The 272169-nt window shown below is 45.4% G+C and overlaps 1 protein-coding gene and 1 non-coding gene across 2 annotated transcripts; both read right to left on the bottom strand.

Moving 5' to 3' along the window:
* Positions 1 to 45100: 45100 nt before the first annotated feature.
* On the bottom strand, positions 45101 to 214717 carry EIF4G2 (eukaryotic translation initiation factor 4 gamma 2). Its single transcript, XM_074998531.1, has 26 exons — positions 214691 to 214717; positions 214393 to 214571; positions 67534 to 67706; positions 61742 to 61854; positions 61300 to 61338; positions 59793 to 59899; positions 59468 to 59533; positions 57590 to 57715; positions 56871 to 56973; positions 55208 to 55339; positions 55057 to 55123; positions 54816 to 54967; positions 54322 to 54432; positions 53752 to 53835; positions 53567 to 53665; positions 53247 to 53388; positions 52994 to 53154; positions 52379 to 52492; positions 51406 to 51531; positions 51093 to 51197; positions 50794 to 51009; positions 49920 to 50178; positions 47682 to 47886; positions 46997 to 47208; positions 46580 to 46701; positions 45101 to 45920 (listed from the first exon to the last, which is right to left on the bottom strand). Exons 1-26 carry the CDS (start codon positions 214715 to 214717, stop codon positions 45855 to 45857), a joined length of 3306 nt encoding a protein of 1101 aa, XP_074854632.1. The 3' UTR covers positions 45101 to 45854.
* LOC142015522 (small nucleolar RNA SNORD97) lies at positions 52188 to 52342 on the bottom strand. The gene has a single exon (XR_012646177.1). It is a non-coding gene; the product is annotated as a small nucleolar RNA SNORD97 (small nucleolar RNA).
* Positions 214718 to 272169: the final 57452 nt, after the last annotated feature.

Below are 272169 nucleotides of genomic sequence, written 5' to 3'. Positions count from 1 at the left end.
GTGAAGGAAAAAACTCCACTCTTGAGGATGAGACGACGACGTGTGGTGACTTTGCTTAATGCACTGCTGGAAGGCTCTGTGATCCAAAGCTGATGTGTGGCATAAAAACATATGTACAATATAATTACTCCCTTTCATGCTTTTGAACTACTTTGAATGCCTGCATTTTAACTGTTGGAATCTGAGTTAGCACCCTTTGTAATTAATGAAGCATTCCTGTGCCTCTCAAGGATGCTACAGGGTCTGTGCAAATTGCAGTAGATTCTGTCTTCAGTTCTTCAAGCAGCTGCAGCCATGTGAACATTTATCTGTGTGTGCACTGAAGTCTCAGAAGCCAGAGAAGTTTGCCTAGTGGTGCTTGTGGGAAGTGGTGTACTTTAATTTATGTTTTGAATGGTCTCAGAAGGGTGGCTGTGTTAGTCTGTAGCTTCCCAAATAACAAGCAGTCCAGTAGCACTTCAGGGACTAACAAATTTATTATGCCATGTGCTTTCATGGGTAAAACCCACTTCCTCAGATGAAAGCAGCAGAAGCACAGAATCCAGGGTTTAGAAATCCATCCCAGCTATATAAAGCCAGGATTCTATCTTTCCACTCCATTCATTTGAGGAAGTGGGTTTTACCCACAAAAGCTCATGACCTAATTTGTTGGTTTCTTGGCTGTTACAGGACTGCTTGTTTAGGTTTTGAATGGTTTGTTTATATCCATGTCAAACTTTAATTGTTTTTTAAATTACAACTGAGACTCTTTGGAAAATATTTTAGGCGTAACTACTCTCTTGCCTAGCCCTTCATGCCCCATATGGCTCATGCATATTTAGGCGCCTAAGTAATCAACTTTTGATGAATGCTGAGCACCCAGCAGCACTCATTGATTGCTAGATGCTCACTGCTCTCAAAAACCAGGCCACAGTTTTCAATGTATAAATATGGATCTGAACTTTATACAATTTTTTTCTTTTAAAATGGTTGCCTCAGTGTGCATCTCTGCATTGTGTTTTGGATTGAGCTACCTGTGTGTTCTAGAAAGGAACAAAGAGGTAGCCTGTATCTTAACAAAGAGTCTGTATCTTTACAAAACAAAAAAGGAGTCATGCAGCACTTTAAAGACTAATAAAATAATGTATTAGGTGAAGTGCCGAAGGCATGGGTGGACCACGATGATGGGAAACTTGAAGAGGGAGCATAAGAGCTGAGTGAGAGCTTGGTAGCGCTGATCGGGGAGGAATGCCCTGGTTTGCATGGCATTGAGAACTGCCACTATGAGCTCAATTAGCCGAATAGGAGACAGTGAGGACTTTGTCAGGTTGATCAGTAGAACCAGACTGTCCAGAATCTGTCTGGTGAACACCACCTGTGCCTATACCAGATTTTGGAGCCAGTCATCCAGATATAGGTACACTTGGACACCATGGCGGTGGGGGAATGTGGCCACGAGTGCCATACATTTGGCAAACACCTTGAGGGCTGTAAATTGAAGGTGCATGTGGGCCACTGTGAACCTGAGATATTGCCAGTAGGAGGAATGGATGGATAGAAATGTGGAAGTGTCCTTTAGGTTGAGAGCAACATACTAATCCCACAAATCCAGAGAGGGAATGTTGGTGCCCAGAGACACCATGCAGACTTGAGCCACCACAAACTTGTTGAGCCCCTGGAGGTCCAGGCTGGGTTGCAACCAGTAACTGGAAAGAAGTGGGAGTAGAATCCCCAGCTCTGTACGGAGGGATTACTACCTTCTCTACTACGTATGAATCCCTGAGCTACCCTGATGCATGTCAGGTTTTGACAAAGGACTGACTGGCACCAGATAATCTCTGGACAAGTCCAGGAGGACAGGGCATGTAGCTGGGGGAACGCAGGGAGAAGGGGCTCTAAGCCTGTGTGGCAGTAGGCAGGCTAAAAGTCTTCTCCCTGCCTTCCCCCAGTGGCACCCCTGTTAGGCTGACAGCTTGACAGGCATATGACAGTATAGCTCAGAAAGTGACTTGGGAAGCATTGGAGTCATACAGAGGGGATAGCAAACTGATATGGTTGTTGAAGGGTATCAATGACAACGTGAAGGCAGTGGTGAGAATGTGCGGCGAGTTGGAAAGTTCGTTTAGAATGAGTAGAGTTATGAGACAAGGAGATCCGATATCACCAAGTAGCTTCATCATGCACCTGGGGAGAGCAATGGACAAGGTCAAGAAAGAAGTAGAAGGGATATCTATGCACAGGATAAGAATTAACAACTTGAGGTTCATGGATGATATAGTTTATCATTGAGGAAGATGAGGAGAAGCTAGCAAAAACAGTGCAGGTGCTAAATGAGGAAGGGAAGCGGTACGGACTTACTATGAGCATCGATAAAACAAAACCAATGGTATTTGTAGATAAGGAAATAGGAAGAAAGATCAGCGCAGACAGGATCAAACTAGTGAAAGTAGAGAAGTTTACATATCTGGGAAGCAACATAATGTATGATCTAGACTAAGAAGGAAATAGTGACTAGAATAGCAAAAGCAAGAGGAAGTTTGAACGTGAGGGATAAGATCTAGAAAAGCAAAGCAATTAGCTTAGGAATGAAGCTGAGCATCTTGAAAATGTGCATATTCAGCAGCATGTTGTACAGCTGTGAGACAGGTGGTAATGAAAGATTCAAAGTGAAGAATATTGGCATTAAAGAGGAATTGTTATAGAAAGATCCTGAGAATAGGATGGATACAGAAGGTCACCAATGAGGAATCATGTAGGACAGTACAGCCAAAAGACAATTTACTGCAGAAGGTTATACAACAGAAGTTACAACTATTCAGGAATATTTATGGAGTGAACGAAGAACGAAAAATCAAGAGCCTTGTATTTAGCATAATGTAAAATTCGAATAGGAGAGTCAGACCACATAGAGAATGGGTAGATGATTAGCGTGCAGCTAGTCTACAGAAATTAAGCCACTCCGCACTGGACAAGGAAAGAGGATGGAAATAGAGGGGTATCAGACACCAATGGGCACTGAGCCCATGGTGGTTGATGATGAGTGTGATAATAGAGAATGCCAGAAGCCGCATAGGAGGAGGCAATCTTCAACCCTGTCCCTGACTCACCAGGCCCCGTCATGCCAGTCATGTTGTAGTTTTGGTTGAGAGTTGCATGGGCACCAGGTAGAGCCACGCACCATCTTCAGCTCAAGGCTAGCAGCATTCTACCCTGCATGGCAAACCATCCCAAACGACCAATGGATTCTGGAGATCGTGCAAACAGGATATGTGATCCCATTTCCCTTCCCTGTCCCCTTTCAAGGACCCCTCTTGTGAGTTGGTGCTTGTGCAAGAGTCCTAATGGCTACTTTGGTTGGGGGGGTCAAAGAAGAGGTACCCACCAAGAACAGGCCAATGGGACTCTATTCAAGATGCTTCCTCATGGAAAAGAAATCGGGGGCCTGGAGTCCCATATTATACCTCAGGTACCTGAACCCCTACAGTCTCTGTCCAAAATTCAAGATGGTAAAAATAGCCCCTATTATCCCCACTCTGCACAGAGGAGACTGGCTGTTGACTCTCAGCCTACAAGATGCATTCTTCTATATATCTATTCACCCAGCACACAGGAGGTCCCTCAGATTCACCATAGCAAATCAGCATTATCAATACAGGGTGCTCCCCTTCTGCCTATGTACAGCACCAAGGGTCTTTTCAAAGGTCCTGGCAGTGGTCACCACATTCCGGAGAACAAAGGGGGTAACCATCTTTCCCTGTCGAGATGATTGCCTGATAAGGGGTCAGTTCTGGGCTCAGAACGAGCAAGCAATGTTGTTCTCCAGGACTCTTCTCCAACCTTGGCCTGTGCATAAACCTGCCAAAGAGCACCTTTACACCAACCCCAAGACTCAAATTCATAGGTGCACTCCTGGACTAGGCCGCAACTCAATAGGGGATGAGTTCAACATCACATGGAATGCACTTGTACATTCCCACCACCACCCCTCACTCAGAGGGTCATAGCCAAGATAAGGCAGGATGGAGTGCAGATCATCTTTGTAGCACCCAGATGGCCCAGAGAAAGCTAGTTATAGACTTTCGTAGCAGTGCCTCTCTGCTGGCTGCATGCATGCACAGAACACAGGCTTGAGACGCCTATGGCAGCTACTAGGCAGGCAGAGGCAGCCTGTCACCTCTGTTCTTCTCTGATCTGGCCCCTAGGTAGAAATCAGAAGCAGAGGGGAAGTGGGTAGAGGGTGGAGCTCCCACAGGGACAACCATCTTGAAGAACTCCAGTTACTGCACAGGGCTAGTAACCTCTCTTTCTTCTTCGAGTGTCCCTAGGGTGCTGCACCTTAGGTGACTGCAGAGCAGTTCCAATGTTCGGAGGTGGGACCTTTGGATGCTGTGTGGTGGCTAATAATAGTATGGAATGGCCAAACTTGGTTTGAGAGTCTGAGTAGGATTGTATGGCATAGTTACATGTAAAAGTATGTGCAGAGGCCCACATTGGCACTCTGCATATGTCTTCTGTTGATACGCTCTGGAGAAAGGCAGTAGATATAGCCATTGCCCGTGTAGAATGTGCCCAGAGATTCACAGGAGGCTGTTCATTAGCATCAGAGGAGTAGCTGAGTTAATCTGTGTCTTCAAAAACAACAAGAAGTCCTGTGGCACCTTATAGACTAACAGATACTTTGTCCCATGGCATGGGATGAAGAGGGTCTTTGCTCATGAAAGCTTATGCTACAAAATATGTCAGTCTATAAGGTGCCACAGGACTTTTTGTTGTTTATTAGCATTAGCGTAGGCGAGTCTTATGCAGCTAGAAATCTTAAAGCTGCAGGGAGCCCCAGAAATCGTATGGCAGGAAGCTGAGACCATGCAAACTTCAGAGGCACCACACAGGCTGGAAACACTCCCTCCCAGCCACTCCCAGACAAGAAACTGATGGCAAAGGCCTCGCAGGACTTGCCTGAGGGGTTCCAGAACCCACCCTGTGGGGCAAAGATGCAGGGCCCCTCCTGAACCAGTACTGAGCTCCAAGACTCCTGTGCCGAGGAGAACTGTGCTGGACTCCTCAGCCAAGTGCAGCCCTGGCAGAGTGTGAACACCCTGCCGTCACCCTGGAACAGGTGGAGGCCAAAGTAAAAGAACTCCACCAGTGTATGTGTGGGCCCCAGACACACGGCAGAAGTCAGGGGCAGGGACAGCCACTTGCCCGTTCTGCAATGAGCTGCACCAGCTCCTGGGGGGTGAGGACAGTGCCTCCAACCAACAGACTTTTGACACTCTGGAGGAGGCACCCCCAGTGCAGCTGGAGCCAGAGCAGTTGGGAACCCTGCTGGAGACCCAGGTGGAGCCAGAGTTGGTCCCCCAGTCAGGGAACCCTGATAATTGCTGTGGACTTGGGCCTCTTGAGTGTGGCAATGTCCAGGGTGTCTCCAGACCTCTCCAGGGGACTGCTGGGTGATTACCCCATGGGTCACACACCCTGGGGTGTTTGTGGGGGGCACCTGCTCCTGCCATGGCTGAGAACGGGCCAGCCACAGGGGTGATGGCGCAACCTTGGACACACCACCAAGGCGTGTGCCCCTGGCATGTGGGCACACACACAGGTGACAGCATCTGCCCCTGTGGACAGCCCATTGATTTGGCCATTAGCATGGCCATTTTGAAGGGTTTTACTGTACTTGCTCAATGCAATTAGTGTTTTGTCTCAGATTTCTCTTTTCCAACACCAGTACCTTCCCCTATGGGAAAAGGGCAACTGAAATTTTCACTGGTAATATAAATATAAATATGCATAATTTTCAATGCCCTTTCTGGGATGTACAGGACACCTGAGCTAACTGTTTTCTCAACGGCCTTGTCTACACTTACAAAAAACTTCAAAATGGCCATGCTAATGGCCAAATCAAAGAATACTAATGAGGTGCTGAAATGAATATTCAGCACCTCATTAGCATGCCGCTGGAGTGCTGTGGTTCACTTGCCTGTGGCTCGTCTACACAAGGGTCCTTTTCGAAAGGCCCCTGCCAACATTGAAATCCCTTTATTCCTATCATAAATCAGCTGATAGGAATAAGGGGACTTCCATGTTGGCAGGGTCCTTTCAAAAAGGACATGCTGTGTAGATGAGCCACAGGCAAGTGAACCGTGGCACTTTCGAAGTGCCATGACTGGTGGCATGCTTATGAGGCACTGAATACTCATTTCAGTGCCTCATTAGTATTCTTTGATTTGGCCATTAGCATGGCCATTTCAAAGTTTTTTGTAAGTGTAGATGTAGCCAACAAGTTTGAGCAAATTCAATCCCATCAGGGTCAGTGGTTTGGATCTTTATCTTCAGATGAGAGTATGGCAGTCTGATTGGTTTTAATATATATATGGATTTAACTCCCATGGAAATTTTTGAGTGATGTTCCAAAAGCTCCAAACTAAACATTCATATATTTTCTTTGGGTTTGAGGTGTTACCGTAATACAAACAATTATTTTCTCGTGTATTGTAGTTTTGCTGTTCCCTCTAGTCTCTTGTTCAGAATCACGTTTCTAATCTATTTTATTTATTTAACTCTACTGCGAGCACACCCTGCTCATGTTCAAGACAGGACATGTTCGCAGTAGAAGTTTTACAAAAATATGAAAGTACAGATTAGACCAGCTATAGGATAGAATGCTTATGGTACTGAGCATTTTAAATATGAAAACAATATTATTACACACATTCTTAAGTTTTGGGGGCTGGGGGCAGACTTCTTAGCAACTTGCAGAATCAAATTGATATTGCGAAATTCCCCAGTCTGGTCATCAACCCTACGCTAGCCGTAGCCAGCCGTAGGCCTGGTCAAAAAGTGCCAATGCACCTCAGCCAGGGAAGTCGACATCTTTGCCATGCCACTGGACAAAATGCATATGTGGATGGGTGAGAACCACCAGCCCTCAGTGCCACCTGGAGAGTGCTCTGAGGGCACTATAAAGGGTCCAAGGCTCCAGGCACTGCTACTGCCATGGTAGCTGCAGCAGGGGCTGGGAGACCTGTACCCTTTTGAGTCCTTGGGCCCCAGCCCTCCTGTTTCTAGTATAAATAAATTGCTTTGTGGGAGCTTTCCTCTTGAACTGGTGCATCCTTTAAACAAATGATTCCATTTCCTCTGGAGGCTAGCAGTAAAGCCTCTAGTTAGTTGCACAACCATTGAGGATGACAGATGATCACATCTATAAAGTCTGAAGAAGTGGGTTTGTCCCATGAAAGTTGACCTAATAAATTACTTTGTTAGTCTTTAAAGTACTACTTTACTGCTTTTTGGTTTTGATGCTTCTATAAAGTTTGTCAAAGCAGCCAGCTATGACTGATTGCCACATTTTTCAGTAACTTTCCATAAATCTGTTACAGTGATGTAGCTGTTTTTTTCTGGTTCCATCACAAGTTGACTTTGAGAATAAAATATTTTTGGCATTTTTCTCACCCATCTGAAACATGTAAAATAAATTATGTTAAATATATATTTGACAGTCTTCCCTGTACTCAAAGGCCTTTGGAGGTCTATCGCAATGTAAGAAATACATTGAAGAGATCTTATAAACAGGAAAACAAGGCCAAATGGTAAGTAATGGTCATATTTAGGCTAGGACAAAAATCCACTGCCAGTGAAACACCCACCCAGGCCCTCCCAGCAAGTATAACTGAAGAGACAACAAAAATATTATGGAACCCTTTATGGAAGGAAGAGAGAGAGGAACACTGGTGTGAGGAAGTGAGTAAATAGTCCTGAGTCATGGGCTGTCAGTGGAAAAGGCCTTGCCCAATCTGATTAGCTTCTATGATGAGGTAACAGGCTCTGTGAATGTGGGGAAGTCAATGGATGCGATATACCTTGACTTTAGCAAACCTTTTGATGCAGTTTCCCACAACATTTTTGCCCATAGGTTAAGGAAATATGGATTGGATACATGGACTGTAAGATGGATAGAAAGCTGGCTAGATGGTCGGGCCCAACGGGTCGTGATCAATAGGTCAATGTCAGGTTGTCAGATTCAAGTGGGATGCCCTGAGGATCGGTTCTAGGTCCAGTGTTGTTCAACATCTTTATTAAGGACCGGGATGAATGGATGGATTGCACCCTCAGCAAATTTGTGCTGGATATGAAGCTACCAGGAGAGGTAGACATGTTGGAGGGTAGGGATAGGGTCCAGAGTGACCTACATAAATTGGAGGATTGGGCCAAAAGAAATCCAATGAGCTTCAACAAGGGCAAGTGCAGAATCCCAAGAATCCCAAGCATTGTCATAGGCTGGGTGCCAACTAGTTAAATAGCATTGCAACAGAGAAGGACCTGGGGATTATGGTAGATGAAAGCATGGGTGTGAGTTAGTGGTGTGCCCTTGTACCCAAGAAGGCTAGTGGCATATTGAGGTACAGTAGGAGGAGTATTTCCAGCAGATGTAGAGACATTATTCTCCTCTATTCAACACCAGTGAGACCTCATTTGGAGTACTGCATCCAGTTCGGGGGGGCCCCAGTATAGAAATGGTGTGGATGCATTGGAGCAGGTCCAACAGAGGGCAACAAAAATGATTGGAGGGCTGGAGCATATGACATAAAAGGAGAGGCTGAGGGATTTGGGCTTATTTAGTTTGCAGAAGAGAAGACTGAGGGGCAGTTTGATAGCAGCTCTCAACTTTGTGAGGGGGACCATTTTAAAGAGGATGGAGAAAGGCTCTTCTCAGTGATGACAGATGGCAAAACAAGGAACAATGGTCTGAAGTTACAGTGGGAGAGGTGTAGGCTGGATATTAGGCAAAACTATTTCACCAGGAGGTTGGTGAAGCACTGGAATGTTTTACCTAGAGAGGTGGTGGAATCTCCATCCCTAGAGGATTTTAAGCCCACGCTTGACAAAGCCCTGGCTGGGATGATTTCCGTAGGGTTGATCCTGCTTCAGGCAGGGAGCTGACTAGATGACCTCCTAAGGTCCCTTCCAGCCCTAGGATTCTATGATTCTATGATTCCTCTTCAGTGTTTTGGAATTAAGAAGGGTCAGTTTTTCCAGTCCAGTCTGACTCAAAGCAGCATGATCAGCAAAGAATAATGAAAGTGGTAACCCTTAGCATTTAGGGTGAAATTCCTCTTCAGGCAGTGGGCCAGCACAAGGTATTAGGGATCCCAAATCAGCATTATTTTGGAAGCTTTAAGGGATGTACAGGGATTACCAATCATCTGGATGGAGGGGAATTTTACCCTCACAGAACACTTCATTCTTGAATGCCAGCAGCTGAGGATTCTGATCTGGGCACTGGTTCTAAACCAAGATGCATAATCTATTTCATGTGAGTACATCTCTCACTCCAGGACATATGAATACAATCAGAAAATGGAGATTAAAAGGGGGTTGATCACAGTAGTTCCAAGCGTGAAAAAAATGGAAAATTACATGACATGAACAATGGGGACTATTAGTTCTGGATTAATTTTAGGGTAGGAATTGGGCAATTACATCTTCATGAACAGGGATCAGGACAAGTTTTTGACACTACTGAAATCCTGAAAGCTGCTACTGTGAGATTTTGTTCCCTAGATGTTAGAACTAATCATAAGGTTTCTGCCGTCTTAAAAGGGGGGAATCTCACAAACTTTCCACCCCACAGGAGGCAAAGTTTCATGAGACCCTCTCTTTTCAGCAGACTTCCAGCCTATGAAAACCAGAAGATAGGTTTATCTCAACTTGGGAACTGATCTTGTAGGTCAGCAAGGGTTGCCTCCCTGAGTTCAAATATAAATCTTCATGTGCTCAAGGGATACACATTTGAGGTTCCTGATTTCACACATCCATAATCCAAAGAAGAGAAAGGGTAAAACAAACAGATTTCAACAGGGGAAACAAATGCAACAGCTGATGTGGAAGTCGCCAATACTCATTATGTTGCAACCCCAGGATTTTGTGTTTTAAAGCATTATAGTATTGTTGAGCTGGACTCGCAGTTTTAGCTTTCACCACAGAATAAACATCAATTGCTGTAAAATTCAGAAAAATCCTTTTCAGAGGCAGAGAGAGGGAACTTCTTTCTTGTGTTTTTAAAAAAATAATACACCCACTTTTCTCTGATTACATAGATGTCCCTGCTGTGAACTTTAATGATAAATGTTTGGATAGTGATGTCCGGCTGGCTCAAATTAAGCCCTGCGGCAGTATGCTGATCTTCAGAATTGCTCCCTAACTTGGGCAGAAAATGTGTACAGAGGAGCAAGGGAGAATGATAGAACAAAGTTAAACAAACCTCTGCGTAAACAATTAGTACAAAAATACAGGTTTGCCATAACCAGATATAGAGTTGAACAGGCAAAAATTTGAAAGGGCACATAGGTTAGTTACTTGGTCTAATTAGTTTTATCTGTTATCCTGTGTCACCTCTGTACATTGGTGGCCTCAGCTAAATCAACCAGCAAACAAAAGCAACAAATATTCTGTAAGACTTCCTCTGCTGTACACTGATTGTGAGTGGAGGGATTACCCCCCCCCCCCCCCGGGTTAACTACTGCTCAGCACAACAAAGGGTTGTAAACTCAGCTCTTAGATTACTCATAATTAATTATGATTTTTAATATTTACTTTGCCTCAACCAGGGCAGCATGCCATTGTGTGGGAAACTCTATCTATGCACAGTAAATGTCAGTCCCTGTCCCAAAGAACTTGTAGCCTAAAAAAGATGATGTTACACGAGTGAACCAAATCACTGCACAAGGGATGAGATTACAAAACAGCAAGATGTTTTAACACAGGCAAGCATTGTGCACAATTCTTAGCCAATCAGCAGCAGTAATCACTAAATTCCTAATCTGCTACTAGGTTTTACAAGAGATGTCTGCATATAAAATACTAGTAGGCAGTGCCCAAGAATATCCAGCATACCTCTTGGACTTTGTAGGACCAGTAAAATTTTTGATGTGCACTCTCCAAATGGCATCCCCTGTGCAATCTTTTTATAACTCTAAACTGCAGTATTGTGTCCTAAATGACATCAGTGAGAAAGAAAGCAATGCAGAGGCAATTATAATTCATTTACATTCAAATCCACACACTTTGTTTGAAATAAAAAAAAGCCAATCACCTTTTGGAAAAATAAGTGGTACTTTTTCCTATAAGCCTCAAATACATTTCCATATGTGCTCGACTTTTTTATTTTGTTAAACATGTGTTACTTGTCCTAAGGGTTTATTTCAGCACCGAGCCCTCTGATCAATCAGTTAATCCCCTTTTCTTTTGAAGGGCATATTTTCTAAACTTGAAAGCAATTTTGAAATTAAAGCTGTGCAATAAATCTTCCCTACGCTTGAGGAACAGTATGCCATCCTCAGTGTCCAACCAACCTAGTTAAGGCTTTGCCATTTTGCCACAGGCAGAGTAAAGATTTTATCTTAAGAGAAAAAGAAAAGGTAGTTTTTTACCATGTTCTCTGGACCAACTCATCATCATCATCATCATCATCATCAACAACCATGGACTCAACACCCATTGGTGTCCAAGGCCTCCCTCACTATTTCCTTCCACCTTTCCTTGTCTAGTGTGCAGTGGCTTAGTTTTCGTGGACTAGCTCCGCACCAACCTACTATATCATCTACCCATTCATTGTGGGGTCTGCCTCTCCTATTCAAACTGTCCATTATGGCAAAATAGCTGCGACTTCCATTTTATAACCTTCTTCAGTAGGTTCTCTTTCAGCTGTATCTTCCTATATAATTCCTCATTCTTGACCTTCTCATTCATCCTATTCTCAGGATCTTTCTATGACAACTCCTCTCAAATTCCAGTATTCTTCTCTTCGAATCTTTCATTCTTACCCATGTCTCACATCCATACAACATGCTGTTGAATACCCGTTTTCAAGATGCTCAGCTTTGTTCCTAAGCTAATTGCTTTGCTTTTCCAGATCTTACCATTGCCTTCAAACTCACTCTTGCTTTCGCCATTCTAGTCTCCATTTCCTTCTTACAGTCTAAATCATATGTTATGTCATTCCCAAAATACGTGAACTTCTCTATGTTCTCTAGTTCGATTCTATCTACACTGATCTTCCTTCCTATTTCCTTATTTCCAAATACCATTGTTTTTGCTTCATTGATGTTCATAAACAATCAGTACTGCCTCCCTTCCTTGTTTTGCACCGGCACTGTTCTACCTAGCTTCTCTTCATCTTCTTCAATGATAACTATATCAGCCGTGAACCTCAAGTTGCTGATTATCATCCCATGAACAGATATCCCTTCTACCTCTTCCTTGATCTTGTCCATTGCTCTGTCTAGGTGTGTGATGAAGATACTTGGCAATACTGGATCTCCTTTTCTCATACCTCTACTCGTTCTACTTGTTCTAAACCAACTTCCCAACTCTCCGCACATTCTCACCGAGGCCTCCGCATTCTCATTGGTATTCTTCAACAACCATATCAGTCTGTTATCCACTCCGTATGACTCCAAAACAGCTCAAGTCACTTTCTGATCTATACTGTCAAATGCCTTCTGAAAACTGCAAAGAACTCATAGGCTACGTCTACACTAGCCCCAAACTTCGAAATGGCCACGCAAATGGCCATTTTGAAGTTTACTAATGAAGCGCTGAAATACATATTCAGCGCTTCATTAGCATGCGGGCGGCTGCGGCACTTTGAAATTGACGCACCTCGCTGCCACATGGCTCGTCCCAACGGGGCTCCTTTTCGAAAGGACCCCGCCTACTTCGAAGTCCCCTTATTCCCATCAGCTCATGGGAATAAGGGGACTTCGAAGTAGGCGGGGTCCTTTCGAAAAGGAGCCCCGTCGGGACGAGCCGCGCCAATTTCGAAGTGCCGCAGCCACCCACATGCTAATGAAGCACTGAATATGTATTTCAGCGCTTCATTAGTAAACTTCAAAATGGCCATTTGCGTGGCCATTTCGAAGTTTGGGGCTAGTGTAGACACGGCCATAGATATTTTTGTTCTTACATCAAACATTTTCTGCTATCGATCTTAGTGCCAATATCTTCTGTATGGTACTTCTATCTTTCCTGAATCCCACTTGCTCATCCACTAGATGTTCTTCTATCTGCAGTCTCTCCTTCAGTATCATCCTCAACACATTGCCTATGGCAATCATTCTGTAGTTCTTGCACTCAAATACACTTCCTTTCTTGTGTATTGTCACTGGCACAGATCTTGTCCCTTCCTTAGGTGTATGCTATATTACATTGTTGGTGTATTTCCTGGATCATACTTTCTCCACCATATTTTTCATCTCTCCTGTGATCTTATAATTTCCAGGACTTTTGTTGTTCTTTGTTGTTTCACTGCTTTTTCTACTTCCTCCTTAGATATAGTCTCACTTTCAATGCTCAGTAAAGATATCTCTCTCAGTTCTTCAATCAGTCCCTCTGAGTCACTCAGGTCCAACTGTGCTTTGTACGCATGGATGCAATGTCTCGTCCACCCCTTCACAACCTTCCATTTGTTAATGAGCACTTCATTGTTCTCGTCTTTGATCACCATCTGCTTCAGCTGCCATTTCCTATTAATATTCCTGATCATCTCATAGACCTCCCTGGTCTTACACTCGCTGTAATACCTCTCTACATCTTCACACTGCTCCTCTAACCATTTCACCTTATCCATTCTGGCTGCTTTCCTTACCTCATTGCATTTCACTTTGTATTGCTGTTCTGCCCTCTTGGACACATTCCTTCTGATCTTCAGTGCTCTCTTCTCTTGGATGAACTTCAGTGTCTCCTGTGTAATCCACTTCTTCTTGATCTTTTCTTCCAGAAAAGTCTGCTCAATTGCCTCTTCTATCGCTGTGGCTATCCCTTCGACTCTTTTATCTAGGTCTTTCTCTTTTCCTGCGTTCCTAACCTTCTCTTTGAGTGCTGCTCTGTAAACCACTGACAGGAACAGGAAATGCACAGGGGTTCATTGAGCAAATGTAGATGAACTCTTGCATGTCGTCTGTCTCTGATGGCACTAAAGGAAGTCCTGACACTTCCCTTTGAAGCACTGCAAACGGATTCTGGGTTATACCTGGAGAATGTGGTTGCCAAGTGGCTGAATGTGGGTTATGTCATGAAAACCCTCATTGACGGAGTGTTTTCAGTTGAGATGCCTTCCTTTCTCAAGCAGTGGTCTGCGGGATGTTTTCTCTTTCAGTTTTTCAGTTGTTTTGGAGTCCTGATTTAGTACTATTTATGTTGTCTTTGGGATCCCTCACAGCTGAAGCAGAAATGACATGATTCTCAGCAGAAGGCATCTCTGGGGCTTTTGACTCAAAGAGGAGGATTTGCTGTCCCAAGCAGAAGAGGCGGAGTTCCTTGTAGAAGTTCAAGTAGAGAAGCTGCAATGTTGAGACCAAAAGAAGGTGGCCCAGCTTGACACACCACAGCTGAAGAGAAGGGTACAAGTCTCACATCAAGGATACATCGTTTCAGAGAATGTGGGATGTGGAGGGCAGCTGAACTATTACACAGGTTATCAGGCAAGCCTACTGTCCCAGGATCAAATACTGCTCATGTTACTGGTTGGATGAGACCCACAACAGAGTCTGATTTGGAAAATTGCCTGTTGTCCACGCATGGTTCTGGATTGGAATCTAAACAATTTTTGGGCTAGGTTTTGTTTCTTTCTTTAACTGACTTCTCTAAAATCTTATGCTACTGGTTTTTAATTACAAGAAATCCAGACATTATTTACATTTAAAATGGTCAGGTGGTGCAATTTTATGATCAGTCGTTAAAAATTGGTGAGTTAGATACTGCTTTCAACTGTATAGCTGCAAAGCTAGAATGCTGACACAATTAGGGCTTTGGTGGAAAATTTCCCTGAGGTCAACTTATCCCCTACCTGCCAATTGCAAGTTTTCTTTATCCAAAGCAATTTGTATTGGCTATTGTCAAGGTCAAAATCATAAGCTAGATGAGCCACTAATCTGATCCAGCTTTGTAATTCCTATCTTTCTATAGAAAGAGTTCATTGACTTCAAAGGGATTGCTCAGGAAATATATCAGTATAATGGAGAACAAATCTCTAGCTAGTATAACACATTTATAACATCATTAGAGGATTTGTTATGAAAATATTAACATTCTGATGATTACAAGAAGCCTGCCAAACAGTTAGTGGGACAAGTGGATGATCAAAGAGGTAAAGGAAAACTAGGCCATTAAGAAGAAGCTATTTTTTTTATTGGTATTCACAGCACGTGGGGAAGATCACCATCTCTGAGCCATTCATCATAGGTGACAATCTGAGGATCTGTCCCACAGTGAGGTATTGGTAGATGAGATTTTGGAACAAATGGATAAAATACACTGTAGTAAGTACACCAGAATGACAGTACAGCTGAGAGTTCTGAAGGATCTCAAATATGAACTAGCAAAACTACCACCTATAGTACATAATTTAATGTTTAAATCAATCTCTGCACCAAAATTACTAGAGGTTGTCTAATGAACTGCTGATTTTTTAAAAAAGAAAATCTCCAGAAGTGATCCTAGCAAGTACAGCCTGGTAAGATTAACTTTAGCACCAAGCAAATTGGTGAAAATAACAGGAAAAGCCAATCAAATGACACACTGTGTGGTAGAGGAGGCAACGTGGCTTTTATAAAGGCAAATGTACTAGAAATCTTTGAAGAAGTCAACAAACGTGGAAAAGAGTGATCCAGGGGATACAGTGTACTTGGACTTCCAGAAAATAATTGACGAGTTCCCTCACCAAAGGCTCTTGAGCAAAGTAACCAGTCCCAGATCAGTAAGTACTTAAAACATAGGAAAGAGAGGAATGACTAGTCAGTTTTCATTATGTTGAGAAATAAGTAATAAATGTGCTCCTGTGGTGGATGGGTGGGGAGAATACATGAAGGGCTACTCCCCCCACCCCTGATTTCTGCCAGGGTGGGAGTCAGGCTGAGCACAGCTGAGTGGGAGGGACATGCCTGGGAAAGACAGCAGCACCTACTGCTGCTGCTTAGCCCTGCTAGGATACATGTGGCAGCTGCGAGTGCTCCACACTACACTCACCTCCCTCTCCCCTATCCTTCCAGCCCTCCCAGCTGCACAGAGAATGCCATGTGGCGCTTTGGTGGGCATTTAAAGGGCCCAGAGTCTGGCCGCCATTGCCACCACAAGAGCAGTGTCAGTGGCTGGAGCTCCACACCCCTTTGAGTTGGTAGGCCCTGGGACAATTGCCTGCTTTTATTGAACTAACTTCTGTTGGTGAGAGGGACATGTTTTGAATTCTGCAGAATTCTTCAGGTCTGGAAAAGATGGGCTCAAAAATGTCAGATGAAATTCAATGTTAAGTGCAAAGTGACACACACTGAAAAAATAATCCCAGTTATGCATACAAAATGATTGGGTTTAAATTAGTCATTATCGCTCAAGAACAAGATCATGGGGATAGTTCTTGGAAGCATCCATTCAATGTGCAGCAGCCACCAAAAAGTTAAATATTAGGAATCATTAGGAAAGGGACAGATAAAAAGATGGATAATATGGCTATATGACTACAACTTGACCACCACATGCAATTCTGACTGCCCCATCTGAAAAAAAGATGTATTAGAACAGCGGTTCTCAAATGTGGCCACCCAGGGTTTCTTGCAGCCACAGCCTCCTCCACAGTCATTGAAAGGCAGGGATTTTAGCAGAGATTTGGCCCTGCCACCCTCCACATCTAGACATGCCAGAGGAACAGGCATCTTTTCAGTTCCCCACTTTCTTGGGGTGGTGAGACTTAGATTCTGGACCCCATTGGTGGTGGTCCTCAGATTTTGGACCTAATTGGCAGTTAGCAGCAGGCTCTGACTGTGGGGCTTTCAGGCCACAGGTGCCACCCCTCTACCTCTGCATTCACCCTGTCACCTATTTCCCCATCCAGCATCTAATTTGTCTTCAGGCTTGCCAGGGCTGAGTGAGTCTTCTGTGAAAATTCATATTTGTGTATTTGTTTGTATCACTTTTCACAGCCTCCCCAGGTAGCTAGCAAGTTTGCTGTGAAAACTGATACTAGCGAACATACAAATGTTTCTTTTAGCAGCAACAGATTTATTAGCTAGCAAGTCTTAAAAACAACCACCACCACCACCCACAAAAAGCAAAACCAAGACAAACGCTGCCAAACACCTTATCTGTGTTTCTATTCTGTTTAGGTCCAGTAAAGAATAGAGACAACTGTAGATTATTTTTGTCATTGAGGCTGAAATAAGAAACTCTATATAAATAAATTGCAATGATTTGGAGATATATATATGTACATATATTTATTTTTCCTAAAGTTAATTAAGTATTTTAGGAAAAATTGTCAGAGCTGCCAGCAGCAAGAGCGGGCGGCTGCATACTCAGATCATCAAAAATTGTTCCGAGAACCCTTGTACTGGAATTGGAAAAGGTACAGAGAAAGGTAACAAAAATGTTTAGGGTCATGGACAGTGTTCTCTCTATTTTTTCTGTAGGCAGAAAAAATTTTGTTATTTGCACCAAAGAATGTGGAGATATAAACCAATAGAAACACATGCTGCCAGCTCAGGGCACTGTGGGCACGCTGCTCATCAGCGGGGTAGCACCTGACTGTCTCCTAGGTAGCTGCCTAAGTGCTCAGTTTACAGGGACATCGACCATCTTCCACACGAGGAGAGATTTAAAAGAGTGCAACTGTTCAGTTTAGAAAAAAAAGGAGAAAAGGGGAATATAATCAAGAGCTATGAAATCAGGACTGGTTTGGAGCAAACATTTTTTACCTCTTAACGTAATACAAGAAATAGAATCACCCAAAACAATTAAAAAGCAGAAGGTTTAAAACAAATAGAGGAGGAAGAACCCCAATTTTCGATCATCCAACACTCTGTTTTATCCTACATGGTAAGATTAATCCACAAAAGATGGCATGTGCGCAGAAGACATATTCATGACATATTTTCAATCATGCAGACATGCCTGTGGAATTGGATGCATGGCATGCTTACATATTAGTGTGATGGCAAGTGTCCTATATTTTCATAACGAGCACTGTAAAATTTTTAATCAGCATGTCACATGAAAAGAGAAAGAAAGTGGTTGTTTACATGGAACAAAACCCATGAAGCCTTCCAAGGCTAGAAAAAAGGCAAAACTGCAGAAAGTGGTGGCAAAATAGGGTTAGGAGTGTGTTACTGTTGGTGATTGGAAAGAGGAAAAGAAACGAAATTGAAAAATAATGCTCTGCTAGGGCTTCAAATTAAGGTCTGAAAGAAAGACGATGAAAAAATGTGAGTACAAAAAGGTGAGTAAAGCTTTACTTTTGTGGTTCAACAAACTGAGCCTCTTCTAAAAGAAAAAGTGCTGGCTTTTCACCAGAAATTTAATGAAGAAGAATCTGATTTTACCCCTAGTTCAGGCTAGCTAGAGCACTGGAAAAGATGTTATGGAGTGAGGCAGTTCAACATCTGTGGACAAGAATTATCAGTAGATTCAGAATCATTTATAAAATTCAGAGAACAATTTCAGTCTCTTATAGAAAAATGAAGGGTTATCAGATGAACAGATGTGCAATTGTGATGAAATTAGGGTAAATTTTAAAATGCTTTCATCAAAAACTCTGGCTTCCCCTTCAGAATCTTCAGCTCCTGGCTTTAAAATACGCTAAGAAAGAGTGACAGTTCTTGCCTGCAGTAGCACCTCAGGCAACCATAAACTTGAACTTGGTTGTAGGTGTATGTGCCCTCTCTTGTGCCTCTTATTGGAGATTTTTGGTAGCAGTGTTCATTGAGCCCAGGCATGGGCTCTCCCTCCCATGTAGTCTGCCTTGAGGCTATCTAGCACTGAATGGGCAAAAGTCCCTCAGTTCCTTCTCTACTGCAGAGCCCTACAATGAACTCCAAAGTAAAAGGTAAGAGGTTGGGTTGTGAAGCACCCATGGGGGGGGCACATCTCGAAGAATCATCACTACTGCACAAGGTGAATAAATTTGTCTTCTTCTAGTATTGTCCCCATGGTTGCTTCACTGTAGGAGACTCCTAAGATGTACTCAGCACTGGAGATTGGGATTCAGAGTGGAGTCTGCTACGATGTAGATTACTATGGAGTCGAAGATGGCATTAGGAGTCAAACCCTCATTGATCACTTGAATGTGAGTGTGTGGGCAGTGGGTCTAAGTACTACCCTACAGATTTCTGAGACGGGAATATCTGTACGGAATGTGACAAGGTAGAAATTGACCTCAAGGAGCGCGTGTGAACCCAGAATGGGAATGCATTGTGCCCTTTATAACCATGATTAATGCAATCAGAGCCCCTTTTGGATAGTCTTTGAGCCAATATCACAGCTTGGAAATCATTCTATGGATGAAAGGAAGAGTTCAGGGGATTTCCTACCAGCCTTAGTTCTCTGCAAGTCCAATGCTAGTGTTCTTCTAATAGGTAGCATGTGCAGAATCATCTCCTTGTTGTCACAAAGTGCTTTTGGGAAAAAAACTGGGAGAGGGATCTGTTGATTTACCTGGAAATGCAGATAGTGGTGGGAAAAAGTTGAGATATGGGCTCAGATTTTTTTTTAATTAACAGGGCCATGAATTGCAGGTGTGCTATGGCAGGTGCTGTTATTTCTCTTATGCGTCTCATGGAGAAGATGGCAGTCATAAATTGATCATCTCTTGTACATGTGTCATCATAGGCACGTGTGAGAGGACAAGTTGCCATGGACTCAAAGGAAGGTCTAGCCAAAGCCCTGAGAATTAGGTTAACATCTCAGACTGGAAAGGATGGTGTCACAGGTGAGAAGCGATTCTCAATGCACTTAAGGAGTCTATGCATCTAGCTGGTGAGCAAACAGAGTATTTGTCTACCTGGTGGAGGAGGACATTTTCACTGTAAGATGTGCCTTAATAGAGTCAGGTGAAAGTTTTAGCCCTTTGAGATCTAAAATGCAGTGTGAAATTAGAGGGAGGAAAGATGAGGTTAGGTCCATGTGAGTAGATTAGGTATGACTTGGAACAGTTTCCATTTTGTAGGTATGTTGCATAGTAACTTTGGCTCTGTAGTGACACATCTTTCACCTCCTCAGAGATTTCTTCCTCCAAGTCTTGAACTTAAAAGAAGCCACCCCTCTAGACCTAAGACTCACAGATTGGGGTAAAGGAGTGGCTCATTTTTGTGGGAGATCAGGAGAGGAATCAGCTGAAGAGGAACAGGAGGACAGACTGCCATCTGAGTCAGGTATAAAAGCCAGACTTGTCTTGGTGAAAGGGGGGCAATCAGAGTCACTCTCACTTTGTCTTTTTGAAATCCCCTATCAGCTGGTAGGAATAAGGGGATTTCAATATTTTCAGGGTCTTTTCAAAAAGGACCCCCCCCCCCATGAAGACAAGCCACACGTGAGCAAAACGTGGCAGTTTCAAAGCACCATGGTTGGCAGTATGCTAATGAGGTGCTGAATATTTTTTTCAGTGCCCCATTAGTTTTCTTTGATTTTGCCCTTAGCATGGTCATTTTGAAGTTTTTCCTACGTGTAGATGTGGCCCCTGTCATTCTAGCACTGGAATAATGGTTGCTAGCAGGACCATCTTGTCTTCCCATATTGTTTAGTGCCCAAAGATCTAGAATGGGACTCCAACCTTGCTTCAATTTGAAGATCAGAAATAATGGGAGAGAACCTCCTTATGCTCCTGATTTGCATTAGGAATGGTTCAATGACATGAGAAACTACATATTTCTTGATGAAATAGGTACTCAGGAGAAGTGTCCCTGACAGGAAACAGGGAAGGACTGGGGAAGGGATGCACATTGAATTGTGTAACTCTTTGAAATGATCCCTGGACTCCTCTGTCTGAGGCGTGAAACAGGGTCAGGTGACTTCAGACGGTTACAACAAGCGTGTAGCTGGCAGCTAACTTGCAGCATATAATTATTCAGGCCTCTGATCACTACATGAAAAGTGCTTAGAAGAGGTGGTTTGATAGGTAGCAGCTGGGATGTAGGCTGCTTCCACTTTTGAGCCCTGGTCCTCTTAAACTATGACCGTTATTATATTCTGATGGTGGGTACTCAGTGTCTGAGAAGTGTATCTTCTTTTCTGTCCTGCAATGTAGGCTCCCAGGGAGCATAATGTAGTCAAGGAATCCAGGACTGGAGAGAAGGATCTGTTTTCTCTCTGAAGAGTTTGGGCCCTTCATTGTGGAAGTCTTCTCCACCTCTCCAGTCAAACTAGAAAGCTGTAGCCAAAAAGTCTGCCTCAGTACTACTGTCATGAAGACTGGGCAGGCTGTCGTATCAGCTACTTACAGTGTCTAGCCCAATGTGATTATTATCCAGTCCTCTTTAGAATAACCTGTAGAAGGGGATTTTTTTGCTGGTAGAGATAAACTGATGCTTTCTGGAAGGATAGCTTCCCCTTTAACTCCTCCCTGTTCTGGAATGCTTCCTCCAGCCTTGGCTCAGGGGCTCTGGCCAGCCAGTCTGTAAAGTCCTTCTGGTGGACCCCCTCTGAGGCACACTGGATGGCTGTGACAGTGTGGGCCTATTGCCCAAGGGCTACTATAAAACAATGTGTTCCCCATCCCACAACTATGGGTTGACTCAATGGAACAAGGGAGGATCCTTGTATTGTGACAACGGTTCATGAATTCCTCCTGACAGCTGTCCAATTTGTTTCTGGATAGAGAGAGCACTGACTGGCCTATTGGCAGTATACAGCTTGGTGCCAGGAATGATTCTTGGTGTCTGGGTGAGCTCGGTACTAGGGTCCTGGTACCTTGTAATGGGGATTGCCATTCTTACCCAACCATCCAATCTCCAGGGTACCAGAGTTCACGATGTACCCTGGGTTCACTCTCTACCACAGAATGTCCATGATACTTTATTAATACCAGTGTTTGAGAGGGTGAAGAGCACTGGCTAAGATAACAGAGTTCATGTGTTACTATTCGCTCACATGATACTTCAGAGAAGTGTTCATAGTACATTGGGCAATCCCTAGGAGTTTGTTTTTGTTTGGTGCCAGGGGCGGTGAAAGGGAAGAGACCCCCTGCTGCCCGGGCAATAACTGGGAGCTTGTTTTTCTGTGGTGCAGGTGTGGAGGACTGCAGGCAGGGAGGGGGAAATTGCTCTTCTTGCTCATTCATTCATCCTGGTATACACTAGGAGACAAAGTTGAATTTAAGGCGCTATGGACAATTTTAAAAACTTTCCATCTACACCCCATTGCTCAGTAAGTTGATTCTAAGCAGCTGTAACACTATCTTCTGTACTGCTAACTTTCCAATGAAGTTACTCAAAAAATCATATTTGCAATGTCCAGCTAAGACAGTGTAGATTAACCATGGTTAAAATGGATGTTATTAGCCCTAGAAACAGTTCCAGAATGCTCACTCCTGCTGTTCTCCAGGTGAGCCAGAAGTAGGTGGTAGGAAGTGGTGGTCATCAGTCCAGGAATATGATTAGATTTCCTTTCCTTTCTGGCCAGCATGGCAAGCAGATGGGTGGATCACATCTCTCCAGCACACCTAGCACACCTTGTAGCCATGAATTCCCACGATTGCAGAAGGGCCTCAGCATGGAGCCATCAGGACATCTTGGATCTCATTTCAGTGTGGGGAGATGAAGACATTGTGAGCCACCTGCAATCCAGCAAAAGGACTGCTGATACTTATGCAAAAATATTGTGAGGCATGATCACTAAAGGTTACAGCTCAGCAGTGGCACGTGAAGGTCAAGGAGCTGCACCAGAACTACCTGAAATGCAAGACAGTCAATGGTCAGTCTCGGGCATCTCCCCAGAAAGGCCGATACTATGATGAGCTGAACATTACTCCAGTGATAGGCACAACCTATTCTCCCACAAATGGCGTCAACACCTGTGATCGTGGGAAGAATGCTGAAGCATGTGCTGCTGATGAAATGGTGGCTGACAGAGGGACACAGTCCAGCTTAGAATTAGGCCCTGAAAGTCAGGAGCTTTTTATCAAGCTGACGCCAGTAGATCCCATCCCCTTACCCTTAACTCAGAAGGCTGCTTCAGAGGTCAACCCAGATCCTGAAGAGGGCACTTCTTGTCTATGCCCCTTTCCCTTAGAACAGTTTGTTAATGTGCCTGGGAAGAAAAAGCAGATCATGCTTGGACAAAAAGCTGAAGCTCTTAGACAGACACTTGTGGATTTTCATCATGAGATTTTTGGGAAGACCTGACTTATTCCTGCTTCTCCTGTAAGACACCTTACCGTGCCAAGCCACCAGTAAGTAATCTGGAATCGTGGCACCACAGAGCATTCTTGCAAAATTTCCAACATGATAGCAGCATAGAATGAGCAATCTTTCCTTATCCCTTTTTCTTAGTGTAATGAGATTGATGTCTCATTTGGCCACCTAGAACATGTGGAAAGTTTCATGAGTCACTAATGATTTTTTGCTTGGCATCCTAACCAGTGCAGAGCAAACTCATGCATCTCCTGGTGCAGCCACTTTAAAATCCAGGGTGTGTGGGTGATTCCTTCTCCCTTCAGGGCCAGTGGTGATCAGATCCTCTCCTGGTTCCTGTGCATGCCCCCAGTGACTTTTAATGAATTTGTAATTTGTACAACCGCTGCTTTAAGGAACATACCCTTGTTCCCCCATGGTCTGACGTCCCTGGAAGACACTGAACCATCCCCACAAGCTGTGCCACCCCACCCACTTTCCCCCCAACTCCAGCATTGTTTTAAGAAAGTTTTTTTTCCCTGTGAACTGAAGATAGCTTACCACAGTGTTGACTGGAAACCTTTTCTGAAAGAGCTCAAAGCATTCTGCTTGAAATCATGAATTCTTTTGTCTTAAAAGTAACAAAAGTGACCTTGCAGTTGCAGTGTGTTCTTCCATAGAGACAGGCACTTATTATTTCTGTCACTATGGTTATTGTTCTAAGTAAAGATAAAAATGTTGATATTGTTAATGTTTCTAAATTTTTTTTTATCATCAAACAACCCTGGAAAATGACAAAGAACACACAGTTCAGCAGATAACCAGCTGCCTATGATGTGGAGGAAGAAGAAGAGCAGGAATGAGTTATTGGAGAACTATATATAAACAGTTTCAAAAGAAAAAAACTAAAATTTGTGACTGGAGGAAGCAAATGATGGAGGCACAAGAACGATTGCATGAATCAGTCATGAGCTTTATGGGCAAGCAGAGAGAGTTAATTAATTCAGTGCGTGAGAAATCACAAATAGACAGATCCATTCTGTGCAGGCAGATAGAATTAATTATCTCACTGCGTCAGTGATCCACGCATGCCCCCCACTCAAATGCCCCATGACATGTTACCCTAGCCATACACATTACCTTCTCTGTTTAGAGGCACAGCATCCCTAGGTCACTCCAGGCACCACAGAAACATGCCACCCTTACCCCATTCATTCTCCTCCCCTGGATGGGTTACTGCTTCCCCCAGTCAGTCCAGGCAGCATCAGTTTAGACCTCCCTCAACCCAGTCAGGCCAGTTTCCTGATCCTGGTTCAGTATCCCCATTCAATCAATCCTCCCGCCTTCCATACCTCATTCCGCCACACATTCAGCACCCTCCTCTTGTCAGGGATCCAGAATGGGGGGAGGAAGGCCATGGAGAGCCCAGCTTCCTAGCTCCAAAACATTAACACACATCAGAAGGCTAACCTTTGACTAATCATGAACTTATTATTCTTTCAAAAAGTAGAAGTCAGATCCTAGTGAAGAAAATACAGAGGCACAAACACTGCCAAATTAAATGTAAAAAAGTGATAAGAGCCAAAAAGGAGTTTGAAGAACAGCTAGCCAAAAACTCAAAAAGCAATATCAAAATATTTTTAAGTACATCAGAACGAAGAAGCCTGCTGAACAACCAGTGGGGCACCTAAACGATCGAGATACAAAAGGGGCACTCAAAGATGGCAAAGTGATTGCGGAGAAACTTAATTAATTCTTTGCATCAGTCTTCACGACTGAATATATTAGGGAGATTCCCAAACCAGAGCTGTCCTTTGTTGGTGACAGATCTCAGGAATTGTCCAAGACTGAGGTGTCATTAGAGGAGGTTTTGGAACCGACTGATAAACTTAACAGTAACAAGTCACTAGGACCAGATGGCATTCACCCAAGGGTTCTGAAAGAACTCAGATGTGAAATTGCATAATTGTTAACTGTGGTTTGTAACCTACCCTTTAAAGCAGCTTCTGTACCCAGTGACTGGAAGATAGCTAATGTAATGCCAATATTTAAAAAAGGCTATAGAGGCGAGCCCAGCAATTATAGGACAGTAAGTCTAATGCCAGTACCGGGCAAATTAACTGTCTGACACACAGAAGAATAAAAATTTGTTGGGCAAAAAGTCAGGATGGTTTCTGTAAAGGGAAATCATGTCTTACTAATCTGTTAAAGTTTTTAGAAGGGGTCAACAAACAAATGGATAAGGGGGATCCAGTAGATATAGCATACTTGGATTTCCTGAAAGCCTTTGACAAGGTCCCTCACCAAAGGTTGTCAAGTAAATTAAGCTGTCATAGGATAAGCAGGAAGATCCTTTCATGGCGGCAGAACTGGTTAAAAGGTGGGAAACAAAGGGTAGGAATAAATGGTAAATTTTCAGAATGGAGAGGGGTAAATAGTGGTGTTCCCCAAGGGTCAGTCCTGTGACAAATACTATTCAAATTATTCATAAATTATCTGGAGAAAGGGGTAAACTGTAAAGTGGCAAAGTTTGCAGATGACATCAAACTGCTCAAGACAGTTAGGACCAAAGCAGACTGTGAAAATCTTCAAAAGGCTCTGACAAAACTGAGTGACTGGGCTGCAAAATGGCAAATGAAATTTAATGTGGATAAATGTAAAGTAATGCACATTGGAAAAAATAACCCCAACTACACATACAATATGATAGGGAACAATTAAGCTCCAACTAATTGGGACAGAGATCTTGGAGCCATTGTGGATTGTTCTCTGAAAACATCCATTCAGTGTGCAGAGGCAGTCAAAAAAGCAAAGAGGATGTTAAGAATCATTTAAAAAGAGATAGAGAATAAGATGGAGAATATCTTATTGCCCTTATATAAAACCGTGGCACACCCACATCTTGAATACTGCATGCAGATGTGGTCTCTTCATCTCAAAAAGATACACTGGCATTAGAAAAGGTTCAAAAAAGGGCAACTAAAATGATTAGGGGTTTGGAACGGGTCCCATATGAAGTGAGATTAAAGTGACTAGGGCTATGCAGCTTAGAAAAGAGGAGACTAAGTGGGGGATATGATAGAGGTGTATAGAATTATGAGTAGCGTAGAGAAAGTGAACAAGAAAAAATTATTTCCTTGTTCCCAAAATATCTGAACTAGATGACACCAAATGAAATTAATGGGCAGCATGTTTAAAACAAATAAAAGGAAGTTTTTCTTCACACAGCGCACAGTCAACCTGTGGAACTCCTTGCCAGAGACTGTGAAGGCTAGGAGTATAAAAGGGTTTTAAAAAGAGCTAGATAAATTCATGGAGGTTAGGTCCAGTAATGGCTATTACCCAGGATGGATAAGGAATGGCATCCCTAGCCCCCATTTGTCAGAGGCTGGTGATGGATGACAGAAGAGAGATCACTTGATTGTTACGTGTTTGGTCCACTCCCTCAGTGGCACTTGGTATTGCCCATGGTTGGCAGACAGGATATTGGGCTGGATGGACCTTTGGTATGACCCAGCTTGGCTGTTCTTATGTTCTGAAGGGCTCTGGGATGGTCCTTCAGCAGAAGTCCCCTGCAGACTGAAATGTTCTTTCCACAGGGAATTTTAACTTCAGCTCTCAGTTCCTGAGAGACTGACCTTTTTGCTGTGGCAGGTGAGGCACTTTTTGTGGGGCTGAAACAGGCAGCAGACACAGTGAGAGAGTGGTCATTACAGGGATTGCTTGCAAAAAGGCACTTTTGGGAGTAAGGGCATTTCAAAGTTGCACAGATACTTTGAAGTGCCCATGGCTACATGGCTTGCTGGTGCTTCAAAGTTTGCAAGTTCAAAGTTCCCGTGGTGAGAATTAGCCTAATGAGGTGATGCATATGCACAGCAGCACGTCATTGCTATTCTCTGTTCAGGCTCATTTATATGCCCCCTTCAAAGGATGTGGCTAGTGTAGCCCCAGCGGTAAGGGAGTTAAAAAGGGAAACATTAACTAATTTTAGCCCATTAAGGAGAACAAAGAACCTAAAGCCAACTACTCTTTATGCTAATGATGTAGATAAGGACAACTGCAGTGCTAGACAGCCTTGAGGCAGACCAAGTGGGAGGCAGAGCATATGCATGGGCTCAATGCACACTGCTACCAAAAATCTCTGATTAGAGGTGTAGGGGTGCACATACACCTACAGTGGAGCACCTATAGGGATGCTACTTGAAGAACCATGGGCCTTCAAAAATGTAGCTCCTACAGCACGGCTAGTTTGGTATAGGAGCCAAAAAACAAACAAACAAAAACATGAATTAGTTCTGAAACATTTTTAGTAAATTAATTCCTTCAGTAGATAGTTTTTTAAAACTAAAAAAACCCTGCAAAATGAAGATGAACTGAAGAGTGGAGAAATAAGGGTGATTTTTCTCCCACCCAATGTCACCTCAGTGTGTCAACTTATGGACCAAGGTGTCACTGAAGTGTTGAAGAAAACATATTGGTGTAAATTTCTTAAATCATTCATAGAAGGTATTGATGATGAAGATATCATAGTAGAAAAATTGAAAAAAAAACCAACCCCAAAACCTAAAAGATGTCTATTGGAGGTTGGGAAGAAATTGAAGAAAACCCTGCTGGTAAGATCACAGAGAAAGCTACTTACAGAAGATGAAAATGGAAAAAATGAAGTTCAGCCTGTCAAAGAAACAGTGCAAGAAAATTGTGAAAATCTTTTGCCTTTATTGAAACTGATACCAGGCTGTGAAAATGTGAGTAACGGCAACATATAGGAATGGATGGATAAAGAACAACAACAAGAGCTGACTAATAAAGACATAATAGAGCTTGTGAATATGGCAATAATGATGATATGGAAGACGATAACACGAGAGCAGAGAAAATGGATAGAATGAGTCATAGTGAGGGACTGAAGGCTCTAGAAGCAGTACTTGTTTACTTTGAGCACTAAAGGGAAGTGACCATTACAGACGTACTGCTCTTCAGATGCTGGCGTGACCTTGCCACAAAAAAAAGAAAGGAAGCTCGAAACTGAATCCCAATCACTCACAACTTTAAATAAGAACTATTTTATTCACAAGATTATTATAATGCTATTTTTATTTGTGATTTTTATTTTTGCACTTGATGGCTGTGTTGTGTTTTCATTGGAATTAGTAATACTAGATTTGTGTGACTATTCTTTCATTAGTACTCCATATTATCTGATGTTTCCATTATCTGACCATCCTTCAGTCCTGTTTAGGTCCAATATTCGGGGACTGCACTGTTTAAGGCAGGGGTTTGCAACTCCTTGAATGCATGCCAGTCCTGACACATGAGTGATTTAGAGTGGTACATGGTGGGAGGTTAGCCCCACCTCTTCCCCCCATGCTGCATGGGAGGGGGCCAGAGTCCCCACCTGAGCATGGGGCTCAGGCTGGAGCCACCACCGCAGAGCAGGGCCAGAGCATGCAGCCTTAGCTGGAGCATGGGGCTGGAGCTAGGACCCCTACCAGAGCATGGAGCTGGAGGTGGGGACCCCACTGGAGCATGGGGCTGCCGTCAGGGATCCTGCTGGAGCATGGGACTGAAGCCAAAGCTTCCATGGGTGTGACGGATCGACGCCAGGGCTCCTGCTGGAATGCAGGGCCAGGGCCTCCCAACCAGAGAGCGGAGATGGAACACAGTGCCCTCACTGGAGTCAGCACTTTTGTGTACTTGTGGGGAAAAAACCATTTAAGATCCCAGCAAGAAATGGTCCTTTACATTTTTGAATTAATCCTTGATAAAACAATCCTGGGGTCACAAGCAGGCTACTATAACAGTTGTAAAAAGTACCACCAGCTGTCAAATTTCAGCACTCTGCCTCAGAGAGGCTGCTGACCCCTCTGATAGTATAGCCAAGAGTCTTTAGTGGAACAGGGAATTGAACTCAGGTCCCAAGATAATGCCCTAACTACTGCACCAGCTGATCCACCACTTTTGCTGGCTAGCCACCAAATGGCCTGATAGTCAGGTCTTTACTTCAAATTAGTCCAAGGCTGCAGTAAGTGCTGACGGCTCAAGAAGGGAGCAGGCTCAGGATGGTCCAGAGGGCACTGACAGCTGTCTTCCCTGAACCCCACCCCCTTCACCCAAGGCCCTGACCCTTCCAAGAGCATACCCTCAGTGCCCAAGGACCTTGCAATTCTGTCTGCTCTCCTGTTGATTGTTATGTAAACATTGGGAGGAACTGGGTTCTTTTAATGGTGATCTGAAATGCTAACTCCAAAGATGTACAGAGCACATTTAAAATAATGAGTGATCAGATTATATTTGTCTGTTTGATTTGCCTGGAAGGAGAATAAAAAACAAGAAATATCTTGAAAAAGTACAAAGAAGGCATTCAGTGTGTCTCCTTTTTTGTGGTGGTAAGTTAGAAAGAATACATGGTTGTCTATCCACCTTGCTAGTTCTGTTTACTCCTCTGGGGATTTTAACTCCTTTTCTAAAGAATTTGAATGTGAATTAATGCACCAAACACACAATATATGTTGTCATAACTGAACCATCATGGCAGTTTAACACATTGATAATCTGTGAAGTTAACTTATTCTGAATGTAAATGCCCAGATCAAACTAACCAGAGTTAAAATTGGGTTAGCAGCATATTTTCACATATATTAGTCAACTTATATGCAATAGAATTAAATTAAGTGCATTTGCAAATCTTCTGGAGGGAATCTAATTGCATGCTGTATGACTCCTCTAGGTACCTGATCTATTGTACACAGCACCAATTCATGGGATACAGCAAGACAAAAGAGCTTCATTTGCCTGGGCCAGGCACGCCCCCATGTGGATATTTCTAGCTATCCTAAAGAAACTTGCCAGCACTGTGACTGGTAATGATTCTCATCTAACCTTCATCTGCTGTTATTCGTTACACTGCTTTATGCCTGAAAACTGGAAAAATTAAAATTGAGTATAAAATATTTATTTGAACAGCACATGCACAAATGGAAGACCAGATTTTTTGGCAAGAAAAACTGAAGCACAGTTACAGAGCTGGCCTGACTTTCTAATTTTACACACGTTTCAGGAAGGAGGCAAGCCCTGGTGGTTCAATCTCTGCTGCAGAAAATGACTGAAAAGCCAGGAGTGCTGATAGGTAGCATATGACATCTCCATGGAGGTGCTTTCATTTGGAAATGTACAAAGAATTAAATACGTGCACTGTCCAAAACCATGAAAGCATAAATCCATTACCCAACAACACAAATCAATTTTATACCAGTTGCTGAGAAACAGTAAAGACAGGAAAATCAACAAAGAGTCCGGTGGCACCTTAAAAATTAACATTTAATAAGGCGTAAGCTTTTGTGAGATACAACTTCATCAGATGCTTGGAGTGAAAGAGAGCAATACAGAGATGGAAGTGTAACATCAGTGCTAATTAATCTGGGTGGATGTGGCTCACCTCCAACAGTGATGGGAAGGCAAGAGTACCTGAAGGGTAAATTACTTATTGTATGTACATTATTACTCATTGCTGACAGTGGGAGTCAACCAGGGATAAATGAACTAGTGCTGACTGTGATTGACCTGAAGGATAATTATACTTAACAACAGGCTCTGAAAGGGTGCTAAAGCCTGCAGGGTTAGCCTCTGTGAAAGTGATGACCTTCTAGTGCTAGTAGTACATCCCCAAATTGATACACACTGAGATCCCGCAAGCAAACCCAAAAGAGCCAGGGAGCAGCAGGGATGAAAGAGGATTTCTAAGGTTAATTACATTATTTATGCGACAAATGCTTCCTTGCCTGCCCACCCACCTAACCACCCACCTCACCTGACCTGATTAACGGGGACATCTAGTAGATGTCTGTGGATTAGTCTCAATATTGATTTTAGTTCTCCAGTTCATTTTTAAAGATGAGGTGGTAATTGCCAAGGTAACACATATTAAACCCTGAAGTGTATTTCAGATTTACATCCATAGATTCTTGTGCCTCTTCTTTATGTAACTCTCAAATGAGACATAAAGGTTTAGAAAAAAGACATAACCACTTTAGGTATCTCACTGCCAACATAAATATAAGCTAAGTAAAACTAGTCAAAATACTATATTTGTTTTAGTTATAAACTTAAAAATATTCAAAGATCAAAATCAGTCAAATAGTCTATTGCTTTCCTCGCTTACACCCTATATTTATGTCAAGTGTAATTTTGTTGTCATGGCTGCCTAGTCAACTGATTAAAATAACATTTCACTGCTCTCAGGACATCAGATTTATAAAAATTTATCAAAACCAAAGCACATTCATCATGTTTCATAAAAATAATCAGGAATGAAGAATCTATATCACTAGCCACACTGAAAGCTGGACTAGACACTTGTCTCTTAGGGATGATTTAAAAATTATTACATCAATTCTTCCGTGACATAGGGGACAGATGAGATGACTCACTAGGGATCCCTTCTAACCTAATGAATCGGATTCTGCAGCAGTACCACACAGTCTGAGGACTGTTTTTGCTATTCCTTATGATAAACTAATGAGGCTAATTCTTCTCCTATATTAGCTGGATCCCATCCAAAGCACTGAGTAATAAATTATATGTTAAAAATAATCTGTACAAACAACATGAAATATGAATATGAACTTGGGGAAGGATCACAATTTGCTAATAACATGTTCACTTGATAATAAAAGTCCTCCTCGTTTGCCTCAGCAAAAGTGCACTCTCTTTTGCCTTCCCTTGTGGGCAGAAAAAAAAAATCTCAAATCCATAATAAGCCCTTTCCTTTTAAAACTTATGCCTCTACCAATAAGATTCACCCAGGGCTTGATCCAGGTACCATTTAAGTCGACATACTGACTTCAATGGTCTTTTCTTCTGGCCCCCAAGTATACACAAATGCTATTTGTTTGCTTTCTAGGATATTGTACAAATGTGCTGCACCAAGATGAAATCCTGGACCAAATCACTTGTGTGCACTGTGCCTCATTAACCCACATGAGAAACTGCCTGCCGAAAAGGAAAGTAACTTGCTGAATATGTCAGAATATCTGCTGAAGATGAAGGAATGGTTACAAGCAAATATAGCATTTTACACAAGATGGAAAAGATCAAAATGTGAACCTAAAGGCCTCTCAGTGCCACCTGGAAAAGGGTTCACTCTTCAGTCAGCAATTCTATCAGTCCTGACCAACTCACTACATGCAACCTACTTATTTCAGAGTACAGGTTGAGCCTCTCTAGTCCAGCACTGTTTCATCCGGCAACATCTGTAATTCAGCAAGTTAGCTGGATAACCACTTATCCTGGGTGTGGCCAAGTTTCTTATGGTCCTATAAAGTTTGTTTACAGCCACCAGTCCTGGCTCTCAGTGTTCTATGTTGTTATTTACCTCTAATTTACCCATCTTCTAAGAGCCCAGTAAGCAGTGGAAGTGTTGGTCATGCTGCTAGACAATACTGACTTCCGATGGTAAATTCTCTTCTTTGGAACTGGTCAGGTCCTGAGGTTGCCAGAGAAGACATGGTCAACCTGTATTTCCAAAAAATGTCTTGTGAAATAGCAAATGGAAGTTAATGACACAGTGGTGATTTTTTCATATGCAATGTTCGTATATAATGGTATGTGAGGAATTATGTGTATCTACCCCTTTTATACCTTAAGGTCTATAAAAAGGAAAATCAAGTTGTCTTACAGGTAGGAAAGGAAGATTCCTATTTCTCTGTCAAGAGTAAATGTAGTGATATTTTCATCCTCTGGACAGATGGTCTAATATCTATCATAGATTTCTACTGTAACTTCAACTGACATTCAGCCATTAAACTCACTCCAGAACACTCCTGAACAGGATCAGTGTCCTCCCTTGACACCATGCTTTGATAATGGAACCCTATAGACAATAAGACACGGTACAAAAACCCCATGGATCACAGCACCTACTTTCACAGACACGATGAAATCTGTTCTCTATAATTGGTCACACAGATGCCACAAAATATGGTCTTAACAGAAAGTCTAGGATATATACCTTCATATAATTAAAACTACCTTCAAATAAGGCCAGTCCATCAGAGAAGTAGACCACAAGGAAGTAGACCACAAGAGAGCCTAGTCTAATACAGGAAAACACACATACCTAACCATCACTGGCCAACATCCACTGGTGTCTGTACAGGGTCTCACTGAAAAATTACAACCCTTACTCAATGGGAATCACATCCTGAAAGAAATCACTATGATGAGCAATGCATTCCCCCAACACACCTAAGGGGTCCTCCATATGTCTATTACATGTGGTTAACCCCTGTACCGATGTTATGCTTAAAATTCAAAGTTCAAAAGAGAACAAAAAAGAATAAAACTTTCAACTTCAACACTGAGGACCTGTGATGGAAGGGTGTGGGGACTCTAAAGGGAGCAATTGCCCCCGGCCTCTCTGAATTGCCATTGGAGTACTGGAGCACTGCACTGGGTGCCCTTGTGGTAATGGGGGTTGGGGGCACACTGCAGTCTGCGTGATGCTAAAGGCTGGCTCCCATAGCACTGCTGCTTCTGTCCAAGGCTCTGCCCTTTTCAAGGGTACAGAGTGATGCCCCCCCCCCACCCCACATACCTTGCCCCAGAGTTCACAGTGGCTGTTGGACAACTGACTTTATCCCAACTACGTGGGTAAACCAGACAATCACTGCACTCTTGAATGAACTGGCACAGAAAAATGATGAAAGGACAAAAACTTGGTATGCCCCATGGGTAAAACATGTCTCACAAAATGATCTCTCCATGTCTGATCTCTCAATTCTTACTTTCAAAGGAAAACTTCACATCACCTTCCAAAGATTAGTCTATGTGCATAAATTCAGAACTGCTAGAGGCTAAAAATCATGATCATAATAAAGACACGGCAGTTATGGTTTATTACAACACCATTCTCTTAAAGACCTGAGAGTTTGTGTTGAGGAGAAAAGAGAGAATTCTGGAACTAACATTCATATTCAAATTTGACACATTAGCCACGTCTACACGTGCCGGCTACTTTGAAGTAGCCGCGCCAACTTCGAAATAGCGCCCGCCACATCTACACGTGGCGAGCACTATTTCGAAGTTGAAATCGATGTAAGGCGGCGAGACGTCGAAGTCGCTATCCCCATCAGGAGATGGGAATAGTGCCCTACTTCAACGCTGAACGTCGAAGTAGGGCACGTGTAGCCGATCCGCGTCCCGCAACATCGAAAGAGCGGGGTCTGCCATGGCGGCCATCAGCTGAGGGGTTGAGAGACGCTCTCTCCAGCCCCTGAGCTCTATGGTCGCCACGTGCAGCGGCCCCTTAAACCTCCCCGCCCCCTGCGTTCCTGTGCAGGAAGCTGAGAGCGCGTGCAGGCGGCAGCACTGCCACGCGGCCAGCCTGCACGCCTCCCTACAGCCCCAAGCCACCACCCCCGCTGCGATGGACGCCCGTCAGCCCCCGAAGCGCCCACAGGGAACCCCCCACAGGGGAGCCAGGGCTCCCAGCCAGCCAGCCAGCTGGGGAAGAGGCAGCGGGGCCCCTCCTGGATGGAGGCTGAGATCCAGGACCTGCTGGGGCTCTGGGGTGAGGAGGAGGTGCTCCAGGTAATGGGGAGCAAGAGACGGAACGCGGATGCGTTTGCTCGGCTGGCCGAGGGCCTGGCTGCCTGGGGTCACCCTGCCTGCACTCCTGACCATGTCAGGAGTAAGGTTAAGGAGCTGCCGCAGGGTTACGGCCGGGCCCAGGATGCGGCCAGCCGATCTGGGGCCGCCCCCGCCACTTGCCCCTTTTACAGGGAGCTCAGGGCCATCCTGGGCCCCCGGTACACCTCCTCCCTGCCGGCCACTCTTGACACCTTGGCCGACGAGCCCCAGCAGGCCCCAGAGGTGGAGTCCGCCCCGGAGGCAAGCCCCGCACTCCAGGGGCCCCCCCAGGAGCCGGATGGGATGCCGGAGGAGGAGGAGGGGGAATCCTCCTCCAGCGACGGGGGGCTCCACATCGCCATGCCATCCCGGAGCTCCAGCAGGGCGTCCGCCCAGAGGGTGTCCCCCAACCATGGGAGCAGACCGTCAGGTATGTACCCCCCCGGTGCACACCCCCGGGGTTAAGGGGCGGGGACAGGAGACAGGACCATGGCCCCAAGGACAGCAGTGGCATGTCCCTCAGAAGAGTGCATCTGCCCCTGCCCCCCAGCAGGACAGCGACATGCCCCATACCTGGGGATGGGGGAAACAGAACCTAGGGTCCCCCGGGGGGGACACACCCGTCAGCAGCAGCAGCATCTCCCGGGGATGGGGAACCAGCAGCAGAGGGGTGGGGGGACAAGGGCCACGGCTTGGGGCCCAGACTAACGGCTGTCTCCACTCTTCTTCCCGCCCTGCGTTCCGCAGCTGCACCATTGGAGGGCCCGGAGACCGCCGGCGAGGTCTCCATGGTCCCAGAGAGCCCACCGGGGCCATCGGTGCAGGCCAGCCCCTCAGTGGAGCACCGACCAGCCCCAGGATGGGGCCGACAGCGGAGCCACCACCCAAGGATGCCCACGGACCCCCAGCTGCTCGAGACCCTCCGGCGTGAGCTGGAGGTGTCGGAGTGGTGGCTGCAGGTGGAGGAGCAGCGGCTGGAGCTCCAGGAGTGAGCGCTGGCCTGGCGCCAGGAGGCATGGGGGGGCTTCATGCGCACATTCAAGTGCATAGCGGAATACCTGGCCCCCCCATGCCACACCGCCTGCCGCTCTGTCTGCCCTGCCCGTCGCTCCACCCGCTGCTCGGACCGCCGTCCCACCGCCGTCTGCCACCCTGGGGCCTTCCGCCGAGGAGGACCTGGGGCCTGCTGATACCCGCCGGCCATACCTGCCGGTTCGCCCGGCCCCCACCCAGCCTCGGCCAGGGCTCAGGCCGAGGCGAGGGTCGCGCTCTCCAACCCCGGTCACAGGACAGTAGAGGGGTGCGGGGCCCAGGACTTGCCCCCCGCCCCCTTTGTACATATCTTCCATCATATATTTGTATATAGTTTGTGTTAGACCCCTGTTCTTTTATGGTACCTGCCCCCCCCATGTAAATAGTTCCCCCCTTTTGTTCTTACTATATATATATATATATATTTGCAGTTTTAATAATAAGAAAATTCATTGTTTTTTGGTTTCAAAAACAACAGGTCCATTTTTATTTGCAAGAAAAGTGTGTGGGGGGGTGCTCTTGGATGCTCTGTGGTGTGGGCGTGGGGGCAGGGAGTGTTGTGGAGGATGGGGGAGTGCAGTGGGGGGCCTGCCAGCGTTCACCCTGTGGCCTGGTCGAAATGGGCCCGCAGGGCCTCCCGGACCCGGATCCCCTCGGGGTCCACCTGGCAACTGGGGGCAGCAGGTGGCTGCACGTCAGCCCTGCCAGCCTCCACAGCCCAGCCCTGGAAGAATGCCTCCCCCTTGCTCTCGACCAGGTTGTGGAGTGCGCTGCATGCACCCACAACCTGGGGGATGTTGGTGGGGCCTGCATCCAATCAGGTGAGGAGACGCCTCCAGCGCCCTTTGAGACGGCCAAAATTGTGCTCAACCACCTGGCACGCATGGTTCAAGCGTGTGTTGAAGTGCTCCTGGCTGGCTGAGAGATTGTCCGTGTAAGGGTGCACGAGCCAGGGCCGGAAGGGGTACGCCGCATCTGCGACAATGCAGAGGGGCATGGTGGTGTCCCCCACAGGGATCTCCCACTGGGGGATGTAGGTCCCTGCCTTCAGCCAGCGGCACAGGCCTGAATTCCTGAACACCCGCGCGTCGTGGGTGCTGCCAGGCCACCCAACGTAAATGTCCAGGAAGCGGCCCCGGCTGTCCACCAAGGCCTGGAGGACCACCGAATGGTAGCCCTTCCTGTTCACGAAGCGTCCTCCGCTGTGCTCCGGAGCATGGATGGGGATATGGGTCCCATCCAGAGCCCCAAAGCGATTTGGGAAGCCCAGGCTGGCAAACCCTGCGATGGCGGCATCCGGGTCCCCAAGCCGCACAAGCCTGTGGAGGAGCAGGGCATTGATTGTGCGGACGACCTGCAGGGGAAGGACATGAGAGAGCACCAGTGAGGGGTGTACAGGGTGTGTCTGGCCCTCCACCCCAGGCCTCCCTCCCCGCCAGGGCTGCCCTCCACCCCAGGGTCTGGAGTGGCCAGCTCCCAGACAGCGATGCCGACCCGTTTCTTGACCTTGAGGGCACGCTGCATGGAGGTGTCCTGGTGCCTCAGTGCGGGGGTGAGCCACTAGCAGAGCTCCAGGAATGTCTGCTGGCTCGTGCGAAAGTTCTGGAGCCAGCGCTCGTTGTCCCACTCGCCGAGCACCAGCCACTCCCACCAGTTGGTGCTCGTGGGGTAGTTCCACAGCTGGCGGCGTGTGTGGCGGGGGCGGTCGGAGGGCAGCAAGGTCTGGGCCTGCTTCCTCCTCCCCTGGGGGCAGCTCCTCTTCTGTGAATAAAAGGTGGTCAGCTGCCTCCTGAATAGCATTGAGCAGGTCCAGCACTGCTCCTGCAGGGGTGGCTGTGTGGACCTCTGGCGGCTGCTGCTGCTGGGGGTCCATACTGCTTCAATGGCTGTGCGTGCCTGTGGCTCTGCAGACCGTGTGCTGTGCAGGCTGAGTGTGTCTGGGAGGGGCCCTTTAAGGGAGCGGCTAGCTGTTGCCCCAGAAGTGCTAGTCCGCCCTGTGACCCTGTCTGCAGCTGTTCCTGGCACCCTTATTTCGAGGTGGGCCGCTTTGGTGTGTAGACGCTCCCCTGCAGCGCCTACTTCGATGTGGTGTTGCCCAACGTCGACGTTGAACATCAACGGCACCAGCCCTGGAGGACCTGTAGACGCTATTCATCGAAATAGCTATTTCGATGTAGCATACACGTGTAGACGTAGCTATTAACACATGGTTTGAACAGGGACAGCAATACCTGACCCATTGTAAGGACTCTTTCACATACTTTGATGTTTGATCAAACGCTTAACTTTCCCACTCCTCACCCCCCAACTCTCTGCTCTTCTATCTGATTTGCCAACCTTGATCATAATTTTTCTGACTTGTCAACCTTGATAATTTTTGGACCTCTGTGCTTTATATATTGAGCTTGCTCTGGTAAGGCCTGTAGATCTGAACGAGTGGGTCTGTCCCACGAAAGCTCATCACCTAATAAACTATGTTGTTATTCTTCAAAGTGCTACATGACTGCTTTTTTGTTTTGGTGTGTAACCCACTAGATCCCCTTCTTTGCCTTATGACTGCAAAGGGGTTAATTGACCACTTTCCCCTTGAATGGCTTCTCAGTGTGTGTTAGCTATTTATACAAAATGATCTGCTCCACCTTGTATAGGTGCTGAGTATGTGGGTACATCAGGGTTGGAGCAACCAGGAAAAAAAAAGTGTTCAGCACCTACCAGCAGCCATATGGATCAGCTCATCCCCCTTCCCTTGACCCAGCTCTCTTGCTAGCTGTAAACCAGCTGTTCGGTGGAGTGCAGGAGATGTTGGGGGTGGGAGGCAGAAAGAGGTGGGGTAGGAGTGAGGCTTCAAGGAAGAGTTGTAGTGGAGGTGGGACCTAGTGTGGAGAAGGAGTCGAGTCCTCTCAGGGAGCTGGAAAACACGGAGCTGCTATCACTTTGTATTTAGGTGTGATACCTCAAGTACATTTCCCATACCTGAAGAAAGACTCTGTGCAGCATGGAAGCTTGTTTTGTTCATCAACAGAAGTTGGTTCAATAAAGAGAAATTTGTGTCTCAAATGTAAATTCAGCCTGATAAAGGTGATAGGAAGGATAGAAAGGAATCCCCACTTGAATGTAGTTAACAGAAAAAGCAGGTTGACATGGACTTATATGACAATCAACAGAGTTCCAGCACACCAGCAAACAGCAGCGTAAGAGAGTTGTATCTGGGGCTGCACTTCAGAAGAATACATTATAAAGGTTAACAGCTATAAGAGGATGGAAAAAAAACCCTTTCATTACCTATTTATGCCTTACAGGATGCAGGTCAATAATGAAAACCTGGATCCTGATATGACTGAAGGCTAACAAGCTCTGCAGAAAAGGTTTGAGGTGAGAAACTGCTTTAGATAAGCTTAACTTACTGGCGTTATGGTCAGTGGAACGGGAACTATTTTTGTGGTGGGGGTGCTGAACTGCAACCCCACCTCTATTAGACCTGTTGAGATCAGGTTGCCAACTGTTCTGGACTGAACAGAGTGGACTCCATTGATGCAAACTGTACTTCAGTACCAGGACAACTGGCAACCCTCACCACCTCAGGCGGGAGCCACAGCTGGGGTCAGCTGCAGAGCCCATGGCTGACTGTGGGACTCCAAGGGCCAGTGGAGAACATCCTTCACAGGGTGGTACACCGAAGCAAGCTACAACTGGAAGGGACATAGATGAAGTCTGGTGTGTTGCACCATGAGTGTACAAGCCACCATGTGACCCAGTACCCGTTTTCCTTATTCTAACTGCAAAACATTTTAACTGTGTCTTCCCCAGAATTAACTCCTTATTTTAGCTCTGCTCAGTCCAGCCGAATTTTAATCAGTAAAGAGTGATCCCATCTATCAACAGATTTTTGGTGTGTTGGCATTCTGCATTACAGTATGGTCTTGCAGCATCCATCTAGAAATGAGAGAACAAGCAGACTTTCCCACTCTCCATTAGGGTGTTCATTTCCCAGCTCTAAGGCCTGGAGCCACAGCCCACTGATATTATGGGCAGCCTTCCCATAATAAGCTTTGAATGGCTATAGTTTCAAAGGAATTAAGAGCTTAAAGAGGCAGACAGATACCTACAATAAGATCCACAAAGAGGACGTAGGGTTTGGGTTGCCTAATTTTGAGTGTCCTGCTGCCTAGTGGAAATCACAATCCTGAGATAGGGTTTGGGGACTTAGCTACAGATAACAGCGTAGATAAAACACAAATAATATCAGCTCTGACGTCAGAGCTGACTGGGCTCTTGGTCCAGATTCTGAAGTCTGAGGTTTATTGCATTATTGATGCATACATTTCAATGACCATTAGTTTGCTTACTGTACATATCTGCTTTTCATACAGTTGGACCCCTGATCACAATGGCAATTGCATTTAGTGATTGTCATCCAATATCACTTACTTCTCTGATGTCAGAAAAAGGCAATTAACATTCATTGAGAAGAGGCCTTCTGCTGCCAAGATCCAAATGATTCCACGTTTCAGCCACTTTTTCATTTTTTCAGGTAAACTGCTGTTTACTGATGCACCATTCTGTTAAATGGTTATACATTCCTTCACAAAGGCTTTGGAGTGATTTTCATATGCTCATGCAGCTACACTGGAGTGCTAGAGAAAAAGTAATAAAAAGACACCTACAAGAAAAATAGTTCATCCTCCCCTGCCCCCCAATCCAGAAAGCAAGGATTGCACTTGCATGAGGGTGCTTTTATGTGGGAGCTTTGCTGCATGAGAGGTGCATCTGCTTCAGTTTGCCCTCTCAGATTCCTTTACAGACTCTAGTGTTAAATGTCCAGACTTACACTATGTGGGGCTGGATTATTATCCTGCACATTGCGAAGAGCCCTTATACTTTTAAACCACGGTCCACACCAATCCCAGTGCACTTCAGGTACTCCAGTGAGCTGTTTTGGAATTACCACAACCATTCCAAACATCTCTTCTTTCCAGCCTTTAGTAGCCCTTTCCTATGCCTCTCTGGACTTTGCTTGCTCTTTCCCAGTGATCTCCTCCTTGCCATGCCTAATCTTCAACCCTTAAGAACAGCCTACCTATGCAGGGAATACATCTTCTCATGTCCCTGGTTAATGATCAGGAATGGCTGTTCCCAGGCCCTTAAAAGGACAGATCAAATTTTTTTCATTTTCATTGTTAGAAATACAGCTAGGATCAGATTCACAATGGGGTTTAGGCACCAAAGTCCAACAATTAGGCACCACTAACATTCACGGAATCTCTGCTCAGGTGCCACCTAATTGTGGAAGTGCCTAAATTCCTCACAGAACTGCAATTTTGTTGTACAAAATCCCCCAAGCTTCTGCCACTGCTGCCAGGGTACCCCTCTCTCACCCAAGCCCCCTGAGACCATCAAACTAGGCTTTGCCCCACCTCCTATGTCAGTAGGCCCACTGCAGTAGGTGAAGCTGCATTCAGAGTACACCTAACTCCACACAAGACAGCTGGGGAGGACTCTTTTTGACACCTGCTATTGGCCAGCTTAGGCAGCTCAACATGCTGACTTTTTATGACTCTCATTCTTTGTCACACATTTCTCCCTCTGCATTGTATAAAGGCCTTCAGTGCTTAACTCAGGGTTAGTGGATTCAACCTGAGGAAGCTAAACATTTAAAAATTAGGGGCTGGCAACACTGACGTCCTCCTTTGGGAAACCAGGCCCAAGCTGTTCTTTGTTTAAATATAAATTTCCTTATTACTGCTCTTCAGTTTACTGAAATATAAATTGTTAGGGTTATGTGTAGAACTGTGCATGCATGCAAAATATATATCTGGGTCTTCCAACATCTGTAAACATAGTGCACCAATACCCACAGACAAAGTGGTTAGACAAAGATTAGGAGGTCTAGTTATTGACTGAATAGTTGAATCTAACATAGTTGCTAGAATATAGTTTACAGATGACAAGTTTACCCTTCAACAAGAACTAAAATGTTATGTTTGCCATGATTGTGCTGTATTTAAGACCTCTTCTATGAAAACTTAATTGAAGGCCCAAGGTGTTGATTCAAATTTAATCATGTGTATAAACAGATGAACACTCATGAATGTATTATTTTTTAAGAAAATAATCAGACTCCAGGTTCTATTTTAAGATGGTATTTGCCAATTATATCCATACCAAACTTCTACTGTATGTTTCACATGATTTAACAAGACTAACCCTGCAAGGTCCCCCACACCCATTGTCATCTGCATTTTACCATAGATAGTATTATTCTTTCAGCTAGGAATGGAAGTACTTATCTGTTCCTGCTGTTCCAGCATTTGGACTGAGATTAAAAATGCATAGTATTTTTCAATCTTTCAGATGAACTATATTTAGAAACAGGTGATTCATATCTGAAAAATTAATCAAACAGTAAATTGAAACAAGCTTTAGATTTTCAGGCAAAAATTCAAATAGTGCCAGAAGAAATGCATTTATACTTAGAGACTGGAGTGAAATCTTGGCCTACTGAATTCAATGGCTAAACTCCTATTCATTTTAATTGGGCCATCTTATTCAGAACAGCCAAATCTGAAAAAAACATACTGCATTTTTAAAGACAATAAATTTTCAGCTTAAAAACAATATATAATTACAGTACATGTACAATATACACCTCTTATAGGATATTATGTTTGCAAAATTAAGCACTCAAAAGCCAGAATCCAAAAGCATCCTAATGGTGGAGCACCCATGGGGACTCTCAAAGAAGAGGGAGAGGTTACTCGCCCTGTGCAGTAACTGGAGTTCTTTGAGCTGTTGTTCCCATGAGTGCTCCACCTTTAGGTATGTGCCACTATGCCCACGAGCCAAAGACTTGTGCGCAGCAGTGTTTCCCCCACATCCCTCCAGCTGCCTGTGTGCAAGGCACCAGCACACAATGCCTGTGATGCTCAGCATGCATGCATGGTCAGCTGGTCTCTCAATTCTGCTCTGATCTGGAAGATCAGATAGTGTGATAGAGCACCCATGGCGACATCTCAAAGGACTTCAGTTACTGCACAGGGTGAGTAACCTCTCCCTCTTCTTCGAGGGTCCCTGTGGGTGCTCCATTAGGTGATTACAAAGCAGTGTCATTGCTTCAGGGTGGGTCCTTTGGGTGATGTAATCAGTTAATAGCAAAACAGATTGGCCAAATGCAGTCTGTATATCGCAATGCTGAGTGAACATGCGAGCAAATGTCCTCAGTGGACTTCCGAGGAAGGCTGTAGAAGTGGCCGTTGCACATGTGGAGAGGCCACAAATGCTTGTCAGAAGTTCTTTGTTAAACTTATTTTGGGAAGTCTTCTACAGCCTGAGATTCATTTGGACAGCGGGCATGCCAAAGACTTTTCCAGCTAAGGAGACTTCAGAAATAGCTGCATTCTCTGCTGGTAGAAGGATAAGGCCCTATGGAAGTTGGTGATACAATGGCTCTGTCCCTACTGTTGGTATGCAGTTTAGTGAAGATGGTGAGTACAATGGCTTGTTGCACTGGAAAGAGGTAAGTAGTTTTAGGAGGAATTTCTGGGTGGGTGCAGAGGACCAGTTTGTCCTTTTAAAAGTTCATATACAGTGGTTTAGCCATTAGTGCACCAATCCCTTGTGGCTTGTTGCTAGTGTCACAACTGCACTGGCTTGGATGAGGATTTTCTCCCACTTCTCTAAGAAGATATATCAACTGTGTCAGAGACTAATGTGGAAGCAGAGGCTCAAGGAACAGGTGCTTGGAACTGGTCACTTTCTCTGCCAGGGAAACAGACCCTGAGGTGGTATGAGACCTCCTCCTAGCTCCAAGGGATTTCCCTTTATCTCTAGGTCCTGACACCAAAGTCCTGTCAGAGATAACCCACCAGGGGTGGGGGTGTCATTGTGGTCCCTTGGCATGAGAGCCTGCTTCACCTACCAGCTCTAAAGCTATTGCCGCCTTACTCTCCTGACTGTTATGTCAGTTTCTAGAGTGTGGGCTGCTTTCTGTAGCATGGAGCTGACACTGCATGCTAAGGGAGAAGCCACCTAAAACTTTTTTTTTTTTTTAAAAACACAAAAGAAAAAAAGAGAAAAACCACCACAACCCTCACAGCACAGGGAGCCTTGCACACATGAAACTGACAAGAGCTGTGCTATTGTGAGAGCCTCTGAAAACAGCCTAAACCATTTGGGGGACGGGGGGGAAACCAATGGTAGCTTGCTTTTGCTAGTTCCTTGTTTAAAATAGTCACCTGAACAAAAAGTAGGGGGAGGGGGAAACCAAAACTGAGGGAGGACAGTTGACTGCATCAAGCTGGTAGTGATCAGAGAACTGATGGAGCGGCTGCCTGTGCATGCTTAGTAAATATTGCTGGGGGCTCACGCCTCTGCCCCATGTGTGCGATCAACCAGGAGCGAGGGGAAGAATGGGACAACACACACACACAAGTCTTTGGACTGTGGGCACAGTGGTGCTGATGCACCTAAATGGGGGAAGCATCAATGGAGACACCTGAAAAAGCAGAATGTGTGCAGCTGCCCCTCATCTTGCTTCATCCTACAGCCAAGCTGCTCCCAGGACCTTCCTGCTAGTTGTACAGAACAGGAAATGTAGGTGAAAGAAGTGCTCTCTGCAGAGCAGGGGTTCTGAAGAGGACACACATCCCTTGTTTGAAAACAAAAATGGTGAGTGCCTGTCTTAAGCAGTGCACTTTTGATAGATTTCTTCAGCAGCCAGCTCTCTTCCCTCCCCCACCTATATCCCATTTCTGCAGAACAGAGGCCAGGGGAGACAGCAGGACATCTTTCCCTGGCTTAGAGAGCATACCTATCTCAGATGCTTACTCAGCAGCAGCCAGCACATTCATTCATCCACCTAGTCTATGCTGCACCTACCCAGTCAGTGTTGTACACAAAACCTGACCCCCTTGCACATGTCCCCACATCATCTGAGTCTGTGCTGGCTTGCTAAAATTAATGGAATTACCCATGCCCAGTCTACATAAGAAAAATCTGTGCAGTTTCATAATTATTGAAACCAATCCTTGCTAAATCAACAGCTTGTTAAATGTATAGGTGAACATTTTCCAATTTAGCTTAAATTCATTAAGATGCTTAACTGAGTCAAAAACCACTCAAGCTTCATTATACACTTTGTTAAAAACTGGATTTTAAACAAATGTAACATAACAGAGTAACAACCCTCATTTAGGCAAGTCCTCGGCTCTTGACCCCACAATTACATTACCATTTCTATTCTTTTTGACTACATTTGACTGCAATATTTTTACACAATTTGACAGTCAAAGCTCTACTGCCAGGAAACATTCAGAAGCTAGTCAAGTATCACAATGTTTATTGATACAAGTATATAAAATCAGGGCATGAACATGTCTGGATAAATTAAGTAGACTTAATTTCAATACTATAATAAGAGGGACCAATTCAATTTCTCACCATTTTGTTTCACACCCACAAAACCACTTGCAAGGGCATTTAACCACCTTTCTAAACTGATCAGTTTTTGTGCAAGTAAACCATGTTTCTTTTAAAAAGACTTGTGCACTTGCCCAGGCTCAAGGATATTAAAAATCTAGCACATAAAGCCCATTACTAGAGGTAGAATTACAGGCAATATACTATTACGGCAACAACCATCGATTACAGTTAAGGATCCTCTGTAACAACCAAATGGATAATCAAATATTGCAACGACTCAAGTATTACACTGAGCAAAGTGCATTTCTACAGTATTCAGTGTTGCTATTCAGTTTTCTAACTTAACAGCCTATGATAACTGGCAGCAAAGAAAACCCTTGCAATAGACTGCTTCTGCTTGAGAACTTATGATGTAATTATTGCATGCTGCTAATACACTGTTATCTAAACATTAAGATACTCTAAAATATTTTATGGTAGACTATGATTAAGACATACTACAAAAAACCTTATGCAGAAGACGATCCTATTGACATGCTTCTGCTTTAAATATTATGAAACATTACAGCGGAATGAATTTTCGCAGTGGTTAGGTCAAATGCAGTTACATCATAGCAACAGTGTTTGCACACATTTAAGGCTTTGGCTGGTTCTTTAGTCGGCTTCTTCTTCCGATTCTTCTTCTTCAGCAGTTTCCAGCCAGGTCAGCCACTGGTTTACCTGAAATCATATCAACGTAGTTTTAGTGTGCACAGTCTGCTCTCAAGCCTTCTCTCTTTTACGTTTCCCCTTGAAATGATAGCATGGAAAGGATTTCTTCTAGGTAGCACAAATATTCTGGACATTTTCTCCCCCTTCAAAGCACTACCCCCACACTCCTGCACAGTGTTCTGCCTCATTACCTCCATCTGCTCAAATAAATGCCACATTAAGAAAAATACTTATAGACTTCCCTGAACTCCATCAGCACAGCAAAGTGGGCTGTGGCTGGTCAACCAGTTAAGAGACAAAATAGCTGCGGATAGAATGCAAAAAGCCTTGGTTTTATTTTAGTTTTTTTTTTTTTTTTATATAAGAGCTCAATGCCCTCCCCCAGAGCCAGCCACCCTCCTCCACTGAATCCAATCACCCTCCCCCAGAGCCACACATGCTGCAGCACACTCCCCCTCCCCCCCATTATGCCTGGGACACACTGCTGCCATTCCCTTCTCCCTCCAGGAACGGAAGGGTGCACACGCAGAGCAGCAGTGAGCAGTCTGGGTGTGCAGCTCTGAGCAGGAGGTCCACGTGGCTCGGGAGCTGCGGGTTAGCCATCCCTGAACTAGGCAAATGCGTACACTGAAAGATTTACAGTTTCTACTCTAATCATACAGTTTTACCTGGAATAAAGCTTTGCCCTTCCCTGGAAACTCTTGAGTAATATCTTCTTTCCATGCCAAAAAAGCTTCCTCTTCAATAATTTCCATGTCGTAGAAATGAACAAAAAAGCGCAGTAACATGCCTGTAAAACACAGGCTGGGTAAGTCAAATCCGTATTAGGCTTCCCTCAGCTAAGACAGTTCTAAAACCGGACTGACCATTGCATATTAAGTGTTTAGATAACATTTTTACTACGTGGATGCTACAGCACAGTGAAGCCCAGCCCAGTTTGAAAAAAATAGCTGCAGCTGCAATTACAGATCGCCCTTTGACAGAGGCAGGTTTACTTGAAACACATCTTGATATGGATGCCCATTTGATATTGTATTGGGGGGGGGGGGGGGGGGGAGGGAAAGAGAGAGAATGCTTTTTCATACCTTTTGGAAAATTGCTGTTGTAGCAGTGCACCTGAAGTGCATACAGAGCACTCACTTGTAGATCAACATGGTCATGAAGAAACTTCTGCATTACTGGCTTGAAGGAAAGAAGCAGTTGTTTTTCCTGTTCTAACTGCTCTTTAGAAGGAGCAGATGAAGAATCTGGTTCATCATTAGGTGGGCTTACTTCACTTGAAATATACTGCAAGAAACTGGTAATAAAAATTGTACCTTTAAATTTTTCAAACAAACACTTATATTTGTCAGTCTGTTAAATACTCAGTTCTCTCCACCTGCACTCCCCAAAACATTTTTTCAATTGTGCGAAACTTGCCACGCTAAACCCAATGAACAACAAGGTCATATTTAACAAAGTATTCATAAATGACTAGACACGTTACACGTGGACCTCTCTCTGGCTGCAAAGAATCTGTTTCCTTAGACTATTAGAGCACAGAAGGACTGACACGTTCAGGATTTGTTCTCTAGCGTTACTTCCTTCAGTGGTAGTGTTTTAAACGAAGTCTTCAGACTCCTAATTGTGTAGCATCTTGCCTGTGTATCCTCATTCTGCAAGGGGGATACCAGCTATGTGCTTACTTCATAACTTATTTGTGAACAGTCTTAAACACGTCTGAACTACTAGCCAAACTAGGTTTGTTCTGAGTTAATCTTGTTTTCTCACCTGGTCATCAAAATATTCACAAATCCCTTATCTACATGAAGTTTGGGTGAAATGTTGTCTTTAATCCATTTATAGATGGCTTGAGGGGATGGATCCAACTTTATCTGCTTCAAAAGTTCTTTCTCCAGTTTTAGAAGTGGAAACAAGAAACTCAGTCCTTTCCCTTCTAAGATCTCCAGCATACGATCCTTATTCTGATCGATTTCTAAGACAAATGGAAAAAAATTCAACAATTTTACATCAAAATCATGGATCAAAACCAGCTTAGCTGAAAAGGAGGGTTTACTTACACTGTACAGCAACTGAAGTCCATCCAGGATGGGTGCTTCAGGTAAGAATGTACACATGCCTGTACAGACTTGAGAGATGTTCCCTATTAGTAATGCCTATGGACCTGCACTGTAGCCTCCTTATTTTGATACGAGAGCATACACTCCAGTTCCTTCTGAACCGCACATAGTAAGACTCCAAAGCAAAGAAGAAAGGAGGTAATGGCATAGGACTGAAACATCAATAGCATCAACAGCAACGGTATACAAAAGGTTAAACTACTGTAACTGGTGGATTCTCTGAAACTTCAAGTGTTTAAAATCATGTGAAGACTTTAGTAGACCCATAATGTCTCATTATGTTACTGAAGGAGCAGATGGACAAGGTTCTGTGCCCAGGATTGTGCAGATCAGATTAGAGGATCATGATGGGGTTCCTTGTGGCCTTCAAATCTATGGGTCCATATTAAAAGTAACCTCTTCTGGGTGGCTGGCCCCATGGACACCCCACACGAAAGTCTTAAGCAGTACTTTAAACATGGCACAAAGTGCATAGGAAAGGAAGCCTTGTAGAGCATCTCCAAAGGCAGTGTCTGCCCTGAAAACACAGAATATGGCATAATGCTATGGAAGCGTGTTAAGGGAATACAAGATAGCTGATATGCAATTGTCTCTGACGAGAATCTTTCTGAAGAAGGAAATGGAGTAAGATAAACCATTATAGAGTGATCAGAGTTGGTGGAGTAGGAGGGAAGAGGAATGGATTTCACCTCAGAAAGCAATTTGCAGGCACCCTGTATCTACTTCTGGTCTGTTCAGACCAGACTGAGCAACCTACTCCCTCAAATCTCTCCTTTGTCAAGAGTTCTGGGAAAGTCCTCTGAAGGCCTTACTTTGCTAATGACAGAAAACAAGTGCTCATTTTATAACTATGTAAGACTGGTCTCTGAATCATCCCAAGTGCCACTTGTTTGGGGAAGATGGCTGAACTGTCCTGATGTGCAACTCCATTGATACGTTGTTAGAAGTAATTAGTATTGCCCAGGGAAGGTGGGGGGAAGGAGACCCCCCCCCCCCAAATTATAAGTTCATAGGAAGTCTTTCCATTATTCTGGCTCAGCAACTGACAAAAAACCAGAAGTCTTACAAGGATAGATGTTGCAGTGAGCAAGTTGACCATAATGCCACAGGAAGAGGCTCTCAACTGCACGGCAAGTCCCAGGGTAAGTTAAAATCTTATACTGGAAGGATCAGGTTAAGGAAGCCCTTTAAAGAGTCTTGTTGCAGAGTATGCAAAAAAGACAAACCCCTATGAACGACAGCTGGAAAGTCGTGATGGCAAACTAAACAAACTGACAGAGCTGGGAATGAAGATAGTCAACTGCAGGGTTAAACACAAAGGGTAAGGAAGAATGACTGGAAAAGATACCAAATGTTGAGTACACCAGATCTGGAATACCTGTTTCAGATTGACTTCTTGCTATCTGCACACACAACTGGATTTCCAGAAGAACATTCCTGTACTATACCTGTTGCTCAGTTGTTCTTGGGCATAAGTTGGGTCAGTCATTAGGGGAAGAGACAGAGAAGCAGCCCAAATGGGCCAGGAACCATACACCTATGTGTTGTATATAATTTGATTATGAAAAGGATTGTGGTTCTCTCTTGTTTCAGTGTAAGCAAGCTTCATGGATCAGTGAAATTGGAGAGAAGACATTGAAGGAAACAAGAGGGACAAGGGTGCCAGAAGAACATCTTGCAGGAAGTTACAACTGGGAGTCTCATTACTTCCTGCTCAGAAAAGACAACGGCATTTTAAGAAGTTGTAAAGGCACGGAAAAAAGGCAAATCCTTCAAAACAGAAAAGGCACACGCCACATAAGTCAGCTCCAAACTTATGAGCTCTATGGCACAACTACCAAAAAAAAAAAAAAAAAAAAAAGGCACAGTAAATATTTTGATCACTTACCTGGCAACATCTTCTGCATGCTGACTTTACTTTGTTGGAAGAGTTCAGTTAGCCATTCACGATCTTGTAACTTAGCTAACTGCTGAAGGCAAAGCAAGAAGAGGGGGAAGTGGGTGCCACTCTCCAGTGGTTGAGCCAGCTCTGAAATGCTCACCAGTTCTGAAATAATGGCACGAGCTGCAAACTGTGCTAAATAGGATTTCACCAAAGGGATGTCCACCTCCAGTTTGGGACACTGGTCCAATACATTCAGGAATGCCTAAGACAGATTGGGGGGAATATTTAATAGTTGTAGTTGCCCAGACTGTTACTGACAAGGTGAAGAAAATCTTATAAATTTTAAGAACTGCAACCCACCAAGAGTCACCGTGAGTATGAACTACTCTTTCTACAGGATACTAACTACACTACAAATGAAAAATAACCATATTAACTAAAGTAGTGGTTAATTGTTAACCCAGTCACACAGCAAACCTCTCAGTGCAATACCTCCTCCCTTTATATATTAAGGTTGATAATTTAATAGCAGCTGGGAGCTAAGATGGTTACATAGGAACTAGAGTTACAACTTTCAAACTGGAGGCCTCAAATTGTAGGTGATGACCCTGCCACTCTATATGTTACAGGGAAAGCGTTCACAACAGTTTAGTCAGTTTCACTGTTTCCATTTGTGGATCTTGTTGCAGTGTTCACTTACTGTCATACCTAAAATATAGGCATGTAATTTTAAAGCTACAATTGGGACAGAGACTTGCAAGGTCAGCATTCAATTCGCTTTGTTTTTAAGCTGACTGCTCAAATGGGACAACCCCCCCACCCCCAAAAAAATAGAAGATTTAACTCAAAAATAAGTTCCAAGGCTACAACAGAATACCTGCATGAAGTTGTCACTGGTGGCTATTCCTTCTTGTTTGAGTAAACTGATCAAAGCACTCGCTTTCTCTTTATCTTCGTCTGATCGGTCTAGGGACTGAATAATGACTTTGCTCAACATCTCAGGCAGAAAGTGTTTTGGAGCCCTCATTTCTCTCACACCACTGATTGCCTCATTTGCATTTCCACTGTTCAGATACTCCGTCACAACAGCTTCCTGAAACAGAAATGAATGTCTGAGTGGTACCGATTTCTTGCAGTGGCTTTCAGTCCTGCATAGAACAAAGTACATTAACTTACAGTGAGTTTAAGCAATTCTTCCTTAGAAGGTGGTGGCTTTTTAGTGATCTTTGCAGGCTTCTCTTGAATAAGTGGTGGATTTGTTTTGAGACCAAGCTGAGGAGGCTTGAAAAGTGATAAAGTTAAGGTAGTTTCAAATGTTTTTAAATAAAAAACCACAACCAACTGAAACAAGAAATCCTGTATTCTTCTACTTTAATACTGAACTGCAATTTATCTAGGTGCATGTACCAGAACTATGTTGGTTATCAATTCTATATAAACATGCATGCAATTTAGAAAGTTTACAGTAGTCATTATCAAGTAAAGATACCTGTCCCAAAGGTGGTGTCTGAGTGCGTGGTGGTTGAGCACTGGGAGGAATCATAGTTATTTGGGGCTGAAGCTTTGGCACTTGGTTCTTATTCATTAAGAAAGACTGAGCAGGTCTCAGGCTAATCTGTAAAGTGACAAATATTAACTCAATTTGATGAAGTTCCCCGGCAAGTCACTAAATAAATCACAAAAGTGCCACTAAAAGTATTCATGACAAATTTATTTTTTTGTTAGAACTTGCATGAGATCATGATCAGTCTACACTGGTCTTCAATGGGATTATTCCAGAATTTACACTTGTGAAGCTATTCAAGATTAAGCCACATGTGTTCATAGGTATTGCAATACAACAGGATAAAGATTCAAAAGTTGAAGCAAGTTACATACTATTTGCTTTTGTATTCACAGTAACAAAACACAGTATTATTCAGTTCATCATTGCTTTGGTATTTTGATAACTGGAATCTAGGCACAGGATAAAATGGTTTGAAAACAGAGGCATAACTATAGACAAGTCAAGATTTAAAAAGGAAAAAAAAAAAAAAACAAAACGCAAACCTGACCTCTGAGTGACTCAACACATCAAAATGTGAAGTAAACTTTGCATTATGCACATTCAAGGTCAGGTTTTGGATTAGTGTAAATGTTATTTTATTATGGCCCATCCCTCCTAAAGTAGAGCTAAAACTTAAATAAAAATAAAAGATCAAATCAACACATTGTGATCAGATAAGACCTTTTATACATATACAAGAGATATTGGCCTTGCAGTGTGAAAGATTGCCCTCATATCTCAATCTTGCTCACAGGACGCTGGACACCCAAGGAAGGAGTTTAGAATGAAAGTGGAGAAGGAAAAAAAAGAGGAGATGATAAGAAGCAGAGTTCCAGCATTAGTCCTCATAATAACGCGTCTTGCTATAATCATTGGGCAATATATTAAGAATGCTGCAAGTAACAAACGTATATACCTCATCTGCATTAAGCTGTCCTTTCTTAGAAAACCGAGGTGGCATATCCTTCGACTGTCCTTGTTGCTGGGATACCAGTCCCTGATTCTGGTTATGGTAGAGCTGGCTTTGCCCCTATTTCAGAGAGAGAGAGGAAAAAAAACAAAAAAACAAAAAAACAAAAAAAAAAAAAAGGAGAAAGAGCGAGAGAGAAAGAAGTGCAGATGATGGAGGTTGAAAAAATAAAAAACAAAAAACAAAAAAAAAAAACCCAAAACCCCAAACTGGTAGTACCACCAAAAAGGAACTAAAAGATCAATAGAAAATTGCCAAGGAAGAGGAAAAATAGTAAGTATATTCTACTGCTAAAAGCAAGATAAAAAGTCGTCACATTACACACATCTGACTCAATGCCTTCCCTAGCAATAAGCAAAGAGGTCTACCTTGCATCAGTTTAGTTGTCTGGGGGGAGAAAAGGAGTGAGATGAGGAGAACCAGCACACATTATTTGCTTACCAGCTGTTAAAAAGTCTAACACAGAAAACCCATCATCCATCTGGAAGCCCAAGTCTGTCCTGAAGAGATTCGAAAACTAAGTTTTTGATAGACCCAAGTACTAACATAATATTCCCTCACCTGATTTTTCAAAAAAGATTTGCCTAGTTCTCCAAACTGGGATTGAGCAGGAGGCATGAGATGTCCCCCATGGCCATTGAAGAGCTGATTTGATCGATGACGTCCCATGGTGGGTGAAAATCTATCCTGAATAACCCCCGGACCAGTACCAATTCCGCTACCTGTGTACAAGAAAGCGAATGACAACTTAGGTGGCTCTGTACATGTCTGATCAGAGAGTACTACAGCTGTCATCACAGCAACTTTAGTTTACCTGGCATTTGTCCAAACATATCAGCAAGCCCTCCAAGTGGGTCCCTGTCAAGTTTCATCCTGGGTGGCATAAACGGTCCCTCCAGAAAGAAGTCACTTCTCATCCCTTGAGCCATAGGAGCAGGAATAAAGACTCCCAGATCCTTCAAAGACAGATTCAAAAATCTTAGTTCAAGTCCAGAAGACAATCTTAAGTATATGATTAGACTAGATTTTAGCCGAGTCCAGAAGAAGTTTGACCAACCCCTTCATGCAAACATGTCACAGATGACCAATAGTTCACCCCGCAATTTTGTATCAAATGTGCACACAGGTACTTACTTTTACTGCATCTTGACGGATTTGATTTATAGTCTTTGGTCCATTGTCAAGAAAAGCTTTGCGAGGAACCCAGTTGTGTTCTCTCAACTCCACAGTATCCTGGGGCCAGAAAAAGAAAAAGGCTCACATAATAATGGCAAAAAAACCTTCACAGGAAAAATCTGTTGAAGTGACTGTCATGTTACCTGCAGCAGGAAACGAATCCTTGCTGGCAAGTCCTTACTTAACATCAAGGAGCGCATACGGGCAAAGTACTGATCCATTAAGGACTGAGAAGAGAAGGAGAAAGTTTAGTTTAGTTGCTAGAGTTAGTTTCCCCTTTGTCCTCTTTCCCAGTATCATGAGGACAAAAACTGGCATTTAAAATGTCCAAAATTATCTCAAAAATGGAGAAATAGGCTGTTTACACCTTACACCCCACCACCCCTTTCAGGAAGTATCTGGCCTGGACTGCAGTTGAATCCATGGACACTTTTGCCCATGTCACTGAGGCAAAGGTCAAGTATATCAGCTTGATAATCATTCTGACAGTCACCCAGCTACTGAATGTTCCTATTAAGGCAACTCAACCCTAAGAACAGAGGAATGTAGATGAACACAAACAAAGAATTTTAGACAACCCAAATCTAGTTTACTCCAACCAGTTCTAAGATATTATAGTAACACTCATTCCAAAAACATTAATTCAAAGTGGTTAACACCTGTACACCTGGATCAAAAAGATATCTTTTAATACTTCACTTTGAAATACATACCTTGGCTTTTGCATGGTCTAGTCTAGGTCCCACTGTCCTCATTATCTGACAGAGGCACTCCAAATCCTCCCCCATATCCTTGAGTTGGACTCTCTTCTTCTTTTCCAAAAGCTTAAAAAAAACACATTAAAAAGGGATTATTTCTATTAAAATAAGAAAAAGTTGTAGACCATTAGCAGTTAATTCAAAAAACCACCACACAAAACACAGAATGCTCTCCTCTCTACAGAAACTTATCCTGCAACAAAAAGAAAAAGCCTGCATGAAATATACTACTTCTTTGAGACTTTTCATACTAAAACTATGAATAAAGCTATGCAACTACACTGGAAAGCTGCCCCCTTTAGTTTTAAAAGGAGTATTTTGTACTATCAATTTCCCTATTTGCACCCACCCTACATACACTGAGGGCAGTATTGCACTTGAATGTTACAGTAAAGGACTGTTTTACTGAGTTGATACAGACCAAATTTAAGAAAAACAGTCATACTTACTGTTTTGATGCACTTATGAAGGATAGATTCATGAATAAGATCAAGTTTGCCAAGTTCTCCAATGAATTTGATGTTCCCCAGCATCTTGATCTTAGCAATGGCTCTCTGTTCCTCCTCCTCTGGAAGGAGGGGACCATCATGCTTATCATAGACTAGACACAAAAGAAGTCTGTCAACAATACTGTACAAGTAAACATAAAAATGTAATGTTTAGATTTAAACAACTAGTTTTAAAGCTTACTATCAACATTTCTGGTGCGGTTTTCAAATTCATCCTGAAGTTTAGAAATTAAGAGGCGTCTGAATGTCTACAAACAAAATATCATCAGATTTAAGATTAGCGTTATTCGTAGAAGCAAAAGTTTAATTAGAGAGAGGTGTAAGGCACTCACTGTGCTTTGCTTCTGTCCTGGATGACTCTCTGCTGACGGGCCATCAAAGTTGGGTGCATCTTCTGCCAGTCGCAGACATAGTTGAGCATACAGGGAGCTATACTTTGGCTCTTCAAGGGCTTTGTCTACAATCTTAAAAAAAACAACAAAAAAAAAAACCACCACAACCCACAATTCGAACAAACTCACAACATCTCCAATAGAACATTAACTGTAGACATTTGGGGACAAAGTAATCATACAGTAAACACCCAAAATACATGGCTTCAAGGTGGGGGAGCCTGGCAGGTAGACACCGCTGCCGCTGGGGGAAGCAACACCTGACCAGACCTGGTGGGCTGGTTGCTTTCCCAGCTCCTGAAAGCCTAGGGTTTCACTGTACAGTTATGCGAGTCAGTGAGTCTGAGGTGACCACTGATCTACATCTACTCCTGGCATTTCGTGACCTTAAAGAAGTCTCGTGTCCGTGCAGCCTTCGGGGGAAAAAAAAACTGTTAAAAATACCCTTCTCACCCTCCAGAGAATCTACTACAGACATGGCAAATATGCTACAGGATTTAAGACGATCCAGACAATACTCAACTGCACTCATCCCTCGCTATATGAGCACAATTGGTTCTCAACTTTCTGCTCGTAGGTGAAAACTCATAGAGGTACACTAAATTACCATTAAAATACACATAAAAATCTCTGGTTTCTAATGCTCCAAACTCAGGGAAGGAGTGGCAGCATGTGGTGGTGCTGCTGCTTTGGAAAGGTAAGTGAACCTTGCTGGGGTGTGGGGGTTCCAGAGGGTTAAAGACTGAGGCAGTTTGGGGCCATGAATGGGAAGGAGGCTTAAAACCTGGTGGCAGCCCTGGTGGAGGGGGGTGGCGGCTTGTTCCTCCAAGCTGCAGTGCCTGGGGTGGGGGGGGGGGGGGTGGGGGGGCAGGCCAGGTGGGGCTGCGTGTCTCCCCCGCCCCCGGGACAGGGACCCTAAGGTGGCTCATATAATCAGGGGAAGTTCACTAGCTTAGTGAACAATAAGTATGTGTCCCTCGTTTCTGAGTACTTACGACTACTTGCTAAAATGAGGGATGAGCGTACTCATACATCTTTCATGACGATGAGTATATCTGGACCTGATTCAGCACCCGAAGGGGACAGATTGGGATGTGTGGGAACCAAATTAGGTCTCAAAATCCCTGCCAGCCTTACCTTATGTTTTTAAGTTTACCCAGCCATGTTTATTTATTTAGAGTGCCTCGCTGGGTGCTACAGTACAAATTTTTTTTTTGGCGGGTGGGGGGATGGAGACGAGAAGACCACCACCACAAGTAACAATGTTTTCAGACCACCACACTTGGCAGCGCAAGTGCAGAGTCCCATAGTCACCCAAAGAAATTTAATTGTTTGTAGCTATTAAAAAAAAAGAAGTCTTGATTTCTACAGTAGTATACAAGATTGTGTGTATGTTTTCAATATATACACACAAGAGTCAACCTGTTACTTAACCTGCTGCTACTCTAGTTGCAATCCCTAGTATAATGAAGCTGTCTTTTGGGCAAGTTTTCTTTGATTATTTTGCATACAGCATGGCTAAAGGCAAAAGAGATTTTCATTTCAGTATAGTCAGTCTTCCTTGATAATACATTTGTATGTTCATAAGATAAACTTGACTTACCAGCAGTATGATCCCTTTTAGAATGAGCTTAGACTCGACACCCACATTGAGGAGCTCAAGGCATAGCTTGTCAAACTTTTCAGGAGTAAGTTTATTTAATATGCTAGAAAAACAAAAAAAAAAACTAACCAGTTGTTTGTGAAGTGTTCACATTGTTCATACAGTTTAATGTAAATAAATTGGAGGTTAAGATTTGAGTTGGCCTGATCTAACCGGAAGAAAAGGGCAATTTACTTGCACGTCAGCTATAGGAGACTTTTTACAGCACACAAGAAACACACTCCGTAGCAAAAAGGATAGCACCTTTATTGCCCATCGCAAGTTCTCTTATATGATTCAAGATAAATAAGTCATTTTCTACTGCTTGTGCTCCACCAATCCCTTACACAAGGCAGCTACTCAGGAGTATCTAGTCAGTTTTTAAGTTTATGCACACGCATTCTTCTCTCCTCAACCTCGCTTCTATCCCTTTACTTGGGGCCATTTATTTCAACTGCAACCATAAGACATCAGTTTTGAAATTTTCATTTGTAAACCTCTAAAAAGTTTAAGTGTGGACCTCTTGGGAAGCGTTTTCTGTAATCTGGACCCACTGGGGATCTGCAGACTAATACCAGTAATTTCAAAGTGCTGATACATGTTAATATCAAGAGGGAAGAGAAATTTCTCTTTACTCCACTTTGCCAACTGATACTAACTTTAAAGGGAGACCAACTTACCCTCTTACTTTCCTGAAGATTGCATCATGTCGTTCTTTGTCATTTGCGGAGTCGTCATCTCGTCTAGTGCTTCGTGAAGGAATCCATTTCTGAGCGTTTTGCCCTGGGGTTTTCCCCAGGAACTCGCTGAATTGATTAAAAAAAAGTAAGGAACTCAGCTAAGAAAACATCATTTTCCTTTATAATCAAGCTGCTTGTTGCAACATTCCCTCAGATGTAACTGTTTGTAAAATAGGTGCTCCTATAATCTGAAAGGCAATACAGAGACCACAGATTTCTTCAACAGGACTGAAAGTTTTCTAGCATCCCAAGCAACTTTATGCCATGCCCCGAGGCTTCACCTATTTCAGTGAAATAAAAACTACTAGTTACATTAACGTTAACAAAATTAGACTGATCTGTTATAGAAAATAAATAGTCTTCTCTAGCATACTAAGCCAAAAGAAGATTCCATTATCGATTAGGAAACGATGGGACAGGATGATAACCCCACCCCACAGAGTGGATATATATAAAAAAAGTTTAAATCAATTATTTAGCCCTTCAATAGTAAACTTCTCATTTAGCACCAGTTACAATTAAACCTCATCTCAAACCTGCTACACCCACATTTACACTCAAAAACTGAATTAATGATTCTTGTCTGTCCTCAAAAGTTATGGGTTTCAATTTCAATCGTGGCCAGAGACTAACACATGCAAAGACAAACAAGCTGGACAGGACTGTTTTATAGTGGTGGACCTCAGCCAAGCACAGCAAAATTAGTTAAGACATTCTAAAGCCAAAGACAATATATAAGAAAAGACAGAAGCAATACAGCAAGAACAGTGGAATGGACTGGAAGAACCTATTCAGCACACACTGAGCTTATTGTATTCTCATACATTTTTGCCCCAGAAAAAGCATCATGGCAGGGGATTGTGAAAAAAAGATCCCATATAGGGCTGTTTTGAAGCAATTCATTCCTGTGTAAAAATGTGTCAAATGGTCAAATTTAAGCATTTCAAGATGATGTAGGTCCAAAGTAAGAAAAACTGCTTATAGGGAAAAAAAAAATCATGTAAATAAGTGTGTGTCTAAAGAATGTAAACAACTGTGCAATGTATTCTTCAAAACTCTCTCTCTAGGCTTTTTAATGTGGGATTTAACATGTATATTCCTAAGCCGTTTTCTATGTTACATGTTGCGGGGGGGGGGGGGGGGGGGGGGGGGGGGGGAGGAGGAGAATCTGGCTTAGCTAACCCTTCTGATTTGTTTAATCAGATTTAGAACCTCACAAAAACACAAAACTCTAGAAAGCTGCAGTAAGAGAAATCTAGAATTGCCAGTTGCCACTGTCATTTTACTTCACATAACATGCCTCTTAAGGACTGCCACCACCTACCTATACAGGAGACTTCCACAATTGCAAATATTTAACATTATGTACATTTAAGATCGTTTAATAAAAGTACTATTGTGTTCACATAATTTAGTTCTTACCATTCCTAATGTACACTTACTGCATCTGCTATTTAATGCACACAGTAGATACTATGTATTGTTTTTCCTCGATTAATGAAAGTCAAGTTATCTAAACAAATTCCAAAAAGTATACCCCTTTAGATGTTGTAAAATGCAGTACGGAGTTGTAAGCTAAAGTTTTAATCATCAGATTTGCACCACTGTTTGAAGAAATATGTGCAGCAGAATCAGTGGGAAACTGGATATAAAAAAAAAAAAAAAAAATCAATACACTCACATAAAAAAAAAACAACTGACAACACCCATGAGATGGTGTCTTGGAAAAGTCTACAGGTTTGGGATCAGTAATTGTTAAGTCAGTGTGCACACTAATTTATGGGTGTATGCTTTTACCACAACACTAACATAACATACCTGTTGCTGGCAGTCTTGGGATAGTGCTGAGCTGCACCCCTACTACCTCCTCCGCCTGAAGAAGCACTGTTGCGGAGAAGAAAATGCAAGGCTTTTCAAAAATAGTCCAGCCAGTTTAGAGCTAGCTTCAGAATTTTTGTATGGGTTGTTACATTTTTTATATATATATAGTCAAACTACACAAACAGAAACCTAAACTGATACAATTATGTGAATTTTAACATATAAAACTAGGTTAGAATTCTCATAGTATATCCTTACATACTGAGAGAGATATTTTACTTTTGAGTATGTTTTAACAAGTCAGCTGGGGAAAAAGAACTACCTGAAACGAGAAGCACCCCCTTCTGCAATCGCACTCTCCACTTTGGCGGCTTGACAATGAAGAGTCTTCAAAAGAATAATAAATTGACAGGGTTGGGGGAAAAAGACCTAGAACAACAAACCAAGAATTCATTAGTTAGTTGCTTACACTCTTTAATAGTTCCTTCACTTATGTGAAACACTTGATGACATCCACATCAGCAACCTAATGCTACGTAGGGACAAAAATAAGATTTAAATTCTTGTCTGAGAGATTTTCTTCTTACAGCTTAATTTTAAAAAAAAATACACTACACTAGGATGTTGCATTTGCCTCAGAGTTTCTGTCCAGTTTTAAAATGAAGATTTTTACTACTGTGAAGTTTGGGAGTAACAGCTATGCAATAGAAGCAAATATAGGCTTACTGAAGATTGCAACACCACCTAAATCAATTAAATTACAGACCAGCTTTAAATCCCATTTGCTTCATTCTTAGGATCCAAAGACAGTCTGATACTGCCTGCCAACAGGGGTGGCCCTTAAAAAAAACGCAGAGCCCTGCTCATTCATCACGTAGGTGGCTTGATCTGAAAAGCCCGAGCATCTCAAACAGGGAGGTTTTCTCCCCTCCCATAACCTGTTCCAGTAACTCCGCCATTTTAAGCAATTAATGGAGCAAATAAAGGAGGCTGGAGCTAATTTGGCAGACTTCGGGCCGGAGGAGGACAACATAAAACGTGTTTCCTTCCGAGATACTCCCCCACCCTCGCACGCAGGTTTGGCAAGTTAAGGGCCACCTCCTAATCTTCGGAGAGACTTTCCGCTTGAGCGGCGCGCCTTCCAATCCTGCCTGGCAGCTCCACTTCTCCCCAGCAGGCGAGGGAAGGCACCGAGAGGCAGCTGCAGCGAACAAAAGGGCTGCGGCAAGCGCAAGCGGCGGCGCACGCAGCCCCTCCCGCCTCAGCCATCAGCAGGCCCGGACGGCTCTTTGTTTTCGGCGACGGGAGCAGATGCCCCGAGTTCGCCTACGGCAAGGCGATCCCGTCCCTCGCCAGGGCGGCTCCCGCTGCAGGAAAACCAACCCGCTGCCCCTTTCGGAGGGGAACCCGCAAACGAGATTGCCACGTGTGACGGGCGTCCCAAGGAGCGGGCCCGTCAGTCACGGTCCGCAAGACACGTCGCCGCCGTGGGCAGGTGGAGGTCTCGTTGGTCCGCCGCCGCCGCAAACCAGGACCTCTCGCCCTCGCGGGGCGGCGCGTCCCCTCGGCCCTAGAGCCATCAGCGCGCGCCTCCCTGCCAAGGGCATGGCCGGTAACCGGCTCCCTCCGCCGCTCCTCGCCCCTTTTCATCCTGGGGCCCGGCAGCGAGTGCCCCACTTCGCCCACCGGCCGCGGACAAGCCGGTCCCAGCGGCCCAAGCCGCCATTTTGCGATGAAGACGAAAAGAAGATGGCGGCCATTTTCGCGGCGGCCATTTTAGACAACAGAACTCTCCCCCCAGCGTTGTCCGCCGGTACCGGCTTCCTCACCTTCCCTGAGGCCTCGTCAGCTTCCCCGGGTCCCGGCGGCTACCAAGGGCGGGGGAAGAGGCGAGAGAGGGAGGGGGAAAGAGGGAGCCGGGGACCGGGGTAGGGAGGGGGGAAGCGTGCGACACAGGACGAGCCTCCGAGTCACCCAAGCAGCAGTCGCCAAAAGCTTCCTTCTACCACCTCCATAGAGAACCGAGTCGCTGCCGCTTCTAACGCGTATTGAGCCAGCCCCACTAACTTTATTATCCAGCGCGCAACCTACCCCGCCTCAGTGCACCCTCAGCCAATCGCCGCCAGAGACTCCGCCCATCCTGCCAATCACAGCAGAGGAAGGGGGCGGTCATAGAGAGAAGATGGGAGGAGGCGGGAGGAAAGCTTGGTTGAAGAGCAGCACCTCCGCAGTGCAGCATCGGTATGCGCGAAGGTATTTACGCCGACTTGCTTGCGTATCTAACTGCATGAAAGGGGGGCAATTGCGCAAGTGGCGCAGCGTCTGAATGGGGCTGCTTGCTTCTCTCCCCGTGTTGTTTGTTCTTAGGTTCACCGCCAGGCAGTCTCGGGTGCAGGAGGGCGAAGGAGCAGTTAGCAGTTCCCAGGGAATTACATCGGGCTGACCTGCCCCCGCCGAACAAAGAAAGGGAAGATGTGACCTTCTCCTTGACCAGGTTCAAAACACCGTTGCAGACCCCGCAGACTGTTGCCCGGCAATACACAGTTACACACCGTGGCCTGAGCCTGTAAATAGCTGCAGGGGGATCGTTGCCACGGGGACGGAGGAGGTTGCAGGGGGCTGGCGACCTTGGTCCCAGCTGATGGGCTCAGTCGGTGGAGCTGTTCAGTCCGTCGCATGGCACCAGGCAGGTGACCGGAGGTTGATGAGAGTTCCTGAGGCTGGTTCTGACTTGCCTGGTTTGTGCTGTGCGTGATAATCGTTTTGAACATGGTTGTAACTATGGTAGCACAGTTGGATGAACTGCTGTGGCCCAGTACATTTGCACATTTCACAAAAGAGCTAGCAGGCACATGAAAGATTTTCCTTCGATAAAAATCCCGGTTCTATTTATATCTTAAATAAAACGTTTTGGCCCATTATTTTTAGAGTGCAGTCTTGTCAACAGTAACCTTCGTTATGTGTCCTGATTTGGTTTGCACATAGGGTTGCCAGACATCCCCCAATGCATGGGATAGTCTCGAATTCTTCCTACAAGTCCTGCATTTAGGCAGAAATGTCCCACTGGACATTTTTGCGTAAATGGGAGACACGTGACTTGTCATCTGAGGTTGCCAGCTGGGGTCTGGGCTCGACCCTCCACCCGCAGGTGGCGGGAGGAACCGAACCTCCACTGCTGTGAGGTGGCAGGGGGACCCTGACCCCTCCACAGCCACAGTTCCCATGGCTGGGGCTGCTGGCTGGGCTTTGCACCCCAGCCACTTCCCAGCAGCACAGCAATCCAATTTTTGAACATTCTATCTATGCCCTTGACTATTCTGTTTTTCACCCCCTATTCCAAGCATCAGGTGCCTCCCTGACACTCTGCTAATTTCTAACCTGTCCTATCCTTCCGTTGATTGGCTTCTTCTAGTTTCAAAAAGCCATAACTGAATTTCTTTTGAAACTGTTCGGTGTTCCCAGCTGGCCTGGGTGGGTGTATTTCAAAGTGGCATGACTGTAGCTAGAGGCCGTCTGATTTCCTTAATAGGGTTGGAATTTAGGGAAAAAATAAAGTTTGTTATTCCATGAGGTGCAGAACAAAATCTTCCCCACAAACATTTTGTCATGTAGTCATAGAATCATAGAACAATAGAGATGGAAGAGACCTAAAAAGCCATTGAGTCCAGCCCTCTGCTCTAAGCAGGACCAAACCCATCAGATCAGCCCTGCCAGGGCTTTGTCAAGGCGAGACTTAAACACCTCCAGGGATGGAGACTCCACTACTTCCCTGGGTAGACCATTCCAGTGCTTTACCACCCTCCTACTGAAAAAGTTTTTCCTAATGTTCAACCTGGACCTTTCCAACCACAACTTGAGACCATTGTTCCGTGTTCTGCCATCCGTGACCACTGTGAACAGCTTCTCTCCAACCTCTTTGCAGGCTCCCTTCAGTAAGCTGAAGGCTGTTATCAAGTCCCCCCCCTTAGTCTTCTCTTCTGCAGACGAAACAGTCCCAATTCCCTCAACCTTTCTTCATAAGTCATATGCTCCAGCCCCCTAATTATTTTGGTCACCCTCCGCTGGACCCTCTCCAGTGTATCCACATCCTTCGTATAAATGGGGGCCCAGAACTGGACACAGTACTCCAGATGCAGCCTCACCAAAGCATATAAAGAGGAATAATCACTTTTCTGGATCTACTGGCAACGCTCCTCTTGATGCAACCTCATGTGCCATTAGCTTTCTTGGCTACAACAGCACACTGTTGACTCATGTCCACGTTCTTGTCCGCTACGACTCCCAGATCCTTTTCTGGAAAACTACTACTGAGCCAGTCAGACCCCAGCCTGTAACAATGCTTGGGATTCTTTTGGCCCACATGCAGGAGTTGCCCTTATTGAACCTCATCACATTTCTTGCAGCCCAGTCTTCCAATTTGTTTAAGTCAGTCTGGACCCTGTCCTTACCCTCCACCATATCTACCTCTCCCCCTAGCTAAGTCGAGGCCTTAGAGCAGGGGTAGCCGTGGCCAGTCCCCAGCCATCTCAAACTACATGTGGCTCTTTGCCCAGTGAAATGCAGCTCCTGTTCAGAGCTGCTCTGGGCATGTCTGAGTGCTTGTTGGAGGAGACGCGCGTGGTTGTAGACAGCAGCAGCGGCGGCAGTGGTGGTGGCAGCTCAGTGAGACCCAGCAGCCTCCTGGTGGCATTGGGTTAGTGGGGAGTGCCTGTCTCTGTGGGAGTGAGAGGACATTGGGTTAAAGCAGGGAAGCTAGGGTACCTGGCTCTGGGGGAGGGAGCAGAATTGAGGTTAGAGCAGTGGTGTCTGGGTCTGGGGAAATGAAGGGGATTGGGTGAGTGGAGGTGCCTGTCTCTGGGGGAGGAGGAGGAGGAGGAGGAGGGCATTGGGTTAGAGCAGAGAGGCTGGCTTTGGGGGAGGCCCACAGAGGGGGATTGGTGTTAGAGTGGGGGTGTCTAGCTCTGGGGGAGGGTATTGGGTTAAAGCAGGGAAACTGACTCTGGGGAAGGGGAGGAGGATTGGGGTTAGCGTGGGGATGTCTGGTTCTGGGGGAGGGGTAATGATGGGGAGGCTGTCGGTGCCTGTTTCTGGGGGCAAGGAAGGGGATTGGGTTAGAGCAAGGAGCTGGGAGTGCCTCTCTCTGCGGGAGGGGAAGAGGATTTGGTTAGAGTGAGGGTGGCTGGTGGGGTGCATGGCTCTGGAGGAGATGGGGCATTGTCTCTCATAAGTATTCTGGAAATCTGGCAACCCTATTTGCAGACATCTTGGATACACTAATAGACTGCATTTGAGCCTTGGGAACCTCCAAAGGGAGTTGTCAGATTACAAGTTTTTGTTATTCAACTTACAGAGTGCAGTTTATGATATTTCTGATCTCTCAAACTGTTGAATGCATTGAGTGTGTGTCTCACATTTCCTGCATACATCCTCGGCTATCCGGGGCCAATAGAACCAATTGTGGATAATGTCAAGGGTTCTTTCCGTACCCAAATGCCCAAAATCATCATGCAGGGCCCTCATGGCCAGGGCTCTGTACTCTGTTGGTAATATCAGTTGTGTTCATTGATTTTTTGCAATGGATCTGCTGTAACCCAGTGCAGCACGCCTTGTATCAGTCTCAGTTTGTTCCACTCCCTCAATAGCAGTGTACCTCCAGGAGTGAAGGGAACAATGGTTACAGAGTTTTGCCTCTCTCTTTTTGCAAGTAGGGTATCATGGATGTCAGCATCTTGCAATTGGGTTTTTTGCCTGACTTTCAGCTGCCACCACTGACAGGAGCGGGGAACCTGCTCCTGTCAGGGCAGCAGTCATCTGACTCTCGGCTGTCCCCCGTGACAGGAGCATTTTCCCCACTTCTGTCAGGGGTGGCAGTCGCATTGCATGTATCTCGGCGGTGTCCTGTAGTTCACTGGTCAGTCACAGTATGGCTGTTTAGGGTGTGGTAGTCAGTACACATCTGCATTTTTCCATTCTTTTTACAGACCACCACAATGGGCGAGGCGTATGGGTTGCAGGATTCTGTAATGATGCCATTCCCAGCTAGCTCTTGAAGATGCTGTCACACACCTTCCATCTTGGATAAGGCGATCTTCCTAGATCGCTCCTGGAAAGATCAAGAGTTGTGCAGTCTGATGTTGTGCTCAACTCCTTTTGCACATCTTCCATCTCCATCATGCAGTGAAAATACCTTTGATTTCTCACAAAGCTTCTCTCTTAGGCAAATCTTCCAGTCCTCAGACAATGACGAGTCTCCAAAGTCAAATCTCGCCAGATCTATCGTTGGGATCTGAGTGTCACACTGAGGCATTACCACTGATTGAGGCTCAAAGAGGTCTGCTTTCTTTTGCCCTTGCTTCACAAAAACATCATGAGTTGTTTCATTAGCAGTCAGTGTAGTCACCTTTTCCTAGACTTCAGCAGGTAAGACTATGTCTCCGCTGGGGACCATCATTCTTTCAAGAAGTCCTCCTTCAACTTGCTGTTCTACTATGGATAAAGCTCCTCTACTGCCTTTTAGTCAGGTACTCTGTGCAAACACTTCTCTCTCTGTCCTTGCAGGTGCTACTAAAGAAGTTGTGCCCATGTACCTCTGAGCACCCATTGGTAGTTCAGGCAACTCCTGTTTAGCATCCTCAATTTTCTTGTAGACTTCGGCACAAAATGTATGAATCATCAGGGCACTCAAGTATTGGTCCTCGGCCTGTTGTCTGCAGTAGTCCACCAGTACCTTGAAGAGGTTGAAGCTGGTACCCGTTCTTACAGACACATCAGAGATCCCCTTCGAGTCAGGGCATATTAAGGCAGCTGCATCCACCTCCTCTCTTACCCATATCATCTCTTCTGGGAAGTCTAGATGTACTATGATGTATTCCGCATGGGGGAATGTATGCTGAGTCTGCACAGACCAAAGTAGGTCAGTGGTTGAATAGACAAGTGCCTAAGCATTTGTTGATAAAATGGATTATAATAGTCGCTTGACATTCTGCATCAAGCACGGCTCTACATTCAATTTCTTGTATCTTCATGGTGATCTCTGCTCGTGGCCCTGCCAGTCCTTGTAGGATTGCAGTGGTTGCATCTCTTCTAGGGGAACCTTCAATTCCTGAGGGCTTAGGTGGCTCCTTTCCCAGACCCTGTGGCTGTTTCCCAACTTCGCAGGTGATCCTTGGCTTTTGGTAGAGCAGTGTTGGATTTTCTTTATTCCGACACCTTGCAGCAGTGTGCCCATCCTGGCCACATTTGTAGAAGAAGAAGGGTGATCCTTTCCCTTGCTGAACAGTGGAGGGAGTGGTTCTGAACCTGGTCTTTTGGATCAGCACGGCTAGCTGTTCTTCAAGTCCTGGTGTCTGCGCTTGACATACAGTGCCCTGCAGTACAGCGACTCGCGCCATCAGGTCTTGTATTTGCTGGGCCAGTTCCTCTCAGCTGTTCACCATCAGCACCTTCAGTGGTCAGGAGAGGGCTGTACTGTTGGGTTTGGCCAACTGAACATCTCAGACCTCACTAGCAGCCTGTCTCTCTTCCTCTTCTCGGATCTCTTTTATCAGCTGAGAGTAGCTGGGCGGAGTTGCCGGTTGTTCTCTTAACTGAAGGTAGAATAGAATTAGGTGTTGATACTGAGCTCTCCTCACAGTTTGTGCCTGTAGAAGCCTGGGCTACGACAGTGCTCCCCCCTCCCCCCCGGTGGGGCGGCACGGGCTACCACAGCTTGCCCACGGTCCTAGCGGAACCCGGGCTCAGTCTCCTTTAAGGAACTGGCTGGCGGTCGGCCCCAGCTGGGGAGGCTGCCTCTGGCCCGGGCGGGGCGGCACTGGGGGCTCGCCCTTTCCTTAGGGCAAGGTAGCAGTCAGCCCGCAAGTAGTTCGGATGGCCCCAGCCCTTGTGGCAGGGCGTGGCAACAGGTAAGTCTGCAGTTGGGGGAAGCCCAGCCCTTAGTTCAGGGTGGGGCAGCAGTTACACAGAGTTTGGGAGAAAAGCCCAGCCCTCAGTTCAGGCCGGGGCAGCAGTTACACAGAGTCGGCTCTCCCCTACATGGGGTTGGCTTTAGCACGGCGAGGGTTTACCCCGCCAGGGAGGGGGTAGGGGGTCGCAGTCAGCCTGGTCGGCAGGTCCCAGTGGGTAGGTCCCCTCGAAGTCGTCTGCCTTCGGGGGCTCCGACCAGTCCGACATCTCCACGTCATTGGGATAGTCTGGCGGCGGCAGCACGGTGGGTCCAAGGTAATCGGGGGCCTCTGACCTGCAGGGGTCTGGCCAAACTCCAGAGTCGGCCACTTCCGGAGCCTCTGGGTGGCTAGTCCCAGGCCGTCAGTTTGGGCCTGGCGGACCCTCCGGGGAGGTGGGCCTCCACTGGCGTGAGGGCCCTGGTAGATCCGGGGAGTCTGGGTAGGTCCCCTGGGGCATCCGTATCTGTAGCTGCCCAGGCTGTTCTGGGCAGCTGGGGGGTAGCTCTCGTCGACTGGCTGAGCGGCGGTGGACTCCCTGCCCCTGGCCCCCAGGAGCCCGAGCAGGAGCTTCCTCCCAGCACGGCAGCCCACCAGTTAATGGGCCCCGAACCCCACCCCCTGCACTTCTGGCTTTAGGCCCCGCCCTCTGAGGGGCGGGGCACCAGTGTTCCGGCTCAGGGCCTGCCCACCAGGGCCTCTGAGCAGCCTCCTCCACCTCTGAGTCTGGGGAACGCCACAGCGGCTCACTACAGTTCCACTCTAGTTTAATCCATTTGCTCTGCTGTTATTGCTCCCCTCATGATGACCCTCTGTAGTAGTTTCTCCAACATCTGAACATAAACTGACATCTCACCCTTCTGTTGTCAGGTATTAAGGAACTTATTGAGGAGCCTCCTCTGGATCTTCTGTCTTCCCAAGGGCATGACTGAGGGCTGCTAGACAGTCTTTCACACTAATCCCCTGACTATCCAGTTTCAAAGTGGAAATGACATTCAGTGCAGGACTCCAAAAGCTCTCTATCAGTCATCTTCTCTTTTCAACTTCAGGTACTGTCCATTCCAGTAGCATTTCGGTGGTATATTCCAACAAGAGTTGAAACCCTTCTTCCCCTGGTATTGGGACTACACCCTTAGAGAATAAACATAGCTTACGGTATGAACTGGACTCAGGCTGAGGTTGCATAACCTTTTCCAGTGTTTATATTAAAGGTATGGCCCATTCATCAGCAGAGGCTGCAGGGGCAGATGGTTCAAAACCCAGGAAGTTTGACACATCTGCGATAGTCTTTCCTTCCTTCCAAGAAGGATGTTATTTTCTCTTCAAACCCAGCATTTGAGTCAGGGCTCACTGCAGGAGCCCTGGCAACCACAATTTTCCATGTGCTACTGGAAGTTTTTATCTCAATTGGAACCTGCAAGGAGTCCACAGCCACTGCCTGTTCACATGGCAAAAACGTTGTCCTCTTCTCAGAGTCTCTGCACCCATACATGCGACACTTTGTTAGTGAGTCAGTGGCTTTCGTTAGAGTGACCTCAATTAAATTCTCCTCAATGGCCTTGGCTATCCCTAATACTAATAGACAATTCCTAGGGTCAATACTCAGCTCCTCGCACTAGTCTTCGAGCATGCCAACAGCCGTTATGCAAATTCTGACTTCTGTGCTAACAAGACTGTTCTCCCTAATGGTCTAAACAGATGTTATTGCGAGGGGTACTACCCAGTAACAGTATCCCAGATGAGCCCCCACTTATGTAACCCTTCTGTTAATGGTAGATGACCACCAGAAGGGCCGGGTTCTGTTCTTAGGGGATTCCGTCAACTATGCAACCTAACCGGTTTGAGCCCCTACTAACCCTACCTGCTGGGTGCTTATAAGGGCAGTTCTTCCCCTCTTGCAAGCACAGAGTCCAAGGTAGAAACAGCTTGTTTTATAACAGTAGCTGAACATAAATTTACACAGCGATACATGCAGTATTGCAAAACAAAGGAAAGGAGAACCTCATTAAGTGAGGCACTGTCCATGGAATCTGCTGAGCCGAGTCCCTTGCTTAGAGCACACCCCCATTTATAGGGTATATTTCTCACAGCATGGTCTGATCCATATGAACCCAGAGTTCACAGGTACCTCAGCATGGAGTTGCTTGCCCCACAAGGACAAGATCTCCTTCTGGCTGCTTGTCCACTGTGCTCAGCCAGCTGCCCCTGCTGGCTGTCCTTGCTAGCCGCTTGTCTGCTGTGCTCCACCAGCCGCCCTTGCTGGCTGCTTGTCCAGTGTGCTCCACCTGCTGCCCTGCCAGTCACCCGTCCTCTGCATTTTGGGTTTGGCACTAGGTAAAATCCTGTGATTTCAGTTCTCTGTGGCTTCAGCTGTAGTAATTTCAGCTCTCGGTGGCTTCAGCTCTGGGCTTTGTCACAGACTCTCAGTATCCACTAGGGAGAGTTCTCACAAAATAACTACAGACCCCAACACTATTCTGTGTTTTAGTTCTGTCTTTGAATGTGGTTGCAGGGAGCAGGGGATGTAGTCAAACCACACTCACAGCTGTATGGTCAAAAGGCTCCCCACTTGCTGGTTCAATCAGTATTCCTAGCCTTTCTATTCCCAACCCCTTTCTACTTCACAGGGCTCTGCTGAGGGGAGCCCTGTGGGATCCACATTTTACACAGCGATGATAACCACCTTGTACCCCCACAATAATTTCAAGCATTGGTGTTATTCCACAGTTCCTCCCTTGGTTGATAGCTTAATTTGTGACTTTACAAGAAGTTTTTTACAGTAGGTGAAATATGACTACTTTTTCCTGATACCCGGCAGCCTTTGCAAACAAGCAACTATTTACATCTACATACACCCCATTTACATTTACATATACACATCCAAACATCTCTTCCTATTTGCATCTCTAAATAACACATTCCCCAAATTCCTTCAGCAGGATTGAGGTCCTGCCATATTCCTTACATCTATATGCAGCCTGAGCTTTAAGGGACCACACTCTAACCACATAAAATAAACCCCAGAGCTGTGACTATATTAAAAGTTGTGAAAAGTGGTAAACTATGCTTAGCAATAGTGTTACTCTTTTGACATTAGTCTCAGCAAACTGGAAAGTGGTAGCAGAGTTTTAGGACATGGGCTTTGTAGGTCAGCATAGGTAGAGTACACTTCAGTACTCCATCTAGTGGTTACACAGATAAACTTGTTATAGAAAAGTGGTAGTTAAAGATCATAAAGGGTAACAGAGAGTTAGCCGTGTTTGTCAGTACTCCAACAAAACAAAGTAGCAGAAATGTAGCACTTTAAAGAATAACAAAATGATTTATTCGGTGATGAGCTTTCATGGGGCAGACCCACTGATCTGAAGAAGTGGGTCTGTCCTATGAAAGCTCATCACTGAATAAATCATTTTGTTAGTCTTTAAAGTGCTACATTTCTGCTGCTTTATCATAAAGGGTAATCTCTTCCAGAAATAACAGCTCAACTTCAAGGCCTGGTTCTCACAGGGCAACTCTATCTGAACAAAGACAAAGCAGAGAACAAACTCTTCATGTACCACTGCCTCTATCCCAAACTTTGTGTAACCCCAAACGCAACAACAACATGCATAATCCCAAAGCTGAATGTTTGCTTGCACACTAGAAGAACTTGAAAGACTGTAAGAGCACCACTTCATGATATGTACTATAGCAGCATTATCACTTCCTGATGCTTGGCCTGCGTTACAGAGTTAGGTTGACATAAAGCAGCTTGCATCAGCCTTAATTATTTCAGTGTGTACACTAGAATGCTACTTCTGTCAAAATAAGTGGCCTATTACCTTGACATAACTCCAACTCTATGAAAGGCACAGTGCTTATATTGGTTTACCTAGGGCAGCAAAGTGTAGTGTCCAAGCAGAGGCTGTGTTGTTTGTTTTAGCTGTTGGCTGACATTTGTGTCAGTTTCATGGCTCCAGATGTGAGGAACAGGCTGCTGCTCTTGAACAAGAAGCAGCCATGAAGCTGACAACAACCTAAATTGCACTGTTGTTTGTTTCTTTGCTGAGAAATTGAGCCCCTGCAGGGCTCACAGCTGGGGCTGTCCCCCTGAGATGAATAGGGAGCACCAGCTGTGAGTGCCCACCTTTGGCATTATGTGTCATTTAAGCCAGTCCTGTGAAGGGCAGGAGGGCCCACTCATCTGGTTGAAGATAGTGTGAGTAGAGTGTCTCATGTCAGCAAGTTCATACAACATTGCTCAATATCTGAGAATTGTATAGCCTAGTCATGAGTGTTGTCTCCAGCACATAAGTTACTTGAAATAATTTCTATGTTGTTCCACTTTGCTTCAGGCAATCAGCAATATATTAATCTATAGTTACCAGTTTTATTACTGTCTTTTGTTGTCACATGTCCTGCTTCCTTTGTCATAAGCTAGACTTCTCCAAACTACCCTACCCTCACCCCATTAAAATATCTCTTCTTTCTCATAATGTCAGTTCTCCTGAACGCCAGCTACTCAGTGTCTGAAAGAGTACCAGGCCAGGACTGATTTAGCTATACCTCTTTGTATCAGTTACCTCTCTGTAGGTATGGAATAAGTCGCCTCTTTCACAAGCAGTAGTAATTATCCATAGCAGGGTTTCCCAAACTTTATATAGTTGGGACCTGGTTTTTTTCAGTACCTTTTTTGCAGCCCAAAAATATACATATATAAAAAAAGATTGAAAATACATTTTCACTGTTTATTATTTATTCACAATAATAATAGTACATAATATAAATCTTGATATAAATACTTAAGTGCCTAACTTATTGATATTAGCTTAATTACAATTTAACCAGTAGAAGTTTAACAGTTGTAATGTTTATTTATAATTTAATGAGTTGAATATAAGTCATTTATTGTGTGCGCACTTTATAGCTTTTAAATAACTAAAAAGAGAACTAATGGAAAAGATTATGTTGTTTTGCATCACATAGCAACTTTATGTCAGGTGCAAAAGAAGAAGGTTTAATCCTTAAATCTGGTTCAACATTCAATCTATTTCTATAATTATTTTTGAAGAAATCCAAAGACAAGAAACTAGTTTCACACATATGTCATGATGAAAGGCATTAAGAATTTGACTGCTTTCTCAGATAAATATGAATATTCATTTCTACAACTCAACCAAAAATCAGAGTTTATCAGTTCTCTTTTGAGGAAGAGTCACAAGAAAGTTCAATTAATGAATCCACTTCTGATGCATTCAGTTGTAATATTTCTTCATTTTTGGGGTCGACAGTAAATGGGTTCTTAATCCACATTTTACTGGTGTCAATTGTAGGAAAATATTCATTAATGCTTGATGTTAGCCCCAAGAGATGTTCTTTGATTGCTGTAGAAATTGCATCTGAGATACTAATTTTGGCATATTTTTCTTGTAATTCAAAGTACAAAAAGATTTAATGTCTCTGTTGTTAACTTGTTGTGCCCATCAACAAAGTTTTTTAATTGGTGCGTAAACTTTTTCATGAACTTTGAAAACATTCGTTTTTATGCCTTGTAAATTCAGACTTAACTCATTTAAAAGACAAAATATGTCACATAAGTAAGCCATCATTGTTAACCAATCAAATTTATGAAACTTCTCTTTAAATTTAAATATAATGTCTTTTGTTGGTGGAGGGTGTCACTCCAAGAACAATAAAACTTCATCCTTAGCTTCAAAGAGTTGTTTTAAAATGTTTCCTTTTGATAGCTACTGAAACTCACAGTTTAATAAGAGATGCTCATTTTCACTTCCTAATTCTTTGCACAAAGCAATAAAGGTTCTGGAATTCAAAGGACGAGATTTTATATAATTAATAAACTTCACACATTCTTGAAGAGTGAAACTCAAAAGTGATGGCATAGTTTTCACAGCTGGTGCCTCTCTGTGAATACTACAATGCATCCATGCACAGTCTGGCACCACAGCTTGAATCCGTGGGACAAGCCCAGTGTGAGACCCTGCCATTGCTCAAGCCCTGTCACTGCTCAGTCCAACGTGTTTTTTCCAGTCAATATCACTTTGAATAATGAAATTATTGATTAGCTTAAAAATGTCATCAGCTATTGTTCTTGTTGGAATTGGTTTACAAAAAAAGAGATGTTCTTGAATGGAGCTTCCATAATCATAAATAACAAAACATATCAAATTGGCAGCATCCGGTATATCACTGCTTTCATCCACTTGTAATGCAAAAAACTGACTGTTCAGTATTCGACGTAGGAGAGTTTCCTCAATATTTTTTGCCATATCTTTAATTCTGTGTTTCACTGTATGTTTGGATAAAGACGGCAAACCCAACTGATTATGTTTTTTGTCCATCCATAAATATGGAATGAAATAATATGCAATGCAGGAAGTATTAACTTTTTGCTGACAGTAGGTGGATAACCTGTCTTGGCTATTAGTTTTGAAACTTCATATGAAGCCAACACGCAGTTTTCATTTGAAGAACACATATAGGCTACGTCTACACGTGAAGCCTACATCGAAATAGGCTATTTCGATGAGTAACGTCTACACGTCCTCCAGGGCTGGCAACGTCGATGTTCAACTTCGACGTTGCGCGGCACCACATCGAAATAGGCGCTGCGAGGGAATGTCTACATGCCAAAGTAGCACACATTGAAATAGGGGTGCCAGGCACAGCTGCAGACAGGGTCACAGGGCGGACTCACCAGCAAGCTGCTCCCTTAAAGGGCCCCTCCCAGACACAGTTGCACTAAACAACGCAAAATACACAGAGCTGACAACTGGTTGCAGACCCTGTGTCTGCAGCATGGATCCCCAGCTGCCGCAGCAGCAGCCAGAAGCCCTGGGCTAAGGGCTGCTGCCCACGGTGACCATAGAGCCCCGCAGGGGCTCGAGAGAGAGCGTCTCTCAACCCCTCAGCTGATGGTCGCCATGGCGGACCCCGCTATTTCGAAGTTGCGGGACGCGCAACGACTACACGGTCCCTACTTCGACGTTGAACGTCGAAGTAGGGCGCTGTTCCTATCCTCTCATGGGGTTAGCGACTTCGACGTCTCGCCGCCTAACGTCGAAGTTAACTTCGAAATAGCGCCCGGCGTGTGTAGCCGTGACGGGCGCTATTTCGAAGTTAGTGCCGCTACTTCGAAGTAGCGTGCACATGTAGACACGGCTATAAAGTGCACTTTTCATGCCTTTTTTAGTAGAAGATAATTCATTTTTCTTATTTATGAAAAGAATCTATGGACTTACTTGCATATTCCGGATGTTTGCATTCCAAATGGTGTCTCACTGATGGTTTCATGCACTCATTGGGTAGTTCTGCTTGACAGATTATATGTAATGGCAGGTAATTGTCACTACCAACACTTATGAAACCAAATTTCAAATACCTGCTGGAGTACTTGCAGGTCCCAGACGTTTTTATTTTCTTATTCTCACTTGTATGAGGCTGCACATCATTCAAATGTTTGCTAGTTGTATTTCCAGTCACATTCTTCAGCCATTTATCCATATTGAAGATGAAAATATTTAATTGAAAATAAACAAAGAAAACTTAAGCAGTTAACCTAAAAAGATGTACATGTCGCACCATGCAGAAACAAATTGAGACTGCTGTGTCATGTGACATGAAAACCGATGACAGGCTCGGCCGCACAAAAGCACATGTGCATCATGCGGGAATATAGGAAAAGTACCAAATTAATAGGATCGTGCGTGATAATTTTCAAAGGACTGGTATTTTTTTTTAAAGGACTGGTGCCAGGCCTCAGACCACACATTGGGAAACACTGATATAACCTTTATGATCATATATGTTCCACGTTTTGTGCCTTTTCTGTGACAAGTTTTCTTCTTGCTGCTGCTGTTAACACGTGGGTTGTTCTTGAAGGTTGGGTCCACTGCCTTTTTTTTTGGGGGGGGAGGAGGAGAATTAAAGAAAAATGCCTTTTCTAAGACACTGGTATTTACAGCAACCTCCTCCTCCCTACATCTAAAAACATAGATTTCAATATGGACTACTATCTCCCAAAGTCAAAACTCAGGCTGGCCCTCTAGAATCTAAATCCTCTTTCAGAATATACTCATTGTGACTTGATGACTAATCATGGTCGCTAGGACCGTAAGAAATTTGCTTTGCATGTATACACTTATGCCAGTAATGGACATTGTAGGGTGGTGAAGTGGGCTGCATCAGTGACCCACCATCTCAGTGAGTCACAAAGTTGTCATAATCAAGATAGTCTCTCTCCACAGGGTAACTGAACTTGCATGCCTAGAATTTGCAGGGTGAGTCAACTGAACCTATGAGCACTTTGTTTCAATGCAGAGGGAGTGCATGGCTCTCATAGACAATGTTGTGTGCAATCAGCACATGGCTCACATCACATGCCCGTGTTTTACATGCAATAAATTGATTATAAGATTATGTACAAATGTGGACTAAACAAGTGAAAATGTCTTAAGCAAGAGTTAACTGGATAGTGGGAAGGTTGTCAGCTAAAGCAGTGGTTCCCAAACTGTGTGCCACAGCATGTTGGTATGCCACAGAGGGGTTTTAAGTGTGCCATGGAAATTTTGCCACCATGGAGAGAATAGTAAAGTAAATCTTTTATCAATTAATTAGATTCTTTGGATTTCATTTTTTCTTTATATTTTCCTCTGCACCTTAGTACTTTCTGCCTTTTTCAGTCAGAGTGCTCTCATATTGAGCCTCACCTTTGATCGGTCAAAATTTGCACCTTGGAGTAGTTTTGATGACATATTTGCTCACGATTGATGCTGGCTTGACTTGATTTCACAGTACTTGGCTTGATAAGAAAAGTTGATTTCACAGCAAGAGCAGAGGTTTATTTTTCCTTCTAAAAGAAAAGTATTTTGATAACGTGTGAAACAACAGCTACAATCTATATATTGGAGGCCATGTATATATAATTTACTCAAGAAATAGTTTTGTTTCTCTGGATTGGCGGGGCTCATCAGGTTCCTGAGCTGTGCATGCAGTGAGTGTGTGGCCAAGAGCGGTAGATGCATTTCTGCAAGCACAGGGAAAATACCAGCTTTAATGGCAACTTTGAAGCGGTCACAATTCTATTTATTTAGTACCTGTACTACACTCTATTTAATTGGTGTGCGTGATGGCTCATATTTTTTTACTGTGTTTGGTTTTATTCCTTCTTTTAAATTCATATACTTTTTGCCACATTTAAACACTAAACATGCAATTTGTTTACTTTTGTCTGCTATTTGTTTAAATTTTTGAATCCTGTTTTCATGCAGAAATTCACCCACAATAATTGACAAATTTTTGGAAAGCAATATTCCATCCCAGGATCTGGTGGATTTGCAAAACAACAAATTGTAAAAGAGAAGACCAAGATAAAAAACAGACAATCACGATAACTACTTGGCATTTGGATTCACTTGGATTGGTGATCTTACTGCTCCTCTGCCTACATGTTTTATTTGCTGGGTTAAGTTATCAAATGGAGCCGTGGTTCCAAGCAAACCGAGATGACATTGCTCCACAAAGCACCCAACTTATCTCTAGAAGGACATTAATTACTTTAAATGGTTGCAAGAACAAAATGCAAAACAAAGCTGTCTCATGAGAACACGAGTGAAGGTGTCAGATTGTGCATAAAAGACTAGCTTCAGTGTTGCCAGATTGATTGCTAAAGCCAAAAAAGCCTCATACTATTGCTGAGACTCTTATTCTGCCAGCCTGCCAAGAAATTACCCATACAATGATAGGTCTGGAAGCAGCAAATGAGGTAGCAAGAGGGTTTTTTTTTCCAATAATGCCATCAGACCATGCATTGAAGACACGTCAAGGATATAAAAACAACACTGGCTGAGAAAATCAAGCTGTGCACAGCTAATTGCAGTTGTTTGGTTTGCTGAGGACAGCTTGTTATACAAGGAACTTCCACAAAAAACAGTGAGGGAGGAAATATTCGGAGTAACAGATGAATATTTCCAAATAAATGGCATTTCATGGAAGAATTGCATGAGTGTATGCACAGATGATGCGGCAGCAGTGACAGGTAATGTAAGAGGTTTTATGTCCAAAGTACAATGTGAAAATGCAGCCAGATCATTCACTGCTTTCTACACAGGTAGGCTCTCATATCTGATAGCTTGCCAGCTGAGCTGAGAGCCACACCAAGTGAAGTTGTGAAAATGGTCAGTTTGATCAAATCCATACAGTCACACTTTTTTTCTGTTTTATGTAAGGAAATGGGAGCAGAACATCAATCCCTTCTCTTTCATACCTTTATAAGTTTGCTGGTTTTCAAGAGGCAAAGTTCTGTCCAGAGTTTGTGAACTGAGGGAAAAACTGAAGCAATTTATGCACAGTGAGATCCAGCCTGAAAATCTATTGCAAGATAAATACTGGCTGGGAAAACTGGCCTACTTGGCTGATGTACTTGAGCACCTAAATGAACAGAATTGGAAGCTGCAAAGACACTATGAGAACATACTGATATGCACAGACAAGTTAAATTGGTTCCAATCAAAACTTAAACTTTGGAGAGAAGTAGTAGGTCATGGTTCACTCCAGATGTTCAAGTGCACTTCTGGCTCAGACCAAGGTAGAAGTCTAACTCCCACTTGCAGGACAACGTTTGAATTTGCTTCATGACAAGCTTGGGCATTATTTCAGATCATCTGGAATGGAGCGAATTGGATTGGTTTGAATGGATTTGAAATCCTTTTCCATCATCTTCAGAAAAAAATCAACGAGTTTACCTTTGAAGGAAAAGGAAGAATTTTTGGATGTCAGGAATGATCGCACCCTTGAGCTCAAATTTAGAGAGATTATATTCGATCAATATTGGCAAGACATGAATATCCATTGATTTCAAATCAAGCAATAATTGTTCTATTGCCATTTTTGACCACTTACGTTAGTGAATTTTGTTTCTGTTTGTTATCACATACAAAAATGAGAAGAGATCATGTTTAAAAATTTGGATCAGGAGCTCTGTGTAGCTCTTTTCAGCACTGAACCAAATATTAAACAGTTGTGTTCATTAAAACAAGCTCACATTTCACATTAAAATTCTAGTAAAAGTGTGAAGTCAAGTATTATTTTCATTAATATTGTAACATATGTATGTTTCATTTTGAAATAAGAGTTATTTCTTTGAATATTTTAGGTTATTTGTTTAATTTTGGTGTACCATGAAGATTTTGGGATCTTAAAAATATGCTACCAGATGAAAGAGTTTGGAAAGCACTGAATTAAAGGACTTGAGATGCATGTTTCTGTGTACATGAGTATATATTTAATAATCAACAGTCAACATGTTTATCCAGTATGGTTGCAAAGTCATTTGGTCAGGGAATGAAATGAAGCATGAGGCAAGAGGCGGATTCCTTCTTAGCAAAAGAGCTAGAGGAGCATTGTTAGGATACAAACCGGTGAGTGCAAGAATGATGGTAGCAAGATTCAAAGCAAAACCATTGGTCATTCAGGTGTATGCATCCATGTTGGACAATACAGAGGAAGAGATTGAGCTATTTTATAAAGACCTGACAAACACGCAGGAGGAGATACCAAAGAGAGATACGTTGATCATTGGAGGAGATTGGAATGTGAAGGTTGGAACAGATAATGACGGTTGGGAGAGAGTCATGGGAAGGTTTGGATACAGAGAAAGAAACGAACAAGGAGAGAAAATTCTGGTGTTTGCTATGGAGTACAAAATGGTGATCTGCAAAATGAGATGCCAACAAAAGGACTGTAGGATGTGGACATGGAGATCAAATGATGGGAAGTCCAAGAACATGGTGGACATGATTTTGATAAGAAGAAGATGGGTAACATAAAGACAGTAGTGCCAAAGTTTTCAAGGAGCAGATATAGACTTGGACCACAGTCTAGTGATTCAAAAACAATAAGAAGTCCTGTGGCAACTTACAGACTAACAGATATTGTGGAGCCTAAGCTTTCGTGGGCAAAGATCCGCTTCATCAGATGATTGCTAACATCAAGATGAAACTCAAAGTGCAAGACACAATTTAAGAAAAGAAGAGACATGGTGAGGCTAGGTGAGGAAGAAATAGGAAATGTGTATAAAGCAGTTCTCAAAGAGAAGGTTAGGAATATGAACACAGAGAGACCTAGATAAGAGAGTCAAAGGAACAGCCACGGTGACACTGTAGTTGGTACAAGAGAAGAGAGCGTTGCAGATCAGAAGGGATGTTTCCGAGGGGGCGGAACAGCAATATAGAGTAAAATGCAACGAGACAAGGAAAGTATCCAGAAAGGATAAGGGAAAATGGTTAGAGGAGCAGTGTGAAGATACAGAGAGTTATTATGGTGAATGTAAGACCAAGCAGGTGTATAGATGAGTAGGAATATTAATAGAAAGTGGCAGCTGAAGCAGATGGTGATCAAAGATGAGAATGAAGAGGTGCTTATGAACGAGGAGAAGATTGTGCAGTGACGGATCAGATATTGCACCAATCTATACAAAGTACAGTTGAACCCGAGTGTCTCAGAGGGACTGATCAAAGAACTGAAAGAGATATCTCCACTGATCATCAAGAGCAAGACTGATTTTTGAAGGAGAAAGTAGGAAGAGCAGTGAAACAACCAAAGAGCAACAAGAGCCCAGAAAATAAGATCACAGGAGAGATGATTAAATATGGTGGAGAACGCATGATTCATGAAATAACACCGAATATGTAATAGAGCATGGAAAGAAGGGAAGGCACCTAAGCAATGGACAAGATCCGTGCTAGTGACAATATAGAATATTGAAAGGAAGTGCATTGGAGTGCAAGAACTACAGAACCATTGCCCTAGTGAGTCATCTGTGCAAGGTGCTGATGATGGTACTGATGGAGAGACTGAGATCGGAGATAGAAGAACATCTAGCGGATGAGCAAGCAGGTTCAGGAAAGATAGAAGTACCATACAGCAGATATTGGCTCTAAAATTGATAGCGGAGAAAGCTCAATGAAAGAACAAGAACATCTACACTTGCTTTGTCAATTTTCAGAAGGTATTTGACAGTGTAGATTAGAAAGTGACTTAGGCGGTGTTGGAGTCATACGGAGCTGATAGCAGACTGATACAGCTGTTGAAGGATATCTATGACAGTGTGGAAGCAGTGATGAGAAAGTGCGGAGAGTTGGGAAGTTGGTTTAGAACAACTAGAGAGAGCAATGGACAAGATCGAGGAAGAGGTGCATGGGATAAGAATTAACAACTTGAGGTTCATGGATGATATAGTTATCATTAAGGAAGATGAGGAGAAGCTAGCAAAAATGGTACAAGTGCTAAATAAGGAAGGGAAATAGTATGAACTGATTATGAACATTGATAAAACAAAAACAATGGTATTTGGAGATAAGGAAATAGGAAGGAAGATCAGTGTAGACAGGATTGAATTAGAGAATGTAGAAAAGTTCATATATCTGGGGAGCAACATAATGTATGAGCTGGACTGTAAGAAGGAAATAACAAATACAATAGCAGACGCAAGAGCAAGTTTGAAGGTGTTGGATAAGATCTGGAAAAGCAAGCAACTAGCTTAGGAATGAAGCTGAACATCTTGAAAATGTGTGTATTCAGCAGCATGTTGTACAATTGTGAGACATGGATGATAATGAAAGATTCAAAGAGAAGAATATTGGCATTTGAGAGGAATTGTAATAGAAAGATCCTGAGAACAGGATGGATGCAGAAGGTCACCAGCAAGGAATTATAGAGGAAGACAGCTGAAAGAGAATCTGCTGCAGAAGGTTATACAATGGAAGTTACAGCTATTTGAGCATATTCGTAGAATGAACAATGAATGAAAAGTCAAGTCCCTGGTATTTGGCATAATGGATGATTTGAGTAGGGGAGGCAGACCCCAAAGACTAGTGGTTCCCAAACTTTTTAGCATCAACCCCCCCCTTTTGATTTTTGAGAAACCCTCACACCCCCCACCTCCTCTTTACCATCATCCAATCCCCCCTTTAACAAAAAATTCAATTAATAATTTAAAATAAACACAAAAACTTGATATAAAAATGTTATTTAAAATTAAAAATAAGCACAGATAGTTTTTCTTGGCCCCTTAAGGGTGTCTGGTGGAGTCCCAGTTGGCCAGCTGCCTGAGCCCCGTGCCAGGTGCCAGAGCTGTCCATGCCAGCTGCCTGCCCACTTCAGTCCTGTGCTGCCAGAGCCACACACCCAAGGGCTGCACCACCGGGGCTGGCCTCTAGGGCCAGCCGCCCACCCAAGTCCCACACTGTCTAGGCCAGCTGTCTGCCCACCAGCCTAAGCCACCTGAGCCCCACGCTGCTAGGGCCAGCCACTTGCCTGAGCCACCTCAACCCTACAATGCCAGGGCTAGCCGCCCAAGCCCCGTGAATCCTGCAAGCCAACTGGCCACCTGAGCCCCACAAGCCCCACGAGCTGCCTGCCCGAGACCCTCCCTTCCCACAAAGCCAGGCACCACCAGCTCCCCACTCTTACCCCATCCCCCTCCCTCTTACTTGAGCCAGGCACCTCCAGCCCCCCATCTAGCCCCATCCTCCTTCCCCCCCCAACCCACACTGACCTTTGCACGTGGGTCTTCACTGGCTTCCTGCTTTTTATAGTGGCTCTGCCAGGTCACCTGCATAAAATGGCAGGGACTGAGAGCTGGAAGCAAAGGGTGGGGGGAATAATGGGGGGTGTTGAAGCAGAGACTGTCATTTTATGTCACTGCCATTTTGTGTTAAGGTCAAAGCATGTGGTTTATTAGTGTTAAGGTGGAGAACAGCTCCATATATGGTAGCCCGTTGGCTTGCCCTGTCAAGTTCATGTTACCGTGCAGAGTACAAGCATGGAGCCAGCTGATTGGTTGTTTTGTATCTCTTGTGCGTGAACTATATAAGCACTGATACATTCTGTTGGGGGGCGGAACTCATGGCACGGCCTGGCAGAACCCACTGTTAGGCCTGTCTGTCTGTGTGTGTGACTCTCTTTCTTTGCAATGTTGCTGGGAAATAAAACTTGTTTACTTTCTTCGGTAGTCTCCTAAAATCATTGAATCTGCAGTTTTGCTTCGACAGGGGACTGGGTTGCCTCATGCCCCTGCTCCCCCAGAATTTCTTCATGGCCTCCCAGTTTGGGAAAGCATGTCAGAGAGAGTTGGCAGATAATACAGTAGATTGCTGCAGACCTAGTCTACAGAAACTAAGCCACTCTGCACTGGACAGGAAAAGATGGAAGGAAATAAGGAGAGAGGAATCAGACACCAACGAATGCTGAGCTCATGATTGATGGTGATGATGATGATGATGTCTTCAATTCCAGCCAAAGGAGCACACCTCTTTTGGCAAGCAAAGGCTATGTCTACACTTGTCAGAAATGTCGACGGCTACTATGCAATTTTAGGTATGCCAATTGCATACCTAAAATCAATTTTGCAGCTGTCGTCTTTGGTCCCTGTTCTCACTGCAGAATTTTGATGGGAGTGCTTCTCCCATTGATAGTCTTTAATCCTTGTGGCTTATAAGGAGTTCTGGGGTTTAACATTGACAAAATGGCACCCCAGAAGGTCAGCCTTAAGCATTCGATCCTGTGCGGTTAGTGTGGACCTGGCCAAATTTATATTGGGCACCTGCACTTTTACATTATATGTTTATCATGCATTCATGGAAAATGTACTAGTGTATTGGTAGTATATCAGAGGGCTCAGGTTGGGTAAATATGGTGTAAATGAGATGGTAGGTGGGGTGGAGATTTTTAGGGCACTCTGGGAACCTTCTTCTGTAGGACATTTTCTTGAAAATGCCCATTGTTTTGTAGAAATAGATTTCCTTTTCAGAAACATTATATGAATGAGCCCCAGAACTTTCCTGTTCTTTGAATCCAAACTCAATTAAGGAGTGTCTTTTAAACTCCAGTCATAATATTTTGTTGCAAGAAAGCTTCATAGGCACTCTTCTGCCTAATAGGATAAACCAGAAGGCAGCTCACTGATTTCAGTTCAGAAAGGATTATGTATCTAGTTGTTGGGTTCAGCTTCTACTAGAGAGTAATCTTTGTAATATTGGCTAAGAGTGACAGGATGTTCTTTGATGTCATTTTTATTAAGAACCAGTTCATTTTCAGACAGAAAAACCTTCTGGTGTTCGACAATAGAGGAAACTATCTGCAGGACACCTGAATGAAGCTCAGGGACCACTGGCGGTCCATAGACCACAGATTGGAAACCTCTGAAAACTGGGATCTGTATGCATTAGATCAGCAGCTGCTGCCCAGAACCCACACTTCATTCTCTAATCGCATATACTAGTAGTATTTCCCCACCCCCATACACACACATCACCAACTTTTTAGGTACTTGTCTACCAACTAATATTCACTGGATTCCTTGGATTTTACCCTTAGGATTGCATGTGATTTTAGTTGGGTTCTTTGTAAAAATGTGAAGCCCAAAATGAAAACTATCATTGTTTACCCAGGATGATCGGAGCAGGTCCATAGGGTGGGGGTTAGGGTGATGAAAGGAAATGGTCTGGTTTGACCACCACTGCAGTAAGTAAGAGGTCTTAATAGAACTGTTTACGATAGTACCCAGATTTCCACTTCTACCCTCCACCCAGTGGTTATAGCAAAACACTTAAATGCATGTAATTCCTGCCTTGTGTTTACCATGCCCTGGTAGGAAAGCCTTTCTGGTTCCTCACACTGATTTCCTAGTCTTGCCTTTCGTTGAAAAGAGTTATATGTTTCCAGCCAAATTGCTATTCCTCTTTCAGATTGTTACTATATTTAGCTGTCACTGAAGTACTAATTTCAAGGGCAGTCTACTATCAAACTCTTTCCTCAGTGAGAAGTAGCCAAGTATTTATATACTCCATGTTCCCTGTCTTCTAAATAGTCATATAAACCAGCATAGTTTCTCACTTGGTTGTTACCAAGTTTCCTTAAGAGCAGGGCATTGTTGTCCATTGGGTAAAGAACTAAGACTGGGACTGAGAAGTGTTGAATTCTATTCCTGATTCTTCCATTGGTTTGTTAAGTGATTTTGGGGCAAGTCATTTCACTTATCTATGCCTTAGCTTGCTCATCTAAAAAGTGGTGGTGATACTTTAAGTGTTTTGAAGTCTGTGGGTAGAGTTTAGATATTATTAGCCTCTTATAAGAGTGCCATTACAAAGCCCCCTTCCCTTATCAGCACTTCCCATCCCAATTAATGCCCTACCTTTTAATTTTCCCCCCCTCATCATTTTCTCCACCTGCTTGCCCATTGGGCTACATCATGTTATTTTAGCTGATGGTTTTGGAGCATTAAGTAGTCATTTCCAGACCCAGCTATTTTATTAAACTTTAACAGAGCAGAAGCTGGGGAAACTGATTTCATGTACAAACAGCAGTGAATACAGCTTATTTATTTATTTTTTAAATATTGATTTTTAATGCTCATTGGTGAGAAATATTTCCTTGTACATACTTTGCGTGAATGACCTACCTTATGGATTACAATGTTTCAGTCTTACTACACAAAGGCTGGGTCTACACTTGCCCCCAACTTCGATGGGAGATTACTAATGAAGTGCTGTTGTGAATATGCAGCACTTCACTAGGTTAACGCTCTCTGTGACAACTTCAAAGTGTCAAACTTCGAAGTGCTGGCGTGCATGTAGCCGTGGGCACGTGGAAGTGCCTGTGCTACTTTCAGAGTGCCTTTACTCCTACATGCATGCCAGCACTTCAAAGTTTGACACTTCCAAGTTGCCATGGGGGAGAATTAGCCAAATGAAGTGCTGCATATTCACCGGGGCACTTCGTTAGTAATCTCCCAGCACCTTGATTAACATGCTCCCTTCGAAGTTGGGGGCAAATGTAGACAAGCCCAGAATGAAGAATGTTGCTTGTACTTTAACTACAGAATTTCATTATTCAAGTATTAATTTAATGTTCTGAGATACGTGTCCTATAATGTCTAATTTTTTTTTACTTGACTAGTTGGATTGTACTTTAAAAAAGTCTATAAAATTGCTCTATTCTTATTTTTTTGCCCTTAAAAACAAAGTGCTAATGGTCCTTCATTCCGTAACAGCAGTGTACATGGATATATTTATCCATTCTGATAACAGGATACATATGCAATGATTTGCCTCTGCTCACAGGCCATTTTCATGGGCCGCGTCTACACGTACATGCTACTTCGAAGTAGCGGCGCCAACTTTGAAATAGCGCCCATCATGGCTACACGTGTTGGGCGCTATTTCGAAGTTGAAATCGACGTTAGGCGGCGAGACATGGAAGTCGCTAACCCCATGAGGGGATGGGAATAGTGCCCAACTTCGAAGTTGAACGTCGAAGTAGGGCACGTGTAGACGATCCGCATCCTGCAACATCAAAATAGCGGGGTCCGCCATGGCGGCCATCAGCTGAGGGGTTGAGAGACGCTCTCTCTCCAGCCCCTGCGGGGCTCTATGGTCACCGTGTGCAGCAGCCCTTAGCCCAGGGCTTCTGGCTGCTGCAGCTGCAGCTGGGGATCCATGCTGCATGCACAGGGTCTGCAACCAGTTGTTGGCTCTGTGGATCTTGTGTTGTTTAGTGCAACTGTGTCTGGGAGGGGCCCTTTAAGGGAGTGGCTTGCTGTTGAGTCCACCCTGTGACCCTGTTTGCAGCTTGTTCCTGTTATTTCGATGTGTGCTACTTTGGCGTGTAGACGTTCCCTCGCAGCGCCTATTTTGATGTGGTGCTGCCCAACGTTTAAGTTGAACGTCGACATTGCCAGCCCTGGAGGACGTGTAGACGTTATTCATCGAAATAGACTATTTCGATGTCGCTACATTGAAATAAGCTATTTTGATGTAGCGTGCACGTGTAGACATAGCCATGGAGTGCAAAATCAGGTTGGGCAGACAGAACAAAACAGAGCTCAACTGAACGAAAGAAAGAAACTGGCTTGGTACTGGCTATTCAATCATATGTATTGCATCTTTTGTTTTTGTTTAACCAAAAAACAATTTTATTCATATTTAAAAATAAATTTCCATAGACTCAGTTCCAGAAAAAGTAGCCTCAGGAAGGATATGGTTTAAAAGGCTGGCCAATATTTAGTATCTTGACAGGTTAGATATTTTGGCAACTACACAAAAGGAAAATAAAAGGTTTTGCTGCTAGATATCTGGGCAAATTGTGTGGGGTGGGGGCAGAGTTATACTATCCATATTGAAAATAAATAAATGTGTACAATATTTTCCCCTCCATTCCGTTTGTATTTGGTAATTTCTAAAATGGATTGCAAATTGTCAGAGAAGGCTCACTTGTGAAAGTGCAATATTTTTGCATCACTGTCAGGCCTGATCTCACTGCATGCCTGCAGTGACTTTTAATGATTTTTTAAATCCTGAAGCCTGCTTTTAAGTCTAGGTAGTGCTTTACAAAGCCCATGTGGTAAGTCCCCCACCTTCCCTAGACCGGCTGGTGATTGGACATGTGGCACAAGCTCCAGTGTTTAATGCCATGCTCCATCCAAATGGCAGAGGGGACACTTCCACATTATTTTTTCCCGTGAATCAAAGACAGATTACCATTGTCTTCAAGGTAAACATCAGATGCAGAAAAGTTTGAATCCTTCTGGTTGGATTCATGCATTCTTCAACCTTAAGAGTCCACAGAATGGCCTTGCCATAGCCATATATTCTTCCTTACAGACAGACAGCCATTCATTCTGTCAGTATGCTGATTGTTCCGAGTAAAGATAAAAATGTTGCTAAAATAATAAATAAATAAATAATAAAATGAATAAAAATACATAATAAATAGAATGTCAGCTAAACTAACATGATGTCCTTACTATTTCAACATGTTTCTTTAAAAAAAGGAATTGACCTTAGAATCATAGAACCATAGAATCATAAAATCCTAGTGGTGGAAGGGACCCTAGGAGGTCTTCTTGTCCAGAACCCTGCCTAAAGCAAGATCAACATGAATTAAATCATCCCAGTCAGGACTTTGTCAAGCCGGGACTTAAAAAACCAGTGGATTCCACCACCTCTCTCGGTAAAGCATTCCAGTGCTTCACCACCCTTCTGGTGTAATAGTTTTTTCTAATATCCAACCTACACCTCTCCCTCTGTAACTTCAGACCATTTGTCCTTGTTCTGCCATCTGTCACTACTGTGAACAGTCTCTCCATCCTCTTTAGAGCTCTCCTTCAGGAAGTTGAAAACAGCTGTCAAATCATCCCTCACTCTTCTCTTCTGCAAACTGAATAACCCCAAATCCCTCAGCCTCTCCTGGAGTCATATGCTCTAGCCCCCTAATAAATTTTATTGCCCTCTGCTGAACCCACTCCAGTGCATCCACATCCTTTCTGTACTGAGGGCTCCAAAACTGGACACAATGCTCCAGAGGTGGCCTCACCAGTGCCAAGTAGAGGGAAATAATAACTTCTCTAGATCTGCTGAAAATAATTCTCCTCATGCACCCTAATATGTCATTAGACTTCTTGGCTACAAGGCATGCTGTTGAGTCATATCCAGCCTTTCATCCACTGTACTTCCCAGGTCCTTTACTGCTGCACTGCTACTTAGCCAGTCAGTTTCCAGCCTGCAACAACGGTTGGGATTCTTTAGTCCCAAGTGCAGCACTCTGTACTTGTCCTAGTTGAACCTCATCAGATCCTTTTGGCCTAACTCTCCAATTTATCTAGGTCAGTCTGGACCTATGTCTATTCTCCAGTGTATCTACCTCTCCCACTAGCTTAGTGTCATCTGAAAATTTGCTGAGGGTGCAATCCATCCGCTCAGCCAGGTAATTAATAAAGATGTTGAACAATACCGGCCCTAGAACCAATCCTTGGGGCACTTCACGTGACAGTGATTGCCAGCCAGACATAAAGCCATTGATCACTACCCATTGGGCCTGACCACCTAGGCAGTTTTCTATGCATCTTATAGTCCACATATCTAATCCATACTTCCTTAACTTATGGGCAAGAATGTTGTGGGACACTGTATCAAAAGTTTTGTTAAAGTCAAGGTATATCATATGCATTGACTTCCTCATGTCCACAGAGCCAGCTACCTCATCATAGAAGCTAGCTGGATTGGTCAGACATGGCTTGCCCTTGGTGAATCCATGTTACTACTCTTGATCACTTTCCTTTCTTTAAAGTGCTTCAAAATGGATTCCTTGAGGCTCTTCTCCATGATTTTTTTGGTAACTAAGATAAGGCTGACTGGCCTATAGGTCCCTGGATCATTTTTCTTTCCTTTTTTGAAGGTGGGCACTACATTTGCCCTTTCCCAAGCCTTTAGCAGTAGGTCTGTGGAAGTTTGCAATGCCAGCCAACTACCAGTGGGAAATCAATTTGGAGTAGGCAGATCTACAGCGGGGGCCATTGTCATCCAGGTAGCCAAGGTGATTACTAATCTTCTGGGAAAGACGGTGATTCTGGGGAATGTGCAGGACATAGTGGACGGTTCTGCTGCCATGGGGTTCCCTAACTGCTGAGGCTATAAATGGAATGCACATCCACATCCCAGCACCGGACCACCAGGCCTCAGAGTACATAAACTGTACTCATCTAGCATGTTGTAGGTTTGGTGGATCACAAAGGTTATTTCACCAACATCAGTGTGGGGAAGTAAGGAAGGGAGCATAACGCACATATCTTTAGGAATTCTGGTATTTTTAGAAGGCTCCAGAATGGTGTTTTCTTTCCAGAACAGAAGATCAGCATTGGGGACATGGAGATGCCAATAGTGATTCTTTGTGATCTTATTTACCCCTTGCTCCTTTGGCTCATGAAGCTACACACAGGCACTCTGGACCCCAGTAAGGAGCTTTTCAACTACAGGCTGAGCAGGTGCAGAATGGTGATAGAATGTGCCTTTGGCTGTTTAAAAGCCAAGTTCAGGTGCCTTCTGATCCACTTAGATCTCAGTAAAGAATACATTACCCTTGTCTTTGGGGCCTGCTGTATTCTTCAAAACATTTGTGAGGCAAAGGGGGAGAATTTCATGCTAGTGTGAGGTGGGCAGAGGCAGATCTCCTGGAGAGTAATTAGCAATTGGATACAATGGCAATCAAGAAAGCACAAAGAGATGCAGTAATAATCAAGGATGCCTTAAAAAGCAAGTTTATGAATGAGTGTGTAGGGTCCTGCATCCCCTGCTGTTAAATATAATCCCTTCCCCATCCCCACATCCATGCAGTTTCCTTGTCCTTTATGAAACCACCTCCAATCACGTGACACCCCTCACCACCACACCCAGCCCCAAAGCATGGACCCTCAAAGCATGTTAACTAATAAATGAAAGTTTCTTTCTGACCTATAAAGTTTCTATTTTGGGAGCCCTAATGGGAGAGTGGTGGGTATAGGGAAAACTAAAGGATAATAAAGTCATGGTTGCTGGAATGTTATTCTTCTGCTGGGCAGTGATTCCTTGGGAGTGAACTGCAGGGATCTCCAGGACCTTCCCCCTCTCAATCTGAGGCCCTGGGGAGGGGAGGGGAATAACTATGTGGAGGAAGGCCTGAAATTGTGGGTCCTAGATTGCATGGGAGATACAGAGCCCTGATCAGGGGAGGGGACTGAATACGGAAAGTGAGGCATGAGATGGGTTGTAAAGTTAGTTCTTTCAAGTATGTTTTCCATTATCTCTGAGTGCCTGGGTATTAGGGAGAGAACTGTAGTATGTATTTTAGTCTGATTTTGCATCATGCTTTTAATAGAATCATAGAATCCTGGGGTTGGAAGGGACCTTATGGGGTCATCGAGTCCAGCTCCTGCCTAAAGCAGGACCAACCCCAGATAAAGCATCACAGCCAGAACTTTGTCAAGCTGTGACTTAAAAACCTCTGGAGATGGAGATTCCACCACCTCCACAGGTAACGCATTCCAGTGCTTCACCACCTTCCTTGTGAAATAGTTGTACCTAATATCCAATCTAAACCTCCTGCTCTGTAACTTGAGACCATTGCTCCTTATACTGCCATGTGTCACTACTTTTCCTCTGTTCTTTCATCTCCTGTCTTTCCCGGAAGGCCTCCACTCATTCTTTTCCTGCCACTTCAAAGTGCTCAGCCATGAACTCCTGAGAGCTCTTCTTCCTCCTATGCATTTGCAGTAACCTCACTTTGCCAGGGAGGAGGTCACCAGTCCTCTGACTCCTGCCCATGGGATTCTGTTTCAGGAACAAGGATTGTAAGGAAGAGACGGGATCTACCTAATGAAGAGAGAAAAGAGCATGTTTGTGGGAAGGCTTGCAAACCTAGTGAGGAGGGCTTTAAACTAGATTCATGACTGGATGGTGACACAAGCCCTGAGGTAAGTGGGGAAGGAGGAAGGAACAACAAAGAAGGACCCCTCGTTTGAAAGAAGAAAGTAGGCCAATCAGCTAACTATCTAAGGTGTTTGTATACAAAGCAAGAAGCCTGGGAAACAAACAGGAAGAATTAGAGGCCCTGCAACAGTAATGACATATGGCAGGCAATGTAAAAGTGGTGTGAAAAATTCCCTTAGCCATGTCTTTTTTTCAATGGGAAGTGGGAAGTGAGGTGAATACACTGTTAGATGATGACATTAGATACCCAGAACCACTTTTGGTGACTTTTTTCCCAAAAGACACTGGCAGAGAGACCCAAAATGTAATGGTGCTGCAGGGACTTGGGATAGTTGCCCACAATGCACTGTTGCTACAGTCGAACTAGGCAATGTAATGGGGACACACTAAGTCAACTTTATTAGCAGGTGTGGACCCACAACTTTGACTTTATAAAATCTAATTGTTAAAAAGTTGACGAATAAATTCATCTTTATTCCCAAGTGTAGACATAACTGTAGAAGGAAAATCAGCCTTCCTTGGGCAACCAGCCAGGTGCACTGTGGAAGTTGGGTAGTGAAATCTTTTCCCTTTCTATGCTACATCAAGCATTGACCAATGTCAGGTTACGTCAACACTAGGAGATGTAAGGAATGTGGCAGAAGGAATGCAGTGCTGCTGAAGGCTGGGAGGAATGTGTCTCCCAGAGTTCATTTGCATGAGAATGCAAAGGTGTACATGTGTGATACCTTTCAGGCAAAGCCTAATGGGTAGCAAGTAAGCCATGAGATTTTGTCTATTGTAAACACATTGTTGTAAAATCACAATTTATGCTGACACTCAGTGTGGGAGTTGTGGGATCTCACCAATACTCTGGGTTGTTGTGGGGGACAGGGCAGGCACTTAGCTGCATAAGACATTGATTACACAGGGCTCCCTGGTTTAAAGCATTGTATGACGGGACGGGATGGATGGGATTGGATCGGATTGGATTGGCGCAGCGTGGCACCTTGGCCCTGCCGATGCCTTGGCCATATAGCTATTGGCCTGGCTTGACTAGCTCTCCCCACCTGTTGAAAGATAGAGCTGTATATGTATATGAAACTCCACACAGGTGATATTAAAAGCTGAAATCACAGAGTGGCCGCTGAGGCCACACAGAGCTGAAATCACAGGGTTCTGCTTCAGGGCGATTCCCCCAGTAGATGTTGGCGGGCGGCCGGTAAGGGAGCAGCAGTGGACGATAGCGACCGGCTGGTGGCTGGTAAGGGAGCAGCGGCGGCCAACGGTGACCGGCGGGTGGCCGGTAAGGGAGCAGCGGCAGGTGGCCGGTAGGAGAAGCGGCGGACGGCACAACCAGCGGGCAGCATAACCAGCAGGTGGCCGGTAGGAGAAGTAGCTAGCGGCCAGCAGGTGGCAGTCAGTGGGATGCTGCAGACAAGTGGACAGCTAGTACTGCCCCGTGATGTATCTGTGGGCTCTGGGTCTGGGACTGCACTGCAGGAGGTACACCCTGTAACTGTGTGTGGGGTAAAGGCCAAGAGCCCCAGCAAGAACTTGGTTCTATAGCGTATGGGGATGGTGTCTTGTTAAAGGGGTTTGTCTCTCCTTTGCTTAGATATACTGCATATGTCACTGTAAACTTGGGGTAGGTTATGGTCATTATATAATCTGTTTCTGTCTTAGACTCTGTGCTTGAGAGGGGGCGGAGAACTGCCTTGCAGGCACCCAGCAAGTGGGGTGAGATTGTCCCAGGCCACTGGGTGGGGGCTCAAGCCAGTTGGTTGTATCCTTGACAGGAACCCCCTAGGAGCTGAACCCGGCCCTTCTGGCAGGCACCTGACATTAATAGAAGGGTTACAGAGATAAATTTGGATTTCTTAATATTGGTTTTGTAATGCTGGATTTTGTAAATTTGAATTTGACCATCCTCACCTCCCCATGTGCTCCTCATAAAGTTGACTTGTTGCTGCCACACTGAATCAGCAAACATCAACTATTGCAGAAGTGCATTGTGGGAATCTATGCTACAGTTCCTTCATCCCCATAGCATTCTGGGTATTTTTGCTAGTATTTGACATTGTCTTCCCACATTACATTGCCCTCATTCCCCTCCCATGGTAAGCAAACCTCCATTTTTCCAGGTGGAAGGAAGGAGAACTAGTGCATCAACAAAGATCACCAAATGCACAAAAATCTCTTTCTTCTATAACTAAATTGCCTTTTAAAACTGTAGCTGTAACTGAATTATGAAAGATTTTATAAAAATCAGCCAGTGTGTCTTCTCAACTGGCCCTCCACTACTGTCCCCACTCCCTTGATTACGTCTGAGCCCTGAAAATAATACAGGGGCAATGAAAAGCATGAAGAAAGGGTAGATAGTAAAGTTTTTGAAAAAAGAGAGTTTTTGTGTTCCCAGTTCATTACATGTGTTCTGTGTACAGTTCAGAACACAGACTCGGAGCCCTCACTGCACGCAAGCCAGGACATGGTGCTGCCTGGCAGCATGGTCAGCACCAAACAGCAAGCATGTCCTTTTATTGGGTAGGGGGATAGCCACATGAAGTGGTTGGGTGTGGAAAAGACCCCGACTGTGTGGTGTCTGTGGGGGAGGGAAGGGGGGCATGCAGAAATGTAAACTGCTGAGAAGACGTTTCTTGGCCTCTCATACAAGCATGACCCCCCACAACAGCCTTGTTGCCACATGGTGCAGTGCGGCAGCAGCTAATGCCAGGCAGCGCAGAAAAAAATACCAAGTGCTTGGCTTGCAGAGGTAGAGACAGAACCATGAACTCTGTGTTGGGACTATTTGTAATGGGTGGATGCACTCACAGAGCTAATAGCAAAGAAGGAAAGACATTTCTCAGCTTTTCATACAAACATGACCCCACAGCCACAGGCTTGGTGGTCCTGAATAGAAATTCACTATCTTCCTGTTACCTAATTCCTGTGCACCTGGAGAGCAGCAGCCAGAGTGGAGCACTGTGGAGCATTGTTGGGTACATATGGGACACCTCTGGAGGCTAATACATTCAATTCTAAGACGTGGCTCTTCCACATTGGCTTTTATTCAACCTTTTAAATTTGAACTTGATGCTTCACCCAGCTGGTTCCGATGACATCATGATATTGATATTAGTGTTCCCAAAATTGAGCTAATGTTATTTACAGTGAAGACAGTCATGTGGTAATATCAAGCTAACTGCCTTAAATTTGAATTTATGTCATGGTGTAGATGTAGCCTGTGATGCAGTGTCTGGTGCATGATGAGGAGTTGCTGTGATGTGCTAAGTTTAACAGCTTGTCCCCCTCTAACTGCTGTATTAATTGAAAATGGCAAGGTACTATTTCTGTTTCCAAGGAAAATTTCTTTCAAAAGACTATCAGTTTTAGGATTCTTGATATTTGACTGTTTCCCTTTCTTATAAAGAGACATTAAAGTTATCTTATTATTCTGTCATGCTCTCAGGTTTTTCAGGCTCCTCAGCAAGTTAATAGCAAAAGAATGGGAGATTTATATTGAATTTTAATTTCAGCATCTCACTTGTTAATCTGAGTGATTCACTTAAAGCATGGCTCACATGGCTCAGCATGAGATAAAATTGATTTTTGAACAAATGGTGAGTATCATGGAGTTTATAAAATATACACCTGTCAATGCCAGTCATTACAGTGTGTTTTAAATCAGAAAGGCCACGGCTAATTTGTAACTTGTGGCAAAGCTCTCAGTGATGTGGTTGGGGACAGAAAAAGAATAAAGAAATAAAGAACAGAGCTCTTCTACTTACACAATCAGTTACACAGTGAGTTGAAACAATACATTATGTTTTTTCTACCATGCTAAATTAAGAAAAAGTATCTTTGAAATGTTTCAGTGCATTAATAATTATAGTGGCACATGTAATCATCAGGTTCATTGCCCAAAAAATGTTGTTTATTGTAGTATTTCACAAGGGCAGAAGTGAGTGGGGAATAAAACTATGAATTCTTCATGTTTTAATGTATTATTGGGCCCAGTAACCACCACCCTGCCCCAAATAAGAAAGCTAAGGGAGAGTAAACCTTTGAAGTTTCCCCTCATATTATCCCCTTTGGAAAAGAATCTGCCCCAAATCACATAGATGCCCTAGATATATAAGAATCTGCAGGAGGCCAGGACAATTCATGCAAAGGCTGTATGTGTTTGTGCCCGTTCTTTGTTCGTAGTCCCTCCATATTTTCTGACAGCATGGAGCCAATGGGTTTGCCCAGTCTGCAACTGATTTGGGGGTATATGTCAATATGTAGAAAATTGATATAGCTTAGGGTCATATTAGCTATTCCGTGGAATTTCTATGGGACAAGTGTAAGTGGGGACAAGGCACTTGTCCAGGGCCTCCATTCCCTGTTTTTTTATCCTAGGTAAATGAAGTGGTCTTCACAGGGCATAAGGACTTCAGTTGAGTATGCATGTAAAATTCTGCTCCAACAAGTCAACACACAGTTAGTAGGACTAGATATGCTCCCACTATTAGAGGTAAGTCAATTAGTGAATAATATCCAATAAGTAGTGCAGTCAAACATGAATGAAGACTATCGCCATATTTACAATGCAAAAGCAAGTTATTTACTAAGATTCAGATCTGAGAACCCTTACTCAGGTCTTCTCTAACTTAATCTTCTTTCATTGTAGGTAATTATACAACCTCTATTACTATAGTATCTAAACAACTCAAAAATATTAGTAACTTGAAACCCCAGCTCTTTTTATATTGCAAATTACATTTGTAACCAATGTAAAACCCCGTTATACTGCTCTATGTGTAAACAAGAATCATGCCTGAATGGAATTATCCAAAGAACATCCATGGGAGAAAGAAATTGAGGCCCAATTAAAATTCAGATCAACCTAGCTAGGTCATTCAGGTATATGAAAAATATCACACCCAGAGCAGTGCAGTTAAGCCAAACTAACCCACAGAATTCTTCCATCAGCCTAGCTACTGCTGCTCAGGGAACTGGATTATCTACATAGATGGAACTCCCTTCCCCCACTGATGTCTACTCTATAGGTGCTAAGTAGGCCCACTGACTGGGAAGCAGGAGGGGAAAGGGGGCAGTTTCCTCAAGGCCCAGATCTCTGGCTGCCACTGCTGCTGAAGTGGTATTGGCAGCGACTGGAGTTCTGGGCCCCTTTGAAACAATGTAGTAGCACTGTATTGCTGCTTTGTGCATGGCTGTGAAGGAGCATGGGTGGGGGCCAGGGCTGACTACCTTAAACCCCATCCCCTCAGCCCTTAGTCACACCTCTTCTGGGACAGGGATCTGAGGTCCCCCTCCCACCTTGCCCCCCAGGCTCACATTGGCTGTCAGCAACCTTGGTGCTAGGTGGTATGGATGTGCTGCTGAAATGTCCATAGAAGACACAAGACAAGGTTATTTTCTACTTAAAAATGTGAAATTGGGGCACAAAGAGATTAACTGGTTTGCCTTAGATCACACAGAAAGCCTGTGGATTTACTCTGGATTTACACTGTTACTTCTGAGAATAATCTGACCCAAGTTGTCTGCTCCATGAATAGTAATAAAATACAATACAGTATGTAAGATGAACAGGAACAGATAGATGTTGTTAGTGATGAGGTCAGTTTTGGAAAAGGGTCAGTGTTGGAAGACTTTGTGAAATAACAGTTGTTTAAACTAGGACTGGAATAGGGTGTGAGAGTGGTTTCCTACCCTACCTTTGGAATGAATGGTGTAGGGGTTGAGTAGCCTGGGGTGCTGGAGATACTGGCAGACTATCATAAAAGTGGCATTTATTCTTGCCTGGCTGGATCCACTTTCTACTGAGTCAGGCAAGAATACAGCCTATTTACAATGGAATAATAATAATAAAAGGACAGTGCGGGTTCTGCTCCAAAAAGAGGACATTACCACTGTGACTTATTTTTGTAGTATAGGATCCTGGTTTGTCATCTTGCCAGCTGACCCCTTGGTTCTACCAGAATGACACTGACAAAAAAAAGAAAAAAGAAAAAGACTTCAAATACATTAAAAGGCATCAGTAAAAATGTAAAAAGTTGATGTTAAATAAAAAAAAAAAAATGAAGTTCTCCCTCCACAGCAGTGCAGCGAATACCAGCTGAACATTCCATTATATGATGCAATATTTTCCAAGAAAAGAAGTGCCAGAAAGTTCAGGCAGTTTAATTTTCTTTATTTGTACATATAGCACCCAAGCTGTGGGGTTGTACAACGTTAAAACGACAATTAAAATAAAGTCAGGCCAGTTGGCCCAGGGAGAAGCACCCACTCTATTAACAGGAGAAGGACAAATTTAAAAATGTAATCATTTAAGTAACTGAACAGGCTTTGTAATGTTATACAGTGTATTTGCTTTACATCACACACATTGGATAATTTTAACAATACAGAGTTAACTTATTTTAGCCTTGCATTTCCTGCTCTGTATTAGTCTCAATTTTATCTTTTTTGGTTCAGTGCAGAAGGTTGTGTACAGTTTTCGTTAAGTCATTTATATTCTATTTTCTTTACAGTGTTTGTGGGCTTGCAGGCATCATATTATATTGCTAAGCAACTAAACAACAACGAAATCCTTATATTATTCATTTATTGTTTCCATGCCTGACCCTGCATTCACCAGCTTCATAAACTTGATGTAGATGTATGTTAGTACAATGTGTCTTACATTGTACATAGGTATTTTCAATGTGTCCTGAAAAGTAAGTTGTAAAACAACCCATCAGCTTGCAAAAATAGTAGTGAATCGCCCTCTCTTTTAAAAGTGGTTGGCCTCAAATCTTTCTACATTAAATGCATCCCTGGAGCTCGATCTTGCCCCAACTTCAGGGCCACCCATCAGGCTATTATAAGAGAAGCTTATGTAGTATCCAAAATCTATATAATTTCATATCAAGATACGTTGGTATCTTTAGCTAATGCTTTTGTTACTTCATCTATTCATCAATGTAATGCTCTAATTTAAAATTTTTCCAGAGCAAGCCCGTTACATAGAGCAGTGAGCTGAAGTCGTGTTTTTTTAAAAACAAAAAACCTCCAAATTGATAGCTTAGTAAAGGCAATTATGCTGCAATTTAAATCAAATTTAATCATTGAATAATATACTAAGTTCAAATATGTGTTTGACTGTATTTCCAATATCAAGTTAGCTTATCCTGATGAATGCCTAATAAAATTACAAGCCATCAACATCCTTGCATTCTACTACTAATAGTTTATTCATTGTTTCTAAGTGTCATTTTGCAACTCTAACCCAGTGGGGGCCTTTAATTCTGTTCTTGCTTTCATACTTTGGCTTGATCCAATGTTTTTGATAATTAAATTACAAGTCAATTTAAATTGGTTATGTTAATTGTGGATTTGACATATATTATATTTAAGTCTTAATTTTGGTCCAGATTAATTGCCAGATCTGCGTGCATCACTGCCACTGACTTTAATAGGGCTGTCAGTTTACATCTTTGAATGGACAAAATTGGACCTATGTTTTGCAAGGCACATTGTAGAGCTAGATTTTTAAAAGTGACTAACCATGGGCAGTGGGTTTTTTGTGCCAGTACTTGCCAGTACTGAGTAATGGCTCCTTGGCAGCCCCAGTCATGGGATTGGCTGGGACTGGGGGCAGGGAGCTGGCTGTGTACCAGCTCCTCTTTTTATTTATTTATTTTTTTTTTAACAAAAAAAGGCACTGACCATGGGTACAATTTTACCTAGACAAGTGACTGGGTTAGGAAATATTGCCTTTATAAAAATTGATGCATTGAAAAATGTTCTTACAATTTGACCCTCAGGCCCTATAGTGGATCACATACAAAAGGGGAACAGAAGGCCTAGAAAACTCCTTTAGGTCCACATATTGGCATTTCCATAAAAGGCTGAACCCTGAAGAATGATACATTTGCTTGGCCATGGAAGAATAAGATACCACAACTTCCAGCCAGTCTGGGTCTTAGTACTCCCTGGACAATTCATCATCATCATCATCATCATCAGTCAGTTACATCTAAGAGTCATGGGCTTCCTGACTTTATTGTGAATTTGGTGTTTATATTAATTTCATGATTTCTGTGGACTATTTAGGTGGAACTTTTTTGCTATTAAATACTGATTAACCATTTCTCATAAAGCAGTGTGAACAGCACTACTACTATCAAGACATCAAGTATGGGAGGCTTGGGACTTCCAACTCCTGTTCAGGACACATTTCTATGATACTTAAAAATATACTTGACATTTGCTATGTTGATAACTGCTGCATAGCTAAGAAAACAGTTTAAATGTATAGCTTAATATTTGCATTTAAGCCCCACTCATCTATCCAGGTCTCATTATGCTTAGTTCTTTGCAAACACAAAGAGACAGTTCCTCTCCTGAATAGTTTGTAATCTAAATATAAAATGGGATCTAATGGTTGGATACAATAACCAGATGGGGGAGCCTGAGATAACAATAACACAAGTAATCAGCATGTTAAACAGTGGTAATAGCATGCTAATTGCCTATTACCAAATTTTTGTAGGCATCAGGGCAGAAGCATTATAAAAGTGTTGGTTGGAGTGTGCAAGAAATGGAGGACTGGTCTGAGAATAGACACACCACCAAACAGATAGTGGACACCAGTGTAGACTGGTGGGACCCAGTTGTCCTGGAGTTCTGGGGTAAGCAGCAATGAGTCCAGAACTTCAGGATGATGAAGGCCACCTTTCTTGAGCTCTGCGAGTGGCTCACCCTTGCCCCGAGGCTACGGGACATGAGCATGAGGCTCAACATTGCCCTGCAGAAGCGTGTCGCCATTGCTTTCTGGAAACTCACCACACCAGACAGCTACCAATCTGTCGGGAACTAGTTTGGCCTGGGGAGGTTGACCACTGGGCTCCTGCTCATGCAGGTATGTGGCTGTAGTGGGGCAAGTGCACACTACTGCAAGGAAAGGATTAAGGCAAGCTGGAGGGAGCATGCACAGCTCCCCTGCCAATGAGTGAAGGGCTCCTGTAGGGAGCCAATCACAGGGTGGCTTTCTGGAGTAGTCTAGTATACAAGGAACAGAGGTGAGTCAGTTAGGTCCTAGCCAGAGAAGGGACAGGACCAGCTCCCACTTTGAGCAAGCACCTCAGTAGAGCAGTGCTGGATAGGCTAATGGGGATAGAAAGAGGCTCTGGCCAGATGCCTGCCAAACACTGGTCCTGAAAGAGAAGCCCAGAAGGTGCAGAAGAGGCCCAGAAGATAGAATGGATTTCATATCTACTAAGTGCAAGTTGGTTGCCATCTTGGAAGAGAAGGCTAGAGGACTTGAGGTGTAAATCTCAACCCTCTGGTCCATCAGAAAGTGAAGACTTCCTTGACAGAAGGCAGCATTTAATACTACAAGCACAGCAGACTGAGCAGCCAGTGAAGGCTGTGCTAAGCAAGGAAGAATATTAGAAGCATGTAATCTTGAGGAGAAGAAAGCCAAGAAAGCCAGTTCAAGTATCTCTTATTCCGGTGGAGGTAAGCAACTACTTTCAGGCTCTCTACCCTGGTAATTCAGTGGAAAATGCTGTGGTGGAGACCTCACAGAGATGGGATCAGAAGACCCCCACTGATTGGAAGGCATGGGATGCGTATTCCTAGGGATGGGATTTCTACAATGAACCACTCCCAAGAGAAGAAGATGGGGGGTGGTGGTCGGGGACTCCCTCCTAAAAGGGACAGAGTCATCCATCTGCCTATCCAGACCTGGAAACCTGGGAAGTTTGTTGCTTACCAGGAGCTAGAATCCAGGATGCGATGGAATCTCTTCCAAAAATAATCAAACCTGTGGATTATTACCCTTTCCTACTCCTCCATGTAGAAACTAATGACACAGCCAAGAATGACCTTGAGCAGATCTCTGTGGATTATGTAGCTCTGGGAAGAAAGTTAAAGGAATATGGGGCACAAGTGGTGTTCTCATCAATCCTCCCTGTTGAAGGAAGGGGTCCAGGTAGAGATCGTCGAATTGTGGAGGAAAATGCATGGTTGCGCAGGTGATGTTGGAGAGAGGCCTTTTGTTTCTTCAACCACAGGACTCTGTTTTGGGAACAAGGATTGCTAGGAAGAGAAGGGATCCACCTAATGAAGAGAGGAAAGAGCATCTTTGCAGGTAGGCTTGCAAACTTAGTGAGGAGAGCTATCAGCTAGGTTTGTCGGGGTATGGCGACACAAGCCATGAGGTAAGTGGATAAGGAGGAAGGAAGGACAAAGGAGGACCCCTGATTCAAAAGTAGAAGGTAGGCCAACCAGCTAACTAAAGTGTTTGTACACAAATGCAAGAAGCCAGGGAAACAAAGAGGAAGAATTAGAGGTCCTGGCACAGTCGAAGGAGTACAAGGTGATTGGAATAACAGAGACTTGGTGGGATGACTCACATAATTGGAGCACGGTCATGGAAGGGTATAAACTGTTCAGGAAGGACAGGTAGGGCGAAAAAGGAGGAGGAGTTGCTCTGTATGTGAAAGAACAGTACAACTGCTCAGAGCTCCAGTATATGGAGTGAGAAAAACTAGTTGAGAGTCTTGAGCTGAGTTTGGAGATGGAAGTAACAGTGATGATGTTGTGGTTGGTGTCGGCTGTCGACCTCCAGATCAGCTAAATGAGGTAGATGAGGATTTCTTCAAACAAATAAGAGAAGCTTCCAATTCACAGGCTCTGGTTCTCCTGGGAGACTTTAAACACCTGGACATTTGTTGGGAGACCACTAGAACTGTGCACAGACAATCCAAGAAGTTTTTGGAGAATGACAACTTCCTGGTACACGTGCTGAAGAAACGAATTGGGGCCATGTGCAGGTTGAGCTGCTACTCACAAACAGGCAGCAATTAGTAAGAGAAATAGAAGTGGGTGGCAACTTGGGCTGCAGCAACGATGAGAAGGTAGATTTCAGGATCCTGGCAAAAGGAAGAAAGGTGAGCAATAAAATACAGACACTTGATTTCAGAAGATCAGATGTCGACTGTTTGAGAGAACTGATGGGCAGGATACTTTGGGAAACAGATATGAAGGGGAAAGGAGTTGAGGAGAACTGGCAGTATTTTAAAGAAGAGTTATGGAAGGCAGAGGAACAAACCAGCCCAATACACAGTAAGAAAAGAAAATATGGTAGGCAATCAGCTTGGCTTAACAGGAAAATCCTTGTGAGCTCAAACTTAAAAAGCATGAATATAAGTAGTAAAAACTTGGACAGATGAGTAAGGAGGAGTATAAGTATATTGCTGGAGAATGCCGGGGAGTAATCAGGAAAGTGAAAGCACAACTGGAACTGCAGCTGGCAAGGAATGTGAAGGGGAACAAGAAGGGTTTCTGCAGGCATGTTAACAATAGGAGTGTGATCTGAAAGGATGTGGGGCTGTTAATGGATGGGCGAGGTTATCTAGTGACAGATGATACAGGAAAAGCTAAAGTACTCAATGCTTTTTTTCCCTCAGTCTTAATGGACAATATCAGTTCCCAGCCTATGGCACTAGGCAATGCAGTATGGAAAGGAGGTGGGCAGCCCTCAGTGTGGAATGAACAGGTTAAGAGCTATTCAGAAAAGCTAGACACACACAAATCCATGGGTCTGGATTTAATGCATCCAAGGATACTGAGGGAATTGGCAGATGTCACTGCAGAGCCTTTGGACATTATCTTTAAAAACTCATGGAGATGAGAGGTGCTGGATGATTGGAAAAAGGCAAATGTAGTGCCCATTGTTAAAAAAGGAAAGAAGGACAATCCAGGGAACAAAAGACCAGTCAGCGTTACCTCAGTCCCTGGAAAAATCATGGAGAGGATCCTCAAGGAATCCGTTTTGGAGCACTTGGAAGAGGGGAAAGTGATCAAGAGTAGTCAACATGGATTCAGCCAGGGTACGTCATGCATGACCAATCTGATTGGCTTCTGTGATGAGGTAACTGGCTCTGTGGACACAGGGAAGTCAATGGATGCGATATACCTTGACTTTAATAAAGCTTTTGATATAGTGTCCCACAACATTCTTGCCCATATATTAAGGAAGTATGGCTTGGATACATGGACTATCAGATGGATTGAAAGGTGGCTTGACTGATGGGCCCAGTGGATAGTGGTCAATGGCTCAGTGTCTGGTTGGCAGGAATGCCCCAAGGATCGGTTCTAGGACCAGTATTGTTCAACATCTTTGTTAATGACCTGGATGAGTGTATGCATTGCACCTTCAGCAAATATGCAGATGGTACCAAGGTAGGGGGTCAGGTAGATACATTGGAGGGTAGGGATAGGGTCCAGAGTGACCTGAATAAATTGGAGGATTGGACCATAAGAAATCTGATGAGGTTCAATAAGGAGAAGTGCAGAGTCCTACACTTGGGACAGGAGAATCCCAAGCACTGTTACAGGCGGGGGGCTGACTGGCTAAGTAGCAGTGCAGCAGAAGAGGACCTGGGGATTACAGTGGATGAGAGGCTGGATATGAGTCAACAGTGTGCCCCTGTAGGCAAGAAGGCTAATGGTACATTGGGGTGCATTAGGAGAAGCATTTCCAGTAGATCTAGAGAAGTTATTATTTCCCTTTACTTGGCACTGGCGAAGCCACATCTGGAGTATCAAATTTAGTTCTGGGCCCCGCAGTATTGAAAGAATGTGGATGTATTGGGAAGGGTTCAGTGGAAGGCAACGAAAATGATTAAGGGGCTAGAGCACATAACCTATGAGAAGAGACTGATAGATTTGGGCTCATTTAGTTTGCAGAAGAGTGAGGGCAGATTTGATAGCAGCCTTCAACTTCCTGAAAGGGGACTCTAGAGAGGATGGAGAGAGACTGTTCTCAATGGTGACAGATGGCAATAAAAGGAGCAATGGTCTGAAATTACAGAGAGAGAGGAATAGTTTGGATATTAGGGAAAACTATCTCACCAGAGCTGTGTCTACATTAGCTGGCTATTCAAAATAGCCGGGCCAACTTCGAAATAGTGCCCGGCGTGTCTACACATGCCATGCGCTATTTCGAAGTTGAAATCAACGTAAGTTGGTGAGATGTCGAAATTGCTATCCCTATCAGAAGATGGGAATAGCGCCCTACTTCGACATCCAAGGTTGAAGTAGGGCATGTGTCGACGATCCGTGTCCCGCTATGTCGAAATAGCGGGGTCCTCCAGGGTGGCCATCAGCTGAGGGGTTGAGAGGCGCTCTGTCCAGCCCCTGAGCTCTATGGTTGCCATGTGCAGCAGCCCCTTAAAGCTCCATGCCCCCTGATTTCCTGTGGCAGGAAGCTGAGAGTGTGCAGGCAGCACCACAGACACATGCACAGCCTGCATGCCCTCCAGATGCCCCGATCCCCCACCCAGCACCTATGGCAGCCAGCCAGCACCCCAAGCACCCACAGGGCACCCCCCCAAAGTGACCCAGGGCTCCCAGCCGTCCAGCAAGTGGGGGGAAGTGGCAGCAGGGCCCCTCCTGGTCGGATGCTGAGATCCAGGACTTGCTGGGGTTTTGGGGCAAGGAGGAGGTGCTCCAGGTAATGGGGAGCAAGCGGCAGAACACAGACACGTTTGCCTGGCTGCTCGGGGTCACCCTGTCCGCACTCCTGACAATGTCTGGAGTAAGGTCAAGGAGCTGTGGCAGGGTTAGGCCCGGGCCCAGGACATGGACAGCCAGTCTGGGGCCACCCCCGCCGCTTGCCTTTTTTACAGGGAGCTCAGGGAGATCCTGGACCCCCTGTACACCTCCCCCATCCCCGACCACCGTTGACACCTCATCCGACGAGCCCCAGCAGGCCCCGGAGCCAGAGTCTGGCCTAGAGGCCAGCCCGGCACCCCAGGGGCCCTCAGAGGAGCCCACCCCTGGGACAGTGGTGGAGGAGGAGGAGGAGGAGGAGGGCTTCAGCGATGGGCGCCTCCTGATCGGCCTCCCTTCCTGCAGCTCCAGCAGGGCGTCCACCCACCAGGTGTCCCCTGACCGTGGGAGCGGATCATCAGGTATGTACCCCAGGTGCAAAATCCCGGGTTAAGGGGCGGGGGCAAGGGACATGACCAGGGCCCTCCACACACCCAGCTGACCCTGGCCCACCATGGCCCAGCCAGACCACTGCCCCAGGACAGCAGTGGCACGTCCCTCAGAGCCCGTCAGCACCTGCTTCCGAGGACAGTGCCATGCCCCATCCCTGGGGATGGGGGGAGCAGAACCCCTGAAGGGGGTCACCCACGGGGGGGAGACACCACACTTATTATCGCTGGGGGACAGGTGATGGGGAACAAGCAGTGGAGGGGAGCGGGGGCATGGGCCACTGGTCAGGGCCCAGACTAACGGCTGTCTCCCCCCTTCCTTGCTCGATTCCACAGCTGCACCATCTGAAGGCCTTGACAGCATGGGCACTGCATCCATTGTGCCGGACAGCCCACTGGGGCCATCACATCAGGGCAGCCAGGTGGCAGAGCAGGGACCAGCCCTGGGATGAGCCTGCCACCGCCAGAGCCAGCCATGGGTGGCTGCTGACCCCCAGCTCCTTGCCACCCTCCGGCGTCAGATGGAGGTTTCAGAGCGCTGCCTGCAATTGGAGGAGTGCTGGCTCCACTTCCAGGAGAGAGCACTGGCCTGGCACCAGGAGGCTTGGGGGGTTCTTCATGAGGACCTTTGAGTGTCTCGCTGAGCAGATGGCACCCCCTGCACAGTGGGCACGGTGGCAGGACAGGGCTGTTCATCAGATGGTCCCTGGTCTGGGACTCAGAATAGTGGGCAGGACTGATTTCCTCCTCTTCCCCTTTGTAATGCACACCAGAGTGCCCCTAATGGACTGTAGTCTGCTCCTGAGGTAAGAGGCTAGACTGAGCATGCCCTGATTAGAACCCTGACTGCTGATTCCCCAGGAAAGTGCCACACGCTGAAGGGCAATGTGGGTCCAGAGGGATGAGGGTGTACAGAGAACAGGCAGCAGACAACACACTTACCAGATGGAGGCACTGAACTGGACACCAGCAGGAGGTGCTGCGGTGATGAGTTGGCCCCATTACAGGGGCTCTCGGACCACTGGCCCACAATGGTGTGAGAGAATGGGGAATTGGGGAGTAGGGTGGGGATGATGTGAGCCTTCTCCCCAGGAGGGGCCCCTCTATCCTGCCCCAGGGGTGGGCATGAGTGCAGGGGGTTGCTATTGGTGAAGAGGGCAGACTGGGGAAGTGGGGCCTGGCAAGCGCTCTGGCACCCGGCTGAGTCCTGCTTTGTCCCTTCCCCTACAGGTGGTCAGGGCCACCAACTACATCCTGCTGCACAAAGTCATGTGTCTGGCATATGTGGATGCTGTCATCGAGGGGTTGGACATTCTGGGCTTCCCCAACTGTGGGTTCTTTGAGATGAGTGTCCCTGTGGGTGCTCCACTCCAGGCATTGGTGCACGCCTGCACTTTCACATGGAGATTTTTGCAGCAGTGTCCCTCTGGCTCACTTGTGTGCATACACACACATGCTTGAGCATGTCTCTCACTACCCGTTCCCCTCCATTTAAAGAGCTATGCATGGGACTTAGAACCTTTAGGTCCCTTTCTGCTGTGGAGCTGCTGAACTCCGAAGTAGAGGGAGGAGGGTGGGTAGTGGAGCACCCACGGGGACACTCATCTCAAAGAACCTCAGTTACTTCACAGGTGAGTAACCTTCATTTCTTCTTTGAGAGTTGTCCCCCGGGGTGCTCCACTCCAGGCAGCTTGGTAGCAGTGTTCTGAGGTGTGTGGGTGGTGGAATAGTTATGTGTGAAAATATGTTAGGATGTCCATGTCACTGCCTTGCATGTGTCAGTCAATGACACATTGCACAGGAATGCTACCAAAGTGGCCACCGCTCTGGTGGAATGTGTGTGCAGTGGCTGTGGTGGCTGCACTGCTTGTAGTTGGTAACAGAGTCTGATGCATCCCGAAGTCCAGTGAGAGAGTCTTTGTGTGGATATAGGGTTGCCCTTGGAACATTCCACTATTAAAACTAAAAGTTTCACTGGGGCCCAGAATGGCTTAGTTCTTTCCAAATAGAATGCCAATGCTCGTCTGACATCAAGAGTGGATGCAAGTTGGATTGTCATGCTCTAGCATGCGGTTTTGGTAAAAATACTGGGAAATGTATGGGTTGGTTAATATGAAAAGACATACAAACCTTAGGGAGAAACTTCAGGTGAGTTCTCCGTGTAACTTTGTCCTTGAAAATTATAGTATATGGAAGGTTTGCCATGAGTGCTCCCAGCTCTCCCACACATCTGGCAGAAGTAATCACTACTATGAATGAGACTTTCATAGATAGGTGAAATAATGAGCAGGTGGCTAGTGGTTCAACTGGTTTTTGAATTAGAATTGTGAGGACTTTGTGAGGACTAGATTCAGGTTCCAGGGAGGGAGAGGGGATGATACATCAGGACAGAGTGTGGTGATACCCTTTAAGAAGCATCTACCAATAGGGTGAGTAAACACAGTGTCATTGTCTATTTTGACATGGAATGCAGTGATAGTGGCTAAATCTACCCTGACGGAACTAAGAGAAAGGCCAGTTTGTTTTAACATCCAGAGGAGGTAGGGATACCATGTCTGTCTGGACCATGCTGGGGCTATTAAGATTACTGTTGCTCGATTGAACCAGATGGTGTGGGTTACCCTATGTAGGAATGGTATAGGTGTGAAAGCATAGGCCCAGTATGTGTGCCAGTTGAGGAGAAGGACATCGCCCATTGAGTTCTTGCCTAGGCCCACCATGGAACAATATTTCATGCACTTCTTGTTATTGTCCATGGTAAAGAGGTCTGTGGTCGGGTAACCCCATTGGTCGAATATGGCTTGTAGGATCCCATAATTCATTTCCAACTCGTGGGGAATCGTCTGTTGAGTTTGTCTGCTGTTGTGTTCAGGGAGCCAGGTACGTATGGTGCAGAAAGGTGAATACTGTGATGGATACATCAGTTCCACAGCTTGATGGCCTTGGCAAAAAGAGGGGAAGGGAGCTCTGCCCTGTCTGTTTATGTTATACATGCATGGCATGTTGTCTGAGAACCCAAATCATAGTGCCCACAATGTGTCAAAGGAAACAGAGGCAAGTGTATTGGACTGCGTGGAGTTCTGGTACATTTGTGAAAATTCCACTCAGTCATGGACCAGAGACTCTGTGCCGTATGACGTCATAAATGAGCTCCCCCCAGTGGAGGAGGCATCCATGGTAAGAATCTTGAAGTGAAGCCTGAACAAATGGGATTCCTGACCATAGGTTGTGTTTACAAAATAAGAGTCTTTCACGTTGGCAGGAATTGTGAGTGGTAGTCTCAAAGTATGTTTGTGTGGCTTGTAAACAGCAGCAAGCCAACCTTGCAAACTGTGCATGTGTAGTCACATGTCTGACTGCAAAGGTGTACGCAGACATGTAGCCTAGTATTAGTAAGCATTGCTGAGCTGTGTTGTGTGGGGCAATTAATAAGGAGGTTACCAGGTTGGTGATGGCTTGGAAGCGATGGTATGGGTGAGAGGCAGTAGCTGTAGTGGCATTGAGGTGAACCCCAATGAATTTCAGATGCTGCATAGGTTGTGTTATTGATTTTTGTGTGCTTATTTGCAGGCCCAAGGGTTGAAAGCATTTTATTGTCATGATAGTATCGTGAGTGGCTTTCTCCCATGTTGGTGCTTTGAGAAGATAATCATCCAAGTGAGAAAAGGTGACCATTCTTTGTTTTCTGAGGTGTGCGGTCACTCCTGCAAATAGTTTGGAAAATACTCTGGGGGCTGTGGAGGGTCCAAAGGGCAGAAGTTTGTGCTGGTAGTGGGCAGTTCCTTCTGTAAATCTCAGAAAACATCTGTGGGCTGGGTGTATGGTGATATGAAAGTAAGCATCTGGCAAGTTGAGAGTTGAAAACCAGTACCCCTGTTCTAGTGCTGTGATTATTGTTGGGAGGGTGATATTTTGAATCTCTGTTTCTTTACAAATTTGTTTATGCCTCTTAGGTTAAGAATTGGTCTCCATTCTCCATTCTTTTTGGGTATTAAAAATAGAGGGAATAAAAACGTTTCCTTGTGTGATGATGGGGAAGAGGATCAATGGTGCACAAGTTGGGGAGATGGTCTCCCTCCTGACATAACATTTGTTCATGAGAGTGGTCCCTGAAAAGGGATGGAGAAGGAGGGTAGGTGAAGGGCATAGAAAGAAAGGGGATAGTGTAGCCAGATCTGATGATCTCTCATGCCCATTTGTTGGTGGTGTGATGAAGTCCCAAGCAGTTCCTCCTGGGTCCAGGCTCACTGTGTCCCTTTACTCAGCCTCTTGTTTTCCAGAGACCTGGGTCAAAGCTTACCAAGCCATTCTCATAATTGGCACTGTCAATAATGAGGGAGACCTCACTTGTGTGTCAGGTCTCCTCTTGCCCCTTCAGAGCTGAGGGTGGTCTGGAGGGAATCTGGTCCCCTCCCATGCCTTCCAGGTTCTGGCCTAGGGACCCTATGTAGCCACTGCGGAGGGGCTGTCTCCCTTGGCACTTGGTGCAGCAGCTTTTTCCCTGGGCCACTTTCCCAGATGCTTCTCCCAGTACCTTCTCCAGGTAGCTGCAGCAAGCCTTAGTTCCTGAAAACTCTCCCTCACAGACTTCGCCTTCTTGGCCCATCCCCTTTCTCCTTCTCCTTTCCTTACCCAAGCGAAAGCTTTTTGAAGGCTCAGCAGTCCTTAACTGGAGGCAGGTGCTTGGGAAACAAATGTGTGGCCCTTGATAATGCTGGATAGCCTCTGACACTGGTGTTCCGGTAGTGCTGGGACAAGTTTCTGCAATCTGGAATAGTTCTGGAAGTCATAATCAGCCAGCATGGCCGTAGTTGGTGGCACAAAGTAGCAGCACGCCAGATGAGTACACCTTATGGTCCATGATGTCCCATTTTTTACTGTTCTTATCCTGGGGCATGGACCTAAATGACTTCATTTTGTTTTGGACTGCATCCATCACCAGGGAATTGGGAGATGGATGGATGAGTAAGAACTCAGCATCCTCGGGTGCAACAAAACATTTCTTACCCTACATTTGTTAGTAGGTGCAATAGAAGCTGGTGTTTGCCACAGGGTCATAGTTGGGTCCATGATGGCCTCATCCATAAGTAGCACCACCTATGAGGATGATGGGGGTTGTACCACGTGGGGAAGTCTATATTGTTTTACTGGGACCTCATGGGTGTCCTTTTCCAAGGACTGTGCAAAGCAATGAAAGAGGTCCTGAAATGATTTGGCATTGTTATTGGAAGGGAGTGACAAGGTGAGCGCTGCATCATCTGGTGACGAAGATGATGGATGCAAGGGGGAGGCCCCCTCCCTTTCAGAGAAAGAGCCTTCAGTGCCAGGGTGCTCTGATGGAGGGTATCGCGCCATTGTTGGTCACAGCAATAGCAAGCACGACTCCGACACTGAAGACAGTGCTGACTGAGTATGTTGGTGCCACTTTAGTTCAAACCAAAAGGCCCACTGTTGCTATGGCTGGGAGTAATGAAGGGAGAAGGGTGGAGGAGGAGGATAGTATGGCCCAGTGGCTGGGACCTGGAGGACGCATCCTGCCATAGGTGAACACGGCTAGAATGTTGTGATGAGAAGATACTGGCACCGTCGAATCTGGCACCAGATGTCAGTAGTCTAGCTTACGAGGCAAACAAGGATGCAGAATGCTGGGATTGGTATAGTGAAGCTGGCAGCCGAAGTGACAAACAATGCTGGTGAAACTATGCCAGATCGTGTCACTGACTGACATTGGCGTTGAGTATCCCAGTGGCAGTCCCTGCAGCATGGAGGGAGTCGATGATGCCTTGCACCTATGGTGGTGCTGTGCCATCTCCCCGGTGATCTGGAGCGGTGAGGGGTGTCCACTCTGGTCTTGCTCAAAGCTTTCCATTGCAGGGTGTGCAAGCAGTGCTGCTTTTTATAGGGTGCAGCAGTAGGTGCGGATGCAGATGTGGTCTGCTTCATCTTGGCCATCGGAAGGCTTACCGGTGCCAAGGGTGTTACCAGTGCTGAAGGCGTTGCCAGTGCTGTCGATGCTGATGGTGCTGAAGAAGTTGATGCTGCAGATTTTTTTCAGCACCAAATACATCGGTTTTGGTGGCACCAGCATGGAGAGTGCCAGGGAGCCTGGGATGGTTCTCCCTTCTGAGGTAGCTCGTACAGATGGAGCTGGAGACTAGGAATGGGCTGCAGACGGACCTGGACCAACTGCAGGAGACCCTTTAGAGGCCCCGGATATTTGGGGTCCTCACCGTTGGCCATTGATTTATCCACTGGCATGTCTGAGGCTGGTGGCTGTAAAGAAATCTTATATAGGAAAGTGTTGAGCCAATTAGCTTGGCTCTAGCCGTCAGACTCGAGCAGTGAACTCTAGATTTCGTATGGTGGTCTTCACTGAGGCACTTAATGCATGACGTATGGCCTTCCAAGGCGGGCATTGTGTTGTTGCGTGTGGCATACCACTTGAAACCAGGGGAGCCAGGCATGGCAGCGACAGTCAAAATTTAACTCATACAAACTACAATTTTTTTTTTTTTTTTTTGTAAAATGGAAGAACGGATGAGAACTTGGACTAGGGTAATGGCTAAGGATACTAGTAAACTAACTCACTCACTCAACTTTGGTCTCTTTGAAGAGAATAAGAAGGCTCTATCTGCAGCTGAGGATGGTGGAGAGGGAACACAGGAGTCCACGCACATGCCAGATAGCACAAGAAGGCACTGCTGTGCATGCATGGCACAGGAAACCATGACTGTGGACGAATCTCTGAGTGCTGGCATCAGGATGCACCGACACCCACACTGGAGCACCCACAGGGACACTGCTCGAAGAAGAATTGCAAGTCTCTGTGCCGAGTATAAGCCTGATTGTACCAGCAGAAGAACTGTAACCTGAGCTGACAGAGCAACAGTGTGCTCCACAGATGGGGAGTGATGAGCGCTTGACTTGGCACCAAGCTGCTGCATTGAGCAGATTGGCTGTCGGCTCGAGTCTGTCTGAGTTGCCGACTGGGCTGTGAAAGTGACAGAGTGCAGCTGCATTAGCTTCAGTGCTGATGCTGCCTGAGGTGCCTGGAGCACTGGCAGAGCTCACTCTCTTGGGGGCAGCAGAGATTTTGTTGGAGAGCATTTTTTTTCTCGTGTATGATCTATGGAGAAGGTGCCTGCTGCTTTCTTGCTACTTTCAGTGGCTTTTGGGCCTTGCGAGGGATAGTGTTGGGGATCCCTATCCTGGGTCAGAGGCTGGTCAGAAACTTCTCCATTAGAAGGAGTTTCAGCTTCAGTCTCTGAGTGCCCTGGATTTCATTCTGGCACAGTAGGCACATTTTTTTGGGATATGCCCCTCACCCAAACAGCAGACACACTGGCTGTGTCCATCAGAGATGGGCATAGCCTCCCTGAAAGAGGCACATCTCTTTAAGCTTGGGGAGCCAGGCATTTACAGCTGAAGCATTTTCTTCTTCTTTTCCTTCTTCTTCCAACAACAGTAAATAATTAACTTACTAACTGATAAAACTGTGAGGGGAGCGCTGATAGCATGATTGCTGCACTCCATGTTCCGCGGCTTTTTAAATGGAGGGGAGGGGAATGCAAGAGACAGGCTCACACCATGTGTGCATGTGCACGCTCATAACCCGGAGGGACACTGATGCAAAAATCTCTGTGGGAGGGCACAGGGCGCACCAATGCCTGAAGTGGAGCACCTATGGGGACAACTCTGGAAGAAGGGATGCTTCTTGGTGGGTCTGCAAGCCATGACCAACCACTAAGGCCAGTTCATGGACATCTTTGTCAGGTAATCAAGGAAGGAACGCGACACTTGCATGTTCTGCAACTCCAGCCCGTTCCAGAGACTGCTCCTATGCCCTGACTGCACCATTTGGTTTGGGAACGTGGACATGCCAGTGTACCTGGCGGGGGATGCAGCCTATTTTCTCATGCCCTGGCTCATGGAGCTATACACTGGCCACCTCTAATCCTCCTCGGAGGCATTCAACACCTGGCTGGCCAGGGCCCACATGGCAGTCAGAAGCACTTTCATTCATCTCAAAGGACATTTCTGATGCCTCTAACTGCTTGAATCTCAAGCAAAACATCCCACTTGTCGTGTCAAATGTAGACAAACAACAGACAGTATGGTACTACATCAGTGGTATTGTCTCACTGAATTGTGAAAAAACAGGGAAGCCAACACTGCCTCCACAACTTGAAGTTTAAGATCATTTGCCAGGTCATTGACGTGATGTTTCATGGAGTTGTCGGAAAGCAAAATTTCCAATAATGTTTTCTTGATTTCAACATGAAGCACAATATCAGCAGCTTTCAACAAGCAAGACTTCGCAAGAGCTTCTCCCATTATGTGCTCTTTCTTGGCTTTGGTGATGAGGAATGACAGTTCATAAGATGCTTCTGCCGCTTTGGCTGATGCCTGCTGAAAAGCTCCAGTAGCGTCAAGCTTCAAGTATTTCAAATTTTGAAGTTTCGCAACAAAAATCTCTATTGATTTTTCTCTCAAAGTGCTGTGGTTCTTCGTCAAGTGTCGCTAAAGACAACTAAGTCTCAAGGCAACACTGCTGGGAACTGTGTGGCATATTATGCATTGAGGATGATCAATCTCATTTTTTTCCATGACAGTGAAGCCATACTTAATACAGTCTTCATCATACTTCCTTTTCTTAATCACAGCCATAATATATTAATAAAAATATCTGTAAAAATAATTTTCCTGATTAGAATAAATTTAATGGACTCAAGCTATTTTGGTAAGTTATCAGAAATGTTTATTTACTCTTATTATTATGTATAGACGCGTGCTGCCTTTTATATACCCCACCACCAGTAACTGTGCGAGACCAGCTACCTGCTCCCACGATAGAACAGTCCCAAACACTCCTGTGAGCGTGCTAAAAAGTTCAGAAAAGTTCCATTGCCTTCTACATTGTTCTTTAGCCTCCCCACTGACTGAACCAATCAGTAATATTGTTGCTGAAGAAGCCTGTTAATGTACAATAGGCAAGAGCCACTATTAAACACAATATTGAAATCCATAGAAATTTGTGGATTCAGTACAATAAAAATGCTGCTTTTAAAGGTGGAGTGTTAAACTCTGCTGAAAATAGGTCTGTAGGCAAAAAACAAAACAAAAGAAACAAGACACCAGTTAGTCTTGTATCACCTTAAAGGCTAACAAATGTATTTATTAGGTAGTGAGCTTTCATGGCCAATTTTGCTCATGGAGTCTGTGGTGTTGTAATTTGCAATTTGAAAGCAATACAATTTTCATGAACTTGGCAGTCAGTGAGAAGAAAAGCGAAAGGACAAAAGGTAAAAAGAGCTTTGAATAAGAAAAGAAACTAAGAAGAGAGCATGGCAAAACAGAAATAGGACTCAGCCATGCAAATACTTACTTGCATAAACTTACTCACTAAGGCTATGGCTACACTATTGTTGATATTTTGAGATACTAATGTATCCCGAATAGCAACTCTATGGCTAACCATCGTACTCAAAATAGCAGCGCTATTTCTAGTGCAGTATTCTGTTTCCTCTATCCCTCGTCATGAAAGGGGTACTGGAAACTTCAAAATAGACCCTTATTTCAAACTTTGGTGCCATTTGGATGGCACCAAATTTGAAAATAGGTAACTTGAAATAACAACACAATTTACATTATGCAAATTGCATAAGTCATTTTGAGTTACAACTACAGTGTGGCTGTAGCTTAAGTGGTTCCACAGAATTTACCATGATACTTGGTGAGTGAAGTTATTCTTGTGTGTGTTTACTGGAACAACTCTAGAATCATATTCTACTCACTTACATCCACAAAACTGCTACTGATGTCAAAAATCTGCTGTATAAATACAGATAGATGCTGTCTTTAGTTACTTGATCAAATGCCATTTTCCCCCTCAATATTTGCCTTTTTAACCTTAAGGTTGTATTTTGGGTGTAATTTCATATTTTTTAAATTATTGAAGCGAATGTCATCTTATGCAATCATATTGATGTCATTGGCATGGTAAGGTTCTTTAGATCTACAGCTCAAATGGTAGAAGAAGAAAGCTCTTTTCTGTGTGGCCCTACTACTGGAGGGGGATAGAAATGGTTTGCTGCTGAGTTTCACAGCTGTTTGCTAGGCAGCAAAGGAATGTTGAGACTCAGGAATAATGGGTGTATTCCAGGTTCTTTAGAGGGGTGTCCTCTTGTTGTTATGTAACTTCTACCCCTCTCCATGTCCTCTTCAGCTCCTATACCCCCAGCTCCTCTCATTGTCCTCTTCCATCTTAGATCCTTATCCTTCTCCTGTTCCTGCCCCCATCTTCCTTCCTCTACTCATAATTCCTTCCCACCTCCACAATATCTCTCCCCATACCCCAGATTCTGCTGCTGGCTTCCCGTTTGGCTTCTACTTCTAAATCAACATTTTCACTTAATGTGATTCTGAGTAGCAGCAGAATTGTTTTAGCATGGAAAACTTCAGCCTAAATGGTTAAATATAATGTAACGTGTCAGGGAACATTAATCATAGGCATCACTCACCTGTAATGCAGCATGTATTATTCTATGCATGGAATGTGAAACAACAATATTGATTAAGGCAAAAAGCAGTAACTCGGTGATTGCTGCAGTGAAGAGGAGTGACTCAGCTGGGAGATGGTGGGATGGAGAAAGCTGCTGGGATGCTTCACTTCTTGCAGGTACTGCAACCGTAGCGAGTGGCAGGGGGCCCAAATGTTGCTGCCATACTGCTCTAGGCCCTCCCAGGAATCCTCCAGGTCATGTTGTTCAGAGGGGAGCTATGAGAAAGGGGTGAAATGGGAGTGGGAGACTGCACAGCAGGGGCAGGACCTAGGGTGAAGTACTTAAGGAACTAACTGCCTTGAGGCCACCCCCACAACCTCTGCCCTAAGCCACCCACCTTTCCTCACCCTACTCTAACCTTCATTTTTTTTTTCTTTTAAAAAATTACTCTGATGGGAAAAGCAAGTAAAGTTTTGATTGCTATTTAGAAAAGCGAGCAATGCTGGGTACATCTGCTAGTGCTTGTATAAAGGACAGAGGATGGTGAAGACATTTTCCTCTCTGGTATGCAACAACTCCTTTGAAATGGGGACCATCCATCAGCCCACTATGGATGTTGAGTCATCGATGACATTTTCAGGCAGCTTGCTTACTTCATAGGGGCCAGTACAGTGTTTCCATCTGTGGGATAGAGACTGACTAAATAAATGTACACCCCCAAACACATACTACTCCAGACTATACTGAAGTATTTTACCAGATCTCAAACAAACTTTGAAGGGAAACTGTGATGAGATGGTAGAGAAACCCTACAAAACATCTGCTGAACAAGTCAGTAAAATCCTGTTTCAGGCCCCTTCAAGAGACTGCTGAGAGTAGAGAGGACAGCAGTCTCCTGAGGTTTTGGACTCCAGAAGTTACAGCAGCAGGTGTTAGCAGGTGTTCCTTGGGGCAATGTTAACAAGTCCCTTTGGCAGCAGGCCCCTGATTAAGCAGGTGGGGGATATAAACGAGTTGCCTGGAGGAAACCAGGAGATCTGAGCATGGCAGAGTGCCTTGTCTGTAATGCCTGCCTCTATATAACAGAGCACGACTAAAAAAATTGGTTTATGTTGGAATTGTACATTGGCTGATAGAAGCCTTTTTCCTGCTACCTGGACAGCATAGTGAAGAATTTTTCCCCCTTTTTTGCTCTTCATCCTAACTGTTGTCTAGGCCAAACAGGATCAGTTTCTTAGGTGAGAATGAAACTTCGCTGAGCAAACTCTTCCTGCTCCCCCACCCTGCTCCTGCCCCCCAGCATGCACAGAGCTGTGCTTTCTAGTCCATGACAGGAAATATTCTGTAACTTGGTTTCATGGCAAATGGCCCCAAGGTTCTAAAACGTTGTTCTTTCGTTACACACCCCCGCACCTCCAATGTGATTAAAATGTTAATGCATTGTTTGTAGTCTTTTTCTGCTGTTGCAGATAGGACAGGTTCTAGGGGGGTGGCTGTTGCCTAGGGTAGCAGTCTGCCCCTGTGTAACAGCTGGTAGTCATTGACAGCTACTGGGTGTTTTTTTTAGATAATTAAAGAATGATTGATAGAGTCATACTTGCTCTTCCTATCTTTCCTTTGCATCATGATACTTTACAGTTTTACCTTGATAGTCACCTCAGTGAGAAGCAGCCAGCTCTCTTGAACTCCTTTGGGCCTCAGAGTTTCTTCCCATTTACCTCCCAGTTTGTTTAAGTCCATTGTCCTTATTCCACTGATTTCATTCCTTTCTTTCCTTGGAATAATGAAATCTATCATTTCCATGATTGTTTTAACTCAAATTGCCTTCCACTTTCAAATTCACAATTACCCTGTATTGATCAGAATCAACTCTAAGATGGCTGATGCTCCACCCCTCCACATCTTCCTCTTGAAGGCTTGTTTAGGGATCAGGTAAAATACAGTAGACCCTCAAGTTATGCGAGGGTTCCATTCCACGCACGCTTGTGTAACCCAAATTTTGCATAAGTGGGGGTCCAGCTTTTTTCCTGGTGGAACACATGTTCTGCAGCCAGGGAAGCAGCAGAAAGGTAAGTCCTGGGTGGGAGGGCAGTTGTGGGGGGGTGTTAAGCATGGAGGTGGGTTAGGGGGTGGAGTTGAGCTGGAGCTGTGCATGGGGGTGGTGAGCCAGAGTCCTGCTTGGGTGGTGAGCTGGGCCACGGGGGGTTTGAACCTGGGCCACATGCGAGGGGTTTGAACCGGAGTACAGGGGGAGGTGGTTGAGCTTGAGCTGTGTCTAGGGGGTTTGAACCGGTGGTGGGAGGATGGAACTAGAGCTGTGTGCAGAAGGGTTTGAACCAGGGAAGAGGTGTTGAACTGGAGCTGCTCATGTGGGGTGGGGGCTTGAACTAGAGCTGTGCGTGGGGGGTTTGAACTGAGGGAGGAGCATGTAACCAAGGCCACGTGTGGGGGTTTAAAGATCATTGTTCAGGATGGGTTGCAGATCACTGATGATGCATAGGAGAGGCCTTAGGTGGGGGTTGTATGTGATGGTCAGTGGTGTTCTCTTGTTTTCGTAGCGAGGCCTGTCTTGTAGCAGGTGGCTTCTGGGTACCCATCTGGCTCTATCAACCTGTTTTCTCACTTCCTCAGGTGGGTATTGTAGTTTGAGGAAAGCTTGGTAAAGGTCTTGTAGACGTTTGTCTCTGTCTGATGGATCAAAGTAAATATGGTTGTACCTTAGTGCCTGGCTGTAAACAATGGATCGTGTAGGGTGCCCTGGATGGAAGCTGGAGGCGTGTAGGTAAGCACAGCGGTCCGTGGGTTTGCGGTATAGGGTGGTATTTCTGTGATCGTCACTTATCTGCACAGTAGTGTCCAGGAAGTGAATTTCTTGTGTGGACTGGTCCAGGCTAAGTTTGATGGTGGAGTGGAAACTGTTGAAATCACGGTGGAACTCTTCAGGAGCCTCTTTCCCATGCGTCCAGATGAACAATGATCTTTCACTCTCACAGACCTTGGGAGGCAGGCCTGTCCTCACCTACAGACAGCCTGCCAACCTTAAACACATCCTCACCAGCCACTACAAATCACAAACCAGTGACTCTAGGCCTGGAACCAGCCCCTGCAACAGTCCTTGCTGCCAACTCTGCTCACATATCTTCACCAGTGACATCATCACAGGACCTAACATCAACCATACCACGAGGGGCTCCTTTACCTGCACATCTACTAATATAATATATGCCATCATGGGCCAGCAATGCCCCACTGAAATTTACATTGGCCAAACTGGACAGTCTCTCCGTAAAAGAATAAATGGACATAAATCAGACATCAGGAATGGTAATGTACAGAAGCCTGTGGGGGAACACTTCAGTCTCCCTGGACACTCAGTGGCAGATTTAAGGGTGAGAGTCCTGAAACAAAGAAATTTCAAAAATCAAATGGAGAGAGAAATCTCTGAGCTGCAATTTGCAAATTTGACTCCATTAACCAAGGATTAAACAGAGACTGGGAGTGGCTCTCAGCTTACAAAAACAGCTTCTCTGCCCTGGGTGTTAATAGCTCCCCATTAGACTCTGACAAAGGCTCACATCCCCCCTGTCTGATCTAACTTGTTTCTTCCTCTTTTGGTAGGTACTATTGATACTGGGCCATTTCCACCTTGCTGAATAGACCTTGTCAGCTCTGGCCTTTCCTTTTACTGGGACCCCACTCTTTAAATGCTCCTCTGAAACCCCCCCCCCCACTCATGAATCTGTTGAAGCGGGTCTTTGCCCACGAAAGCTTATGCTCCAAAAGATCTGTTAGTCTATAAGGTGCCACCTGACTTCTTGTTGTTCTGGATGGTTAAACTCTCCCATGAGAGCCAGGGCCTGTGGTCTGAAAGCGTCTGTAGAAATCCTCGTCTACCTCATCTACCTGATGTGGTGGCCTATAGCAGACACCAAACATCATCTCTGTTCCTTCTGCTTCTAAGCTTAACCCAAAGACACTCAACTGTCTTTTCTCTTTCTGTATACTGGAGCTCTGAGCAATCATACTGCTCTTTCACATACAGAGCCACTCCTCACTTTCTCCCCTGCCTGTCCTTCCTTAACTGTTTATACGCTTCCAAGACGGTGCTCCAGTTATGTGAGTAAGCTCACCAAGCCTCCATTACTCCAATCACTGCATACTCCTTTGATTGTGCCAGGACCTCTAATTCTTCCTTTGTTTCCCTGGCTTCTTGCATTTGTGTACAAACACCTTAGATAATAAGCTGATTGGCCTACTTTCTCCTTTCAAACCAGGGATCCTCCTTTGTTGTTCCTCCTTTCTTCCCCACTTATCTCAGGGCTTGTGTCACCATCCACTGACAAACCTAGTTTAAAGCACTCTTCCTCACTAGGTTTGCAAGCCTGCCTGCAAAGATTCTCTTTCCTCTCTTCATTAGATGGAGCCCGTCACCTCCTAGCAATCCTTGTTCTTGAAACAGAGTCCCATGGTCGAAGAAACAGAGTCCCTCTGTCTGACACCACCTGCGCATCTATGCATTTATGTCCATGATTTGACACTCTATTTGGATCCCTTCCTTCAAGAGGGAGGATGGACAAGAATGGCACTTGTGCTCCATATTCCCTGACCTTCCTTCCTAGGCTACATCTACCCTAGCCAAAAAGTTCGAAATGGCCATGCAAATGGCCATTTCTAAGTTTACTAATGAAGCGCTGAAACACATATTCAGCGCCTCATTAGCATGCGGGCAGCTGCGGCACTTCGAAGTTGACGCGGCTCACCACCGCACGGCTTGTCCAGAAGGGGCTCCTTTTCGAAAGGACCCCACCTACCTCGAAGTGCTGCAGCCACCCGCATGCTAATGAGGCGCTGAATATGTGTTTCAGCGCTTCATTAGTAAACTTCGACATTTCGAACTTTTTGGCTAGTGTAGACATGGCCCTCGAGTTACATAATCCACTGTGATCTGCTGAAAATCATTCTTTGCTGTGTCATTGGATCCTACACAGAGAAGTAGGAATGGGTAATAATCCGCAGGTTTGATGATTTTTTGAAGTCTCTCTGTCACATCTTGGATTCAGTTCCTGGTAAGCTGCAAACTTCCCAAAATTCCAGGTCTGGATGGCAGATGGATGACACTGTTCCTTTTAGGAGGGATTCCCCAACCACCACCAGTCTTCTTCTCTTGGGGCGGGGGGTGGTGATCGAACTGCCATCCCTAGGGCTATGCATTCTATGTCCTCCAGTCAGTGATCCCTTCTCTGAGCGGTTATGCCACAGCATTCTTCACCATATCACCCATGCAGAGAGCTTGAAAGTGATTGCTCATACAGAACAAGCATACATACTCTTGATGTATAATCTAATACCTTTTTTACTTCACACTTTCCCCCCATTGCATGTCCTTCCTAAACAAATGTATTTGAAAAAAAATCAGTTATCTAAAATTCACCTTACCCATGGGGAAAATTCTCTGTTTTGTATTTATTTCCATGGGAGGGGAATAGGTGTGGGGTGGGGAAAATACTGTTAGCTTCTTCATTATCATGTTTTCTTTTTCACGGAGTCAGAACTGTAATACTGCAGGATAGACTCTGCTCATGATATTTCTTAATTGATCTGGTCAGAAGAAGGAAGCAGGGAAAAATCTTATAACTTGTTCCTGGGGAGATTTTCAGCCCAGTTTTAAAGGCTTGTGAACTTCAGATAGCTTGGCAAAGATTCAGATAATCACTGGAGAGTTTTATTATCCATCTTAAATGATCCTCCAAATATTTAGAGGCCTGTCCATCATTGATAGCTTTACTAAATGGCTCTCTTGCTCTTTTAAATTTTAGCTACTGTCTCTGATTGGATTTGAAACAAGAATATTAAATCAACAAATTCCTAACAGTGGCAGCTGCAGCCCTCTAGCCTGTCCCACAGGTAGAGGGAGATGCATTCCATTTTTATTGCTACCATCACTCACATCTTGTTTACTTCGCATATTTGCCTCAGGTACTGCCAGCTAGTAGTAAGCAAGGGGGAACTGCACTGATGCAGATCACAACAATAGTTGCTCTCTCTCTCCTAGTGCAGTAGGACTGATAATTGGTCACTACAAATTTGAGATCCCACTAATATGCCTGTTCTTTGATCTAACATTATATGATCAGAATCTTGACCTGTTAGCATTAATAACTATGGAAGTGTTATTCTCTTAAACCTTGTCTTTCCTCCTGCCCAAGTGGGGAAATTTTTGAAAAGGGCTTATCATTAATTTTGCTGGTCTTATATTATTCTGCCACATGATGTCCTCCTAACACAGGCTAAAGTCAGAGAGCAAATACCTCAACCTCAGTAATGCAGACAACCATTTCATATGAAAAAAGCATTGATATTACATTGAATATTACCAAACTTCAGCTACCAATACTGACTTCTACTGAGCATTCTGGATTCACTGAGCCTTCTCAGGATTAAACATCTGTTTCCCTCAGCCACCCACAAGAAAAAAAAAAAAAAAAAGCTCCTTCAGCAGGTAACTGCTTCAGTCCAAAAGATCCCGCTGTCTTTTCATGGGCTTACCTGGCTGCTGGCCCAACAGAGAGCCAACTCTCTCTGTGTTTAACCCTTTACAGGCATTCATTTATGACAATCCCATGGTTGAAGAATGAAAAGCCCTCTCTCTGACATCACAGTTGCCCTCCATCACAGGATGACATGGCCCAGGGATATAATCAAGTCACTGCAGCCAACCTCCATCACAAGGTTTTGCCACTTGAGGGACCTGGTCAAGTCACTGAAGATGCCCTCTTTTGCAGTCTGCTGTGGTCAGAGGGAAAATGTTGAGTACAAGCAGACATCTCTTTGGGGTTTAGTTTACAGGTATCCAACTCTCCAAGATGAAGGCTGTTGCGGATTCAGCCAATCTTTCTTTCATAATCTGATAATCTAGAAATGAGTTTACTGGTCTGGCACTGACCCTCCAGATAATTCTCACAATGTTGATGCCCATTTGCTTCTGTGTATTCTTCAACCATGTAGTCACATTTATTGAATGTGGTGAGAGAATTCATCAGTTTTTCAACTGCTGAGTCTTTCACTGTTACATTGCATGCTTCTAACCAGTCAGATGAGTTTCTGGTAGAAAGATAGCAAGCCGTTGCTGGTCTTGTTCACAACCAGTGTTCAACTTCAGGATTAACTAGTGATAATGCCTCCACTTTGTAGTGTGGTATAATTGTTTAAATAGAAAGTTTGTATAAACTGTGCTGTATCTCAAGGATTTTTAACAACCTATTAAATCCTTGTAAAATTGGCTTATAAGACTTTCCACGTGTCCACTTAAACCAGATGCTTCATATTTTGCAGTCTTTTTGTGTCAGTTGGCAATGTTGCTTTTGATGATTAGTCTGGCAAATTGAACTCCACCATTATTACTATAGAAACCCAAGACATCCACATCTTGAAAACTGTATGCTGTTCTGGTCAGCTCATCTCATAAAAGAGGCCTGTCTCTAAACAGTTCACCCTGATTTTTCCCTGTCACCAGTGCCTCCGAAAACCCCTGCATATTATAGTTTCACCTCAAAGAAGCGATATAGTAGTTGAAAAAGTAGGGGAGATCAATGCTTAATTCACCAAGAAAGAGGTAGCAGAGCTCAAGCAAGTTTTTTTACTTTCATAACTGATGTGGCAAGACTAAGTCCTGGGGGTGTGCGCCGCCAAGCCTCAGACCTAGAAGAAGGGCATGACCCTTGGATCAGGACAGGCTAAGTACAGATCTGCTGCCCTTTACTTATACAATAAGGAGACCATTTCATTAACACTGCACTTAACAAGCAGATTTGTAAATCAGTACTGGCCAAAACTTGGGCAACACAGCTTGGTCTGCTGGACACCTAGGCAGAATAGGTGTGTTCATTTAAACACAGCCAGGACCTGAAGCGTCTCTCTCCACCCTGGCCTCTCCCTAGCTGTCACAGGGGACCTCACTCAGACTTTGCTTATAAAGCATCATTTGATATTATTAGGTTGGCCAACATCACTCAAATGAATGTGCCAACATTGTCAAATAAAGCAACAGCTGGGCAAAGAAGCTAATCTTTGGTTGGACCTTTCAAATTTATGCTTTTTCAGGCACATGTATTTTATACTGTACGGGCTATTTAGGTGTGTATTAATGTTTCCATTTGAATTCAGATTTCCTACGAGTGACTAAATGGCTAACATCTATGGACCTATCCACCAAGAATTTCTTTGTTCTTTCTTTGAATCCTGTTAGTGTCTTGGTCTTCACAGCAACTACTGGTAAGGAAGGAAGGGTCCCAACAGGGTCCCCAATTCTTAGTAAATTTACCCCACTCCTCCTTATGTCATTGTCTCATTCACAGTTTCAGATCCTGCAAATCTACCTGTGTAACTGGTCCTCTGTGTAGAACTGGAAGCATTTCAGGAAATCCTAGCGGGAAGGGCCTGAAGACTAAGACACTAATAGGATTCAACCAAAGAACGAAATTCTTGGAGGATAGGTCCATTGATGTTAGCCAGGATGAGTAGGGATGACATCCCTTTTCTATGTTTGTCAGAAGCTGGGAACAGGCAACAGGTGAGGGATAGCTAGACAAGTACGTGGTCTGGTTATTCCCTCTGAAGCACCTGAAGTTTTCCCGTCTGTTCAAACTCTCTGAAGCATCTAGCATTGGCCACTGCCAGATGAGTGGGGTAATGGACTAGCTGGACCTTTGGTCTGATCAGTATGATCCTTGTGTTCGTATGTTCTATTATTGTGTTGCCATGGTAGTCAAGTTCCAGCATCTCTTGTAATCTCGTTGGAGTTTCGCAGATACAGAGGCTCCAACAGCCTTGTGTCATGGTTACTGTTGCCCTGACAACAAAGCTCCTGCATTCCCTGTCCCTGGATACTGTTGCCACGGTAGCTGAGGCCTGAGCAGTGTCCTGCCCTTATCTTCAAAGCCCCTGCCCCTCTGTCTGGATCTACACAGAGCTCTGCTCAGTGCTGTTGCCAGCAGAGCTCTGCAAAGTGAGCTTCTTGTGATTGCAAATGGCCACCTATTTGCATACTCCAGTTCTCCAGAAGTGGCTCATTACCCACACCAGAGGTCGGGGCCAGTAGAAGGGGGTGCCAGCACTGCAGAAGCCATAAGAGACTGGTGACAGAAGCAGGGTTTAGCCGGCAGAGGCACTCCCTTCTGCCGGCACCGAAGTCTCATGCAGCTATGGTAAGGAGCTTCAGGAGTATGCAAACAGGCAGCCATTTGCAAACCCAAGACACTCACTTTGCATAGCTCTGCCAGCAGCGGCACTGAGCAGAGCTCCATGTAGACCCAGCCTCCATGTGCTGGGACCCATCCAGGCCCCAGAAACCAGGGCTCTGCACATCCTATCATCACTTTTAGGGTGGGAGCTGCTGCTGCTAATTGATGCTGAGTGAGTGCAGGCTAGGGAGAGTAGAGATGCTGTGGGTGGGAGAGTATAGTGTCCCCCTGCATGAGAACGTGGGGGAATCCCCTGTGCCTTGGTGCACAGGCTAGCACTAGAGCAGTGTACCCACTCCACCTGCTCCACAGGGAAGCAGGGGAGAGAGGACTCATTGCATCCCAGTGCATGGGCTAGCATGGGAGATGGTGCACCTGCTATCCCAGCTCAATGGGGGAGCCTGGAAGGGGACCCCATGCACTCTGGTGCATGGACTAACCTGGGAGAGGAGAACTGGCCACACTCCTGCTGCATGAACTAGCATGGAAGAAGGGTTTATACAGAACCACTGACAGCAATTCTGAGCCTCGGGGCAGAACAGACAAATGGCCCCCCCCATGACCCGTCTGCCTGGCACCTGGGCAGTACTGCATGTGCACCATCGGCATATTCCCTCTCACTTTTTTAATCCATGTGAGCTATATATTGAGTTAAATGCATTGAGTATGTACAGATGTGCACCGCTAGCAAAAAAACAAACAAAACCCTTGTTATCATGTATATATTTTAAAGCATTGCCATAGGGATAACTAACTCCAGCTAGGACAGGTGAGGCATTTTAGAACTCATTACTCAAAGAATGAAATTTAACGATAAGAGAAATGAAGAGCGCACTTTGCAGGAATACAATTATAGTGTGTGCAATGCAGGAAGTACCAGGGAGCAACAAATAAAACCACTAATGAGTATGTGTTGGGAAGAGAGTGAGACACAGAGCTAGTGTCTCACATGCACATCCATGCACACCAACATACATTGTTACTGGATCTGCGTCACACTCACCTCTCAACACATTTGTGACACAGACAGAACAGATATCGGAGGGGTAGCCGTGTTAGTCTGGATCTGTAACAGCAACGAAGGGTCCTGTGGCACCTTATAGACTAGCAGAAAAGTTTTGAGCATGAGCTTTCGTGAGCACAGACTCACTTCATCAGATGCTGGTCTTGGAAATCTGCAGGGCCAGGTATAAATAAGCCAGAGCAAGGGTGGGGATAACAAGGTTACCTCAGTCAACAAGGATGAGGCTTACTACCAGCAGGTCATCTGGAGGTGTGAACACCAAGGGAGGGGAAGCTGCTTTTGTATTTAGCCAGCCATTCGCAGTCTTTGTTTAAGCCTGAGCTGAGGGCGTTGAATTTGCAGATGAATTGTAGCTCAGAAATTTCTCTTCAGAGTCTGGTCCTGAAATTTCTTTGCTGTAGGATAGCTACTTTTAAGTCTGCTACTGTGTGGCCTGGGAGATTGAAGTGCTCTCCTATGGGTTTTTGTGTATGTTTTGGGGAGGGGGGATTGGCTCAGTTGGGAGGGCTGAGCAGAGGGAAAAGAGTAGGGTGACCACCCATCCTGTATTGGGTGGGACGGTCCCATTTTTGGATGCCAGAAAGGCATCCTGACTTATTTTTTGAAGGGGAGGCTCAAATGTGGAACATTTAGGCCCCCACTGGCCTTTTCTTCCAGCAGCAGGAGCCTTGGGGTCTCCACTTACCAAGCCATTCTCATCACAGGCAAGTCCTGAGCAGGTTGCTGGCTGCTCCTGTTGGTCCAACAGGACAGCCATCCAGAGGAAGGGTGGGACCTGCTCACTACCATGGACTCAATCCCAGGTTCCCTAGGAGAGGGAGACATAGTATCCTCTTCCTGGGCCACTTCACCCACCTTTTTCCCTCTGGAGCCTGCTGCGTTGCATCACTCCTCTCTCAACTCCACCAGCCTTCTTCTCCCTGTGCACCTCCCAACTCCCCTCTGCTACCTAGCAGGAGGCCTTTTATAGGAGGTCCAAAGACCTTAATTAGACACAGGTGCTTGATTAGCCCCCTTTTGCAGGCTGGGTCCTAATGAGACCACAGCTGCCTGCCCTGTTTGCACCAAGTTAGGGAACAGGAAAGCATTAACTCAACTCCCAACATATCTGCCTTTGGTCAGAACTTTGCAGCATGAAGGCTGTGGTCTGCCACAGTTGACTTAACTTCAATGTTCAGGGCATGAAATTTGTCACAACTCTGATCAATGCAGCTAGATTGATTTAGTTTCTAAGTGTAGACCAGGCTGCAACGTAACTATGTGAATGGAGTAAGTTGTGTCAGTGCCAGCGCCAGCCCAGTTTATATTAGTGCAATACATCTACATCAGATTTGTTACACTAGTATAAGTTATAGAGACTGAGGGTACTGTAATATCCCCTTGTTATCCCTACCCTTGCTCTGGCTTATTTATACCTGGCCCTGCAGATTTCCAAGACCAGCATCTGATGAAGTGAGTCTGTGCTCACGAAAGCTCATGCTCAAAACTTTTCTGTTAGTCTATAAGGTGCCACAGGACCCTTCGTTGCTTTTATAGATCCAGACTAACACGGCTACCCCTGCGATACTTGTAATATCTTAATGCATCAACTTCTGTTGGTGGAAGAAACAAGCTTTTGAGCTGTCTTTGGCAAGCCTGCTGTCTTATATCCTAGAACCAATATGGGTACAATGTTGCAAAGAGCTAACTAATACGAACAGGCCTCTAGTTGGATTTTGAATATTCCTTGGTGTATATCAATCCTTTCCGGAAAGAGCTGTGAAATTCGGGATTTTGAGTGATCTCCCTGAAGCCTCTGAAACTTCAGGGCATATGGACCCAGAAATTGGATTTGGACCTGTCTTGCAGGAAAATATGTGCACTGAAGCTTTATTGTAATTGGTTGGTAGTTGAGCCAATGTATTTCAACCCGGGTTGTTTGTTTCTTCACCAATATGGCCCTAGAAGCAAACACATGCTCAGAGTCAGCTGTTAGTGTCAAAACTGGTTTCTTACAGGCCGTGTTTTTAGTCCTGTTGCCTATCATGAAGTCAATTCAGAGACCAACTTTCCACACAGATTCTATGCCATTAGTTAATTTATTCTATTGTGTACTCAGTGAGGGTTCATCTAAAGGCAATCCCTGCCCAGATGTGTGATCAGCAAAAGTACTCAATCTAGAGCAGTGGTTCTCAAACTTTTTGGCATCCCTCCCCCCTTTTGATTTTTGAGAAACCCTCTCGCCCCACCACCTCTACTTTACCATCATCCAACCCCCCTTTTAACAAAAAATTCAATTTGTAATTTACAATAAACACAAACACTTGAAATAAACACATTATTTAAAATTAAAAACAAGCACAAATAATTTTTCTTGGCCCAAACATTTAATAAAAACATAATTTAAAATCAGAAACAAATGAATTTAATGTGAAAGATGCTGTTGCATTTTTTCATAAGTTGGGAATTCTTTTTCATAATTGGTCCAACTATGAATCATCTAAGCTAACCTTGTGGGTGCCTGTAGCAGCCCAACCTGGCCAGCTGCCTGAGCCCCGTGCCAGTTGCCAGCCCACCCAACCCCCCGTGCTGCCAGGGTCAGCCGCCAGCCACGGGCCAGCCTCCTGAGCCACCTGCCTGCCATGGACCAGCTGCCCGAGCCGCGCACCCACCAACCAGTCATGGGCCTGCCACTTGAGCCACCCACCCAAGCCCCTGCACCACTGGAGCTAGCCACCCAAGTTGCCACAGCCAGCCAGCTGGCCAGCCACCTGAGCCCCCATGCTGCTGCGCCCAGGCCCCCATCTGAGGCCCCAGAGCCAGCCATCCGCCTGAGCCCCACACTGCTGAGGCCAGCCGCCCAAGCCGCCCACCCAAGCCCCAGCACTTCTGGAGACAGCTGCCCAAGCCACAGCACTGCCAGGACCAGCCGCTTGAGTTGCCCACAGGCTGCCCTCCCAAGCCGCAGGCGAGCCGCCCCAGACACCTGTGAGCCGTCCACCCAAGCCAGGCACCTCTAGCCCCCCATCTAACCCTATCCTCCTCCTCCCCCCACAACCCACACTCACTCACCTTTGCAGGAGGCAGCTAGCTCCACGTGGGCCTTAGCTGGTTCTTATAGCAGCAGTACTGCAACACCCATGTAAAATGGCAGGAGCTGAGAGCCGATAGCAAGGGCTGGCTCTTTCTTGGGGTGAGGAGAATGACGTGAGGGGCTGGGTCACCTCATGCTCCCCCCCAGAATTTCTTCCTGCCCCCCCAGGGGGACTTTCCCCCAGTTTGGGAAACCATGGTCTAGAGCATCTGTGGTATAAGAAATAAAGAGGGTATTCTCCCTGAGAGGGCCCAGGCCTTCAACTTGCTTCCACGAAGGTTGTACTTATGCCTTGAAATGAGACCAACTTGTGCTGTTTTTAAAGTTGGATGGGGAAGAGAAAGGAGAGCAAGAGAGAGAGAGAGAGAGAAAGAGAGGGAATTAGGAAGGTAGTCAATGGTGTGAAGGGAGACTGTTTCAATTCATCTGGGTTTGGGTTAGAAAATTTGCTGAGGTAATAATGGAGGGGATTCAGATAATGGTCTTGTCATGATCATGAAGGTTGGCCAGCAGCCTGGGAGTAAAAGGGTTAACCTCCTTAGCCAGGTGGGGTTGACCTATAGGAATGTTGGCAAGAATTGAATTTTTTGGCTCCTCCCTTTTTCTGCCCTCTGTTGCTTCTTCTTTCCAGCCATGAGGGAGACAGACACAGAATATCTCCCTCCAAGAACAGGCCCTCCAATCTTCTGTAAGTAGGGTAAAGTTTAGATAAGTCCATTAGGCTTTATTGTTTTATGGTTTGGGAAGTGGGGTCTAATGTCTGTGCACTTTTTAGAAATGTTCTTTTACTCTCCTTGTAACTAAGTTCTAGGCCCATGGTGGAGACTCCCCATGTGTTTTACTTTGTGACTCTTCCATCTAGTCATGAGGCTTGCAACATGAATATTGTTGTAATAATAAAAGTTCTCCCTTTTTCTTTTTATTAACCTGGTATTGGTTAATGTTTGTGTCCTGGTTTTTACTTTCGGGGCTGAGATTTCCCAAGTAGTCTCTCCCTGGTTTCCTTATTATTACTTGGGTGGTGGCAGCGACTTTTATCCCCAAAATCTAAGGTTTTTAGGATTTTGGGGGGGAAGTTTATACCAAAACCTGATAGATAAGGTTTTGGAGGTACTTTTGCTGGCCCCCACTTCTGCATTTGTCTCACTAGAGTGGGGAAGGAACCATGACAGGTGTCTTAATTGATGCCATGTGTACTTAGATCAAATTGATGGATGCCCTTTCCTTCTCTTTACAAATTGATACAAATAAATGGGGACCTATGGGGGATTAATATTATTCATAAGTTCATTTCTTGTGCACGCTTTGTATAGAAGATTCCCTACAGTGCATTTTGAAATAGGTTAAAATCTCTTTAGGCCACCTCCAAGATAATTAAATTATTCCCACACATGCTCGGATAATGGAATCCACTTTTACCGCTTGCCTATATGAGCTAATGTAATTTCCCTATAGTGTGAAATGGGACTTCAGTCAATTTTCTCCCATTTTGTGTGTGGTGTTTGCATCTCATTACAATGACCAGTATGGTCACACAATAATAGGGTGAAATCAGGCAATAGTATAGTGCCCTTTGTGAGTTTTCAGCCTCCAGAACTACCAGAACATAAAGTTCTCTATGATTCTTTAACTACAGAACAATTTTATATCTTCTTACTGTTTTCGTGTGTGAACAGGGTTTTATTTCCTAGAAAAAAAGGCAGTGGAACTCAAGCCCCCTACCCCCATGCAGCAAGAACTCAAACCCCAAACTGCCACCTGCCCCCGTCCCCAAGCTTAAACCAGTAAAAATGCTCTCCCTCAGAGCCAAGGCACCCCCAGGCCCCTGCTCTAATCCAGTCCTCTTCCCCTCCCCCAGACAGACAGCACCCCGAAACTCCTGCTCTTACCCTATCCTCCTCCCCAGGATTAAGGTTAGAGTGCTGGCAGAAAAAAAGCCTGGGTTATACTGGTATGTCTAATTCCAGTTAGGAAGAAGGATAATTTATACTGGTACAAAGCACTTTTATACCAGTGTAACTTTATTCACACTAGGGACGTACTGATCAGTAAAAAACTTACATCCTTAACTGAAGCAAGAATGTATTTTGAAAAGGGTTTATAAAAACTTTCAAGTTTTAATTAACATATTGTTAACCACCACACAGTCCCATGTCAGTCATGTTTAAATTGTGTTAATGGGTCAATTAACCCCATATATTTATCTCGATCTGTAATAAAAATCTGTACACACCGTACTTCATAAAAGTGGTTTGATTGTCACAATAACATATGAAAATGCATAGTATACTCTTTACATTGTCAACAATTCTCAAAAGGATCATTACTGCCACTGGGATGTACACATTACAAGCATATTACTGTGCCTACAAGCTGTTCATCTACCTAAGGTTGCCTGATTACAGAACAGGATTTAGTGTCAAAATGACTAACTAGCAGCAGACAAAAAGCAGTCAGGTAGCACTTTAAAGACTAAAAATAATTTATTAGGTGATGAGCTTTCCTGGGACAGCTTTCATGTATGATCTGAAGAAGTGGGTCTGTCCCAGGAAAGCTGATCACTTCATAAATTATTTTCATAGAATCATAGGGCTGGAACGGATCTCAGGAGGTCATCTAGTCCAGCCCCCTGGCCCCCTGCTTCAAGCAGGATCAATCCCCACTAAGTCATCCCAGCCAGGACCTTGTCAAGCTGGGACTTAAAAACTTCAGGGGATGAAGAATCCATCTCCGCTCTAGGCAATGCATTCCAGTGCTTCACCACCCTCCTGGTGAAGTAGTTTTTTCCCTAATATCCAACCTACACCTCTCCCTCTTTAACTTCAGATCACTACTCCTTGTTCAGCCATCTGACCACTGAGAACAGTTTCTCACCCTTCTCTTTAGAGCTCCCCTTCAGGAAGTTGAAGGCTGCTATTAAATCACCTCTTAGTCTTCTCTTCTGTAAACTAAACAAGCCCAAATCCCTCAGCCTATCTTCATAGGTCTTGTGCTCCAGCCCCTTAATCATTTTTGTTGCCCTCCGCTGAACCTGCTGCAGCACATCCACATCCTTTTTATACTGGGGGACCCAAAACTGGACACAATATTCCAGATGTGGCCTCACCACTGCCAAATAGGAACAACCACTTCTCTAGATCTGCTCAAAATGCTCCTCCTAATGCACCCTGGTATGGCGTTAGCCTTCTTGGCTACAGGGGCACATTGTTTACTCATATCCAGCCTTTCATCCACTGTAATCCCTAGGTCCTTTTCCGCTGTACTGCTGCTTAGCCTGTCTGTCCCCAGCCTATAATGATGTTTGGGATTCTTCCGCCCCATGTGCAGGACGCTACACATCTCCTTGTTGAACTGCATCAGATTTCTTTTGGTCCAATCCTCCATTTTATCCAGGTCACTCTGGAGTCTCTCTCTACCCTCCAATGTATCTGCCTCTCCCCCTAGTTTTGAGTCATCTGCAAACTTGCTGAGGGTGCAATCCAGTCCCTCATCCAGGTCATTAACAAAGATGTTGAACAACACCAGCTCCAGAACTGAGCCTTGTGGTCTTTTGTTAGTCTTTAGGGTGCTACATGACTGCTTTTTTGTTTTGATAGAATACAGACTAACACGACTATCTCTCTGTCACTAGCAGCAGACAGAAGCCCTTCTAATTTCCAGGAGAGCTTTGCTAAGAGCATCCTGCACTCCACCAAGCAGGAACGCCACAACTCATTGCTACAGCTTTAATCTGAAATTAAGCCATTGGACTGAGCTGTCTTGAGGGCTTTGATATATTTTTTCTAGAGTAACTCCTTGCCAAAAGTGGCCAGTGCGTCACACTCCAGAAGGAGTCTGATAAACCAATTGTGCTAATAAACAATGGTGGAAATATCTTCCAATCACAGCAGCATACCGTGTGGCACTAGCATCTTGAGGCAGCATGAAGGACTGGTTGGGGTCTAATCCTTCTTCCTCTTCCCACTCTGGCTAACTGTGCCATGTAAACACAACCCACTCAGTAGTTACGTCTACACATGAATGCTACATCGAAATAGCTTATTTTGATGTAGCAACATCGAAATAAGCCATTTCGATGAATAACGTGTACACGTCCTCCAGGGCTGGTGCCGTTGACGTTCAACGTCAATGTTGGGCAGCACTACATCGAAGTAGGCGCTGCAGGGGAGCGTCTACACACCAAAGCGGCCCACATCGAAATAAGGGTGCCAGGAACAGCTGCAGACAGGGTCACAGGGCGGACTCAACAGCAAGCCGCTCCCTTAAAGGGCCCCTCCCAGACACACCTGCACTAAACAGCACAAGATCCACAGAGCCGACAACTGGTTGCAGACCCTGTGCATGCAGCATGGATCCCCAGCTGCAGCAGCAGCAGCCAGAAGCCCTGGGCTAAGGGCTGCTGCACACGGTGACCATAGAGCCCCTCAGGGGCTGAAGAGAGCATCTCTCAACCCCTCAGCTGATGGCCGCCATGGCGGACCCCGCTATTTCGATGTTGCGAGACGCGGATCGGCTACATGTGCCCTACTTCGATGTTCAGCGTCGAAGTAGGGCGCCATTCCCATCTCCTCATGAGGATAGCGACTTCGACATCTCGCCGTCTTATGTCGATTTCAATTTCGAAATAGCGCTCGCCACGTGTAGACGTGGTGGGCGCTATTTCGAAGTTGGCGCGGCTACTTCGAAGTAGCCGGCATGTGTAGACGCGGCTAGTGTAATTAGAATAGTCCCCCCAGCTCAGAAGGAAATACCAAACCAAGGATTTACATAAAGGGTTCACTGTGTGAGTACTGGAGAATTTGGAGAGTCATGGCCAATGTTCCCTGCAAGCTGAGTTCTTGGGCAGCTGCTTAGCAGAGCGCCCATAGCCAGCAATGTGTGTTTCTCTTGGTGGTGCACATCACATGTCTTGGTTCACACAAAGTTTATTCTGCTCATGTAGCGAAAAAAATTATAGGGAACACCTGCCATGGTGAACGATATTTCACCCTCGTAGGTCCAGTAGCTTCCTTAGGCAGGCAATGTATTTGCCCTTTCTGTTAATGCACTGCAGGATAATTTGGGTCTATAATTTCCAATTTTGTTCATGATTTCCTTCCACATTCCTTACTTCAGTCACTGAAGTGCCTCTCACAGCACAGATCTGTGCACCCTGTGGGGGTGGTTGTGGCAGGGGGTGAGCTGCATTTCTGTGATTCAGTAAGGGTAGTTAAGGTCCTAGGGGGCCTGAGGAATCCTCATTACTGGAAGATTTCTAAGAACAGGCTGGACAAGCATCTGGCAGAGATGGGGACATTCACCAGGTCCTGTCTCTCTGCAGGAGGCTGGACTGACCTCTCCAGGCCCCTTCTCATCCTGTCTTTCTCTGATCCAGAATTTAGCCCATCTGGCCTCAGGGCACCTTTAAAGATGCTCTACAAAGGTTTTGCAGGGGAATCTTTGTAGAGTGGCATGAACAGACCCAAGGGCTTTAGATGGCAGAGAGGAGACAGCAGGCCCTGCACCAGAGAGCACATAACTGCCTCCAGCCACTGGTGAACACACCCTCCTCCCTGCCGATGTGCCAGATCAGCTGGGACTTCCTCCTTTGCCTCGGCCCACAGGAGAGCCTCTTGCCAGTGCCACGCTAGGCACATCTCCAGCCACGTCTCGAGAGGCAGAGGCCCCCACTGCTGGTGCAATGTCTGGGCCAAGTTACACCAATGGCTGTGGCCCAACCCTCATTGCATCAGGTGCTGGCCGCCCTCTTGCAGCACCATTGCTGCAGCCCACCAAAATGGTGGGAGTGGAAAAAGAGGTGCTGGCCCGCCATTCTTCAGTACTCTGGCATAAAAATAACCCTGTTTGTGAAAAATAGCTTTTTAACCATATATTTTCTAAAAAGGTCGGAGGGAGATAATTACTGAAAGGGGCTGGAGAACAGGTCCATTTCTGAATTTGACAGTTTGGCCTTTTCTCTAATCTCAGACCCAAACACACTTCAACTTTGGGATCGGGGTTTGAAGTCTGAAACCAATCTTTGCCAGTGACCAGAGGTTCAGTCCTGCAAATTCTTAATCGTGCTGCATTCTTACTCATAAACCCATGGGACTAAATTCTTTGAGCCAAGGGTTTGGAGGATCAGACTCTGGGTTTGAAATGTTTCCTTTTTGAAACAGTGAATGTTATTAGCTTAAAGGAAAAGCTTCTTTTGGCAAAACAGGAGTTTTGAAGGAAAATGAAGACACTCCTATTCACACTTTATTTCTTAATTAACCCCCCTCTAACCTTTCAAATGATTCAGACCTAGCAATACAGTTTCATAGCTGCATGTACTTCATACCATTACTCCTCCCAATTTTCCTCACCTCTTACTATTCATTGTACCAACTTATTACACCTTATTTTAAATATATTTTAAGGTCTTCGGGACAGGGACCAGAGTTGGTGGAAATTTGAAACTTCCTTGGTTGAAAAATGGTTTTCATAAAAAATGAATATTGTTACCATACACATCTTACATAAAATATTTCATGTTTGTCAAACTATTTCAACCACAAACATTCATTGTTTTCATACTTCTCACAGTTGATGAAAATCTGAAAACTTAAAAAGCAAATTTAAATTTACTTTGATGTTGATCATATTTTGTCACAAATGCCAACTCCCCTTCCCCTCCAAAATCAGCCCATTTCCCAAATAGCTCTACTAGGAACTTATTTCTTCTTGTGTGTGCATAGAGTGCCTGTCATAATGGAGCTCTGAGCCTGAATGCAACTTTTGGGTACTACAGTTACATGGACAGTATTAAAAACCTCCAGAATTTATCACAGAGAGCCTTTACCTTAGTCTGTTAATTATAAGGCAAGTGCTTTGGACCAAGTCTGTTATTACTATTGAGTTCATTTGGTTTTTCTTCAACGAAAAATAATCCAAACTTACTTTTCCTGTGGTGATATTTTCTCCAAAAAGCCTCTGGGACAATGGTTTTGATTTGCATTTTTGTTCTACTAATCACTTTTTGGGAATTCATGTATCTTACAGCAGCTGCTCAACACCATCATTTAACATGCCGTATGCTACTGAGGGGATTTGCAGTGAATTGAACGTGTTTTCCCCTTCTTTCCATTCCATTGTTAGAAGGTTAGCAGCCTGGGTTTTTGCTGTTGTTGAGTCTCCCCTTGTACCAGTGGCTGATTAGTCTTGCTTCTTGTGTTTTTAATTATAATCCTGTTAGACGGCTCAGTCAAATGAATAACTGATAAGCATTCTCCATGAGGTTGCTTTGACAAGACAGGCAATAGCTTTCTGCGTGGTATCAGTCAGTGTGTTTTTGGCCATTTTTCTGATGCACAGAAAAAACTGTCGTGGGAGGAAAGAGATATTTTAAGTGTTCTTCCACTTGTTCTTGTGGAGAACAAATACAGGATCAGCCTTAAGCTTTGTCTGTATTGTAGCAAAAACCACTCTAGCACACCTCCATTTGTGCCACTTAAGGTGACCAGACATCCCAATATTCAGGTGCCTGTAAGCTCCCCATTTTTCATCATTGCTATCTGATCACCCTAATGCCACCCTCTGACTCTCAAAAGAGCAAGTTTGAGTGTGGCACTGAGGATGTGAACACCATTAGGTGAGTTCGGTGTTCTAATTTTTTCCATGCATATGTGTAATAAACTTTCTGTTCACTGAAGTATGAGCAAATGTGCACCACCAGCAGAAACAAAACAAGCTAACTGAGGGCACTCTGTCAAATCAGCTGAGCAACAGTTGAATCTCTCCTGAATGGCTGCACAGGAGCAAACCTTGCAGGGAACACTGGTTGCTTTCACCCCTATTTGGAACAATAACAACAACATCCAATTTTTTCTTTCTGAAGCCGTGTCTACACTAGCCGGCTATTTCGAAGTAGCCGTGCCAACTTTGAAATAGCGCCCGCCGCGTCTACACGCGGTGAGCACTATTTTGAAGTTGAAATCAATGTAAGGCGGTGAGATGTCGAAGTCGATATCCTCATGAGGAGATGGGAATAGTGCCCTACTTTGACGTCGAACGTCGAAGTAGGGTATGTGAAGACGATCTGCGTCCCACAACATCGAAATAGCGGGGTCCTCCATGGTGGCCATCAGCTGAGGGGTTGAGAGACGCTCTCTCCAGCCCCTGAGCTCTATGGTCGCCGCGTGCAGCAGCCTCCACCTCCTTATTTCCTGTGCAGGAAGCTGAGAGCTCGTGCAGGCAGCAGCACAGCCACGTGCCCAGCCTGTTCGTTCCTCCGCAGCCTCAGTCCAGCACCCTGCACCCCATGGCAGCCAGCCAGCCCCTCAAACGCCCACAGGGCACCCCCCCCAAGGCGACCCAGGGCTCCCAGCCTGTCAGCCAGAGGGGGAAGAGGCAGCGGGGCCCCTCCTGGACGAAGGCCGAGATCCGGGACCTGCTGGGGCTCTGGGGCGAGGAGGAGGTGCTCCAGGTAATGGGGAGCAAGAGGCAGAACACGGATGTGTTCGCGTGGCTGGCCGAGGGCCTGGCTGCCCAGGGTCACCCTGCCCGCATTCCTGACCATGTCAGGACTAAGGTAAAGAAGCTGCGGCAGGGTTACGCCCAGGGCTGGGACACGGCCAGCCGATCTGGGGCCGCCCCTGCCGCTTGCCCCTTTTACAGGGAGCTCAGGGAAATCCTGGGCCCCCGGTACACCTCCTCCACCCCAGCCACCCTTGACACATTGGCTGACGAGCCTGAGCAGGCCCCGGAGATGGAGTCTGCCACGGAGGCGAGCCCTGCACCCCAGAGGCCCCCCCAAGAGCCCACCCCTGGGACACTGGAGGAGGAGAAGGAGGAGGAGGAGGGGGCCTCCAGCGACAGGGGGCTCCGGATCGCCCTCCCCTTCTGCAGCTCCAGCAGGGCGTCTGCCCCATGGGTGTCCCCCGACCGTAGGAGCGGAGTTTCAGGTATGTACCCCTCCGGTGCACACCCCTGGGGTTAAGGGGCGGGGACAAGAGACATGACCAGGGCCCTCCACACACCCAGATGACCATGGCCCTGAGGACAGCAGAGGCATGTCCCTCAGAAGAGTCCATAAGCCCCTGCCCCCCAGCAGGACAGCGCCATGCCCCATCCCTGGGGATGGGGGGAGTGGAACCTAGGATCCCCCGGGGGTGGGAGGGGTTGGACACCCATCATCATCATCAGCAGCAGCATCTCCAGGGGACAGGGATGGGGAGCCAGCAGCAGAGGGGTGGGGGGACAAGGGCCACGGGTCAGGGCCCAGACCAACGGCTGTCTCCACTCTTCTTCCCCACTCTGTTCTGCAGCTGCACCATCGGAGGGCCTGGAGAGCACCGGCACGGCGTCTGTCGTCCCGGAGAGCCCACAGGGGCCATCCCACCGGGCCAGCCCCTTGGCAGAGCATGGACCAGCCCCAAGATGAGGCCGACAGCAGCGGGGCCATCTGTGGGCGTCCACGGACCCCCAGCTGCTCGCCACCCTCCGGCGTCAGCTGGAAGTGTCTGAGCGGCACCTGCAGGTAGAGAAGTGGCGGCTCCACCTCCAGGAGCAAGCGCTGGTCTGGCACCAGGAGGCTTGGGGGGCCTTCATGTGCACGTTCCAGGACATTGTGCGGCACTTGGCCGCCCCGCCACTCCACCTGCCGCTCCTCCCGTCGCTCCACCCACCACTCCGCCCGCCGTCCCTCCACCATCGGCTGTCCTGGGGCCTGCCACCGAGGGGGACCATGGGCCTCTGGATACTGCCTGGCCGTATCTACCGGCTCTCCGGGCCCCCACACAGCCTCGACCAGGCCTCCGGCCGAGACGTGGGTCGCGCCCCCCAACACCAGGTGCAGGACAATAGGGGTGTGTGGCCGAGGACATTGCCCCCCAAAGCCCCCTCCTTTGGACTCATTCCCCCCATGTTGGTGTAAATAGTTTTTGTTCTACCCCTGTTTTGTAACTGCCCCCCCATGTACATAGTTCCCCCCTTACTCTTCTGTTTTCATATTATTAATAATACAAAGGGTTGCAGGGTTTTGTTTAAAAAAATTCCATTTTTTTATTGTACACAAGTGTGTAGGGGGGTGCTCTTGGGTTCTCTGTGGTGTGGGCGTGGGGGCAGGGAGTGTTGTGGAGGATGGCGGGGGGTTCAGTGGGTGGCTCACCCACAGCTGGCCCTGCCAGCGTTTACCCCACAGCCTGGTCAAAATGGGCCCGCAGGGCCTCCTGGACCCGGATCCCCTCAGGGTCGACCTGGCGACTGTGGGCAGCGGGTGGCTGGACGTCGGCCCTGCCAGCCTCCACAGCCCAGCCCTGGAAGAAGGCCTCTCCCTTGCTCTCCAGCAGCTTGTGGAGTGCACTGCACGCGCCCACAACCTGGGGGATGTTGGTGAGGCCTGCATCCAGGCGGGTGAGGAGACACCTCCAGCGCCCTTTGAGGTGGCCGAAAGTGCGCTCGACCACCTGGCGCGCATGGTTCAAACGCGTGTTGAACCGCTCCTGGCTGGCTGTAACATGGCCCGTGTAAGGGTGCATGAGCCAGGGCCGGAGGGGGTACACCGCGCCTGCGACGACGCAGAGGGGCATGGTGGTGTCCCCCACAGGGATCTTCCACTGGGGGATGTAGGTCCCCGCCTCCAGCCGGTGGCACAGGCCCGAATTTCTGAACACCCGCGCATCGTGGGTACTGCCAGGCCAGCCAACATAAATGTCCAAGAGGCGGCCCCGGCTGTCCACCAAGGCCTGGAGGACCACAGAATTGTGTCCCTTCCTATTGAGGAAGCGTCCTCCGCTGTGCTCCGGGGCACGGATGGGGATATGGGTCCCATCCAGCGCCCCAAAGCAATTTGGGAAGCCCAGGCTGGCAAACCCCACAATGGCAGCATCCGGGTCCCCAAGCCGCATGAGCCTTTGGAGGAGCAGGGCATTGATTGCGCGGACAACCTGCAGGGGAAGGACATGAGAGAGCACCGGTGAGGGGTGTGCAGGGTGTGTCTCGCCCTCCCCCACAGGGTTCTTCCCCCGGACTCCCCCCCAGGGCTTCCCCTGGGTCCTCTTACCTCCATGAGGACAGCCCCGATGGTGGCCTTGCCCATGCCAAACTGCTGCCCTACGGATTGGTAGCTGTCTGGAGTGGCCAGCTTACAGAGGCTACGTCTACACGTGAAGCCTACATCGAAGTAGCTTATTTTGATGTAGCAACATCGAAATAGGCTATTTCGATGAATAACGTCTACACGTCCTCCAGGGCTGGCAACGTCGATGTTCAACTTCGACGTTGCGCAGCACCACACCGAAATAGGCGCTGCGAGGGAACGTCTACATGCCAAAGTAGCACACATCGAAATAAGGGTGCCAGGCACAGCTGCAGACAGGGTCACAGGGCGGACTCAACAGCAAGCCGCTCCCTTAAAGGGCCCCTCCCAGACACAGTTGCACTAAACAACACAAGATCCACAGAGCCGACAACTGGTTGCAGACCCCAGCTAAGGGCTGCTGCCCACGGTGACCATAGAGCCCCGCAGGGGCTGGAGAGAGAGCGTCTCTCAACCCCTCAGCTGATGGCCGCCATGGAGGACCCCGCTATTTCGAAGTTGCAGGACGCGCAATGACTACACGGTCCCTACTTCGATGTTGAACGTTGAAGTAGGGCGCTATCCCCATCTCCTGATGAGGATAGCGACTTCGACGTCTCGCTGCCTAACGTCGAAGTTAACTTCGAAATAGCGCCCAACGCGTGTAGCCGTGATGGGCGCTATTTCGAAGTTAGTGCCGCTACTTCGAAGTAGTGTGCACGTGTAGACATGGCTAGACAGCGATGCCCACCTGTTTGCGTATGGTGAGGGCACGTCACATGGGGGTGTCCTGGTGCCGTAAGGCAGGGGTGAGCCACTGGCAGAGCTCCAGGAATGTCTGCTGGCTCATTCTGAAGTTCCGGAGCCAGCACTCATTGTCCCACTTGCCGAGCACCAGCTGCTCCCACCAGTCCGTGCTCGTGGGGTATCTCCACAGCTGGCGGCGTGTGTGGTGGGTGGGGCTGGGAGGGCAGCAAGGTCTGGCGCTGCTTCCTCATCCCCCGAGGACAGCTCATCTTCCTGAAATAAAAGATGGTCAGCTGCCACCTCTATGGCACTGAGCAGGGCAACCACTGCTCCTCCAGAGGCAGGTGTGTGGGCCTCTGGCTGCTGCTGCTGCTCCTGCTGGGGGTCCATGCTGCTTACACGGTGCGTGCGTGCCTGTGGCTCTGCAGACCATGTGCTGTGCAGGCTGTGTGTGTCTGGGAGGGGCCCTTGAAGGGAGCGGCTTGCTGTTTTCCCGGAAATGCTAGTCCGCCCTGTGACCCTGTCTGCAGCTGTTCCTGGCACCCTTATTTCGATGTGTGCCGCTTCGGCGTGTAGACGCTCCCCCGCAGCGCCTACTTCGAAGTAGTGCTGTCCAACGTCGACGTTGAACGTTGATGGCACCAGCCCTGGAGGACGTGTAGACGCTATTCATCGAAATAGCTTATTTCGATTTCGCTACATCGAAATAAGCTATTTTGATGTAGCATACCAGTGTAGATGTAGCTTGAGACTGGCATTCCATTCCATTTTCTCAATGAGTGCACACACGTATGCATGTGTCTTGAATCTCAGTACCCTCTTTCCTTTCATCATGATAAAAACATAGGCTGATAGTTTCATGGAATTGTTCACAATAAGCCTCTGATAATTTTGCATATTTAGTACAATTGCTTTATTTACTCCATACTCTCTTCCATAGGTTTGTCCCCAGATATTATGGTATATATTAAATTATGTATTCCTCTTAACATCCAAAGCTACAAAAATGCAAATTCCTTTAACTCTTATGTTCCTTAATGTTCTGTTTCATGCCCCCCACCAAGTTGAGGCTCCAGTCCTTGTATGGAGCTTTGTACTTCTGGCTCTTGTGCCTGTGCAGAGCAAAATGAAGATGACGGGGATCCTTGCGTGACTGGAACCACTTACAGCTTATTTTTGTTGCTACTTTGCACAGAGAGATGGTTCAGAAGCTTTCTTCTATCCCCCTCCGCCAGCCCCTTTAGGCACCATGGAGGACCACTGTAAACCTCTCATATCCCCTAACTGCCTTCAGTATTACTCTGGTCCTTTCAGACGTCATTTCTTATCCCTTCACTTGTTGCTCCATGTCATTCTAACTCTTAAGATCTCATTGGATCTCATGTCACTTATATACTGATTTTACACCCAAGAAACTGCATTGCATTACTCCTGAGTTACAGTGGCATGAGAACAAAATCTGGCCCATATTTTTTGTTGCTCCAGGCCTCTCTAACTCAGTCTGATTTATGGAGCAACCCAAGTGTCTCTGATCCCCAGAACACACCTAGATCCTCTGCCACCTTCTTTTTAGTCCCCTCCACTGGATGGATGAAAGAAGGGCTTTCATTAACTTTTTTCCTAAATGGGTTGGATTATTGGCTGGAATAAATCATCTCAGGTCCTCTTCTCTGAGCTATGATGTTGTTTACCATCCGAGGATCTGGTCTCTATTTTTGCAAGTTTTGATTAAATGGAATTTAATTACAGTTGGCAATGTCTCAAATACAAAGATAGTCTGTGATCATGGAAAGTGCTATACGTGGCTTTTTTAACTGTATATATTAGGAGTTACCCAGTCAGAGTCTATGGGACTACTCACAATAAAGTTGTGCATATGCTTAGTATTTGGAGGGTCAAGACCACCAACTCCGTTCACTTTTCTGTAAAAACACTCACTCCATTATAGAATGCCAATCACAGTTCATTGGTGGAATTCATACTTCTTTAATATTAGAATCACAGGCTTAGAAGGGCAAGTCTACATGAGCCCAGAGCACAGCGCTGTTACCAGCAGCACTATGCTAATGAGGTTTCTAGAAATCTCAAATAGTTCCCCATTTGCATGGCCACACAAGATTTTGCTCTTGGCAGAGGAGACTGCTGACAGTAAAGAGGCTGTGTAGATGTGCCTCTGCTGGCTAAAGCCCCTTCTATCGCCAGTCCCTTATCCCATCCTTTTTACTGCCGGCAGCCCCCTCTGCTGAGGGTGAAATCTTGTGCAGCTATGCAAATGGTTCTCCATTTGCAATTTCTAGAAGCCTCATTAGCACAGTGCTGCTGGCAACAGCACTATGCTCTGGGCCTGTGTAGACATGGCTGAAGGGACCTCTGGAGGTCATCGAGTGCAACCCCCTGCTTAAAGCAGGGCCGATTCCAACTAAATGGTCCTGTCTGGGATGATGTCAGGACTTAAAAACTTCTAGGGATGGAGATTCCACCACCTCCCTAGGTAACTCATTCCAGTGGTTCACCACCTTCTTAGTGAAACAGTGTTTCCTAATACCCAACCTAGACCTCCTGTACTGCAAATTGAGACCATTGTTCCTCTTTCTGTCATCTGTCACAACTGAGAATAGCCTCTCTCCATCCTCTTTGGAACCTCCCTTTGGATAGTTGAAGGCTGGTATCAATTCCTGCCTCACTCTTCTCAACTATAGTCTAAATAAGGATGCTCTCCAGCCTCCTAATAATTTTTGTTGCCTTCCTCTGACCTCTCTCCAATGCACCCACATCCTTTTGTAACAGTACAACCAATATGGTTTTTCTATAACCATATTGAAAGGCCTTCCTCTACAGCCAGAATGAGGAACAGCAGCCGTTAACTGAAGAGCTACAAGTCACAGAGGGTGCATCTACACTTGCATTCTTCTTTCGAAATAGGTATGCAAATGAGGGAAACTGAATATGAAAATGAGGTACATATTTGCATATTTGACACCTCATTGGCATATTATTTCGAAAGAAGAAAACCAGTGTAGACGCTGCTCTTTCAAAAGTAAACCACATCTTCGAAAGAATCCTTTTTCCCTTTATTTAATGGGAAGGAGGATTCTTTCGAAGATGGGGTTTACTTTTGAGAGAGCAGCGACTACACTGGTTTTCTTCTTTCAAAAGAAGCAAATGAAGTGCCAAATAGGCACATACACACCTCATTTGCATTTTCAGTTTCCCTCATTTGCATACCTCTTTCAAAAGAAGAATGCAAGTGTAGACGCACCTATAGTCACATTCTTTCTAAAATCTCATTACAATAACATCACATCAGGCTGTTAGAGGGAGACTGTATTTGAAAGTGCCGCCACCCACCAGACAAAGAAATAGGTCCTGAGATGGGTAAAGAAAACTTGGTTAACAGCATTTCATCTGGCAAGTAATGACTTAGAAATAGCTCAGGCTGTGGAATCACCATTCTATGATGATTGTCCTCACTTTTCTACTGTTTTCTGTCTGATCTCTGTCTGGTTTGTAATTACTCCCGTCTGCTTTATAATTAATTTTGCTAGGTGTAAATCAGTTAAGGTGGTGGGGTTTGAATGGTTAGTAAAATTATACTAAAGTAATTGGTCAAGGTATAGCTAAGCAGTACTCAAGTTTCACTACTTAAACTGGAGTCCAAGGAGGAAAACAGCAGGAAAAGAAAGCAGGAAGAAGCACGGATGGAAGAAGGAACACCTTAAGGGAAGAACCTGGGAGGACTCACCCTGAAGACCAGCTCTGCCAGACCCTGAGGTGCAGCAACCAACATGCCGAGAATGACTTTGCCTGTCCAACAGCGGAAATCTGCCTGCTTATCAGGATTGGTGAGCGTGATACTGTGTGCTTAGCAGGTATTCTGTTTTCTTGGTAGTTGTAAATAAATAGAGAATAAGAATATTACTGTGTAAGGCTTTTTCAGTGGCACAGATCCTGCATTCCTGCAGGGAATTATGCCCTGAGCCCTAGGCATTGGTTAAGGGTGGGAGTTTAAATTAACAGGGTCACGCCTTGAGCCCTATGGATTGGGTTTTGTGTGTCCCTGAAGCATGGAATTGATAAAGAAATTTGTGAGGGTAACACTTTCTGTAGTGGGAACCCCAGAATTGGAAACAATACTCCAGATAATTGGACACAATACTCCAGATAACCTTTCCTGATGTCAGGGTATTGTATTCTCTCCTCTCCAACTTTTCTCTTCTTTTCAATTACAATGTAACTAAGGGTCAAAAGATTTTTCTTAAACAAAGAAAATCCACTACAGACCAAGAACAAACTGATGCTTTCTGTTTCACAATAGACATTTGGAAAAAGCATCAGAATAACTGAAAACTGGGGATTATACATAGTGAGAATAACTTTACAACTCATTGCTCACTTCCAACATACATAATACTTGTGTTATTTTTTAGAATTAGGTCTCCAAGCAGAATCAGAAGTCTCTAACTTTACTCATTGTGTCTATACCAAAGTCACAAATACACAAACCTGTCAGCCATCACTTTAATGGAGTGGGCTACTCTGTTAAAGACAAAAAGCAGTCAAGTAGCACTTTAAAGACTAGCAAAATAGTTTATTAGGTGAGCTTTCGTGGGACAGACCCACTTCTTCAGACCATAGCCAGACCAGAACAGACTCACTGGCTATGGTCTGAAGAAGTGGGTCTGTCCCACGAAAGCTCACCTAATAAACTATTTTGCTAGTCTTTAAAGTGCTACTTGACTGCTTTTTGTTTTGCTAGTGTATAGACTAGCACGGCTTCCTCTCTGTTACTATTCTGTTAAAGACCTGAGAGTTTGTGTTCTGGAGGAAAGAGACTTTAACAACTGTCTACAGAGTGAATGTTCGGAACTAACATTCATATTCAAATTCGACACATTAACACGTGGTTTGAACAGGTACAGCAATTACCTGACCTGTTATAAGGACTCTTCCATTTACTTTGATGTTTGACCTAACACTTAATTTCCCCACCCCACTTTCTGCTCTTCTATGTGATTTGTCAACCTTGATAACAATTTTTGGACCTCTGTGCTTTTTATATTGATCCTGTTCTGGTAAGGCTGTACATCTGAAGAAGTGGATCTGTCCCACAAAAGCTCATCACTGAATAAAACATTTTGTTAGTCTTTAAAGTGCTACATGACTCCTTTTTTGTTTATCCACATTATCTCTGATGTATCAACCAGAACATTTCTCTCAAGTTTTAATATCATCCTTGATTAATGCTGCCACTACTACAGAGGCTATGATTCATCTGCCCGAAGACCAAAGTCCTGCATTCTGGTGTTTTAAATTTGCAATCATTTTCTTGTCTTACTTAAGACCAGGTACTATGGGGCCAGGGTTGGGGGGAGTTGGAGTGAGGGGCAGAAGGGCCATTTGGCCAAGGCTGGCCTCAAGAGACAAAGGGGCCTCAAATTTTGATATTTTCTACCAAGTAATGTCTATTAATTATGCACCTTAATCATAGGAACATAAGAATGGCCATGCTGGGTCAGACCAAAGATCCATCCAGCAGTGTCCTGTCGGCCGACAGTGGCCAATACCAGGTGCCACAGAAGGAGTGGATCGAACAGGTGACAATCAAGCACTCTCTTTCCTGTCATTCACCTTCAGCTTCTGACAAACAGAGGCTAGGGATGCCATTCCTTACCCATCCTGGTTAATAGCCATTAATGGACCGAACCACCATGAATTAATCTAGATCTTTCTTAAACTCATTATAGTCCTAGCCTTCACAGCCTCCTCTGGCAAGGAGTTCCACAGGTTGACTGTGTGCTTTGTGAAGAAGAATTTCCTTTTATTTGTTTTAAACCTGCTGCCCATTAATTTCATTTGGTGTCCTCTTGTGCTGATCTCATGGGGACGAGTAAATAATTCTTCCTTGTTCACTTTCTCCACATTGTTCATAATTGTATATACCTCTATCATATTCCTCCCTTAGTCTTCTCTTTTCTAAGATGAAAACTCCTAGTCTCCTTAATCTCTCTTCATATGGGACCTGTTTCAAACCCCTAATCATTTTAGTTGCCCTTTTTTTGAACCTTTTGTAATGCCAATATATCTTTTTTGAGATGAGAAGACCACATCTGTATGCAGTACTCAAATGTAGGCATACCATGGTTTTATACAAGCGCAATAAGATATTGTCCATCTTATTCTCTATACCTCTTTTAATTATTCTAACATATACTGTTTGCTTTTTGACTGCCACTGCACACTGCATGAATGTTTTTAGAGAACTATCCATGACGACTCCAAAATCTCTTTCCTGATGAGTTGTAGCTAAATTATTCCCCATCACACTGAATGTATGGTTTGTTTTTTTTCCCAATGTGCATTACTTTACATTTATCCACATTAAATGTCATTTGCCATTTTGTTGCCCAATCACTCAGTTTTATGAGATCTTTTTGAAGATCAGAGACACAGAAATGCCAACAATAGCAATAGATGTAGGATTTATGCTTGATTTAGAGACTGTGCAGGCAGAAAATGAGGACTTCGGAGAGAATGTGACGCAAGAGCAAGAATTTATGACTAGCGCAGAAGACAGTGTAACAACCGTGGAATCAGAACCTGACATTGGACTTCTTGATAAAAAACAATGTTGCTCAAATGCAGTTGTTTCTCAAAATTAGTTCTTTTCAGATTCAATGTAACATACCCAAAGGTGCTGAAAATCATGCATTTCTCAATTGCCTGCTGACAAAAGCTCTTCCAAATGGAGAGAGCTACACAAGAAACTGGCTCTACTGGAGCATGCAAAAGCAGGCTCTGCATTGTGTACCCTGTTTCATTTTTAACTGTAATACTTCAGATTCATCAGTACTGTTTGAGCGATCCAGTTGGAGCCTCAGTAAAGATTGGAGGAAGTTGAAAGACCAAATACCTGCACATGAAACTTCAGTATCACATAGACATAACTATGTCATACTGAATTGTTGCATGGGGATGCGGGCTGCAACTGCTTTTGAACACTAAGGAGAGGGGACTCCCTGACAGGAGTGTATAGGGTTTATTAATTACGTTAAGACTGGGAGGGGAAGGGGACTTCAGTCACACTCCCAAGCACACTTACAGTCCCAGGCAGTATGGCAATGCAAGCAGGAGGCAGTTCATGTTACCTTCTCATGGCAACTCCTGAGCTGGTCCACTGGCCAGGTGATCTGAGCAGAGGATACCATCTGAGAGGCTCTCCTTGATGATTGACTCTCGTGGTGGCATTGCTCTCTCTTATATGGATTCTCACTCCATCATTTGCATGTCTGAGTGCCATGTACAGTGCTGTCCTTTCAAGCCTTATGTTTACTCCTGTTATATCACAAATTTTTCCTGGGCTTTATCTTTACCTCAGACATTCTTCTGCACTCACTCAGGGAAGAAGTAGGGAGTTAACAGATAAGAGATGAGAAAGCAGTTAATTTAAAAGCATGAAGGCCAGGCCCAGCGGGTAGTGATTGACAGCTCAACATATCGAGATGGCAGTCGGGTTCTAGTGGAGTGCCCCAAGGTTTGGTTCTGGGTCCTGTTCTGTTCAACATATTTATCAATGACCTGGATGAGGGGTTGGATTGCACCCTCAGTAAGTTTGCGGATGACAATAAGCTAGGGGGAAAGGTAGATACACTGGAGGGTAGAGATGGGGTCCAGAGTGATTTAGACAAATTGGAAGACGGGGCTGCAAGAAATCTGAAGAGGTTCAATAAGGACAAGTGCAGAGTCCTGCACTTGGGCTGGAAGAATCCCAAGCATTGTTACAGGCTGAGGTCCGACTGGCTTGGTAGTAGTTCTGCAGAAAAGGACTTGGGAGTTGTAGTGAACGAGAAGCTGGACAAGAGTCAACAGTTTGCCATTGTAGCCAAGAAGGCTAATGGCATATTAGGTTGCATCAAGAGGAGCGTTGCCAGTAGATCCAGAGAAGTGATTATTCCTCTTTATTCGGCTTTGGTGAGGCCACATCTGGACTGCTGTGTCCAGTTCTGGGCCCCCAATTATAGGAAGGATCTGGATACACTGGAGAGAGTCCAGCGGAGGGCGACCAAAATAATTAGGGGTCTGGAGCATATGACCTATAAAGAAAGGTTGAGGGAATTGGGACTGTTTAGTCTGCAGAAGAGAAGACTGAGGTGGGACTTGATAACAGCCTTCAAGGTACTGAAGGGAGGCTGAAAAGAGGCTGGAGAGAGGCTGTTCACAGTGGTGACAGGTGGCAGAACATGGAACAATGGTCTCAAGTGGTGGGTGGGAAGGTCCAGGTTGAAAATTAGGAGGGTGGTGAAGCATTGGAATGGTCTACCCAGGGAAGTAGTGGAGTCTCCATCCCTGGAGGTGTTTAAGTCTCGCCTTGACAAAACCCTGGCTGGGCTGATCTGATGGGTTTGGTCCTGCCTAGGGCAGGGGGCTGCACTTCCTGGCTGTTTTAGGTCTCTTCCAGGTCTATTGTTCTATGATTCTATGAAAACATTTCCCATTTTAACCCCTTACTTGATCATACTACTCCTTTGTCCCCCAAAAGCAATCAACTAGTAGAGTAGCACTATCTGACAGTTTAGTTAAAAACTTAATCCTGGGTGAAATAAACACAAACTGATAACTGGAAAAAACTCCTTGGCTGTGTCTACACTAGCCAAAAACTTCAAAATGGCCATGCAAATGGCCATTTCGAAGTTTACTAAAGAAGCACTGAAATACATATTCAGCACCTCATTAGCATGCGGGCAACTGCGGCACTTCGAAATTGACGCAGCTCGCCACTGCGCGGCTCATCCAGACAGGGCTCCTTTTCGAAAGGACCCCGGCTACTTCGAAGTCCCCTTATTCCCATCTGCTCATAGGAATAAGGGGACTTCGAAGTTGCCAGGGTCCTTTTGAAAAGGAGCCCCGTCTGGATGAGCCATGCGGCGGCAAGCTGCGGCAATTTCGAAGTGCCATGGCCGCCCGCATGCTAATGAGGCACAAAATATATATTTCAGCGCTTCATTAGTAAACTTCGAAATGGCCATTTGCATGGCCATTTCGAAGTTTTTGGCTAGTGTAGACATAGCCCTTGAGTGCATATTGAATGTCATCTTTTTCCTTCTGAATGAGAATTGGTTTTGTTTGGTTCCAGTCAACATATTGGAGACCCTAAAGATGGAAACTTTCTTGGTATACTTGATCTTTCTTTTAAGTATGACCTGTTTTTTTCAGGCCATATTAAGCATGTTCATAAGTCACAAGACAGAGGAAAATGCATGCAAATGCATTACTCGTCTATCACAAAGTAAAACAAGTTTATTGAGCTCTGTAGGACATTTGTGCAAACAAACATTCTTGAAAAGATACCACATGCAAAGTACTTTTCAATTATTATTGATGAAACTCCAGACTATTTTTATAAAGCACAAATGACCTTGTCTGATATGTTAAAATTGCAGGAAGTTGAAAGGTTTCAGTTGAAGAACAAATTCATTTTGTTAGATACTTTGGAAAAAAAAAATCTACACCCCCTGGAAAAAATTGTATTAGAAATTCTGCAAGGCTCCAAATTAAATTTTCACATCTGCATTTGCCAAGCCTGTGGCAATGGACCCATTGTGGCTGGAAAGAACAATGGAGTACAAGCAGTCTGCTTGAGAAAAATTGAAACTGTATTTTCTCCATTTGTGGCAACCACACACTAAATCTAGGCTTGGCTATGCCAGGAAAATAAGTCAATTTCAGATAAATCAGTTCTAGCTATTCAACTGCTGTAGTTTGAATTGCATATCAGAAATCAACTTATTTTACTGTCTTCACTAAGGAAAGTCAATGGGAGTGTTTCTTCCATTTTCCTCCCTTACTCTTCACAATGGTAGTAAACCCCTGTACTCCTCACTGACCTGAGAGAGATCAATTTCACTCAGCTTTACCAAACAGGTGAAATTGAACTCCAGGTCAATCTTTGTGGAAGTGAAGACAAGTCCCTTGTCAGTGTTAACTGTGTTGAATCATGCAAGAAAGCAGTCACATACTTTGGAACAATCCACTAATTACACAACCTCTTCAGCAGCAGTCCTCAAAAGTGGGAAATTATAAAGCAGCATGTGCCTGTTTCCCTTCACGGCAGGTCGACAATGAGATGGTCGGGATGAACTGATGGCATTAGACAAGTTGCACAGCATTTGGACTTTGTGAGGAGAACTTTAAGTGAGGCTGAATCTCTTACTCTCACAGCACAGGCTTTCACTGAATGTAAGTCAATTCATAAGTATCCATCCAAATTTGGATGCATTTTAATGTCGTCTACATGGATGAAGCTGCTAAAAATGATCCACAAAACTAATCTTGTAATTCAAGAATGGAATTCTACATAAGATGTTGTGATGGATAACATCTTAAAGATGTTCAAAAGATTTGTGATCAATGGGATGCAGCCCTTTTTGAGTCCAAATCAGTAGCACAGGGTACTGACATTTCTTCTGAGTTTTCCACCAATCGCAGCCTAACTTCTCAATCTGATGCAGCAAGGGTCTATTGAGTCAATGTGGGCTTTTTTGTTATTGTTGACTCCATCAAATCTCGTCCTACACATCAATTTGGAGCCTTTTTGGATTCCTTTGGGGGAGTTCAGAGAACTAAGAGATTAAGATCTATATTTAGTGGCCAAACAGTTTCAAGGCACAACAATGAAATTTCAAGAGATCTCTGCGATGCGATTGTTTTCCTAAAGCATATACATTCCATCAACTTTAAAATTGGACTGCGAGCCAAAAATCAGGCAGCAAGGCAAAAGAACTGCTTCAAGAAATATTCAACCATACCCTGTTGACTGTATTTCCTAAAACCACAATTGCATTATGTATTTTTGTTAGTCTTCCTGCTTCAATGGTGAATGCAGATTCAACATATTAAAACAAGAAGCATCATCATTCTACAATAGGATGAAAGCATTTGAGTGGGCTCACAATGCTTAAGATTAACCAAGGTGTTGCATATAAATTAGACTTTTCTTCAATTATAAACGAGTTTGCACACAAAGCAAGAAAAGCATTCCTAAAGCAAAAGGAGTTTTGCTTACAGTAGAAACTCACAATTAAAGTTACATTTTTAAAATACATGCTATTGGTATTACCCATGAAAGCTTATGCTCCAAAAAAATCTGTCTATACGGTGCCACAGGACTTCTCGTTGTTTTTGCAGATAAACAGTAACACAGCTACCCCTATGATGTTATTGCTATAATGACTCAATTCTTAATAAACAAATGTCTCTAGTGTTCATTTTCATATATAGCAGTTCCTCGAGTTATGCAAGGGTTGTGTTCCCATGCACCCTCGCATAACTTGAATTTCGCATAAGTAGGGGAGAGGGTGGCTTTTTCCCCTGGCAGAACACGCATTCTGCCACCAAAGAAGCAGCAGAAGCATCTTGAGCTCCTTTTGAAAGTTAAGTTCTGGGGCTGTGAGGGGCAGTTGGGGAGAATTAAGCCTGGCGGTGGCCTGGGGCTGTGGGAGTTAAGTTAAGCACAACTAGATATAGTGCATTTCAAGGGATTACTGTACTATTTTGATTTTAGTATGACCCTGTCAATGAGACTGATATGGAGGGGGCTTGGGGCCCGTAAAAGAAAGTGGCACAGGCCTCTGTCATTCTCTGAGAGAGCCTGCTCAAGCACCTCTTTTCCAATACAGTAATTAGAAGATTATGTACTTTTCATTTGCAACAAAAGGATCAGTGACTGGTTTGTTTCATTTGTACTCTTCTGTCCTGTGCACCTCTTTTTATATGATGTTATTTGATAAATACATTGCCTGGACCTAACCTCCTTGTAAACCTTTATCTAAAAATTGTCTACGTAATTTTCCTTTTTTAGCAACCAGTATCCTCGCTGCCATGTCACTGGGAAATGAACCTTATTTTTCACAAGACTTGACTTTGCTCTGATTATCCACAGTTCCCAAAACTGCCAAACTGGTACCAGCTGGTTATCTATACATTTATTCACATCCTGAAGATTTGGTTGATGAACATGAAGCGTCCAATTTTTCTCTACAACATCAGGGCTGCGTCCACACTTGGCCAAAACTTCGAAATGGCCATGCTAATGGCTGAATCGAAGAATACTAATGAGGTGCTGAACTGAATATTCAGCTCCTCAGTAGCATTTGCATGCTGCCGGCCACGACGCTTTGAAAGCACTGCTTTCAAATGCATGCAGCTACATGGGGGTCCTTTTCGAAAGGACCCCACCCATTTCAAAATCCCCTTATTCCTATCAGCTTTCGAAGCACTGCAGCCGACAGCATGCAAATGCCAATGAAGCACTGAATATTCAGTTCAGGGCCTCATTAGCGTACTTCAATTTGGCCATTAGCATGGCCATTTCAATGTTTTTACGAAGTGTAGATGTAGCCCAGGAGTCTTAGGCAACTTTAAAAAGAAGTGCATGAAAGTCTACTGACGTGCATGCTCAGGTATGACACTTTCCCTCATAGCTGGCCAGTTAGATACTGGTTTGCACAATAACGTAAATCAAATTTAACTTAGGCTTCAGATTTTGTGGATTTATTTGTGTGCCACCCGGAACTGCTGGGGTTTTGAAAAAGCAGGATCTCTACAGCTACAAGTAACTCAGAAATAAACATTTTAAGAAGTGGCCTTGTGTTCTTTGATTGCCATCTCTTCAGTATAATTTGCCACACTCTGGAACAATTACAACCACCTACATTTCAAGCAAATTAACAGTAGCAAAGGGAAAGACACATGGGTATATTTTTGCAGGAGAATATGCCACAATGAATTTTCACAGAATTGGAGAGAAAATGTAACATTTGAATTAGTAATTTTACATAATTTATAATTATTTCTTGAAAAGATGCATTTGATCATATGAGTTTGTCAGGGTGGTAGGTCCTTATCAGAATTTGTGCAGGAGAAAACTAGGCATTAAAGAATGAATTTACAGGACAAGTGATCATTTCAGCTTTGTATGCCTTGATTTCCCAATCTAAAAAAAAAAATTAATACAGGTTGAACTTCTCTCATCCAGCACCCTGGGGACCTGACTGGTGCTGGATGAGAGAATTTGCTGGACCGGGGAGGTCAATATTGTCTAACAGCATTATCAATACTTCCACTGCTTACTGGGCTCTCAGACGATATTTAGGGGTAAATTACAGCTAAATAATAGCACAGGACTCTGAGGGCAGGCTTGGTGACTGTAAACAAACTTTATGGGACCATGGGAAACTTGGTTACACCCATGATGAGGGGTGTCTGGGTGGCTAAAATCATGCTAGATTATGGATGTTGCTACACAAGAGAGTCTGGATTAGAGAGGTTCAACCTGTAGTAACCATCATTGTAAGTGCTGGAGTATCCTTGGATGAATGAAATATGCCACATGATGGAAAAAAAATATTGTCCTGTATTATGGAACATCGTTGCTTCAGAAGCAAAGAAATGCTGTTGGTAAGAATAACTGGAATGACTGTATTTTTTTAAAATTAATACCACTTAAATTAATAATGAGATACGTTAGCATGTATTACAATGTTAGATATGGTGCTGAACAATATACTTCAGAGGGAGAAGATTCAGAGTGGACCCCATTTGCTGGGATTAAGCAAGGAAGCAGGGTGTAATTTACTTTAGAACATAGAAGATGTAAGAACGTGTGTAAGAAAGAAGATGGCAGAGTGTACAAAGGTGGAGAGAATATAAAGAGATTGAGAATACGAAAGAGGAAAATAATGAGGGAAGAGATTGGAAACTTAGGGTAGGGAAGAATAGAATAGGAAGAGAAAGAGGAAGGATGATAAAGGGAAAGAAGTGAAAATAGATCAGTTATATGATATAGAAAAGTGATTCTGAGGGGAAAATAAACAAAAAAAAAAGGAAAAGGTAAAAAAATAATGAAGGAAATGAGAGGTAAAAGCCAACAAATGTAATGGAGAAAAGTTAAAGAATTTAATAGAAAAGAAAATGTGAAATTTATGCAATTACTTTACAAACTATTTTTAAAGAGGAAAGGAAAAAACATTTGCTGAAGGTAGCCCAGGATAACTACTGTGCCCACCTCTGCCTGGATATATATGGGTGTGTCTACACTTGCATTCTTCTTTCGAAAGAGGTATGCAAATGAGGAGAATCAAAAATGCAAATGAAGTGCATATCTGCATATTTGACACCTCATTTGCGTATTCTTATTTCAAAAGAGCTTCTTTCGAAAGAAGAAAACCAGTGTAGTCGCTGCTCTTTCAAAAGTAAACCCCATCTTCGAAAGAATCCTTCTTCCCATTAAATAAAGGGAAGAAGGATTCTTTCAAAGATGGGGTTTACTTTCAAAAGAGCAGCATCTACACTAGTTTTCTTCTTCCAAAAGAAGCTCTTTTGAAATAAGAATATGCAAATGAGATGCCAAATAAGCAAATATGCACCTCATTTACATTTTTGATTTCCCTCATCTGCATACCTCTTTTGAAAGACGAATGCAAGTGTAGATGCACCCATATATATTTTTTTTAAAAAAGGTTTACTTTCCTGACTTTTTTAAAGAATGTGGTTGCATCTGTAACGTGAATGACATCTGTGAGAGTCATAGACTGGTGGCGCTAGCCAGATTTGAAGTAGCTTCCCTGAGCTGAAAGACTCTGTATATCCTTGTTAATTCTCCAGACTTCCTTTTAGAAAGTCAAAATGAGAACACACACCTTGGGGCTTTGAAACTTTAAAAAAGTTTTTTGGCTTTATGTGAATTCCACAGGCCTGCCTGGAGAACTGTGTAATCTCTTCAGAAGTTTCTTCTTCTATCTTGTTTTCTTCATACCTCCTCCCTAAAGAAGGAGATGAAATAAATACTTCACAATCCTGGCAGGTTTTGTCAGAAAGTGTTGTTTGGAGAAGAGATTTAATCAGTAATGTTTGAACAAATAGAATTAAGCAGGAACCTGCTTACAATTAGGTTTGGCAACTTGCCAAACAATGTCAGTTTTATAGAATATTATGTTGTTTATTTATCAGAGGGGTAGCTGAGTTAGTCTGTAGCTTCAAAAACAAGAAGTCCTGTGGCACTTTATAGACTAAAAGAAATTTTGGAGCATAAGCTTTCGTGGGTAAAGACCCGCTTTGGCTTGCCCACAAAAGCTTATGCTCCAAAATTTCTGCTAGTCTATAAGGAGCCACAGGACTTCTTGTTGTTGTTTATTTAATCATTATTAGGTTTGTGTTAGCAAAGGCACTACTCAAATGCATTGCCTGACTGTAACACGTCCAGTGACGCCCAGCCCCTTGGTCTAGGGCGGGCGGCAACAAAAAGGGGTCAGGGCAACAGCCCGTACTCAGTTCAGGCAGTCAGCGGCTCACCGCTACCACCATGCAGGCCCCGGCCCTCAATCCAGGGCGGGGCAGCAGTTCACAAGAGTTGTATAGTTCTGGGCCCAGCCCTCAGTCCAGGGCAGGGCAGCAGTCCCAAGTAATAATACAGTTCTGGGCCCGGCCCTCAGTCCAGGGCGGGGCAGCAGTTCACCAGAGTTAAGCACCGGCCCAGCCCTCAGTTTGGGGCGGGGGAGCAACTCAAGGGTTAAACACCGGCCCAGCCCTCAGTTTGGGGCGGGGCAGCAACACAAGGGTTAACAGACAGGCTCAGCGTGGGCTGGCCCTGTCAAGGAGGGGGGTAGGGGGTCGCAGGCCCTCCCACTCCACTGCGACCCGGCCCGGGGCCCTGGGGGGTCGCTCACATGCAACCCCGGCAGTGGGGATCCAGACCGCAACACACTGCCATTGGTTCGTGAGCATCGTTCCCCGGGCCACTTCCTACCTCACCCTCTGTTGGCGGCAGGTCCCAGTCCATCTGGTCGAGGGGTCCTCCCAGGTCGGTCTCCTCCGGGTCATCCACCTTCGGGGGCTCCGGCCAATCGTCCATAACAATGTCCTTAGGGTAGTCAGGTGGCGGCAATACAGGAGGCGCAAGGCGATCCTGGGTCTGAGTGCTGTAAGGATCCGCCGGGACTCTGGGGCAGCCCGCTCCCGGGGCCTCTTCCAAGGTGGGGGGTCTCCGCCGGTGGGAAGGTCCTGGTAGGTCCGGGAAGTCCGGATAGTCTCCTTGGGGCATACGGACCCGGGATTGCATGGAGCCTCTGGGGGCCTGCTCCTCTGGCCTGGCCGGGCGGCCGCAGGCCCTCTCCCTTTGGCTCCGAGGAGCTTGTGCAGGCACGTCCTCCCTGCCCGGAGGCCCAGGCCCGAATGGTTCCTGAGTCCCGCCTTTGGCTCTTCTAGCCCCTGGCCCTGCCCTCTGAGGGGCGGGCCTCTGGTCTCCTGACTCTGGCCCTGCCCACCAGGGCCTCTGCATAGCTTCCCCTGCCTCCCGGTCTGCAGGAGGCCATACTGACTCACTACACTGACCCACTGAAGTCAATGGGAGATTTACTATAGACTTCAGCGAGCTTCGGAGTAAGTCCTAGTATCACATATGCCCCACCCCCCACTGTCTTTTCATGGGCTACTACCCAAGGAAGCCCCCCAACCTGTGTGGGGGTTGATAGTGTGGGGTCAAAAGAAAAGGATGGCTTCCACCTACCTGTGAGGCTGCAGCTTTATAGCTAGCTCTGTACTGCTGTTCTATGGATGGGGAATGGTTGTTTTTTCAGTTCTTCTAGTCTAACCCAACCACTCTGTTCCCCACCTTCCATGCTAGGACCCAGAGAGTCTCTATCGGCCACATCTTCATGGCATGCAAAGCTTGTAGATCATCTGTCCTTACACTCGGACCTTAGCAAGGGATATACTGTAGTTTAAAAAAGTGACAGACGTATTGGTTTATATTTTTATTTTGAAAACAAATCTTACTATTAAGCCAAGGTTGGGAGGGGAGGGTTCCTAGTCAGTGAAAAATTGTACCCAGCAGCAGATCTGAACTTCTTCCCCCACAGAGTGCAATTTGATGATAGCAAATATGAATTTAGGTCTTGAGGTGGATAACAACTCAGTTAAACTTCTTATGTGGTGCTAGGAAACCTTGCCAAAGGAAGATCTGAGAGACTTACTAGGCCAGGGCTCAGCAACCAAAATAGTAAGAAGAACCACTTTTTTTCAAATTTGGTATAAAAAAAAACACCTTAATAATTCAAGAGCTGCAAAGCATGTGACTATAAGATGGTCCTTAAAAAATAATGTCAAACCATACTTTTTGTAACCCCTGTTTTAAGAACAGCACACACAATACTTCATTATGTAATATGTTTACTGCAGGAGATTCACAAACTTTTTACATATTCTATTTCCTCACACCTTACAGGGTTGTGTTTGTACCACTGTCTTCCTGACTTTCACTCCCAAACCCACTTTAATTATCCCAATTTTTACTTTGCATTTAATTTCAGTTTTCTTTCTTAAAATGTGTGTTGCCCCTCACAGCAGGAATGCTGCAAGCTTCCTTTTCCTTTTCAAAATCAAGACTATTAGCAACATGATCAAAATACAGGTACAGTATCATATCCCAGAATGCACTGCACATATTAAAGGGGGAGTTACCCAACGTTTCGAGATGACATTGTTTGCTATTTAGATATGAGTTAGGCTCATTGTTGGGATTTTAGACATCCACCTTTTATCAATAATAATCATAATGTTTTTTTTTCTTTGCAATTATAATATTGGGAGCCACAGTGAAGTTCTTAAAGAGACACAAGTGGCTCTGGAACCAGAAGTTGCACACCCCTGCATTAGACCAAAGCACAACAACTTCTAATTTGTCACTCTCTTTGATTTTCATGATGTTAAGAGACGATGAAGGAGTAGCCCAAGGACCGGTGGATTTCAACAGCAGCCCTGGAATTACAAGTTGTGAACTACTAACTGTGGCATGCTGGGAGAACTTCCAGTTCCTGCCAGGATGTGCCCTCTGCCCCAGCAGGGTCTCAGCAGAGACTGAGCTGAAGCAGCATGCAGGCTCAAGACAGAGGAGTTGGGCTGCAGAACTGTGATCCTGTGTTGTGTTTTTCTACAGAATAAAGCCTGTTCTTGGTGGTTTGTCTGAGTGGGTCTGGTCTGAGGTACACACACCTTAATACACAATGCAGAGTACACAAAGGAGCGTCAGACCTAATCTCCCAAGTTATGCGAGAAATCACAAGGCTTCCTCACAATAACTTCACACTGGGCTAGTGAACAGGAGGGGTTACACAGAGAGGGAACAGCACCGAAGATAACTTAAGCAGTCAATCACAACATAGCCTTGAATCACCAGGGCCCCAAGCCATATTCTGCATAGGTGAAATGCCATAAGGCTAGTATAATTCCAAACTCAGGCTGATTATAAAACCAGATAGGAGTCCAGAATTTATCTAACTGGTTGAGTTGTCTCTCATTGAAGCCAGTGAGAATTTTGCCTATTAGTTCAATGGGATCAAGATGTGTTCCCAGTCTTCTCAATTATGTATAAATCAGCTTGTCTCTGCCTTCATTTTTTACAACAACAATTTGTTGATTGATAAATTATTTGGATGAAAGTTGTTTCTGAATAGCATTAAAAAGAGAAAAGAATAGGGACAATATTGCCACTGGATGTCACTCTTAGCTTAGGTCTGGGTTATCCTAAGACTAGTGCATCAACAATAGAAAAATGCTCTTTTTTCTTTAAATATTTAATTCTATAAACCATAGGCTTAAATAAGAATCCTTTTCATATTTAAAAAGAGTTGTTAAAATGTAATAATGAAATGCCACGCAGGTTCTTTTTTGCTTGTGTACCTTGAATAAATATACTTCTGTACAAATTAGTTGATCACCAAAATTTTATTATGATATCCCTCTATGTTCAGAGTGAGATTGATTGTGCATTAAGCCTTGGACTTGACATAGGATCTTGAGTCTGAAACCGTGACACTGCATGTATTTTATATATAGCTAAAGCAAAAATTGTACTATGCAACAAAAACAGCAAATAAGTCTCAATTTGCCCCACACACTGCCATTTAATCTCTTTACACAAAAGTTTTGAAAGCACTAAAAACTGACAAAGTATAAATTCATACTTTGATACATAAATAAGATTGCTCAAACATGGATCACCTTTTTTTTTTTTTTAAAAAAAAAAAGGATGCTTCTATCTGGTAAAATACATTGTGTGCTAAAACTTTACAAAAGCCAGATTACCTTTTGGAAACAAAGGTGTGTGTGGTTATCTATGAGAATGTTTATATTTACTCATTTTATCTTGGGATAAAATAGCATGCAACCAAATTAACCTAAGTATATTCAGATGTCAACAAGACATGAATTATTTTCCAGAAGACTGGAAAAGGGCAAATATAGTGCCCATCTATAAAAAGGGGAATAAGAATAACCCAGGAAACTAGAGGCCAGTCAGCTTAACTTCAGTGCCAGGAAAGATAATGGATCAGGTAATTAAAGAAATCATCTGCAAGCACTTGGAAGGTGGTCAGGTGATGGGGAACAGCCAGCATGGATCTGTAAAGGACAAATCATGTCAAACTAATCTGATAGCTTTCTTTGATAGGATAACAAGCCTTGTGTATAGGGGAGAAGCGGAAGATGTGGTATACCTAGACTTTAGCAAAGCACTTGACACGGTCTCGCATGATATTCTCATAAAAAAACTAGGCAAATACAACTTAGATGAGGCTACTATGAGGTGGGTGCATAACTGGCTGGATAACCGTACCCAGAGAGTAGTTCTTAATGGTTCTCAATCCTGCTGGAAAAGTATAACAAGTGGGGTTCCGCAAGGGTCTGTGTTAGGACGGGTTCTGTTCAATATCTTCATCAATGATTTAGATATTGGCGTAGAAAGTATGCTTATTAAGTTTGCCGATGATACCAAGCTGGGAGGGGTTGCAACTGCTTTGGAGGATAGGGTCATAATTCAAAATGGTCTGGATAAATTGGAGAAATGGGCTGAGGTAAACAGGATGAAGTTTAATAAGGAGAAATGCAAAATGCTCCACTTGGAAAGGAACAGTCAGTTTCACACATACAGAATGAGGAGAGACTGTCTAGGAATGACTACAACAGAAAGGGATCTAGGGGTTATAGTGGACCACAAGCTAAATATGAGTCAACAGAGTGATGCTGTTGCAAAAAAAGCAAACATGATTCTGGGATGCATTAACAGGTGTGTTGTGAACAAGACACGAGAAGTCATTCTTCAGCTCTACTCTGTTCTGGTTAGGCCTCAGCTGGAGTATTGTGTCCAGTTCTGGGCACCGCAGTTCAAGAAAGATGTGGAAAAATTAGAGAGGGTCCAGAAAAGAGCGACAAGAATGATTAAAGGTCTAGAGAATGTGACCTATGAAGAAAGGCTGAAAAAATTGGGCTTGTTTAGTTTGGAAAAGAGAAGATTGAGGGGAGACATGATAGCGATTTTCAGGTATCTAAAAGGCTGTCATAAGGAGGAGGGAGAAAACTTGTTCTTCTTGGCCTCTGAGGATAGAACAAGAGGCAATGGACTTAAACTGCAGCAAGGGAGGTTTAGGTTGAACATGAGGAAAAAGTTCCTAACTGTCAAGGTGGTCAAACAGTGGAATAAATTGCCAAGGGAGGTTGTGGAATCTCCATCGCTGGAGATATTTAAGAACAGGTTAGAGAGATGTCTATCAGGGATGATTTAGACAGTACTTGGTCCTGCCATTGGGGCAGGGGGTGGATGCGATGGCCTCTCGAGGTCTCTTCCAGTCCTAGTGTTCTATGATTCTATGATTCTATTTATTAGAAGTTTAAAATCATCGCCATTAAAATGGGTGGACAAATACTGACCCATGGGCCAGATCCAGTCGCCAAAGTTTGTCCCTGGTGGGCCCTCAGCTTTATATTTACTTGTCTCCACAAGTCGCAAGCAATGGCAGTGTCCCAGTCTGTGCTGATTCCCACCATTCCCATTGGCCAACAATGGCCAGCTGCGGCCAATGAGAGCTGTGATCACCTGCTACCTGCTGAGGCCCAGCTAAATAAGGTGGCAGTGGCCTGTCAGAGATTAATGTTGGCAGGCTGCCACTTTTTTATTGTCCATCTCTGCACTAGAAGACTTGCAGTCCTCCAAAGAAAAACAGAGGAAAAATGTTTTGTGGAATAGTTTTGCTCATACTTCTGAGGAAATGAAAAGTCATAGTTCAAGACTCTTTTTGTTAAGCCCCAAGCCCAAACTCAGAGTACAGGGCCTGTTCCAAAGCACTTCAGGCCAATGAGAAGACTCAAGCAGACTTCAGTGGGCTTTGGCTCAGCCTGATAGAGCACAGAAGCCAGATCTCTGCCCCATTGGAATACATCGAGCAAATCTCATTGTTCTTTCCATGATTGCTCAATGCCCTTCAAACAACAGGGTCACTCTGGAGTGAGGTGGTACTAGAGAACGTTGAGAGCTCAGCTACTGTGTTACGTTTTCATTTGTGATTTCTTCCAGAGGTTCTATATCTCCGTGAAGTTTGGGTGTGGTTGGATGCGCCACTAGTCACTCATTTCCCCAGTGTGAAGGAGTAAAGGATGTATGGGCTTCAGCAGCACCCATCATGGAATAGTTAAGATTCCATTCCTTCCCACCACCACTTCAGCACATAGACCATTTACTGCATGATGGGAAGAGAACTTGACCCTAAGTAAATCACAAATGAAAACTATTTTAGTTTATGCCAATGAGTTAAACTGCACATTAATTGAAATGATACTTGATAATACTCCATGGGACTTGTCTATACCAGCCCTCTCCTTCAAAGGGAGCATGTAAACAAGCCCAAGCGGTGAATAGCAATTAGCCTAATTCTTGCAGTGTGAGCTTTGAAGTTGCTAACTTCGAAGCGCTGGCAAGCTGTGCAGCTGCAAGCTCTTTGATATACCCGCACAACTTTAAAGTTTCCTTACTCCCACCATGTTTCTAATGCGTTTGCTAGATATTTAGCAGGAGAAAATAAAATTCATGTCTGTACAGAAATCTTATGCTAGGGCCCCTTCACTGCTTATGTCCCGTCTTAAGTTGGACTTAAATGGAGACACAGGCCTTGTTTGTAGCTTTTTTTTTTTTTTTTTTTTTTTTACTGAGGAGACTTTTACCTACAGAACACTGAGTCACATATTTGCAACTAGAAACAAAATTACAATATATTCTACAGAGCACCTCAAGAGCTGTATTAAACTGCACGTGTATCAACAATTCAGTAGAACTTAGTACACTCAAACTAGCTCTTTGGGGCAAAGGTACAAGAGGTTTTGCTAGAAATCTATGATTCTATGATCTAGGTCCACTAGCCCCCAAATCAAAATGGCTCTGAGTTTTACCTGAGAACTGCTACTGCAGCATACACTTCCCCAACAACTTATCTTTGTTGTCTTCTAGCTAAAGACAAGGACTGATTTCCACTCCTACCCCACTTACTCATAGGGAGATAGGTGCAGACCACAGAGGGTCACGTCATCCTATCACATGGCTTCAGGGGAATGGTTGCAGCTGAATCAGAACACTGTTCCCCAAATCCTAAGTCACCTTTGGAGAGTGAAAAAGCAACCTGGCTTCTACCAAGCCAGAGTAGCAGGAGTGGGGAGTTTTTGTTATGGCAGTTACTCCAGTAACTACAGTGTACCATCAGCCTTATGCAATTCATACCAAAGTGCATGTTATTTTTTATGTGTTGGTTGCTGAGTTCTTCACGCTGCCTAAGTTTCTTTATTACTGAGCGGGAAACAGCTCTGTCTATGGGTAAAAGGACAATTCAGTCCATAGGTTCATCTATTTTTGATATCTGTGCAGATAAAGGTGTCAGTTGATTTCAGTTATGATGGTAGTTTTGGGGCTGTAGAGTCAGGATCTACATATATACTTCACAATGTGTTGGGCTGGATTCACTTTTGGAGCCTTTGTAACAGTCCGGTAGGGATGTGTTTAGCTGCCAGAAAGACACTGCAGCAGGGTATGGTAAACTAAACTGATTTTCGGCAAACAGATTGTTAGCTTTCTACTTAAATCTCCAACGTGTGTACAGGGCAGTGCCAAGATGCACGTGTAACCCACACACCTATATGTGGTTCACTGACCCCTGTAGTGGTACCTAGAGCAGGTCATACAGAAAGCTGCTGGCCTACAGCTGAAGCTGTAGAGCTGCCTTCCCAAAGTTCCAGGTTTGAGGCTGCCTGGGGGCAGTTACACACATTTGGGGAATGTGATTTCTATTAGGCCCTTTGGCCTCTTCTACACTATCCTATATTGCTTAGGGCTGTGAAAAAATTGTTCCCTGAGCGCTGTAATTACGTCAACCTAATACCCAGAGTGAATACAGATGGAAGTATTCTTCTGTCTACAATAGCTACTGCCTCTTGGGGAGGTGGATTAACTAGATCAACAGAAAATCTGGTATGTCAATGTAGGAAGCATCTATGCTAATGTGCCCCAGTGGCACAAATGCAATGCTAGAGCTGTTTTGCTGTAGTGTATATTCATACTTGGAAATATCTGATTATTTATTGGCAGGAGATAGACCTTTGAGAAAAATGTAGCTCTGTGCCCCATTGCATGCCAGATTTGTGCTTTGGGCTGGTACTTTGCTATTTTGTATGTAGCTATGTAAAGTTGTTCTACTTTGCTTGTGGTAATCAATGTGCTATAAAATATTGAGGACTACAGTTTGCAGACTGGAGAACTCTTCCTTTCTGCTAGCTATTTCTCATTACTCCTCTCTTGAGCTAGTTAGTTCCCCAACAGATTATGTTATATATCATCTTTTATCTTTATCGTCTGTGTTCATTTTGTAAAAAAACATGAGCTTTAAGAATTAAAGGGTGAGTGATCTGCCAAATGTCATTCTATTTTGTTTTATCTGTGGGAAACTTTGTCAAAAAAAAGAGCTATCAGCAGCCAATATTTATACTGGTTCAAATTTCTGACTTTGCAAAGAATCCAGCTCTGAGGTGAGTTTTATCCCCTGCTTTCGCTCATATTCCCTTGCATAAATTCCATCTCTATCTGCTTAAACTTCATGAACTTTGCACAGAATTCATTTAAAAGCGAGTCGTAGAAATAACATAATCTGATCCAAATACAAGATTACTGATGAAAAGAGGACTCCAAAATTTGGTTCTGGTTTAAATGAGAAACAATCTCCCTAAGCTTTTAGGAGGTCAGTCTAATTAGTTATATACTGAAATCATAGACAACATATATTATAACATGTTTTCTTTATTTCATTATATTCTGTTAGACTTAATTGCATTATATAATATAGTGATTTCCTCCTTAGCCAGGAACATTCTAGCATTTTTATTGAAAATCAGTTGTTAATAATTTTAATTGTGTGATAATCATATAAATTCATTCTTTGTACTCTTTGCTGTTGAACTCCAGACAATTTTACAAAAATGAGGGGTTTTTCCCCTTCTTTCCACCCCATGCAAAAAGCAGAGGAGTGAAATGAATGGCATATTATAACTACATATAGAAGTTTTTGTCCTTGCACGTATGCAAAGAGAATCTTACTGTATGATCTAGGTTATATGGGGTACTTGATCCATTACTTGCCTAAAGAAGCCTACTATAAAGTGGATGCACAACTGGTTGAAAAACTGTCCTCAGAGAGTAATCAATGGCTCATAGTCAAATGAGTAGGGCATATTGGATGGTATTGAGTTTTATTTAATATCTTCATAATTGATTTGGAAAACAGCGTAGAGTACATGTATAAAGTATGTGAATTATAACAATCTGGGAGAGGTTGCAAACTATTTGGAAGACAGGATTAGAATTCAAAATGATCTTGGCAAAGCTAGAAACATCATCTGAAATAAACAGAATGAAATTAAGTAAGGATAAATGTACAGTACTTGACTTATGAAGGAGTAATCATTTTGAGAAAATATAAAATGGGAAGTGAGTTCCAAGGAAGGAGTAATGCAGAAAAGGGTCTAGGCAGTTCTAATGGATCACTAAGTAAATATGAGTGGAAAATCAGTTGCGAAAAAGTGAACATCACTCTGGGATGTACTGGTGGAATGCTGTAAGCAAGATCCAAAAAGTGATTCTTCTTCGAGTGTCCCCGTGGGTGCTCCACAATAGGTGTCGGGCTTGCCCGGCGCCGCAGATCGGATCTTCCAAGCAGTTTCTGCCGGACCGCGCATGCGCCGGCGCGCGCCGCTCCCTTGCGCGCTCCTGGCCATGTGCGCGATCCGGTCCCCGCCAGTTCCTCTTAACCGCCGTCGGCTGCAGACGGAATCCGAACTAGGCTAAGGCCAAGTAGCGTATTCAATGACTTTAACTGCTTTTCTTTAAAGTTTTTCAAGTACTTAGGCTACTGCAAAAAAAAAACAAAAAAAAACCAAAAGCAACAAACAAACTACAAGCGGGACAGCTTCAATCCAGTCCCAGTAACAAGCGCCAGAGGCCAGGAGCATAGGGCCATCAGCTCTCCTGCTGCGGCAGGCCATCGGAAGGTGAAAACAGCACAGAGAAGGTGCTAAGTACCCGTTTAACAACTGAAAGACTCACCAACGATGTCCTCTTCAGGATTTAAAAAATGTGAGTCCTGCCAAGAGGCGATGCCAGTGTCCGATGGGCACAGTCTATGCATAAGGTGCCTTGGGGAGTCCCATGTTGCACAGAAATGCTCCTTCTGTGCTAAATTAACAGCCAGAGCAAGGAGAGACAGGGAGATGCGGCTTAAAATGCTGCTTTTTGATAAGGCCCTCCAGCCAGACGTGCTGGAGCGGCCGCAGCAGGAGGGACCCTCCGGGGCCCATAAAAGGAAAGCTGCCTCCCTCAGCCTATCAGCGCAAAAACGGAGGAAAGCCTCCCCAGCCCGATCCCTGCCGGCAGCAACAGCGAGCGGGACGGGAGGAGCGAGCAGCCCCCAGCCGCAGCAACAGCTGATCGGCGGCGGCACGGAGAGCCACGTGGAAGCGGCTCAGCCTCCGATAATCAGCCAGCCGCCCTGCACCGCAGGCAGGGCGGCGGCTAAACAAGCGCCGGTACCGGCGGCACCGCAGGCAGCGGCACCGACCCCCGGGGAACCGGCGGTGCAGAGCGCGCAGGCACGCAGCCTGCAGGCACCGAAGGACACCGCACGTGCGGCACCGCCTTCGAGCGTGCCTAGCACGGTGCGGACGGGGCCGGGATCCCCTGTGCGTCAGGGGGCGGAGTTACCTCCTCCAGGGAGCGGGAAGACTGCACACAAGAGGAGGCATTGCAGCCCCTCTCCGGACAGGGCTGTGGAGTTGCTTTCTCACAGCCCTCCGCTTATGTTGCAGACTCCAACCAGAAGGCAGGGGTCCCCCCTAGCCTACCCGGAGCCCCCTTCTCCATTTTTGCAACCAGCCTCACCCTGGCTGGGACCACCTTCACCCTTCCTGGGGTTTGAACCGCTGGACTATTATGCAAAATCGCTCTCTCCAGTGTCTCGACGATCTCCCTCCCCCAGACGCAGAGGGTATGCACCAAGGGAGTGGTCTAGGTCACCTTCCCAAGAACAGTGCCTATACTGCCATGGTCGCCCCTACCACGCGGGGCATAGACACCATCGGCAATCTACTAGGGAAAGATCCCCACAGACGATCTCGTACCCCCGAGGGCAATTGCGACCGGGGACAGAGACTCAAGCATCTCAGGGAGGACTGGTTATGGAACCCCGAGATTTTCCCTCGCAAACCTCTAGTGAGAGGGTGTACCATCACCAGCAGGAACCGGAAGGGTCCAGAGAGACATACCCCAGCGGTTCCTCGCTCTCCTCCCCGGACGAGGCTACGGCCCCGGGGGACGTCCATCCTCCGGACGATCTCAAACAGTTTCAAGAGCTGTTTAGGAGGGTGGCCTTCACGCAAGGCATCCAGACAGCAGAGGTGCAAGAGAAACACCATAAGCTCCTCAAAAATGTGAGACCTCCGGCCTCCTCCAGAGTAGCAATACCGCTTGATGAAGTGATCTTAGAGTCCGCCACTACGATATGGCAGACCCCTGCGACTATTCCGCCTGTCCAAAAGAGAGCGGATAAGAAATACTTCGTGCCGGCGAAGGGCATGGAGTTCCTGTTCAGCCACCCACAGCCAAATTCCTTGGTGGTGGAGTCGTCGCAACAAAGATCAAAGACATCTCAATTCAGGACAGGGGGAACAGACAAAGATGCCAAGAAGCTAGAGCTGTTCGCCAGAAAGGTCTACTCCTCCTCCACTTTAACGTTGCGAATGGCAAATTACGCAGCGCACTTAGCGAGCCATAATTTCGACAACTATTCCAGGTTAACCTCCCTCATGGACTCACTTCCAGAGGACAAAAAGCCGGTGCTCAAGGCCATACTGCAAGAAGGCTACGCGGCCTCGAGGACAGGAGTTCAGATCGCCCTGGACGTTGCGGACACAGCAGCACGTTCCACAGCAACGGCAGTGGTGATGCGAAGGGAGTCCTGGCTCCAGACTTCGGGTATACCGAGGGATCTGCAGGTGAAGATAGTTGACCTTCCCTTCGACTCGCAGAAGCTGTTTGCTGAATCAACTGACTCGGTCCTTCATTCCAGTAAAGATTCAAGAGCCACACTCAGGACCCTGGGGATTTACACCCCTCCATATACAAAGAAAAGGTACTACCCTCAACACAGACGGTACCAGTACCAGCAACAGCGCCCCCAGTACCACAGGGGTTACGAGCAAGGGCGACATCAACAGCACCAGCAGTACAGAACTCCCAGGCGACGTTCACAACAGAGCCGTGCGTCCTCGGGGCGGGGCCAAAGGCCACAAGTTTGACATACAGATCCAGGGCTGCGCCATCACTACCATCGCACAAGGTCATCCGAAGCGACTATTCCACCATCGCCTCTGACCATTCTACGACCAGTGGCAAAGGATCACCACAGACAAATGGGTGCTGGAGATCATAGCCACGGGGTACGCCATCCCCTTCCAGTCGCTCCCACCATCACGACCTCCACCCAAGCCCCACCTCCAGGAGGCCTCCCATGTAGCGAGGCTCAGGCAGGAGGTGGACCATCTCATGCTCATAGGGGCAGTGGAAAGAGTGCCGGAGCAACTGCAAGGGAAAGGGTTCTACTCCAGGTACTTCCTCACGGAGAAAAAGACAGGAGGCTGGAGGCCCATCTTAGACCTTCGCGGCCTCAACAGGTACCTGCGCAAGCAACGTTTTCGGATGACCACAATCGCCTCCATCCTTACAGCACTGGACGATGGAGACTGGTTCGCAGCCCTCGATTTACAAGACGCGTACTTCCACATAACTATCCATCCGGCTCACCGGCGATTCCTCCGGTTCATGGTAGGCAACGAACACTTCCAATACAAGGTCCTACCATTTGGCCTCTCCTCGGCCCCCAGAGTCTTCACCAAGACCTTGGCAGTGGTGTCAGCCTACCTGCACAGACAGGGGGTATTTATTTTCCCGTATCTGGACGACTGCCTGCTCAAAGGGGCCTCGAAGGGGGAGGTTCTGCGCATGATACGCGTCACAGCAAACACGTTCTCTTCACTCGGCCTGGTTATCAATCTGGCAAAATCAAAAATAGACCCCACACAGGACATAGAGTTAATAGGGGCTCGCATAAACTCGGTTACAGTGAGAGTTTATCGACCAGAGGCTCGCTTTCGGGCCATCGGTTCCCTCGTGCAGGTCATCACCTTCAGCCCTACGGTGCCGGTCTTGACGTGCTTGCAGCTGCTGGGCCACATGGCAGCGGCGACGTTCGTAGTACAGAACGCCAGGTTACACATGCGCAGCATGCAGCACTGGCTGGCGAGTGTATACAAACCGGCAGTACACACCGTTCACAGGGTGGTGTCGCCCACAGCCGGGGTGCGCAAATCCCTACAATGGTGGGTAAACCCCAGGAACCTGCTAACAGGGGTACCCTTCCACCAGCCGCAAATATCGGTTTTTCTCACTACAGATGCCTCCCTCATAGGGTGGGGAGCGCACATGGGCGAAGAGGTGACTCAAGGACTGTGGTCACCCACGGAACAGTCACTACACATAAATATACTGGAGCTCAGAGCAGTGTTCAACGCCTGCAGACACTTTCGAGACCACATACAAGGCAAAGTCGTCGGGATCAGTACAGACAATACCTCCACCATGTTTTATATAAACAGGCAAGGAGGAGCTCGATCCCGTGCCTTATGCGCGGAAGCAATCCGCTTATGGAACTGGTGCATCACCAACAATATAATCTTGAAAGCCTCATACTTGCCGGGTGCGCACAATGTGAAGGCAGACCAGCTGAGCAGGCGTTTTGCACTCACACACGAGTGGCAGATCCGTCCCGATCTGCTATGGCCGATTTTCCATGCATGGGGTTTTCCCCAAATAGACCTGTTTGCCACTCAGCACAACAAGAAGTGCCCACGATTCTGCTCCAGGGCAGGACTGGGATGGGGGTCCCTGGGGGACGCGTTCGCGATCCCGTGGAGGGGCCCCCTGCTTTATGCGTTTCCTCCCACAGTGCTGATCCACAAAGTCTTGCAGAAAGCCAGGAGGGAAAGGGCCCGGATGATCCTGATAGTCCCAACGTGGGATCGACAACAATGGTTCCCCCTACTCCTGCGCATGTCGGACCGTCCACCGATGCCTCTTCTGGTGGCACCGGATCTGCTCACGCAAGCCCAGGGGTCCATAGTGCACCCGCACCCCCAAAGCCTGCGACTGCAAGCGTGGTTAATCCATGGCTCAGCTCCCTAGAGAGCACATGCACAGTGGAAGTACAGCAAGTCCTAGAAAGTAGCAGGAGGACTTCCACCAGGAAGACCTACAAGCAAAAATGGACTCGCTTCACGGCTTGGTGTTCTACCAAACAGCTGGCCCCCCTTTCGGTGCCTATACCTACAATACTAGAGTATTTACTGGACCTCAAGAGAGGAGGACTCTCGCTATCCTCGTTGAAGGTCCACCTTGCCACCATCTCGGCGTTCAGACATGAGGAGGAAGGGCACACGGTGTTCGCCCACCCTGTGGTTACCAGGTTCCTCAAAGGGTTGGTAAACCTATACCCCCCTCGGAAACCGATTCCACCTTCGTGGAACTTGGACCTGGTGCTTACCACGCTAATGGGACCACCGTTCGAGCCCTTGGCCACGGTTCCCCTCCGCCTCCTTACAATAAAGACGATCTTTCTTCTTGCAATTACGTCAGCTCGTAGGGTGAGCGAGCTCGCGGCAGTCATGGCAACGCCACCCTGCACTGTTTTTTCCAAGGAGGCGGTAACCATACGGCTGCATCCAGCCTTTGTTCCCAAAGTTTCTTCCGAGTTTCACATTAACGAACCTATTGTTCTACTCTCGTTTTATCCAAAGCCTCATAACTCCAACGAAGAGGTGCGCCTACACCTCCTGGACGTGAGGAGGGTGCTAGCCTTCTACGTAGACAGGACCAAGTCCTTCCGGAAAACGGATAGACTCCTAGTCTCCCTCGCTCCCAAATTGAAAGGAGAAGGTCTCTCCTTGCAGAGAATCTCAAAGCACATTGTATCCTGCATAAAAATGTGCTACGAGCTCAAAAAGACTCCTTTATCGGCCACTCCCAGGGCTCATTCCACTAGGGCGGTGGCAGCATCAACAGCCTTTTTCAAGGGCGTTGCGTTAAAAGACATTTGCAGAGCGGCGACCTGGTCATCCTACGACACCTTCGCCAAACATTACGCCCTTCACAGGGTATTCCAAGAGGATACCCGTCTCTCTGCAGCGGTCCTCTTGGGGACAAGCTGCACATAATCCGATTACCCACCTCCTATCTTGGGTTACTGCTGGGTAGTCACCTATTGTGGAGCACCCACGGGGACACTCGAAGAAGAAAGAGAAGTTACTCACCGTAGTAACGGTGGTTCTTCGAGATGTGTCCCTGTGGGTGCTCCACTACCCGCCCATCCTCCCCGCTTCAGATCTCTGTTAGTGTTTTGCAGGGGCACCCGAGGTGGTTGGTCGAGGAACTGGCGGGGACCGGATCGCGCACATGGCCAGGAGCGCGCAAGGGAGCGGCGCGCGCCGGCGCATGCGCGGTCCGGCAGAAACTGCTTGGAAGATCTGATCTGCGGCGCCGGGCAAGCCCGACACCTATTGTGGAGCACCCACGGGGACACATCTCGAAGAACCACTGTTACTACGGTGAGTAACTTCTCTTTCTTCTACTCTGCTCAGCACTGGTCAGGCCTCAAATGTTCAATTCTGGGTATCACAGTGCAAGAAGTCAAGAGTACAGCAATAAAATGACTAAAGATCTAGAAAGATTGTAAAAATTGGGATTTATTAGTCTGGACAATGGAAGAGTGAGGCAGAGAGCATAAGTCTTAAAATATATAAAGTATTGCTGTAAAGAGAAGGATGACAATTTGTTCTCCTTATCCACTGGGGCCAGGATAAAAAGTGATGGTCTTAGGCCGTTTCTACACATGCCACTTTCTTTGAAAGATGCAAATTCCCCATGCCTCATTAGCATAAGGTCACATGGTTTGGAGCCCAGAAGACGTTCTTCCAGACTCCAAAACGCTGTTTAGAAGCGCGGCCCCCGGGGGGGGTCTTCCAGAGGACAGGGCCTCCAGAAGAAGGACCTCCTTCCAGAAGATCCCTGGGGGCTGTGCTTCTAAACAGCATTTTGGAGTCCAGAAGAACGTCTTCCAGACTCCAAACCACATGACCTTATGCTAATGAGGTGCGAGGAATTTGCATCCATGCTTCATGAGCATATTTTGGGCCATTTATTAGCATGCCGCATGTGCAGAAATGGCCCTAAATTGTGGCATGGAGGTTTTAATTTAGACCAGTAGTTCTGCATGGAGGTTTAAGACTGAATAGGCAAATGTGTGAGGGACATTCTGTAATACTTAATCTTGCTTAAGATTAAAAATACCAAAGAAGCCTGGCAGTCACACACCACCATACTGGCAATAACCCATAACGTGCTTGATGTAAATATCCCGGGACCACCTGATGGCATCAGACACCATCAGCCTGCGCGTGAGTCAGGCGTAGCAATGGCCGATGTCGCAAGCCTCCAGTACTCTGTCATTCAGGGGGTCCCAGGCACCCAACGCCCCCACAAGCAACACATGAACCTCCACCGAGTAACCCCGGGCCTGCAAGATGTCTGCCAACGGGGCATACTTCTGTAGCTTCGTGCCCGAGTGTCGCAAAAGGCCACCATGCGGTTCTCAAAAGGCACTGTTACATCCACAATGAGGACCTTCTTAGACCACTCATCCATCACAACAATGTCCGGCCGCAGCAGGCTATCAGTACCGGGCATGGAAGAGTCCACGGTAACGCATCCAAGGGTCAGCGGAAGTACTTTCACCAAGTGATCCTGGATGGCGTTATAGCGGCATTGCCAGGCCGTGGAATGCACCGTACAGCCGCAGAGGATGTGGGGAAGGGTCTCTAATGGATATCTGCAATGCCTACACCTTTTATCGCGGCACCCATGGTGGATTAGATGACCCACTGAAATCTCTTCCAGTCCTACATTTGTATGATTCCATGATAATTCAGTAAGTTTTTGTAAACAACGCTACATTTTAAAGATTAGTCCTGCTTTTCTAATATCTTATACTGAAGACAAAATCTCACAGAATTGTCAATAAAAGTGATGCATTGTAAAGATAACACTGCAGATTGTGTTTAGTAGTTACTTCTGTCGTGAAATAGCACCACTTAATGTGTGCATGCTGTCTGAAACTTGCTTTAGGGAAGTACAAGAGCCTCATGGAATGATGTTTAGCCATAGATTCAGTGTGCTTTCCAGTAAATAACTCATTTAATAAATGTATTTGCTACACAATTTTTAGTTACAGTGTGCTTCAGCAGCTGTGTCTTACGTACTTTCATTAGATTGCTATTGTTGGTTGTTTAAATAGGTAGAAATTGAATTGTTTGCCCCCCCCCCTTTTTTTTTTTTTACACCTGGAAATCAATGTTTTACAGTTTCTTTGGAGCCTGTGAATTCAGCTGTAGATATATCAACACTGCACTGTGGTTCTGTATGGATGTTAAAGGAGATGAAATACTTAAATGCAAGTAGTTATCTGATACAGCTTCACTTCATTGTAACTAAATAAAAGCACAATAGGAAAAAAATGGAGGAGATCTTAAAAATCCAGATTTAACTCATTTCCCCAATAGTAAGGAAAGCCTGATCCTTTTGATGTAGTGACAAAACTCTCACCAACTGCAATGGGGACAGGATTTTGAAATGGGATTTAGAATGCCACATCAAGAGCCTTGAAGTAGAAAATTTCCATGTTGGCTAATTTTGATCACCGTTTTGCATGGAGTGGTGTGGGGGGCAGGCCCGAGTGCTGCAGTCTGAGTGGTGCAGAGGACTCACTGACCTAGGCCATGACCCTTCCAGGGCTGGGATACAGTCCCCATCCCATCTTGCCCCAGGTCTGCGGTGGTTGCTGGCCCTGGTGCCCAAAGACGGGATTTTTAAAACAATTTCACTTGGGTCTAACTTGACTGCCACATAAGTCCGTGGTAAAATTCCTTTGTGGTGGAGGTAGAGCGAAGTTGATGCTAAATATTTCTGAAAAACCCTCTCTGTGTGGGATTTATTTTATTTACCACTGTTTCCAGCAGTATAGGACCTACAGGTACTTCTTTTGTTGTTCTGTATACCCCTCTTTGTCATTTTCCACTCAGACTCATCTGATGAAGTGGGGTTTACCCATAAAAGCTTATGCCCTAATAGATCTGTTGGGCTGTGTCTACACTATCCCCTCCTTTTGGAGGGGGCATGTTAATGAGGGATTTAGGAAGCTGCTAATGAGGCACTGCCATGAATATGCAGTGCCTCATTAGCATAATGGCAGACATGCATGATTTGAAAGTGCCGCTTTTGAAATGCATGCTACCTGTGTAGCTGGGGGCCTTTCAGAACCAAATGGGAAGAAGGGTCTTTTGAAATCAGGGGGTCCTTTCGAAAGGCCCCCGGCTACACAGGTGGCGTGCGTTTCTAAAGCAGCACTTTCGACTCATGCGTGGCCGCCATTATGCTAGTGAGGAACTGCATATTCATGGCAGTGCCACATTTACCATCTGCTAAAATCCGTCATTAACATGTCCCTTCTGAAAGGAGGGGACTAGGGTGGCCACAACCTTGGTCACCAAGGCTACATGTACACTGTAGAGTTATTTCAAAATCACTTTGAGCATCTACCTGCCATTTTGAAATAGCTGATGTTATTCTGAAATTGGTAAACCTCATTGCAGGAGGAATAATGCCTATTTTGAAATCCCTATTTCGAAATAGGTGCTGTTAAGATGCAAAATAGCGTTATTTCAAAATAAGCCATAATGGCATCCAATGAAACAATATATTTGGGTGATATTTGATAGTATGAAACATTTTAAAAGTGAACATTAATTTCTCATCATGATGTCTAATGGGCACAAGGGGATGTCTTCTGAGATGTGACTAAAGGGGTGGGATTAAGGTAAAAGTTTGTCTTCTGAACGATCACCTGCTATAGACCCATTAGGTAGAGGCAAACTTCTGGGCTATATCTACACTAGCATTCCCCCCCTTTTGAAAGAGGGATGCTAATAAGGCACTTCCATGAATATGCAGTGCCTCATTAGCACAATACCAGCTGCAGCAGTTCAAAAGTGCCACTTTCGTATCACACACCACTAGTGTAGCTGAGGGCCTTTCGAAAGGACTCCCTGGTCTTCAAAAGCCCCTTCTTCCTATTTTGGTTTTAGGAAGAAGGGGCTGTCGAAGTCCAGGGGGTCCTTTCAAAAGGCCCCCCGTCTACATGGGCAGCGCGTGATTTGAAAGAAGCACTTTCGAATTGCTACGGCCAGCATTATGCTAAGGAGGCACTGCATATTCATGGTAGTGCCTCATTAGCTTCCCTCTTTCGGAAGGTGGAGCTAGCATAGACACAACCCTGAAGAGTAATCTACTGGCAATCATGGGCCCCGTTCGCATACTTGAGTATTGAAGTTAGCATACACATTTTTTATTAGCTGGCCAGAGAGGGAATGGGACAAACTTTGTAATTATTTTTTTGTGCAAAGAATGAGTCCATTTTTTCACTGAAGTATTCTGAAATGTTTCAAGTAGCTAGTCTTCTGTTTAGGGTGATCATCCATCCTGTTTTGGCCAGGACAGTCCCATATTTGAGGTGTCAGGAGGGCATCCCAACTTATTTTAACAAAAGGGCTAATTGCCCATGTTCACGCTCCCTGCTGAGCAGCTGCAGGTACCAGCTGCTGGCTGCACAGCACATGTAGCACATACTGACTGGCCAGGTGTGCAGCAGCAGCAGAAGAGAGAGTCACAAGGACCCCTGCCATAGGTAAGGCAGGGTATATTGGGCCTGGGAGTAGTGTGTCCCCCCCACAACGCTGTTTAAGATATTAATGGGACCTGGTGCCCCAGGCAGCTGCCACTCAAGTCCAGGAGACCCTCCACCCCACACAAGGTGGTGCTGCAGCCCTGTTCCTGGCTCCATGCAGCTAGGGACAGCCAGAAATCACACCCCTGGGGGCTGCAGCGCCTTTCCTGGCTCCCTATGGTGTGGGGCAGCCGGGAGCAACACACACAGGGCTGTAGCCCCATTCACGGCTACACACAGCTTGGGGCAGCTGGGAGCTGTACCCACAGCTTGGGGCACACAAAAGCTACACCTACAGGGCTGCAGCCCTGTTCGTGGCTCCCCAGGGCTTGGGGCAGCCAAGAGCAGCACCCAGGAGCCAGGAGGGTGCCCCACCTGTGGGGTAGTAACTGCCACACGGAAAACCCCGCTGGATCTTGGGAGCTTCCCCGCAGGACGGCAGCCCCAGTTACTGGCAGCACAGGGCAGCCAGGGAGCTCCCCTGCAGCAGGGAGGCAGCCATTTCCCAGCACTCCACAATGTGGAACAGCCGGGGTGCCCTTTGGTGCAGGGCTGCAGTGGAGAAGCCCTCCCCCATCCTCCTTGGGGCAGCAGCTCCATTTTTTGGGACAGCTCCCTGCAGCCAGCCCTCCTCTCTGCTGGTCTGCATTCCTGGTGCCCCATGGCTGGGCAGCCACTACCTACCCCACCACTAGGGAGGAACCCCACAGGCCTGCAGGCTGCAGCCTTCATCCCTGGGGTCCCCTCCCCCCACTGGAAAGCTGCAGCCCCTGTGCCCAGGGCCACCACTGCAGGGCAGGAGCCCCCTTGTCCAGTGTCCCACTGGGGGGCAACAGCTGGGAGTGGCAAGGCTCAATCCTGCATTCCCCATGTGCTCCCTGTGGAGGAGAAGCCTCAGGAGCCCCTGAGGCAGAGTCAGGCCAGACTGACGTCTGTGGGCCTGGAGCCCAACTCTTTATGTGGGCCTTTAGGGGGGCAGTGGAGCATGGCGCAGACCTGAGCCACCTCTCCTGCTTGCAGTCCCATTCTGTGAGCTGTGATTTCACACCCAGCTGGGTCCCCTTCCCCTCCCACAGTGTCACGGAGTGTGGGGTGTCACAGGGCCCTGAACCCCAATCTACAGTTAGATGTGATTCTCAGCCAGCAGGGAGAGCAGAGAGTTCTCTTTGTGCACAAGGGTACAGCATAAAAGAGACTTGTCAGCCCAGGAACCACGGACAGTCAATACAACTGATGTTGGAGAGAGGGGGCCCAGGGTTAGGACCCTCCCTGTACCCCAAGCCAGTCCAGACTGACACAGCAGCCTCCCTTTCTCCCTCCAGCCAGAACCTCCTCTGTCTTTGGTCTCTTTCCTGGACAAAAGGTGTCACTCCCTGCTCAGGTTAGGAAGGGCATTATCAGCTACTGTCTACATGGGACAGCGTCAGTGAGTGAGAGTCACACCCCACATTCCCACCACTATCGAGATATGTGATGCAGTGCCTGGGGCAGCTGAGGTACGTACACACAGGGACTACAACAGGGCAATAAAATACAGTTCACAAGAACCAGTCCATACCAGAGGACGGCAAGATGAAGACAAGGCAGGCCATTCTAAAGAGCAGTAACCATGTACTTGTAAATATACGTTTTAAATTTTTTTTACCTATTTTTAGCTATAAAAATGTAGTATGTCTTTATAATGGATGCTCAGTAAACACTGTTATTTTGAATATTTTTACTGCACAGGTCTGGTGGATTTCCATTGAACTCGCTGAAGTCTGAACAATTTTACCAAGTGTCCCGTATTTGGCCTATGGAAATATAGTCAGTCTACTTCTGGTACACAAACACATAAATGTTTTAGGTACCTAAATATGGATCTGAGCATCCAAGTGCAGCATCTGGATGCCAGATAACTGCCAAGATTGCCACTTGGGCCTACAGTTTTCAAAAGACACTCTCATCAGACCTCTGTGTCGTTTCTGACGTGTTCGGTTGGCTCTCTGATGGAAGAGTAAACATGCCGTCAGACTTTACGTTACAACTTGCTCATCAATACATTTTTTTTATCCTTCAAAAAGCTCATTTTAATTTGCTTTTACAAAGCACCATCCCTGATATCTATTCGTCCCAATCCCTAAATGGCCTCCTCAAGGATTGAGCTCACAAGCCTGGGTTTAGCAGGCTAATGCTCAAACCACTGAGCTATTTTAATACACTTCACTTCAATGCCATTCATAAAAATGTGCTTAAATATGTGCAGCCAATCCTGCAGTGTCTGAACGTACTGGACCTATGTATTCTTTCATTAAACCATGCATATTTTGTTTCTTTAGCATGTGCTGGGATGAGAGAAGAAATACAGCAGCCTGCTGATATCATGAGATGAAAAAAAATGCAGTCTGTTTTAACTGGAAAAGGGGGATTGACAGACTTCCAATGCAAATGTCTATTCCACTGCAAATAAACTTTAACTGGAGACATTCAGGCAAAGGCAAATATTAAATGATAATAACAGCATATTGCCTTTACTAATCCAACCCATGTGTTGCCTGCTTTTACATAATGGACCATCACCACTGCCTACTGTGTCATTCAATCTCAAGATAGCATTAGGAAAATCATTCTTTTCATGCAGATGAAGGGTGTCATTGTGAGAAATTTCTCACACTGGCTTTCTGGGTAAAATGCAGGATGACTACATCTTTTACAGACTAATTGCATTTAGTAAAGTCTCCTTTTTTGTAATAATTTATTAAAGAAAAATAAAGGTTACTACTTCCTGAGCTGAATGGTGACTCTTAAACTTCTGCAATAATTTTTGCCTGTTGTGTTGTTAAGACAGTGACTATTCATATGAGTCTATACCACACAGTTTTGTTTTTCTTACTACAGTCTCTTAGGCAAATGCTTTTTTTCTCTTTTTGATGCATTTTCTGAGCTTGTTTTAGTACAATGGTTACTTGAGTTGAACCTCTCTAGTCTGGCACCCTCGGGACCTGACTGGCGCTGAATGAGAGAATTTGCCAACTGTGGACTGGAGAGGATCAACCTGTAGTTGCTACATTACTAATATCATTTAGAGGCCATTATTGGTAAACTCCTCTCAACAGTAAATGTCTAGTGATCTAAATACAGTGGAAGACTGGGCCAAAAGAAATCTGATGAGGTTCAAGAAGGACAAGGGCAGAGTCAGGGAATCCTAAGCATTGTTACAGACTGGGGACCAACTGGCTAAGTAGCAGTGCAGCAGAAAAAGACCTGAGGATTATGGTGGATGAGAGGCTGTTTATGAGTCAACAGTGTGCCCTTGTAGTCTAGAAGGCTAATGGCATATTGGGGTGCATTAGGAGAAGCATTTCCAGCAGATCTAGAGAAGTTATTGTTCCCCTCTATTGAGTACTGGTGAGGCCATGTCTGAAGTATTGTGTTCAGTTCTGCCTATACCCCCCTTCCCCCCACCCCAGTATAGAAAGGATGTGGATGCATTGGAGAGGGTTCAGTGAAAGGCAACAAAGATGATTAAGGGGCTGGAGTACATGACTTAGGAGGAGAGGCTGAGGGGTTTGGGATTTGTTTGCAGAAGAGAAGAGTGACGGGCAATTTGATAGCAGCTTTCAACGTCTTGAAGGGGGCTTTGAAAGAGGATGAAGAGAGGCTGTTCTCAGTAATGATGGATGGCAGAACAGAAAGCAATGGTCTGAAGATACAGAGGGAGAGGCGTAGGTTGGATATTAGGAAAAACTATTTCAGCAGGAGGGCGGTGAAGCACTGGAATGCTTTATCTAGAGAGGTGGTGGAATCTCCATCCCTAGAGGTTTTTAGGTCCTGGCTTGACAAAGTCCTGGCTGGGATGATTGAGTTAGGGTTGATCCTGCTTCAGGTATGGGGCTATGCTTGATGACCTCCTGAGTTCACTTCCAACCCTAGGATTCTGTGATTCCATGACTATCTAGATTCATATCTAGGTGCCTTCCAGCCCTGGGATTCTATGGAATTGTCCAATATGGATGCTTCAGACTAGGCACTAAAAACCTTGTTTACGTATTTGAACTGTTTTGTGCTCATTGCCTTTACAAATTTCAGTTGCCTTCCATAACTTTATAGAAGTGATCTATTTCATATATTCTGTTGTGACAAGGCAATGTCTAGTAGGTGTCATATCCATGGTTAATTGATGGCATGCATTTTTGAAACATATATATATATACATTATTTGTCATGTCTTTGTGAAAGCTCAGTTCTTAAGAGTACCCCTCACACCAAAAAGATGGATTTGGATTAGCAGGAGAAGAGCTTCACACTAGAACAGATAATCATACTGTTTTGCTCAGAATACTGCTGGGAATATAAATATATTTCTTCAATCTACAGCGCTACAGTCACTGCCATTAAAAGTAGGAATGTGAAGTAGCATTATATAAACATTCATGCTGATTTTGCCCATAAAAGACCCAGTAGGTTCAAAAGCATGGACTGCTAAAATTGCTACCTTGGGGTCCCAGTAGAATTGATGAAATGGGATGTTTGCATGGTGCTTCACTGCTTGGTGGCATGCCATGACAGTTTTATTTCACTTCTCCAGGTTCTTGGCCAAACATAGGAAACCATTTGTCGACTTGCACCATTAAGGAATGTATCTTGCCCACAGCAGAGTCCATAACACATAAAAAGAGAAGTGCTGAAACACTGAGTTTATCAGGTATATCAATGGTTTGAAAGACCATTGGGCTTTTAGTATCAGAGGAGATAGCTCTGCCAGTCAAGGAATTAAATGTTATCTCTGCAACTGCTACAATGTTGTTGAGTCCAATTACAGCACTAAGATTACCTAAAATGTGCTCTTTTTCATTCAGTGCTGCAGTAATCAGAGGGACAGAAGATTTTCGAAAGTCACAGGTGAAAGCAGAAATACTGTATTTTGCAAAATGCGTTCTCCACACTCCACTCAAAGATACATCCAGAGCAACTAGTGCTGTTCCTTCCATAGGTGAGCCAAAGCTTGTGGAAATATACCACATCAAACAAACGAGCCTGAGTGCTCAGCTAGGCTTTCGAGTGCAAATGGCACTGCAAACATGCACCAAATTTTGGCATATCCCGATCTGCATTTAGAGGAGAGTTACTCTGGGCCTCACTCATTGACCTGAGTGTGACATCTTCTGTTATGTACCTTTATCTGACATCCTCACAGTTGGGATGACAGTAAATCCAGATGCTCATAGTTAGACTTGCAAAGTAAAGTCATCCAAAGCTGTGTTTGAGGAACTTGAGTTATTAAAGTTTAATTTATTGCTTGGCTTATCAAAGCATATGAATAAATACAAAATGTTACACACATCACAGCACTCAGTTCAAGTTTTAGTTCTGTTTAGAGCTAAAACATCCAAGGACACCTTAAAAACCACACATGACAACTTATCTGAATAAAAATCCAATTTTAACACCTCCTGACTGAGCTATTAGGGATAGCATTTTTCACGTCATTCTTTGAGGCTGGTAAAGCTGACACTGGTGCATTGTACGTGGGTAGGGTGACCATATCTCCCCCTCCCAAATATGGGACAAGGGAAATGATGCCGTCCCGACCAAAACAGGAAGGATGCTCATCCTATCTGGGAGTCAGGAGGTGGCTACCCTGTGTGGGGGCTCATCCTCCCAGTGAAGCACCCTGGTACATAATGCAGCCTTCGGTTAAACCCCTTCTAGACTGTGCTGTTATTCAGGAGACAGGAGGCAGTTGGGTTATGGTGGTGACCAGAAGCAGCCTAGAGGTGTTAGCTGCTTTTTCCACTGTCTGCAGACAGGAAGGGACAAGCTGCTTCCAGCCACAGGCAATGGTGGGGAGCAAAGAGGAGCTCTGCAAAGACATGAGCTAGTCATCCCTTATCCCCTTCCCCCACATCCTTTGGCTGGAAGCAGCTTCTTTCCCTTTCCTCCTGCACAGTGCAGAAAGTTCACACGGTCTGGTGTGAACCCTGACAGAAATCTGGGGAGCGCATATGATTCGGAGCGAGGGAGGCTCCCCAGCTTTGCTTCGGAAAGGCGTGGAACCAAGTACCATGAGAGGCAATATACATTCATATCTCAATTTTGAAAAGATGGAAATCAAATATCTTTATTTTTCTACAGAGACTCTCTGAAAGCACGAAACGTCTGAAACCTTCTGATCCCTTCATAATTATTTTACTTTCTTTTTTAAGAGAATAAAAACTTACTCATGTAAAGCTATGTGGTTCTCAGGACTGGGGTCTGAGATAAGATCAGAGGAATTTTCTTTATATTGTGCAAATAGCATAAAGTCTTCATGTGACGGACTGCTTGGTATTCAAAATGCTCTTTTGAAGGAGCTTTTAAAAATGTCTCCTTGAGTAATTTGGTTTTGAAACTTCAGCTTCCTTTAGATGTACAAATACAAAAGATGCACTAGGGTACAGAGCCACAACGCTACTGGCATTTTAGAACAGCTATTCAGAGAACAATTACTAATTCCACCCTTGCTTGTCTGCTAAAGCAAAATGTTATTCCATGCATGTGGTGTACGGACCTCTCTATCTATTCATCTCTGTCTCTGGGTATCTCTGTCTCTGGGTATGATAAGTTATTTAAACCCTGGAATTTTAATTAACCAAGTTACAAATGTGTGGTTTCTTGTCGATTTGCATTTCGGTAGAGCAATCTTATTGAGATGCACAACTTGCATCAGTGTCACCAGTGTCAATTCAAAAAGATGGTAATTTATCACAATATTATAGATAAGGAAACAGGATAAAGGGGAAGAAACACTATTCATGTGTGTGGGGGTGAGTGGTTGTGGTGGGCTCTCCAGCCCCACGCCTCTTCGGAGGACTTCCCCACTGTCCTCAGACCCCTGTAACCTCATCTGTATTCCCTTAGTCAGGCCTCAGCGGCCTAGTTGGTGTTCACATGCCCAATTGGTGTACACAGGCCCCAGTGACCCAGTCAGTGCTCCCCCTCAGAGTCACATGGGGTGGGGTAGGGGAGTTTGGGCCTTCCCTCTCCACCAAGCTCCAGCCCAGAGCCCTGTCAGTGGTGGGGGTGTCTTCCCAGCCACCAGCTCAGTCGGGGTCCCACACTGTAACACTCTGAGCTCCCGGGTTACTTCTTGGTTCCCTGCCTGGGGATGCTTCCTACCCCATCTCAGATGAGGTGCATTGCTCCAGCTCCGGTTGCTCCTTCCCAGACTATTGCTATTGCTATTGCTGCTCCTTCTCCTCCTCAGATGGCTGCAGCAGCTGCTGCCACATTCTAGCAGGAGCTCCTTCCCCTCTGCTGGCCAGCCCCAACTGACTGGCCTCTCTGGCTTTTATACCTGGGCTGCAGTTGGAGCATGCCCAGTAGGGCTGTGGGAGAGAGGCCTTTTCCACCTGGCAAGCCTGGCCCCTACCCCTCTGACTAGTGCAGGGTTGGTACACCCTCTCACATACCCTCCCACTTAAGAAAGGTTTCCCAGGATTTTTCCTCCTCCTCCTCCTCCTCAAGGCTGAGGCAGGAAAAGAAGTCAGCATTAGTATGCGCCTTCCCTGGTTGGTGCACCACTTGAAATGAATATGGCTGTAGGGACAAATACCCACGTATAATCTGTGCATTTCAGTCCTTCATTGTATGCAGCCACTTAAATGGTACATGGTCTGTCATTACGATAAAAGAGCTGCCCAACAGGTAATATGAAAGGGCCTCAATGCCAGCACTTCCCCTTCTATTGTGGAGTACCTGGTCTCTCAGGGAAACAGCTGGCGGGTTAAATAGAGGATAGGGTGTTCCATTCCATCCACCTCCTGGGACAATATGACGCCAAGGCCCATTTTGGAAGCATCTGTCTGCAGGACAAGCTGCCTGTTGAAGTCCGGCTGGGTGAGGATGCGCTCCCAGGTTAATTGGTCTCATAGTGTTCGAAACACTGCCTCACATCACTCAGACCATTCCACTCTTCAGGGTTGTTGGTTCTTAGTCATATCAGTGAGGGGAGCAGCTAAGAGGAAAAGTTATGGCTGAACGGATGGTAATATCCCGTTAGACCCAGGAGTTGTCGCACCTGGCATTTCATGGTGGACTTGGGTAGTCCCAGAGGTCCTGCACTTTATCGATTAGTGGCCACATCTTCCCCTTTCCCACCGTATAACCCAGTTATGTCACTCTTGTTGGCCCATTTGACACTTGGTAGGATTCACCATGAATCCAGCCTCCCCCGGTGCTCATAGCACCTTCTCCAGGTGGCGTAGGATTTCTTCCCATGTCCTGTTGTACACAGTGATGTTGTTGATGTATGCAGCCGTGTACCCATCATGCAGGCCCAGCACCTGGTTCATAAGGCACTAAAACATAGCTGCCACCCCCTGAAATCCAAAAGGCATCATTGTGAAGTGGTCCAGCCCAAACAGAGTCAGGAATGCAGTTTTTCCCTTTGCTGAGGTGCTCAAAGGAATTTGCCAGTATTCCTTGGTGAGGTCTAGTGTTGAGATGAACTCAGGTTGCCCCAACCACTCCAGAAGTTCATCCACCTGGGGTATGCATCAAACCTCAAGATGGCATTCACTTTGCGGAACTCAATACAGAACCTCACTGTTCCATCTGGTTTGGGGACTAATACGATGGGGCTGCATCACTCACTTTTTGACTCTTCAGCCACCCCCAGTGCCTGCATCTCATCCAGCTCCTTGCTAACAGTGTCCTACATTTTCCTGTGGAGGGGGTGTTTGTTATCACTTACCTTTTGGCCTGGGGTGGTAGTGATGTGATGGCTGATTAATCTGGTCCTCCCTGGCTTTTCTGACAAGACCCGCATGAATTGGGCAATCAATTCTTGCAGCTGTTCCCACTGTTTCAACCCTAAGTCAGGTCCACCAGCTGAGTCCATGTCTTTAAGAGGTTCACATGATAAACACGGGTCTCTTTAAGCAGCTCCAACAGCTGCACTTCATAGTCTACAGGTCCCACTCTGCATGTCACTTTGAATGGGCCTTGACATTTTACTAGCAGTTTATACTCTGTGGAGGATCATAGAGGCAGCACCTGATCCCTGGGTTGAAAGGTCCTCACCTTCGGTCCTCGGTTTCATGCCTGGTCCTCCTGTGCCTTCTGCAGGTTGTCACAGGCCAGCTGGCCCAGTTCCTTCAGCTGTTCCCTTAGCTGTAGCACATAGGTGTGGGTCTCCTGCTCTTCACACACCTCCCTCAGTAGGTCTAGGATCCCCCGGGGGTAGTGCCCATACAGCAGTTCAAAGGGGGCAAGCCCAGTGGAGGCCTGGGGCACCTCTCTCATGGCAAAAAGGATGGCCAGTAACCATTTATCCCACAGCCACAGATCATCTTCCATGAACCGCGTAACATAGCTTTGAGAGTCCTGTTAAAATGCTCAACCAACCTATCCGTCTGGGGGTGCTATCTGGAGATCTTTAGGGTGTGAATATTCAGTGGGCAGCACAGCTCAGCTGTGCTTAGAAGTTATGTTGGTCCCTTGGTCTGTCAGGATCTCTTTTGGAAGTCCAACCATCGCAAACACCTTCAGGCTCATCCACGATGGCCCAGGCTGTCATAACTCGTAATGGGATTGCCTTCAGGTAACAGGTGGCATAGTCCACAATAACCAAAAGATATTTTTTCCCACTCATGCTCTGCCCAAGTGAGCTCACCAAGTCCAGGTCTATGAATTTGAATGGCTTCCCCACCACTGGTAGAAGTACCAATGGCGCCCATGGGGTGCTGGCCAGCTGGTCTTCTGGCACTTCTGGCGTGAGGCGCAATAGTCACTGACCTTTCGCAGGATCCCTAGCCAGAAGAATCACAGGGCCGCCCTATGCAGCATCTTTTCGCAGACCAGGTGTCTGGCTCATAGCATGGCGTAGGCTAGTTGGAGTAATGCCTGCTGGAATCACTGGGGCACAAGTAGCTGGCAAATCTCCTCTTTGGTTTGAGGATCTTGCACCAACCAATATAACCAGTCATTCTGGATCTTGAACCGGGGTCCCTGAGCCCTGTGCTGTGATGGGGCCTCCTCTGGGTGGGGTTCCCCAGCCTGCTCCCAGGCCCAGCTGAGAATCATGTCACTTCTTTGCTCTTCCAAGAAATTCCCTTCCCACAGATGGGCCTGGACCTGGAGGTCAATGGGTGGTGCTGCCTCTCAGATCTGAGGTCCTTCCCTGCCAGAGGACCCAGGGGAAGGAACCTTGGGGACCTGCAGTGGCTCCCATCTGGCCTGTGCTGACTGTCAGGGATGGGGCTCCATACTTTGGCAGGTTCCAGTGGTTTCATCTTGCAGGAGATTTACAAAGTGTGGCCACCCTCAGCCTAACACTACTAGGTATGCTAGCTTCAGGACCACTAACACGGTAGAGCATTCCTCATGGGCCCCTGCTGTCAGCACCACCCCAGTCATGGGGTACACCCTCATGTCCCCATGGAAGCCCTGTAACTTCATCATTGTGCCCCTCCAGGCTGGCCTGGCAGTCAGTCCCTCCGGGATAAAGGTTTGGCTGCACCTAGAATCAACTAAGGCCAGTCTCTACCCCATTCACCCTGACTGGAACCACTGTCTTGGACTGGTTTCTATTTCAGACTCAGGACCCTGCCACCAGCACCTGCCCATAACTGCAGTTCATGAACGGGCATTCCTGCTTGAAACGACCCTCCTGTCCGCACTTGTAACAGTGGTTTCTGCTTGAACCAGCTGGTGGTGAATCCTTGGGAAGGGTTTGCTGCTCCTGGGTTGGCTAAGCTCCCTCCCATACAGAGGACTCCCAGCTGGGGCCTCTGGATGGGCTGTTCTTAAGGGACCTTGATATTACCAGGGGAGACATGGATCCCTTTTTTTTTTGTGGTACCACTGGACACCTGGCCATGCCCCTTTCCTGGTGGTCCTGGGTTATGTGGGGGTTGTGGCTCGGCCACTGGGGGCACCTCCACTGCCATGTAGTTTTCCACTAGGGAGACCATTCAGGCCGGGGTCTCAGGTTGGTGCTGTTGCACCCACTCCTTCCCCCTGCTGGGTAGGATTTGTACAAACTGTTCCAGCTCTGCCAGTTCAGCTGCCTGGGCAGCGGTCCTCTGTTCTGGTTCCAACCATCACCAGCATTGGTTCCTGACTCGCTGGGCCACTGCCTGGGATCTCGCCCTTGTGGGGTACTGTTCTCATTGCATCTGCCGGCAGTACGTCTCTGTATTTATCCCTGTTTGGCCCAGTATGGCCTCCTTCACCCATGAATACTCCCTCGCCTGGAGGCGGGGGGGTCCACATTGCGGTATGCCAACTGGGCTGGCCCTGTCGGGTAGGGGGCCAGTTAGGTGGCCCAATGTTCTGAGGCCCAGCCTGTGGCAGACACAACCTGCTCAAATGTTACTAGATATCCCTTGGGCACATTGTGGGGGTCCCATTTTTGTGAGCCTCAGTGGTAATCTGACCACTCCCCTGCTGTCACCTCCTTTGGTGGTGTCTGGGGTTGCTGGGGGGTGGAGGGTCACCTTCCACAGTGAGGCCATCTGTTGCACCAAGTATTGTTGCTGGGCTTGTTGCTGGCTGGTGAGCTCCTTCAGCAGCTGCTTTTGTTGCTCTAGCTATCAGGTGGCCTGCAACTGTTGCTGATTCACCACAGCCTGGAGCGATTGGTTCTGCAGATGTTGTTGCTCAACTGCCTGTCTTCTGCTGGTCATCAGCCATTCAAACAGCTTGGCGGAGTTCATCATGGCAGAATGTCTGGTCCGCCTACACTCTCAGTCTATATGTAGGGGAGCGCGCGCACACACACACACACACACACAAAATCTCTCTCTCTCTCTTTTTTTTTTCTTTAAAGGGCCTCCCTCTCAGGTCCCTAGCCTCACCCCTAGTCCTGGGGGTGGGGAGATCAGTTAAAAAAATGTCCCATTCTCCACCAGTTGTGTAGTAACAGAGAGGGAGATGTGCTAGTCTATACACTATCAAAACGAAAAAGCAGTAAAGTAGCACTTTAAAGACTAACAAAATAATTTTAGGTGAGCTTTCGTGGGACAGACCCACTTCTTCAGACCATAGCCAGACCAGAACAGACTCAATATTTAAGGCACAGAGAACCAAAAATAGCAATCAAGGAGGACAAATCAGAAAAACATGATCATTACTGTGCCTTAAATATTGAGTGTGTTCTGGTCTGGCTGTGGTCTGAAGAAGTGGGTCTGTCCCACGGAAGCTCATCACCTAATACATTATTTTGTTAGTCTTTAAAGTGCTACTTCACTGCTTTTTGTTTCTACCAGGTGTGGTGGGGCTGCCAGCCCTGCGCTATGCTAGAGTACTTTCCGGCTGGTCTGAGGCCCCTGTGACCTAATCCATATCACCTCAGTCAGGTCCAGCAGCCTATTCAGGCCTCAGCAGCCTAGTCAATTTTCGCAGGCCCAGTGGCGTAGTCAGGTCTCAGTGGCCCAGTCAATGCTGCCCCATCCTCGGGGTCATAAGGGGTGGGATGGGGAGCTCGGGGGCTTCTTCTCCACCAAGCTCCATCCAGGGGCCCTGTCAGCGGTGGGGGGTCTTCTCAGCCACCAGCTCAGTGGGGATTCCCGCTGCAACACACTGAGCTCCTCGGTTACCTGCTGGCTCCCTGCCCTGAATTGCGTCCTACCCTGTCTCAGATGAGGTCTGCTGCTCCAGCTCTGGCTGCTCCTTTCTGGACTACTGCTGCTGCTCCTTCTCCTCGGGCAGCAGCTGCTGCTGCCGCTGTCGCCACCACAAAGGTCTAGCAGGAACTCCTTCCCCTCTTCTGGCCAGTCCCCACTGACTGGCCTCTCGGGGCTTATACCTGGGCTGCAGTTGGAGGAGGGGCCTTTTCCACCCAGCAAGCCTGGCCCCCACCCCACTGACTACTGCAGGGTGGGTACACCCCGTCACAGGGGTATATTAATAAAAACAGATAATCACATGTCCATAAAACAGTTTGAATGGAAAATACCTCTCAGCTTTTGCTTGTAAGTTACATTAGTGAATGAACTCAATGTTGGAACATTTTGTTTGTAACTTTAGCTCATCTCTTGGTACCTGCATCCAGCTGTTTCTTTGGCACATAAGATAGTGACCTAAGCAGGGACTAGACTGGCTGCTGGCCAGAGTCTACTAGTTAAGCCACAAGATTTGTGTTTAATATCCAACATTAAATAAAAATGCATACTTGTGGCTCATTCTTTTTGATATGTTTAATATGATATTCTCTCCCACAATGAAAGATATTTTATCTTCAGAGTCAAAGGCTATGGTTCAAGATTAGATACATTCTGTTCAAACCACAGGTTTAGATTTCAGTCATTTTATAATAAATATTTAGCTTCCCTGTGGGTTGAAGACTGATGGTGATGTATTGCATGTTCAAGTGAAGGTTGAGGAAGGTTAGCTTATTCTGCCTAGGATATGTGCTATACAGCAGGGGTGGTCAACTTGTGGCTTTTGAGCCTCATGTGGCTCTTTGATCAATGAAATGTGGCTCTTACTCCTCTGCGCATGCATCCCAGTGCCTGTTGGGAGAAGTGCCTGGCAGTGGCTCAGGTGAGTCCCAGGCACTATGTGAAAGTCAGGGTTGGGGGAAGGACTGGGGGTGCCTGGCTCTGGTGGAGCGGGAGGGCATTGAGCCATGTATTATAAATAAAAACATATATATATATTTTGTGGCTTTTTGCACTCTATCCCCAGCTATTTAGGCTCCTCGCCTCTAACTGGCTGGCCACCCTTGCTGAACAGCCATGTTCCTCTCATTTCTTGACATACGGGAGAGTGAAGATGGAATACAATATCCTTACTCATCCCTCCTGAGTATTCCCATATTCCAGGAGTAAGGGTCTGGAACGCAGAGGGGCAGTGCTGGAACTTCATAGCGTATATCACGTTAGCTGATGTGCAGGGTGTATCAGAAGTCCCTAGGTTGCATTAGTGCAATCCCGTTAGAAGGGTATTTCATGAATATCCTAGGAATCTTCAGGCTAGTGCCCACATCATCCCTACGAGGGAGCTGGCCCACCAGCACTTCACATGCTGCTATTCACACCCCGCCCTCCCCATCTGAACTGCACAGACCGTAGCAGATGAGACCCACAAGAGATCTGTAAGTGCTTGAAGTGTAGAAGCTTAGTTTCCTGGTACCCAGATCAGCACTGTGTTCACTAGACTGCGGTTGGTATTGCTGTGTCTCGATAGCTGTTGTGCACTCCTTATAGGAAATGTTGCTATAGGCTTTCGTAGCAGATACAGACTGATTACAGTGCTTACGTCTAAGACAGATGCATGCAGATGTGTTCACTGTCTGATCCTTTAGTGCTATGCCAAGCCTGGTAGAAGTTAGCTTAAATAAGGCATTTCACAAACAGTGTTGCCTAGTGGCCAAACTGTGTATTTAGAGTAGCATCCTATTACAGTGCATTCCTGTGGATGGGGCCTTAGTCAATTTCACATATTTATATAGGTCTTTCACACTGCAACAAGGGGGAGAGAAATGCTTTAGAAGAAGAACAATAGGGGACTAAAAATACAAAGATTAGGTGAGACTTTCTGTGCAAATGAAGATTTTGAAACTATTTTTAAATCACTTTTTGAATTTGACTAGAAATGAGGCTGGGGGGGGCATTCCTGAAAAATCACAGGAAGGAAAAAGTTTCCCAAACTTGAACTATTTTTGTGAACCTGAAGACTATTGTTGTGGCTGGGGTCACGGAGGATACCATCCTGCATTGTCTTACCAGTTCTTCTTCATGGTGTGTGAGGAAGATTTTAATTTTTTAAGAAATGTGATGATAGTTTTAAAATTCAGTGGTTCTTTGAGAGAGGCTGTGACCCATAGCAGAGGGTTTACTCTCTGTTATAGTCTCTTTGTTCGGAGAAAATTCTTTGGGGAAGAGTAGTTCCTTGCAATCTTGGAAGTGCTGCAGGGGCTGAGGTTTGTAGAAGTAAATGTAGCCTCCCTGGTGTTTGTGACTGCTTCCATTTTAGGATAGATGCTCCCTTTCCAGGACTCTGAGGCTGTGAACAAAGTGATGCTTAAAGTATACTTAGATTGCGTCACTGATTTCTCTTCTGGGAAGCTAAAATCAGGTCTGCAGCTAGGATCCTTGAGTTCTGAAGGGCAAACTTTTAAAATGAAGGGAATTAATTAGGGAAATGGACTGGACTGATGCACTGAGGGATCAGAGGAGGCTGGTAATTACTTGAAGTCAGAGTTGCAGAAACAATCTCATCCTGCATCCCAAACAAGTGGGCGAAATTCATATGGAAAGCTTGTAGACCAGGCTGGATGAACAAGCAACTCAAATAGTTTGTTACAAGAGAAGATCCTAAGCAATGGAGCATGGGATGGATCAGTAAGGAAAACTACCCCTTAGAGGTCAGAAAGTGCCAGGGGGGAAACAAAGTGAAAACAGTCAAAACCAAACGCATATGGACCTTGCAAGGAAATTAAGATAAATAGTAAAATATTTTTCAGCCATATTTAAAAAGAAAATGGCAAGTGCCAGCAATATGGTTCCATTTTGGTTTATGTGGAGTCCATCTTTCCTGTATAGGCTTCCTCTCCCCCAAGTTTCCCCAGTTCCTGACAAATCTAAAACCCTTCCTCCCTACACCATTATCTCATCCGTTCACTGAGACTCTGAAGTTCTGCCTGTCTACCTGGCCCTGCACGTGGAATTGAAAACATTTCAGAGAATGCTACCATTGAGGTCTTGGATTTCAATCTCTTTCCTGTCAGCCTAAATCTGGCCTTTCTCCTACCCTTCCCTATGTCACTGGTACCATGTACCATGACCACTGGCTCCTCCCTAGCACTTACCCATAAGTCTATTTAGATATCTCAAGAGATCTGCAACTTTCGCAACAGACAGGCAAGTCACCATACAATTCTCTGGTCATCACAAATCCAGCTGTCTATGTTTCTAATGATTGAATCCCCCATTATTAACACCTGACCTTTCCTAATGACTTCAGTTCCCTTCCCCAGAGAGGTATCCTCAGTGTGAGAGGATACCACAACATCATCTGTAAGGTGGGTTCCAACAATGGGATCATTCCCCTCTTCTCCTGATGAATGTTCTCCTTCCCTAAGACTTTCACTATCCTCAACAGCACAGGGGCTGTCTGACTGGAGCTGAGACTGTTCTAAGTTGCCCCAGAAGGCCTTATATATGTACTTCTCTGCCTCCTTTCGCTCCACCAATTCATCCAGCCTGGTCTCCAAAGACCAAATGCGTTTTCTGAGCTCCTTGCATACATATGCCTCCTGTCCATAGGGCAGATAAATGGGATAATCCCCGTTCTGCTGCTGGGTTTCTGTCTGCATTTTCTCCAAATGATGATTAACTTCTTGAGAGGGTTTTTATTGAAATCACACGGTTAAGTTTCAGTTTAGTTTGAGAAGTTTTACAGAATGCCAAGTGTATTTATCTCCTTCCAATTCCCCCCTCTAAACTCCCACATGAAACTCCCTGTTCACTAAGCTCCCTATTTGCTTACTAGCAGGTTTTACATAGCCCTGCCACATGGTGAATGCTTGATGAATGAACAAAGGATTAGGTTTCAAAGCCCCATTAAGAAGCTCACATCTTCCACCCGCTAGCCTCATTAGCACATATAGAACTACAGATTCATACATGATATTTTTAATTTCACATATAGGAATGATACATGCACAAAAATAGGATATACAAATTCAGCAGATTGTAACTGCAAAAATGTTACATGACCTGTTTTGCATAAAGCCTATTTAAGTTAAGAATATTCATATCCATAAGACAATTTTCATGAAGCATAGAGGGGGACCATGACAACCTTGTCACTAGAGTGGGAGTATGCTAATAGAATTTGTAAATGACACAAAGTTGGGAGCTAGTCCTGACATGAAAGAGGATAGGAAGATACAAAAAAAAAAAAAAAAAGCGGGGGGGCTTGAAAAGTGGAGTAATAAAATGGGATTAAATTTAATAATGCAAAATACAAGGTCATGCACTTAGGAGTTTACAAGAATTTCACTATAGGTTAAGGGACATATCAGTTGGAAGCCACAGGGAAGGGGAAAGACCAGGAATATTTGTCGACCATAGGATGGCTATGAGCAACCAATGTGATATGGCTGTGAAAAAGTCCCAGCATGCATCAGGTGAAATATTTCCCATAGAGACAAGAAGATGTTATTACCATCATTGGTGAGACTTCTGCAGTTCCGGTCTCCCTTGTTTAAGAAAAATGAATTCAAACTGGTATAAATGCAGATAACTTCTATTAAGTTCTCTGTGCCTCTGACCATCCTATCGTTAGCCTAAGAAAATGGAGGTTGAGGGGAGATATGATAGGTGTCTAAATATGTCAGAGGGATAAACACAGGGCAGGGAGAAGAGTTATGTAAATTAATGGCTAATATTAACACAAGAACAAATGGATTTGCACTGGCCATCATGAAGTTTAGGTTTGATATTGGACGAAGGTTTCTAACCATCAGTGGAGTGAATTTCAGGAAAAGACTTTCAATGTTAGAAATGGGAGCAAAAAAACTAAATTGCTGAGATTATTATTATTTCAAAGTGAACTTGATAAATTTATGGAGAGGATGGTATGATGTGATTACCTACACTGGCCCATCTGCTACTGCTATTAACAAATAGGTGCAACAGCTGGAGACTGGACACTAGGTAGGAAAAGCTCTGATTTACCATGGAGAATTTTTTCTCAAATGTCTGGCTAGTGGGTCACACTGGCACAAACTGATCATTTTATTTGGGGTCAGGAAGAAATTTTCCCTTAGGTTATACTGACAGAAATCCTGTCTTTTTTCCCCTTCTCCTGTGGGTCACTTATTGGTTTGGATTGGTTTAAATGGTGCATTCTCTGTGACTTGAAGTCACTTTCCGAAGATCTCAGTTAACTTATCCTCTGGCTTTAAAGTCTCTTCAAATTCAAATTAAAATCTTCCCAGGTTAGATAAACTTAGCTCCCTAAGATTTCTGGTGTGTGGATATTTTACAAGACCTTAAAAACTGGGTACATTTCTGCTGTGCATAGACATTCAACATTCCATGACACTTTTTATAAGAGTACAGTTTTACCATTATCCCCTGTCTCCTTTTTATTGAGCAGTGCAATGTGTCCTCATTCCCTTATCTACCAGGTGCCCTCTGTCTTGGAGGTGGCTGCATGCCAGTGGCACTGTATGTGACCTGTAGTAAGAAATTTGTAGAGACTTTTATAGTCTGCATGTAAATTGAATATACTATTTGTACTTCATAGTTTTTTTCTCAGTAGACTAATTACGAAAGGCAGTAAGAAAAGGAGCAGAAAGTTTAATCAATAATCTCAGCAATACCAATTTATTACATTCAGGCTGTGTCTACACGTGCCCCAAACTTCGAAATGGCCATGCAAATGGCCATTTCGAAGTTTACTAATGAAGCGCTGAAATGCATATTCAGTGCTTCATTAGCATGCGGGCGGCAGCGGTGCTTCAAAATTGATGAGCCTTGCCGCCGCGCGGCGCGTCCAGATGGGGCTCCTTTTCGAAAGCGCCCCGCCTACTTCGAAGTCCCCTTATTCCCATGAGCTCATGGGAATAAGGGGATTTCGAAGAAGGTGGCATCCTTTCGAAAAGGAGCCCCGCCTGGACGCGCCGCGCGGCAGCAAGGCTCATCAATTTTGAAGCACCGCTGCCGCCCGCATGCTAATGAAGCGCTGAATATGCATTTCAGCGCTTCATTAGTAAACTTCGAAATGGCCATTTGCATGGCCATTTCGAAGTTTGGGGCACGTGTAGACGTAGCCTAAGTGTAACAACTCAGTCTGCTTCAAAACTCTGTCTCTTGGCAGTCACTTGATAATGAGTAGGATGTCTTCATGTCACCCTTTTATTTGTGATCAGCCCAGTTCTGGAACCGCAGCTCTTATCACAGAAGAGGAAGGTGGAGTGCAGGGCAGTTTTTGACCCGCTTTTCTTCTTTGCTTCTTCTCGTCTGCACTGTGGTGGGTCCTCTCAAATTGCACCACCCCCTCATGGATTACCACTCTCCACTGGGGATTGGCAAGGTTCTCCCAAGTGTCGACACCGATGCTGTACTTTTGCACATGTGCCTTCAGCATGTCCTTATGTGGCTTCTGCTGGCCCCCAACGGTCCTCTGTCCTTCCTCCAACTCGGAAAACAGAATCTGTTTTGGGAGGTGCTGATCACACATCTGACCCATATGACCAGTTCAATAAATTTGTTGATGCATGATAATGGCTTCCATGCTGGTCATGTTCGACTCTTCCAGTGTTCATGCACATATCCTCCCAAGAGATATTTAGGATTCTCCTGAGGCAGCATTGAAGTGCCTTCAAATTATACTTGTATTGATGTCCAGGTTTCACATGCAGATAGTAGTGTTGGAACAACCACTGCACAGTATACAAGGAGCTTTGTCTTGGGATAGATGTCCCGATTCTCAAAGACCCTTTGTCTAAGGCAGGCGAAAGCAGAGTTTGCACAGCTCAGACAATGGTGGATTTCAGCATCGATGTCAACTTTAGCAGAAAGATGACTTCCAAGGTATGGGAAGTGCTCCACATTTCCCAGCAGCTCTCCACTGACTTCAATAGAAGGTGCATGAGATTGTCGCGTTGGTGAAGATTGGTGAAGCACCCTTGTGTTTTTGATGTTCAGTGTGAGACTGAGATTCTTGTATGCTTCAGCAAAGGCACTTTTAAGATGGTCTGAAGGGCTCTGGGAGAAAGAGCAGCAGCCATGTTGTTATCCACTTACTGGAGCTCTATGATCGAGGTTGTGGAGGTCTTGCTTTTAGCCTTCGGTCTCATGAGATTGAAAAGCTTCCCATTCATTCTAGAGACAATCTTCACACCATCTGAAAGCTTGCCATCAATGAGGTGAAGGGTCATGGCGATGAAGATGCAGAACTGTGAAGAGGCAATGATGCAGCCTTGCTTGACTCCCATTTTGACCTCAAAGGGGTTGCTTTGGGGCTATTGTTGCTCAGTACTGTGGCAGTCATTTTGTCCTGAAGCAGCTTTAAAAGGTGAATTAATTTTTGAGGCAGCTGATCTTTGAGAGGATGGTCCATAGTGTGCTACTTTTGACTGAGTTGAATACTGTGGTCAGGTTGATGAAACTCATATATAAGGCTTAGTTGTGTTCACATTTCTCTTGCAGTTGTTGGGCAGTGAAGATCATGTCTGCTGTTCCTTGGAATGGTCAGAAGCCTCACTGGGATTTTAGGAGAATTTCGTCTGAGAGTAGCGGGTATTGGTTTGCAAGGATTCGAGCTAAGATTTTCCCTGCTGTTGCCAGGAGAGAGATGCCACCATAGTTTCCACAGTCCAACTTGTCTCCCTTCTTGAAAAGACTCTCCAGAATAGGACAGCTTTGCAGATATATGTTTGTCTGCACTGAGGTCTGTTGGTGCTCTACACTGTGTCACTGACAAATGCCCCAAGTCTTGACTCCTTACATGGAGCTGTAAAACAGATGCTTCAAATTCTAATGGAACCTTTTTCTTGTGCTTTGAGCAGAATGGTAGATGTGCTGCTGTAGTTTTGGGCAATCCAGTTTCTTTGGGAAAATAATTATGTTGCTTCCACCTTTCTGCAGGTATGTGTGCTTTTTTTTGCCTTCCTTATCAGGAAGCCAACCTGCTGACTTTCACATGCCTAACCTGTCACACCATATGATATCTGACACTTATGTGTGAGTGGAGAGGAGCAAAGAATTAATAGAAATGTTGGACAGGCTTGCTGTGCTGGGTGCTTCTATTGTGCTGGGAGCTATTAACACAATATCTGAATCTTCTGAGAAATACACTCCACTTGGCAATGGTATAATATGGCATACAGGCTTCAAAAAATGACCATAGTAAGAGGTATTCTCCTGTCTGAGGAGAAGCCAAGCAGTCAGGTGTTAGGAACCAGATGATTCAGCTAAGCTGCTGGCAGTGATTAGCTCCAATTCCTAAGCAGAGGATATGAGTGGGGCACGTAGGAGAGACACTTTCCTGAGCAGCAGCAGAAAGCTGTACAAGGGCAAAGAAGCCCAGGAGTCTCCCTGAGGCTAAAGGAAGGCTTGAGGTAGGATGGTTGAGGATGCTACAGTGTCAGTTCAGATCAGGACTATCACTATCTCAGGTAGCCCAGACCATGCTGGTAGGAGTATGAACTTCATGACTTCTGCACGTGAAGTGTGGGTCAGGTGATGCCTCTTAATGTGACACTGATATTAGACATCTTAAGGTAAGTGATATGACAAGCCCTATTTACATGTTCTCTGCAAATAGCTCTCAATAGGCAAAATGTTTATATACAGACCAAAATTTTGAAAATTGGGCGCCTAAAGTCAGGCACTGCAAACAGAGTGCCCAATGAAAGTGGGCTTAGTTTCAAAGGAAGCAAGCATCTGCAATAACCCCTAACATGGGTAGGAGCTGAGGCTGCTGTGCACCTTACAACATGAAGTCATTTGTATTTAGTAGCTAGTTTTAAGCATGCAAGTTTAAATATGTTACCCAGACTGTTTAATCAACTCTTAACGAGTTTCATGTGCTTTGTGTATATCACACAGAATGTATAGTATACCCCTGTAATTACTTCCTCCGATGTGCCTGTCACTTCCATTTTTGCCCTGGGCGATGGAGGCTGGATTGTATTATTTGCTAAAAAAAGAATCTTAATATTTCCCTTATTATCTTAGGGGAGTTTCCTAAGGCATATCAAAACATGATTAAATTTCTCTTCTGAAAATATTTAATCTTTGTGGTCTTGTACATTATAAATTTTTGATGTCCTTCGAATCTGAGTGTTCCAGCTATTGCTGCTGGCTTATGACTCCCGCCCCCGCTTTCTCAGACTGCTTTTAGTTTTATTGTTCTTTCAATATGGGAACTGTTAACGTTAGATTTGGTTCAGGTGGAAAGTTGTACAGTCAGAAACTGCCAAATTTCACACCATTACAATGGGAGGGATCAAGCTTTAGAGGATATTGGTCTTGACATTGTTACAGCAGACTTAGGTATCAGAGGTTCTCTTTCTGATCATTGTTCTGTTACTGCATAGTTATTTCCTCAAGATATGCTGTTGACTGTGTATGGAAGATCATTTTATTTATGACCATATGTAAATAAAATAAATGTTTCTTCTGTAATTGCTTCTGAATATCCAGTGAATGGAGAATTTTCCTTTTGCAAACAAACAGCTGAACTATGCATCACATTTGATTTAGATGGGGTTCACTTTTTATTCTAACTCAGCTATTCTTGAAGTTCCAGGCAAATGATCTCATCAGGTAGGAATGCTCGTAGGAATTTTGTATCTGTACAATCACACTTGTTCACACGACCAATCTTTGCCTTTAATGCAAGTTCAGGCCTGTACGCTTATGAAGATTCCAGTTGTCTAAACAAAGTACAGAAACAATACCATGTAACTGGAAAGAGAGAAGGTCTGAATATTGCATTAAGGACACTAAGGTTGGATCGTCACTAGCATATTCTTTTGAAAGATCCTGTTGAGTGCTGCACACAAAAAAGTGTCCTTTCGAAATCACTCTTCCGTTCCCTCTTCAGGAAGAGCCCCTTCTTTTGAAAGCTTTCGAAAGAAGGCATGTGTAGATGCCCCGCAGGCCGCTCTTTTGCAAGAGCAGTCCTCCATGGCACCAGTCAGCTGGTGTGTGGAGATACCTCTGACAGCACAAGCAGGGCTCTCTGGTTGGCACATCTGGCTGCATTTAAAGACACAGGGACCCAGAAACCCCATGGCAGGAAGCTATGTGTGTGCTGGCTGCGGGAACCCCAGGAGTCTCCAGTAGTATGCTTGCCCGGAGATGCCATAGCACAGCAAGGCACCCCACTGGCCCCATGGGCAGCTCACAGAACCCCCGTGCTCCTCAGCGGGCCCCCACCAGAGGGATTCCCGGAGGCCAGCCAGGGTCCAATGAAGAGGGTCCCTCACGGAGAGAGGGAGAGTTTAGAGACTTGCTGGGACTGTGGGGGGATGAGGAGGTGCTCCTCCACCACCAGTGGTTGGTGCCAGAATGCTGCAGCCTTCGTCCGGGTGTCATCGGGACTAAGGAGATGGGGCTGCAGCCCCCACATGGCCAACCAGGTCAAGTGAAAAGTAAAGGAGCTGCAGCAGATATACACCTGGGCCCAGGACCAGGTTAGCTGCTCAGGAGCTGCACCCAATGGCTGCCCCCACTATAAAGCCCTCAATCAGCTGCTGGGGCTGAAGGACACCACTGAGCCGGAGGCTGTGCTGGACAAGGTGGAACCCAAGGCAGAGCCCCAGCTGGTGCCAGATGACCAGCCCGGAGCCACAGCCAGGACCTGGGGCCAGGAGCTGGAGACATCCTCAGACAAGAAGAGGGTCCTGGTTGTAGCTATATTCTCCCTCTCCACCCAGGCCACCCCTGAAGTCCTTGAGGGACCCTCAGGTGAGTAACCAGCTAATCAGACACCCCCAGCTAGGAGTAGGGCCATTCCAGCACAGGCAGCAGTGGGCTGGCCGCACGGCTGCCAGTCCTGTCCCACACATCCCGGCTGGCCATGGCCTCCAGGCCATGGAGTGGCCCACTCATGGCACTCAGCACCCCCTGCTGTGAACAGCACCACAACCTGCAAGCCTGGGGAGGGGAACCGGGGAGGAGCCAAACTCACCCAGTGTGTGGCCCACACATGCAGAGACCCCAGGTCCCTGATTGCTGGACTGATGGGTTATCCTCCCACCTTCCGTCTCCATAGCAGCACCATGTGAGGGCCAAGTGAGTCCCATCCAGGGCTGGGGAGACCCCCGCCTCAAGTTCTGAGGGGGCTGGGCCATTGCAACCCCCACCACCCGGGCAGGCCTGCACCCAGAGGCTGCTCTGCCACAGCCACGAGGAGGAGGAGGAGGAGGAGGCCATCTTTCAGATCGCAGCATCTGGGAGCAAATCATTGTGCTCTGGCGGTGGCTGGCGCTAGAGAAGGCAGACATGGGGTGGTGGTGGGAGGCCTGGTGTGAGGTCGCCATGGTCCTCTGGGCCCTCACCTGGGTTGTTGTCCAGTGTCCACTCCCGCCACCTGCCATCACCCCTGCTGTCCCCCGATCCCCGCTGTGACCCCACTGCCGCCTCTCCCTCTAACCTCCCTCCAGCTGCCCTGTTGGAAATGGCACAGCTGCTCACAGCCAGGGTAGGTCATGCTGGGCTGGCTCCCCCCAACACCTCCAGCCCCTAACCCCCACCACACTGTACATAGTTCCCTCATCCATCCCTGTATATAGCGCCCCCATTTGTGTTGTTGTTCAAAGAATGTTCATTTTGAGAGTTAACATGTTTATTTGCAAACACCCCCAGGTTCCATGTAAAGGGAAGGGGTGAGGGGTGCATGGGTGGGGGAAGTGGTGCGGCATGTGTGGGGGGTTTGTGGTGGTGGGTGCCTCGGTGCACCTCAGGAAAGGCTGCCCTGAGGGCATCCCTGACCCTCACCCCATCCTGGTTCGCCTGATGGCATGAGGGCATGAGCTCACCTCTGTACAAATCACTTGTGCTTTCTCTCCACAATATTGAGGAGAGTGCAGCATGCACTCACCACTGCAGGCACATTTCAGAAGCTGACCTCCAGCTGCATGAGGGGCATCAAAAGTGCTTCTTCAAGTGGATGAAGCCCTAATCCACCATGCCCCAGGCCTGATTCAGGTGCTAATTGAACTGCTCCTGGGTGGGGTCAGTTTGTCCTGTGTAGGGCTGCAAAAGCCACTGGTGCAGTGGGTAGGCAGCATCGGCCACAGTGCCAGGGAGCAGGGTGGTGTCCCCAACTGGGAGGTCCTGTGGGTGTCCCCTCCTACATCCTGTGCCTGAGCCAGGAGTTGTGGAAAATCCAGGCTTCTTGGGCTCACCCAGACCATCCCACGCAGACCTCCATGAACCAGCCCTGGGCATCCATGAGGACCTGGAGTACCATGGAGTGGCACCTCTTTCTATTGATATATAGCCCCATGCTGTGGTCCAGGGCCTGGATGGGAATATGGGTCCCATCCAGGACTCTGAAGTAGCTGGACAAGCCCAGGCCAGCAAATCCCTTCATTGCACCACCTAGGTCCCCAGGTTGGATGACCCTCCACAGGAGGATAGTATTGATCACTTGGACTACCTGCATTCAATGGAGAATGTGTGTATTAAGTATGTGTTGCGGTGCCCTGGCCCCCTGTGCCACTCCCCTGTCTCTCCCAGGGCCGCTGCCCATCCCCGATGGTCCCCCTTGCCCAGGAGCCCCCATCCCCCCCGTGGTGGGTGTGTCACCTGAACATGGTTTACCTCCAGGAGGATGGCCCCAGTGGTCGCCTTGTCCACCGCAAAACTGGTGGTCAGCTGAGCAGTGGCTGTCCGGGGTGGCCAGCTTCCATATGGCCATCACAGCTCTTTTCTCCAGAGGGAGCATGGGCTTCATCCATGTGTCCTGGTGCTGGAGGACATGGGCCAGCTAGTAGCATAGCTCCAGGAATGTTGCCTTCCTCATCTGGATGTTCCACTCAAGCTTCACCACCTGGTCCCACCACTCAGCACTTGTGGGGTAGCGTGAACGGTGCCCCATGGTGAGAGCCTGCAGGACTGGGATGAGTAGGGAGGGGAGTCCACTGGAGGAGACAGAGGACTGCAATGATGATTGTGCCCAGCAGTCTGACCCAGTTGTTGGTGGTGTCCCCATCAGAGAGCTGAACGGGATCCATGGGTGTCTGCAGGATCCTGGTTTAGCTCCAGGCACAGGGTCTGTGGTGCTGTGTCTTGCAGAGGAGCCCTCGGGGGAGGGGGGTGGGAGGGGCCCTTTAAGTGAGCAGCTACCTGTGGGGCCCAGAAGGGCTTGTCTGCCATTCAACGCCATCTGCAGCATTTCCTGGCTCATTCTTTCGAACGGACGCCCGTTGCTGTGTGGACATTCCCTTTCAAAAGAGTGCCTCAAAAGCGTGCTGTAGAGTAGACACAGCCTAAATGGTTTTGGTGAAATACTCACTACATTGTAGTCAGAAGGAAAATTTCCAGTGATTTAACAAGGACTAAATACTTTGAATAATCCATCACCTTTCATGGACATTTTTTCCCACTCTGTTGTAAACCAAGAAATTAAAAATTATGATTAAAATACTTATTTGCCATTGAAGTGGGACTGGGTGGTTCAGAGAACTCCCAACATGTTATGGAAGTTTGTACTTTTAGGTCCTAAGTTGGAATATAGATTAGATTGGTAATGAAGTTTTTCGTAGACTTCCACTATGATGGCCTTTGAATGACATGCGTGAAATAAGTGTGTGGTCCCAGTCTAGCACTAGCTAAACCACATTATAGATACATCTTTGTTAGCAGCATCAGAGGAGAGATTACCCTGGGCAATGGAGTTTCCCTCAAAGCTAGGTTTAACAAAATTTTGGAAAACTCCACACTGCCTGAATATGTTCCATTGTACATTTTCTGTAGTCAGTGCATTTTAAAACTCTCAGGTCTATTGTTTGTCTATCAAATGGTGGGGAACGTGAAGTAAGCTTTTTAAAATGCTCTGCTTGAATATATGCTGTCAAATTTGTTTCCTCTGATTTCAGTGGTGTTCCTTTCCAATACACTATTCTAACACTGCATAGAATATGTATCATTAAAGATGATAGATGTATTTGTGACATATCAGTCTTCAGAGGTGTCTAATAGACACAATGGCCAAATGGGTGGGGGTGGGGTGTCAAAATTATCAACATATAACTGACTGTCCCTGAATTCAGGGAAACTTCCTAATTTTCCTGACTTCTGCGAGGGGATATTTGATACAGAGGAAGACTGCAGATGTTTTACAAGAACAGAGGTTTAGTAACATATAGGACATTTTCATAATTTCATACCCAATAGTCACACATGCATTTAATAAAGTACTGTTCTAGGGTTACAGCTTCTCCGATAGTACCTTCTCAAACGTATTTTGTACAAGATTTATCACAATTTTGTAACATCGGTGACACTACTGATGTAGATGGCCACTTTCTTTTTTTGTACAACATGACAGTGGACAAGAGAGGGTCTTTTATAAGAGAGACTGATGTCCATCCATCTAAAAAAAGCTTCTTATTTGCTTTACTGTCAAATTCTATCCGCTGTAAAACTTTCCCATAACTATGGGAAGGCACACAACCCTAAGTTACTTGAAAGAAATTAAACATACCACCTTGCTTAGCTGTTTGAGTACATTTACTTGATCATTGAAGGCCTAATTTTGCCCTCCTCACTCATTTCACTGCCTTAATTGGTGTAGTCAGGCCATCACTTCTCAAAACAGGTCCTGTTCTCTCAATTGAAAGAAGGGTACCATAACATAAGAGGATAACAGAAGCAGTATATAAGTACTTGCTGAACAATAACTTAAACAAGTACAATATTGAAATTGACACTTGGGAGACACTCACCAAGGCTTGCTCAAAATGGAGAGAATTTGCCCGCCGACAACCAGAAGAGGACAAGAGGCGAGGGAGGAAGGAGAGACTGGCTTTTGTTCATGGTCAGTCTCTTGCCCTACCTGGAAACATCCATCCTCACTGTAATAGAACTTGTGGTTCAAGGATAGATTTTACACTTCACATGAAAGATGGTCCTACTCAGCAACAAGGAATCATCATCATCCAAATAGATCTGGAAACATCCAGCGTCATGTACTAGTGTGAACAAGGGTGGCAAAATGGGTCAATAAAAGGGATGCCATTTCTAAAATGTTTTTTTTCCTAGCTCTTACCTTTTTATTTACCTATTTATTATGCTGGTTTTTATTTGGCTAAGTCTTATTAGATTATTTCTGAAAACATTTAATTAATAACTAACTACAGGCAATAAATTTGCTTGACCATTATTGCTACTTTTGTTTGAGTGATGCCCAGAAGTCCCTTTCAGGATAGGTGTGCTAGGTGATCTGCAAACACATAACAAAAGACAGCTATTGCCTGAGAGATTGTAACTTATAGAACTCTGATTCTGCAATCAGAGCCATACACGTAGCCCCTTTTACCATAGACACTGACTTCTTATTAGGGTGTGTTTGATTCCCTTCCTCTGTTCCAGGCCCTGCCCCCAATCCACCCCTTCACCTAAGCCTCTGTCCCGCCCCTTGCCACCATGGTCCACCCTGTCCTGCCTCTTCCATGCCTGCTCCTCTTTGTATGTCTTATCCTCACTCCTTACCCTTCCTCCCAGAGCCTAAACACCTTGAATCAGCTGTTTGCAGCAGTTTAGAGGTGCTGGGAGGGTGCGGAAGGAATTAGTCAGCACAAGGTCACCAGCATGTAAGATGCACTAAGGGAAGGGACAGAAGAGGGTGTTTGGGGCCGGGGGTGCACTGAACCACATTTTTCCCCATGGCGTCCCACTGATGTCAGTGGGGTTATGCACAGTCACTAGTGTCAGGCTGCACAGATCTGGTTTCAGATGCAACAAATTAATGTAGCAAACAAAAGGAGGGAATGGGCAGCAGAAGATGGCCAATTTGATAAGAGTGCATTGTTATAGGGTCCAGCTAGTTCTGAGTAATTAAAAACAGTCTAGGTAACCACACAATCTTGACACTGTATTTCTTGCTGGGGACAACCTAAGGCATTATCAGCTGGCTACTCATACAGGAATCCTGGAAGAATTGGAATTTGAGGACTGATAAAAGATAAGAGGCTAGTGGTTTTACAGACTACTCTGGGATGAGAAACCTGTTAATGGATAACAGAAATGTTAACAATACCACCACCAACAAACGGGAAAACTTCAAGAAAAAGAAATCTAATGCCAAAGCCCATTCAGTTTCACAAACATAACTGACTTCAAACATCAACACTGATAAAAGCTAGAACATCTGCAGTATTGTAATATTTTGTTTGTCCTCAGAACTCTAAATGGCACACACAACCTGTATTCAGGATTCAATTAAATGAAACGTAACGTGAAGGTGGAAGGGGAACAGACAATAAGAGTTGGCCAATGAACTCTTCTAACAATAAGTGCACACGGTGCATGCTGTCTTATGGATTGTTTGTGGTGGAAAGTTTGTGAACTAGAACTGGAGAAATAGAGCAGGCTTTTTACATCTTTTTCTTATGTTAGACTGAATGTTTGTGGTAGATCATTCAATTACACATGCTTTCTTTTCCTAATATGAGCTTGAGGTAGCAAATCACTTGACTACTCTTCATGGCAATATGGGACATGAAAGATAATGACGCCTATACTTTCATATGAAAAAAGACAAGAACAGTAAAACATGTTGATTGTGAAGGCCCATATATATATATTTTAAAAAGGGAATATGTACCATGAAACAATGAACAAAGGGTTTAAAAAACAAACACCCACCCACTCAGTATTTCTACTAATATTACTACAGGAGATGTGGCATCAAAAAGCTACTTTTACTTTGTGCTGAATAGGTTTTCAGATGTGTCTATTGCTACAAATGTTTTTTCACTTCTTGACAGTAGTTCTTTAGCTTTATATTTTAATGGCCACATTAAAAAAGGAAAAAATCTCTTTCATACGTGTATGTTCAGCACTCATGTTTGATCATTAAAAATGGAATGTATGCATACAAATTTGGTAGGTAGATTTGAATACTCTAAACTGCATGGAAATATTATGTAAATCTGTAACTGCAATTGAAGGATAAGATGAGACCACTTTATCGCTGTTTCTAAATGTACAAGGCTACATATTTAGCAGCAATAAGTCAGCGTAGCTTCACTGATTACAGAAGAGCTGTGCTTAGGTACAACAACTGAGGATTATGGTCATGATATTAATTCTAAAGGTACTTTGTTTTTTCAGTCAGTATGTTTCTGTTTCCCTTGCAACTGTGTTGCCTCATTTGCATACATCCAAACATCTAAAATACTGAATGGTGTGATTACTTATTTACTGTAAATAATAAAATGTCCGAGGCTTGGAAAGAGAAATAAGAGTCAATATAGGAGAAAGGTTCTGCTCTAGATATAAAGAATGAAATTAAGTATGAAGTGTGGAAGAGGAGAAGATGTAACAGTAAGTCCTGGATATAAAACGAAATAAATGAAAAATTTGTCTGACTGTGAAGCTGCCTAAGGGGAAAAACAAAGCAAAAATAGAACATAGTAATAGATTTGGAGCACATAATAGAAAAAAGTAAAATGGGTTCAAAGGAGAAATTACTAAAGAACAAGGGAAAGTGATGAAGCTTCATCTCTGCCAAAAGAAATGTGTGTCCTTGAGACAGTTATTAATTTTGGGAAAATACAGTTTTATTGAGCTGTATATCCTTGTTAGCCTGAGTGTGGTATAAAGACCACTTACATAAGAAAATGTACAGCAGGAGATTCAACATGAATCCTGAAAGGAAAAAATATGGATTTTTTATGTTAATACAATTTAGCATTAACTTTTAGTATTTAGTATTTACTTTAGTCTTTCCCAAATAGGCCTCAGTATTACTTCAAATGACCTGCACAACCTCTGGTGTATTTTAAACGATCCAGGACTCTGTCTGCTGCTTCTGCCATGGTAGTGGAAGTGGCAGCCCACATCCCTGGGCTCTTTTAAATTGCCAGGCTCTTGGGTAGCTTCCCCTTTGCCCACCCAACACTCCCCATCAGCAGCCCTGGTCTTTAGTCAACACAGGAAAGTTTCTCGTAATGATCTTCTTAAAAAAAAAAAGGATCCATTTCAATCTGTATCTCCAGTTAGCTAAGTTTTATAGGTGTCATTTCAACATCCAGGGCTTTAATTCTGCAGTATCAGAGGCCATTTCTACACATGCCACTTTCACACTAATAAATGGCCTGAAATATGCTAATGAGGTGTGGCTGTAAATTCCTGACACCTCGTTAGCATAGGGTCAACATGATTTGGGAAAGCCCCTTCTTCCTGAACATTTTTGATAGAGACACTTTGTGGAAACTGCTGCAATGCTGCATTGCCATCACTTCTCAAAACAGGTCCCCAACAGGTCCCCCAACATCCTCAAAACCCCCAACATGCCAAGTCGTTCACAAAGGTGTCTTGACAGAATCCTTCAGCCTTTTGTCATCTTTCCTGTTCTTGATCACAGTGGACTAGATTCTGAGCAGGACAAGAGATGGCCATCAGCATGGCATCCAGTGGACACTTTTCAAACAGCTAGAGGACGTTGACTTGCTGACAATATTGTCCTCCTTCCACACCAACATGAAAGCATGGATGAAAAGCTTGCAGTGCTAGAAAAAACAGCCTCAGTGACTGGACTGAGCATTAACAAGTGAAAGACCAAGACAATGAGGATAAACCAGTCCAACAACAACACCATTACAATGGGAGGGGACGACCTGGAACATGTGGAGCAATTCACCTACTTGGGGAGTATTATGGGCAGAGATGGAGGAACAGACAAGGGTATCAATGCCAGGACAGGGAAAGCAAGAGCTGCATTCAAGACTCTCGGTCCCATAAGGAGTTAACAAATAATATCTGCAAAGACAAAACTGCAGATCTTCAACACAAATGTGAAGAGTTTGTTCTTGTATGCATGCAAGACCTGGCATACTAAAAAGTCTTCAAATCACAAGCTGCAGAGATTCATATACAGCTGCCTGAGATATATCCTTCCCATCAAATAGCAAGACTTTGTCACAAACAAGTAGCTTTGGAACAGAGCAGGACAAGAACCACTTGACATTCAAATCAAGAGAAGAAAGTGGGAGCTAGGCCACACTTTCAGAAAACATCACCCAACCTAGTCCATCAAGCTCTCACATGGAACCCTCAAGGAAAACACAAGAGAGGAAGAGCTTAGACAACGTGGAAAGGATCTATTGAGAGTGAAGGATATCAACTGGGATACCCGTGGAATCAACTAGAAGTTTTGTCTTGAGAGAGAGTGCAGTGGAGGATACTTGTAGATGACCTATTCTCTACTTGGAGTGCAAGGGTTTAAGTCAAGTTTCAGAATGGAGCATGGTAAATAGTGGTATCCATACTGGGAACAGTCCTTTTCAACCAATTTATAAATGATCTAGAAAAAGGGGTAAACAATGAAGCAGCAAAATTTGCAAATGATACCAAACTGGTCAAGATAGTTAAGAAAAAAAGCAGTCTGTGAAGAGCTTCAGAAGTCACAAAACTAATTTATTAGGCTAAAACAAAATGGCAAATGAATTTTAATGTTGATAAATTTAAAGTAATGCACATGAGAAAAAATAATCCCAACTACACATCCCAAAAGTTGGGGACTAATTTAGCTGTAACCACTCAAGAGAGATCTTTGTGGATCACTGTGGATAGTTCTCTGAAAACATCTGAAAACAGCAGCAGTCAAAAAAACAAACAGAATTTTAGGGATCATTACAAAAGGGTTAGAGTACAAAACAGAGTATCTTACTGCCTCTGTATAAATTCATGTTATGCCCACATCTTGAATACTGTGTACAGGTGTGGTTGCCTCATCTCAAAAAAAGATATATTGGCACTGGAAATGATTCATATAAAGGCAACACAATGATTAGGGGTTTGAATTGGGTGCCATATGAAGAAAGATTAAGAAGACTGGGACTTTTCATCTTTAAAAAGTTGAGCCCACGCAAGGGGAGGGCATGATAGGTCATAAAATCATGACAGATAGGGAAAAAGTGAATAAGGAAAAGTTGTTTACTTGTTCTCATAACGTAAGGAGCAAGGGGTCACCAAATGGAATTAATGGGTAGTAGGTATAAAACTAACAAAAGGAAGTTTTTCTTCATGCTGTGAACAGTAAGACAGTGGAACTCCTTGTGTATGGTGACCATTTAGCTGGGACTGTCCCTTTTCTTAGGTCTCTGGAGAGCATCCCAACTTTTTTTTTTTTAAAAAGAACAGGCTAATTGTCCCATGTGTTGCAGAGCAGGGACCTGAATTTTAAAGAGACAGCTCCTTAAGCAACAGGGGTTCTCTGTTTAAAGAGTTAGCTGGAAAGGCTGGAGGAGGTAGGTGGGATCTTTAAACAGATTGTTCAAATACTCTGTTGCCAGTAGCCCCCGGGCTGAGGGGAAAGAAATGGTAGAGGGGCAAGAGAGTCAGGCTGCTGTGCACTCTTTACTCCTCTGCATGAGAAGGACGGAGGAGGCTGTCTCAGGTATCCCCCCACAGCCAACATTGCTGGTAGGTAATAGGATTGTGGGAGAGAGGATAGGGCCCGATGCTGGGGAATGTGGAGGGCAGCCACTTGGGGGGGTAAGAGTGGACAGCTGCTGGGGGTTGCACTTAGCTTGGTAGCACACAGGCAGCAACAAACAGGCAAGTATCTGGAGTAAAGGGCAGCTTGCTCCATGCCAGGGGTTAGATGGGGGAATCGTGTGTTTGGAGAAGTCTCATGAAGGGTTCGGGACAGGGCTCAGAAGGGAGCAGAGACCGGAAGAAGAGCACAAAGAAGGTGAAGCAGAGAGGTGGGCTGGTAGGGCTGGATGCTTCAGGCTGAGCCAGAAGACTGGTGTGTGAGATGGGTTGAGGGTGCCCCAGCTAGGAATACATGTTCTGAGATTAAGCCTAGGATGAAGGGTTTGGGGTTCAGGAGGGGCTCCAGGCTGGGGCCCAGGGGTATGGAGTGTGGGAGGGGACTCAGCCCGGCCCACTGATGAATGGGGAGGTGCCCAGGACCCCAGGCAATTTAAAAGTGTCTGTGAGCCTTGGACACATTTAAAGTGCTCAGGCAGTTATGGCAGGTGGAACTCCCCCCGGCCCTTTGGGAGGGTAACCCCCTGCTCCCTTCTTTCTGCCTGTGCATTCTTCAAAGGGGAGAGCACCAGCTCCTGCCCACTCTTCTAGAGGACGTGAAAAAGGTGAGGTGGTGGGAGAAATAGGCTGGGGGTAGGGAGTTTGGCTGCCCCACTTTGCATAGGTGTTAAAGGCTTAGAAAGGAAAGTGCTCTTTTTACAACAGTATCAGAGAGGTGACCGTGTTAGTCTGTAGCTTCGAGAACAACAAGACGTCCTGTGGCACCTTAGAGACTAACAGATATTTTGGAGCGTAAGCTTTCGTGGGCAAAGACCCACTTCATCAGATGCATGAGTGGGGGAGGATTGTTTTTTTACAACAGAACTCTTCAGGAGTTTTGTAACGACCTGAAAACTGATCAATATTTAGAAAAATCCTGTGTTACTTTAGTAATTGATGCATGTTAAATTAAAAACTGAAAGAACTTTACTATAGATCCTGTTTGTTTGACTTTGCAGTTGGAATTCCAGATAAGTGATTTCCATCAAGTTTTAGCATTTGTTTAGGAAGAGGTATTTGAACCATTAGGCTGTAGCCCTTATCTTAATCTGGCCCTGCCCTGGGGCATGGGGGAGCTTGCTAGGCCAAGACTACAGAGCCAGGGAGGAAAGGATCGCAGGGGTAGCCATGTTAGTCTGGATCTGTAACAGCAACGAAGGGTCCCGTGGCACCTTACAGACTAACAGAAAAGTTTTGAGCATGAGCTTTCGTGAGCACAGACTCACTTCATCAGATGTTAGTCTATAAGGTGCCACAGGACCCTTCATTGCTGTTAGGGAGGAAAGGGTGGCCCAAAGGCAGTAACTAGGAAACAAACAGGCACCATAATTTATCTGTTGTAATTCCACCAGTGCCAGTGAAATTTAAATGGTGATATGTGTGTGTGTGTTAAATTGGCCTAGTAGGTTTCATTCTCTTTTTATACTGCTGCAAAAATATCAAATGGCTACGTTGTTCCAGAGCCCAGACCCAGGGTTCCTCCCAGCCTCCTGTCCAGATTCCATCCCCCTATACCTGACTCCTGCCCTCCTGCACACACCCAGTCCTGATTTCTAGCAGCTCACTCACACAACCTAGCCCTCCCCCTCATAGCCCCAGCCCCCTGCTCTGGCTTCTCTACCTCTCTCTTTCTAACTACCAGCCCTCACACTAGCAACCCACACTCCAGAGAACAGCAAGATGAGGACAAGGCAGGCACTTCTTCAGAGCAATAACCACTTGTAGGCATAGATTTTTTAAATTTTTACTTATTTTCGTCACAATAATGCAGTATATCATTTAAATGGCGGCTCAGTCAGCTTAATGTTATTTGGAATGTTTGAACTGCATAGTTCTAATGGATTGCCATTGAACTCACTTAACTCCAAGCAATTTTGCCAGGTGTCCCATATTTCACATAGGGAAATATGGTCACCCTATCCTTTGCAGAGGATGTTGTGAAGACCACAACTTTAACAGGGTTGAAAAAAGAGCTAGATAAATTCACGGAGGTTAGGTCATGATGGGTAGGAATGAGCCATGATGGGTAGGAATGACATCCCTAGCTTCTATCAAAACAAAAAGCAGTGAAGTAGCACTTTAAAGACTAGCAAAATAGTTTATTAGGTGAGCTTTCGTGGGACAGACCCACTTCTTCAGACCGTAGCCAGACCAGAACAGAACTGGTCTGGCTATGGTCTGAAGAAGTGGGCCTGTCCCAGGAAAGCTCACCTAATAAACTCTTTTGCTAGTCTTTAAAGTGCTACTTGACTGCTTTTTGTTTTGATAGTGTATAGACTAGCACGGCCTCCTCTCTGTTACTATCCCTAGCTTCTGTTTGTCAAAGGTTGGAAATGGGTGACAGTGGAGAGATCGCTCAGTGACGACCAGTTTTGTTCACTCCCTCTGGGGCATCTGGCACTGGCCACCATTGGAAGACAGGACACTGGGCGAGTTGGACCTTTGGTTTGACCCAGTATGGCTGTTCTTATGATCGAGGTCTGAAATCTTCCCCTTATTCCTCAAAGAAAAAAAAGTTTGAGGAAGTTTTCAGTACAGTGTAGCAGTTTGGCCTCATTTCTAGCCCTCCAGGCTGAAGATTTTATCTTTGTCATACTGTGTACTGTAATATAAAAAACAATTTTTTGATTAATGCTATGTAAGTAATCTGTATCCTAAATACCTGATCCTGTATGAGAGGTTGTAATATTTTACTGTGACATTATATAGAACCTTATAGAGATAGATATGTCTAGTGAGGCTTGCTGAAACAGTGAAAAGGGCCAGGAAAACTGTAAGGTTTCTCTTTTCGGCATACATTAGCATTATCAATGTATCATAAGATTAACAGCCTCATCGTTTGCAGAATTCAAGTGGCCTGAAGCACAGAGACCCAATCATTCTGTTTTCTTATAAAGCCTAGCGCTTGTAAAAAGCATTGGCAAAGTAATGAGATTTTTCCCTTCACAATATAGGTTGGTACTATATTCTGAAGTTTAATAAATATTTTGATTAAAACCAGACCAGCTATCTCAATTATTTTCCCTTGGGGTTATTGTCATTGTATTTTTTTTGTGTGTTTGCAGCTTTAGCTATTTCATTCTAAAATAGAACAGGCTTCTTAAGAATGTGACAGTGATTTTTGTGTGCTTCCGAGTGATTAACTTCTCTGATTTAGGAGCTTGATCCCAAATATGTGCCACATACAATTATATAACCTGGAAAACAGTCTAGTTCAAATATATGCTTAAGAGAACTAGCAAATTGTCTAATACTTGTTGCAATATACATTCGAGGGTCCATAAACTTATGGACCTGATCTTCAACTGGTATAAATGGGCAACTCCATTGACTTCAACAAATTACATTGGTTCAGAACCTGGTCCTACCACTCAACTAATAAAATTAATTCAACTGAAGTTATTTTTTTGAGGAATTTGGACAGGAGAAAGTTATATGTGTTGAGCTATGCCTACATGGAGCTTCAAACTTTGTTTTAAAAGGGAACGGTTTTGTTTAATTTGGGTTGCAGTTCTGAGTGCCAGTGACTTCATTTTAGGAGATTCTGTTGGGTGAAGTTGGTGTGAAATGGGGTTGCCCATGTTTTTTCTTTAAGCCTGGGCTTTCTGCAGGAGATAAAAATGAGAGGCTGCTCCTGCAGTAGTAGTGTTAATTGAACAGTGCTAATCTTAGCTTGGTCAAGTCCTGCATTACAAATCTCAACATTAGAATGGATTCAGGGGAACAAGCTACTGTTTAGAGTAGGAGCTCTCAAACTTCATTGACCTGAGACCCCCTTCTGGCAACAGACAACACCAGAAGTCAGGATGGAAGCCTGAGCCTGCCTATGCTCTGCCATCCTGGGTAGGGGAGACTCAAGCCTAAGCCCTGCCATCCAAGGCAGGGGGCCCCAAAATGAAGCCCAGCTTCAGCCCAGGGCAGTGGATAAGGAACCAGAACCTCACCACCCAGGGTTGAAGCCAGAGCCTGAGTCTCACCACCCAGTCCAGCTGGTGTGACTCTGGCTTCAGCTTCAGCTCTAGGCCATGTGGCAAGGCACTGATGACAGGGTGGATGTGCTGCACAAGGCTGAGGAGAACCAGCTGACACACTCCTTGCCTGAAGCTGACTGGTGCTGTCAGGGTCTAGTTGAACTTGACCAAACACTCTGAGGCAGCATACAGCATCCGGAGCAAACCCACAAACTGGGGTCCAAAGCCCTGCAGAGTGCCCATGGTCCACCCTATTGAATGCCTTCTCCTGATCCAAGGACAAGAGGGCAAATGACACACCATCTCTACACCCTAGCTCTAACAGATCCCAGACCAAATAGAGGTTGTCAAAGATGGTGCAGCCTAGGATGGTGCAGGTCTGGTCTGGGCGGACCACATCCGCCAGCACGGACTGTAAGCAAAGGGAGTTGGCTTTGGCAATGACCTTGTTGTCCGTGCAGAGGAGCAAGATGGGATGCCAGTTCCTGAGGTCGCGGGGGTCCTCCTTTTAGGTAGCAAGGACTAAGGACTGCTTAGTAAGGACTCTGCCCAGACGCTGATGAGATCTGGGCCAAGGGCATCCCAAAACACACAGTAAAACTTCATGGTCAGCCCATCCATGCCCAAGGATTTGTTGCTGGGCACGAGACGGAGGGCTTCAGAGAACTCTGCCAGAGTGAGAGGTAGCTCCAGCTGGTCCTGGTCTCCCACACTGACCATTGAGAGTTGGCCCCAGAGCAATCTTTAGGTGTCAGCATCTGTCAGATGCAGGGAGAAAAGAGTGGTGTAGAAGGCGTGAGCTTTCTTGTGCATCTCCACTGGATCTGTAAGGGGGGGTGCCATCCTCTGTGGGCAGGCAGAGGATGTGCTTTTTTGCCCCTTCTTTTACTCCAGGGCTCAGAAGAAGCCAGAGCTTTGATCCATCTCTCAAAAAAGGTGGATGCATGATCTCACAAAAGCGCCCCAGGTCCAAAGATCGTCGAGGGCTGTAGCTCCTCCTCCTTCTCCTGGTACACGCCGCAGAGGGATGGATCCCTGGGGCTGGTGGCCAGATTCCTCTCTAGCTCCAGGACCTTCCTTTCCAGTGGCCCTATCTCTGCATCCCACCACTGGCAGGCCCCCTGGGTATAGTCATGGCAGACAAGCTGCATGCACACCTTTCCCAGATCCCACCACTGCCGCACTGAGGGAAAGGCATGCTGCTGCCAGTGCCAGGCCAGACAGAACTCCTGAAAGGACGTCATGAAGTCCACATCCTCCAGCAGGCTGTTGTTAAAGTGCCAGTAGAATGGCCCCAGCTTCACTCAGGAGAGGGAAACCTTCACTGCCACCAGGTGGTGGTCTGAGAAAGGGGCTGGCCGCATGCTGGAGAGTGGGCCCATGAGAGATGATGATGAGACATGTAGATGTGGTCCAACTGGTAGTGCGATGACCATTGACTCATCACCCTGACAAAGGTGAACGCTGAGTCCTTGTCCAGGTGGTGGCTGTGCCAGATGTCCACCAGAAAGGAATGGTCTGTTAGCTCCCGGAGGACACCCTTGGTGGCCTGGCACTGCTCAGTCTCCATAAGAATCTGTTTTTTTGAGGGTGCAGTTGAAGTCCCCACACAGGGCCCCACACTCACGAAGATCCATGGTGTTGAGGGAAGGTGATGCTGCCCAGCTGTATACTCCGGCCATCGAACTCTTCCTCCTTCACCTTCATAGAAGATTGATGGGGTTGGTGCTCGATGAGCCAGAGATGCAGCTGGTCCTGTTGGTGTATGTCGATGATGTGCTCCTCCTGGTCCAGGACCCAGGTGACCTGGAAAGGGTGGAGGCTTGCCAAGTGATCGACCTCAGTGGCTTCCTCCATCTGGGTCAACTGTGTCAAGAGCTCTGGCCTGGTGGTAGGGGCTGGGTGACAGGTGAGCTGCCTCCCACCTGCACTTCAGGCATCTGGTGGATCATGGTTCCGTTGCTCTATCTTGGCATCTTTCTTTCTGTCATGCATCCCTCTCTGCCAGAGAACGGGAAGGGTGGCTGAGCAGTTGGAGGTGGACAGGACTACTCCAGTACCTTTCCCTGCAAGGGAGGGGACTGGTGCTCAACCATCTGGTCCTGTCCATGATCTGGCACCATCTCAACACCCTGGTCCCACACCTGGAGTTCCTGGTCAACCTCCAGAAGTTGATTGGGAGGAGAACACTGCTCTTTGTTACCCTCTCATATTTAGTAGTTAAGTACCTGTCTCTGAGGCTGTGTCTACACTATGGCTGCGTCTACACTATGAGCTAAAATAGAATGTATTAAAATCAATTTCTTAACACTGGGTTTTAGCTATTCAATTTTGAGCATCTTCACCTTCCCACATGCTCCCTACAAAATCAACATATTGCTGACACACACAAGTAGCTTAAATTGAACTTAAATGGAGTGCTGCAGCAGTGTATTGTGGGAACCTCTCCCACGGTTCGCTGAGCCCAGTAGCATTCTGGCTATTTTCACTGGTGCTGCATGGGGGAAAAAAATGCCCCGCAAGTAGATGTGGGTATCTGACAACATCTTCCCACATTTCATTCCCCTCTTTCCTCTGCTGTGTTAAACAAATGTCCCTTTTTCCAGACGGGGTCTGGCTTGCCTTTAGAAGAGATGTGCTTTTTATAATCGAGGGGAGTGGAGGGGAGGGATAGGAAACCTGTCCCAACTGACAGGTTTTTGAAAATGGGATGCAAAAGCACTGGATCTTTGCAGGTCTGGATCTGGATTTAGACCACCTGGCAAAAAAAGACCCTTATAAGAAGAATAAGTAGACACTGGTGCTACACTGAAACTCAAATGAATCATTGAAACAGTAATGGCTCAGGGCAGCTAAAAGACAGAGGATGTTTGACAGCCCTGAAAACTGAGACCGCCCAGGGAGATGCTTTCCTTATGTTTGGACCTGAATCTGGATTTTGGCCTACTGCCAAAAAAGACCCTTAAAAATATGTTTAAGTAGACACGGTTCCCGCACTGAAACTCAAATGAATCATTGAACCAGTTACAGTTCAGGCCAACTAAAAGACACCTGGCTGCAGCCCCAGCGCCCAAAAATAGCATCCACCAAGGAAGACTTTCCCCAGGTGGCTAAAAGACCCGCCCCCCCGACTATAGCCAGCCCCTTGGATAAAGCCCATACAAAAATTTTGGTCTCCGAGGACAGCCATTCTAGCATCAAAGTATTTTCTTCTATTGACCAAAAATCATGGCTGCTGAGGGAGACTTCCCCCCAGGCGACTAAAAGAACCCAGATTACAGCAAACCCCCCGAAAATCATGACTATGGAGGGAGATATCTTCTGGGCAGCTAAAAGAACCCAGACTACAGCCAGCACCCAAAAGTCATTACTGCTGAGAGAGACTTACCCAGGGTGGCCAAAAGACCCCTGGCTACAGCCAGCACCCGAAAATCATGACCCTCACTGCATGCAAGCTGCCTGACACTTTGCACAGCAGGTCCTTTTCTTGATTCGGGGTCAAGCTACATGATGCAGCTGCGCGTGAGAAAGTGTGATGCCTCGGGGGGGGAAGGGCAGGGAGGGGATGTGGGGGGGTGACAGCAAAATGTAAGTGGCTAAAAAGAAGTTTCTCATCCAAGCACACCCCACCCCCACCCATAGATTAACTGCCATGTGATGCAGGTGAGGGAAAGTTCCAGAATGTGTGGCACCTCTCAGGGAGGGAGGGAGGGGATGTGAGGAGCAGGAGAAAATGAAAATGGCTGAAAAGAAGTTTCTCATCCAATCAGACAAGCACGACCCCCCACCCACAGCTTAGCTGACGTGGTGCAGGTGGGCAGTGGCTGGCACGAGACAGTGCAGGAAAAGCAGCTAGCAGGGGTATACAGAAAATCACAGACACCACAGCTGCACTACTAGTAATGAAAAAGGCTGTATGTACTCTATCAAGTACTTTAGAAAAATCTTTTGAAAGAAGCGGCCCTTTTGAAACAGAGTGTCTACACACAAAATGTGGTTTTTCAAAAGTATTGTCAAAGAAACACAGCCCACCTTTCAAAAGCACTCTTCCATTCCTGTGTCAGGAAGAAAGCCTTCTTTCGACATACTCCTTTGAAAGAAAATGTGTGTGGATGCACCACATGCTGCTCTTTCGAAAGAGCAGTCCTCCATGGTGCTGGCCAGCTGGACCATGGAGACGCCCCTGCCAACACCAGAGGGACTCCATGGTGTCTGCAGCCAGCCATGTTAAAAGACACAGGGACTCAGAAACCCTATGAAAGGAAGCCGAGAGTGTGCTAGCATCAGGGAGAACATGAGCCTACTACAGCACACCCTCCCGTTGACACTCCAGCTCCATGAGGCACCTCATAGCACACATGGCCAGTACCCAGGAGCCCAGTGCCTCCCAGGGCCCCCCTCCAAGCTGTCCCAGGGCTCCCAGGAGCCCAGCCAGGATCAAAAGAAGAGGGTCCCTTCATGGACTGAGGCTGAGGTGAAGGACCTCCTCTGACTGTGGAGGGATGAGGAGTTTCCCCTCCAGACTAACAAGAAGCCTTGTGGCACCTTACAGACTAACAGATATTTTGGAGCATAAGTTTTTGTGGGCAAGGACCCGCTTCATGAGATGCGTCTGATGAAGCAGGTCTTTGCCCACAAAAACTTATGCTCCAAAATATCTGTTAGTTTATAAGGTGCCACAAGACTTCCTCTTGTTCTCGAAGCTACAGACTAATACGGCCACCTCTCTGACTACTCCCCTTCAGACTGGTGGTCAGTGCAGGAACACATGGCATTCATCCACCGCTTCATGAGCCTGAGTCCCTGGGAGCATGCCACCCGCATGCCATACCAAGTCCACTCCAACGTGAAGGAGACAAGGCAGGCCTTCTGCCAGGCCCAAGATGTGGCCAGCTGCTCTGTGGCTGTGCCCACCAGCTGCCTGCACTATGAGGAGCTGGACCACCTCCTTGGTGCAAAGGAGGCAGCATCCCCCGCCCCACCAGCAATGGTGCTCAACACTGTGGGGTTGAAGTCGGGTCTGGATCCCAAGATGGAGACAGAGACTCCCAGCAAGGACAATGGCGCCAGTGATTAGATGCTTGTCACTGCCATCCCTTACAGGTTCTCAGGCCAGGTGCCCTCCCCCGGGCCTCCCCTGAGTTCCTCAAGGGACCTGCAAGGTAGGTACGAGGCATTTTGGACACCCTCTGGTGTGTGGATGGGGTGCCCATCTCTGCCGCAGCTGGCAGCAGACCACCCACATGGCCGCTGGCCCCAGTCCAGATGCACCCTGGATGGTTGCCTCCCCTGGGCCCTGGAGAGGGCAGTGCATGCCACTCAGCACCTGCTCCCATGGACAGCACCACAGGCTGCAAGCCCAGGGAGGGAATGATGGACTGGACCATACCCAGCGTGAGCCCCACCTATGCAGGCACCCTTCAGCATCTGAGATCCCCCAGGTCCATGGGCCATTGGACATGGGGGCAAGCCATGGGTTATGGCCCCCGGGGCCAGGTCGGCGGGGGGGCTAAGGGTCATGTCTCGCTCCCCTTCTGTCCCCGCAGCTCTGCCATCTGGGGGCTGGTGAGCCCTGTTCATGGGCAGGGGAACCTTGCAACAGCCACCGAAGGGGCTGGGGCATCCCCACCTCAGGCATTCATGTGGGGCTGCAGCAGGGGTCTACACCAGTGCCACCACAAGGAGGAGGCCACCACTGCCCATATAGCCACCTTCTGGGAGCAAAACGTTCTCCTGTGGAAGTGGCTGGTAATGGAGCAGGAGGCCTGGGGGTGGGGTGCCCTTCATGCCTTCACCCTGGCCATGGGTGCCCACCTGTTCCAGCCTCCTGCTTCCTTGCTAGGCACTCCTGCAGCTCCATCTCCATAGCCCCTGCCCTTTCTGCCCTGGTCTCACCCAACCTCCCCTCAGCTGCCTGACTGGAACTTGGCCACTGGCTTGTGGCCAGTGCATCTCCCACTGAGACAGCCCTGCCTTCTCCCCCCACTCCCCTGCCACGGCTGAGCTTGCTGAACCCCTCCCATCCCTCTTCCTCCCTGTAGTCCCAAACCTGTCTCAGCCCTGCTGTGAGGTCCTGGAGTCAGTGTGGCTCATGCCCCCTATCCCCAAAGACAAGTAAGGTCCCCCCATTCCTGGCCCAGGACCCCCCCCTAAGTTCAGTTCCTCCCACCCCCGACCCAGGACCCCACAATGTACATAGTTCCCCCCCCAGCTCCCCCTGGATATAGTTCCCTATATAAGACATGCTCAATATTTGGTTAAATGGTTTAATGTTCACCACCCCTGTGTCCCACGTGATTGGTGGGATGGATGTCTGAGGGGAGGTGTGGTGGTGTAGGTCATGGTGGAGGGTCCCTGACGGGGGGGTCATTGGGGCCCCCTAGCAGAGGCCTCCCAGAGGGCCTCCCTGATCCCACCCTGTTCTGGTACTCCTGGTGGCATAGGGCATGGGCTTCATAGTCAGGGCAGGTGTCAGCAGCCCACCCTTACATGAATACCTTGTGCTTTCTCTCCACAATTCTGTGGAGAGTGCAGTATGCCCCCACCATGGTTGGTACATTGTGGAGGCTGACCTCCAACTGCATGAGGAGGCACCGAGAACGCCTTGTCAAACATTCAAGTGCCTGCTCAATGGTGTTGTGGGCCTGGTTGTGGCAGGCATTGATCAAGTCCTGGCTAGGGTCCATGTGGTCTGTGACATAGCTCCAGAAACATCCACTTCATCATGTAGACGTTCTGGAGCCAGCGGTTACTGTCCCACTTCCCCATTACGAGCTGGTCCCACCACTCAGCTCTGGTGGGATACCACCACAGGTGCCATATGACCCAGGGGAGGAAGCATGAACGTTGCCACATGGAGGTGGCATGCAGGAAGGCAGCAAGCCCACTAGAGGTGCTGGAGGATGAGGATGAGCACCGTGGCCAGCAGACGGACCAGAGCTTTGAAGAGTCCTCCATCAGGGACTTGCTGGGGTCTCCGCAGGGGCTCTGCTCCTTGCTCAGGGTCTACCGTGCTGCAGACAGCCTGGGAGCCCCCAGTGAGTGCAGGGTGAGAGTGTCAGGGAGGGACCATTTAAGGGAGCAGCTGGCTGTGGCCCCCAGAAGGGCTTGTCAGTCAAGCGACCTCTATACACACTGTTTCCTGGCCCATTTTTTCGAAAAGAGCACTCGGAGCTGTGTAGACATGTTCTATAGGAAGAGCAGACTGGTCTTTTGAAGGAGCAGATTGAAAGCTCAATCCACTTTCTGAGTGTAGACGTGCTCTTTTGAATGGTGATCTTCCAGAGTATCAGAGAGGTAGCCATGTTAGGCTGTAGCTTTGAGAACAACAAAAAGTCTTGTGGCACCTTATAGAGTAACAGATATATGGGACGATAAGCTTTCGTGGGCAAAGACCCGCTTCATCAGATGCATGGCGGGGGGGGTTGGTTTCAGAGGGGTATTTAAGAGTGGGGTCCCAGTAAAGGCAGAGGGCCAGAACTGACAAGGTCTATTCAGCAAGGTGGAAATCCATGTATCAACAGTACTAATGGGGAGATGCTCCCCATTAGACGCTGACAGTGGCTCACATCCCCCGTCTGATCTGACTTGGTTTTTCCTCTTTTGATAAGTACTGTTGATACTGGGCCATTTCCACCTTGCTGAATAGACTTTGTCAGCTCTGGCCCTCCCTCTTACTGGACCCCATTCTTTAAATACCCTTCTGAAACCACCCCCCGCCCCCGACTCGTGCATCTGATGAAGTGGGTCTTTGCCCACAAAAGCTTATGCTCCAAAATATCTGTTAGTCTATAAGGTGCCACAAGACTTTGTTCCTCTGGAATAGAGCCTTTCGAAAGAACACTGTAGTGTGGACGTAGCTTAGTGTTTAAACAGGTACCTGACCATGTCTCCACCCAAATAGGCAGAGACTCAGAAGATATGCAGAACTGGAATTGTTCAGTGCAGATGTCCAGAACTGGAAAACAAAGTTTCTGTATAGTTCAATGAGTTATGCTGGCAGAGCCATGCAGGAAAGCTTTCAGACTGCTTGCAAGGACTGCGTTAATCTCTGGTATAACTGTTTACTTCCATGGATTTAGAACCAACCTTATCAAACAATGTCCAGCTGCAGTTAGTGCATTTACGCCTGATCCAAAATTGACTGAAGTCAGTGGGACTCCTTCCATTGACGCTAATGGATCAGGCCCTTAGTCCTTGGCTTTTGGGAGCAAGAGACTGTAACAGAAGAACACACTTTCTTAATGCAGAATCATGGAGAAGAGATGCACAGGTACATTCTCAATTATACTGTACATGATGGTGTAATCCATAACATAATTGCAGGCAACCACTTCTGAATTTGTAATAGAAGATTGAAAATAATTGTAACAAACTGCAAGTTGTCAAAAAAAATAAAAAAATCCACAGTTGTGCTTCATCTTGAATATAAAATGAGTCCCATTTCTGTAATATTTATTGTACTGGGTGTCTTGGCTCTTTGATTAATTCTACTTATGACATCCAAGTCTTTTTCTTGCTTTAGCACATTTGGGGTGTGCCTACACTAGCCCCATGTTTTGAAATCTATTTTGAAAGGGGGACCAATTTTGAAAGAGGCTGTGGAGCATCCACATGCTTAATAGCCTCTTTCAAAACTGTTTTTGGCAAAAAGGATTGTGCATTTCGAAATCACTCTTCCCATCCAATTTCAGAAAGAGCAGACCCTTTCAAAATTGAATTTCGAAATAGGGCATGTGTAGATGCTCCAAGGCCGCTATTTGAAAACAGCAGGTCCTCCATGGTGGCAGCCGCAGTTAGTGCAGAGACGCTCTACCATGCCCCAGAGGGGCTCTATGGTCTCCAGGGCCACCCTCTTAGAGCTGCACAGCCCCAGAAACCCTGTGCAGGAAGGTGAGAGCGTGCTCAGAGCCTCAGGAGCATGAGCTCTGCCCGGCACACAATCCAACAGCACAGACACGGCAGCCACACAGCCCACAGGTAGGATGGCAAGCCCCCGACACCCCAGAGACCCCCCAGGAGGCCCCCTCCTCCCAGCCTGAGGGGTTGCTGGAGGCAAGCCAGGGCTAGAAGAAGAGGAGCCCCTCCTGGACAGGGGCCGAGATTAAAGATCTTCTTGGCCTCAGGCAGATGAAAAAGTGCTAGTGCACAGCACCGGGCAGCGCTGAAATGCTGTGGCCTTCAAGCAGCTGTCACCGGGGCTGTGGAAGCGGGGCCGTCCCCAGTGCACAGCCGACCACGTGCACTTGAAGAAGAAGGAGATGAGGCAGACCTACAGCCAGTCCAGGTATGCCCACAGGTGATTGGAGTGTGGGCAGGGGCCGCCCCCAAGGTGCCCACACTACAGCTAGCTGGACCAGCTCCTTGGCCCGAAAGAAGCCTGCTCGCCAGTAGCTGTGGTCAACACAGCTGGTCCTGACTCGGTCCTCAAGGCAGAAGTGCCTGACCTGCCAGGACCATCAGGCTGGATCAGGGCAGTGGAGACGGTGAGCGGCTCGGAGGAAAAAGGCCCCCCTCATCACAGGTGTCGGCTCTGGCACCTCCAGCCAGGCTCCCTCAAGATAGGTGTCGCTGGATCTGTACTCCAGAGCCCCAAGTAATGGGTGGATCGGGCAGCCTGGGGGGGCGGGGGTGGGGGACGCACCCTCTCCTTCCTCCCCTGGCCATGTCCCAGACCCAGGCATGGTGACATTCAGCACTCCAACCCTCTCGAACAGGAAGGGATAGGGTGGCGGCTGGACCACAGCTGGTGGGCACCCCATGGATGTGGCCCCCCCCACCAGCCGCACAGGACCCCGGGGCGGGGGTAGGGTGAGTGGATGCTGCATCAGGGGATGGTCGAGGGGATGGTGGGGGGAGGCTAGGTGGGTCCCCCAGGGCCGGGTGGCAGCACTGACAGGTGGTCCCTTCTCCCACTTGTGTCTCCACAGTGTCATCCTCCGAGGGCCGGGCCAGTCCCATCCCAGGCACCAAACATGTGCTCCGCCATCTGACAGAGCTGGGGAACCCTCATCTCTGCTGCCCAGGCCGCTGTTTGCCCAGCCCTGGAGGGCCCGCCATAGCCATCGCTTTGACCCAGAGGAGGCTGCAGTGGCCTACACTGCTGCTAGCTGTAAAGAGATGACCATCCTCCGGGAGTGGCTCCAGATGGAGCAGGAAGATAGGGCCTGGCAGTGGGAGGTCTGGGATGAGGTGGCCGTGGCCCTCTGGTGACTTGCCCCCCCGCCTGGCCCCCCCACCTCGTCCCCATCCCTGCTGCCCCTGAACTCACTGTCCTTATCCCAGCCACCCTCTTCCTGGCCTCCCAGATCTCACAGGGCTGCTGGCTCATCATCAGTGCAGGCCAGGAGGAGCCTGCCCCACCCCTCCCAGCACCCCCAACCCCTCTGCTGGGGCAGTGCGCCCTGCCCTTGCCCGAGCCTACCTCTCCATCATCCCAACCCGATCCCCGCCTGACGGGGCCCCCACACCTGGGGCAGCAGGGGCCCCTGCACCCAGCAAGAGTCCCGCCCCTCCACGGGACCTCCCATGGCCCCATGTACACACCCTTTGTACATAGTTCTCGCCTATATCTAGCTCCCAGTTATGGCCACCTCACACCACTTTTTATTCATGTGCACTTTATTTAGATGTTGTTTGTTGGGTGAGCGATGTTCAGTAAACGGTTGTGCTGTGCAGCCCGGTGATCCCTGTGCATGTGCAGGCTGTGATGCGGTGTGGGTGTGTGGACAGATCTGATGCAGGATGGGTGTGGGCCGGAGGGTGCTGGGGGAGGGTCAGCAAGGCTCCCGGTCAAAAGCCTCCCAGAGGGCCTTCTAGACCCTAACCCCATCCCTACATGCCTGGCAGCACGGAGCCAGGGGTCGCTGCTCATACCCCAGGCTGCTGTCCACAGCCCACCCCTGCACAAAACGCTTGTGCTTGCCCTCCACTATGTTGTACAGAGCACAACAGATTGAGACCACCCCAGGGACATTGGGTAGGCTGAGGTTTAGCTGAGCGTCAGGCATCGGAAGCACCCCTAGGTGTCCCAAGGCTTGCTCAATGGTATTGTGGGCATGGTTGAAGCAGTGATTAAAAGCATCCTGGCTCGCGGTGGTGTGCCATGTGTAGGGGTACATCAGCCATGGCTGCAATAGGTACACCCCGTTGGCCACTATGCTTGGTGTCATTGTGGTGTCCCCCATGGGGAGCTGCTGGGCAGGGACTTACATGCCCTCCTCCATGTGGTGCCCCAGCCAGGAGTTCTGCAGTACCTGGGTGTTGTTAGTTTACCTGGACCAACCTACGCAGAGGTTGCAGAACTGGCACCCAGCATCAACAAGGGCTTGCAGCACCACTGAGTGGTACTCTTTGCAGTTTATGTAGCGTCCTGCTCTGTGGTCTGGGGTACAGAATGCTATGTGGGTGCCATCGAGGGCACTAAAGCTGTTGGAAAACGCTATGGCTGTGAATCCCTCCATGGTATCAGCCAGGTCCCCAAGGCAGACGGCCCTCTGCAGGATCATGTGGTTGATTGCTTGGACCACCTGTGCGAGGGGAGGCATTGACATGAGGGCCTGTACAGCGGGAAGCCCTGTGGCCCTCCATACCCTGGCCCCATCCCTGCCTCTGTAAGGCTCCGCCACCCAGGGTCCCACTTCCTGGAGTGGGTGTGGGGGCCTGGCCTGGTTTACCTTGCCCACCCTGACTTGGTGTCCTACTGAACCGTGACTCTCTGGGGTCACCAGCTTCCACAGCGCAATCCCCGTGCATTTCTTGATGGGGAGTGCAGGCTGCACGCAGGTGTTCACGTGCTGCAGGGTGGGTGTGAGCCACTGGCACAGCTCCATGAATGTCCACCTCAACATTCAGAAGTTTTGGAGCCACTTTTTATCATCCTGCTGGCCCAGTACCAGCCTCTCCCACAGTCCCTGCTGCTGGGGTGGCTCCAGAGGCACCGTAGGGGATGGGGAATGGGGTGTGGCAGATGCCCTGTGTCCAGGGCCTGCAGCACACCAGTGGGGTGCGGGGGTGGGGCGGTTCATGGGCTTCAGGGCTTCCACTTTGCCCAGGATGGCCATATGGGCCCTGTGTCATTGCAGGCCTCAACCTTGGGAAGCTGCTGGTGCTCCATGCGCAGCGACTTTCCCAGAGCATGCTCCCCGCAGTGCTGTCTGTTGCTCTGCAATGCTCTGTGTGCGCAGGGTGGCTGCACCTTACTTCCCCTCCCAGGCCCTTCTCATGCCCCCAAACATTCAAGTCCATCTACTCTACAGATCATTTGAGCTGCGTCTACACGTGCACGCCACTTCGAAGTAGCGGCACCAACTTCGAAATAGCGCCCGTCGCGGCTACACGCGTCGGGCGCTATTTCGAAGTTAACTTCGACGTTAGGCGGCGAGACGTCGAAGTCGCTAACCTCATGAGGAGATAGGAATAGCGCCCTACTTCGACATTCAACGTCGAAGTAGGGACCGTGTAGACGATCCGCGTCCCGCAACGTCGAAATTGCTGGGTCCTCCATGGCGGCCATCAGCTGGGGGGTTGAGAGATGCTCTCTCTCCAGCCCCTGCGGGGCTCTATGGTCACCGTGGGCAGCAGCCCTTAGCCCAGGGCTTCTGGCTGCTTCTGCGGCAGCTGGGGATCTATGCTGCAGGCACAGGGTCTGCAACCAGTTGTCAGCTCTGTGGATCTTGTGTTGTTTAGTGCAACTGTGTCTGGGAGGGGCCCTTTAAGGGAGCGGCTTGCTGTTGAGTCCGCCCTGTGACCCTGTCTGCAGCTGTGCCTGGCATCCCTATTTCGATGTGTGCTACTTTGACGTGTAGACGTTCCCTCGCTGCGCCTATTTCGATGTTGGGCTGAGCAACGTCGAAGTTGAACATAGACGTTGCTGGCCCTATAGGACGTGTAGACGTTATTCATCGAAATAGACTATTTCGATGTCGCAACATCGAAATAAGCTATTTCGATGTTGGCTGCACGTGTAGACGTAGCCTTGGAATGCCACCTCTTTCTGTCTGTGTGAACCTCTTTCTCCTTATGTCAATCGTTCACATCCACTATGGTGCCCCTTTACTCTTGGCATCAGTATCCCATCCTTGCTTTGGAGTATTATGCATGTTGGGTGACCATTTTCCCTGTCCCTTCTTCATCTTCTTGAGCTGGACAGATGGTTAGCTCCCCATCATTTGGAGAAGCAAAGATTTGAGCAGCTAGAACAAATGGTCCTCACCTTCCTGCCCCAAAGTAAAGCATAAGTAGCAATCTAAAACAGTACCTCTTGTTTAAAAGTAGCACAGTCCTTGCCAGCAACAATTTCAGAATATCACTGTCACAATAGTTCTGAGCAACTCACTGTATGTGACTGAGGTCACCTGCTTCTGAAAATATCCCCAGGAACTTAACAAAAAACTCTTGAAAGGAAGAATGCCAATTTTAGTTTCTACTAGAAATCTATTGCGTGAGGTTCTCTGCATCATATAAACAATAATTGTGGGGATTAAAGGGAATTGATAGGACCAGTTATTGTAAGCTAAAAATGAGTAGAGTGGAATTGAAATCCTTGTGATGTGAAGTAGTGTTTGTGTTACTGAAGCCCTATGTTCTAGTCATCCACATCCTGAAATTGAATATTATGGGAATGAATAATCTGTTTGGTGCAACCAAACTCCATAAAGCTGGCTTTGAATACACATTGTAATTCAGCCGTGTCATGTTTTACTTATTGTTCTTCAACTAAACCATAAAGATCATAACAACTTACTTCTGCTGCCAAATAAACTTTACTGCAAGTGGTAGAATCTTGTGCCTTTCGTATCTGAAGGTCTAGGCAATAAATCTTGTTGATTGGCTCCAAAGTATTCACACTAAAGAAAAAAACCAAAACCTAAAACTGGTCCTGGCGTTCAGTTCACAAGTAATTAATAGATCATCCTGAGCTTTCTATTCAGAGAAAATGTTGGAAACAAATTCTCAGCACTGTGTAAGGAGATGTGGAATTCCATTGTCGTACATCGCCTTTACAGAAAGGGTGCGCAAGGGGGTGGGGTGTGACAGTTTGCAAGGGGAGTGCAGCGCAGTTGGTTCCCCGCCACCAGCTTCCACTGCATCTGCTTTCTCCTGCACAGCTTCTGCCACTGTGTCACCAAGGGAACACTGCCCCCCCCCGCCCCACAGCATCTGTCCCTGCCCACCCTTCCTCTGTGCTGAGCAGAGTACACACAGGTCCTTAGACAAGCAGTGGAGGAAGCCAGTGACTTCCCAGATTGATGAGGTACCCTCCTGGGGGGTCCCTCCTGTGGTTCCCACCCTGAGCACCCCTTCTCCTTTGGTGCATTTCCTGCAGCCGCCCAACAGCCCCCTCCTAAGAGTCCCACCCACTTTCTGAGCACCCCCCGGCCACATCCCATCCTGTCATCTTCCCACAGGTTTGCAGGGGTGGGGGCAGCTTACTGCAGGGCTGAAAAATATGTGGATGAGACATAAAAAGTTCGCTCACCCCGGGTTACAGTATCTGCATATATCTCGCCATCTTTTATTTAGTCAATTATCCTTACGTAGTAATTCATAATGTGAGAGGGAAAGAGAAGGGTATTAATAACAGGTATGCAAAATTTTACGCTTTCTGCTGCAATAATGCAAGCCAACAAAATAAGCATTGATTTTCATCTCCCATGAATGAGCAGGCAGACAGGCAGGCTCCATTAGTATTAATTTTCCTCTTTTCCCACCTCATTAAAATCATTTATTTATTTTCAACCAGCATCAACTGCTTTGATCAGAAGTTTTTTGCTCCAGTGCCTCAGTTGTTATGCTGTAATGTTCATTGGAGGCATTTCTCTCAGACATTTTATCTTGTCCATCATGCCATAGCCCCGCCCCCGCCCCCCCTGTAGAGCTGGGAAAAGGCTTTTTGTGACAGAACGTAATTTCCTGCATCTCTGTGGGAGACATTACTTAAGTAGGTGTAAGTATCTTCAGGGTCTGTTGCATTAAATACCAGGTTGATGTGTTATTGTGGGCCAGGTTTGTATGCAACATCTTCAGGTTGTAGATGTGATGTGAGGTATGGGATTTCAGAGGACTCTGTTGACCATCTGGCAGACAAGAATGGACTTTTGGGCTTATAAGGATTGGGGGAGGTTAATACAAATTCCACACCCCTGCATTTTACAGAAATCTAGCCTTTTGAAGCTACATGCTGCGTAGAGGGTCTCTATTTGCTGATTGCTTGCTATGAAAGATAGAACTAAAAGGGCCAGGCTATATAAATAATTGGCTGAGCTGGTCAACCTTGGTTCGGAATATGAGATTGTTATAAACTTGTAAGCACAAGGAAAATCCTGTTTTCAGTTTTGAAGGCCTGATAGCACTAAGTGTACAAGCTTCGAGCTTGGGGAGCCCTCTTGTAAGTTTTTTGTATACATATACATTCTTTTTATTATTTTTGATGTGTTTTTCCTCAGTATTGTTTTTAACTTAAGCAAGGTAATGTTTAAGGACACATGAATGCAAAATGTATACCTCTGGTAGATCCTGGGACTAGGGAAATACAGGTACATGTACCCACCAAATGCAGACTGTTGATGCCAATCAAATGCACTGGAGATGACTAAAACACACAACATGTCAGGAATTTCAAGATGAATTCCAGACTGAGGTAAACGGTGAAGAGTACATGCACAAAGCCCTTTCATCACTCATACCCTTCAACGGGATTTTAAATAGTTAATTTGTGTTGTGTATTCCCTCTCTCAGAAAAGCAATGAGTCTTACACTGAGGCTTCTGAAGTAGGTAACTTTGAAAATCCCTGAAATATCCCAATTTTTCATAAAATAATCTGAAAATAACAACTAAGTTTTTGAGGCTTCTGTTGGGGCTTCTCTTCTTCTATAACATGGGATGAACTATCAAGGCAAAAAAAAAAAGCCATTTTTTTTCCTGCACAGTTAAAGTAAGAGCTTGAAAATTAAATTCTGATCTCTATTGGAATGTCTTAGAAAGAGTTGTATTAGTTCAGGGTTATTCAGAGAGTGACAGGGTCCACTTAGAGTGACAGGGTCCACACGTGTCTCCTGGCCCCCAGCCCTCTGCTCAGTCCACAGTCCCATAGCATGAGGCCTGGTTGCCCTTGCCAAGGTCGGTCTTTGTACCCAGTCCCCTTAGCCTTTGGCTGAGCCCTCGATTTAGCTGCTGGAGCCACTCACCACCTCTGCCGTCTCTGGTGTTCCTTTTAGTTGTCTGCAGCACATTCCTTCCTTGCTTGCTTGACTCTCCAACCTCCTCTCTCTCTCTCTCTCTCTCCCCTGACCCTACTGGGGGAAGGTTGTTTTTAAAAAGCAGTCTCAAGTAGGCCCAGATGATCCCCTACCATCCCACATTAATGTCAGAGGAAATAACCTTTGTGATCTACCAATGCCTGCAGTACCATCGAGAAGTAGCACTTTCTGTTTATGGCCGTGTCTACATGTGCCCCAAACTCCGAAATGGCCACACAAATGGCCATTTTGAAGTTTACTAATGAAGCGCTGAAATGCATATTCAGTGCTTCGTTAGCATGCGGGCTGCCACGGTGCTTCAAAATTGATGCGCCTTGCCGCCGCGCGGCGCTTCCAGACGGGGCTCCTTTTCGAAAGGACCCCGCCTACTTCGAAGGGGAGCTCATGGGAAAAAGGGGACTTCGAAGTAGGTGGGGTCCTTTCGAAAAGGAGCCCCATCTGGACGCGCCGCGTGGCGGCAAGGCGCATCAAATTTCGAAGCGCCGCAGCAGCCCGCATGCTAATGAAGCACTGAATATGCATTTCAGCGCTTCATTAGTAAACTTCGAAATGGCCATTTGTGTGGCCATTTCAAAGTTTGGGGCATGTGTAGACGTTGCCTATATGTTTAGAGGCCAAATGGTGCAGGGCCATGATGCGGATGTGTGTGTCATACTGCAGTTAGGAAATCCCTGGCAGCAAAGCCATCCATTGTTTCCTTACATATCCCAGGGTCCTGGTCTTCCTCAGGAGATGTCGACAGATTGGACTGGCTACCTGCATCACCATGGCTCCCACTATGGATCTGCCCACCCTGAACTGATTTGCCACTGACTGGTAACTGTCAGGCATTGCAAATTTCCACAGTGCAATTGCCACTTGCTTCTGAACCATTCTAGCCAGCTTGTGCTGCTGCACTTTAGGGTGGGGGTCAGCACATCACTAACTTCTATAAAGGTGGAAAGTTCTGCAGCCTCTGCTGGTCATCCCAGGACTTAAGAACAATGTGGTCCCACCACTCTGTGCTGATCTCACAAGTCCAAACCTACTGCGCCACTCTGAGCAATGCACCCAGGGCAGCCAGCAGCTAAGAGTTCTTGGACTGCAGCTGACCAATTTCTTCTTCAAAATTCTTCATCCTCCTCCTCCTCAACCATCATCTCCCTTTGTAGCCAAATGAAAAGGTGCACGACATTCTGGGAAGTTGCCATAATGGTCTGCACAATGACTTGTAGCATTCAAGGATCCATGCTTGTGCTGGAGAAATTGGGGTGATCGCCCATTTATTTTCACAGGGTTAGTGGGCGCTTTGCATTCTGGGACAGTGACATCAAACACCCACAAATTTCCCCCCCACAATTCTGTGGTACAAACCCCCAGAATGCAATAGGGCTAAGGCACAGTGGGATAGGTATCCACAATGCATTGCTCATTCAGTTGAACTTGGATAAGAATATGGAGACACAGTAACTCAACATGGAGAAATGGTGGTCAAATTTCTGGTACATATGAGCACGCTTACATTCAAATTCATAAGAATGATGTTAAAAATTGAAGTTATTAAGGGCAATTTTCTCTTGTAGTGTAGATGTAGCCTAAGGCTGCCAATATTGTCTTCCAAAATGACAGGTTGTGCATGATGATGGGGTGACTGGGCCAAATTTGGGTGGCAGTGAGACCTGATACACAGGTTGCGTTGCTTGGCCACCCATCAATCATGGAGTGTCCTGCAAATTTAGCTCAGCTTCCCCTTTGCTTAGCATGAGGGAGGAATGACCAGGTCAAATCTAAGTGGCACTGCAAAAGCCTATGCTAAATTGCAGCTCTGTTCAGCTTGTCTGGGCTGCTCCTTCATCAGTATTCTAAAGGAGTATTGGACACCTTTTATCCCATTTTCCAGAAAACGGAGTAAGGCTGCTGGATCAAAGCCCAGATTACTGTGGCACCACTTTGCCCTGGTTGCAAAAAGAATGAAGAAAAAATCCATATGAACAGGCATAGGCATTTTTTTCATTCATACAAAAAGTGTCCCTTATATGGGACTGCGGGCAACCTGACGTGAAGTTAGGTTTGCAAACTTTTAATTGCATAAAACTGAACAGCCCTGCCCCTCTCCTTCCCTCAGGGCCTCCCCCTTCTTCAGTCCATCAATCTGCCCATCTTCCTCCTGCCATCACTTGCTATACCCCACTTTCGCTGGGCTGGGGCTGAAGGTTGAAGAAGGGATGAAGACCTCAGCTGTAGACGTGGGCTCTGGGGAAGAGCCAGAAATGAGGGGTTCATGGTGTGGGGGGCGGGGTTCTGAGGTGCAGCAGAGAATTGGGGTGCGGGAAGTGGCGCAGGCTCCCAGTAGCTACTCAGAGCTGTGGCAGGAGTACAGCCTCTGAGAGGGAGGTAGGGGGTGAGAGGGAGGTGCTGGAGGCAGGCTCCATGAGAGAGAGTTATGGTATGGGGGAGGTTCCGGCCTGGGGTGGTGATGTGGTGCAGAAGAAGGCTCAGGGCAGAGGGTTTAGCAGGGGGGTGCTTACCTCAGGCAGATACTAGGTGTTGCCTTGGTGTGGCTAAGGAAGGCTCTCTGTGGGTCCTGAAAGCAAATGCCTGTCTGACTCTGAGCAGAGGGCCAGGGGGTTGTGCTCACCACCTGTGCCCATACGAACCATCTCTGAAGCTCCCATTGGCTATAGTTCCTGCCCAATAGGAGCAGTGGATCTGGTGCTGAGTGTGGTGGCAGTAAAGGGAGCTTCCCTGATAGCTCCTCTGCCCATGGGCCAACTTCAGTTGACACAGGAGGAAAGTTTTTCACTGGGACCTATAAACTCTCTATATAATGTAACTTGAAATCTGCTTAACAAAATATGGCCTTGTTTGCAAATCTTTTCGCTGAAGGTTAATTTATAAGTAGGTGTTGATGTAGCATGGGACTCCTGCCTATAAAGCCACACATAGAATAACCTAGCAGTCATGAAAAATCTCAATCTTTCCGCCCCTAATCCTAATATTTTAAAAATGTTATTTAAGCAACGGGAAATGCATCTTATCGACAATGTCCATAATCAAAGGACCAGTGAAGTTGCTTGAACTAAACCATCCTATCTCCTGAGCTGCTGAAATTTACCTGCATCTCTGGTCCCTTCCTATGCTTCAAGGTGAGGTTCATGGGTGTGATACAAACACGCTAATAAAAACCTTCCTTTATAAAGAGAACTGTACTTATAGGGGATCCATCTCTAATTATACAGTGTTTGTATTTTATGATGTCTGTTCTTTTGGCAGCTTTTTCAGTGTACCCACAGTTATCATGTGCTGTTACTAAACTGAGGTATGACAGAGTTTAGGGTGGAATTTTCAGAATTGCGTAAGTGACCTAGGGCCTAGGTCCCAAAGACTTTTCAATGACGTCTGTGCTCCTTAGTCATTTTAGGATATATGTACACTGAAAATAGTCTCAAGGCCTGTGTCACTTGACTTGGACTCCTGGGGATGGGCTGCAGGGCTAAAGAGATAGGGAAGTCTGTTCCAGGGCGTGCTCGACAAAGTTGAAATGCTAGGTAACAGAGAAAAGAGGAAAAAGCATCCTTCCAGCCTCAATTTCTTTTGTTGGCAGATGCTATGTTTACACTATGGCAGGAGTTCCCAAACTTTTTGCCCACATGACCCAACTTTAAATTATACTGATTCCCACAACCCCCATGGAGCAACATAGCGACTGAGAAATCAATGACATTAAAAGTGAAGTATGCTATTAAATATGCTCACCATCTCTAATGTGAAATATGGGCTTGTAAATCCTGACACAGCTTCTCTGAGTCTGGTGTTGTGGTGGAAATTACACTTCTCATCACTGAATTGACATCCATGGGAGATTGATATGCAGATATGATGGACACGAGTGCACTGAATCCAGCTTCACACAAGTATGTGCTGTTGAATGGCACCCATCCATGCCACAGCACTTATTGCGAGTGCAGAATGTTCCGTTTTGCCTGTGAATGAAAGCTCCAAGAGGAAGTTGGGCGCAGTGCACTGCATGAAATTGTGATGAGTCGTTCAACTTCAGCTGCTGGTAACTCCATGGTGTCAGGCTGAATCATACTTTGTCACATCCAAATGGAAAGAAACAAGAGTGTGCACTGTGTCTTCAGCTGGCTGATGTGCTCGTCCCTCACCTCTGTTGGAGACTGCATAATGCCATTATTGGCCAGGAACCTGCAAAGCCGAGGGACAGAATCAAATTCCCTTCAATAGATTACTCTTCCAGAACACATTTTTTTCCTGAATACTGAGATTTGATCATTCAGCTGAGAGATTTGGAGTATTTTTTTTCTTGCAGACTTGGGTTCTGTTAATTCAGTTTCCCAAATTTGCTCTTGATGTAATCAAGAAGCCACAGCTTCTCCTGTTCACGTGGAAAATCAGTTAATTCATTCTTCATGCAGTCAATTCCATAAGCATGCAGCTTGTGTCTGAGTTCGAAAAGTCATCCTAGTACTTTTCTTCGCAAGACACAACAAAGAGCACACATGCAGATGCTCAGTCTAAATGTAATTCACAGTGGATGAGATCTGCTGCAAGTCTTCACCTTCCTCTGGACATGGAGAACTAGATGCCAGTCTTAGTCATGCAGTTAGTCCACAGAGGAACTTTTTTTGATCTGCTTTGTGGCCTCCCATGAATGCAGCTCCATCTGAGCAAAATGATAAAACAGTTACTTTTATTCTTCATATAGCCCTTCAATACATGAAGCATTCCTTTGCTGTCTAATGCCCAGAAAAATGGAGACAGAATGGAATGTCTTCGAGAATTATGGCCTCTTGTATGTACGGCATGAAATCAAAAAAATGTGCATCGCAACCTGCAGTGTGCACAGCAATTTGAAGAGCCTTCACTTTAGTGTGATGTTGGAAACTAGTATTGCCTGACGTTGTTTGTCTTATTTCCTCACATACCTTATCTTCAGAATATGGATTGCTTTTGACGAAACCAAAGTCTTTCCAGACATTTGAGGCCCATGCAATGTGGGTAACTCATCTCAAATTACGTTGGTTGTAGACAGACGTGGCATTTGTAGAGAAAAAAAATACCCTTTTTGCAGTTCCTTGGTTTTCTTGTGTATTCCTTGTGAAAGTTTTCCAGGCAGTGTTTGTTTCATTAGACTTCTTACTTTCACCACGTAACATGGTGCGACATAGTCTTTGTTGGTTCTTAACAAAAACACTGGTGAAGCCATGCTTAAGGAAAATCTTGTCATATTTGCAGGCATGTTTCTTGCACTCTTGTTTCATTCTTAACTACATCACTAGACTCACTTCTGGAGGCTAAACACAATACTGTTTGTAACAATGGGTTGATTGTGCCTTTTCTATCACAAATCAGAATAAGGAATTAGTGGTAACAACAATTAAAAATTAGCACACATGTTAAATAAATTAAGCCAAGATTTAGGAAAGACCTGTGTGGTGATACTAGGACAGTGCAAGCTATGTCAACCTATGTCTGCACTACCATGGCAAGTCAACCTAGGTACACAGCTATGTTAATAATGTAGCTGAAACAGATGTACATTAGGTCGAGTTACTTTGGGGTGTAGACTGTAGGGTTATCAATGGGAGAGAGTAACGGCGTGGGGGGGGTCAACCGAAGAGTGAGCAGCATCCTATCCTGCAGATCTTCACTAGACCCCTCTAAATCGACTACCAGTAGATCGATTTCAGGGTGTCAGTCCCTGCTATAGACTAGATGTAGACTTAGTCTTGGAGACAGAAAGAATTACAGGGTGTCTCTTGTGTTCTGCAGCTTCAGTGAAGAAACCCCTTCATATTCATTATTTCTCAGTCCTGTCTATCCTCAATCATGAGTGGTGTGGCATAAAAACTTCTATTCTTTCCAGACTGGGTTTTACCAACTGGAAACCAAAAAGATTTCATTATCAGCTTACCATCCTGTCTTAAAAACAATTCAGTTTATCAAAACATTTTGAACAACTTTATAGCCATGTACAAAACAACCAGCAAGTCCTATGATTATTTACCATGGGCACATGGAAGAAGACATGGACACCACCATAAAGAGCTTACTAGTCTCTCCATTTTCTCACCTCAGAAGAACTCAGCACAAGTGGCTATGTTTTCAAGCAGATAGAATACTTTCTTGATGAGACTACTGACCAGAGATCTGGGTTCAAGACTTAGCAGAATGTTTGCACCACCTTTGGATAATCTGTATCATGCAAATAGAAAAATTGGGTTGTTGATCCAATGGACCACATTTCTCATGTGAGACCATTCCAAATGCAGCTGGACCCTCTCCTCAAATGCCAACAGGGGGAGGGGAGGCCACTTTGTAGCTCAAAATTGTTTGTGGAGGATGCTCAGAAACATTTTTTTGGAGTAGACAAAATCATCTCACGGACTGAATCTGGCCCATTGAGCCCATGATCGCATTTACTGATGGTGTGCCCTCACATGGAGTTGTAACACCCAGTTTGGGACCTGCTGTTGTACGGAGTTCTGGCAGAAGCTTTCACGTATAGCTTAGCCCTTTATAGACTTAATTTCAGGAGCAAGAACTTGGCCCTTCTTACTCAACTTAGCCTCGTTTGAAACGATCATAGAATCATAGAATTCTAGGGCTGGAAGGGACTCTGGAGGTCATCTAATCCAGCTCCCTACCTAAAGCAGGATCAACCCCAACTAAATCATCCCAGACGTGACATTTTGTTCTTTTAGTTATTTCACTAGTCTTTCTACTTCCTCCTTCAAAATATTGGTCTTGTTCTTAATGCTCAGTGGTGATATGTCTTGTGGTTCTTCAATCAGTCCCTTGGAGAAACTTGGGTCAAACTGTGCTTTGTACAGGTCAGTGCAATATCTCATCCATCATTGCACAACCTTTTCCTTGTTCATGAGCTCCTCATCATTCTTGTCTTTGATCATCCTCCGCATTGGCTGCCATTTCGTATTAATATTCCTGATCATTTTACACACCTCTCAAATCTTACACACTGTAATACCGCACTACATCTTCCCACTGCTCTTCTGACCATTTCAACTTATCTTTTCTGGCACCTTTCCTTACCTGATTGCATTTCACTCTATATTGCTTTTCTGCCTTCCGGAAACAGCTCTTCTGATCTTCAACACTCTTGGACTTCTGATCATTCACTCATCATGCCCACTTCCTACAGTCCTTTGATTGGAATCTCTTGTTGTAGATCACCATCTCATGCTTCGTAACAAATTCTAATAGCCTTGTTCTTTCTTTCTCCATATGTAAACTTTGCCATGATTCTCTCCCAACCTTCATTATCTGTTCTGACCTTCGCATTCAGATCTCCTCTGATGATCAACACCTCTTGCTTCATAATCTACTCCAGTGTTTCTGTCAAGTCTTTATGGGATAGCTGGGTCTCTTCCTTTGCACTGTCCAACGTGGGTGCATACACCTAAATGATTGAGATGTTGAACGGTTTTGCTTTGAATCTTGCTACCATTATTCTTGTACTCCCCGCTTTGTACCCGAACAATGCTCCTCCAGCACTTTTCCTAAGAAGGAATCCAACTCCTGCCTCATGCATGGTTTCATTCCCTGACCAAATGAATTCACAACTGCACATCCAACGCATCTCCACCAATATAGTTATATTGCATCAGTATCTCTCCATCTAATTTCAAGCACCTCTCACTTTCCAGTTGTCCACAGTATTTGGATGTTCCATGTTCCAATTTATAGTATAGGTATTAGGTATTCTTTCAGTGCCAACTTATTGACCCAACCCCAATCACTTGTTTGGTGCTGTGAACCTTGTTTATATGGGCGACATCTGAGCTGGCTTCTTATATCATTTAGTTGTACTGGTATCAGATTTTTATTTATATTGTTGTTTCACAATCATGGCCTTGACATTTATCTGACCAACCCTCCTCCTTTATCCAGGGTTGGGACTGGCATGGAACACCCAGAGGCTTCATGGTGGCGTTCACTACAGTAATGCAAAAGGAAATTTGTGAAGTAAATGAGTTGTTTTTCAGAATTATTCATGGCTTTTGCATTTCTTTCCTTGATTTCCTTGATCCTGGAAGGAAGTAAACTAGAATTTCTTCTACAGCCACCCTTGGTTTATTGCAGTAATGGGAATGTTGTACCAGTAACTATAGTTTTACTAATTATACTTGCTCATTTGCTTAATCTTCATCAAACGAATATTATTTAAGCCTGGCATTCCCTTTGAGACAGTAGTTGAATTATGAATTATAAGTAGAAAAGAAGTAGAAAGTCAGTTTATCTGATCTTATCTGTCTTTCTGTATCATAGATGAGTTCCACTTCCAGATCGTTACCTGACTCCTGTGTTTTTCCTTCGTGAGCTAGGTTATTTTAATATATTTTGAAATATTGTAGGTTCAAGAAAACATGTTTAATGGCTTTAGGTTTCTGGAGTTTCTTGTGAACTACTTTGATGTTTAATTCATGCACAATCAGACTAGCTAACAGTGTATAAGGCAAAGGGCAAATAATTATTCACTGTCATGTCTAATTAAGTAAAGTTCAGTGAATTCTATTAATTCCTAAGAAATGCAGTCTCACTACATGGCAAAGAATTTGTATCTAGTGAATAAAATGGACTGCTTGAATTAAAAATAGGCACATTTCTATGCCTGTAAGGCTGTGCGTGTGTGCGCATGTGTGAGTGAGAGCACAAGACAGAGAGTATTATGGGTGTTCACTGATTGAATTTTATTAATGTGAAGACTTCTATTGAAGGTGGCAGGAAAAGGTACCAAGGAAGCAAAATGAATAAATCTTCAGTCCACTCTGGTGCCCAATGTAGATACTTGAGATGAAAGAATCTCTGTAGTAAATTGCAAACACTAAGATGTTTCAATTTTTAATTGCCAGTAAGCAAGTCTGAAGAAAGCAAATACTTTACAGAGGCGAGCTTTTTTATTACATGACAACATAGCTCAGATCCTCAGATCCACATAGTGGTAGAATTTGGTGCAACTCCATTGGGGTCAATGAAGCCTTGCTAACTTACACCAGCAGAGATTCTGGCCCCAAAACTCTACTAGAATGAAAATGTCTCTGGAGGTTTTTAAGTCCTGGAAGGGACTCTCTAGTTGCCTGCATTCACATCTGGATGGACTTTTTCTTTTTTTTTAAAAGCTAACCTGCCCCCAACCCTTGCTAGGCGCCCCCCTCCCCTAACACACACAGAGATTGAGCTCACAACCTTAGGTTTACAAGGCCAATGCAACAAAGTCCTGGCTGGGATGATTTAATTGGGGTTGATCCTGCTTTAGGCAGGGATCAGGACTCGATGACCTCCTGAGGTCCCTTCTAGCACTAGGATTCTATAATAATAAGCCACTTTATGATTTTCCTGCAGAGAAAATGATTTATTGATATAGGACAATTTAACAATAAAATAAAGAAATTTGTCTTTTGATTGATGAGCTGAGACAGTATTAGAAAATGAAAACAGTTCTTATCCACTTGGTGAAAACAGAACATAAGGGAGTGTACTGTTCATAGTTTCATAGCACACAATAACCATACTTATGAAGTTTTCAAGGCTGCCTCTCATGACTCATTGCTTTAATACTCCAACTGATTTGTAAGTGAAGAGACAGGTAGTCTCCTATTATTCTCAGCAGGAATTTTGCTGCTTTAAAAAAAAAACAGGCTGAGTGAGCATTGGGTTGCTTGTGCCCTGCCAATTTGCTATCATAATTCACATCTTCATACTTCAGTGTTTGGGCACTGCAGTTATCCATTTGCTTATTTTAAAATGGAAGACATTTGTATGGGGAAATGCTTCTTGCAGTGACTTTAGGACATTTTCTCCCTTCATTTTCTTTGTATATGATTTATCTGTCTTGTTAATGCTTATTGCTTATATAGTTTCAACCTTGTCTGCAAAAAGACTTTTCTGAAGCTTTTTTGTTAAGGGTGCCTGTTGTTAAAATTCATTTAATCTCGTTTTCAGATGGGAATGTAATTTTAGTCTTTCAAATTACTTTCTTCTGACTTCATGGCCATTGGCACATCATGAATAATTAGACAGGGGGTTGCCAGTCCAGTGTGGACAAGCATGCATCATCTTGTCAAGTGCACTGACCAGACTGGGCATGTTGAAAACCAACAGAATACTGGGGATGGTTTGGCAGGTTTGGGGTTGAGAGGGGGTTAAGCATGGGAGTGGGGTGCAGGGTGAAGCTTATGGACTCGGGGGGTGGGGCGGGAGCAGAGAGTGTGGATGCGAACATCACTCTTTCCTGCTTAGGAGCCTAGCCCCAGGTGCAGCTTTTTCCATGTCTTCTTTTGCTCACCAAGCCAGGGATGAAAGTAACTCAGAATTTCTAACTGGTATGACTCAGTGTGTGTGTGAGCTGTTATTAAAATAAGGGTTACAACAAGTAGGGTTTCATGTTATTTATTAAGGACTGTCTCATATTCACGTGCATTGTGGCTCTTGAAGTATTGATTTTGCAACTGAATTTGAAAAATTTGCTTTTCTCACTATTTCGGTTGCAGACCCCCTGGCCTAGCCTAATAATACTATCTGTGTGAGATACTCCCATTTCACCCAGGGAAAGTCCAAGGAAGAGACGTTAAGTGATTTGCTCAAAATCGTAACACCAGTCAGAACTGAGTTTAGAATTTCTGAGGGCCTGTGTCTCTTTCCTGATCTCCGACTGCCAGAACGTGCCTCGCCTTGCAGTTCTGCAACAGGCTTCTGTGCTGTTTTACTGGCACTAATGCAGCACCTAAGAGCGGGTGGGTGTGGAAATACCTCCAGCTGAAGAATGTGTCACAGATTGCTTTCTGGAATATGTGTTTCCCTGAATATCTCTGCCAAAAATGCATTTGAAATATGAACTATAGATGTCTGCAAACTGCCTTCACATAAATAATTGTGGATTTGTTTTATTTTTAATGGAATGAATTCTCATAAGCTACTGGACTTTGTGTCTGTGCTGTTCTTTTGCAGACAGGAGACTCAAAGTGAGGCAGCTTGATTTTAAGATTATTGCTTGATAAAATATACAGTAACATCAGCTCCTGGGGAAAATTAGGAAAAGATTCCTCAGCTACAATCACTGTGATTGCATAGCTTTTCTTTATGACTGAGATGATACTTCTCCTCCATAACAATACCGAATTAAAGAGGTACCCCAACAGTTCTGCAAAGAGAGCTTTCGCCAAGATGATCTGCACTCCTTAGCTAGCTCTCTTGATTTGGAGCTGTAGGTACATAGTTATGTATTGTTTTACCTTTTGATCTGTGCGTTATGAAATCTTCAATAGATGAAAGAATGCTCCAAAATGCTTCCTGCCTCACTTTGAGTCTTCTGTCTGCAAAAGTACAGCACAAACACAAAGCTCAGCATCTTATGAGAATTCATTCCAATAAAAATAAAACAAATCAACAATGCTTCCTGGTGTGAAATACAAGTACTATATTGGAATGTGGCAAGTTCACGGGAATATAAGGGATCCTACTCCAGCCTTGCTTTTTATGTGGATGACATATCATTGAGTGTTATGCACAAAGACTGAAATGTAAGGGAAAAAGCTATATGGATTGTGGTTCTTTTTTTTCCTCCCCTTTTCTTTTTATTTCTTTCTACTGTACTATCAAAGTCCCATTCTTAATGTTCTTTTATTTAGGTCTCTGGTCAGTGACAACCACCTCGTAGTTCCAATAAATGAAATAAATACAACACTCTGAAGCATCACTTTATTTCTGCAAGTTCTATTGCTCCAGAATGTGGTAATTGCTCCTGGAGCTGTAGCTTATACTAGAGAGTGACTACAGCAACGCAACCTCCCACATCTTCAGCATACTTTATCCTCTGTACCTCGTTAGCTGCCACCTAGTCATCTTGTTTCCCATCTGTGGGCTCTACACTTCCATCCAGTGTAGAAAGATCTCCCACATCTCTTCCATGTAAAGGCAGAGAACAATGTAATGATGTTTATATACTGGTATTAGGTATTTGAGCCAGTATTGCACATTGAAGTCACTAGAACTTTGCTGTGGACACACATGAGTGTTTTGCCATTGGTTGAGGAAAGTAATATATTTTTTCTGCCCCTGGTGCCAAAAATGTTATGATGAGACACAGAGTTATCTTCCATGTGCTTTTCAGTTGTGGCTTTGGGGTGGCAGGACTGCTTTGCACCCTTCCTAACCCTATCTCTACTGAGAGAGCTGCTGCCATTCTGAGTGATCTCCCAGCATCAGCTGTATTTGTGTTGTCTCTACATTGTCAATGTACAATGTCTTCAGCTGGTCAAAATGCGTCAGTCATACTGGAAATTACCTGCACACTCGGGTCAACTTAGGGAGTTTCAAGGCGTGTCTTTTGTTTTTGTATGTGCTGTGCAAAATAGGCTCCTGGTCCAAGACAGGAGTGCCTAGTTGCTAAAATAATACAAATATTTAATAAGTTTTTGGAGCTGGCATGTACTGTGTGCAGAGGAGAAGAAGGCCTAAGGGATGACCTCTGAGATGAGAGAGGAAGAAAAAAGACTTGTTTTCCCATAGCAGGAGACCAATGTCACTTCTCAAGGTTGATGAGGTGGAGCCCTTAGACACCTCCCTAGCACAGAACATCAGCCAGACAGAAAGACATCCAACGTGCAACTATTTAACTGGGTCTGGAAAATGGCTTTTAATGGAAGCCAGGTTAGGGTTCACCAAACCCTCCCTAAAGGAGCAAAACTACATGGCCAGTTTCTCACAAGCTCTAATTGCTCCCAATTCTTGATTCTCTTCTCTATCTTCTGCTGTCCTGCACTAAATTCCATTTTCCTCTCAAGTCTTCTGTGCTTGGCACATCTGCATAGCTCTTCTTGTGTCTTCCAGCAGGGGAAGAAACAAATCTCTCACAGGTAATGTCCTATCACACACGTGCCTCCCACCTTGCTGGGGGGGGGAGGGGCTTTCAGGGCAGGGGGCAGAAGAGTTGCAACTTTCACTTGTGGTGCTATGCTATACCCTTGCTTCCTGCATATTCTCTCCTATGTGGCATTTCTTTATGCCACCTCCTATACACAGATTCTCTGCCTGTGAGTGTGTACATGCATGGTCTTTGATGATTATGTCCCCTTAAAGATTCTGCAAGATATGGACCTGTCAACTCCTGGCCATTTGCAAGTGATTCAGATGGCTGAACAAGCTTCAAAAGAAATTTCACACAAGAATTTCCCTGAAACAGGATTATTATAAGTAACTCACTGATTGATCATTAATGCTGATGACATCTCAAGAGAAATTATATAACATGAAAGGTGGAAAAGTAAACTATATAGGAAAAAATGAAGATGTCAGAGAGCTAAAACTCATAACATTATAGCAGATAAAAGGCTTAAGAAGCCTGCCTAATGTTCAATTTAGGAAGCAAGGGGTCATTAGCAAAGTGCAAAAACAAAACCAGGAAAGATGAGGGGTTTCTTTTAATTATTATATTCTTATAGTGAAGGTGGTGATGTTGAAAGATACCACATTTGACAACTGAGGCGTCTGAAGTTCTTCCTTTATTCATGGAACTGGAGCATCCTGACAGTGAGAGTTTTCTAACCTCCTCCCCACCACTATGCCAAAGCACCAGGCGGAAGAGGCCAGTTCAGTCTCCACGCTCCTCCTGGGGCAGATGCTACTGAAGAAGGAGGAGAGTGAAGAATCAAGCCCTCAAGTTTGATTATCTCTTTTGATATTGCCAAAAAGGCTGTCAAGTATTAATATATCAGGTATTGTAAATATTCCCTCCACACCCGGGGCTCTGCCATATTTTACCAAGATTTTAAAATGTGGTTATTTGTTCTGAATGTTTCACCATGAACGGTCAACAATAGCAGAGGAACTACAATCTTCTGAAGTGTGGTGTTATAGAATTAGCATGAAAATATCATGGGATCTCAATCTTGCTGTAGTCTATAGATTCTAGAAACAATGAAAAAGTATTGGAGATTATTGGAATGCAGCATGATTGGTGTTAGAAATCTTACAAAAAGAGAGGAGCTATCTGGAAATAGCATCTAAAGAGGATGCATGTTTGTAGGGACTGGAAAGAAAAGCTGATGGCAAAAGAGTATGAGGCAGAAAAAGATGATCTTGGATGGTGAAATTGGCATTGGGGTGGATCAGGATAATTCATCCACAAAGAGATGAGTAGAGTGTCTACAGAATGGACTACAATGGTTGCAAATCTCCAGTAATGTAGATGTCACAAGAAAGACGATCAAGCTGAGACGCTTTGAGGAGGCTTGAACTCTCAGAATGTTCTGAGCATGTGCCCTTATTAAAAAAAAAGGCCCTTTCAAGGTGCATTCTGTTGGGCACCCCAAATCATTTATCAGCCAAGTAATTCCAGCAGCATTACCTCACGTATGGGAATTTCATCTGACTGGCTGAAAAAAAGCTGTGAGAACCTGCTTAAGATCGTGAACCTTCTGGGCTACTTTCTGGGGCTGGCAAACTTTAATTTTGCATAATTACATCCTTCCTCATGGTTTTAAACTCCTGGTTTCCGCTCCCCAATTTAAAACAGATGCACACTTGCATTTCTTTACTTCGTGGGAAGTGTGTGCTGTCCCATGCCAGAGCTTCTGACACAGAGCAAAAGAGCCATTTGCTAAGACAATTTGTGTGCTTAAGTTCCTAGGTAAACAAGAGGAATAAATTAAAAGGCGGTCATGGAAGGAGGAAGATAGAAAGAGCCTAGATTTGAATAGTAATCCTCTCCTGGCATCTGAAAGATCTCATAAATTTGCTTAGATATTGAGCAGTTACATCCCAGTAAAGAGAAACAAACAATTTCCTCCTGCTAGCCTGTTACTATGTGAGCAAATGTCAAAGGCAAAGGAAAGATTAATGCTCATCTCATGTTTATTTAAACTAACCTGTTAGGTCTTATCAGGCAATAAGAATGAACTCATCATGAGCTTGATTTGTTTGTCAGTTTTAAGGTTCTGACCCTATACTAGCACAGGCAGACTACTTCGGTTATATAGAGCTCATTTCAGGAATGGGATCGCAAGTGTCACATTGGCTTTAAAAACAATAGCAATAAATGGTTTAAAAATTGTTACAAAAATTTGAAAAGTGAAAAATTTTGCTTAGCAAAATGTTCTCAAATTTGCCAACATGGACACTATTTCCCACCTTCGAGAAATAGTTCTTTATATTTTACCCACTTTTACCAAGAGACTAAGAGGTTTTTAAATACGATGTAGTCACCCATTTCATATCGTGTGTTGTGCGTACCAGGGCTCCATGCATTCCTCCAAAGCACCACTCCTCTAGCACAATGACTTCTATAACTCCCCCATCTCCTCCACTATTCCAGGGTCTCTGTGTGCCCCCTCCCCACCCCATACCAGGTCTCCCCAATATCCCCCTGTTGGTAGATGTTCTGCATAGCTCCCATTTCCTTCTCAGGTTCTTCTATTCTCTGCCTTTCTGCCAGACATAGCGGGGTTCTATATGTGCCACATTCTTTCCATATCAGTGTTGCACATTCTCCCTCATGCTGGGGGTGGGGGAGGGGGGGATGTCTGCCTCCTCCCTCCTTCCTGCCCCACACCACTATTTTGTGTTCTTGCCATCTGGCTGATAAGCCATCTAGGTTTCAAGGTGTTAAACTATATTAGGAGGATGAGGAGATAGGTGAGGTGGAATGCAGTGCTGGAAGGCATGGATAGGTGCCGTCAATCAGCTATTTGAGCTAAATACAATTGCACAGATGATTGAAGAAGTGACTATGATAAACACGCACGGGTCTCCACCCCCCCTCTGCACCTTTGCATCCAATCAAAAGGGTTCTGACCACTGATACCAAACGCATTCCTGGAAATTCTGGAACTGATTGGATGCCATGGTCAAAAGATACCATGTTACATACAGACAAACTGACATAGGCCATTAAATTGACTATAGAACCTTAACAAGAATGACCAATTAGTTAAACCTCACTAGTCACCCATCTACTATAGATGGTAGCCCTGCTGGGCCCATTTAACAGATAAATACACAAAAGGACAGCCTGTCCATAAAGGTCTAGCTCAGGGGCGGGTAATAATTTTTGATGGGGGAGCCACGCCAAGATTTTGGTAATTGGTCAAGAGATTCCCTTTCCTATGGAGGAGTGTGAGGTTTGGGATGGAGGTTGGGTGCAGGTGGGAGATTGGGGTATGGGACAGGAGTGCAGGAGAGGATGTTTGGGTAAAGGAGTCAAGTATCAGAGGGGTAGCCGTGTTAACCTGGATCTGCAAAAGCAATGCATGGGCGGTCACGTAGCACCTTTTTGACTAACAGAAAAGTATGAACATAAGCTTTTGTGTTGCCACAGGATCCCTCCTTGCTTTTGGGTAAAGGAGAGGATTGTGATCCAGGGCAGGGGATTGTGGTTCAGTTTCAAGGCGGGGGTGCAGGGCCTGGAAGGGGTGCAGCAGGTTTGGGTTGTGACCTAGGGCACAGGGATGTGCTGCTCAGGGAGGCCTGTGTTATCAGAGGTGGGCTCTGGCAAGGATGCATTTCCCTAGGTGGCTCCCTGCCAGCAGTCCAGCAGGCGCCTCAGGCAGGATCCTTGCATGCAGCAGCTCCAGGCCTCTCAATATGGCTGGCTGCTCCATTGGTTTCCAGACAATAGAAGATGAGCGATTATGCTGGGGGAGGAGGGAGTATTCAAGATGTCCCCCACAACCCTTGCACATGGCGCAGAGCCTCATGGAACTGTTAGGTGGAAGAACCGAAAAGCGAAACTCTTGCAATACAAGTTCTCGCCTCTACCCAAGGGAATAAAGCTTATTGAAAAGAAACATTTCTTTTTATCATTAATGAGGTTTGGCGTCAGTCTGGGTTTCTTAAGAAAGCTCTCTGTACCCTGAACGAGGAAGCCTTAACAAAGTCTAACAGCTACAGAAAGTATCAGAGCGGTAGCTGTTTTGAGCCCTGAAATTGCTCTGAGCCTGAGGTCCTGGCTGGGTGGGCTGCGGGCCATATGGAGAGGCTTGGAGGGCTGGATCTGGCCTTTGGGCCATATTTTGCCTACCCCGGTCTATCTGGAAGTTGTGTATCATGTTTATAGCAACAGAGTCTGGAACGCTGACTTTGTTACATGCCAATTACTCTCTACGTGTGTGTGTGCACGCATGCGCGCGCACATATAACCTTTTACAGAGTTGACGATTTTGCAGAGATTGTGCTGGGTTTTGATTGGTGGGATCACCTGAGTCACCCTTAACTTAGATCTTGGAATCTGTGTTTTGGTCTGTAGTTTTACTAATTCTTTCTCTACACAGCATATGACGTTGTCCTTCGTATGCTTGACTTGAGCCTGTTTCGACTTTTATTGAAGTTCAGTAAGAGTCTTCTAGTCAATTTCAATGGATTGGACCCATGGCCCCTCAGCACGTGCTCAATTTAGGCTTGCGAGTAATCCTACTGAAAGCAAGGTTACACAGAAACAAAGGTTATACAGAAGCTACCATCTAAGTGGGTGGAAGAAAGTCTGGACAGTGTGCATGAAGCAAGCAGGAGGGTTTATTACATACATGGCGCTGTTGGAGCCTCACTTTGCTTGCAGGCTAGTGGATACTGCCAAACAACAGGTTACAATTGAGTATACAGAATCTTGATGCGTGGAGATTGAAGCAATGGTGGTGGGGGCGGGGAGAACCTTGAATAGAAGGCAACCGCAAAGGAAATTAGCACAAATAGCTCACAATCTAAGAAGGTTACAATAGTGCTCTCCACCCTTACCTTACAGAAAGTTCTTTGACCAAAGCAAAGGTTAATTGACAATAAGGTGTATAAAGTGGTGATGCGTACGTCTGCGACACAATGTTAGCCTCACAAGGTTATGACCATTCGTGTTACAGCTAAAGAATCAAAGCAGAAGGTAATGAAGGTACATAACAATGAAGCATTTGTTCCAGCCCCTCCAATGAGACATCCTAAGGCTCGCTTCCTGGAATGTGGTTGCGAGGGTGTCTATCGCTCTTTGTTCTGGCCAGAATGGCCTTCCAGGTGAGCTCAGTGGCGGTGTGGGATCTCATGCTGTGGGCGTAGACTTAGTTTCCAGACCCAAATTTAGATCAGTGGGTTTTAGCAGAATATCAGGGCTTGTCTAGGAATTTTACCCTATCCTAGTTCTTTTTTACCATCAGCTTATATCACATAATCATATTTTTGGAAACAGATTAACGTGGCTGAATTTATTGTGTCTTGTGTCAGTAGCCCAATTTACTGATTGCCCCCATTTTCCTTATTCACTAAAGAACTGTCACTCTTCAAATTTAACCTAATTTCCCCCCATGTGAACATATCCATCCAGTCTGCAAAATGAATTGCATTATTCATATATTTTGTAGCAACAGGAATGACAATTTGGTTCTAGACCTAAATTTTTCCAAAATTCAAGGATGTCACCTTACGCCAAAGTTTTAGGACCAGCTTTGTCGCTAAATATGTAGATTTTTTTCAGAGCTGTCCTGTACAGGAGAGAGCTGGGGCAGCCCATGTACAGGACAGCCTCCCATACAGTGATTAGCCGACAGAGCCCAGGGCAGCCTTGTGGATTATTTGGGAGGTGCTTGGCATGCAGGGGTTGGGGAAGCAGTAATTTACTATGGCAGGAAGAGCTGTGGGAAGCTGTGGGAAGCAGAGTGACCCAGCAGCCTCTTCCAATCCACTGCCACCTCCCAGCAGGGAGCAGAGTGCCTCAGCTCACTCCGCAGGCCTGCGGGAGCAGAGCAGATGGGCGGGGCACTTTGCTTCCCACTGTTAGGGTGAAGCAGAATCACTTGGCTGTGATATGGCGGCAGAGTGGAGCAGGGTGCTGGCTCGTTCTGCTCCCCACAGCGCCTGCTGCCATGGCAACTATGGGAGGGACACGCCTGCTGGCGGTCCCCACACCAGGCCCCCTCACTACTCTGCCCGATTACCTCTTTCAAGAGAGGGAGTGTTATGGGGGCAGAAAGGAGAGCAGGGCGCAAGCCTTGGTGGAAGGGGGTACAGTGGTGGGCAAAGCAGGGGTGGAAAGAAATGGGTGTTGGAGAGACGAGGAATGGTAGAAAAGAGGGTAACTAAGAGTGTACAGCTACGTAACCCATGCCCACCTGGTATGGTGCTGTCTTCCCTTAGTGGCATCTAGACCAGTTGGCAGTGGCTGGGTCTCAAACCCCCGGGGTTAATGAAGCTTAGTGTATGCATCTCTACGGCAACAGCTCAAAGACATGGGCCACTGTAGCACTTGTCAGTCTCTAGATGGTCTAGGTGCCACTGGAGAGGTGGATGGAGCGCAGTACCAAGGAGGCATGGGTTACAGATGCATGTGGGGAGAGGTGATGTCATTATATTCATCGATTACGATAGATCTTAAAAACTCCTATGAGAAAAATATCAAATGAATCGCTCTAAATTCTGTGCCCCAGAAATGAGCCTATGTGCTGGGGTTCATGCAAAAAGAAGTTCATGCTTCTCTTGTGCAGAATTAACCATAAGCTGACTTGCAAACGATACAACATATGTGCTCTTGAAGTCCAGCTAAAGAGCCTGAGAGGCTTTTATTGTTCAGATCACTTTTTCCGTTGTTTTGCCTCTCTTCCTAATTCGCCTAGTCACTTTCTCCATAGAGTTGTGATTTGGACTCTGTAATCTGAACAGGTTCATAGCGCTTTCGCCAAAGTCGCTGGCCTAGATCAAACACCAAAATTAATTTATTAACTGGAGAAAGACTGATTTTAATAAGACATTTTGGAGTAGATTAGAATTCCCCAGAAAAGAAAAGAAAATAGCAAATCTGCAGACTTCTAACTCCTAAATCTTACCAGGCTAAAATATTTCTAAAAGCCAGGCAGCTAAGCAGAAGAAATGGGCTGGCTGGGGGTATGCTGAAGAAGGTGAATGCACTCCCAGCCATGCTCCTGGGGGTGGGAGGCATCTGTGCCCACCCCTGGCCTGCTGCCCAGCTGTTGCCCTCTGGCTGGATAGCAACTGCCCCGGTTCCACTCCCACAGGAGACATTTAAGGAGGAGCAGAGGAGCTGTGTGCTTTTGTCTCGATCCTTGAGAGTGACTGGAAGGGGAAGTGTTTGGGTACAAATCTCGGGGGCAGGGAGCAAGGGTCTTCAGCCCACTGGCACTTCCTAAATAGTGCCCTTGCTCCTCTGCACATTCGCCTACACACAAGCACCTCAGCCTGATTGCCCTGACTTCTGCACCCAGTGAACCCAGCCCTGACTCCAACACCCCCTGACATGCCCTTCCTTAGCCCCTCACACCCACATGCACTCCAACTACCTTCCCAGAGTCCAATGTGTAGCATGACAGTATCTGTAAGAATTTGTTATTTTGACCCCTGCCTACATCTTCCAGTTAGGTCCAGCCCCTCACAAATTCTCAATGGAGAGTTCTTTGTTCTTCAGCCAGCCTTGGTTCCTTGCGTACGGATGGAAGAAAGAGGCAGGTTTTTGGGGATGTCACTGTCTCTTTGTTTACATGTTTCTCTGGATACTAGAAGCAGCTTAGGCTTCCCCATCATGTAGGTCCGCGGTGGGGACCCTACAGCCTGCAAGCTGGATCCATCCTCTGGCTTCACTCAGTGCAGCCTGTGGTGAGGCTCAGGGCTTCCCTTTGCCTCCATCTCCCTGATTTACCTCAACCCTCACTGCCCCCTGGGGATGGAGCATTTGTGCCAGCTCACATCAGGCAGACTAGGAGGGAAGGGAAGCCCTGAGCCTGGCTGCAGGCTATGAAGCTGAGGGACAGATCTGACCCTGTGGGGCTAGAGCAGAAGAGAGCCCTGCCCCCACCCCCCGAGTGTGTCCTTTTCCCCCTCCAGGGCCAGAACGCTGAGTTTTGTTTATTTTCGTTTTGGGGTTTGTGGGGGAGTGTTTGTATCTTGGGGTGACCGCCAGAATTTGTGCCTGGACAGTCTAACAATTCTCTTTTTGGGTATCAGTTCTCCCACCGCACTGCCACAGACCACAGCGGAGTAGACAGCTCCCAGCCCATTGCAGCACGCATCACAAAGGGGGACTAAGCCTGCCTTCTCCTTACCCTCACTCTGACTGTGTCATTCGCCATGTGCTGGCGGGGGAGGGGAAAGAGCGTGCCTTCACTTGGTGCTCGCCCCCTGTGAAGAAATGGGTGAGACGAGGGCATAGAGGAGCAGGCCATGTATGCAGCACAGAGTTTGCTGCTCTATAAGCAGGAGTGAAGCAGCACAGGTGTGAGCAAAAGCGGGGGGACCCCTTGAGATGGAGTGAGATTTTGAAAGCGGGTGGCACAGCATGATTGGCTGCTGGGTCTCAGGCTCATCCATCCCATTAAAATTCTTGAAATATGTTGCTGTTTTTATGACTATTCACATCTACGTACCATTTAATAAGGTTTTTACATGAGGCAGACTTATTTTCTTTCTTGTGCCAAGAAGTTTTTTTTGTGTCAACACAACCAAAATTTCCATCGGTTTGGATTGTATTAGACAGGTTAGGAGGGGGCCCTGCTAATTGCAGGGTTGAAAAGTGGGGCCCAACATATAAAGTTTGCTCACCACTGAAGTAGCACAATCTTCCTCTGATGGGAGGTGGGGCACCAAGAGCAGGGATAGCACCTCCGACTCTCAGCTGAGTCCCTGGTTTGCTCCTTGGGTGATGTAGTTAGATACTGCTCCATACACGGCCAAAACTGTGACGTTACAACTGCTTATTCCACAGCAAGGACATTATTTTGCATTCTTCTGGGGTAGGTGCAGGGTTTGCCCAGTGTCTTCCTTCGTTCCGAATGAGCTTGCTTGCGGCTATTATGTCTGTGGTATAAACATACAGAAGTAAAGATTTTAAAAAAATGATTAATCTTGAGCTCAAGTACAGTGCTTAACATCCTAAGTGGCGGAGTGGGGCTTAGTCTCAGAGAAGAACCATCTTGCTTGTTTTTAATTGCAGGTTTAACCTTTACCAACTTACATTCTGGAGTAAGAGTGCCTCCACATATATAGGCTCATCAAACTATTTCATGCCTCATTGAGTCTGACAAGGTTTGAGCCTCAGTATAATTGAAGGTTAAAACTACAGACAAACAAGCTTAATATGTTGAAGTGGTACAACATTGAGGGTTAGAGCAATACAGTAGCTTACTATTAAATAATTATCAAGAAAATGCTTTAATTTAAATATCAGCTGTTTTAGCATCCATTACTCCTGTGAAGAATTTAACCTGTTAATCCACCAAGCTGTATTAATCTATACTTATTTCATTAGAAATGGTTTAGGAAGTTGGATCTCACTGGTTGGTTGCATTTGCATATCATGGTCATGTTTGCTGCCCAGTAAATCATACTCTTGTTTCCCTTTTTTCATAATAGATTATCAAGAATGTGTAGGAAATAAGAATAAAACTCAAGCTCTTTTGGAGGTTTTAAAATATTTTGATTTGCTTTTTACCCACCTTGTTTTTCTGTGGCTGTCCACTCTCTGAATTGCCTGATGACCCCAGGAAAACCACCAAAAGACTTGTGTGACAAAAGACTCTGCTCCCTAGACAATCATACAATCCTAGGGCTGGAAGGATCCTCAGGAGGTCATTGAGTCTAGTGCTCTGCCTAAACCCACTTTAATCATCCGAGACATGACTATGTCAAGCTGAGACATGAAAAGCTCTAGGTATGGAGATTCCATCCCCTCTGTAGTTAATGCAGTCCAGTGCTTCAGCACCCTTCTGGTGAAATAGTTTTTCCTACTATCCAACCCACACTTTGTCCTCTGTAACTTCAGACCATTGCTCCTTGTTCTGCCATCTGTCACCATTGAGAACAGCCTTTCTCCATCCTCTTTAGAACCTCTTTTCAAGAAGGTGATGGCTCCTCCAGAGTCACCCCCCACCCCAGTCTTCTCTTCTGAAAACTAAATAAGCCCAAATCCCTCAGTCTCTTCTCATAGGTCATGTGTTCCAACCCCTTAATAATTTTTGCTGTCCTCTGCTGAACTCTCTCCAATGCGTCCACATCCTTTATATACTGGGTGTCCAGAACTGGACGCAATACTCCACATGCAGCTTCACTAGCGTGAGTAGGGGGGAACAATCACTTCTCTAGAGCCACTGGAAATGCTTCTCCCAATGCACTCCAATATGCCATTAACCTTCTTGGCTACAAGGGCACAGTGTTAACTTATATCCAGCCTTTCATCAATTGTAATCCCCTGGTCCTTTTCTGCTGTACTGCTACTTAGTAAATTCCCAGGCTGTAAAAAAGGTTGGGATATTTTCGTCCCAAATGCAGACACTTAACAATACTGGCCCCAGAACTGAGTGGCTTGTGGTAGATTGAAGGCAGGGGCCAGGAGACTGAGGCTTTATTGTGGGCGGGGCGGGGGGGGGACGCGCTTAGAAGCAGTGTTGAGTGTGGGGGTGAAGGACCACAGGGGTTAGGAGGGTGTGGTGCCTTAGTGGAAGGGAAGGGGTTAGTGTGGTGAGGCTAGGGGATGAGGAGGAGGGCAGACTATTTGGTATATGCAGGAGGGTCAGGGCACAAAGTTGGGGTGCAGACATAAAAGAAGAAGGTTTTGTGGGGGGTGGTGTGGGTTCAGAGCTGGAGCCAGGACCACAAGCACAGCTTTTTTCCTGCCCCAGCCTTCTAAGATCTGGGAGAGCAAAGATGTTTTTCCCCCACAGCACAGTGGTTGAGGTTCTGGTGCTATTTTCCCCAGCCCAAGCATGAGTTTGGGGAGCCAGGCCTGTGGTTTGTGGCTGCAGCCTCTTCAGAGACACTAACTAGCTTGCCTGATGGGCCCAAAGGATTGTGGTCAATGGCTCAATTTTCTGGTTGGTGTCTGGTTTCAAGTGGACAGCCCAAAGGACTGGTCCTATGGCCAATATTGTTCAATACATTTATTAATGACCTGGTAAGAGGATGGATTGCATCCTGAGCAAATGTGCAGGTGACCCTAGGCTAAGCAGGCAGACAGATGCGTTGGAAGGGTGGAGGGTCGAGAGTGACCTAGTTAAATTGGAGGATTGGGCCAAAAGTAATCTGATCAGCTCCAACAAGGAGAAGTGCGGAGTACTGCACTTCAGACCAAAGAATCTCAAACATTGTTACAGCTTGGGGACTGACTGGCTAAACAGCAGTGCAGCAGAAAAGGACCTGGGGACTACAGTGGATGAAAGGCTAGATATGAGTCAATGGTGTGCCCTTGTAGCCAGGAAGGCTGGACACATGACCCATTATGAGGAGAGGCTGAGGGATTTGAGCTAATTTAGTTTGCAGAAGCGAATAGTGAGGGGAATTTTAATAGCAGCCTTCAACTTCCTGAAAGGGCTCTAAAGAAGAGGGAAAGAGACCGTTCTAAAATGTGACAGATGGCAGAACAAGCAGTAATGGGCTGAAGTTACAAGGGAGAAGTGTGGGTTGAATATTAGGAAAAACTATTTCACCGGAGGTGGGGTATGGGAGGGGGTAAACCACTGGAATGAGTTGCCAAGAGAGTAGGTGGAATCCCCATTCCTATAGGGTTTTTAAGTCCCGGCTTGACAAGGTCCTGGCTGGGATGACTTAGTATGGGGTTGATCTTGCTTGAAGCAGGGGGCTGGACTAGATGAGGTCCTGAGGTTCCTTCCAGCCATAGAATTCAAGATTCTATGATTGTGTGGGCATGTTGCAGGGGACCAGCAAGCAGGACTCCCCTTGCACGGTGTGGCCCTGCACCACGGGTGTGGGTTGAGATAGCGGGGCTTGTACCTCTTCTGGCAGAGTCGACGGCCCTTTCTCTAGGGCCACGTCTACACTTACTAAAAACTTCGAAATAACCATGATAAGGGCCAAATCAAAGACTAGTAATGAGGTGCTGAAATGCATATTCAGCACCTCATTGGCATGCCGCCGACCACAGCACAGCGAAAGCATTGCAGTTTGCTTGTCTACATGAAGGTCCTTTTCTAAAGGCTTCCGCCAATTTCGAAATCCCCGTATTCTTATCAGCTCATTTATTTATTCCTATCAGCTGATAGGAATAAAGGGATTGTGATAGTGGCAGGCTCCTGTGAAAAAGGCCCCTCGTATCGACAAGTCTCAGGTGAGTGAACCAATGTGCCGTGGCCGGTGGCATGCTAATGAGGCACTGAATATGCATTTCAGTGCCTCACTAGTATTCTTTGATTTGGCCATTAGCAAGGCCATTTTGAAGCTTTTAGTAAGTGTAACCAAAGCCTATGTGGCCACTGTTTTCCTGCTAGAGCTGCCCCAGTGGTCATGCTGCAGTATGGCTGTTCTCTGTGTTTGTTGCCCCCTACTGATGACTCTAAAATATGTAGTCCCTCCTGTCAGTACCCCTCCCTTTCCATGTTCTGGGAAATCCTGGGATTTCAAACATGTTCCAATAATCAGGCACAACCAATCCATGACTTAGGTTTAAATTGGAGTAAGAGAAAGCTGTACACCAAATTTCATGGCTCTAATGCTTACAATTTAAGAGGCCTTCCAGAAGCACCAATAGACACATGCTAAAACGTGCAGCAGACTGATGTTAAGACTGAATCCAGTGTTTCTAAAAATGTCTATGTACTGAATTGTATGACCTTTACATTTTAGTATAGACAAGTGAAACGGTATTATGAATCTTTATGAGGTACATGAAGGAATGTTCACCCATGCTATATGTAGCACGTACAGTTTGGGGTTAACAGGTTCATTCTTCAGTATGAAGAATGCTTTAATTCTTTAATTAAGAATGAATTAATGCTTCGGTGACACACAAAAAGCCAATGTTTTCTGTAGCTGAGATATGGTTAAAAACAATCTCCCTAGATAAAAAAAAGACCAATCATTCTAACAATTCTGCTGACACAAAGTAAAACAAATCAAAAGTTTTTGAATTCTGGTTGTCTGCCATTTGTTGTTAAATTTAAACGCCTGCCATAATCTGTATAATGGACATAAAACGTATTTTCTTAACAAGTGTGTAAGTGTATGGAACTCAGGAGTTCTGGGTTGCAAGACAAGAGCATATTCTACTCTAGGTCATATGTCCCTTACAGAACTGTCTTTTCCTATTTCTATAGTAGTCACGTCTTCTCTACCTCCCACATTCATACAGCTCCACTTACATATAGTTTGTGCAACGGTGAGGAATAATTGCCCTCCCGGCCCTTGAGTGATCTGTGAGACTTCTTCCTACATGTACCTCTAGGGACATATATTACCTCACTGTCATCTCCATCATCCCCTTAGTCTGCTTGGTATTTTAGGCTCCTGAGAGAGAGCAGAGGGGAGGAAGAACACAAGTGACCCCCTCCCTCCCTGTGTGCAGGCATTCAGTCACTTGTATGCAGGGGCTAAGAATTGAAAAAATGGTTTCTGTCAATACCAAACAGGAGAATTTGCCGAATGACAGAAGGTCAATATTTTCGAGCAGCATTACCAACACTTCCACTGCTTCATGGATGCTTAGAAGACATTTGGTATCCTTGGTAGTCCATCGTGTCTGATGGTGACATCTTGAACTTGCACAGACTCCTTAGTTGTGGACTTGCATGTGGCTGAGGAGTCCAAGCCTTGAACAGCATGGGCGTTCATAGTAGGAGCAAGGGAATTGTCCTGCCTCTGTCCATGCAGTTGCTTTCCTCCTCTCACAAGCATCAAAGGGGCATATGAGTCACTGCTCTTCTAAGTTGTCATATACATGTTGTACAAGAGCACATCAGCCCGTTGGGTCTTCTGCATGCTGCTGTAGCTGCATTGGCTTTAATTCAGCATGAGCAATGTTGGCTTTAACGCGGTCTTTATACCTCTTGTGAGGCCTACTTTGATGCCTTTTGCCCTGGGAGAGTTCACCATAGAGGAGTTGTTTAGGGATGCTTGACTCCTCTGTTCGTATGAAGTGCCCTGTCCAGCAGGCTGGGCTTTCAGAATCATGGCTTCAATGCTTGTACTTCCTGCTCTGTGAAGGACATCCAAGTTCGTGACTGCCCTGCCATCGAATGTGCAGTATTGATTTGTGTGGAAGCACTTCGGTAGTTTCACTTTTTTTCTGTACAAGGTCCAGGTTTCACAGCCACACAGGAGACTGGTCAGGACTAGAGCCTTGTACTCTTTCAGTTTAGTGGACTGTTGGATATTGTGCTGGTTCACCACTCATGCTTTCAAAATTGGTTGGCCTGGCAGATCCTGGCATTGATTTCTTTGTCAAGGGCGCCATCATTGGCTATCACGCTGCTTAGGTACTTGAGCTCCTGTACTGTTTCTAACTCTGTTCCTTCAATAGATATTGAAGCGGGGAGAGCAGCGGATCCTGGAACAGGTTGAAACAGCACCTCGGTCTTTCCTAGGCCGATGGTCAAATCAAACAGGCAAGTGGCTTCAGCAAATTTGTTGACAATGAGCTGGAGATCAGATTCCTTGTGTGCCATAAGTGCACAGTCATCAGCAAAAAGGGCTTCAAGGATGAGCCTTTTAAGCATTTTGGTTTTAGCATTCAAATGACGAAGTTCGAAAATGACCCATCAAGCCTGCACTTTATGTGGAGTCCATGTCCAGATTCCTAACTGCATGGCTGATGACGCACTTGAAAAAGCGGTTGACTAACACTGAGGCCAGCATACACCCTCGCTTCACACCATTGGCTAGCATAAATGGATCTGGAGATTCACCATTCAAAAGAACAAAGCAAGTCATGTCATCATGGAACAGGCGTATGAAGTTAACAAATCTTCTCGGGCAGCCGAATTTTGACAAAGGGTTTCACTGTTGATGGTGTCAAATGCCTTGGTCAGGGTTATAAAGACAGTGTATAGATCCAAGTTCTGCTCGATGCACTTTTTCTGGACCTGACGAACAGCAAAGATTATGTCAATGGTGCTGTGTCCTGGGCGGAAACCACACTGTGCCTCTGGTAGGGTTTCCTCTGAGATGCTAGTGATTAGACAATTGAGGATGACATGAGCCAAGATCTTACCATCAGTAGAGAGAAGGAAGATGCCACAGTAAATTCCACAGTCAGCTTTGTTGCCCATGTTCCTGAGGAGTGAGACGATTGTGGAATTCCTAAAGTTTTTGGGCATATCTTCTTCTTCCCAGATGCTCGTCAAAATGCTGTGAAAGACTTCAAGTTACACTGTTTCTGCTGCATTGAAAATTTCTGCAAGGACACTGTCATTCCCAGAGGCTTTGCCAGAGCTGGTCTGGCTGATCGCCCTTTTGACCTCATCCATTGTGGCTTTCTGAGGGATCTGGTCTAAGACCGCAGGGTTGACAATGGAGGGCCCGTTGTAAAAGTTGCTGAAGTGCTCTCTCCACCTATCATTGATGCTACTCTTCTCCCCCAGGAGGGTCATGCCATCTGCAGACAGGAGAGATGCAATACTTGGCTTTGAAAGTCCATATACAGCTTTGATAGCACTGAAGAACATCTTGGAGTTCTGGTGTCAGTATAGTATTGGACTTCATGAGTTTTTTTTCTCCCACCACTCAGCTTGCACTTTGTGAAGTACAGTCTGCATCTGACTCTGAAGGTGCTCGAAATGGTCATGTTTGGAGATTAAGGACTAATCATGCTGCCGTAATAGAAATGTGTTCTGTGTTTCCTCTAAGATCTTCGTGTTAATCTCATCATTTTCGTCAAGCCTGTCCTGGTGAACTCTCTTTTTCAGTCCTAGTATCAACTTGGCTGACTCAGTCACGAGGGTTTTAAACTGGTCCCACTTTTGTGTCGGGTCTCAGGTCAGAGGTCCACAGGACAACAGACGTTGTTAAGGCAGGCTGCAAATTATTCAAGATGATAAGTATGTTGAAGCTTCCCGATGTTGAAGGAGGGTCTGACAACCTTGGGCTTCTTGCGGTGCAGTATTGTGATGTGCAGCATAAGAACATATCTGACGAGTCTACGATCAGTCCAGTACTCAGCTCCCTGCATGGCCCTGGTGATGTTAACATGACGAATGTGCTGCCTGTGACTGATGACGTAGTCAGTCAGACGCAATTGTTTCGATCTCGGGTTCATCCATGTGGTCTTGTATTTATTGGCCTGCATGAAGAGAGTGTTGAGCATCATCAGGTCATTTTCTGCAGACAAGCTCACCAGAAGCAGGCTATTGGCATTCATGTTACCAACACCATGATGCCCCAGCATCCCCCTTTCAAGTTCCTACAGTCTTTGCCAACTCTGGTGTTGAAGTTATCCAGCATGAGAAACTTGTCACTAGGATCGGAGGGGTAGACGTGTTAGTCTGGATCTGTAACAGCAACGAAGGGTCCTGTGGCACCTTATAGACTAACAGAAAAGTTTTCAGCATGAGCTTTCGTGAGCACAGACTCACTTCATCAGATGCCACAGGACCCTTTGTTGTTGTCACTAGGCGGAGTTGCTTTCACGAGATGGGCAAGGTCTTCATAGGAACTCTGTTTTGCTTTTATTGCTGCTTATCAGAGTGGGAATGTAAGCACTGATGGCTGTAACTTGGCAAGAAGGGTTGGGGGGAAGTAGAGCTTAATCAAATGTTCTCTGATGCAAGTTGGTAGGTCAGGAAGCTGGCAGAGAGGCAACAGATGTCTGATGGCAAGTCCCACTCCATGCATTCTGTCTTCATTTTCTGGCCTGCCTTTTCAGAAGAAGGCGTAACCACCTTTTGGTTCACAGGGGGATCATTCCTCTACATATCTGGTTTTGCTTAAGGTGATATCAATGGCTCTGCTGCTCAGTGGTTAGGGCACTGGTTTTGTAACTCAGGGGGTTTGAGTTTGATCCTTGCAGGGCCCTCACATGCTACATCTAGGCGTAAATTAGAGCTAAGTAACAGCACAGAACACTTGGAAACAGGTTTGGTGGCTGGACACATATTTTATGGCACCTGGGAAATGTGGCCACACACAATAAGTGGTCATCTCGATACCTAAAATCATGCCAGCTTATGGTTTTGCCAGATGAGAGCATTCCCCACAGGAGATGTTCAGCTTGTATAAATTTCAGGAAGTTGCTATATTTATAGTCTTAAATAGTCTAAGCATAACTCAAGATACTTTGACTGTCTGTGCACGCCCTCTGAAGATATTTTAACCGTTAATCTCTGATAGAGAATTAGAACTTAATTTTCATGCATTGTAATTTTGACTTAGCCATCTTAGCCATATATCTTAGCATCTTAGCCATACCCTTAGTCATAAATTTCATTTAATGTGTTTAGAGCATTTTCAATCGATTTACAAACCCTTGATGGATTGGTTTGAAGCACATTGATGGTGGAATTCAAAGTTCTAGAGCTTTACTCTATTTTTCTTCCCTAAGACATTTTCTTTTTGTGAAGATATTGTTAGGCAAACCTGATAAAACACGAAAGGGGTCCTTAATAAGTAGAGGGCCTTTAGCTCTAGCCTGGTGGACTTCATGCACTAAATTTACTGTGTTTTAATGTCAATTTGAAAATGATGACAAAGAACTGCTCTGTCCTAGTTGGTCACTGCAAAATCCCACCTTACTTTGAACTTCAATAGTGCCATTTATTTCGATAAAAATCATTTTGGAACAATTAAATGTAATTTGACTTAGTAAAGTTGGTAACAGGTGCCCAGTGTAGGTGAAGGGTAAAAAGCTGCATTTTGGAGAACAAATAAATGACTTAGCCTAGGAGACTCATTTTTAAATGTGACATAAGGACCCAGGATGGAGTCTTAATCCCATTGACTTTCTATGTCTAAATATTATGTTGCATTTGAAAATGAATCATTTTTGACATTTTTATGTGATGTGTTTCTATTCTTTTTTCATTGGCTCCCTTGGTCCTCAACATTCAATGATTTTTGTCTGGTATTTTAAAAATATTTTAATATTTTTAATTCTAGTCTCTTTTTAATAGCAGCAGATGAAATATTTGTGGAGAACCTGTACGAAAGTATTTTGTACACTACCTGTCATATAGTTTCCCTAAGCCCTAGTGTTAAATAGCCCAGTTACAAGGTAAAAAATTTTAAAAATGGTGGGGAGAGAGAGCATGAGAGAATCTTAGGAAAAGGAGTAAAGGGATAGTGTTCAAATGCGATGTGAAGGAAGATAGAAGATAGAGCCACAGAATCCTAGGGCTGGAAGGGACCTTAGCAGGAGCAACACTAACTCATCCCAGTTAGGACTTTGTCAAGCTGGGACTTGAAAACCTCTAAGGATGGAGATTCCACCACCTCTCTAGATAAAACATTCCAGTGCCTCATCACCCTTCTGGTAAAATATGTTTTTCCAAATTTCCAACTTAGACGTCTCTCTGTGTAACTTCAGACCATTTTTCCTTGTTCTCCCATCCTCACTACTGAGAACAGATGCTCTCCCTCCTCTTTAGAGCCCACTTTCAGGAAGTTGAAGGTCGCTATCAAATCACCCCTCACTCTTCTCTTCCGCAAACAATGCAACCCAAAATCCCTCAGCCCCTCCTCCCAGGTCAAGTGCTCCAGCCCCCATTTTTGTTGCCCTCTCCGGAAGACACTCCAATGCATCCACATCCTTTCTAAACATGGCAGTCCCCAGAACTGAATACAGTACTCCAGATGAGGCCTTACCAGTGCCAAACAGAGGGGAATAATAACATTCTAGATCTTCTGGAAATGCTTCTCCTAGTGCACCTCAATATGCTATTAGCCTTCGTGGCTACTGGGGCACATTGTTGATTCACACCCAGCTTGTCATCCACTTGAAACCCACTTATTGGGAACCAGCCATTGAGCCATTGATCACTACCCATTGGGCCTGTCCATCAAACCAGTTTTCTATCCATTGTACAGGCTATATATCTAATGCATACTTTCTTGTGGGAAAGAATGTTGTGGGAAAAGTCACATCCATTTACTCTCCTATGTCCACTGTGCCAGTTACCTCATCATAGAAGATAATCAGATTGGTCAGACAGGGCTTACCCTTCACGAGTCCATGTGGCCTACTCTTGATCACTTTTCCCTCTTCCACGTGCTTCAAAATGGATTCTTTACAGACTTTCTACTCCCATGATTCTTCAGGAGATTAAGGTAAGGCTGACTGATCTATTGCCCCCTGGATTGTCATTTCTTAAAGATGGGCAGGAATTTGCCTTTTCTGATAACCTGGGACTTCTCCCGATCTCCACGAGTTTTTCAAAGGTAATGGCCAAAGGCTCGGCAATGACATCTGCCATTTCCCTCAGTACTGTTGAGTGCATTGAGTCTGAACCCATGGATTTGTGAGCATCTAGCTTTCCAAATAGCGCTTAACCTGTTTTTTCCCCACGGAGGACTGCCCACCTCCTTTTCATACTGCTTTGCCTTGTGCCCTAGTCTGGGAGTTGAGCTTGTCCATGAAGACTAAGGCAAAAAAAGCATTCAGTACTTGAGCCTTTCCCACAACATCTGTCACTATGGTACCTTCCTCATCCATTCACACGCTCCCTGATAATCCTTGTATTGTTAACGTGCCTGTAGAAACCCTTCTTGTTGCCCTTCGCATACCTTGATAGTTGGAATTCCAATTGTGCTTTTGCTTTCCTCATGGAATCATAGAACACTAGAACTGCAAGGGACCTCAAGAGGCCATCAAGTCCAGTTGCCGGCCCTTATGACAGGACCAAACTCTGTCTAACCTGCTCTTAAAGATCTCTAGTGACAGAGTTTCCACAGCTTTCCTAGGTATTTTAATAAATTGCTTAGCCACCCTGACAGGAGTTTTTTCCTAATTTCCAACCTACTCCTCCCTTGCTGCAGTTTAGGCCCATTGCTTGTAGTCCTCTCCTCAGAGGCCAAGGAGAACATTTTTTTACCCTGCCTCCTTGTAATTCTTTTATGGGTACTTACAAACTGCTACCTAGCCCTTCTCAGTCTTTCATAAACTGAACAAGCCCAGTTTTTCAGTCTTCCCTCATGGCTCATGTTCTCTAGCACTTTAATCATTCTTGTTGCTCTTCTCTGGACCATCTCTAATTTCCCCACATCTTTCTTGAAATGTGATGCCAAAACTGCACACAATAGTCCATTTGAGGCCTAATGAACACTGAGTAGACCAAAACAATGCCCGCCTCACAACACTCCCATTTATGTGTCCCACAATCATGTTTGCTTTTTCTTTTTTTTGCAACAGCATCACACTGGTTAGTTTTGGTCCACTATGACTGCTATAACCCTTTCCACGGTACTCTTTCCTAGACAGTCACTTCCCATTCTATATGTATGAAGAGGAATGTTCTGTGGGAATATTTGGATTCTGTCAGAAGACTGGACAGAGAACAGGAAGGTGGGCTGGCTGGCATGATACCAGACAGGTCTTCTCACCTTGCTGGTTCATCAAGTTGACAGGATCCTTGCCTGCTGAGGTGGTAAGATGCCTGGCTTACTGAGCTTCTCAACTACCTGGCTACGTGGATGGCCTGGCTTGCTGTCACCTTGATGGACAGGTTCTTGGGCTCTCTGTCAGGGAGGCAGGCTGCCTGCTGGCCTGCTTGTGGGTGGGCTGTCCAGTGAAACGTTTTTTTCTGAAATTTCCTTTTCTGGCCAGCTTTACTGAGTATGCAAAGTGGATGCTGCCAAAACAGGAAGAACAAGACTTGGAACAAAGTAAAATTAATGTTCGGTATAAAAAAACAGATAGCATGAGATTAATTGGAAAGAAATGAAAATGAATCTACACAATTCCTTAGTTTTAGTCAATTTAGAATACTTGAAATAGCTATGATGAAATTTGAGCGTTTCGGCAGTACATTTATTTTTCTGATAGTTTCAGGCTTTCTGCATCAGCAGACCCTGCATGGAGGAATCAGGGTTACACAGACAGTTGTTCAGACAAGGTCATGAATAAGTTCCTTGAAATCAATGGGTTTACACATGTACTTAAAGTTGTACACATGTGTAAGTACTTTGTTGTGTTAGGGCCAGAGTACAGAAATGGCAGAGCAGAGAAATCTGTCAGTTCTTGTAAGCTGACAGGCTTGTCCATTTAATGCTACAGCACAGCGGGATCTAAGACATTTACCTTGTTATTTTGTCTGTTTTACTGCTGTTTTCATTATCAATGCAGATGGCTCATACTCAAAATATGAAAACAAACTGAATTCACTTATTGCCATATAAAAACGTCCTCATAGATATAAAATGTCTGGTTAAGTGTTTTTGTGGTTAATTCTCACCTACGGCGCTCCAGGGCAAGGCAAAAAAATTTTATAAAATAAAGTGTTTCTTGCATAAAGAAATAGCTATACATAAGTACTCTTTATAGGATTAGCTTGCAAAGAACATTTGTTTGTGCTCACTTTTAAACATACAAAGTGGAGTGATGGATTTCTTACTGCTCTAGTAGTCAAAGAACCTGAATATAAGAACAAACTATTGCTTATAGTAGGCTATCAAAATTGTAAACACTGAGTATATTTCCTTTTCTTTTTGTAGAAATCAGAAGTTTATTAAATGAAAAAGTTCTGGAATAACGATAGCTAGGAATGCCTGCCGTGTGTTAACAGTCTAGGTGAGGCAGAAAAGTAGGATGGCAGCTGCTAAGAAAAAAGTGAAAGGTCACCCAACCTCCCATTCTGTACAGCCTAGCTCTGATGAGTATTGAAATGAAACTTCTGAAGAGCAGCAAAAGAAAATGTGAGCTAAAAAGCGCCTCTTATGTTTCCCTTATCACGAAAGAAGCAGGAAGTCATAAATACTTCTCTACAATTACGTCGTCATCTCTTACTATCAGTATTTGATTTTACTTAGACCTTGTCAAAAGTATAAAAATTAGGTACACATGTATATTTTTACCTAAAGATAGTAGAGAGGCAAAGGCAGTGAGCTAATCTTTTTAGTAAACAAGTTGTAAGCTTACACAGTTCTGACATGAAGTTTCAAAGCTTGTCTCTCTCTGTCTCACCATCAGATAATGAGCGCATAAAAACATTACCTCACCCACTTTTTTACTCTAAAAAAATCCAAGGACCAGTGTCGCTACAGCACTGCATCTCATTTTCAAAACTGCAAGTTTTACATATATATATATATATATATATATAATATACACGTCTGTATTTTTCTTGTACTTTCAATTATCACTAGTCCATGAGCAAATCAAGTAATTATGCATGAAAATAAATAAGCACATTAGAAATTACTTGGTCTGATAAATATGCTCATTTGAGAGAAATTATGCACATGAATCAAGCTGAAATAATACTATAGTACGACCTCTTTTTGTCTTGAGAAACGACCCTATGAGGTTGCAGGGATAATAGAAAAGGAACGTCTAATGAAAACATGCTTAACAATGATTGGCCATAAATAACCAATCAAAAATCAACTATTAGTTAGGGTCACGCAAAAGACGATATAAAGACAGGTCTTAGAGCACTTTTATTAAAAACCTACTGAGCATTGACAACGTTACCTTGAGTGGTAACAAAACTTTTGCAATTGCCAAGCTCGGTGAACATTTGAACATCAGGTACTCAGTACACAGGCCTGGTAGATTAGAATCTTTGTTTTCAGGGTCAGATTCAGATTGTTCCATGCTCCTTTTGTAAGTCTGCCGAAAATAGTAGCTGCCTGCCTGATTCTGATAGTCAGTTCTTCATCCATGGATAGGTTTGTGGTAGCAGTAGATCCCCAAGATAACAGAATTGTTGACGCACATCTAATGGGCTGTTATCCTGAATGACATTGGACGTTGAGTGAATACAACAGTTTTCTTCATGCTTACGTCAAGGGAAAACAACTTGCAGGCTCTGGACAGCGAATCCATCAGTGACTGTAGTGAGTCTTCATTATGAGCGATGAGCGCTGCATCATCTGTGAAGAGGAAGTCCCTAATGAGGACTTTCTTGACCATAGTTCTGGCCTTGAGTGTTGCCAGTTTGGAGAGAGAGCCAGTTAATCTTTTGTGGAGAAATATAGCTCTGCATGAGTTTTGACATGCAATTTATTAGAACTGTGAAGAATATGCTGAAGAGGGTAAGGGCTGTGCAAAATAACCTGGTGACCCCTAAGTGACCAGCCATGCTTGGGTATGTTAGGGTGAATTGCATGGGCACCTGAATAACACAGTGAAGTACGTGGGATGGAGGCAGGGTGCAGAGACCCTTTTAAAATACTATAAAGAAACATGCCTCAGCACAAAATGACTAAAACATTAACCCCAGGGCAAGAATAGAGTAACCAAGTAAATTGGGCAAGTCTAAACCAGTTAGCACTGGGATTTACTGAATTGCATAGAGCCTGCATTAACAACAGTATGTAACTTCAGAAGCAGCTATATCCTCTTGGCCTAAATTGAAAAACAAGAAAGACCATGGCCTCTGACCCATCAACCCAGGGCGCCAGCTGCGTACTTGTGAAAAAAATGATATATATAGTTGTATAAAATGGGCTGGGGGTGCTGCAAGTGAAGAGAACCAAAGCAACCAGGCTGTGATGTGTCAAGCCTCGGGTGGAGCCAGCAAACGACAGACTTATAAAGGGGGACACTACAACATAAGGAGGACGAGGAACTCCCAAATCCTGGAGAGACCACACGCTCTCTGTGACAAGGCCTGATCACTCTGTGCCGCTCCCCCTGCCCCCACTCTCGAATTAGACAGAGTAGGGTGTGACTACCTAACTGTACCATGAGTATCTGTATTAGTACTATAGCTAGCTGAAGTAACATGATGCAATGGTGTGCCTTATTCCTATATCTGCTTAACTGTGTAAGTATATGCTTTCAGTAAATGCTCTCATTAACTCTATTTGCATTCTGTCTGTATCCTGTACTGTGGCAAGTCTGTCTATATGTTTGTTTCATGAGCATATGAGGGTCATGTGTAGGGCTGAGGCAAAGACACCCCAGAACCCCCAAAAGGGCTTTGACCCAATGACCAGGAAGTTCTGAAAGCAAGTGCCTCATCTGGGGAGCATGAGCTGCTGCACCTCCATGTTCTACAGGACAGAGTGTCGTTTGTGTCTGCATGGCATACCATCCGATTAACCCCTTAAGTAGTCCCATGCCCTGACTCTCGAAACTCACACTTCTTGGGGGATAGATAGCACTTAGAAATTGGGATAGATAACAGCCAATGATTTCCGTCAACCCATGGGCTGTTTTAGAGATAACTACTGAGCATTAGAAAAACCCAGGGAGTGCTTCTCTTTCTTTTGGGCATAACCCTATTCCTCCTGTTAGTAGTGTGGTGTAAGCCACGGCTATAACTACACCAGTTTTGTAATATAGAGTCAATATCAGTGTTGCGGGTCATCACACCGAGGAGCAGCCCTCCTTTTTTTCCCAGTTCAATGCACCCCCATTTAAGACTTCGAGCACAGCTTATTTTCTCCTCAGGGGCAAGAACACACTGTTGTTTGACTCCGCTGTTCATTCCAAACGGTTCTGATGTAGCTACATATGTTGCCCTGTGGCTTTCATGTCAGTGGGCAGCCAATCTTGGTAAATACTCTGTAGTTTCCTGATCTACTGTGTCAAACGCCTTTGTTAAGTCCAAAAAATGCTATGAATAATGGCTTTCCATGTTCCCTGCATTTTTCCTTCTGTTGTTGAAGAGAGAAAAGTACCCACCAGCCCTGAAGACACAATATGTTTCTGCTTAGACTCAATTCACGAATTTTTTTTTTGGGCACTTGAGAATGATAGGGGCAGATGCTTTTCCTGTGATGCTTAGTAAGGAGATGCCTCTGTTGTCCTAGTCACTTTTGTCACCTTTTTTTTTTTTTGCAGAGAGTGATGATGTTTGCCTCCTTCTTGTTATGTGGGACATCTGCTCGCCAACATTTTAGGAGACTTCAGCTTGGATTCTCAGGAAAATCTGTCAAGTTGTTTTATACACTTGCAGGAATAAGGACTTGATGAGCTGTTTTGGGGCCAGTGTTACTTAACATCATTATTAATGACTGCACCTTTAGCAAATTTGCGGCTGACCTACCAAGCTAGGGGGAGAGGTAGATACATTGGAGGGTAGAGATAGGCTCCAGAGTGACCTGGATAAATTGGAGGATTTGGCCAAAAGAAATCCGATAAGTTCAACAAGGAAAAGCATAGAATCCTGCACTTGGGATGGAAGAATCCCAAGAGTTGTTTTAGGTTGGGGACCGACTGCCTACGTAGTAGAACAGCAGAAAGGGACCTAGAGATGAAAGGCTGGATATGAGTGAACAGTGTGCCCTTGTAGCCAAGAAGGCCAATGGCATATTTGGGTGCATTAGGAGGAGCATTTTGAGCAGATCTAGAGACATTGTTTTTACCCTCTAGTTTGCACTGGTGAGGCTACATCTGGAGTACTGCATCCAGTTTTGGGCCCACAAGGATAGCTAGGATGTGGATGTGCTGGAGTGGGTTCAGCCAAGTTCAATGAAAATGATTAAGGGACTGAAGCACAAGACATATGAGGAGAGGCTGAGCGATTTGGGCTTGTTACTTTGCAGAAGAAAAGACTGAGAGGCGATTTAACAGCTGCCTTCAACTTGCTGAAGGGGAGCTCTAAAGAGGATGGAGAGAAACTTTTCTGAGTGGTGAGAGACAGCAGAGCAAGGAGTAATGGCCTGAACTTACAGAGGGAGAGGAGTAGGTAGGATAGTAGGAAAAACTAGTTCACAAGGAGAGTGTGGTAAAGCATTGGAATATGTAGCCGCAAGAGGTGGTGGAATCTCCATCTGTAGAGGTTTTCAAGTCCTGTCTTGACATAGTCAAAGCTGCAATGACTTAGTGGGGTTGATCAGGCAGGGGCTGGACTTGATAACCTCTTGAGGTCTTTTCCAGCTCTATGATTCTATGATAAGTCCTTCTGGGCCTAAGTTCATAGAAAAGATATTTCTAAAGTGACACATTGTAGTAAATATAAAATTGAAGAGTTTTTAAAGGCTCTCTTTATACAAATCTTGCCCACGTAGAGGGACCTCCATAGGTCTCACTGTGTGTGTAAGCATTTGCAAGATGGAGTCTGTCACATGAGCAGATGATTTGTCCAAGTCCTTTTTAGGCAAGCAGCCAGTGCCTATCAGCTGGATTACATGTTTACAGCCCAGTTCCTCAGATGTGGATTGGCACCTCATAAAACCCTTTATCTTTCATGTACTGATTCGCCTGACTAGAAACCCTTTCACAATAGAATACCAAACTTTATGTTAGGATCGTCTAGGAACAAACATTTGAAATGCAGTACAGCGGCAATACTTATAACTTCAGAAATAAAAATAATACGTACATATAAGCAGCAAGAAACAGAATAAGTGAGTCATAAACTTTAAATAGCCACTTCAATTGGCCCACTTTGCACAAGATTTGGTGCAAACAGAGACTAGTGGTTACACTACTGTTTTGCATATTCATCTCATAGCATCTTCACTTCACAAAGATCTTTTGAACTCCAACAAGACTTTTAGAATTTGGCCTGGGAAGAGCTTGACGTTTGTAATGACAGCTGGAACAATAAGACTCAAATGTTGGCCTTGTTAGAAAACTGTGAAATAAGAGCTTTGTGCCAACTCTACCCACAACCAAAAGTTTTGTTTGTAAAAAGATGTGAATGTATTTAAATCCGGTAGTTCACAGATGCACATTTAAACATATATGTAATTCGTAGAAACCAACTGAAAATAGCTAAGCACTGCACAAACACACCATGAGAGACCGTCCTTGCTTGGAAGTTCTTACAAGCTAAATACATACGACATATTTTAAGCAAGAGAAAGAGAGGTAACATAGAAGCAGAGTGAACAATGAAATGGCACCAAACATCATGTTACTGTAATAGTTTCTTTGATTTAAATCCTCTCAGTGGGGTTAATGTTTGTAGAAGATCAGCGAGATGGAAAAACGAAGGAAAGGAGGCAGGTGTTAGGAAGGTTGGAGCAAACAACTAATCAGCATAAGGGAGTAAACGTTTGTAGTGAAATCTACAGAAAGCAGTCTGATATAATCTCTGTCTACATATCGCCGCTTGAACTGTTTTCTGCTGCTGCTACAGTCTCTGGATGGCTCTTCCCTTCAGTGGGCTGTATGTGTGTGAATGCACCTGCTCACCCCAAGCCCACCCACAGCTAACAGTGCCCCTCTTGTGGGTGTCTTCCTTGTGTGAGTCTGAGGCCAGAGGGTACCCTGGGATTTTTATTGAATTTTGTTATTTTATTATTTTACATAGTGTAAAACAAAATACGCCAGACTAAAACGTGATCAATACATTCACTGTGAAGAAAAAATTTAAAGTGAAATAGTAATTTTTGTTTCACTAACTTTCTCAACTTACGTTTCATGTAGGAGTCAGGATTTTTGAAAGCCAGTAAAAGCATATTCTATTTCAAAGGAGAGGGTAGGAAAAAAAGGCAGTAAAATCTTTAATAATTTTAATTAAGTCAAACAACAAGGAGGATTAAACACCTGCAAAGAGTTTCAAAGGAACTTGTATCTAACTGTTCCATTGTTCCGTCTGTGTCTATATGAGGAATGAGATAGTTGCCAAATTTATGACAATTTAAAAACTGTTGCAAGCTGAAGATATCGCTTCAGACTTTAAGAGTAGCTGCTGAAGACTCTTTGGAACCATGAGCCATTATGAATGTCAAGTACGTGAGGTAAAGAAGTTCATAAATACATAAAGTGGCAAATATTTATCTAGTGTAATGCAGTTTTTATAAACCAATAAGCATTCACAATTCTTTTCTGCCATCCGCAATGCAGATCTCACTTGCATAGTCTCTATGAGCACATGAAGAATAGTACTTAGCTCTTCTGTAGTGCTTTATAGCTTCTAATTGCATTTTAAACACTAACAAATTAATTGACATAATTCCCCTGGGAGATTAAGCAGACATCTATTATACGTTTCCCGTAACCCCAGTTTTTCTTCTTTGGTTTTGCTTTTTGTTTTTGTTGAGAGGAAAACTTAGCCGAAGAGGTAAAGTCACCTAGCCAAGGGCAAAAAGAGAACCAATGTCAGGATGTAGAAGCTTGTGAATGAAGGTGGGTGATCAGACCAGAATAAAATCTGAATAATTTAATAGCATTTATCAGGAAAATATCTCGGTTTATTCTGCATCATCTTGGGCCTTCTGCCACTTCTGTTTGAAGGTTTTTTTATGTGTATGGTGGGGGTGTTTTAAGATAAGTAATTTTTTTATTCATTTTAAGCAAAACCGGACTTGCTTCTGAATGAAAATACGTCTGTTTTCTGAGAAGTTGTACACTTCCACAAATAGATAAATAAATGGCTGCTGGTTTGTCATCACAACATTTTTAGAATGAAAATTGGCTTTTCATCAAGTTTTTTTTTTTTATCAATCCTGCACGTTCTCCTCAGAAAAGCCAGTGGACTGTAACACACTTATCATTCCATGTTAGCGTACCTTATCCAGTGCCTCAAATGCCCCAATCACAGCAACGTGGCTCAAACTATGCAATGTCTACGCTCTCGAAAGAACTCACACAGAAAAATTATAACAGACAAAAGACAGCGTATCACCTGTGGGCAAGCTCTTTTCAGAATACCATCATTCCCTGTCTGATCTTTCAGAGCTTGTTCTCAAAGGAAACCCGCCCAACACCTACAGAATACAAGTCTTGGAAGTGAAATTCATAGCTGCGCTAGCCACCAGCAACCATAGCCTTAACAGGGACACTGCTTTTATGGCTTATTACAATCTGTCACGTGCTTCACTGCCTGCTTCCCTTAACTGTCCATTTCAAACCCCTAACAGTCTGCCCTCCAGATGACTATTTCAAGTGACCTCCCACATGCATTACGTCTCATGTGTAGCAAGCTGTCCCAGTCTGGAGTGAGCTTAGCCATGCTGCCCTAGCCTTTGCCAATGGGACTGAGGGAGGAAAAGCCTGCAGGCCCTTCAACTAGTTTCCTGGTAGAGCGCAGCCATCTCCCCAGTGTGGAGGGGGAAAGGTCGCACGCAGAGCCACTTCTCCCTGCACCAGGCAGAGCCTCTGGGGCAAGGGGCTTTACTGCCTGCTCCCTTGTGCTTCCCCTGCTGCAGGGGTTGAGGAAGATCTGCAAACGTCATGGGCCAGATCAAGAGAAGCTTAAGGCCATAGGTTTCCCATCCCTGTGAGAGGCACTCATGGAGCTGGTAACATGACCTCTAACACTTTGTACTCCTTTCTAAATGTGCCAGTTTCAGTGTACTTATCTCAACCATAGTTTATCAACGGGCCAATAAACATAGACATCTTGGCTGCACAACACGGGTGTATGATCAGTTACTTTACTGTGTGGCAAAGAGATTTTTCACTATCCTGAGATAGCTCATTCTCATAAGGACAGATGCCAATTTGCTGGTCCTGCCATCGACTTGCGAGCGATCAAATGGTCCACTGCTGTGTTTTCAAACAGCTCTGACTGCCTCAAGCCATTGAACGAAATATTACAAGCCTGGAAAACCATGAGAAAGTGTCTGAATTTTTGTCCGAATACCATGAAAGTGTTCCTCTGAATTGCAAAAACCTTGAGGAATATGGGGGGACATCCTGAAAACATTTTTGGACATGGCGTGTGGTATGACCGCTGAAGGAAATAGGATAAGTTCTATAAGAATGAACCCATAATATGACCTTTCTCAAACTCAGACAAGGATTCAGTGCTAGCAAGGCTGCACCACATCAAACAAAGCAGACTGTTCAAATCCAGAGTTTGGCAAATGAAAAGAAAATAGTTGTGGGGAAACATAGCAGCAGAGTTACAACTAGAACCAGGATGCAAACAAGCCAGAAGGCTTCTTCTGGTGGGCTTCAGACTGTGTATAGCCTTTGTGCAATAGGATGCCTCCTGTATGCACAATTGATGGCAAATAAATCTTAATTGACAATAAAGAAATACTTGATCCATTGATGGATCATTTCGGTTAGTTTCTTGTCACCCTTTAGTCATTTCTGAGGAAGCAATTAATGCTTTTCGAGAATATCCATTAAAAGAAGAACTTACCTTGGTCCTTGTTGTAAAAGACCATAATAGCAATCAAGGAGATATGACATGGAAAAGCACTTTGTTGACAGCATTCCAGTAGAGAGAGAGCTCTAAACAAAATGATTACCACACTCAAAAACAGTGTACATATTTTTTCCCTGTTCTCTGAGAGGAAGCAGCCCCCACGCTGGGGATGGTGGTGGCTGTGGTAGGTTACGCCAGTCCCCCACCTGGAGATGCGGCTAGTGGGGAAAGGGAGGGAGAACAGGTGTCGGGGACCCCTCTGCCAAGTGGTGGAT

The sequence above is a fragment of the Carettochelys insculpta genome, chromosome 6 (genome assembly GCF_033958435.1).
Source record: "Carettochelys insculpta isolate YL-2023 chromosome 6, ASM3395843v1, whole genome shotgun sequence".
Lineage (NCBI taxonomy): Eukaryota > Metazoa > Chordata > Testudines > Carettochelyidae > Carettochelys > Carettochelys insculpta.
This window is presented reverse-complemented; position numbering and strand designations above follow the sequence as displayed.

Excerpts from the sequence above, each read along its gene's own strand:
- EIF4G2 (XM_074998531.1), bottom strand. The coding sequence starts at position 214,717 with ATGATCCACCAGATGCCTGAAGTGCAG. Across the intron at positions 57,716-59,467 it reads CCCAAGACTGCCAGCAACAG|CGAGTTCCTGGGGAAAACCC; the intron begins GTATGTTATGTT and ends TAATCAATTCAG. Across the intron at positions 47,209-47,681 it reads GTGAATATTTTGATGACCAG|TTTCTTGCAGTATATTTCAA; the intron begins GTGAGAAAACAA and ends TTTTATTACCAG.